The sequence below is a fragment of the Pan paniscus genome, chromosome 9, assembly GCF_029289425.2.
Source record: "Pan paniscus chromosome 9, NHGRI_mPanPan1-v2.0_pri, whole genome shotgun sequence".
NCBI lineage: Eukaryota > Metazoa > Chordata > Mammalia > Primates > Hominidae > Pan > Pan paniscus.
This window is the reverse complement of record NC_073258.2, coordinates 69,659,698-69,945,796: the sequence shown is the minus strand read 5'-3', so window position 1 is coordinate 69,945,796 and position 286,099 is coordinate 69,659,698. Positions and strand designations below refer to the sequence as shown.

Below are 286,099 nucleotides of genomic sequence, written 5' to 3'. Positions count from 1 at the left end.
AAGCCCAAAAAGGTCACTCCTATAGCTACTCTAGACCTGCTCTAACAAAGTTCAAAACAAGTTTTGAAAGGATCAAATTTATCTGTAAATTAAATGTCCACCAGAAGAAGGCCTACCACTGTTTAACAAAAAATTAAAAATTCAGACATTCAACAATGTAAAACTCACAATGTCCATCATCTAAGGAAGTATTACTAGACATGTGACAAAGCAGAAAAATGGGACCCCTAACCAGGAGTAAAATTAGTAAATTGAAAGAGACCAAGAAATGACAGAGATAAAATTAGCAGGCAAGAAATTTTAAATGCCTGTCAGAAATGCTCAAAGATTTCAAGGAAAACATGAACACAATGAAAAGAAAAACATGAGGTATAGATAAGAACCAAATGCAACTTCTAGAGCTGAAAATATAGTGTGTGGAACAAAAAAAAAATTACTGAATGGGATTAAGAACAAGATTACACACTGCAGAAGAAAAGATCAGACAACTTGAAAGCAAGGCAATAGAAACTATTTAAAATGAAGCACAGAGAAAAAAAACTCAGAGCTTTAGTAATCTGTGAGACAATATCAAGCAATATAACATGTGTCTAATTCAAATTCCAAGAAAGGGGGCAGAAAATATTTAAATAAAATGGCCAAAAGTTTCCAGAATCATAATAAAATTATAAAATAAAAATTACAGGCCAGGCGCAGTGGCTTATTTCTGTAATCCCAGCACTTTGGGAGGCTGAGGCAGGCGGATCACGAGGTCAGGAGATTGAGACCATCCTGGCTAACACAGTGAAATCCCAGGTTACTAAAAATATGAAAAATTAGCTGGGCGTGGTGGTGTGCACTTATAGTCCCAGCTACTCGGGAGGCTGAGGCAGGAGAATTGCTTGAACCCGGGAGTCAGAGGTTGCAGTGAGCTGAGATGGTGCCACTGCACTCCAGCCTGGGCGGCAGAGCAAGACTCTGTCTCATAAAATAAATAAATAAATAAATAAATAAATAAATAAATAAAAATTATAAACCCTTAGATCCAAGAACCTCAACGAATATAATGAACACCAAAATAAACTATACCAAAGAATATCATATCTACACTTTTGAAAACCAATGATAAAGAGAAGACCTTAAAAACAGCCAGAGATGGCCAGGTGCAGTGGCTCATGCCTGTAATCCCAGCACTTTGGGAGGCTGTGGTAGGTGGATTGCTTGAGCTCACGAGTTTGAGACCAGCCTGGGCAACATGGTGAAATCCCATCTCTACAAAAAATACAAAAATTAGCCGGGCATGGTGGCATGCACCTGTAGTCCCAGCTACATGGGAGGCTGAGGTGGGAGGATGGCTTGAGCCCAGGAGATGAAGATTGCAGTGAGTCGAAATCATGCCACTGCATTCCAGCCTGGGTGACAGAGCCAGACCCTGTATCAAAAAAAAAAAAAAGACAGAGAGAAAAGGATGAGAATTATTACAGACCTCTTTTCAGAAGTTAAGCAAGACAAAAGACCACAGAATGACATCTTTAAAATTTTAAAAGATAAATTTTAAAACTGTCAACCTAGAATTCTTTATCCAGAGAAAATATCCTTCAAAAAATGAAGGTGACACATTACCCACAAAAATTAACTTAAAATGAATCAATGACTTAAATATAAGAGCTAAAGCCTCAAAATCCTTAGAAAAGAACACAGAGGTAAATCTCCAATCTCCATGAACTTGGATTTGGCAGTGGATTCTTAGATATGACACCAAAGACACAAGCAACAAAAGAAAAAAATAGATGAACTGGACTTCATCAAAGTAAAAACTTTTGTGTCTCAAAGGACACCGTCAAGAGAGTGAAAAGGCAACCTACAGAGTGGGAGAAAATATTTGCAAATGATATCTCATAAGAGTCTAATATATACAATTTTTATTTTTAAAAAACTTTGGCTAGGCGCAGTGGCTCACACCTGTAATCCCAGCACTTTGGGAGGCCAAGGCAGGCGGATCACCTGAGGTCAGGAGTTCGAGAGCAGCCTGGCCAACACAGTGAAACCCTGTCTCTACAAAAGTACAAAAATTAGCCAGGCATGATGGCAGGTGCCTATAATACCAGCTACTTGGGCTGAGGCAGAAGAATCACTTGAATCCGGGAGGCGGAGGTTGCAGTGAGCCAAGATTGTGCCATTGCACTCCAGCCTGGGCGAGAGAGCAAGACTTCGTCTCAAAAAAAAAAAAAAAACTTTAACAGTTCAACAATAAAAAGACAAATAATCCAATTTTAAAGGAGAAAGAATCCGAATAGATATTTCCTCAAAGATATACAAATGACCAATAAGCATGTGAAAAAATGTAAAAATGTTCTACATCATTAGTCATTAGGGAAGTACAAATCAAAATCACAATGAGATACCAATTCACGCACCCACTAGGATGGCTACAATAAAAAAGACAGCTAATAACAAATTTTGGTGAGGGTGTAGAGAAGTCAGAATCCTCATACGTTGTAGGTGTCTACTTTATTCATGGAAAGGACCTGGACAAAGGTAAGAACTCACTGGGGTACACTGAATGAATGAACTACTGAATTAATAATTGAATGGAATCCATTAAATGAATGGAATCCCCCCAATGTCCAATTCATCAGCAAGACTTGTGAGCTCTACTTTTAAATTTTATTCCAAACCCAGCTGTTTCTCATGACCTACACTCCACAGCCACCACGCCAGTTCAGCTCCCACTAGCACCTGCATCAGACTCCTTACTTGTCTCCCAGCCTCTCCTCTTGTCCTTATCAGTCTATTCTCCATACAGCAGCCTAAACAAACTGAAATTTTAAATAAGTTATTGTCAAAATCATGGTTTTCATTTTGGATGGTGGGTACCTACATTAATATGAACACAAACATATATACACTAAAAAATAAAAGAGGGCAACCAAGATTAACAGGATGTCATGAAACAAGAAGTATTATTATTAATCCAATTCTATTCATCAGCTGTCCAATAAAAATGTAAGTAGGCTGGGCGCAGTGGCTCATGCCTGTAATCCCAGCACTTTGGGAGGCTGAGGTGGGTGGATCACGAGGTTAGGAGATAAAGACGAGCCTGGCCAACATGATGAAACCCTGTCTCTACTGAAAATGCAAAAATTAGCTGGGCGTGGTGGCATGTGCCTATGATCCTAGCTTACTTGGGAGGCTGAAGCAGGAGAATCGCTTGAACTAGGGAGTCGGAGGTTGCAGTGAGCCGAGATCTCAACACTGCACTCCAGCCTGGCAACAGAGGGAGACTCCATCTCAAAAAAAAAAAAAAGTAAAATTTTTTAGATGTAATAAAATACCATTTACAATGCCAGCAAAACCACTAAAACAATATCTAGAAATTAACACAATAAAGTGTACAGAACTTTTATGAGTAAAATTTCAATGTTATAGCCTGGTGCAGTGGCTCATGCCTGTATTCCCGGCACTCTGGAAGGCCGAGGAAGGCTGCATCACCTAAGGTCAGGAGTTCGAGACCAGCCTGGCCAACATGGCAAAACCCCATCTCTACTAAAAATACAAAAATTAGCCAGGTGTGCTGGTGGGTGCCGGTAATCCCAGCTACTCTACTCAGGAAGCTGAGGTAGGAGAATCACTTAAAACCAGGAGTTGGAGGTTGCAGTGAGCCAAGATCGTGCCACTGCACTCCAGCATGGGCAAAAAGAGTGAGACTCCATCTCAAAAAAAAAAAAATCAATGTTATTATTAATTATTTTACAGGATGTAATAAAGGATTTGAGAACAGAGAGACATTTCAGGCTATGGACATAATGACTTAACATTGTGAATGTGACAATTCTCTAATACAATAATCTGCAAATTCTATGAGTTTCTACTGAAAACTTGAGAGTTTCTTTCTTTTAGGAATTCCAAAAATTTGCTCTAAAATTTTAAGGAAGAATAAAGATTCACAAATGGCTAATTCAATTTTGGCAAACAAAGTTAAAGAAGGGAGATGCATCTCATAAAATAAAATGACATAGCAGAAAGACATATTTAAAAACAAAACAAAACAAAACACTGTGTTAATGTTGTAGGAACTGAGAGACAAACCAATGACACAGAATGAAGAATGAAATTAAAAACCCAGTCCCATGTGTAAATGGGAACTTAATAAGTCAATAGGGAAAGGATAGACTGTTTAGGAGACAGTGTTAGGAAAGCTGATCCATACTATGGAGGAAAAATCAAGCTCATAAAAAATAGATTCCAGTTGGATCCAAGAACCAAAATCTGAATGGGAAAAACTATAAAAGTAATAGAAGAAAATAGAAAAGACTACATTTTTTATCCAGGGAGACAGAATACTTTCAGATTTAGAAGACACAAAATTTCAGAGAAAAAAATTCTGAAGAGTTGGCTATACCAAAATTTAGGATGTCTTCCAACCAAAGTTCACAATAGATAAAGTTGCCATAAAAAACAGAGCGTTCTCAGAGAAAAATATCTGCAATGTCTAAATCCAGGAAGGCATTAATACCTAGAAATACAAGCAACTCTTGCAAATCAGAAAGGAAAAGAAAAGAAACCCAATTGAAAAATGGACAACAGGTGTGAACAGACAATTTGAAGAAGGGGAACTCCAAATGGCTAACAGATATATGAATTGATGCTCAAACTCACTGTAATCACAGAAATGCAAGTTAAAACATCTACAGTATATCACTTTGCAACCATCAGGTTGGCAAAAGTTAGAAAAACAAATAACACCAAGTGTTGGTGAGAGAATGAGAAAATGTAAACATTCCTATTCTGCTGGTACAGGTGAAACCTGAAGCAGCCACTCAGAAAAAGAATTACCAGGCAATATTTAGTGAAACTAAATGTGCATATGTTCTATGACCGAGCAATCCTCCTCCAAGAATGTATCCCAGAAAAATCCTGAGTCAAGTCCAATGGGTACATGCATGAGGATGTCCAACACAGTGTTTTGGTGATAATGGGAATTTTGAAGCAAGCTGAGGATCCACAGTAAGGAATGGATAACAGATCAATGTGCATGATGACATTTTAAACCACAACTTTTGCATACAGCCACCTGGATATATCCTACAAACATATTGTCAAGTGAAAAATAAAAAACCCATCATTAATTCTAAATCACAACATTTATGTAAATTTAAAACACAATGGGCAACCACTCCATCTTGAAAGATATTGAGGTGTCCAAGGATTTGCGTGAAACAGGTTGGATGGATGCAAGCGGCAGGAGGAAAAAGGCAGCTAAGATGGGATGGGGAAGGAAACTTGAATAAATGGAGGGTTTTTAATGGGCTGATGCTCATGGTGTGTCTTAAACTAAGGAGTGTAGTTAATTCTACTCTTTGCCCTGAGGTCTAATTTTTTTTTTTTTTTTAAGAGACAGCATCTCGCTCTGTCTTCCAGGCTGGGGTGCAGTGGCGGGACCATGGCTCACTACAACCTCAATATGCCAGGCTCAAGCGATCCTCCCGCCTTGGCCTTTCAAGTAGGTGGGACCACAGGTGTGTGCCACCATGCCTGGCTAATTAAAAAAAAAAAAATTGTAGAGATGAGATCTTGCTATGTGGCCCAGGCTGGTCTCAAACTCCTGGCCTCAAGCAAGCCTCCCAAAGTGCTGGGGTTACAGGCATGCACCACCACGCCCAGCCCTAAGGTCTATTGTTTTTTTAATTAACTCACAGGGTTTGACAATTACAGGAGAAAAAAAAATGATTTCAAATGCTTCTATCAAATACTTTTTCTACATCTATTGATAATAATGATTTTTCTATAATAGATGTAGAAAAAGCATTTGATAAAATCCAATACTTCTCCATGATTTAAAAAATAATTCAAAGCAAGATAGAAGAGAATTTTTTAACCTGATAAAGGGTATCTATAACAGCTTTGTAGCTATAAAGGTGACCCTGGAGGCAGATCTGGGCTGAGTGAGTCACAGGAGTGGGGGAAGGTTAAGCCTCCCGGTCATGGTCTGTTACATAAAGAACCTGGAGGGGAGAGCTCTGAAGCTGGAAATTCGAGGGGCACCCAGGGGTCCCCCGTGGTCCCAGCAACACAGAATTTCACATTGGTGCATCTTCCTCTCGTAGGGATGAACCAGACTTTGAATAGCAGTGGGACCGTGGAGTCAGCCCTAAACTATTCCAGAGGGAGCACAGTGCACACGGCCTACCTGGTGCTGAGCTCCCTGGCCATGTTCACCTGCCTGTGCGGGATGGCAGGCAACAGCATGGTGATCTGGCTGCTGGGCTTTCGAATGCGCAGGACCCCCTTCTGCATCTATATCCTCAACCTGGCGGCAGCCGACCTCCTCTTCCTCTTCAGCATGGCTTCCATGCTCAGCCTGGAAACCCAGCCCCTGGTCAATACCACTGACAAGGTCCACGAGCTGATGAAGAGACTGAAGTACTTTGCCTACACAGTGGGCCTGAGCCTGCTGACGGCCATCAGCACCCAGCGCTGTCTCTCCGTCCTCTTCCCTATCTGGTTCAAGTGTCACCGGCCCAGGCACCTGTCAGCCTGGGTGTGTGGCCTGCTGTGGACGCTCTGTCTCCTGATGAACGGGTTGACCTCTTCCTTCTGCAGCAAGTTCTTGAACTTCAATGAAGATCGGTGCTTCAGGGTGGACATGGTCCAGGCCGCCCTCATCATGGGGGTCTTAACCCCAGTGATGACTCTGTCCAGCCTGACCCTCTTTGTCCGGGTGCAGAAGAGCTCCCAGCAGTGGCGGCGGCAGCCCACACGGCTGTTCGTGGTGGTCCTGGCCTCTGTCCTGGTGTTCCTCATCTGTTCCCTGCCTCTGAGCATCTACTGGTTTGTGCTCTACTGGTTGAGCCTGCCGCCCGAGATGCAGGTCCTGTGCTTCAGCTGGTCACGCCTCTCCTCGTCCGTAAGCAGCAGCGCCAACCCCGTCATCTACTTCCTGGTGGGCAGCCGGAGGAGCCACAGGCTGCCCACCAGGTCCCTGGGGACTGTGCTCCAACAGGCGCTTCGCGAGGAGCCCGAGCTGGAAGGTGGGGAGACGCCCACCGTGGGCACCAATGAGATGGGGGCTTGAGAGCTGCCCACAGGTGCTTCCCATCTGTGCGAGCCCATGCCCTGGAGATTCCCAAGCCGTGAGCTGCCTCCCATCTCGTCCCTGCCAAGTGTCTGGCCCGCCTTCTTGGGGGAGCCCCAAGGACTTTGCAGCTGCATGTGGGGGTCACTTCCCTGCATGTCAAAACTCCCCACACCACCTGTGTCCTGGATCTCACAATGCAACCCCGCTGGAAGATGCAATTTATTTGTTTATAGCAGATCATCTGGTTGGGGGAAAATATTAGCTTTTAGCCCTACCCTGCTTTAAGCTGGTTATCTATGGGTGGATAACAGAAATCTCATTTGAATATGAAAGCTTTCTCCCACCCACCTTCTCTGCCTAAGACGGCATCTTTGTGGAGGAGGCAGGTGACCTCCGGTGATGTTTGGCCCTATGCTGGTCCTTGGGTGGCATCAACTGGCCACCAAGGTGGTGCCCCCGTGCACCTTTCCCCAGGTGTGCCTGAAGTCTGGCAAGTAAACGGTGTCGCCATCGCTGACCCGGATCTCGCTGGCTGTGGGCCATGAGACTCTGCCCCACCATCCCTCTGACCCCTAGCCAGCCCTTGACCCCTGGCATTTGCTATGAGGTCACCTTACCCTGTCACCCCTCGCACCCAGGGCAGGCCTGTTCACTTTCCTCCAGGCCGCACTGGGAAGGGAAGAGCCTCTGCCTGGCTTCACTGGCAGTCACTCCAGCAGACGCTGATAGGACAGTGCCCCAGGCAGTGGAGGGCAGCCTTCCAGGCAGTGTCCCCCAGAGCCAGAGTCTCATACCTCACTGACTGTCCCTCCCAGGGCCCCCTCACTTTGCCCAAAAGCCCAAAGATGGAACATCTGGGACACACATCAGCTGGCTCCACTCTCCTCCCTCCCCCTTTCCTTCCCACAGTCCCCTGGGTCCAGAACAAGGCAGATGTTTCCTGCACTTTCCACAAATCACAGCCCTTTCCTACCACCCAGCATCCAGCCTCGAGGCTCGGGGCTTGCATGGAGGGGGTGCAAGACAGGAGGTCCCTGCAGAGTCAGTCCTGGACTTAAAGAGGTGAGGGAGGAGGAAAGACGGAAGTGGAAAGATCCTGTCTCCAGACCACAGCCTGGCCTGCAGGCCTGGCACCTGGCTGCGTCATCCTGTTTTTCAGGTCAGAAGGTGAAAATGATCTTGTTCTTTCTCTTGGCATCTTTCTGAAGCAGTTTTCAGTCTCCTCCCAAAAGATGGAGCCTTCGAGCCAGCCAGGGCACAGGTCAGATCCTGAGACAGGAGAGGACAGCTCATCAGTAAGCTATAAAATACACCCCTGGAATCAACTCTCACAGCCTGCAGTTCTGTGCCGTGGCAGGTGATGGTGTCCTGGGGACTCGAAGACTGTGCCCTGGACAGGACTCCCCTTCCTGGGCTCCCCCTGGGTGTTCATTGCCCTGGGCTGGGGGCTGTGCAGCCCTCCCAGAAGGAGAAATTACCTCTGAGTGCTTTCCCATCTAGGGCTCAGGCCCCCAGGTCTGTGTGTCCCAGAGAAGCATGCGAGGCAGAGTGGTGGCTCTTTCTCAGTCATTCCAGCATTTAGCGGAGCACTTGGTACCAGCACTGGCCTCAAATGCCAGATGCACTTAACAAGTGCTCATTTGGCCAGTAAGAGTAACTGATGCCTGTACAGTGCTTTACAGCCCACGTTTTGTCCAGGATCCAACCCATATCTTCTGACTACAAACCCCATGCTTCACAACCCTTCTCCAACCTGGGCAGCCACGAGGTGGCCCAGTCTAAAGCCGACGGTTGGTAGGAAGACCATCTTGCTTCTTAGCAGTCAGTGGCTACCACAGGGCCCCTCATTTGCAAGGGGAGGAGCCCTAGAAATTGTTCACATGATGATGTTATGTTTCGATAAAACATATAAAATGATATATCTGTTAGACCTTCTACTCCGGTACCTCCATCACACTCCACTTTAGGTCAGGTGGCACTGGTGTGCCCACAGGTATTTGGGGGGTGGGGCTGAGTGGAAGAGGAGTTAGGGGGTCCCTGCAGTTTGGGCTTAGTGAGGTGCATTTATGTGGTTTCCGATCACTTCTGTGTGTGGTTAGGCAATTGCTAGCACCCCAGGGTAGGAATGGCTCCCAGAAACGTTGCCACTGCCTGCTGTGCCAGCTCCCCGGGCATCGTGGAAAGAGCTGCCTGAAAAAATGAACAGATGAAGGAAGTATGTGGGGGAGTGGGTAACAGAGAAGAAATAAGATTTGAAATGTACAGAATCAGAAGCTAGCTTACGGAAGAATCCTCCAATCCCCAGATGTACAACTCTAAGTGGGGGGTTCTGTTCTCACAGGTGCCTGCTCAGAGCAGGTCTCACCTGTTAGCAAGATCCTTGCTAATGCAGCATGTGTAATCAGAACACATACCATACCTCTTTTCTCCTGGGAAATGTGAAAGTACCATTCATGAGACACCCTGTTTTTGTATCCAAAATGCTGGAGCAGGAATACAAATGGCAAAAACGTCTCTGTGTGAAGTTGCATGTTTTATGTATCCAGCTATCACTCACTTAAAATAAATCCAATCAATGAGGAAAAACACAATTATCTTTCTCTTTTCTCCATAGAAAGTGTACAAAATTGATCTATGAAGAGGCAAGCAACAGTATGCAGCCAAAAATGTAGGACAAATATTAGAAAGGTTTGTTAAGCAGCTAATTATTAAAAATATTATAGGGCTTTTAATATTTTATGAAGTTTGTGTTACCTGCTCTTGCTTAAAAAACAATGTTTGATTTACTTTCTCATTCTAAATAAGTATTCATTTTCATACCTAATTTTGTATTTGTAACTTTCCTTCCTTCTTTTCTTCCCCCTTAAAAAGGGCCCCAAATCCTGTAGAAATTTTAGGTTCCATAAACCCTGGATCCAACCAGGAGCAGCGAGCCCTCTGGCCACACTAGAGCGCTGGAGATTTCCGTGTGAATAACCATAAAATTCCGGTAGCATAGTCCACACTGTCTGACAGCTCAATCCTTTGCTGAAACAAGTTTTCTTGTTGATCCCCCGATTTCCCCAATCCCACCCCAAGGTTCAGCCCTGTGGGGTCCCAGGTGGGAACCAGATGCGGAGGGAGGATGAGGGTCCTCCCACCACTCACTGATGGGGACAGGGCCTGGCTCTGGGAGTGAGGAGACGGGGGCTCCCCTCTGCCTTCTGGGTTCCCTCAGGCCAGGTATTCCCCCCTGTGGTCTCTTCTTCCCCAGCTGTGTAATGGGAACAATCAACCTCACCCTGCACTCCCCCTGAGGCCCCTGCGGGCTGCCGCAGGAAACTGGATCAAGAACACATGTTCTAAACAATCAAAAGTGATTCCAGAAAGGAATTCCTGACAAGAACAGCTTGATCAGGCCAACAAACACAGCTTGGTTTGGTTTGGAAATAGGTGGCTTCCAGATTGCTTGTTTAATAGAGATGAACAAAGCATACATAAATGCTGCCAGACCACAGCGTCAGGAGGCAAACAGTACCAAGTTCTTTATTTTCTATCATGGTACTTTCCTTTCTCTGGAGCCCCCAGTAGGACTCTTGGCAGAGACTTGGGTGCGGTCAGTTCAGGAAGGGCCCAGTCAACTCCAGGCTCCCCACTCCCCATCCCAGGAATTGCCTCTCAGTCGTGGCCTCCCACGGACTGGACATTGTCTCCTCCATCCTTGTGGTTATCTACTTCCTGTGGCAGCCATTATCAGGTCACCTGATTTTTGTTCCCAGAGTCCCAAATTTATCTGCAACTTCCATCACCTCCACTGGCTAATTGCTGTAATAAAGCGTTCTCAAATCTCATGGTGCAGCGTAATGAAAGTTTTCTTGCTTATACCATAGACCAATGCAGGTGGATGGGAGGCTCTGCTCTACTCTGTCACTCAGAGACCCAGGCTTCTGATGATGTAGGACAGGTGAGCCCCCAAACTGGGGCTCAGCCAGGAGAGTTCTTGGCTTTGCCCAGGAAAGAATTCAAGGTGAGCCAGTGGTGCCGGGCATGGTGGCTCACGCCTGTAATCCCAGCACTTTGGGAGGCCGAGGCGGGCGGATCACCTAAGGTCGGGAGTTCGAGACCAGCCTGACCAACATGGTGAAACCCTGTCTCTACGAAAAATGCAAAATTAGCCGGGCATGGTAGTGCATGCCTGTAATCCCAGCTACTTGGGAGGCTGAGGCAGGAGAATAGCTTGAACCCGGGAGGCGGAGGTTGCGGTGAGCCGAGATCAGGCCATTGCACTGCACTCCAGCCTGGGCAAAAAGAGCAAAACTCCATCTCAAAAAAAAAAAAAAGGTGAGCCAGTGGTGTTAAGACAGCAACTTTCATTGAAGTGGCAGAGGTACTGCTCCTTGCAGAGCACGCTACCCCATAGGCAGTGTGTCCAGATCAGCAGCTCAGAGGCTGTGCTGCACTCATATTTACGCCCACTTTTTAAAAAAAATTTTTTTTTTGAGACAGATCTTGCTCTGTTGCCCAGGCTGGAGTGCAGTGGTGCAATCTCAACTCACTGCAACTTCTGCCTCCCAAGGTCAGGTATCCTCCTCACTAAGTCTCCATAGTAGCTGGGACTACAGCCGCACACCATCACGCCCAGCTAATTTTTATATTTTTTATAGAAAGGAGGTCTCACTATGTTGCCCAGGCTGATCTTGAACTCCTGGGCTTAAGCAATCCACCTGTCTCAGCCTCCTACAGTGCTGAGATTACAAGTGTGAGCCACCACACCTGGCCTATACCCACTTTCAATTATATGCAAGTTAAGGGGTAGATTATGCAGAAATTTCTAGAAATAAGGTGGTAACTTCTAGGTTATCAGATCCTGGTCATGGAAAAGGGGCGGTAACTTCCAGGTGTTGCCATGGCAATGGCAAACTGACATGGCACTGGTGGGTGTGTCTTAAGGTCAGGTGCTTTCCCCTCTTCCCTGTCTTCAATCTGGCCAAAAGTCTTCCAATCTGGCCAAAAGTTCAAACCCTGCCTCTGGAGTCGTGGTCCACCTCCTACTTCACTTCTACCTTATGGCTCTGCCCTCTGCCAGATCCTCATGGCCTCTCATTCAGCCAGAGGATGGGAGGAAAGAGGAGAGGTCAAACATGGCAGGCCTCTACCATGAAGCATTCCACTGGCTGGAGTTCAGTCATGTGACCCATACCACAGCGGAGTCTGGGAAATGTAGTCCAGCTGAGAGGTGACAGCGTGCTGGCAGTCATCACAGCCCTCGCTCGCTCTCAGCCCCTCCTCTGCCTGGGCTCCCACTTTGGCGGCACTAGAGGAGCCCTTCAGCCCACCACTGCACTGTGGGAGCCCCTTTCTGGGCTGGCCAAGGCTGGAGCCGGCTCCCTCAGATTGCAGGGAGGTGTGGAGGGAGAGGCGCGAGCAAGAACCGGGGCTGCGCGCGGCGCTTGCGGGCCAGCTGGAGTTCCAGGTGCGAGTGGGCTTGGTGGGCCCCGCACTCGGAGCAGCTGGCTGGCCCCAGGCAATGAGGGGCTTAGCACCCAGGCCAGCGGCTGCGGAGGGTGTACTGGGTCCCCCAGCAGTGCTATCCCACCGGTGCTGTGCTCAATTTCTCGCCGGGCCTAGCTCAGGGATTGTAAACGCACCAATCAGTGCCCTGTCAAAACAGACCACTTGGCTCTACCAATCAGCAGGATGTGGGTGGTGCCAGATAGGAGAATAAAAGCAGGCTGCCGGAGCCAGCAGTGTCAATCCGCTCAGGTCCCCTTCCACATTGTGGAAGCTTTGTTCCTTCGCTCTTTGCAATACATCTTGCTACTGCTCACTCTTTGGGTCCACACTGCCTTTATGAGCTGTAACACTCACCGCGAAGGTCTGCAGCTTCACTCCTGAAGCCAGTGAGACCACGAACCCACCGGGAGGAACGAACAACTCCAGACATGCCGCCTTCAGAGCTGTAACACTCACCGAAGGTCCGCAGCTTCACTCCTGAGCCAGTGAGACCACAAACCCACCAGAAGGAAGAAACTCTGAACACATCCGAACATCAGAAGGAACAAACTCCAGACGCACCACCTTAAGAGCTGTAACCCTCACCGCAAGGGTCCACGGCTTCATTCTTGGAGTCAGTGAGACCAAGAACCCACCAATTCTGGACACACAGCCATGCACTCTGGTGGGCCAGGAGAGGTGATATAGGCAAGTTCTCACTGTCTCAACCAGAGCAGCTCCTGCCTTGTTTGCAAGAAAGGAAAGAAAGGGGCAGAAAAGGACCGCAGGAAAAGCAAGGCACAATCAATACGCCAAAGCATTGTCCCACGATGCAAATTCATGCTGTTTTCTTTTTTCCTAACTCTTCATGTTGCCATTTGTGATACTGTCTAGGAACTGATGCTCTGAAATTAACAGGATGTTAACATAACTTATTCATGCACTGAATAAACGTTTCTCAGACCCCTATTATGTGCCTGTCTCTGTTGTGGACCCCAGGTGAATGTCTGAGCTTTTACTTTCTGTCCAGTCTTTGGGGCACACTGGCCAGTTGTCACGACCTGAGGCCTCCTCTCCCTCATCCATGCACATGAGACAGAACATCATGGTCTGATTTAACCTTCAGGTCACTCCCTGAGGTAGGTGGGAACATTGTCTCCCTTAGATAGTGACAGCTGCCAAGTGGCAGAACCAGCCCTGGAATCAAATTCCTCTGGCCGCTCCTTGACTGTTGGCTCCAGCTCCTTCTGATTGAAGCCGCCTTTGCAAAAATTATAACTGTGGAAATTATGACAGTGAAAGAAATCAGACCTAACCAACTCTGTCTTGCTTCGAACCTTTAAGCTGTCCTGTTCATTCCTGGGCATAGGCCCAACTAACTTTGGGAAGGAATTCAGTTCATGGTTTGACTCTGAAACAAAATTGATAACAGCCCTTTCCCAAAAAGACCCCCTTCTTGCCTGGGGACCAGTCTGCCTTTGCAGGACTAACAAATTAGCTACAAGATTAGAAATTACAGTTTAGGGGTCATGCAGTCTCTGGCTCCAAGAGCCTGAACCTCCCCAAATTGCTCCTGAGGATAATATCACTATTGTAAAACCTAAGATCAGTGCTTGAGATATTTTGCAGACCCTGCACTCGATGGACCAGTTGACACCACTCAGACCGGTAGTCTTGTTCAACCAGTTCTGCCATCCCACCCAGGAACAAAAGACGGCAAGAAAATCTTACTTTGACCCCCTGTGATTCCATCTCCAGCCTGACCAATCAGCACTCCCCACTTCCCAAGCCCCTACCCACCAAATGATCTTTAAAAACTCTGATCCCCAAATGCTCAGAGAGACTGATTTGAGAATTATTAAAACTCCAGTCTCCTGCACAGCCAGCTCTGCATGAATTACTCTTTCTCCATTGCAATTCCCGTCTTGATAAATGGGCTCTGTCTAAATGGGCTCTTGTCTAAATGGGCAAGGTGAACCCATTGGGCAGTTAGACTTCTACCATCTCAGGCTGAGAGGGTCAATAATAGGTGTCCACTATATGCTTGGCATGCGGCACAGCACAAGTGTGTCTCAGAGGAGGCATTAAAATAAAGCCATCCTGCACATTCAACAGGTCATTGCTGCTTTTTTTTTTTTTTTTTTTTTTTTTTTGAGATGGAGTCTTGCTCTGTCGCCCAGGCTGGAGTGCAGTGGAGCAATCTCGGCTCACTGCAGCCTCCACCTCCTGGGTTAAAGTGATTCTCCTGCCTCAGCCTCCCGAGTAGCTGGGATTACAGGCACCCACCATCATGCCCGGGTAATTTTTGTAGTTTTAGTGGAGACGGGTTTTGCCATATTGGCCAAGCTGGTCTCGAACTCCTGACCTTAAGTGATCCGCCCATCTTGACCTCCCAGAGTGCTGGGATTTCAGACGTGAGCCACCATGCCCAGCCATGCCTGCCAGTTTTAACTTGAGCGTGCCTCTTCCCTGTTTTCAGTCCACTGGGCTTAGGTGGGGTGGCTGTCACCCTTTGTTCCCTGTCCCTGCCTCCAGCTCTTATATTAAAAATATTTTTAATACAGGATTTTTAATGGAGATGTATTTTTAATGGAGATGGGGTTTCGCCATGTTGGCCAGGCTGGTTTCAAACTCCTGACCTCAGGTGATCTACCTGCCTCGGCCTCCCAAAGTGTTGGGATTACAGGCGTGAGCCACCGCGCCTGGCCAGGTCATTGCTTATTAAAGATGCACTGCATTTGCAGCAAAGGTGAAAAACAGAAAGAGAAACCATGGTCCTAGTTGTCAAAGAGCTCACTGACTAGTTGGGCAGACAAAACCAATCCACTTAAAAAGACAGAACAGAGCTGGGTGTGTCGGTACAAGCCTGTAGTTCCAGCTACCCTGAAGGCTGAGTCAGGAGGATCACTTGAGCCCAGGAGTTCAAGGCTCCAGTGAGCTATGAGTGTGCCAATGCACTCCAGCCTGGGTGACAGAGGTGGACTCCATTTCTTAAAAATTAAAAAAGAACAGTAAGGGCTGTAGATGTGATAAGGGGAATGGAGAGTCTCAGGAGAAGGAAGTGAGGGCTTGAAAGTCTGGGGGACTTCCCGGAGGAGGCAGGCACTGCCTATGCCTTGAAGGATAATAAGGATACACTGGACAAAGAGGAAGGAGAAGGCATCCAGATCAGGGAATCAGATGTACCCCAAATGCCCCTCTCTCAGGGGTGGTCTGATTGCCACTCTTCCTCCAACAGAGTCAGCCTCCACCATCCTGATCATGCTGCGGGTCCCTCTCCGGCCATGATCAAAGACCTGTATCTGATCTGGCCTACCAGACTGGGCACCAGCGCTCAGGGAGCTTGCCGATGAAATCAGGGAGCCCCAGGGCAGGTTGGCTACTGGGTCTCCCTCTGGAAGGCACCAGAACCTTCCAGAAATGGCAGAGGCACAGGAACTCAGGACCATCCTGCCCCCTGCTCTCACCACTTGCCTCTCTGTACATCGGCTCCATCCTTCTGTCTTGCACACGGGCCACCTCTGCCCCTGCATCCTGGAGGAATAGCCAGTTCCAAAGCCCAAGTTCTCCTGCCTCGGATCCAGTCCCACAGAAGCTGCATTTGCCCCTTAGGTCCAATTCTGGATTTCAAGGAGAGAGAATTAGAGTGACAAGTTGAGAAATGAAGAGGAACTTATTTTGTTATCTTTAAATTTATTGATTTCTTAAAGAACTAAGAGAAAGTTCAGGTAAAAATTAACAGGATATGAAACAGATGGGATAAAACATGAATATTGAAATCAACAGAAATCAGTTTGAAACTGAGAACTGAATTGTAACCAAAAGCGATTCATTAAGAAGAAAAGATCAATTTGGAATAGAAGAAATCAGTAGGCTCCTGGATTTTTGATCATCCAATTCATGATGAGGAGTACATTTTATGAACATATTGGGAAATATTTAAATTTCTTGCTGGTTTGACATCAAGGAAGACAACTTACATCTTGAAAAACCACTGCAGCATGGACATTGACAATAATGAATTAACGAGTGTTATCGCTTCAAAGACTATTTCAGATTAATCACTGCACAAGAAAAGCTGAAATGCCCTGAAATCTCACCAATTATGTATGAAAAACAACTTGAGAGGGGTCTTCAAAATTTGACAACAATCCCAAAAATGTACAGGACATTAGCAATAATCAGTTGTGAAGCTAAGAAACATCTAAAAACAATACAAAACACATTTTGATCACCCAGCTAAAACAAGATTGAATTAGCTTTTGATTCTCACTGTGGAAAATATTCAAAACCATTGACATCTGAAAAGGATATCAAAGAGTGTCAGCCAAAAAAGGTAAAAAAATTATCACGACTGTTTTTCTGTATTATGTATTACTTGTGATATTTGTCAGCTTTTTAAAATCTGTAATTTGCTGTGATTTCTTTTCTCATTTTAAATAAGTGTTCAATGTTGTCCCTAATTTTGTATTTATAATTTTATATTCTTTTTTTTTTTTTTTTTTTTGAAATGGGGGTCTCACTCTGTCACCCAGGCAGGAGTACAGTGGCACGATTACGGCTCACTGCAGCCTTGACCTCCTGGCCTCTAGTGATCCTTCCACCTCAAGCCTCCTGAGTAGCTGGGACTACAGGCATGTGCCAGCATGCCAGGCTAATTTTTGTATTTTTTGTAGAGATGGGGTTTTGCCATGTTGCCCAGGCTGGTCTTGAACTCCTGGGCTCAAGCAATCCTCCCGCCTCAGCCTCCCAAAGTACTGGGGTTACAGGCGTGAGTCACCGCGCCCAGCCTGTATTCTTTTTCTTAATAAGCGCCACTCTTTGGATGGATAAGCTTTAGGTCCCACAAAATAATGTGCCCCCTGGATGGAAGGCAGAGGAGTTCCTTTCCAATTCCAGATGGTCAGGAGTTAACCGGGGACAGCTTGAGGGTCGACACTGGGCTTGCAGCTGCTGCCATACACGTTCATGAAAAGCAGGAGAATACCCAGGCCCTGGGCCAGGGTGGCGGCATCTGACTGCCCTGCATACCTTACTCAACATAGTGACAAGTCAGCCTCTAACTTCTTATTTTGAGATTCAGACTGAAGCTGAAGACTTTTTTTTTTTTTTTTTTTTTTTGAGAGAGAGAGAGAGTCTCGTTCTGTCGCCCAGGCTGGAGTGCAATGGCGTGATCTCGGCTCACTGCAACCTCCACCTCCCAGGTTCAAGGAATTCTCTGCCTCAGCCTCCCGAGTAGCTGGGATTACAGGCACCTGCCACCACACCCTGCTAATTTATTTTTTATTTTTAGTAGAGACGGGGTTTCACCATTTTGGCCAGGCTGTTCTTGAACTCCTGACTCCTTGATCCACCCGCCTCGGCCTCCTGAAGTGCAAGGATTACAGGCGTGAGCCACCACGCCCGGCCAAAACCGAAGACTTCCTATGCAGTGCTGGAAGAACCACCTCCTCTGCCTGTTTTTGTAGCCTGGGCACTGATTGATTTGGGAAAAGCAACTCTCACGATGCACTTCTGCAGTTGGCTAGATCAGACGCCTGTGGAATTCACAGCTTCATGGGTCTGTTATTCACTCCACAAACATTTCTGAGCACTCACCATGAGCCAGGCATTCCTTGTAAGAGGCTGCACATCCATCCATGGAAAAGGAGACATTCGGAAATTCCCGGAAGACACAGGACAGATCCTGACCCCAACCAGCCAAACCGTGAAGAACCACCCAGGGGCTTCTTCTGCCTGAAGGAGGTCGTCCTCCCCGATCTGAGGAGGCGGTCCCAGCCTTCCTAGAAGAGTTGCTGCCCTCTCCAGGGAGCTGCTGCCCTCTCCAGGGAGCTGCTGCCCTCTCCAGGGAGCTGCTGCCCTCTCCAGGGAGCTGCATTACAGGAAACAAGATTCCCCCCGCCCTACCCTCACAGTCATCCTTACCTTGGATCAGATCCCTGCGTGACCCAGGGTGGCTGGAGAGGAACGCAGGAATTTCATACTCTGCTGTTCAACATCTGGGTGATTTCTGTGGGAATGACATTTCGGGAGCGCTTAACAGAGGAGGGAGTCCGTTATTGAAGATCGAATGGAATGCATCGATATGCGTGCATTTATAGAGCCCCTGCGTCCCACGGCCAGGCCCACAGGGTTGGATGTGGCCTAAGAATCTGGTTAGCATGGATCTGAAACTCACCCAGGCCAGGGAAGTCAGAGGACAGAAAGCCCGCTGCATAGAATGTAGAGGGAAGAACTCAAATACGTCAGAAAAAAACAGGTGAATCTCCCACGGCAGCCACTCTGCCACTCACCACTCCCCACAGAGGACCCAGAGGATGCTGTCCCCCAGGGACTGGGGACATATGTGGCGAAGGATGCGCCAGGACATTCTCGGATGCTCTGGCCATGGCGAGAGGGATATTTTGGAAGTGCATGCACTAGAGAAAGGACGTGTACAGATAGGTGGCCCTGTTGCCTGCGGTGGGTCCAACGTCCAATCCCCTTTCTAAAGCATCCAGAACACCCTTGGTAGGAACGGCCACCCTGACTTGATGAGAGGGTAAATCCAGTACCTCGTGCCCTGGAAGCATAAGGAACCCCTTGCTGAAAATCCTCCTTATCGTCTCATACAAACAGGGACAGGCGTGGCCTGCACTGGGTGAAAGGGTGCATCCCAAAATGCCGCACTCACCAGAATCTCAGAATGTGGCCTGATTTGGAAATGGGGTCTTTGCAGATGTACTTAGCTAGGATGAGGTCATATGGAGAAGTGAGGGCCCCAATCCAATATGGCAGGTGTCCTTATCAGAAAGCCATGTGAACAGACAGAGATGGAAAGGAGAACACTGCCTGATGAAGGAGGCAGAGGCTGGAGTGAGGCAGTTACAAGGCAAGGAACGCCAGGGTTGTAGGAGCCACCAGAAGCTGGGAGAGGGGCAAAGAGCGGATCCTCCCCTAGAGCATCCAGAGGGAGCCAACCTGACCCTGCTTTCATCTCAGACTTCTGGCCTCCAACACTGTGAGAGAATGAATTCCAGTTGTGTTAAGCCACCAAGTTTCTGGTATTTATGGCAGCACGGAAAACCAATACACAGCCTAGGGCTGCCCACTGACACCTACACTCCCAGAGAACTGAAGCTCGACACAAGTAAGCCAACGAGAGAAGGCGCCCTGGCCACTTCTGGCCCTTGAGTAGCTCCTGTACTTCTCCAGCCTGTTCTCTAGGCAACAGTCAATTCAGCAGCTCCTTCACAGGCTTCCAATGAATGTCTATCTTTTTTATTTTTTCCTTAAGTCAGACAGGGCTGATAATAGCTGTCTCAACCAAGGAACCCAGACACACTTAATTGTCATTTGGGTAACTGCATAAGTGGAGATGTTTTGGGCAGCAAGAGAATGAAACTGAGGTCAAACTGGATCAAAGGGAAAGGAATGTATTTGCTTTAGTAACTAAAAGCTCCAAAATATCACGGCTTCAGGCATGGGTCGATCCAGGTGACCTAACAGTGTCATCAGGAACCTGTTTCTCTCTCTCCATCAGCTCTGCTCTCCACTGTGACCTTTTTCTCAGGGATGCACTCCCCCTTAGTTGGCATAATGGGTTCCCACTATGCAGACTTCCTTCCGTCCCACCAGCTCCGTGACTCCAGAAGGAGGAGAGTTCCTTTTCCACAGTACTTCCCAGAAAACTCCTGGGACTGACTCTTGTTGGATAAATTGCAATTGAGTCTTCTTGGACTAGAGACTGATGTACTTTTCCCAAAACGAATTATGGAGCCAATGGGGTGGAATAGGCTGATTGTCCAAGTCTGGAGCATGTTAAACTCAAGTGAAGCCAGAGGTGAGGTCACAATCCCCCACCGAACAACATCAGGGCCATGGACGTCATGGCCATTGGCTGGCCAGGTTTGGGATTTGGCTGGCCTCCAACTCTCTTAAAAGCATGGTTGTCTTGTGGAATATGTGCGTCCCATCAACTCCCATAATCAAAGCCAAGGCCTTGCAGAGTCACGGTCCTTCAATTGGCACCAGGGCCAAGATGTTCCTCTGATTTTCCCCAGCTCTTCCTGGTCTGCAACCTGGCTCTGTCAGTCATGCAATATCTGCAGGGTTGGGGGGACACTGCAAGGAACTGAACTGAATTTAATCCTCCTGAAGAATGTCAAAAACTGTGACTATAGGAGCACTGCCGGGACAGCCATGGGAGGAACTGATAAAAGAGGTAGGAAAATCAGGACATCACCCCGCGTCAATGTAACTACCAACACAAGCTGGAATAACAGCCAACTGTAGCTTTCGTTCCATAGAAACAGAGCGCAGATCCACTGTAGCTTTGTAGCCATGTGGGGCTACCTCCCCACATCCTGGGCTGGGCTGTTGTTTGCTGTTGCTGCTCGCTGATAAAATCTGCTACTTTTGTGTTTATGAGTCTGCGTGTTCCTTTAGGTCTTGATTTCTATTTCCCCAACATGGCTTATCTGCTCTGCCCCCATCCCCAGGTCACAGCTGAGGGGACAGATGGCTCTCACAGTTGGGATGACATCCAGCTTCTCAGGCAGGAAGCGTGCCCTGGAGGGACTTTCTCAGGTTGGCTGGCAGGACCCCTGCCTTTGCCGGGACTTCAGTGTGGAGTGGGGCATTCGTCGCTGCCTACAAGTTTAGCTCACTTGACTCTTGCTATAGTTTTGAGTGTATGTGTCCCTTCAAAATTCATATGTTAAAATTTAACCACCAGTGTGATAATATTAAGAAGTGAGAACTTTAGGAGGTGACTGGTGCCCTTATGAGAGGGATCGGTGAAACTAGCCAGCCCCTTTTGCCCTTCAGCCATGTGAGGACATAGGAAAAGGTGCCACTATGAAGGCAAGACTGGGCCTTCACCAGATACCAAATCTGCTGGCACCTTGATCTTGGACTTCCCAGCCTCCAGAACTGAGAGAAATAAATTTCTTTCTTCTTCCTTTTTTTTATTTTTTATTTTTTTACTTTTTGAGACAGGGTCTCACTATGTTACCCAAGCTGGAGTACAGTGGCACAATCATAAATCACTGCAGACTTGAACTCCTGGGCTCAAGTGATCCTCCTGCCTCAGCCTCCTGAGTAGCTGGGACTACAGGTGCAAGCTGCCACACCTAGCTATTTTTTATTTTTTGTAGAGATGGGGTCTTGGTATGTTGCCCAGGCTGATCTTAAAGCCCTGGGCTCAAGCAATCCTCTTGCCTAGAAAGAAATTTCTACTCATCATTAAGTATAAGTACCAGGTATAAGGTATTTTGTTACAGCAGCAGGAACTAACTACGACAACTCTCAACCTCCTTGAATTGCTAATCCCTGTTGGAAGGGACCTCTCTGCACAGATCAGTTATTCCCATTTTCAGGTAATTCAGCTCCCAGAATACTGATTTTGTTGGATAGGACCCCCTACATTCTTTAGGGGGGTGATTAAGTTAACATGAGGTCATTAGGGTAGACCCTAATCCCACATGACTGGTGTATTAGTCTGTTTTCATGTTGCTATGAATACATACCACAGATTGGGTAATTTATAAAGAAAAGAGGTTTAACTGACTCACAGTTCTGCATGGCTAGGGAGGCCTCAGGAAACTTACAATCATGGAAGGCAAAACAGGCATGTCTTACCTGGTGGCAGGCAAGAGAAGTGTGTGCCAAGCAAAGGGGGAAGCCCCTTATAAAACCATCAGATCACACGAGTACCCACGCACTATCATGAGAACAGCATGAGCGTAACCACCCCCATGATTCAATTACCTCCTACCGAGTTCCTCCTTATGGAACTACAATTCAAGATGAATTGTACAAAGCCAAACGACATCAGCTGGTGTCCTTATAAGAAGTAGAGATGAAGACACAGACACACACAGAAGGACAACCTTGTGACTCAGGGAGAAGGTAGCAGAGTCTGCCAGCCAAGGAGAGAGGCCTCAGGAGGAACCAGCCCTGCTGACACCTTGATCTCAGACCTCCACCCTCCTGGACTGTGGGAGAATCAATGTCTGTTGTGTAAGCCACCTGGCCTGCAGCTTTGTAATAGCAGTCCCAGCAAATACATGTCAGGCCTTCCTCAGTAGACACACACAGTCTGAGCACAACATCAGAGTTTACACAAAGTAGAACTTGCATAACAACTTGCCACCTTCCCGCCAGCACCACAAATGGCACAGCTGGGCATTGAGAAGAAGCTAACTGTCCCCCTCCATACCCCACGCAGACCCCACCAATCCCACACATTAGTTTGCCATATGCAACACCCCACTCCCCGGTTGCAGTTTCCCCATCAGCAAGGAATCCTGCAGTTTTGAGAGATGGAAACCTTGTAACCTACACTAAGCATGCTCCTTCTCAGAGGTTATGGCACGCACAATTAGAACATCCATGGCATGGTCTTGTGTCAGGCATGGCTGGATCCTGGTGTGATGTCGCATCAGACATAGCTGGATCCTGGTGTGATCCTGCCTCAGGCATGGCTGGATCCTGGTGTGATCTCACCTCAGGCATGGCTGGATCCTGGTGTGATCCTGCCTCAGGCATGGCTGAATCCTGATGTGATCTCACCTCAGGCATGGCTGGATTCTGGTGTGATCCTGCCCCAGGCATGGCTGGATCCTGGTGTGATCCTGCCCCAGGCATGGCTGGATCCTGGTGTGATCCTGCCTCAGGCATGGCTGAATCCTGATGTGATCTCACCTCAGGCATGGCTGGATTCTGGTGTGATCTCACCTCAGGCATGGCTGGATTCTGGTGTGATCTCACCTCAGGCATGGCTGGATCCTGATGTGTTCTCACCTCAGGCATGGCTGGATCCTGGTGTGATCCTTCCTCAGGCATGGCTGGATCCTGGTGTGATCTCACCTCTGGCATGGCTGGATCATGATGTGATCTCACCTCAGGCATGGCTGGATCCTGATGTGATCTCATCTGAGGCATGGCTGGATCCTGGTGTGATCCTGCCCTGCAGGCATGGCTGGATCCTGGTGTGATCTCACCTCAGGCATGGCTGGATCCTGATGTGATCCTTCCTCAGGCATGGCTGGATCCTGGTGTGATCCTTCCTCAGGCATGGCTGGATCCTGGTGTGATCCTGCCCCAGGCATGGCTGAATCCTGATGTGATCTCACCTCAGGCATGGCTGGATCCTGGTGTGATCCTGCCCCAGGCATGGCTGGATCCTGGTGTGATCCTGCCTCAGGCATGGCTGAATCCTGATGTGATCTCACCTCAGGCATGGCTGGATTCTGGTGTGATCTCATCTCAGGCATGGCTGGATCCTGATGTGTTCTCACCTCAGGCATGGCTGGATCCTGGTGTGATCCTTCCTCAGGCATGGCTGGATCCTGATGTGATCTCACCTCAGGCATGGCTGGATCCTGGTGTGATTCTTCCTCAGGCATGGCTGGATCCTGGTATGATCCTGCCTCAGGCATGGCTGGATCCTGGTGTGATCCTTCCTCAGGCATAGCTGGATCCTGGTGTGATCCTTCCTCAGGCATGGCTGGATCTTGGTGTGATCTCACCTCAGGCATGGCTGGATCCTGGTGTGATCTCTCCTCAGGCATGGCTGGATCCTGGTGTGATCTCACCTCAGGCATGGCTGGATCCTGATGTGATCCTTCCTCAGGCATGGCTGGATCCTGGTGTGATCTCACCTCTGGCATGGCTGGATCCTGATGTGATCTCACCTCAGGCATGGCTGGATCCTGATGTGATCTCACCTGAGGCATGGCTGGATCCTGGTATGATCCTTCCTCAGGCATGGCTGGATCCTGGTGTGATCCTTCCTCAGGCATGGCTGGATCCTGATGTGATCTCACCTCAGGCATGGCTGGATCCTGATGTGATCCTTCCTCAGGCATGGCTGGATCCTGGTGTGATCCTTCCTCAGGCATGGCTGGATCCTGATGTGATCTCACCTCAGGCATGGCTGGATCCTGATGTGATCCTTCCTCAGGCATGGCTGGATCCTGGTGTGATTCTTCCTCAGGCATAGCTGGATCCTGGTGTGATCCTTCCTGAGGCATAGCTGGATCCTGGTGTGATCCTTCCTGAGGCATAGCTGGATCCTGGTGTGATCCTTCCTGAGGCATAGCTGGATCCTGGTGTGATCCTTCCTGAGGCATAGCTGGATCCTGGTGTGATCCTTCCTCAGGCATGGCTGGATCCTGGTGTGATCCTTCCTCAGGCATGGCTGGATCCTGGTGTGATCCTTCAGGAGGAATACCTGGATCCTGGTGTGATCAGCAGCCTGGCTCTCCCCAGCTCCCAGCTTTGGCTTCCTTTGTTAAGTCCTTTTCAGGCCGGCTCCAGCCTGTGAGGGCAAGTGTGCCGCCAGCAAGACCTGCTGGTCCTCTCCTCTCCAGCTGAAAGCCCAACACTTCTCCAAAACCCCATAAGAAGGTGGGCCAGGAGTGATGACAATTAGACCAGCTGGAGCCCCGTGCCCATTCCTGAAACAATGACCTTGGTCAGGAGGTAGACTATGCTGTGGCTGGCCTGGGCCAAATGTCAACCCACAGAACCCCACCTGGAACCCAGAGATAGGGGAAACCCAAGAGGTCTCCACAGAGGAAGAGCAAATTTGTTCTGTGCAGGAAAAATAACCGTATTTCCCTACAGTGTCTGGGGTTGACTGAAGCACATTAGTCTCTGTATTAATTCTTCCTCACACTGCTATAAAGGAATACCCGGTGGGGCACAGTGGCTCACGCCTGTAATCCCAGCACTTTGGGAGGCTGAGGCAGGTGGACTGCTGGAGCTCAGGAGTTCAACCCGAGCCTGGACAACATGGTAAAACCCCATCTCTCCAAAAATCAAAAAATTTGTTTTAAATTCGCCAAGTGTGGTGGCGTGTGCCTGTAGTCCCAGCTACTCAGGAGGCTAAGGTGGAAGGATGGCTTGAGCCTGGGAGGTGGAGGTTGCAGTGAACTGTGATCATGGCACCACACTCTACCCTGGATAACAAGAGAGCTCAGGCACTGTCTCAAAAAAAAAAAGAAAAAGAAAAAGAAAAAGAAACACCTGGGACTGGGTAACTGATAAAGAAAAAGGTTGAATTGGCTCACCGTTTTGCAGGCTGCACAGGAAGCATGGCAGCGTCTGCTCAGCTTCCGGGGAGGCCTCCAGAAACAGTTACGGTGGAAGGCGAAGGGGGAACAGGTACATCTCATCTGGTGGGAGCAGGAGGAAGAGAGAGACAGGGGCGGTGCCTCACACTGTCAACCCGATTCCATGAGAACTCTATCACGAGAATAGCACCACGGGGGAAATCCACCCCCAGGATCCAATCACCTTCCACCAGGCCGCACATCCTACAATGGGGATTACAATTCAACATGAGATTTAGGCAGGGACACAGATCCAAATCATATCAGTCTCCAAGCACATGGACTACCAGTATCTCGGTATCTGGAGTCCTGGCTCTTCCCTTTTCTGCCACCTGGTGCCAGCATGCTCCCTGCTCTCCCGTGCCTGCCCTTCTCCAGCTGCGGGCCAGGACGGTGAGAACTCACATCCACAGCCTTCAAGATTCTCCATCACCAGCCAGCCCACGACATCAGGACTTTGAGCCTTTTATTCATTTCCTGTGGCTGCTGGAACAAATTGATGACATGCTTAGTGGCTAAGAAAAACACAATTTCTATTTTTTTTTTTTTTTTTGAGACGGAGTCTCTGTCACCCAGGCTGGAGTGCAGTGGTACGATCTCAGCTTACTGCAACCTCCGCCTCCCGGGTTCAAGCGATTCTCCTGTCTCAGCCTCCTGAGTAGCTGGGATTACAGGCACCTGCCACCACGCCTGTCTAATTTTTGCATTTTTAGTACAGACGAGGTTTCACCATGTTGGTCAGGTTGGTCTCAAACTCCTAACCTCAAGTGATCCACCCACCTCAGCCTCCCAAAGTGCTGGGATTATAGGCGTGAGCCACTGCGCCCGGCCCACACAATTTTTCATCTTACAGTTCTGGAGGTCAGAGGTCTCAAGCGGGTCTTTGGGGCTACAATCAAAGGCCGTGCTCCTTCCAGAGGCTGTAGGAGGGAACCCACTTCCCTGTCTTTCCCAGCTTCTAGAGGCAGCCCCTGTTCTGTGGCTCAGGGCCCTGCGTCCTTCCAACCTCCACTCTAACACCACTTCCACGCTGACCCTCCTGCTTCCCCTTATAAGGACGCTGTGATTACATGCAGGGCCCACCCGGATCACCTCCCAGCTCAGGATCCTTTACTCAATCACTTCCACAGAGAACCTTTTGCCACATAAGGAATTAGAAATCAGGGCACTATATTTGTTGCCTGGGGCTGCCATAACAAAGTCCTACAATCTCCTTTGCTTAAAGAAGCAGTAATTTTGGCAGGGCGCAGTGGTTCACACCTGTAATCCCAGCACTTTGGGAGGCAGAGGTGGGTGGATCACCTGAGGTCAGAAGTTCAAGACCAGCCTGGCCAACATAGTGAAACCCCATCTCTACTAAAAACACAAAAATTAGCTGGGCGTGGTGGCACGTGCCTGTAATCCCAGCTACTCAGGAGGCTGAGACAGAAGAATCACTTGAACCTGGGAGGCAGAGGTTGCAGTGAGCCAAGATTGTGCCACTGCACTCCAGAGCCTGGGCGACAGAGCAAGACTCCATCTCAAACAAACAAAAAAAAGGAGTGGGCTCCAACTGGGGACAGCAATCCAGGGAGCCTCGCCCACCTGGCACTTGGCCACCAGGCACTTGGACACCCCTGTGGCCAGGAAGGGAAATGGGCCTGGCCTGCCCCAAAGGCCTGGGAGTGAAGGGTGTGGCCGGGGGTGGCCAGTGACAACCCTAAGGAGAGAAGAGGAGTAGAACCCGATGGCATGGGGTGACATCAGGGAGTGGTCTGGACAAGGAGCAGGGAGCCCCCGACCTCGCACCTGGGCTAGGAGGACTATGGTCAGAAAACTAAGCAATGTTCCAGAAGGGTCCTCAGCAGAGGGACCAGCTTAGTTAGGGCAAGAAGGGGTAGGGGCCACTCAGAGCAGAGGGCAGCATGAGAGGTTTTGCTGTTTGTCATCACCTCGGGATTAAAAGGATCCAGCCTGACTCTGGTGGAGGAGGAGGCAAATCTGCACATACCAGCTACCTAGAGGTGTCTTCACTCTCTGACCACACAAGGCTGTGCCCGAGCCCTTCCATCCTGGCGTCGTCACCCTGTGCATGCAGGATGCGGGAGACAGAGGCCGGTGCTCCTTGTGGGTGCCCTGACCCTCGGCGTCTCCAGGTTTGTCCTCTGCTGGGTGGACCTGCCCCAGCAGACACAGACGCATTTCAGCAAGGCTGGGCACCTCACCTCATCGGTCAGCAGCAGCACCAGCCGGTCACCTGCTTCCCTGTGGGCAGTCAGAGGAGGCAGAGGCTGCGGGAGCCCCTGGGGGCCGGGATCTGCCAGGCGGGGCAGAAGGAGTCCAAGCTGGAGGGGAGAGAAACACCCCCCACAGGCACCAAGAAGATGGCGGTCTGTGAGCAGTGCCTCCGAAACCCCAGCCCTGAGCCGCCCACCCCCGCCTCCTGCCCAGGCCTGAGGCCGTGGCCAGCCATGCACAGCCCTGCCCCTGGCTCCCTGCTTTTCCTGACCCCAGCATCCAGCGGTCACTTAACTGGCAGGTAGTTAGTGTGGGTCAGGCACGGAGGTGGATGAGAGCAAGACCTAGTGAGGAGAATGAGCTATGCAGGCCTGGCCATATGAAAATTCTAACCACCAGCAAGGCACAGGGACTGAGCAGCCGGCACAGACACCCATGGCCTCGGACAGCTGCTGGGGCCCTGCTGTGCCAGGTGCCCACCCTTTAGTCCCTGAGTCACTGAAAGAGAGGTCACAGGGGTCCTGGGGAAGAGGCTGGGGCAATGAGGGCCATGGGAAGGGGGATTCAGGGAGCTCAGGGAAGGGCTAGTTATCACCGGTACAGAGATGGTCCCTATTCTAATGGTCTGCAGGGCCTTCCTGTACGTGTAGCCACTGAATAGCAGTGTGGGTGAAGCGTCCAGAGCTGGCAGCCTGTGCTCAGCCATCTGAGCAGCACAGATGGCCCTGGACAGGGGGTGTGTTGGAGGGGCCTGTGGGGGGCCGCGGGCAACAAGCAAAGCTGTACCAGCTGCCTCTCCTGGCCTTGAATGGCAGCCGGGGAGACAGGTTGAGATCTAGGAGACCCGGTCAGGAGGTGGGGCAGGTTGATAGCGGAGGGGCACTCGGGCCATGGGATCCATCGGGACCACAGGTCTCTGCCAGCCCTGTTCACTCAGAGGCCTGCAGACCAGGAACAGGGCAGCTGGGGTGGGCACCCCCCCCTCCCAGGTTACTGTCAGCCCACTGGCTCAGTGCCCCCCCAGGAGACATGCCCTAACCCCAGTGGGCCCCTAGCACCCTGCACAGAGCATGCGTACAGCAGGCCTTTAACACATGCTTGATGGAGTAAGAACGGCGCTCCCTCGTGTGGGGTCCGACGGCTCTCTGCGCACTTGCACACGCAGTGGTCCGTCAGGTCACCCTCGCCTTTGTGCCCTTTGCCTCCTGCGTGGATCTGGGACAGCAGCGGTCGAGCCATGTGATCAGCACCTCCAGGCCGCGGGCCCTCATCTCCCAACCACTCCTCACCCTCACTCCAGGCCGCCAGCCCTCATCTCCCAACCACTCCGCACCCTCACTCCAGGCCGCCGGCCCTCATCTCCCAACCACTCCGCACCCTCACTCCAGGCCGCCAAGCCTCAGGGCCTCCACACTTGCTCTTCCCTCTGCCCAGAGCACCCTGCTCCCGCTGTGTGCAGGGCTCTACCCCTCACTTTATTTTTTTATCCCCAAGACAGAGGCTCACTCTGTCTCCCCAGGATGGAGTGCAGTGGTGCAATCTCAGCTCACCACAACCTCCACCTCCCGTGTTCAAGCAATTCTCCTGCCTCAGCCTCCCTAGTAGCTGGGACTACAGACACCTGCCACCATGCCTGGCTAATTTTTGTATTTTTAGTAGAGATGGGGTTTCACCATGTTGGCCAGGATGGTCTCAAACTGACCTCAGGTGATCTGCCTGCCTCAGCCTCCCAAAGTGCTGGGATTATAGGTGTGAGCTACCGCACCCAGCCTCTACCCCTTCCTTTCTTCAGGTCACTGCTCAATGCCACCTCTTCAGAGAGGCCTTTGCCAACTACCTTTTATGAAATAATACAGCATGGCCAGGTGCAGTGGCCCAACCTGTAATCTCAGCACTTTGGGAGGCCAAGGCAGGTGGATCATGAGGTCAGGAGATCGAGACCGTCCTGGCTAACACAGTGAAACCCCGTCTCTACTAAAAGTACAAAAAATTAGCCAGGCGTGGTGGCGGGCACCTGTAGTCCCAGCTACTCGGGAGGCTGAGGCAGGAGAATGGTGTGAACCTGGGAGGCAGAGCTTGCAGTGAGCCAAGATCGTGCCACTGCACTCCAGCCTGGGTGACAGAGCGAGACTCCGTCTCAAAAAAAAAAAAAAAAGAAAGAAAAAAAGAAAGAATGCAGCACGCACCCCCTCCCTCAATCCCCCCACCTCGCTTCATTTCTCCCTGGTGCAGTTATCACTGTCTGATATGTGACATGCATACACATCCACCAGGAGGACAAGGACCATGTCTGCTTTGGTCACTGCTGTGCCCCAGGCCTGGGGCCTTGCCTGGCACAGAGACATTTGCGGAAGGATACGTTTGGGGAAGGCTCCCACTTGGCAGGCCAGCCCTGGGCATCTGGGCAAAGATGGGGGTGGCAGCCTCGAGGGTGGAGTGGGGGTGGTAAACCAGGCGGCTGAAGCTCACACTCATCTCCAAGAGAGCCCCCTTTGAACAACATAACCCCATGGTGACTCTCCCCCCAACCCGGGTGGGAGCACCGGTGTTCATGTGGACACGCATGTGTGTGACTGTATGAATGAATGAAGGCGGGTGATAGGTGCCTGCCTGCCAGTGTGAGCGCCTACAATACCCGACCCACACCCTCTTTGGCTGGTGCTGGCCACTGGTCCCCACTAGCTGTTTCCCGCATCCGTGGTTTTCTCTCCCTGCTGCAGGGAAAACTCCCTGAGAGGAAGGCGTGACTCTCTGACTTTGCCCAAGGCTGATGGCAAAGCTGACAGTCAGTCAACAAAATCTGACTTCGGAATAAAAAAAGGCAGGTTGTGCAGGAGCTGCTGCTTTGCTTTATTTATTTTGAGGCTATGTTATTAGGAGCATACAAACACATGAGTGTTATATCTTCCTGGGAACTGGACCTTTCTTGATAACTTATGATGTTATCCTCCTTAATCCTAGTCATGTTATTTTCCTAACGGTCTGTTTTTGTTTGTTTGCTTGTTTGTTTTTGAGATGGAGTCTCGCTCTGTCGCTCAGGTTGGAGTGCAGTGGCACGATCTCAGCTCATTGCAACCTCCATGTCCCAGGTTCAAGTGATTCTCCTGCCTCAGCCTCCTGAGCAACTGGCACCCGCCACCATGCCCAGCTAGCTTTTGTATTTTTAGTAGAGACGGGGTTTCACCATCTCGGCCTGGCTGGTCTTGAACTCCTGACCTTGTGATCCACCAGCCTCGGCCTTCCAAAGTGCTGTGATTACAGGCGTGACCCACTGCGCCCAGCCAACAGTCTGTTTTGTCTGGTATTCGCAGAGCTCACCAGCTTTCAACTGGCTGGCGCTTGCACGATTCATCTGCTCACCTCCTTTGACTTTGCTCTTTCTGTATCCTTATCTGTTAGACACGTCACTTGTACACAATTTGGAATTGGGTTAAGCTGTGACTTCAAAAATTAAACCCACCATGGCAGTAAGCGGGTCTTTGGTGACTCCCCCGTTGCACCCTGGAGTCTACCCTCTGGTTGTGCAGGTGGACAGGGGGAGGGTCAGCCCTCCCTGAGGGGCCACAGTGATTGAGGGAAAGGACCAGCTCAGGACTGGCTCCAGCTCCACCACTGCTTCCCATCAGGTGCCCTCCTTGAGCCTCTGTTTTCTCATCTGTGCAACAGGGATACATCCCCCTCCCACCTCCAGCTGCTGTGAAGAAGGGATGTGCAGGTCCTGGGTCCATCTGTCACTGTCACTGGGCAGTGTTATCCCTAAGGTGGAACCCTGGGCCTTTTCAGCAAGAGGGCTTGCAGTAGGTGAGAGCTATCCGGGCACACCCTGCGGGTCAGCATGTGGCCACAGCCACCCTTTCGGGACCCAGTCCAGCCCAACCTAAGCGGTCCCCCTCTGTCTTGTCCCTGGGCCCACCGAGGGTCAGCTGAAAGATGTCAACCCCACGAGGTACTGCAGGCTCTCAGAGGATGAGCCTTCATCCCAAATAAGGCCATGGTGTATTTGGCTCTCGAACCTAACTACATTTCATTTCCCATAGCAGGACTACTCCTGGAGTCCACATCAAACTTGGAGCATCCAGGTCACCACATGCCAGAGACAACCAGGCACAGGAGCCAAGGGAGGTCCGGGTGACCGGGGGAGGCTGGGGTGATGGAGGAGGCTAGGGTGACAATGGCCCTGGCCTGGCAGCCTCCCCTGCTCTACTGCAAGACCGCCCACCTCCACCCCCACCCCAGCAGCCCCTCTTGGCCCCTCTGCCGAGGGGAGTGCTGGCCTTTTCCAGACCCGCTCGCTGCAGTCTGACCTGGGGAGCCAGGAGCACACGGGAGAGGGAAGCACAGAGAGAAAACAGAAGTGGCTGTCACCTCACCGAGGCTTCCTCCACCCCGAAATTCTTCTTTAAGCAGACACAGAGGAGGGGAAGGTGGGGGGCCACTAAGAGCCCAAGAGACACCACCATCGGGATGGATAAGCTGGCTGCCCCTCCCACTCACAGAGCAGGTGCATGGGCCGCCCCAACACCCCCCCCCACCACAGCGACCCCCAGTGGCGTGCCAGGGGCTCTAAGAGTGACTCGAGGCTGGCCCTCCACCGGGCAGGCAGCTCCTCCAGCTCGAAAACAAAATGGGCCATCCGGAAGAGGCAGCAAAGCAGGACCTCGGGATACACCACCCCCACCCTGCCCCCACCCCACCCCCAGGCCCCTACCCTGCCCCCACCCCACCCCCAGGCCACCACCCTGCCCCCCAACCCCCAGCACCCCACCCTGCCCCACCCCGCCCCAACCCCCCACCCTACCTCCTCCCCAGCCTCCCCACCCTGCCCCCACCCTGCCCCAGCACCCCCATCCTGCCCCCACCCTGCCCCAGCACTCCCACCCTACCCCCTCCCCAGCCCCCCACCCTGCCCCATCCCGCCCAGCCCCCCCACCGTACCCCCTCCCCAGCCCCCCCACCCTGCCCCCACCCTGCCCCCACCCTGCCCCGCTCCAGCCCCCTCAACCCTACCCCTACCCCACCCCAACCCTCCATCCTGCCCCACCCTGCCCCACCCCACCCCCAGACCCCTACTCTGCCCCCACCCTGCCCCAGCACCCCCATCCTGCCCCCGCCCCACCCCAGCCCCCCCACCCTACCCCCACCCTGGCCCCCACCCTCGCCAATTCCCAAAGAATTGCTCCCCAGCGAGGCCCTGTGCAGATGGGCTGTGTGTGGCTGGGAAGGAGGGGGCCATGTACTGAGGGCCCTGGAGCTCAAAAGCCTCCCACGAGACCCCCTGCCCCAATCTCAGATCCCCCTCATGCAAATTGCTTCCAGCCATCATGTCCCCACCCAACCGGCTCCCACAGCCCCAGAGTGGCCTGAGACCAGGGGCCTCCACCATCCAGCCTGGACAGGGAGGCCCCTGCTGGATGAGGACCCCACTGCAGTAAGCAATTGGGGACCCCGGGCCATTGAAAGCTGTAGAAGTGAGCTGGCACTCCCTGTTCCCAGGAATTTCTCCCAGGGAAAAGATTTCACTGAAACGACCCCATAGAGCTGCCATGAAGATGAAAGGACACAGTGCAGGTGCAGGACTTGGCGTAACGCCCGGCACGCAACACAAACTCGAACGTGACTTCGCTAATAAAGACTTGGGTGCCGCCCTCCCTCAGGCCAGGGCGGTTCCTGGCGTCATAAGGAAGTTAATCATTCAGGCCCCCACAGCACCGGATACTACTGTTCCCAGCACTATCCTCGTTTTACAGGCGAGGCCACCTAGGTCTGGAGGGGTTGAGTGGCTTGTCACAAAGCCAGGAGGCAGCAGAAGTGGACTCTGCAGCCAGATGTTGGGGCTCCAGAGCCGTGAGCGAGCATAACCAACGTGCTCTTCTCGCTCTCAGGGGTGGGTACTCGGGGGAAAGTGCGTCTCCTCCCCCGTCTCATGCTCTCCAGCCAACCCCAAGCCCAGCATGGAGCCTGCATCCAAAAACACGGGCGGATGCTTAGTATCCTCCATCTCCAACAAAGCTCAGGCCTGCACCCGGGGCACCAGGTGGGACCAGGACAGGGATGAGGTGCCATTCTGAACACTGGAGGAAAAATCAAAGCGCACGCTGGTTGGGGGAGACCTCAGCTCCCTGGGCAGAAAGTTAGAGGATTCTTTACTGGGTGCATTAGTTACCTGGAGAGTAACTATGGCTGCTGGAACAAATGACTGCCAATTTCACGGCTTAAAACAACACAAATGTGTTATTTTACAGTTCTGGAGGCCCAAAGTCTAACACAGGTTGGCAGGGTTGCGTTCCTTCTGTAGTCTGTAGGAGAGAATCTGTTCCTTGCCTTTTCTTTCTTTCTTTCTTTCTTTTTTTTTTTTTGAGACAGAGTCTCACTCTGATGCCCAGGCTGGAGTGAAATGGCGTGACCTCAGCTCACCGCAACCTCCACCTCCCGGGTTCAAGCGATTCTCCTGCCTCAGCCTCCCAAGTAGCTGGGATTACAAGCACACACCACCACGCCTGGATAATTTTTGTATTTTTAGTAGAGATGGTGTTTCACCATGTTGGCCAGGCTGGTCTCTAACTCCTGACATCAGGTGATCTGCCCGCCTTGGCCTCCCAAAGTGCTCGGATTATAGTCGTGAGCCACCACACCCCGCCTGTTCCTTGCCTTTTCTAGCTTCTAGAGGCCACCTGTCAACCTTGGTTGGTGGGCCCTCCCCCATCGTCAAAGCCAGCAGGGTAGCATCTCCAATCTCTCTCTTCCATCACCACATCACCGTGTCTGTCTCTTACATTCATGCCTCTCTCTTTTCAGGACTCTTGTGATTTGATTACACTGGGCCCACCACGATAATTCAGAACAATTTCTTTTCTTTCTTTTCTGTTTTTTGAGACAGGGTCTTGTTCTGTCACCCAGGCTGGAGTGCAGTGGTGCAAGCACGGCTCACTGCAGCCTCCACCTCCTGGGCTCAAGCCATCCTCCCACCTCATCCTCCCAAGTAGCTGAGACTACAGGCATGCATCACCACACTCAGATAATTATTTATTTTTTTGTAGAGACGGGGGTCTCACTGTGTTGCCCTGGTTGTTCTCAGTTCTCCTGCTGCAGCTTCAGTGCTGGGATTACAGGTGCCAGCCACCACATCTGGCCTCCTAAGAGTTTCTGAGTCTCAAGATTCTTAATCATACCTGCAAAGTCTCCTTTGCCATTTAAGGTAACAAATTCACAGATCCTAGGGATTATGACATGGACAGACAACGCTGGGGAGCTATTATTCTACCACACTGGGGAAAATGGCCTGCCCAAGAGGCAAGAACTCCAGACAGTGATATGAAAGGTTTTCCCCAACAAAATCACTGATGTCCTTGTAAGCTGACAATGAAACCACTAATCAACTCACCCTTCCCCCATCCGCACACCTAGAGCTTTCTGTGAGCTATTAGTGCTGTACTCTTAAATAAAAAGAGAGTCGGTTGGGCGTGGTGGCTCACGCCTGTAATCCCAGCATTTTTCGAGGCCAAGGTGAGCAGATCACGAGGTCAAGAGATTGAGACGATCCTGGCCAACATGGTGAAACCCTGTCTCTACTAAAAATACAAAAATTAGCTGGGCATGGTGGCATGTGCCTGTAGTCCCAGCTACTCCGGAGGCTGAGGCAGGAAAATCGCTTGAACCTGGGAAGCGGAGGTTGCAGTGAGCCAAGATCACGCCACTGCACTCTAGCCTGGAGACAGAGCAAGACTCCGTCTCAAAAAAAAAAAAAAAAAAAAAAAAGAGTCTGGCCGGACGCAGTAGCTCATGCCTATAATCCCAGCACTTTGGTAGGCCGAGGCAGGCAGATCACCTGAGGTCAGTGTTCGAGACCAGCCTGGCCAACATGGTGAAACCCCATCTCTACTAAAAATACAAAAATTAGCCAGGCGTGGTGGCTCATGCCTATAATCCCAGCACTTTGGGAGGCCGAGGCAGGCAGATCACCTGAGGTCAGGGTTCAAGAACAGCCTGGCCAACATGGTGAAACCCTGTCTCTACTAAAAATACAAAAATTAGCCAGGCGTGGTGGCTCATGCCTATAATCCCAACTATTCAGGAGGCTGAGACAGGAGAATCACTTGAACCCAGGAGGCGGAGGTTGCAGTGAGGGCCGGCAAGTCTCCCCGCTGCCCTGCACCTCTGTTTCCTCACCTGAAAACACAGACAGAACATCCACACCTCCCTCCCAGGGGGAGAGTGAGGGCCAAAGGAGACAGTTTTATAAAGTCTGGTTCAGAGGCTCGCTGCAAAGGCCTAAATCACTGCTGGCTTTTCAAGACATCCAGAGGACAGACTACCATGAAACCCCACATTTGCACTCCTAAGTAAGTAACCAGGAGAAGGAAAAAGACGTCCACATTAAAACTTGAACACAAATGTTCATAGCAGCATTATTCACAATAGCCAGAAAGTGGAAAAATCAAAATGCCTACCCTGATGAATGGATCAACAAAAAGCGGTGTGCCCACACAGCAGAATGTTATTCTGTCTTAAAAAGAAATGGCGAGGCCGGGCGCGGTGGCTCATGCCTGTGATCCCAGCACTTTGGGAGGCCAAGGTGTGCGGATCACCAGAGTTCAGGAGTTCAAGAGCAGCCCAGCCAACATGGTGAAACCCCGTCTCTACTAAAAATACAAAACAATTAGCTGGGCGTGGTGGTGCACACCTGTAGTCCCAGCTACTTGGGAGGCTGAGGCAGAAGAATCGCTTGAACCTGGGAGGCGGACGTTGCAGTGAGCTGAGGTCACACCACTGCACTCCAGCCTGGGCGATAGAGCGAGACTCTATTAAAAAAAAAAAAAAAAAAAAAGGAATGGTGAGCTGACACGCTGCAGCACCGATGAAGCCGAAAGACACGCTCAGTGAAGGAAGCCAGTCACAGAAGGCCACATGTTGTACAACTCTATGACAGGAAATGTCCAGAAGTGGCAAATCCACTGAGATAAAGTAAATCAGGCCAGGTGTGGTGGTTCATGCCTGTAATCCCAGCACTTTGGGAGACCGAGGCGGGTGGGTTGCTTGAGCTCAGGAGTTTGAGACCAGCCTGGGCAACATGGTGAAACCCCATCTCTACAACAAATACAAAAATTAGCCAGGTGTATTTTTTAGCTGGGTGGCACATGCCTGCAGTCCCAGCTACTCAGGAGGGTGAGGTGGGAGGATCACTTCAAGCCAGGAGGTGGAGGCTGCATGCAGTCAGCTGTGATTGTGCCACCGCACTCCAGCCTGGGTGACAGAGTGAAACCTTAAAAACAGAGCTGGCACGGTGGCTCACACCTGTAATCCCAGCACTTCAGGAGGCCAAGGCAGGTGAATTGCTTCAGCCCAGGAGTTTGAGCAGCCTGGGCAACATGGTGAAACCCCATTTCTACAAAAAATACAAAAATTAGCTAGATATTGGTGGCGCATGCCTGTAGTCTCAGCTACAGGGGAGGATGAGGTAGGAAGATCGCTTGAGCCCAGAAGGTTGAAGCTGCAGTGAGCCATGATTGCACCACTGTACTCCAGCCTGGGCAACAGAGCGAGACCCTGCCTCAAAAAAGAAAGAAAATGTAAATCAGATCTTTCCCAGAGGCCCCCAGCCTCTGGGGGCCTCTCTCCTCTGTCCTCCACTCCGCTGTTCATTAAACAGAACCAGGTTCCCAGGTCCCCCTGGAATCAGGCTCCCAGGTCCACCTAGAATAGGCACAGGTCAAGGGGATAGGCTTGCCGTGACTGGCTGAAACCCCCAAAAGCCATTCCCTGGAGCCACACACCACACCTGGAACCACAGCTGGGTTCTCCTGGCCGGGCTGATGTCAGATGTCTCCCCCAGCAACCAAGGTGCAGAATGTACCAAGGTGTCATGACCTCTGTCAGAGAATCACACAGTTCTCCCAGCAGACAAGCGGGTACTGACACCTGTCATGAGACAGAGCGGGCCTGTGAGAGGAGGAGCTCAGCCCCTGTCCGGCTGACCCAAGTGACAGGAGGAACTCCGACCCTATCCGGCTGACTTGAAAAGGGCCAGGCTGAGAGCTGCATCCACCGCTGCTACAATGAAGACAAAGAGCTCCTACCCCAGGGGGGCTGCAGCCTTCCCTGCTTCTGCTCATGGCGAGGGGCCCCAGGTCTCAGTAGAACTGTCTGGTAGATGCCAATCAGGCTGACATCACTAGAAAACCCGGAATTCTGCATATACATGCATTTCCAGGAGTGTGGGACTTCTGGATAGCATATGTGCATTAAACAAGAAAGAAACACAATTCTTATTATTAAGAACATTTGGACAGTGCTTTGTGAGCCATTAAAGTCACTCGTCCCCTAAGCCAGAAGCGTGGGGATCTTCCCAGCCCCTCACCCCTGCAGGAGGCCAGTCTGCAAGTTCTGATGACTGAGCCCATGCATAGTCAGCAGATGCGCCCCTGTGTACCCCACCTGACTCTGACTTCTCCAGACTATAGCTGCTGGCAGGTTTTCCACCTCAGATACCTCCTCAAGGCAGCCACCAGAGGGACTTTTCTAAGACACAAACTGGGCCAATTTCCCTCTCCTCACTGCCCAACTCTGGCTCACCCCAGCCCACAGCCACCGAGACCACACAGGCCTGGGATGGAGAAAGAACGTGGAGGACCCCAGACCCACTGGAAATCTGGCCTTTCTTTGGCACTTGCTGAAAAATGGGAGCAGCTGCGACCCCATCAGCTGCCTAACTGGAAAACCAGCAGGAATTGTCCTGTTCTGATTATAGAACCAACATTCATCATTGGATAAACTTTTTTTTTTTAGCTATAAACGAGAGACCAAGAATCACACCAAATCCCAAAGATCAGAGGTGTTTACAATGGCCATACGCCTTCGTATCTTTTTTCTTTTTTTAATTTTAGAGCCAAGGTCTCACTATGTTTACCCAGGCTGGCCTGGGACTCCTGGGCTCAAGCGATCCTCCTGCCTTGGCTTCCTGAGTAGCTCGGACTACAGGTGTGCGCCACCACACCCAGCTCCATCCTTTCTATGCATATATGTGTGTTTGGCGTACGTTGAGCATGCTGATTTTGTAGTTTTATATCCAACTTTTGTCATTAAGCACTAACATTAAATGATTATGTAATATAATGTGATTATAAAATGATTCTACTGGTTGTTTACAAAGTATCTGCAAAGGGCCAGGTGTGGTGACTCACGCCTGTAACCCCAACACTTTGGGAGGCTGAGGTGAGAGAATCACTTAGCCCAGCAGACCAGTCTGGGCAACAAAGACCCTATCTCTACTAAAAATTTTTTTAAAAAATTATCTGGGCATGGTGGCATGTGTCTGTAGTCCCAGCTACTCAGGAAGCTGAGGTGGGAGGATCTCTGGAGCCCAGGAGGTCGAGGCTACAATGAACCGTGATTGTGCCACTGCACTCCAGCCTGGCCAACAGAGCAAGACCCTGTCTCAAAAAACAAAGTCTCTGCAAAAGATAACTTAAATATTATAGAGCAACAGTCTCCAGCCTTTTTGGCACCAGAGACCGGTTTCATGGAAGATAATTTCTCCATGGGCCAGGCCGTGGGGCGGCAGGGGGAATGATTTCAGGATGACCCAAGCGCATGACATTTATTGCACACTTTATTTCTATTATTGACATTGTAATATATAATAAAATAATTCTACAATTCACCATAATGTAGAATCAGTGGGAGCCCTGAGCTTCTTTCCCTGCAACTAGACAGTCCCATCTTAGGGTGATGGGAGACAGTGACAGATCATCAGGCATCAGAGTCTCATAAAGGAGCACGCAGCCTGGATCCCTCGCATGCGCAGTTCACAATAGGGTTCGCGCTCCTATGAGAATCTAACGCCGCTGCTGATCTGACGGGAGGCGGAGCTCGGGCAGTGACGCGAGCGTGAGGAGTGGCTGTAAATACAGATGAAGCTTCACGGGCGCACCCACCACTCACCTCCTGCTGTGAGGCCCAGTTCCTAACAGGTCATGGACCCGTACCCCTGGGACCCCCTGATGTAGAGAAACATCCATGTAAAGTTAGCGGATTGAACACACACATCTACATAAGGCCACTAAATAAATTGATGCCACAGAATCACCTAAAGGCTCAGGAACTGGGGGCCTTGGGAGCCCAAGAAGTGGGGTGGGAAGGAGCTAAAATAAGGCGGGTGGATGGAAGTCTTTAAAAGAAGCAATCAGTCATGGAGACAGAAAATGAACAGAGATTCCAGGGGCTGGGGGGTTGGTATTTGATGGGGATGGAGTTTCCATGTGGGAAGATGAGAAAGTTCTGGAGACAGATGGTGGTGATGGTTGCACAATGCTGGGAATGTAAGGGATGCCGCTGAGTTGTACACTTGCTTACACAATGGTTAAAATGTTAAATTTCATGTTATAGATATTTTATAATTTTTATGAAAGCAGCAGCAATCAGATCTTCTAATCCCATCTGCTACTCAGAGAAGCCTCCTCCTCTACTCTGAGAAAAGACCAAATACCCGACTAGGCTCTGCAGTGGGTAAAACAGAATGAGTCTGCCTGAGGGTCCCAAGGCATAGCTGGGCGGGGGGACCCTGTACTGAGTGGAGGGTGATTAAGCAGGTGTATGAACAGAGACTGTGATTGCAACCTAGCACATCCAGGGGGAAAGACTTCTGGTCCCTGGCTCAACGGCCGGGCAGCTGATGCCTCAGTGAAGCCCACAGTCAGCGAGCCCTCCGCACGGTCTTGGAGAGTCAGTCCCTGGCTGATAGGAGGGGACAACTACCAGAATCTGCAGAAAGCCACGATGCGAAAGGCAGACGGAAGCCATTTGGAATCGAAACACTGCAGGAAAAAGAAAGCAGCAAACAATACAAAACCACACCCACAGACAGAAAAGAGAAGACGCAGCCCCACAGGGAGAGCACTGCAAAAAGGGACATGAGGGAAGGGGTCTTCGATGCTGAAAGGAAAATGGTGTGAATTTTTAAAACCTAAACAAAAATAAAATGGTTGGAAAATAAGGCTGAGGAACATCTCATTGTTTAAAAAAGGAAGAGATGGAGAGATAGAAAACAGGAAAAAAGATGTAAGAAGGCCAGAGGCAGTGGCGCACGCCTGTAATCCCAGCCCTTTGGAAGGCTGAGGCAGGTGGATCACTTGAACCCTGGAGGCTGAAGCTTCAGTGAGCTATAATCGCACCAGTGCACTCCAGCCTGGGCCACACACTGAGACCCTGACTCAAAAGCAGCGACGGCCTGGTGCGGTGGCTCACGCCTGTAATCCTAGCAGTTCGGGAGGCCGAGGCGGGTGGATCACTTGAGGTCAGGAGTTCGAAATTAGCCTGGCCAACATGGCAAAAACCTGTCTCTACTAAAAGTATAAAAACATTAGCTGGGTGTGGTGGCGGGCACCTGTCATTCCAAGTGTAATTCCAGCTACTCGGGAGGCTGAGGCAGGAGAATCGCTTGAACCCGGGAGGCAGAGGTTGCAGTGAGCTGAGATTGCGACACTGCACTCCAGCCTGGGCAACAAGAGCAAAACTCCATCTCAAAAAACAGCAACAACAACAAACCCAGAAACTGATTCTCTCTCTTCAAGATAAAATCTTGAGGGGCGGCCCTGTCCTGCCACTTCCAGCTTCTGGGGGCTCCACGTTCCTTGGCCTATGGCTGCACCACGCCAGCCTCTGCCTGTGTTTGCAGGCAGCCTCCTTCTCTTCTCACATGTCTCTTAGAAGGACACCTGTTATTGGATTTAGGGACCATCCAGGTAACCCGGGATGATCTGCTCTCAAGAACCTTTACTTAATTACATCTGCGAAGACTCTTTTCCCAGATAAGGTCACATTCGCAGGTTTGGCGATTAGCATATGGATTTACCTGTGGGGAGGGAAGCGCTCAGTCCACTCCCCGGGGCAGACCAGGCACTGGATTCTGGAGGCGCTGCACTCACCTGCCTACTAAACATCCCAGAAGAAATGTGAGTGGTATTTGGAGTGTGGGGAGGGATCAAAGCTGGAGATAATCAGCACATGACTGGCACCTAGGGCTGCGAGGCTGGGGACTGACGCTCAAGTCCGGTGCCCAGAAGACAGCCTGAGCCGGGGGCATGCGACTCACTGGGCGACTCTCAGGGTGGGTGCTGGGGAGCTAAGCAAACATGGGGTCTCAGCAGGGGACAAGGTCGGCCTGACCCTACCGCAGCCCCAGGGCCAAATTTCACCTCAGGGTCGGTGCCACCTTGAGACAAGCACCGGCCTCTCGAATCTCCATGTTCACTGTGCTCTGTCCAAATTCTTGAGCCACAGAACCCATGAATGTGACAAATGGCTGTTTGGGGTAGATGTGTTATGCAGCCATAGTAACTGGAACAGCTTTTTTTTTTTTTTTTTTCCTCTGATGAATCAGAAAGCCCTGCCTTACCATCTAGTTTCATAGTGAGAGCCTGGCTCAGATCCCACTTCATAACTGGCCGTTTTTGTTCCTTTTGCCCACAGGAAAAAAGGCTCCAGGCCGCCCCTGCTCCTGACCAGATGAGGACCCTAGCAGGTCCACAGCATCCCCTCCTCGGCCAGCTGTTTCTTTTTCTTTCTTTTTTTTTTTTGAGACAGAGTCTCGCTCTGTCGCCCAGGTTGGAGTGCAGTGGCGCGATCTGGGCTCACTGCAACCTCCGCCTCCCAGGTTCAAGCAATTCTGCCTCAGCCTCCCGAGTAGCTGGGACTACAGGCATGTGCCACCATGCCCGGCTAATTTTGTATTTTTAGTAGAGACGGGGTTTCACCATGTTGGGCCAGGCTGGTCTCAAATTCCTGACCTCAGGTGATCCGCCCGTCTCGGCCTCCCAAAGTGCTGGGATTACAGATGTGAACCATCGCACCCAGCCAGCCCTGTTTCTCTCTGTGGTCTGGAACACGGGGGTGTTTATCTTGAGTGTGGCTATATGTTTTCAAAACTCTTTCCATTTTCGCTGAGTCAGAGACGGGTTGGGGGGGCCGTGCCTCTAAGTGTAAACTTGCAATGTTTCCATGACCAGAAGGCTGCCCTCATGATGGGGACGGGAGGAGCCTGTGGTATTAGCGTAAGGATGGACAGATGAATGGCACAGAACTGAGAACCCAGAAATGAACCCCTCCATTTATGCTCAAACAATATTTAACACGATGCCAAGGCAATTCCATGAAGAAACAGGAGTCTTTCAACAATTGCTGGGACAACTGGAGATCCGCATGCAACAACCAACCAACCAAACCAACCAACCTTTGGCCCTTGCCTTATACCAATACCATACATGAAAATGAACTCAAGATGGATCACAGACCTGAACAGAAGAACTAAATATGTACAATGTCTAAAAGAAAACATAGGAAAAACCTCTGTGATCTCAATTTAGGTAAAGAGATGTTAGACATGACACTGAAAGCACAGCCATAAAAGAAAAAAAATCGATAAACTGGACTTTAAAAAATTAAAACTTTTGCACTTCCAAAGACAATATTAAGGAAATATTGAAAGAATCCAAAGACTGGGAGATAATATTTGCATATCATACATCTGATAAAAGACTTCTATCCAGGCTATATAAAGTTTTGTTTTGTTTTGTTTTGTTTTTTTGAGACAGGGTCTCCCTCTGTCGCCCAGGCTGGCGTGCAGTGGCATGATCTGGGCTCACTACAACCTCTGCCTCCCAGGTTCAAGCGATTCTCCTGCCTCAGCCTCCTGAGTAGCTGGGATTACAGGTGCACACCACCATGCCCCCCGCTAATTTTTGTATATTTAGTAGAGATGGCCTTTCACCATGTTGGCCAGGATGGTCTTGATCTCTTGACCTCATGATCCGCCTGCCTTGGCCTCCCAAAGTGCTGGGATTACAGGCATGAGCCACCATGCCCGGCCTAAAGATATCTTATATCTCAATAATAGGACACTTCAATTTATCTTAAAAATGAGCAAAAGATTTGAACAGAAATTTCACCAAAGGGCCAGGCACGGTAACTCACACCTATAATCCCAGAGCTGCCCAGAGGGATCCCAGAGTGGGCTGAAGGGCACCACGCTGCTTTGGGAGGTTTTAGGCCCACGTTATAGCCCTTGCACTTAAAAGGAATTGTGGTCACTGCTGGGAGCTTAGCAAAAGCTATATTCCCAGTATTTTGGGAGGCTGAGGCAGGAGGATGGCTTAAGCCCAGGAGTTCAAGACCAACCCAGGCAAAAAAGCAAGACCCTGTCTCTATGAAAATAATAATAATAAAAGAGGCCAGGTGTGGTGGCTCACGCCCGTAATCCCAGCACTTTGGGAGGCCAAGGTGGGCAAATCACTCGAGCCCAGGAGTTTGAGATCAGCCTGGGCAACATGGCGAAACCCCATCTTTACAAAAAAAAATAGCCAGGTGTGGTGGCACGCGTCTGTAGTCCCAGTTACTCGGGGATGCTGAGGTTGGAGGATCCCTTGAGCCTGGAGATCCCTTGAGCCCAGGAGGTCGAGACTGTAGTGAGCCCTGTTTGTGCCACTGCACTCCAGCCTGAGCTACAAACTAAGACCTGTCTCAAAAAAAAAAAAGAAAAAAAAAAAAATTTACCAAAGGAGATATCTACATGTCCCGTAAGCGCATGAAAAGGGTGGTCAGCTTCCTTAGGCTTTAAGAAAATGCAAATTAAAACTACAATGAGATCATAGTATATACCCACCAACATGGCGGTAATAGTAATAATAATCAGACAATAGCAAATGTTGGCAAGAACAGAAAAACTAGAACCCGCATACATAGCTGGCAGGAATGTAAAATGGTATAACCTCTCTGGAAAAGCCTGGTAGTTTCTTAAATGAATAAACTAACTTATGACCCAGCAATTCCACTTCTAAGAATCTACCCAAGAAAAATGAAAATGCATGTTTTCACAGAAGGACTTGAACGATGAATATTCATAGCAGCCTCATGGGTCAAAACAGCCAAAAAGTGGAAGCAATCTGAATATCCGATAGACGAGTGGATACACTAAATGGGTGTATCCATACAATGGGACATTGTTTGACAATAAAAAGAACTGAAACACTGATACACGCCACCACATGGGCAAACCTCAAAAACATCAGGTGAAGTAAAAGAACGCAGATGCACGGGGCTGGATACGGATGTTCCTCGACTTATGATGGGAATATGTTCCCCACAAATCCATGGGGAATTGAAAACATTGCAGATTGAAAATGCTTTCAATACACCTGACCTCCTGGGCATCGTAGCTTAGCCTAGCCTACCCTACACATGCTCAGAACGATTACTGAGCACACTCATCTAACACAGAACCTATTTGATAATATAAGTGTTGAATTTCTCATGTCATTTACTGAATACTGTACTGAACATGAACACAGAATGGTGGTTTCTACTGAATGCATACAAGCCTTTGCACCATTGTAAAGTCAAAAAATCGTTACGTCAAAACCACGGGGAGTTGGGGACAGTCTATATTTATATGAAGTTTCCAGAAAAGGCAAATGTATAGGGACAGAAAGCTGACTGGTGACTGCCTGGGGCTGAGGGCAGGAGCAGAGATTAACTGCAGACCAGCACCCAGCAGTAGGGACGGGTGGGGGTATGTGGCCCAGCCCCATGTGTACTAACATCATCGAATCTGAATCGTATATTTACAACGAGTGCATTCTATGGCATGACAATTACACCTCAATAAAGCTGCACAACAGAACAGCTCATTGGCAGCTGAGGGCCGGGGGAGATTGTGAGCTGCAGCTTCAGTGGAGAAGGCCAGAAGCCAAAACCAGAGCCAAGTGAGGTAGCAAAGTAATTCATATCCCTGGGTAATGAAGAACTGGCCCCAATCTGCCCACCCACACGAGAGGCTGCTTCCCCATTCTGCTTTTCCTGCAAGCAAAGAAGTTTCCAGACCAAATAAGGCTGCAGCTTTTGCTATGCTCCCAGCAGTGACCACAATTCCTTTTAAGTGCCAGGGCTATAACGTGGGCCTAAAACCTCCCAAAGCAGCGTGGTGCCCTTCAGCCCACTCTGGGATCCCTCTGGGCAGCTCCAAACAAACCAAGGTAAACAGAGCAGGCCTGCCCTAGGCCCGCCCTTGGCCCGCCCTTGGCCTGCTCGGCACAGGGCGGGGGCGAGCTGTGTTGGGTGCAAGGAAGCCAGGCAGACCCACACTGGGGGACCTGCAACTTCCACCAGCAGCTGACCGGTGGGCCCTTGGGACCTGGGCACTCTTGCCTCTGTCTCTGGTAGGAAAGGCCATTTGCTGAAACCCTTCTATAGGCGGCACGTGCCGTCTCGTTCCTCTCCACTGCTGCTTTGGAAGATGACGAGGAGGAGGGCAACACATTTATTAGAAGCCAGGCGCCGTACCCAAGGCCTTGTGTGTTTGATCATTTCATCTTCACAGCTACCCTGAGACAGGTCTTGTTACTTCCCCATGTTACAGAGGAGGAAAGTGAGGCCCCAAGGCATGCAGCACATCCCAAGTAAACTCAGGAGCAAAGCCCAGAGCTGGCAGGGGCTCCTGCCTGTGCCCACTGCCCTGCCCGGCACCCCCAGAAAGGAGCACATGGCGGGGCTACCTCAGGGGAGCCGCACGGGTGGAGGTGGGCAGTTCTCCTTAGAAGCGAGTCCTCTACTCCCTTCCACCCGGTTCCGGCCCGGGTGGGCTACAGCCTGCAGCTACTGTCAGCAAGACCACACTCCAGCTGGCCAGGGAGACGTTTGGCTTGGGAAATTTTTTTCCTTTTTTTGGGTTACCCTATCCAGGCCAAACTGTAGGGTACTTTTCAAACAACCAGCTACAAATATTTTCCTAACAAGGCCTCTCTGGGATGAGAAATGGAAACTTTTTATGTTGCAACCTTGGGTTCTGGCATTTTAACAATGCATCACCAAGGGCCGCGGTGGTCAGCGCTGAAGGGGAGAAGGCTCCATGCAGGAGGCTGGGGGGCACAGCCAGGGAGACGACGAACCCAGAGCCAGGTCCCGCAAGGACGTGATGCTGCACTTCATGTCTTCCACTTAGCACAGCTGGCGCGGCAGCAACTGTTCCCGTCCTGCTTCACAGATGACAAACAGGCTCAGAGAGGAGAGGTGACTTGCTGAGGCCACACCTCAGTGGACAGTGGTGCTGGCTGGCATTCAGACTCAGGTCCCTCCGATTCCAGAAGCTTCCACCCCCCAACCGCCCGGCCCACCGCTGATGCTGGCTGCCTTCCTCTACTTCAAGCTCCTCCTGGTGGGACGGCCCACAGAAGAACACCTGGATAAAGGTACAGGGCTTGGATTCCAGTCGTGCCTTCTCTAATGAGTGGGGCGACACTAATTCCATACTGCCTCCATGCTGGGAGGGGTATGCCCGATAAGATAAACAGATGTGGGCATGACTGGGTCAGCAAAGATTCTTTGGCAGCAAGTGACAAAAACCCAAGGCAGACTTCTTCAGCTAAAAAAGGGGATTTACTAGCTCAGGACACCAGGAAGAATGGGGTGGAGGTCAGGCATGGCTACATCCAGGTGCTCAAACAGTGTCATCAGGTCACTCTCCCACCCCCATTTTTGGGTCTGTTTCTCTTTGGCCTCCTTCTCTCCTGCAGACAGGCTACCTAGGAGGCAGGGAGTGTGGCTGTCGGCTGTCTCCCACCCAAGAGCCAACATCTTTCAGCATCCGTGTCAACCCCAGGGCAGGACTCTTATCAGCTGTTTGGATTCTGGGAAATTAGGGAGCTTAAGCAGGCACACCCGCCCCCGCCCCTGCAGGAAGAACACCTGTCCCTGTGTGCTGTGTCAACCGGGAGATGCTTCCAATGGTGCCCTCATCCCCCAAGAGCATCATTACACAAATGCCTCCCACAGCCACGGGTCCTCAAAGAGCATGAGAACTGCAGCCTTCTGTGCACGGTGCTCAGCACTTATGGAAGCAACCAGATTAACTCTGCCGCACTTGACACAAAATGCAGTAGAGTCCTGGTCCCCTTCCCAAACAATTGAGTCCAAAAGCCACTTGACGGGAACAGACAAGGAAGGCGTCCAGGACAGGGGGAGGAGGAGGGGCTCTAGTGGCCCAGGGTGGGGTGTCAGCCCGGGTAGGAGGGGAGAGTCGCCCAGGACCAGCAAGAACACAGCAGTCAAAGCGTGCAGGCCTGGCCTGAGGACACACTAGCCGAATGCGCTGCGTAAATGGCCTCTGGGGGACAGCCACCCTAGGTGCAGGTCAGGGAAGCTCAACCTCACTCAGAACCATCGGGGACATAAAAGGACATGAATGGGATTTAAGGAGAGAGGAGCCTGCACCGGGAGAGTCTGCCCCAGAGAGGTCAGAAGGAGAGGGGGCTTGAGAGACGCGGCGGGGAGGGCACAGCAGCTGAGCAGAACAGGCAAAGGGCGCGCCCCTTAGACCCGCAGCAGACACACTGGGGCAGTGTGCAACGTTTTCATTTAATTTTTAAATAATTTATATCCCTCTGAAACAAAACCCTGAGGCTCAGGTACATCATCTGAGGTTCTCTTAAATAGAAGAGTTGGTACAGGGCACCAGAGAAGGCCGGGAGGCTCTGGATCGGTAAGTGCTGAAGATGCTGAGGCTGTGGGGCAGCTTTCCCGGGACAGCCACGTGGGAGAGCCGGCTCACCTGGTCCCCACGGTGAGGCGCAACAAGGAGGGGATGGCACAGGCCAGGCGCCTTTATAAGCCAGAGAGAGGTGCACAGGCCAGAAAGAGGTGCCCCCCAGACTCACAGGAGCCCCGTGGTGAGGAGGAGGGGGAACACTGCAGTCACCAGCAAACAGCAGACAGAAGGAAAGTGGCCCCAGCATCTGGCCGCATGGGAACGTGCAAGCCAAACGCCACTCCCTGCTCCCTGCCTGAGCGCCATTCGCAGAGTCTTGTTTCCTGTTTCCTCTCAGCACCCTCATCCTAATGGGCTGAGCTGGCAAGTCCCAGACATTGGAGGAGTGACTTCAAGTTTGAGGCCCTGGATATTCTCCAGGGACTGGAACCTTCCCCAGGATCCAGAGGCTGGGATGTGGGTTTTGGCGGGGAGTGAGGGGAAGGGACGTGCATTTCCCGAGCCCCACCTGCACGAGCACTGTTGTCCCCCAGGTGCTTTCCTCCACATTGTGACATCGGAAAAGCTCATCCCTGGGGTCCAAAAACCCAACCTTCCCCCACAGGGCCCTCCGCTCCTCCCCCATAGGCCCCTCCGCTCCTCTGTGGCCCTGGTGGAGGCGGAGCATGGTCTGGCAGCGCCCCGGGCTACCATGGAGAGAGCTCCGCGGGGCGTGCGAGGATGTGGCCAGTCACGTCCCCCTCTCCTTCCTCCGGCTGGTCCTCTGGTTGCTGAGCTCGCTCAGCTTCTTATCCAGCCTCCTCTGCAGCTGGGCCCTCTTGGCTGGGTCCAGGGATATGTCCTTGGTCCCGCTGCCCGCATAGAGGACCCCTTCCCGGCTGATTCTCTGCCGGGCATGGGCGCGAGCCCTCTCACCGCAGCCATGGATCTGGGGAGGACACAAGAATCACTGCTGGGCTCACAGGGGCAAGGAGGCAGATCCTGCAGCTCTGCCCATCAAAGAGCTGGGGGGCCACAGGCGCCCCAACAGAGAAGGCCACTCCTCCCGCCATGTCAGTCCTTCACCCTGCAGGCTGCCTGGCGGGAGAGCGGTGGGGTGGTCTGCACCCTGGTGTGGCGGGAGCCCCCGAGTGTGCACACAGGAAATGGCACCACCCTGACTGACCACACAGTCCCTGCGGCCACTTCCCACTGCCTCCCAGCCTCCGCCTACCTAATCCACACTGCAGCCAAGACCGGTGACATCACAGCCCTGCTGACACCCTAGAGGGTGCCCCACTGCCTTCAGATCAGGCCTGACTCCTCCAGGCAGCTCGCCAGGACATGCCCAGCCTCGACTCTAGCCATCCTGCCTCACACTATACTCTCAACTCTCTGACTGGGCCCGGGGCTTTATGCATGTTCTAAGGGTGGATAGCCTGCCTGCCCACCCGCCATCGGCCCTGTCCTCCCCAGCCCAGCTCCCACCTTCTGTCCCACAGGTCTCAGCCCCAGTGTTACTTCCTCCAGAAAGCCCACCCTGACTGCTGCATCTGGGTGGGTGAGCCTGCTGCCACCCTAGCCCTGGGTTTTCTTCCTCGGAGCACTCAACACCTGGTACCGTATGCTGGTCTCTTACTCAGATCCCCCACCAGGCCCAGCATCCTCCAGGGTAGAGACAAGGCTGGTTCAGACCTCAGCTTCCCACAGGCGCCCACACCTGGCCCAGGGGATTCTCATCAACCCCGGCTCAAGGAATGAATGACACAGCAGCCGGGCCATGGCCAGCTCAGATGACGGGCTGCAGGCTCTGCCTCCCACCTCCCCTATGCCAAACAGACCAGATTAGGCCACTGACAGAACCCAAGGACACTGGGACAAAATTCCCTCTGCCCAGAATTCCCACTAACGTGGCTGCAGCTCAGCAAATAAGGCATTTTGTTTGCTTGTGCCCTGATGTGCTGAAAACCGATCATGAGTCAGTGTCTGATTTCTGTTTCTGAAGGTATCTGGAGCTCGTAAGGAGCTAACTGTTCCGACTGGAACAAGTCTGCCCAGGGTCTGCTTCCTGGAGACGGAACCCACCACCCCTCCCCACTGTCTGATCGCAGGAGGGGAGGCCGACATACCTCGGGCAGGTGGTGGCTGAGGCAGTAGCGGTGGCTGCAGAGCTGGCAGAACTGGCCCAGGGTTGTGACACCGGCTGTGCACTTGGCAAAGCCGCAGGTGTTATCAGCCTTAACGGCGGCAGAAACCAGGGCCTCAAAGTCCTCCTCCGTGGGCAGAGCTGTGGCCGGATGTCCTGGAGAAGACCCGCGTCACTCAGGCAAAGGGAAAGACAACACCTGGCCCCTCACTTAAGGTTTTAAAATCAATTCATGGCTAAGCACGGTGGCTCACACCTGTAATCCCAGCATTTTGGGAGGCCGAGGTAGGAGGACTGCTTGAGGCCAGGAGTTCAAAACTAGCCTGGGCAACATAGTGACAGAGTGAGACCCCGTCTCTATTAATTCTAAAAAAAATTAAAAAGCAGCTCATGTGTCTTCCCTCTGCTACCCTGTCAGTGCCTGGGGGCAGGGGTGGCATCAGTCCTGTCCTCTAGCACAAAGCGTGGCATACAGTAGCTGCTCAACAAAGGTTTGGGGAGTGAATTCCTCTGGAGCCCCAGGCTCTGGGAGGCCCCTTTCAAAGCCACCCATGTGCTGGTGTAGCTTCGCTTCAGGAATTCAATGAATCAATGCAAGCTGGAACTCCTGCATGCTCTTGCTGAGGAAAATGGCGGTAGCAGGAGATCCCCAAGACCGACCAGGTCTACACGCTCTGCCAGCGTATGCCTGGCCAACTCCCACTGCACGCCTAGCCAGCTCCTGCGGGGTGGGCACAATGCAGGATGTGGCAAACAGGGCAGAGCCCACCCAGGGACTCCACATGGCCCACAGGCAAGAATGGTTTTGCGCTCAGCCAGCCCCTGTGGTTCTGAGCATTTTGCCCACGACAACTTCCAGGCAGAGTGCACCCTTCCGCTGTGCAAGACCTCCACCCTCCAGGGCCACATGTTGCATGGGACCCCGTGATCGCTCCGTTCCCGAGGGGCTCCAGGGAGCCGTCCATGTTTGCTCTTCCAGGCCCCTCCTGCTGCCGCAGACATGCTCTGAGTGCTGCCTACTTGCCAAGTTCCACACAGGCTCTGGGACAAGAAGGTGCCCGTGACCTGATCACCGACCTAGGGGAGCCCAGACGGAGCTGGGAGTGGCATGACTGAAAATAAAGCTAAAATGACACAGGCACGGCGCCACCAGGAGGAAGCCCTTCCTTCTGTTGATGGTGGCAGGTGGGCTCCAAGTGGGGCCAGCACCCCAGTGAGGGGACACTGCCCCATGTTCTTATTAGTTGACTTACCTTTGGCTTCTTTTTTCTTTTTCTTTTCTGGAAGTTTCTGCTGCCCTGAGGCCTGCTGCTCCTTGCTGGCGGGCTGCCCCTGCGCGTTTCTGACTCTCTGCAGTCTCTCCAGGTGCAGCGTCCTCAGATCAGGCTGGTCTGGGCCACGCTGCTCCCTCGGAGGCTGCTCTGTCTGCGCAGGGCTAGGGGGCACTGGCTGGAGAGGGGCTGGGCCACCAGTCCCTGCTGGGGGTCCCAGGGCTGCTCGGGGTCGCAGGGCCGGCGGGGCCCTCTTGCTCACAGTGATGAACCTCCTCTTCCCTTCCCCGGAACTGTCGTGCCTCAGCCCGTGCTCCTCGGCTATTTGGTGGACCCGCAGCCTGTCGTGGGAATTGAGGGAAGGAGGAAACTCCAACTGCATCTTCTTGCTGGCCATGAACTCCACTATCATGGCCCGGAAGTGGTCCACGCCATCTTGGCTCTCCACTCCCTCTGGGCTGCCTCCGTTGAGGCTGGGCTGAGATGGGGCTTCAGAGGCCAGAGACTTCCCAGCCGGCTTCTTCCGGCCCTGTCTGGCAGGTGCTGCGGCCTCCCGGCCTCCCTCCTGCCGCTGGCTTCCGGTCCTGGTGGACGTAGCAGGTCCCTGGGGCTTGGTGGCAGCATGGCTGGAACCCTGGGAGCTCTCATGGGAATAGTTTTCTGGGACAATATCGTCAAGATACTCAAAGGCCGTGCGTACTTCCCCATGCTGTGTGAAATACTCCACCAGGGTCTTCAAAAATGCATGGTTGTTGACAGTACGGGAGTCACAGATGACCGCCACGTGGCGTCGGGCACGGGTGACAGCCACGTTGATCCTCCGGTCCTCAGCAAGAAAACCAACTTCACCTACAAAAGGCCAGAGGGGAGTGAGAAGCAGGTTTCAGACTAAGAAACACAGTCAGGCTCCTATGCCCTTATCAGTAACCACCACCAAAAGTGTGGTCCCCTGCGCGTGGCCCACCATCCACACGGCTGCCCGGCCACGTGTGGCACCGTGATGCCACACCTGCCCTGGCATCTGGCTGCCACGGCTGACTGAGTGGGGCTCTGGGGAACCCAACTGGGTTCTGTCGCTCCTTTCCTTCTAAGCCCAGCCTCAGAGGCCGCCTGGGGTGTGGCTGCAGCTGGCACCAGGGAGAAAGCACAAGAAACCTTCCAGGACCTTTCCTTCTTTCCCCCATAGCTTCTAGCCAGGCCTCATCTGCCTTCTGCCTTCTGAGAATGTCTCACAAAGCCCGTTCACTAAACCTGCTTCTGGGAACAACTCTCATCCCGAATGGGAAAGCCCACACACCACAGCAGCACAGAAACCACAGCCACAACCACCACACCCCGCGGCTCCGTGCATGGAGGCTAAAGGCCAGCTCTGGGCTGCAGGGGGCTCCACCTCCTCGGCAGGGTGTCCTGATCATTCCCAGCCCACCCTGCACCCCCAGCTGCCACCCCAGCCACCTGCTCCCTGACAGCACACTCACGCCTCTGAGCCTCCGCAGACTCTCCTGCCTGTGCTTTGCCTGACGTGAACTTACTAAGGACAGAAGCTGCACCATGAGCACACTGCCAGAAACCAGTGTGGCACCCAGCAGACACCCAATATGCCCCTTAATCAATAAATTCACTTCTGTGCTGTCCCCAAAGGACTCTGGCGAGGGCTCCGTACCTTTCCTGTTGGATCTGACGAAGGACAGTATCACGGCCTCCTTCTCTCGGCCTTGGAAGCCATCGACAGACTTGATTTCAAGCTCAGGGTGCCTGTGCACAAGGCTCTGTCTGAGCAGGTCCACCTGAAACACCAGCCGGGCTGTGGTTTCCTCACCCCCCATGCCAGCGCAGCAAGACCCTGCCCTTCAGCTTAGCAGAGGGCCTCACGCTGCGAAACAGCCAGGACCTGGGAAGCGGAGCCTGCAGGAGCCCCATGGGGAAAGGCTTCCCGTCCGCCCTCCTCACGGGCACGCATGCACGCCAACACCACACCCTGTCCCTGGCATTTGATCATTTCTTTTGGCTTATGACAGCCGCCAGCCTCAGAAAGCCCTATGTGTGATGCCTGCACACCAGGAAGGTATGATGGCCACTTCCACAGATCCTCCCCATACTCCAGAAGGTACATTTTTCCTACCAAATGAGATACGCATGGGAACACGACCTGAGCCAGACCAGCAAGGCTCAAGGCTGAGGCTCCTGTGGGAAATGCCAGAAAAGGACAGGCTGTTCCGCCAGGGCTGCCTGTGGAAGGACTGTGTCAGCCTGAGGCTGCCGGGGTCACCCGGCAAATCTGGCCAGAACACAAGCCAGTGCAGAAGGCTGGGGCACCGGGCAGGGCAGGCGGGGCAGGGCGGGGCAAGGTGGGGCGGGCAGACGAACACGCAGAGGGGCCCCTGACGACATCATTTGGGCCCTGGATCCAGTCACAATAAGGTCAGCCCTACCCCTGAACTTTTCGGTCACCACAGCCAACAAATCACCCTTTTTCTTTCACCCTCTAGGTTGTGTGAGCCCCAGCTGCTCTGTAGAGGGACAAAAGGAAACCCTCATACCTGGAGGTTGTATGGCGAGACCACGGCAATGTCACGGGCTGGAACACCAGCGTCCACCAGAGCCTGGATGTGCAAACTGACGAGGCGGACTTCGCCTGGAGGGAAAGAAAGAACGGGTGAGCAGCACAAGGTCGCCCCAAGTGGGCATCCACCATCAACACGTGTTTCGGGCACGTTTCTGTCTATCATGGCCAGCTGATCCTCCACTCAGGTGGCTTCCTGGGAGCTAATCATCTGTGTCCCAGGGCCCCAGGACCAGCCATGCCCAGCTAACTTGAATTTCACATCAGCAATGAAGGCCTTTTGACTCCTATGGCCGTGCATCCTGTTCAACGTGGAACTGGGGAGATGGTGGTGTCAGCTGAGCAATGACAGTTCCCATCACCAGACCAGCCAGGCAGAGCTGGGCCACCATTCAGGAGAAGGCCGTAAAATGCTGCCAGGCCCATCTCACCCAGGAGCGGGCTGCTCAACCTGGAGAAAATGATGCTGCTCAGCCTCTTGCAGTGTGGGGCTCCGTTTTTTCACGGCCATCAACAACTGCTCTCAGCTCCTCCCGGAATTAGGCAATTTAAGTGCCTTTTATTTTTAAAGAGCTGGAGGTATGTTTAAACAAAAAAGCTGGCCATCTGCAAGCAAGCTCACCAGGGTTCCCTTTCGACTGTTCGTCCTCCTCCTCCAGCTCAAACAGCCCGCAGCCGGCGGTGTCCACCAGGAGCAGGGGCACACCCGTCTCTTCTGTGGCAGCCACACCTGGGAGGTCCCTGGCACACAGGCAGAGAGGGAGCACATCAGGGGGGCCACAGTGCAGCACTGAGGCCCCACCCAACAGAACCGACCCCTCCCATGAGGAAAAGGCTTAGGTAGGGGAGGACAATGAGCACATCAGGACATCAGATGGGAGGGAGCGGGCCTGACCCAGCTCTCCAGGGCAAGGCCACCCTCTCTTCCAAAAAGCTAGCCTCAGAGTCGACTTTCATGCAGAAAGCTTCACTTTAGCTTGCTGCGTAGAAACAGATGACGCAGAGGATTAGCCAGGGCAGAAGGATGGGGTGGCGGGTGGGGCCGAGCTACTCACCTCAGGAGGTGCCCTGCCACGGAAGAGTGGGCTGTGAGCTGCCCAAGGTACATGGTGTCCGAGGCCCAGCGCATGATAGCCTGGTGCATGCGGTACTGCACCGTCAGTGTCCGCACCACCCTCGCGCCGTACTCCTCAGCCAGGCGTTCCATCAGGCTGAGCGACAGCCCTGCCAGCGCAGCCCTGCGCCCAGGAGGGAGAAAGGGGGAAGGCAGGCCTGAGCCCCAGAGTCCAGGTGTGAACCACAGCAAGTGAGGAGGACAGGCCCCAAACCTCAGGACCCAACTCTCCCCTGGATTCTGACCCAGAAGTCACCAAGGGGCGGGTTTGGCTGAATCACAGCCCCAAAGGCACCTACATCCAATCGCCAAGGCCCGTGAATGTTCCCTTACAGGACAACAGGGACGCTGCAGCTGAGATGAAGTTAAGGATCCTGGGATGGGGAGGCGACCCTGGATGACCCAGGTGATAACCCAAGGGTCTTATAAGGGGGCATACGAGGGTCAGTCAGAGAAGGTCACCAAGGGGAGAGATTTGAAGACGTAACACGGCTGGCTTCATAGACAGAGGAAAGGGCGACAAGTCAAGCAATGGCCTCTAGGAGCCGGAAAAGACCAGGAGATGGGTTTTCCCCTGGACCCTCCAGAAGAAGTAACCCCACCCACACCTTGATTTTAAGCCGGTGAGTCTGATTTTGGACATCTGACCCCCAGATTGTCGTTTCTGGAGGTCAGAAAATCTGTTGTTGTCAGCCACTAAGCTTGTGGTCATTTGTCACAGCCATAACAGGGAACGAACACACTCCAACATGCTCCAACTGTGAGCAGTCAAGTCCACTCCCACCAAGAACGGCTGCAGCGGCTGAGCACTGCCCAGGTGCCAGGCACTGCTGGGTGCGCCAGATGTGGATTAACTCCCTTCATCCTTATAACAACCTCATGAGGTGGCTACTGTCATGACTCCCATGTTACATGTAAGAAGGGTGAGACAGAGGAGGCTGCCAGCCCACAGCTGCCTGGGTGAGCTGCAGAGCCTGGACCTGCCCGGGCCACCTGGTGCCAGAGCCCACCCTCTGCACCACTACGGCTCACCAACCCCACCAAAACCCTGGGGCAGTACCCAGCTCCACTTCAGAGACCTTCCCTCTGGAAACTTACCAGACCTCTGTGATTAACGTATTTTTAATTCCAACAAAGTGAGGACAGGACGCAATGATCAGTACCAACTGCAAACCCAAAACACTCAGCGCAATGTCACCCAACGTCCTCCCCCAAAAACCATCCTACTCTCTGCAGGGAACACCACCCAACGTCTTCCCCCGAAACCATCCTACTCTCTCCAGGGAACGCCACCCAATGTTTTCCCCGAAACCATCCTACTCTCTCCAGGGAACGCCACCCAATGTTTTCCCCGAAACCATCCTACTGTCTCCAGGGAATGCCACCCAATGTTTTCCCCGAAACCATCCTACTCTCTCCAGGGAACGCCACCCAACGTCTTCCCCCAAAACCCTCCTACTCTCTGCAGGGAACGCCACCCAACGTCTTCCCCCGAAACCATCCTACTCCCTCCTACACAACAGGGTCCCTGCTCAAGGGCACAGTTCCAAACTTCCCCCACCCAAAGGCTTTCCCGAGGATGAAGACCTCCTTTAAGGACATCTCGAGAACCTCTCCCTGGAAGAAGCCACTGAATAAGCGTCCTCCCACGCCTGTCCTCCCTGCTCCCAGGGAGGTTCTGATGGCAGTGGCTGCTGCCATCATGCCGGCTGCAGCAGGGAACCCTGGCTGTGGCTGCACACTCCATGAAGCCAGTGGGAGCCCCGCCCCTTCTGAGGTGGAGTGGCCGCTGCAGCCCAGACACAGGGTCACAGCTACAGACCCAGGCCTCCTGCTCCAGGAGGGCGGGGCTACAGCCGCCCAAACTGCAGCTGTGGATCTGCGTCTCCCGGTGCTCTTAGGGGAGCCGGGAACAGGTAGGATCTGCCTTTCCGCGTGCAGCTGCAGCCGCCAGACCTGTGGCTGCAGACCTGGGCTTCCTGCTCCACGAAGCAGGCAGGAGCCGGGAACAAGCAGGAGCCTGGCCTCTTCTGAGGTGGTGGGGTGGGAGCTCTTGGGTGCAGCTGTAGCTGCCCTCCCACTCTGCAGCCTGCACCCTCAGGCGCCCCAGGAAGGACAACCCCCCCACCATCCCTGCAGGGTCATGGGTGTCTGCTTCCACTGCCTGGCCTCTCTCAGCTCCCAGCACCCACTCGGATCTCAGAGTGGGATTGGAGCCAAGCCCCGGGGCCATGAATGGCAGCAGGAGGCAGACAGAGTCCTGAGTGGAAGGGGACGGTGGAAGGCCAGGGAGGGCCTGAAGGCTGGCGGCTGGGCTGCCAGTCCTGTGGAACAGAGTGAGGACTTATGGTACCTATTCCAGGCCCGCCCATGGCCACCCATGGACCAATTGGCACATCCTTCCTTCCCTCTTGAGGTCCATAAAAGCCCTGGGCTCAGTCAGAGAAGGCGAGAGGACAGCCAGAGGACGGAGAGGGCAGAGAGGAGCTATGCTCTCTGCTGAGAGCTTCAGAGACCTGCAGAGATGTCCGAGTGACTTGCCTGCAGAGAGGAGCCACCCTCTCCAGGGCCTCCTCTGCTGACAGCTGAACACTCAACGGATGACCTGCCTACAGAGAGGAGCTACCCACTACTCTGAGCTGTTCTAACACTAAATAAAACTGTTCTTCACCCTTCACTAATCTCCATACCTCATTCTTCCTAGATGCAGGACAAGAACTGGGGAAAAGGTGCTGCGGCCGCAGAGGTTTCCAGCCAGAAAAATCGACACCCCAGAGATCCCGTAACATTTCCACTCTAGATCCCCATGTGTCTCCCACCAGGATGATCTTTCAGAGCGCCTTTCCCCAGCACTCCCCTTTCTTCCACCATCTTTATTTCCAACATCTTCCTCCCAAAGCTCACTCTCAATTACTATTTTTGACACCTCTCTCTACATACCCCCCAACTCCTGGGCTGCCCATGCCCCTGTGATGAGATTCTACTCGACAGGATTTCTTGCACATCTTCTTCCGGTCCTTGGAAAACAAAGAAAGTTCCGAGTTCACAGCTTCTACACACCCACAGTGAAACAGAGAAGTGTTTCAAAAGGCAACCGAAATCAGAATAAATCAATCTTCCCCCGGTGGAAGTGAGGGCCAGGATGCAGGAGTCTCAAGCATTTCATTCCTCAGGGACAACTTTCTGAACAGGGACTTGTTCATAAGACAGCCCATGTGCCAGGCCCTGTTCACAGGTCTCGTCTAAGTGCAGTCAAGGGATACCATGCAGAGGGTTCATCTGGAGAGAGGGCACGCCCGCCACACCCAGGCAGAAGTGGTCCAGGCAGAGGGGCCAGCGAGGCCTGTGTGGCTGGAGCAGTGAGTGCTGGGTAGTATGGGGAGAGGTGAGAGGGGGGCCAGGTGGGGGGGCAGCACTTTCTCCACCAGGACAGCCTGGGCCAGGCCACCGCATCAGGGCTCCAGTGTCTCCGCCAGGACAGCCTGGGCCAGGCCACCGCATCAGGGCTCCAGTGTCTCCACCAGGACAGCCTGGGCCAGGCCACCGCATCAGGGCTCCAGTGTCTCCACCAGGACAGCCTGGGCCAGGCCACCGCATCAGGGCTCCAGTGTCTCCACCAGGACAGCCTGGGCCAGGCCACTGCATCAGGGCTCCGGTGTCTCCGCACGGCAGAACCATGGTTTGCTGAGTCTCTGCCCAGTGCCCTCCATCCAGGGATGTGTCTACAGATTGAAGACTAAAGAACCCACATCCACCCAGAGGCCAGTTAGCCCAGCCCACGGCTCTCACGGCACTCTACCATCAAACCTGCCTGGTTCATGAGGGGATATTCAACTCAACAAGCAGGGACGGAGCACCAGAAACGTGCCAGGCCCTGTGTCCAGTTCTGAGGCTACAAAGATGAAGGTGATGTGACCCCACCCTCGGGGAGTACATGATCTCACAGATGCGACGTCGAGATGAATGAATGCTGTAAGACGGGGTAGGAGCTGTGCCGAGAAACTGAGGAGGCACCGCAGGGGCTCCTGGTGAGCCTGGGGCTTCTGGCTGAGCGTGGAAGGACCGCAGGAGGGCGGGGGCAGAGAAGGGCATGTGAGGCAAAGGGGTCTTACTTGTGAGAGACTGTGGTGGGGGGCAGCTGCTTGTGATCGCCCGCCAGGATGCACTTTCTGGCCTTCAGCAGGGGGATCCAGCAGCTCGCCTCGAGGGCCTGGGCACACTCGTCAATGACCACCACGTCGAAGTGGCTCTCGGGCAGCAACTTCAGGGGGCCATCGGCAGACGCACCTGGTGGAAACAGGGAGCCGGGAGTCTCCAGGGGCACAGCTGCTTCCTAACAGCGCAGCCACACCGGAGGAGACACCACCAAGCCGGGGTTTCATCAAGGCTTGCATTGCAACTGTGTGGGATAAATTTGTATCTTGTAATAAAAACTTGGCCAAGACATTTTAAAACTCATGGTTCCAGCTCACCTGTGTCTTAAGCAGTGGGTACTCTGGCCACAGGCCCCTCTGACCTTCAATCGGCAAAATTAATCACCCCTTCGGGGCTGTGACCCCAAGCCCAAGGGATGCTGTCTGAGTTCTAAATATTGTAACTCAATTATTTTCTAAATTTAGAACCTAATTCTTTTCTAAGGTGACTTTCTTGGACATACAGAACAATCAACTGCTGGGCACTCACCCAGAAAAAAGCCTCCATGTATTTGGCAACACAAACCCACTGCAACAGCTTTTCCTTCCTGGGACGCAGAGCAGCAGAGTGCAGCATTCAGGCTGTGAGCAAGACTCAGGCCCCACGCTGTCTCCAGCCAACAGTGTGGGGCCTCAGGCGAGCCTCCCACCCCCAAGCCTGTTTCTTCACCCACAAACATGGACAATGACTGCATGTCATGCGATTGCACCACAAAGGGAGATAACATATACAAAGTGCCCGGCACGAGAAGGCAGGTTTCCATAAATGTGATCAATGTTAGTTCCCACCCTTTCTGCCTTTCATCTGAGTGAATTATGCTAATGATATGTACATAATGCCATGATGAAGACATACTGAGAAATTTCTCAAGATTGACTCTTCAGAGATGGCTAGAAAAAGCACCCACAGAGGAGACAGAACTTGGCTGGGCTTTGGATAATTAAGAGACATGTTTAGGTCACAGATGTGACTTCACAGTACAGAGAGAAGCCAGACTTCGTGATGGAGAAGCACTTCCAGGAACTCACTCTACTTTCCCAACAACCAGCAGGGAACAGAAAGGCCACAAAGGCCACAAGCTGACCTTGTGGGGCTCAGGGGATACCTCCTGATTTCCAGCAAGTGCTGTCCTTGAAGCCAGAGAAGGATGTCAGCAAAGAGACTCTCACAAGCTCTGAGAATTCTCTCCTCCACGAAAGCAACAAGACATTGGCAAATGGTCAGAATCAACTTTCTCAGAACTCTGGAAACTCGCCAAAGGCTGCAGCAATCAGGGAAGTGTTCATTCCAGAAAAGCATCTGAATCCCCGTCAGCACGGGAGCTCGGTGGTACTGAAACCTGCCCTATTCCCAGCCATCCCTATGGCAGCCTTGAAACCCTCAGCCTGAAGTCAGGGTGAAAACCAGCACCTGCCAGCCCCGGGGGGTGCAGAACAGGGTTGGCATTCCTGAAAAGCCCCACTCCAGAAACTGTGCTTATCTCATCTGTCTGGGAATCCTCTGGTAGACCACACTCAAAAGACTTTATCTGAGCTCATGTAATACAAACAGCCTTTTCTCTGGTGGTGTTTGTCAAAAACAATCAGAGGTAATTGTTGAACATCACAGTTTTCTAAGACAGAGAATAATGGTCAGAGCAAATGATAGGATACCCAAATTTTTAAGCTGGGGAATGAGATATCCTCAGGGGGCTTTGAAAAGCTCCAACATATTCCTGGGAATCTAGAAGGCCACACACATGTACAGGGCTCAGGAAAGACCTCGGAAGGCCCTCAGCTCTCACCTGTGGCTCAGCTCAACACACCGCACAAACGGGAAGTGAAAGCTGAGAGTCACAAACAGCCTGGCTCTGTGTTGGAGGTGTGCCCAAGCACACACACAGAGCCACTCAGCAAAGACTGGGGCATTTATGGCTCCAGGAGTTCAGGGGGATTTCTGTCTAATCACTAGCTGGCCACTAAGTTGTATTAGACTTCAGTGGCCACGCAAGACCAAAAATACAGATTTTACAGAATTAGTCCAGAAAAGTCACTAAACAAACAACAAGTGGCAACAACAACAAACCCCGGGGTGGGAAGAGAACCTGACTTCCAGAGTTGCCACATTCTATTATTTAAAATCATCCATTTTCAACAAAAAACTACAAGGCACGTAGAGAGTCATGAAAATATGGCCAATATTCAGGGGAAAAAAGGCAATCAACAGATACTTGAGGCCAGGAGCGGTGGCTTACGCCTGTAATCCCAACACTTTGGGAGGCCAAGGTTGGTAGATCACCTGAGTCAGGAGTTCGAGATGGTGGACGCCTGTAATCCCGGCTACTCAGGAGGCTAAGGCAGGAGAATCGCTTGAACCTAGGAGACGGAGGTTGCAGCAGGCCGAGATCACGCTATGGCACTTCAGCCTGAGCAATAGAGCGAGACTCCACCTCCAAAAAATTAAATAAATAAATAAATAAACTGGATACTAGAGAAAGCCCAGATGCTGATCTTACTAGACAAAGACTTGAAATATCAGCGATTCTAAGTATGTTCAAACAGCAAAAGGGAAACAAGTCTAAAGAAATAAAGTATGAGAATAATGTCTCACCAAATAAGAGAATATCAATAAAGAGACAGGAATAATTTTTTAAAAAGTACCACACAGAGGCTGGCATGGTGGTTCATGCCTGTAATCCCAGCACTTTGGGAGGCTGAGGCAGGCAGATCATGAAGTCAAGAGATAGAGACCATCCTGGCTAACATGGTAAAACCCAGTCTCTACTAAAAATACAAAAATTAGCTGGGCGTGGTGGCAGACGCCTGTAGACCCAGCTACTCAGGAGGCTGAGGCAGGAGAATTGCTTGAACCTGGGAGGCAGAGGTCACAGTGGGCCGAGATCACACCACTGCACTCCAGTCTGGCGACAGAGCGAGACTCCATCTTAAAAAAAAAAAAAAAAAAAAAAAAAAAAAAAAGCACCATACAAAAATTCTGGAGTTGAAAAGTACAATAACTGAAATTCACTAGAAGGATTCAACAGGAGAGAATGATCAGCAAACTTGAAGAGAGGTCCATTGAGAAGATCCAGCCTGAAGATCAGAAAGAAAAAAATGGAGGAAAATGAACAGAGCTTCAGAGATCTGTGGGGCATTATCAAGTGAATCAACTGATTCATAATGGGAGTTGTAGATGGAGACGAGAGTAGAATAAGGGCAGAAAGAATACCTGAAAAAATAATGGCTGAAAACTCCCCAAATTTGATGAAGAACATGAATCTAAACATCCAAGAAGCTCCACAAACTCCATGTAATTTACTCACAGAGATCCACACCTAACACATGATAATCACACACTCAAAAGACAAAAGATGACACTTGAAAGCAGCAATAGAGTAGCAACTTGTCACATATAAGGAGCCCTCAATGAGATCAATAGCTGCTTTCCCATCAGAAAGTATGCAGGCAGTGGAATGACACATCCAAAGGGCTGAAAGACTGTCAACCAAGAATTCTATACCCAGCAAGACTATCCTTCAAAAAATGAAGGAGAAACTAAGACATGCCCAGATAAAGATGAGCTTAGAGAATCTGTCACAGCAAACCTCCCCTTCAAGAAATACCAAAGGGAGTCCTTTGGAGAGAGTAACTCAAATCTACATGAAGAAATAAAGGCAACTACATGAGTAGATATAAAAGACCCCATAAATGTATTTTCTGCTTGTGACTCTTTTTTTCTCCTGTCTGATTTAAAACACAACTGGATAAAGCAATAACTACAAAGCCAATTAGAATCTAGCCAGGTGTGGTGGCTCACTCCTGTAATCCTAGCACTTTGGGAGGCCAAGGTGGGCAGATCATTTGAGGTCAGAAGTTCGAGACCAGCCTGGCCAACATGGTGAAATCCAGTCTGTACAAAAAATACAAAAAAAATTAGCTGGGCCTGGTGGCATGCGCCTGCAATCCCAGCTACTCAGGAGGCTGAGGCACAAGAATCACTTGAACCCGGGAGGAGGAGGCTGCAGCAGTGAATCAAGATTGTGCCACTGCACTCCAGCCTGGGCAACAAAGTGAGATGCTGTCTCAAAAAAAAAAAAAAAAAAAAAAAGAACCTCGACTCTGTTCCTTAGAGCAGCCCACCAGCTGAGAGGTTGTGGCAAACAGACTCTAAGGCAGGGATGTGCAATCTTTTGGCTTCCCAGAGCCATATTAAAAGAAGAAGAATTGTCTTGGGCCACACATAAAATATGCTAACATTAAATAGCTGATGAGCTTAAAAAAAAAATCACACAGACAAAAATCTCATAATGTTTTAAGAAAGTTTATAAATTTGTGTTGGGCCACATTCAAAGTATCCTGGGCTACATGTGGCCTGCAGGCCTTCAGTTAGACAAGCTTGCTTTAAGGTATGCCCCAGGATCCTGGCCACTGGTATTCACATCTTGCATAATCCCTTCCCCTCGAGTGTGGGTGGGGCCTGAGACTTGCTTCTAATCCACAGAACAGGGCAAAGGTGATGAGATGTGTCACCCTCGATAACATTACATAAGACGATAACCCATTGTGCTAGGAGACTGTGTCTCTTGCTGGCTTTTAGGAAGCAAGCAGCCATGTTGGCAAGGCCTACGGGGCAAACAGCTAAGAGCGGCCTCCAGCCAACACCCAACAAGAACCCACAGGGAACTGAATGCTGCCAACAACCACGTGAGCCTGACGGCAGATCTTTTCCAGGCAAGTTTCAGATGAGACTGCAGCCCCCACTGACACCTCAATCGCAGCCTTGTGAGATCCTGAGCACAGCACCTTGTTCAGCCGGGCCTGGGCTCTCCGCCCAGATAAGCTGTAGAATAATAAACGTGGGTTGTTTTCAGCTGCTACCTTTGTGGTACTATTATCACACAGGAACAAACCAGAGGTCTCACAAACACATTCCTAAACCCCAAAAGAGTGGTTGACAAGATTCCCACAACAGTCACAAGGTACACAGTTCTGTAACAGGAGTGCTCTCTCCTGGCTACAAGAGAGAATGTGCATCCTCCACCTCTGCCCAAGATGGAATAGCAGGGACTGCATTTACTCTCCCATCTCAAATAACAACCCCCCCCCGACCAGTTATTTAAAATTTTTTTTAAATAACTGAAACCACACTCTTCAGGACACTAGACAACAGGTAACAAAGAAAAGTAACCCCTGAATAACGAGAGACAAAGGAGGTGAGCCCTGGGGTTACCCCAGCCTTCTGCCTTGAGAGTTTCCAGGAGAGAGTACAGAGAAGGGGCAGCCAGGTAGAACCTAGAAGGCTCCCTGAGTTGAGGAGACAAGGCTGAGAATCTGTGGCGACCAATGCAGGCAGAGTTTCCAGGACAAAATGCCAAAGAGACTGCTACACAGAAAAAACCCCAGAGATCTGCTGCGAGATTCCCTTGGGTATTGTGATTAGCACATGCTTACGAGAAAACTACTCCAGGCCTGGGAAAAATACCATCCAAAACAATGAGAGAAAAGTGCCCAGTGCTCACACAAGGCCGGGAACAGCACCTAATCCCACCAGTCAAACTCAAAAATCTCATGATGCAGGGTGCATTGGGTAGAAAGCTCAAACGGTCTTACCTCAGTACAGGGGAATATTAACCCTGGACTAAGCACTGATCCAGACCCTAACACATCTCAAAAGCAAGACTCAAAAGGATTAAACTGTTTACAAGTAACTTTACTGCTTCCCAAAACCAAGCACAAGAATATTATAGGAGACTGGGCGTGGTGGCTCACACCAATCCCAGCACTCTGGGAGGCCGAGGCAGGCAGATCACTTGAGGTCAGGAGTTTGAGACCAGCCTGGCCAACATGGTGAAACCTCGCCTCTACTAAAAATACAAAAATTAGCCGGGCATGGTAGCGCATGCCTGTAGTCCCAGCTACTCGGGAGACTGAGTCAAAAGAATCACTTGAATCCAGGAGGCAGAGGTTGCAGTGAGCCAAGATCGCACCACTGCACTCCAGCATGGGTGACACAGCAAGACGCTGTCTCAAAAAACAAAACAAAAAAACAAAAAAAAAGATTATAGGAATACAAAAATATTCAATATTCAGCATGCAACAACGTAAAATCCTCAATGTCCAGTATCCAAACAAACATTAGCAGGCCTACAAAAAGGTAGGAAAACACAACCACTCAAGGGGAAGAGTTCATCGAAAGAGACCAAAAATGACACAGGTGATAGAGAAAAAATAGTCTAGAGCATTCAAAACAGTTATTATAGTTGTATTCCAAATGTTAAAAAAATTAAGTAAGAACATCAAAGATATAAAAAGACTCTTATTTCTGGATGTCAGATGAAAGTTACACTGGATGGGACAGATGTGAGATTAGGCATGAAAGAAAGAAATTAGCGAACTCAGCAATAAGCAAGTATAAAGGTTCAGCTGTGCAAGATAAATTCTATAGATCTGCTGCACAACACGATGTCTATAGTTAACAATATTATATAGTACACTTAAACATTTAAGAGGGTAGATCTCATGTTGTGTTCTCACCACAATGTTAAAAAACATGAGGCCCGGTATGGTGGCTCACACCTGTAATCCCACCACTCTGGGAGGCCAAGGCAGGAAGATCACGAGGTCAGGAGTTCGAGAGCAGCCTGGCCAATGTGGCGAAACCCCGTCTCTACTAAAAATACAAAAATTAGCCAGGCGTGGTGGTGTGCATCTATACTCCCAGCTATTCCAGAGGCTGAGGCAGAAGAATCGCTTGAACCCAGGAGGCAGAGGTTGCAGTGAGCCAAGATTGCGCCACTGCACTCCAGTCTGGGCGACAGAGTGAGACTCTGTCTCAAAAAAAAAAACATGAAGCAAATAGCATCAGGGCAAATCACAGTCAAGTTGCTTAAAACCAGTGATAAAGAAAGCATCATTTTCTTTCTTTTTTTTTTTGAGACGGAGTCTGGCTCTGTCGTCCAGGTTGGAGTACAGTGGTGCAATCTCAGCTCACTGCAATCTCTGCCTCCGGGTTCAAGTGAGTCTCCTGCCTCAGCCTCCTGAGCATCTGGGATTACAGGTGCCCACCACCACACCCTGCTAATTTTTTTGTATTTTTAGTACATGTGGGCCAGGCTGGTCTCGGACTCCTGACCTCAGGTGATCCACTCGCCTTAGCCTCCCAAAGTGCTGAGATTACAGGCATGAGCCACCACACCTGGCTGAAAAAATCTTAAATGCAGACAGAAGAAAAAAGACACGTTACATACAAAGGAACAAGGATAAGAATGACCGATTTCTCTTCAGAAATACTCAGGCAGATGACAGTGGACAACATCTTTGAAATATTGCAAGGAAAAGTGTTAATCTAGAATTCTCACGCAGCAAAAATATCTTTCAAAACTGCAGGTGAAACAAGATATTTTCAGACATACAAAAGCTATTGGACTGCATCACCGGCTGACCCACACTACAAGAAATGATCATGGATGCCTTTCAGGTGGAAGGAAAATGATGCCACGTGGAAATACATGACCTAAACCAAAAGAAAACAAAGCGCCAAAAGTGGTAACTACACGGGCAAATACGAAGACATTTTTCTTATTATTTAAATCTCTTTAAAGATAATTCACCATTAAAACAAGAACAAGTATTGTAAGGCTTAGAATATGCGTATAAGAAAAATATATGACAAAAGCATAAATGCTAAGAGGAGAGAAATGTCAGCTTGCAATCATAAAGCCCTTATGCTATATGGAGGTGGCATATGAACAGACTATGATGAGTTGAAGACACATACTGTAAGGCCTAAAGTAACCACTGAAAGAATCAAATACAGATATATAGCTAACAAGCCAACAAAAACAAAAATAGGCCAGGAGTGATGGTTCATGCCTATAATCCCAGCACCAAGGTGGCCAAGGTGGGAGGATCCCCTGAGTCCAGGAGTTCGAGACCAGCCTGGGCAAAACAGCAAGACCTTGTCTCTATAAATTATCTTTTAAAAATAAATAAATAAATAAAAATAAAATCCTAAGAAATCTTCAATCATGGGGCATAGTGAGAACTTCTGTAAAAAAAAAAAGAAATGTTCAATTAATTAATTAAAAGAAAGCAGAAGAGGAGGAAAATATAACAAAGAACAAACGGCAGAAACTGTCAAACTGGGTAATAAAGCAAGGCCCAGCTATATGCTATCTACAAAAAAATTCACTTTAGGCCAAAGTGGGAGGATCACTTGAGGCCAGGAGTTTGAGACCAGCCTGGGCAACATTGCAAGACCCCATCTCTAAAAGGAAAAAAGAAAAGAACATTTTTAAAATTAGCCAGGTGTAATGGCTCATGCCTACAGTACTAGCTACTCGGGAGGCTGAGGTGGGAGGATTACTTGAGCCAAAGAATGCAAGGCTACAGCAAGTTATGATCACGCCTCTGCACTCCAGTCTGAGCAACAGAGCAAGACTCTCTCTTTAAAAAGAAATAAACAGGCCAGGCACAGTGGCTTACACTTGTAATCCTAGCACTTTGGGAGGCAGAGGTGGAAGGACTAACTGAGTCCAGGAGCTCCAGACCAGCCTGGGCAACACAGTGACATCTTGTCTCTATTAAAAATCAAAAAAATGAGCAGGGTGTGATAGCACGTGTCTGCTGTCCCAGCTACTCAGGAGGCTGAGGTGGGAGAATCACTTCAGCCCAGGAGGTTGAGGCTGCAGGGAGCCATGATTGCACCACTGCAACTCCAGTTAGGGGTAACACAGTGAGACCGTGTCTCAAATATTTTTTAAAAGATCACTTTAAACATAAAGACACAAATAGGTTCTAAAAAAAAGGATAGAGAAAGATAGATCACACTAACACTAGTTGAAAGAAAGGTGGGGGCTGGGTGCAATGGCTCACGCCTGTAATCCCAGCAACTCAGGAGGTCAATGTGGGAGGATTGCTTGAGGTCCCACATTCATGGTTAAGGCTGGAGTACAGCTTTGACCGCACCACTGTACTCCAGCCTAGGTGACAGATTGGGACCCTGTCTCTTAAAAATAAAAAGAAAGCTGGACAACATGGATGAACCTTGAGGGCATTACACTAAATAAAACAAGCCAGTCACAAGACGACAAATCCTGCATGGTTCCACTTACTTGAGGTATCTAAAATAATAAAATTCTTAGAAACAGACAGGAGAATGGTGACTGCCAGGACCTGGGACAGGGAAAAAGGGAATTGCTGTTCAACAGATCTAGAGCTTCAGGTCTGCAAGATGAAAATGTTCTAGAGATCTGCTGTACAACAACATGCATACAATTAATGCTACTGTACTACAGACTTAAAAAGGGTTATGATGGTAAATTTTACATGTTTTTGACCATAATGAAAAGAAAAGCAAGCTGAAATGCTGAAATGATTATTTTAATATCAGACAAAGTAGATTTCAAAAAAGGAATATTATCAGGGATAAAGAAGGTCATTTCATAATGATAAATTTGTTAATTAATCAAGAAAACATAGCCCCACATTTATGACCCCAATAAAAGAGTTTCCAGAGATATGAAGCAAAAACCAATAGAACTGCAGGAAAAACAGACATGTCCAGTTATATTCAGAGATTTCAACATCCCTCTCTCAATACAGCAGACTTGAACCACATCATCAACCATCATGATCTGACTACTTACAGAACACTCAATAAAATCAGAACACATGTTCTATCAAGTGTGCATGGAACACTCACAAAGACAGATACCAGATTCTGGACCATAAAGTAAGTCTCGATGAACTATCCAAGTCATGAGAGTATGTCCTCTGACCACATGGAACTAAATTAGAAATCAAAAACAGAAAGTAAGCCAGGTGCAGTGGCACATGCCGGGAGCCCCAGCTCCTCAGGAGGCTGAGCTGGGAGAATCACTTGAGCCCAGGAGTTTGAGTCCAGCCTGGGCAACACAGTGAGATCCCATATGGGGATGGGGATAGGGAAGGTGACGGGGATGGGGATGGGGACAGGGATGAGGAGAGGAGAGAAGAAGAGAGGAGAGGAGAGGAGCAACACAGTGAGATCCCACACAGGACGGGGACAGGGACGGGGAGGGGAGGGGAGAGGAGAGGAGAGATCAACAACAGAAAGATATCTGGACATTTCCCAACTATCTGGAAACTATATAACACTTCTAAAAAACCAAAAGGCAAATGAGATAGCATTTTGAAATGAACGAAATATAACAGATCAGAATCTGTGGGATGCCACAAAAGCAGTACTTAGGGAGACATTTATGGAGCTAAATGCTTGTATCAGAAAAAAAGGTCTCAAATCAATGATCTCAGCTTCTACATTAAGAAGCAAGAAAAAGAACAAGCCCAAGAAAACAGAAAACGATAAAGATCAATGTGGAAATACATGAAACAGAAAAACAATAGAGAAAAAGCAAAAGCTGGTTCTTTGGGAAGATCAATTGAAACCTCCAACCAGGCCGGGCGCGGTGGGTCACACCTGTAATCCCAGCACTTTAGGAGGCTGAGGCAGGGGGATCCCTCGAGCCCGGGAGTTTGAGACCAGCCTGGGCAACATAGTGAGACCCTGTCTCTTTTTTTGTTTTGCTTTGTTTTTTTGGTTTTGGGGTTTTTATTTTTTTGAGGCAGAGTCTTGCTCTGTCACCCAGGCTGGAGTGCAGTGGCGCGATCTTGGTTTACTGCAACCTCCACCTCCAGGATTCAAGCAATTCTCCTACCTCAGCCTCCCAAGTAGCTGGAATTACAGATGCATACCACAACTCCTGGCTAATTTTTGTATTTTTAGTAGAGACGGGGTTTCACCATGTTGGCTAGGCAGGTCTCAAACTCCTGACCTCAGGTGATCCACCCGCATTGGCATCCCAAAATGCTGGGATTACAGGTGTGAGCCACTGCGCCTGGCAGAGACCCTGTCTCTTAAAATATATATGTATGTGTATATAAAATCTAAATTAAAAAAAAAAAAACCCTCCAGCCAGAAGAGCAGGAAAAAAAAGAGCACACAAACCAGTATCAGGAATAATACAGGTTATATCATGACAGATCCTGCAGACAGTAAAAGAAGAATAAGGGCATATTAGGAACCACTTCATGCCTCTAAATTCAACCGTTTACATAAAATGGACAAACTTCTTGAAAGCTACAAGCTCATGGAAGAAAAACAACCTGAACAGCCCTTTATCTATTGAAGAAGTTGAATTGGTAGTTCAAAACCTCTCTATGAAGAAAACTGCAGGTACGGAGGCCTTCCCTAGTGAACTCTACCCAACTTTTAAGAAAGAAATACCAATTCTAAACAAACTCTTCCAGAAAACAGAAGAGGGAACACACCCCAACTCCTTCTTCGAGGCCACACAGGCAGGATGGAGACGCCCCCTCACCTGTGTTTGTTGCAAGGACCACATTTGCCGAAGTGAGGCTCTCGAGCATAGCTGCTTCTTCCCTCTCCTTCAGTTCTTTTCTTAACAGCTTAATTTCATTTCGAAAATTACTTTTCTCTCTCTTATTCTGGGTCTTTTTGTTTTTCACCTATAAAGAAAAACAAAGGAGATACACTTACTTCAGTCCAACTTTGTACTTCTTCAACTCTATTTATGAAGTGCTTCTATCATTCGGTCCAGTTCAATAAACTCCGTAAAAAACACTCAGAAATCTTCCTTGAAAGAGACACAGATACACACACGCAACTAAGCACCTTACATCCTCACTTGCCTTGAAGTCACAGGAAGAGACATTTTAAGTCCTGGAAAGAGACCACGTTTTTAACTCAGAGGAGACCAGAAATTGGACCAGCCCTGCCCTGCACACAGGCATTTGATCTTGGGGAAGAAAAAGCGCTTGCCCGCCCCAGGATTTGGGTTGTAGGAGCTTACGAATGGAGAGACTGAGCTTCACATATTATTCTACATTTTTCAAGAGATTAAAAAAATTTTTTTCAACCCATAATCAAAACCTCAACTTACTTTAATATCTCAAAAAGATGGAACTGGTCAGGCGCGGTGGCTCATACCTGTAATCCCAGCACTTTGGGAGCCCGAGGCAGGCAGATCACGAGCTCAGGAGATCAAGACCAGCCTGGCCAACACAGTGAAACGCTGTCTCTACTAAAAATACAAAAAATTAGCTGGGTATGGTGTGTGCCTGTAATCCCAGCTACTCGGGAGGCTGAGGCAGGAGAATTGCTTGAACCCAGGAGGCGGAGGTTGCAGTGAGCCGAGATTGCACCACTGCACTCCAGCCTGGGCGACAGAGCAAGATTCTTTAAAAAAAAAAAAAAAAAAAAAAGATGTAACCTTTCCTTATTTGTGATTTCTACTTTGGGGGATGGAGTTTTAGCAGGGGTGACAGGAGGTGTTTTACTGTGCATAATTTACAGAGAAAGAAAATCCTCAAAAGCACCAATTTCAACAGGAAATGAAATCACCCACATTTGTGATGAGCAAACATCACGCATATTCCTCCACCACCTCGAACCTGCATGACATGCATCTATCCTTCCTCCACCTCCCAGCAGGCGGCCCATCCCCATGCTGCCATGCAAGCAGCCACGCAAGCAGCCTCGATGCCATGGGCCCATAGCAAAGACTGGCTCCCAGCACCCTCTCTGCTGCCGCCACTCCTCCGAGGTTAGGACACCGAGGGTGCAGGTGCCGACCGTGAGCACACAGGACAAGATGTGAGCACAGACATTAGAGCAAAGACTGGCTCCCAGCACCTGACCTGCTGCCATCACTCCTCCGGGGCTAAGATACCGAGGGGTGTAGGTGCTGACCGTGAGCACACAGAACAAGAAGTGAGCACAGACATTACAGCAAAGACTGGCTCCAGCACCCTCCCTGCTGCCATCAGTCCTCCAGGGCTAAGATACCGAGGGGTGTAGGTGCTGACAGTGAGCACACAGGACAAGAAGTGAGCACAGACATTAGAGCAAAGACTGGCTCCAGCACCCTCCCTGCTGCCATCACTCCTCTGAGACTAAGACACCGAGGAGTACCAGTGCCGACAGTGAGCACACAGGACAGGACGTGAGCACAGACACTACAACAAAGCGTCCACAGGAGAACCAAAGAGCTCAAAAGTTTCGGAGTGTCGGGCTGGGGGGAAAAGGCCCTCTCAAATGGAAGAAACCTACCACCGCCCTACTTCTCCAGCCGACTGGTGTCCTCTTTCACAAGGAGAAGGTGGAATGGACGGAAAGCTCTAGGAGGTTGCCAATTTTTTCAATGTTTATGTTCAGGCTACTTTTCTCCCATTGCCACTACTAGCAAGACAACAGGACCAGACAGAAAGACACCCAGGAAAATGTTTGGGTTTTTTTTGAGACGGAGTCTTGCTTTGTCACCGAGGCTGGAGTGCAGTGGAGTGACCATGGCTCACTGCAACCTCCACCTCCCAGGTTCAAGAGATTCTCCTGCCTCAGCCTCCGAAGTGGCTGGGATTACAGGTGCCCGCCACCATGCTCAGCTAATTTTTGTATTTTTAGTAGAGACGGGGTTTCACCATGTGGGCCAGGCTGGTCTCGAACTCCTGACCTCAACTGTTCCGCCCACCTCGGCCTCCCAAAGTGCTGGGATTGCACGTGTAAGCCACTGTATCCGGCCGGAAAATGTTTTCTTTACAATTCCTCACACCTACTAACCAAGTGCTCTGAAGACAGTTGACACTCTGTTAAATGCTAAGTACAGTTCTCTATCAAAAATGGGCAGCCCTGGCTGGGTGCAGCAGCTCACACCTGTAATCCAGCACTTTGGGAGGCTGAGGCGGGTGGATCACTTGAGGTTAGGAGTTCGAGACCAGCTTGGCCCACATGGCAAAACCCCGTCTCTACTAAAAATAAAAAAATTAGCTGGGTGTGGTGGCACATGCCTGTAGTCCCAGCTACTTGGGAGGGTGAGGCACAAGAATCACTTGACCCCGGGAGGCGGAGCCTGCAGTGAGCCAAGACAGCATCACTACACTCCAGCCTGGGTGACAGAGCGAGACTCCATCTCAAAAAAAAAAACAAAAAAAAAAACAAAGGCCGGGCATGGTAGCTCATGCCTGTAATCCCAGCACTTTGAGAGGCCGAGGCGGGCAGAGCACCTGAGGTCAGGAATTCAAGTCCAGCCTGACCAATAAGATGAAACCCCATCTCAACTAAAAATAGAAAAATTAGCCAGGCGTGGTGACACGCACCTGCAGTCCCAGCTACTAGGGAGGCTGAGGCAGGAGAATCGCTTAAACCCAGGAGGCAGAGGTTGCAGTGAGCCGAGATTGCACCATTGCACTCCAGCCTGGGCAATGAGAGCAAAACTCTGTCACAAAAAAAAAAAAAAAAAAGGGCAGCCCAATTTTTAAAATTATTAAAGGAATCGACAGAAGCAAGAGAAGATCAAGAGGAATGCAGACAGATAAATTTGCTCCTTAAAAAGACTGCAGATCAGAAGCCCACGCCCCACATGGACACTGGCCATGACACCTACAAAGACCTGGTCGATGTCCTTCCTGATATCTGCAACAATCTGGGCACTGTCGCTCCGCGCTAAAACCGCATCCAGGGAGTGCTGCTGAATGGACTCCAGGAGGCGGGCGGGGTGCCCCAGGCGCAGAATCCGCTGCTTACACAGAGCCAGGCGCTCCACCAGATTGTCCACGGCGATGTTGGAGGGGGCGCAGCACAGAACCTGGGAACCGCAAGTTAGGATCTGGTCATTTACTTTGTAATCAAACCACTGAAGTTGACACAAAAACAACAAAAAGCCTTTAAGGTAGAAAGAAGCACAAGGCATGTACACACGTGCTCTCAATCAAATCTTGCATTCATTTTCCAAGCCCACGTGTGATCCGATTCTTCAGGTACCCCAAGGTAAGAACCTGGGATACAGAAAGCCCTCTGTCCTTGTGACAAGGAAGGGGATCTAATTGAGTTGGTTAACATAAGCCACCTATAGACGGCAAACTAAGAGAGCACCCTGTAACTCACAGAGCTGTAAACATTCACCCCTAGACAATGCCATGAGGTCGGAGCCCACAGCCTGCCCATCTGTATGCTCCCCTGCAGGTCTGAGCAGCAGGACACTGAAGAAGCGAGCGACTCCCCCATCCCATGCCCTGCGAGGGGGACAAGGGAACCCTTCCCGTTTCAAATGGACTCAGAATTGTCTCCCGAACACTGTAGCTCCACTATATTTTTCTTTCTTTCTTTTTTTTTGAAACAAATTGCTCTATGGCCCAGGCTGGAGCGCAGTGGCAGGATCATGGAGAAACCGGCTCAATAGTCCCATGGACAGTTGTTTTTGGATAAAGAGAAATTGACCATCTGCTGTTAAAGCTTCAAACTTATTTATGTGAGTTTCTTCCTCAGAAAAGGACATTTAGGCCTCTCAAAAAAATATCAAAGATCTGAAAATCACCAGACCACTACGGGTGCCTCCTTGCCCTCCCTAGTTCCTGTTTTTTACACATTGCTACATTTCTTCCCTGCACTTAAACCCCTAGTTTTAGTCAGGGAGATGGGTTTGAGGATGAGCTCTCATCTCCTCGGCTGCACCATCTGATTATAAAGCCTCTTCCTTGGCAATACTTGTCCTCAGTAACTGGTTTTCTGTGTGGCAAGCAGCAAGACCTAGACCACACTCCTTGTGTTTCGTGACTTCCTGGGCTCAAGCTATCTTCCTGGCTCAGCCTCCCAAGTAACTGAGACTGCAGGCATGCATCACCATACCCAGCTAATTTCTTCTATTTTTTGTAGAGACTGGGTCTTGCTATGTTGCCCAGACTGACCTCAAACTCCTGGGTTCAAGTGATCCTCCCCTCTTGGTCTCCCAAAGTGCTAGGATAACAGACATGAGCCGCCGCACCCAGCCACAGCTCCACTATTAAAAGTGAGATGCTGGCCAGGTACGGTGGCTCATGCCTGTAATCCCAGCACTTTGGGAGGCCAAGGTGCGAGGTCAGGAGTTCAAGACCACCCTGGACAACATAGTGAGACCCCATCTCTGAGGAAAAGAAAAAGAGGAGGTGGCAACCAGCAGAGGAGGCAGAGTCTCTATAGGCCCTTAAGCTCAAAACAAACAGCAGCTCAGGAAGGAGGCTCAGCCACCCACTCTCTACGCCCGGCATCGCCTCCAACCCCACTGGCATGTCCCAAGGCATATCTCCACCAAAGCGTGCACACAGGTGTGTCTTGGCTCACTTTTAGTGAATAGTCGGCACCCAATTAAAACCACCAATCTGCTCCCTTCCAATAAGTCATCTTTTCTTACCAGTTTTCAAACATGTGCAAAGACACTCACACATTGGAAAACCGCTGGACGTAATCTTTTAAGCAAGTGACAGGCTTCCCTGCGCTCTGCCTGAGTTCCATTGCTGGCTCTGCCACTCTGAGTGCTGGGCACTTGACCTTGTTTCTCAGTTTCCTCGTGTTTTTTTTTGTTTTTTTTGTTTTTTTTTTTTTTCTGGAGATGGAGTTTTGCTCTTATTGCCCAGGCTGGAGTGCAATGGTGCGATCTCAGTTCACTGCAACCTCCACCTCCCAGGTTCAAGCAATTCTCCTGCCTCAGCCTCCCAAGTAGCTGGGATTACAGGTGTGTGCCACCACACCCGGCTAATTGTTTTGCATTTTTAGTAGAGACGGGGTTTCACCATGTTAGCCAGGCTGGTCTCGAACTCCTGACCTGAGGTGACCCACTCGCCTCAGCCTCCCAAAGTACTGAGAATACAGGTGTGAGCCACCGCACCCGGCTTCCTCGTCTACAAACTGGGGCCACTAACCACCTGCCTTGGCACAGGGTTTCAGTGAGGATTAAATGGGTGCTCAGAACGATGCCTGGTGGTAGGCAGCACCCAGTAAACATCAACCTACAAAACTGGCCATTATTCCAATTCTCATCATTATCCAACATTTTTATAAACCAGAAAGGTTTTTCAAAAAGCTCTTGAACTTAAAGTATAATTAAAAATAAATAAATAAATTAAAAAAAAAAAACTCTCCATGTGCCAAGATCCACAATGACTCAAGCTGATGCAGATCATGATAAAAGATCCTTTTTCAGCCATTAAAAATGTAACTGGGCCGGGCACAGTGGCTCACGCCTGTAATCGTAGCACTTTGGGAGGCTGAGGCAGGCAGATCAACTGAAGTCAGGAGTGAGACCAGACTGGCCAATGTGGTGAAACTCCATCTCTACTAAAAATACAAAAATTAGCCAGGCATGGTGGCGCATGCCTATAGTCCCAGCTATTCGGGAGGCTGAGGTAGGAGAATCACTTAAACCCGGGAGGCGGAGGTTGCAGGGAGCCAAGATCCCGCCCCTGCACTCCAGACTCTAGCCTGGGTGACAGAGTGAGGCTCCATCTCAAAAAAATAGAAATAAAAAAAATTTAAAATGTAAGTGAATAATAATGTACAATGTTATATTCCACATCTCAGAAAATCATTCATCTGTGCACTGGACATGTGCATCGTATCCATTAACCAGACTATCTGATTAGCTGTTAACACCTCAACCAGACGCTGAGTTCCTGACGGGCACAGACTGGGCCCAGGCCAACTCCAGGCCCCTGCACGGGGGTGCACATGGAGGAGCACGAGCACAGCAAGCGTGGTGAGCAAATAAACCCTGACCCAGGGCCTGGCCGACACGAAGGCTGCCACGCCTCAGAGGGCTACAGGAGCCTTCCTCAACAACCCAGGCTACGGCTCCTGCGCGTGCTCCCCAAGACTCACGGGGATGCTGGAAATCAAACAGGGGCAGTCCAAGGCTCAATCAATAAATGCTCAGTAATGTTCCTGACCCATCGCACCAGAACTGAGGCTGGAAGGTCGCTGAGCACCCACTGAACATAACAGACCAGGAGCGGACGGGCTCTGACAGGGAGGTGGCGTGCACTGCCCACCTTTAAGCCTTGTTTCACAGCTTGAAGAATTATCTCAACCACAGTCGTGGTTTTCCCAGTGCCAGGAGGTCCATGGATGATGGCAAGTTCTTTCTGAGACAGCGCAAATGAAACCGCTTCTTTCTGGGAGGTGTCCAGGCAGGTGTTGAAGAATGTCAGCGGGTCTGTGGAAGAAGCAGCAGCGTGAGACTCAGGTGCTCTGGGGAGCTCTGTGGGTGTTCCTCCTCAGAGAGTGTGTGCCCCGGGGGATGAGTGATGCCTGTCAGGAACACGCCGGACCTCCCCAGGGGCAACCCAATCAACACAAAATTAAGTCTGCTTTATTTTCACAAGGTTTCTCCTTGAACAGGAATCGGCAAACTGTGGGCCACATCCAGTCAGCTGCCGGTTTTGGTGAGTTTCACTGGAGCACAGCCACGCCCATTCATTTACATACCGTCTACAGCTGCCTACTGTAGACGGTACGCATGATATGGCCCACAGAGTCAAAACATTCACAAACCATCCCTTTACGGGAAAAACCCCTGCTCTAGAGTAACAGGAATGAAGGAAATGTTTCCTAGAGCATATTCCTTTCTAACATATTGTCCCTCTTTAAAGTGCCCATAAAATGATAAAGACAAATGACAAAAACAATGATTAACAAATTCTAGGATTGTGTTTCTATTTTGAATCTTCCACGACCAAGACTAAAGACCTGCTTCTTTTTTTTTTTTTTTGAGATGGAGTCTTGCTTGTCACCCAGACTGGAGTGCAATGGCATGATCTCAGCTCACTGCAACATCCGCCTCCTGGGTTCAAGCGATTCTCCTGCCTCAGCCTCCAGAGTAGCTGGGACTACAGGTGAGTGCCACCACGCCCAGCTAATTTTTTGTGTTGTTAGTAGAGACGGGGATTCACCGTGTTGGCCAGGATGGTCTTGATCTCCTGACCTCATGATCTGCCGGCCTCAGCCTCCCAAAGTGCTGGGACTAAAGGTGTGAGCCACCGCGCCTGGCCAAGACCTGCTTCTTATGCTGTGCTCTTGAGAGCAGGTGGTGCTGTGCTCAGCCCTGCAGCCATGGCATTCGCTACATGGTGCCCACTACACAGAGACGCCTATCGGATAAGGAGCAGCTCATAAGCAAAGGGTATTTGCTGACCCTGACTTGTGAGACTGAAGCCAACATGGAAGACGGCAGGGTGTGCAGCTAGTAACAGGCCATTGAACCCCACGTTCCCGTGCTCTAGGCCAAGGCATTCCAGAGTCCCTAAGACACAGTAAATACATTTCTAATTCAGTCTGTGACGCATAGGAGCCCTTCAGTAAATATTTCATAGAAATAAAGCATTACTGAAATGTGACTGCATTTAGAATTTCCAAAGGAAAATGCAGAAAGAAAATGAGTATTTAAAAATAACACATCTTAAGGGACTGCATGCTGAAAGAGTGCTACAAAGTCATCCTGTGTGTTTGAAGCTAACACAACACTGGCTTGCCTAGCACAGTATGATAGAAAATAGCTGTGGGGTAACCCTTGCATGAGGCTTGGCCAAAGCCACCGCTTTACAAATGGGCCAAGTCCAATACTCACAGGACTGTTAAATCATGGGCAATGACTGGATGAGACAACAAACTCCTCCCAAAAATGACGTTCTCCAAGAACAGCAAAGGACATAAAAAGTGCACAGACCGGGCACGGTGGCTCACGCCTGTAATCCCAGCACTTTGGGAGGCCGAGGCAGGTAGATCACCTGAGGTCAGGAGTTCAAGACCGGCCTGACCAACATGGTGAAACCATGTTGTCTCTACTAAAAAATACAAAAATTAGCCGGGCATGGTGGCGGGCACCTGTAATCCCAACTACTTGGGAGGCTGAGGCAGGAGAGTCGCTTGAACCCGGGAGGCGGAGGTTGCAGTGAGCCGAGGTCGCACCACTGCACCCCACTCTGGGTGACAGAGCAAGTCTCCGTCTCAAAAAAAAAAAAGATTTTTCCAACCTAAAATTGCTATCAAGCATAAAGTCTGATCAGCTTTCCTCTATTTTCACAAAGTACTAAGCTAAAAGAAATATCATTACATTTCAAAATAAAAGATTTATATACACTAAAAAGAACATTATTTTAAAACTCAATGGAGGCTAGGCACGGTAGCTCATGCCTGTAATCCCAACACTTTGGGAGGCTGAGGTGAGTAGATCACTTGAGATCAGGAGTTTGAGAACAGCCTGGCCAAGATGGCAAAACCCTGTCTCCACTAAAAATACAAAAATTAGCCAGGTGTGGTGGCCTGTGCCTGTAATCCCAGCTATTCAGGAGGCTAAGGCATGAGAATCACTTGAGCCCAGGAGGCGGAGGTTGCAGTGAGCCAAGATCATGCCACTATACTCCAGTCTGGGTGACAGAGCGAGACTCCATCCGCCCCCCCCGCCAAAAAAAAATTTTTTTAACTAAAAACTCAATGGGGCCAGGCGCGCGGTGGCTCACGCCTGTAATCCCAGCACTTTGGGAGGCCAAGGCGGGTGGATCATGAGGTCAGGAGTTCGAGACCAGCCTGGTCAATATGGTGAAACCTCGTCTCTACTAAAAGTACAGAAATTAGCCAGGCGTGGTGGTGCATGCCTGTAGTCCCAGCTACTTGGGAGGTTGAGGCAGAAGAATCACTTGAACCCGGGAGGCGGAGGTTGCAATGAGCTGAGATTGCGCCACTGCACTCCAGCCTGGGCAACAGAGCAAGACTCTGTCTCAAAAAAAAAAAACCTCAATGGAACGAGCCAGTTCATTAGGACTGAGTACAAGGAGGACAGTCCAGTTCATGCAAGGCCCTCCGAGACATTCCTACAAAGATGTTCAGGGAGATTTCTTCTAGTCATACTTTCTCAAACTCTTATTAAAACGGCCCAAGGTCACACTGTTCTCTATACTTTCAGTAGTGATTTCAACCAAAAAAGAAAACTCAGAAGTTCTTACGTATTTCACTGGCAGGACTGGGAGCAGATCTGCCAAAGAGTACTTCTATGAGTGAGGAGGCTGGGCCAGAATGATACTTCTTCAGAGCAATCAGGGCTCTGCCAAGGGAGAAAACTAAAATTAGAACACCTGCAATTTAGTGCCCGAGCCTCTGCCCCAATGCTGCCACCAACTCCCATGAGGGCCACACCCACACCATGACTTGTTGCTCTCTTTTGTGCAACAGGCATGGTAGGAATGGGTTAGCTGTGTTGAAGGAAGACGGTACTTAGGATTTCCAGTCCCATCCACTTACTTTTTCAGTCGCCTGTAAGTGACATCATTGGCAAGTTTTAACAGTCTGTAGGAATTCTCTCGGTCCAAGCTCAACTGGAAATCGTGGGACTCATCAAAGGCCACCGTGACCGACTTCTGGGTGACCCGGGTCAGGATCCCGGTGGCCAGCTGACTGCCCTCATTAGCAGCATCGTACAGGCCCACGATATCACCTGCAAAAACAAAGACTCAGTGACGCAAGACACTGGGGAAAGCTTCAATATCATTTTCTGTAATAAAATCCACTATACTCCAAATATTTTATCTTTGTTACTTTCTTTAGTAAATGCAATCAGTAACAGTTAAAAAAAAAAGAAAGAAAGAAAGTTAGGCCAGGCACAGTGGCTCACGCCTGTAATCCCAGTACTTTGGGAGGCAGAGGTGGGCAGATCACGAGGTCAGGAGATTGAGACCATCCTGGCTAACACAGTGAAAGCCCATCTCTACTAAAAATACAAAAAATTAGCCGGGCGTGGTGGCGGGCGCCTGTGGTCCCAGCTACTCGGGAGGCTGAGGCTGCAGTGAGCCAAGATTGCACCACTGCACTCCGGCCTGAGCGACAGAGTGAGACTCCATCTCAGAAAAAAAAAAATCTCAAACTCTGCTCAGGTCTGACTCCAACCTACAGGTTCCCCTCCTGGCCCTCTCCTCTCTCAATACCCTCATCTCATCTTCTCCAAATCCAGCCAGTATTCCAGTAATTGTTGGGCTAAAGTCTACGAAATCAAAATATGAAATTTAAAACTCCGTCACCACCAAAACAAGGCAGAGACACTTCCACAGTAAAAAGTACAGCCCTGGCAACGCTGCTTCCTCCAGGCTTCCAAGGCTGTGGTTGTCTAACACAAGCGTCCCAGGCGTGTGGTTAAGAAGCTTCTTCTAACTGCCCGTCCTTTCCAACCAGGCTGGCACAAGTTTAGCCAAAGCATGCTTGGCACAAGAAAGGGTTGGGAATACAGAAGTACACATCCTGCATGTTTACCAGCTGGACCAAGGCTGCCCATTACATAGAAACCTAAAGAGAGTCACGTGTAGTTTTTCTTTTGTTTTTGTTTGTTTTGAGACAGGGTCTCACTTTGCCCCCAAGCTAGAGTGCAGTGGCGTGATTTCAGCTCACTGCAGCCTCAACCTCCCAGGTTCAAGCGATCCTCCTGCCTCAGCCCATCAAGTAGCAGGAACTACAGGCGCACACCACCACATCTGGCTAATTTTTCTATTTTTTTGCAGAGATGGGGTTTTGCCACGTTGCCCAGGCTGGTCTCGAACTCCTGAGATCAAGTGAGCCACCCACCTCGGCCTCCCAAAGTGCTAGGATTACAGGCACCCAGTCACGTGTAGTTTTAAGTTTTCTAGTAGCCATATTAAGAAATTTAAAAGAGGCTGGGTGCACTGGCTCACACCTGTAATCCCAGCACTTTGGGAGGCCAAAGCAGGCGGATCACCTGAGGTTGGGAGTTCGAGAACAGCCTGACCAACATGGAGAAACCCCATCTCTACTAAAAATACAAAATTAGCCAGGCATGATGGCACATGCCTCTAATCCCAGCTACTCGGGAGGCTGAGGCAGGAGAATCACTTGAACCCCGGAGGCGGAGGTTGCAGTGAGCCGAGATCACGACACTGCACTCCAGACTGGGCAATAAGAGCGAAACTCTGTCTCAAAAAAAAAAAAAAAGAAAGAAAGAAAAGAAATGGGTAAATTATTTTAATAAGATATTTTTTATTTAACCCAATATATGAAAAATATTATTTCAACATGTAATCAGTATTCAGAAAAATTACTCAAGATATTCCCAATTGTTTTTTTAACATAATCTTCCAAATTTGGTGTGTATTCTGTATCTGCGGCAATTACAAGCCACACTTCAAACATTTGATGACCACGCATGGCTAATGGCTACCATTTTGGACAATGCTGATCTAGACAACTAAAACCCACATTAATTGTTGGACTTCTGATTAAGAGCTCTTCATTGCAACGCTTTATTCTCCAACTGGTCATTGTAATCCAGTCTTTACGAGGGTACAAGTCACGGTCTGAATGCCAGTAAATTTCAATGTCTGTCTAGGTCAATACGCACACACCAGAAGTAAAGCTGTTACTGGGAAGAGCTGCCGCGGACCCGCATCGCCTGGGCTCAAAGGTGACCAGCAGCCGTCCGTACAGCCCAGTGCGCTGGCTGGATACCTGCAGCTTCAGCAAACACACGCCTCGGCTCTGGAGCTCTTTCAGAGAGATGTTCTCCTGCCAGGACCTGGAAGACACCCGGTATTGATGCTTCAGGATTTTTACCAGTTTCTACTTCCACCCACCCAGGAAAAGTAAAAGAGAAAGAAACATAGATAAAGATCTACTCACAGGCACTAAATATGTCCCAATGGAACTCCGAATTGGCTCCACTCCCAATCCCGCTCCTCCTACATCCCCCTAGGGCAGTTAATGCCACAACCCTTCTCTCAGTTACCTGAGACAGATCTTTCAATCAGCATTCCCCTCTCTCCTCCCATCTGTCACTAAGTCCTATCAGGCCCCTCCCATTTCTACCTGGACTTCTCTGCCTCTCATCCTGGCTGCCACAGCCCCGGTTCAAATCCACATCACTGCTCACCTGGACTAAACAGAGCCTCTCAACTACCTTACCTCTGGCCTCTCCACGTCCAATCAAAAGCAGGAGACCCAAGAAATCCTCCTAAAATGCAAATCTATTCGCCTCCCTCACCTGCTTAACCCCGCTGATGGCCCACCCTTCACACACAGAACAGAAGACTAGCTCCTTAGCCAGGCCCTTCCCAGGCTCGCTCTGCCAGTCTGCTCAGCATCCTCAGAAAGAGCCACTGCCATGGGGGCTGACTCTGTCCTTGGCACCGTGCTGAGCACCTGACTGACAGGGGATCGTTTCATTCTCAGAGCAAGCCTGTGAGGTGGGAATCATCCCAGTTTTACAGATGAAGTAAGTAAGGCTCAGAGACAGAACCTGCAAAGTCACACAGCCATAAATGAAACAGCTGGGATTCTAAGAAACTCAACATAACTGCAAAAGCTCTCCATTGCCATGATCAAAAGCATCTCAGACAAATCCTACCCACATATGGCTGACTGCAAACTCTGGAAGCAGACTGCCTGACAGCAAATCGGGCTACAGTGTGTCACCCCGGGGCAAGTTACTTAACCCTTCTCTGTCTCCATCTCCTTAGACACAAAATGACAGTAACAGAAACCTACACTGCGGCCGGGCACGGTGGCTCACGCCTGTAATCCCAACACTTTGGGAGGCCAAGGCGGGCAGACCACGAGGTCAGGAGATCGAGACCATCCTGGCCAACATGGTGAAACCCCGTCTCTACTAAAAATACAAAAAATTAGCAGGACGTGGTGGCGCGCCTGTAGTCCCAGCTACTCAGGAGGCTGAGGCAGGAGAATCGCTTGAACCCGGGAGATGGAAGCTGCAGTGAGCCGAGATCGTGCCACTGCACTCCAGCCTGGGCGACAGAGAGAGACTCTGTCTAAAAAAAATAAAAGAAAGAAAAAGAAAAAAAAAGAAACTTACACTGTAGGGTTGGCATGGGATGAGGTGTAAAAGAATTAACGCATGGAAAGTACGTAAGTGTTAGCTCTGATTGTTTTGGACAAGTAAATAGTCCCATTCGGAAACAAGCCCGGCTCTCATGTACATGGCTCCCCACACCTCTCAGGACAGCTCCCCACCCTACCCCGCACCCACCAGCTTAACTCCAATTTTCCTTCAGGCACCACTCCCTCCTTGAAGCCACCATGACCCTCCCCAGGGAAGGGTCTTCCTCCTCCAGGCTCTTTCCCCGCGACACGCACGCAGCCGGCCCTGGACGCGCTGGAGGGGAAGGGACTCTCTGCTCATGCCCAGCCCGCCGTTGGCCGGATCGGGGGCAGCCAGTGCACCTGACTCATGCTGCCGGGGCCTGACTGAGAATGGGCGCAAACCATGTTTAGTGAATGAATAAGGGAAAGGGCTGCTAACTCGCTGCGGGTGGAACTGGGGTCGGGGCCAGGGCCCAGGAGTGTAAGCTTAGCGGGGGTCTCGGGTCGGGAAATCAAAGTGCTTCTTAAGGGTCCCCAAACGGAACGCGCTGCCCAGGAAGTGATGAGACTGACAACTCGGGAGGTGGCCAAGCAGGGGACGGACGGTCCCTGCCCCTGACTCGAAGGGTCGGAGACGAAATTCCCGCCCCAGACTATGAGGCCGAGCCCCTCGGAGACTCTGCCCGGGACACGGCGGGACCGACCGCGAGGGAGCGGCGCCGGCGGCCTCCCGTACCTGCGCTCCTCCACCTCCGCGTCTCTCTCGAGCTCCAGCAGGTCCAGTTGCTTGGTCACGAAGCTCTCCACAGCTGCCGAGGCCATCACCGAGGCCATCGCCGCCGCCGGCCTGGGCCCCGAGCAGCCGACGTCCCGCTTCTGCGCCGGGCCGGTGTTACAGCGGGACCGGTGTTCCCCGCCGGGCCCGTGCGTTACGTACGCGGTTCGCGTCGTTTCCGTTTCCGGCCGAGGCTGCGGGAAGATGGCGGCGGCCATGGCAGCATCTTCCCTGACGGTCACCTTAGGGCGGCTGGCGTCCGCGTGCAGCCACAGCATCCTGAAACCTTCGGGGCCCGGAGCAGGTGAGACCTGGGATATGGGAGGAAGGGAGGACGCAGAGCGAGCGCTGCTCCCTGCGGTCTCGCCACGTATGTGCCTGGGTCCGACCTGGTGCCTTGTGTGTTGATCGCATTTGTGGTGAATATAGCACGGGTTTTGGAGTCGGGGGAACCCAGGTTCAGATTTTGATTCCTTCAGTTAGTAGCCTGAATACTGACAATAGCCCTTGAACTTTGGTATAGGCCCTATGTTATGGGGGAGAAGAGTGAGGCTCAGAGGAGCTAGGTAACGTGCCCAGGGTCACACAGCGGGGAAGTGGAAGAAGAGTACTTCAGGCGCAGTCATTTCGGCTCCAAAGCCTGTGCTTGAACCACTGCCCCCAGGCTGCGAGCTGGTCTGAAAAATGGTGATGGATATCCTCGCCTAATCTGAACTTATTCTGCAAAAGAAACAGCCGTATTTAAGGCGCTGGGCTGATACGAGGCTCCAAAAAGGTTATGTTCGTTAAAAACTCTATAAATCTCTGCCTGAAAATGGTTGGAGTGTGTATTTGTGTGCATGAGTGTTTATGTATGTTTTAAACCTGGGTCTCATGTCTCACCATGACCCCTAAAAATGGAAAACTGGATCTAACTCTATATTGGACGATATTAAAAGAATAGTACCATAATTCCCAAAACTTGGAAGCAACCCAGATGTCCTTCAGGAGATGAATGGTTACATACACTGTAGGACATCCATACAGTAGAATATTATTCAGCAATAAAAAGAAATGAGTCATGAAGAGACATGGAGGAAACTTACATACATGTTACTAAGTAAAAGAAGCCAACCTGGAAAGGGGACATCTTGTATGTTTCCCACTATGACATTCTGGAAAAGGCAAATCTAAGGAGACAGTAAAAAGTTAGATGGGGGGTAAGAGGATTGGGGGAGAAAAGGATAAATAGGTGGAGCTCAGAGGATTTTTAGGGCAGTGAAACTATTCTGTATGATATAATGGTAGATACATGTCATTATAAGTTTGTCCAAATCCATAGAATGTACACTACCAAGGGTGAACCCCTAATGTAGACTATGGACTTTGGATAACAATGATGTGTCAATGTAGGTTCATCAATTGTAAAGATTGTACCACTCTGGTGAGGGATGTTGATAGGAAGCTGTGGGCACATGGACAGGGGACATATGGGAACTCTCTGTACCTTCCACTCAATTTTGGTGTGAAACTAAAACTGCGCTAAAAAAGAAAGTCTATTAAGAAATTAATAATAATCACAGAGTTGGGCCAGAGGCAATGTAGATGCCAAAATTGGCCATGAGTTGGTAACTGTTGAACCTGGAAAGGGATAATTGAGAGAGAGTTCACTATTCTGTTCTCTTTACTTTTGTATGCTTGACATTTTCCATAATAAAACTTAGGTTTAAGTAGGCAGGAAAGTTTTTACAAAAGCAGTGGGACTTACTTACTCCATTCTACCTACCTACATGAAACCACCCCTCCAATGCTATGTTCAAGTACAGACTCACGCGTTAGGAGAGAAAGACACACAGTGAAGCGAGTAGAGACAAGGTGACCAAAACAGTGAGCAGCTGGGGCCTTGAAGAGTGAGCAAAGGAGACGTGATGGAAGTACACAGTCACAGTCTCTAGGACTACCTAAAGGAAATCCTGCGGGAGAGGAAGGAGACTGTTTGTTCCCTGTGGACCCAAAAACAAAGCTAGAAGCAAATTAGGTACAGAAGCCTGCTAAGTTTTTAATAGTGGGATGGATTTGCCAATGGGTTGACTGAGTAGTGTGCGAGAGAAGAGTCAAAACTGATGGAGGTTTGGGGCCTGAGCAACTGGGAGGATGAAGTTGCCCTCATGTGAGAGGGAGGAGTGTGGGAGAAGCAGGCATGGGAAGAAATGAGGAGCCTCTGGAGGTGTGAGGTGCTCGTCAGACACGAGTGGCTAAGGCAGATAGATAGGTGGGTATGCAAAACCAGGAGAGAAGCCCTGGCTGGAGGTGTAAACTTGGGAGTCACCAGCACATTGGGGGTGTTTAAATCCATCGGACTGGATGCAGTCACCAGAGGAATGGCCATGGGCGGAGAGGAGGTCAAGGCCAAGGGTTGAGCCCCGGATGCCCAAATGGGAGAGGAGAGGAGAAAGCAGCCGAGGAGATGCAAATGGGGAGCTGGTGCTAATGGGTGAACTTTAAAAAGGTGGTTTTTATGGTGTGTAAATTATAGCTGAGTTTCTTTAAAAGTGGTTATTGAGAAACTGTTCTCTGCTTTTTACACCTAAGCACTTATTTTGATCCCCTGTCTTCTCAGTAGATTGAATGTCTTTGTTTCCTGGTGTATTCCTGGTGTATGCGTTATCTACGATTACATCAGAAATTACCCCAAAACTTAGCAGCTTAAAACATTTATTAACTCACACCAGTTCTGAGAGCCAGGAACACAGAAGCAGCTTAAGTGGCTGGTTCTGGCTGAGGGTCTTAGCTTGCAGCAAGCAAGTCTGCAGGGGCTGTAGTTATCTCAAGACTCCACTGCGCCAGCGGCTGGAGAATCTACCTGCAAGGTCGTTCCCATGGGTGTTGGCGATAGGCCTAGTTCCCCGCCATGTGGACCTCTAGGTAGGGCTGCTCACAGCAGGGCAGCCCTAAGGCCAGAGATCAGAAAGGGTGAGCACAGGCATCCAAGATGGAAGTCCCAGTTGGTTATCACCTCATCCCAGAAGCCACGTGCTAGCATGTCTGTCACTAGCTGTTGGACACACAGGCCACTCCCAGGGGGCTAACAGGGGTAAGAATAGCAGGAGGCGGGGCCCAGCAGGGCCATCTTGGAGGCTGCTCCCACACTTGGGCACAGATCAGAGTCTGAACCTACCAGGCACTTAGTCAAGGCATGAGTTAGTGGACGGGTGGTTCTGGTCTCAGGCGCTTGTAGATGATGTGGCTAACTGATCTCAACACATATAACCAGTAGCTGTAAGTGACGTTCTTGTAGTTTTGCTCACCTAGGTGTTTCTGTGGGCAGGCTGTCATGCAGTGGTTCATACCATGTACCAGGAGCAGCAGCTGTGCATTTAGCATCATAAAGGGCAGTTTGCATTTGTAGTATTAATGGTAATGATCTATGTTTCTCTTCTTCCCTCAGCCTCCCTTTGGTCTGCTTCTCGAAGGTTCAATTCACAGAGCACTTCATATCTACCAGGGTAATATCAAAATGTGGGTTTTGGTGCCTCTTTTCCTTTCATTTGTAGAACCATCTTTCTAAAGTCAAAACTTCCTACCTTTTGGTTCTCAATAATATTTACATTTCCTCTTTTGTTTTTAAGAGACAGAGTTTCACTATGTTTCCCAGACTGGTTTTGAACTCCTGGCCTAAAGTGGTCCTCCCGCCTCAGCCTCCTGAGTAGCTGGGATTACAGGCATGCACCACCACTTTCAGCTTTAACTTTTTTGACGGTATTTTTCTGAGACCCTTAAAAGAAGACGTAACTGCAAGAGACCAAAGAGAAATTCCGTATGTGTTTGCCCTCTTTTATTATGGAGGAGCTTGAAGTCTTAACTCAAGATTTCTGATGAGGAAGTTTGTATCAGAGTCTCTAAGAGAAACTCATTATTTGAAAAAGCACATTCAGTGTTAAAATTTTATACTTGAGAAAACATTTTTAGGTATCATAAACTGCAGAAAACATTCGACAAAGTTCCACTCACTGGTGGGAGACACAGGAGCAGTGCAGGGCTAGCAGTTACTGTAGGGACCCCCCCGGGGTGCAGTTCCGGCTGCCCCTCTCAGCCTGGGACGCCAGGGTTCTGCAAGATGGAAGTAGTGTTCATTTCTATCTGCATGGGTGTTGGAGAGGATTAAGTAAATGTATACATTTAAAGCGCTTAGAACAGTGCCTGGCATACAGTCAGCACTCACAAAACATTGGCTGCTGGAACTGCTGCTGGGACTCCAGGGATCCTCTGCAGTGGGGAGATGTGGGAGTCTTTCTTGCTTCTCAAAGAAGCGGCAAAACATTCTGAGCATAGGAAGAAGTTGTAAGTGAGCATGTGGGTAGGTTGTGCCTACTACCCCTGTGTCCTGTGTGAGAGGTTAGCACCTTCCTGCCAGCGTGTTCTTCTCACACTGGGCACTGCTGAACCCGTATGGGGAGACTAGACATCAAACAGGTCAAAGACGTTTTGTAGAGAGCAGCACCTTCCTTGTCCTCCTTGTCTCTCAAGGTCATTGACCAACCACAGATCACGGAGTTCATGTCTCTAGGAGCTCCAAGCCCTACCCCACTGGGAAAGCATTCATTCCTCTCCCAGATTCGTGTGGAGCCCCTCCTGCGTGCCAGCCAACAGGACGGGTGGGCCTGGTCTTTGGTGTGGAGGCCGGTGCATTTTGCATATGGAGCAAGTCGTTTTCTTCCTCCTAATGCAACCCTGGAGTAGAAAGACTGAAATTTTACTTTGCAGTGGCAGCAGCAATAAAAGCTTAAAAACGGTTCTGAATAATTCGGTTTGGGATCTACCTACCCTTCCTCTTTGTAGACTACAGAAAGAAAGACCCCACCTCCTTTTGAATCTAGGCCCCCCCTCTTTCTTTCCTCCGTTCCTCTCCCCTCCACCTACCTGAGGCTGAGCAGGCAGGGGAGAGTTAGGAAATGAAGAAGATCTTGGGCTGGGCACGGTGGCTCATGCCTGTAATCCCAGAACTTTGGGAGGCCGAGGTGGGCGGATCACTTGAGGCCCGGTGGGCGGATCACTTGAGGCCAGGAGTTCGAGACCAGCCTGGCCAATGTGGCGAAACCCCATCTCTACTAAAAATACAAAAATTAGCCAGATGTGGTGGCATGTGCCTGTAATCCCAGCTACTAAGGTGACTGAGGCAGGAGAATCGCTGGAACCCTGGAGGCAGAGGTTGCAGTGAGCTGAGATCATGCCACCGCACTCTAGCCTGGGTGACAGAGCGAGACTCCGTCTCAAAAAAAAAAGGCATTGCCCGCACCAAGCTTGGCATCCTGAGGGTGGGGAGAGGAAGTGGCTGGGGACCGCAGTGCTATAGCTGCTGAGACTGAGCACTCCTAACACCCGACCCTCACTGGCCGTGCTGGGACCGGCTGTGAACAGTAGCCATCTAATACCTAACACAGCCCTTTCAGGCGGGTGCTTGTTTTCCCATTTGCTCAGTTGTAGACACCAGGACACAGAATTGTCTGGGGTTCCGAGCCAGTTCTGCCTGGCACTCACCTGGGTGTGAAGGAAGAGCAGGCACCTACCTGGGAGGAGGTGGAGGTGGAGCAGGGAACGTCATGGTCCTGTTTGAGCAGGATGTGGTGAAGGGTCATTGGAGCTGCCATTCCAGGGCCACTGGATGCCAAGGGAGGCGGGAGAGCTGCTGGCCCTGTGTCCCGGGTTGTGGGGAAAGTAGAGGCAGCCTGTGCCTCCAAGATAAATGTGCCCCAAGACACCACAAGCCCAGCCTTCTTGGATGGGCACCCTTCCAGCACTGAGAAGTACCCAAGTGAGGGCTCTTTTGCAGAACAGTGAGAGTTCCTGCTTTGATTATTGAATGATGAGCCATTGTTCCCTGTGGCTCTAAAAGGATACAGGGAGCCTGTCCTCGGGGTTACCCCAGAGGGGCGGGGCCTGTCCGAAAGAGCGAGCCTTTTGTTGCCGGGGATCCCTTCCTAACATTTGTGTGTGGCCATTTCTTAGAGGATTTGAGCTGCCTTTTCAGGTGCTTGTGACATTTGTCTACGAAATGTGTTTTACAGATATGTTCCTAAAACATCCCTGAGTTCACCACCTTGGCCAGAAGTTGTTCTGCCAGACCCAGTTGAGGAGACCAGACACCATGCAGGTAAGACCTCCCTGGGAGAGAGAAGCTAGAGGGCACCACCTAGACCCTGCTCCAGTCAGCCACAGAGGTTGTCACCAGGCCACAGAACGAGGCTTCATGTTTCCAGATGCTCCCAGACACAGCACAGTGCCAGCACTCATGTCCATTTTCACCAGTTAACACCAGAATTTCAGATGTTTTTCATTAACTACTCCTTGAACACCTGCCACACTGCAGGCAGGTGGCATAATTGAGGGCAGGGGGCCCCTGCTCCATCTCGTCTGCTGCTGTTGGTGGGTGCAGCGACAGCTCTCCCCAGTTAGCACAGTTAAGCACAATTACTGGAAGCCGGTGCCACCCGGGCTGTTGGAGAAACATGCAGAGGTATCAGGACTCATCTCGACCTGGAGCCCGTGTCAGAAGGGACAGGATCATTAGCCACTCTTGCCATGATCCTCGCTTTCCAGAACACTGGAAATCAAGATCCTCGAGTGGAATCCTCTTATATGTTAAATACCGTTTGAGATTACATGCGAGTGAAACAAGTCCGCCAAGAGTTTCACCCTCGGTGCTGGTGCTTCTGGTGTTGACAGTGTTTCCAGGGCAGGCACTCTGTCATCCCTTCTGTGTGTCTCGCCCTCGGTCAGGCCGGGGGGTCGGTGCCCATTAAATGCTTGTTCAGAGTAAACGGTGCAGAAGAGAGGGGACTGTGACATGGGTCAGAGCAGAGATAACGGGAACTGAGCACGGAGCCCCTCTGGGCACAGGCGTGCAGGGGGAACGCGTCCTGCGCCGGGGGTGGGATATGGGGTTGGGATACAGGGGGCTCCTCATTGCAAAGTCCTCTCCTTTCGCTTCCTGGGGTTTGCACACTTCTGGTCTGCTGGCTCCTCATTCTCATGAGAATGAACCAGGTGGAGGGTTTCGCCCACCCTAGAGTTGTAGAAACCTAGCCAGGCGTGCCGAGTGCTTAGGCAAGGGAGTTGCATGAGGCGGTTTGGGCGTTCTCTGCAGTCTTGGGGAGCTTCCTTCTGTGAAAGCCCCATGTGCCACAGTGCTGGTGCTCCTGAAGCAGCAGACTGACCCTGTGCCTGCCCTTGTGCCTGCAGGGGGTGGAGCAGGGGCTGGGCCGCCAGCAGTGAGGTGCTCACAAGGGGTGCTGGCTGTCAGGTCCACCCTAGGGCCCCACCACCAGGAGCTGCACATCACACTGCAGCGCGTGGGGGAGCAGGTGAGGGTGACTGCCCACCCACCCGCCTTCCCCTGCAGAGGTCGTGAAGAAGGTGAATGAGCTGATCGCCACGGGGCAGTATGGCAGGCTCTTTGCCGTGGTGCACTTTGCCAGCCGCCAGTGGAAGGTGACCTCTGAAGACCTGATCTTAATTGGAAATGAACTAGACCTTGCGTGTGGAGAGAGAATTCGACTGGAGAAGGTGAGACCACCGAGCTTCTCTGGATATTCAGGGACTCAGCCACCAAGTATGTAATCCCCACGCCCCAGCTCACACGGAGGAGGGACCCTCGCCGACCCCGTCTCAGGTGGAGGCCAACAAAGCTGAGGCTCAGAAGGGACTTTGGGGGGCGCCCACGGCGGGGCTGGGGTCCAAGGGCAGGGCAGGCTTCCACTGCTCTGAGGGCGGTGCCTGGCCCAGCAGGTCTGCTCCCTGAAGGAAGGGAGACAGCACATAAAACAGTGCTGAGGGCAGAAACATGTCTTTATTGTGTTCCAGTCTTATTAATATATTCCCATAGAAAAATGCTTGATTGCAAAGATAATAAAAATCCCGGCTAAGGATGTAGTGCACTTTCTAGCCCCTGTCTATGAGGAAAAAACTGTTAAGTTTCTGCTAAGACAGTACTCTGTCATTAGCTTTGACAGCTGCTGCTGTTTTTCAATAGTAAACACTGGTTGACAGGCTAATTTACCTCACCGACCATTCAAAACTGCATGGTCTAGGCCAGGCATGGTGGCTCACACTGGTGACCCACCACATTGGGAGGCCAAGGTGGGGGATTGCTTGAACTCAGGAGTTCAAGACTAGCCTGGGCAACATGGCGAGACCTCAGAGACCTCATCTCTACTAAAATTCCAAACAATTAGGTGGGCATGGTGGCACACACATGTAGTCCCAGCTATTTGTGGGGCTGAAGTAGAAGGATCATTTGAGCCTGGGAAGTTGAGGCTGCAGTGAGCCGTGATTGGCCACTGCACTCGAGCCTGGGCAACACAGCGAGACCCTGTCTCAAAAAAAACTGCATGGTTTGTCTGTTTATTATTATTTTTCAGACTCAGTCTCGCTCTGTCACCTAGGCTGGAGTGCAATGGCGCAGTCTTGGCTCACTGCAACCCCCACCTCCTGGGTTCAAGTGATTCTCCTGCCTCAGCCTCCCGAGTAGCTAGGATTACAGGTGCATGCCACCACGCCCTGCTAATTTTTATATTTTTAGTTGAGATGGGGTTTCACCATATTGGTCAGGCTGGTCTCGAACTCCTGACCTCAGGTGATCCACCTGCCTCGGCCTCCCAAAGCGCTGGGATTATAGGCATGAGCCAACGTGCCTGGCCAGTCTGTTTATTTAGCTAGGCATTTCTAGCCTTCAGCTATGATTCTATTTGCTGGGGGCGTCTATTTGATTTTTGCCTACTCTTTTTGTTTGTTTGTTTGTTTGAGAAAGAGTTTTGCTCTTGTTGTCCAGGCTGGAGTACAGTGGCACAATCTCGGCTCACTGCAACCTCTGCCTTCCGGGTTCAAGTGATTCTCCTGCCTCAGCCTCCTGAGTAGCTGGGATTACAGGCATGCACCACCATGCCTGGCTAATTTTGTATTTTTAGTAGAGATGGGGTTTCTCCATGTTGGTCAGGCTGGTCTTGAACTCCCAACCTCAGGCAGTCTGCCCGCCTCGGCCTCCCACAGTGTTGGGATTACAGGCGTGAGCCACCACGCCCGGCCTGCCCACTCTTTTTATAAAATTATAATTACCTCTGCAACAGGTAATTTTTCTGGGATGCTTAATTATCAATATAAGTTACATGGTTTTCTTTATGAATTAAAGCTCCTCCTCTGAAGGCAGACGTTTGCATATTTGAAACATTTCACATTAACAAAAAATTCTAGAAAGCCCCTCCTAAGCAGATTGTTTTTTATAACAGGAAACCCAGTGGGAGTGCACATGTCATGCTGAAACAAACTCTAAAAATACTTATTTTATTATTTGTCACTATCTAATATGCGTGTCCGCTGAGTTTGTTATATGATATACTTTGTCTCTAGACATTTAAGTTGAGTATGATTGGATTTTTTCTTATCAGTAAAATTTAAGATGATCTCCAACATCTAATAAAAACACTGTAGGCCGTGCGTGGTGGCTCACGCCTGTAATCCCAGCACTTTGGGAAGCCGAGGCGGGCAGATCACCTGAGGTCAGTTTGAGACCAGCCTAGCCAACATGGTGAAACCCCATCTCTAATAAAAATACCAAAAAAATTAGCCGGGGTTTGTGGCGGGCGCTTGTAGTCCCAGCTACTCAGGGGGCTGAGGCAGGAGAATCACTTAAACCTGGGAGGCAGAGGTTGCAGCAAGCCAAGATCACGCCACTGCACTCCAGCCCAGGCGACAGAACGAGACTCTGGGTCACAAAAAGAAGAAAGAACACTGTTGCATTTGGAAGCAAAGATGTCTTCATCTGCAGCCACGCTTGGTGTCGTGATTTCCCGGCATTGAGAATGGTTGCCTGGCTCTTGAGAATTTTGCAGTCGTTAAAAGAATACAGGAGAGCCTCAATCATTGCAATATTAGTAGAACTTTAAACTGCGCTAAGAGACACGATGGTATGATTTGTGCTTTTTCTCTCTATGTTATGCTTTGATGGAAAGGGTTTTGGTTTTTTTGTTTATTTGTTTTCTTTGAGACAGAGTCTCGCTCTTCCGCCCAGGCTGGAGTGCAGTGGTGCAATCTCAGCCTCCTGAGTAGCTGGGACTACAGGTGCATGCCGCCACGCCCAGCTAATTTTTTGTATTTTTTTAGTAGAGACTAATTTCACTGTGTTAGCCAGGATGGTCTCCATCTCCTGACCTTGTGATCCACCCACCTCGGCCTCCCAAAGTGCTGGGATTACAGGCATGAGCCACCGCGCCTGGCCGGAGATAGAAAGGGTTTTTGAAGTCACCGTTGGTATGAGGATTACAGCAGCTATCTGGATGCATATCCATGGTATCTAATAATCAAATTGTGCGTCTCCTCTGAGGGTTGGAGCGTTTCCCTTAGGCAGCCCCACGGCTGTGCAGTGCTGCCACTTGTCAGCTCACAGCCCCGGTTGTAGATATTAAAGAGATCATTAAACAGCAGATGAAATTCATGTCACAATGTTTTCAGTCTTTCTCATTTTGTGTGGTGTTCACATCACTACCTGTTATTAGCGACTGTTCTTACTCATCGTAATGAGCCACTGATGAAACACACCTGTTGAATTTTTTCAGGTCCTGCTGGTTGGGGCAGACAACTTCACGCTGCTTGGCAAGCCACTCCTCGGGTAATGGCTGTGAAGTGCTGGGCTTTGTCTGGGGCTCCAGGGCTGGACATGCAGACAGTGGTCACAGTGCAATTAGGCCAGGTGGGGAGTTGCATTCATATTCTTTGTTGACACCAAACACAACATTTATACTTAATAATAGTGGACATTTAGGGCCCATGAGAACATCCAGACCAAATTATTGGTCTCTTGCTGTTTCATGACAGTGTGGTCCTCTGAAGATTTGTTCAGACTCCCTGGAACTGTTCTTTGTGGTCCTTTTTCGTGGTTTTCAAAATGTTTCCATTGAGGGCGTATTACTTTTATAATCAACAAAAGAGAAAGTATAACTTCATTTTAGAAATTCTCACCTAAGGCATTTGAAAAATAATCCAAAAGGTACATTATTGTTGATTTTTCTTCCTTCTAGAAAGGATCTTGTTCGAGTAGAAGCCACAGTCATTGAAAAGACAGAATCATGGCCAAGAATCATTATGAGATTCAGGAAAAGGAAAAACTTCAAGAAGAAAAGAAGTAAGTTAGAGAAAGTACCGCTGGGCCCTGTTGCACGGTGCTGGTTGCCCAGGCGCATGTAGACGGAGGGTGTGGGGCACGTGGGTCTCGGGACAGGAAGCCCAGGCAGGTCTCAACCTGGCTGCCACTGCCCACTTGCCACCCTCATCCTAGAGGGAGCACCCAGAGGGTCCAGCCTCGCTCCCCTTCTCCTCCACGCTCCACGCGTGACCCCACCTCGCTCCCCTTCTCCTCCACCCTCTGCGTGTGACCCCACCTCGCTCCCCTTCTCCTCCACCCTCCACGCGTGACCCCACCTCGCTCCCCTTCTGCTCCACCCTCTGCGTGTGACCCCACCTCGCTCCCCTTCTCCTCCACCCTCCACGCGTGACCCCACCTCGCTCCACTTCTCCTCCACCCTCCACGCGTGACCCCACCTCGCTCCACTTCTCCTCCACCCTCCACGCGTGACCCCACCTCGTTCCCCTTCTCCTCCACCCTCCGTGCGTGAACCCACCTCGCTCCCCTTCTCCTCCACCCTCCACGCGTGAACCCACCTCGCTCCCCTTCTCCTCCACCCTCCACGCGTGAACCCACCTCGCTCCCCTTCTCCTCCACCCTCCACGCGTGAACCCACCTCGCTCCCCTTCTCCTCCACCCTCCACACGTGAACCCACCTCGCTCCCCTTCTCCTCCACCCTCCACACGTGAACCCACCTCGCTCCCCTTCTCCTCCACCCTCCACACGTGAACCCACCTCGCTCCCCTTCTCCTCCACCCCCTGCGCGTGAACCCACCTCGCTCCCCTTCTCCTCCACCCTCCACGCGTGACCCCACTTTGTTCCAACCCATGATGCCTAGCACTGTCCCCAAAGCAGCAGTGAATCCGCGAGCAGGTGTAGGGCTGTCCTAGCAGGTCTGCACTGAGGACATCCCCCACAGTGGGCATCCTGAGGGATGGCACCCACGGGGCATGGGCCACACAGCTGAGCGGCTGCAGAATTCTGTCCCTCACAGCTCTTGCTATAACTGCAGTTGCCGGCCTAAACCACCAACAGTGGGCATAGTTAAATATACCCAGAATACTGGTATTGGCTGTCACCTTAGAGTCATCTGGGTAGGGGAGCCTCTCGTGTACCTTCTGACACTTCCAGGTAGCCTCAAGGTCACTCAGGTGGGGCCATCCTCCCACGCACTCCGGAAGTCACAGCATAGACAGTGTGGGAAGAGAGGTGAGGTGCCAGCGCAGGGCACTCTTGGCCACGAGGCGTCTGGTGTCCCAGCCTCTGCACCTGCCAACAGAGTGAACGAACAAGCTAGCGAGACAGTCAGTGCACACCTGGAGATAAACACGGCCATGTGCAGCAGGGGACGTTGGCGGGGTCGCGCTGGCTGGGGAGGGCTGTGTGCAGAGCCCCTGCTGTAACTGATGACAACAGTCAGGGTCTGTGGTCAAGCCTGTGACATCCTTTCTTTCAGTCGTCACGACCCCGCAGACTGTCCTCCGGATAAACAGCATTGAGATTGCTCCGTGTTTGTTGTGATTACCGAGTTAATACTTACAAAAGGATAAAAATAAACTCCTGCTTCCCAAGGAGACCAGGTTTCTGTGTTCTGGTTTAAAGCCGTGCATGCCTGTTGTAGATAGTTTAACTGGAGCAGCATGTCTGTAAGCACCAGGCCCCCGAGCCAGAGAAAACAGGAACTCGGGGAGAATGACAAGCATGGCCCTCCCAGGGCTGGATAAATAGTATTCTTGGCAGCCCTCCACCCCATGTGGCGGCGGCAGGGCCCAGGGGAGCGGAGCGGGGACGCAGCTGGGACTTGGAGCTGACATCAAAAGAGGCGCAACCTAGATTCCACGAGATGGACAAGAACAGCAAATTCCATCTGAGTAATCGAAATAGATCTGTCGCCAGCGGGGCTTTTGTAAGGCTGGGGTTCAGAGCAGGTGGCCTCGGGTCCCTGCTCCTGGCCCTTCTGCCTCACACAGTCGAGCAGGGGCAGGGATCACAGTGCAGGGGGAGTGACACAGCGCAGCAGGGATCCAGGAGGGCTGGGCAGGACAGGAAGAGGGACAGCTGGGGAGTGGGCACAGCACATTCTGGGAGCTGACAACATCAGGGACAGAGCAGAGGCCCAGGCTGTGCTGAACTCAGTCTTGGAAGTAGCAGGCAGACCCAGAGGGCTTGGGCTGCTGGGATCGATAGGGGTGGCTGAGGCAGGCAGCAGGGCCTGCTGGGAGCTACCCAGGTGAGAAGGGACAGGGTCCTGGAGCCAGAGTAGCGAAGGAACCAGCAAAGGGAAGGGCCTGGGCGTGGGGATGAGGGGCTCTCAGATGATGCCAGGCCCCTGGTTTGGTTCATTCACAGAGACAGAGCCATCCTCCAAAAGAAGAGTTAGGGCTTCAAGTGACAGATACAAACCTGTAATCCGACCGGGCCAAGTATTTTCCCCAGGAGTCCTACGGGGAGTCGCTCTGAGATCTGGAGATAAGAAAACCCCTCAGGTGCCCAGCGCCCTGGTAGGTGCTGGCCCAGCTCCCCCATCGTGTTCTCCGCGTGCAGCAGGGGGCGCCATCCCAGTGGGCTGAGCGCTCCTGGTCCCGCCCATCCCGGGCATCCTGAATTTGGAGACGTGAGAACCCAGAGAGTCAGGCCTCCAGGGCTCCACATGGGTTGGAGCGAAGCTGGGGGTGGTGGGAGGGACCTGGGGCTGTGGTGTGCTTGCGTCTTTAATGCAGCCACATCTGGAAGTAATAAATTTCTAAATGCGGTAGCTCATGCTATCTCCATCTGAAAGTGATGTCTCTAGAATCATGAGGCCTCGCATCCTTTCCCCTTACCCACCCCCTCTCTAGGTTCTCTCCCAGCCAGCCCAGCAGCGTCTCGTGTGGTCTCTGTTCTATGTGGAGGATATAGGATGTTTAAGACGGGAATCGTTGGCCTATTCCATATTCTTTGACATAAGCACATCTCCATTTCTTACTATGCTTGAAATAAAAAACAGGTTCTGGAGACTCCTGCTGCAGTCAGGCAGTTCAGCTTGGTGGTGGGGTGGGGTATAAGCATGGGTTCTGCAGCTAGAGAGCTGAGTGTGAATCCCAGACCCACCGCAGTGAGCTGGGTGTGATCTTGAGCAAGTTACCCAGCCCCTGTCTCATCTGTCAAATGGGGGTCATCCTAGCACCAAACCTAATGCGTTGCTGTGAGGAATCCAGCAGTTAGCAAGCCACCCACAGCAAGTGCTCAGTCAGTGTTCACTATTTGTATTACCTACAGCCACTGCCGTCTGGGGAACTGTTTGGTGACATGCCTATAAAATATTACCAATATTGGCCGGGTGTGGTGGCTCACGCCTATAATCCCAGCACTTTGGGAGGCTGAGGCGGGCAGATCACTTGAAGTCAGGAGTTTGAGACCAGCCTGGCCAACATGGTGAAACCCTGTCTCTACTAAAAATACAAAAATTAGCCAGGTATGGTGGTGTGCACCTGAAATCCCAGCTACTGGGGAGGCTGAGGCAAGAGAATCGCTTGAACCCCAGAGGCAGAGGCTGCAGTGAGCAGAGATTACGCCACTGCACTCCAGCCTGGGAGACAGAGTGAGACTCTGTCTCAAAAATAAATAAATAAATAAATATATAAAATATTATCAATATCAAACTGGTGAAAGTTAACTCCTTTTAAAAACTAGACAAGTTTCCTCAAATTATCATAGGATCCAGCAGTTCCACTTCTGGGGCTATACACAAAGGAATTGACAACAGGGTCTTTTTTTTTTAAGATGGAATTTTGCTCTTGTTGCCCAGGCTGGAATGCAGTGGTGTGATCTCGACCCACTGCAACCTCCACCTCCTGGGTTCAAGTGATTGTCGTGCCTCAGCCTCCTGAGTAGCTGGGATTACAGGCGTGCACCACCACACCCGGCTAATTTTTTGTATTTTTAGTAGAGACAGGTTTTCACCACGTTGGCCAGGCTGGTCTTGAACTCCGGACCTCAGGTGATCCACCGCCTCAGCCTCCCAAAGTGCTGGGATTACAGGCATGAACCATGACACCCGGCCAACAGCAAGGTCTTGAAGAGACATTTGTACAACCATGTTCGTAGCAGCACTGTTCACAATGGCCAAAAGGTGGAAGCAACCCAAGTGTCCATCCATGGATGGAAGGATCAACAAAATGTGGTCCATCCACACAATGGAATATCATTCAGCCATAGAAAGGAAGGAAATTCTTATGCATGTCACAACACGGATGAACCTTGAAGACACTGTGCTCAGTGAGAGAAGCCAGACACAAAAAGACAAGCATTTGTATGTTTCTGCTTACATGAGGTCCCTAGAGTAGTCGAATTCCAGCAGCAGAAAGTAGGATGGTGGGTGCCAGGAGCTGGAGGAGGGAGGAGTAGGAGGTGAGTGTTTAATGGGGACAGAACAGGCCTGGTGCTGTGGCTCATGCCTGTAATCCCAGCACTTTGGGAGGCCGAGGTGGACGGATCACCTGAGGTCGGGGGTTCGAGACCAGCCTGACCAACATGGGGAAACCCCGTCTCTACTAAAAATACAAAATTAGCCAGGTGTGGTGGCGCATGCCTGTAATCCCAGATACTCAGGAGGCTGAAGCAGGAGAATCGCTTGAACCCGGGAGGCAGAGGTTTTGGTGAACCGAGATCGTGCCATTGCACTCCAGCCTGGGCAACAAGAGCAAAACTCCATCTAAAAAAAATAAAAATAAAAAAATAAATAAAAATTGCTAAAGAGGAAGCCCTGAACTACAACCATTTGCTTCCTTTTTTTTTTTTTGAGATGGAGTCTTGCTCTGTCATCCAGGCTGGAGTGCAATAGCGCGATCTTAGCTCACTGCAACCTCCGCCTCCCGGGTTCAAGAAATTCTCTTGCCTCAGCCTCCCAAGTAGCTGGGACTGTAGGTGCGCAGCACCATATCAGGCTAATTTTTTTTGTATTTTTAGTAGAGACAGGATTTCACCGTGTTGGCCAGGCTGGTCTTGAACTCCTGACCTCATGTGATCCGCCTCTACAGTCTCCCAAAGTGCTGGGATTACAGGCTTGAGCCACCACATGTTGACATGATTTTTGCTGAGAAAAATGTAGAATTTCATTTACCTTTTAGAAAACTTAAAATTTCCCCAAATTTGCTCTTCTAAGACTCCTTCCTTTTGCCATCTTTGATACCACATGAAGAAATCTAGGGGAGACTTCTAGCAGCCGAGACCCCTTGAAGAACATAGAAAAAGGTGCCTTGCACATCCCCTATTTGGGGTCTTCTGTTTTCCTTGTGGAGCCCCAAGAGTCATGAGCTCCCAAGACCCTCAGGTCTAAAGCGCTGCTGTCTTCTGCATTGAGTTACCAGATCTCTTTGGCTTTTGAGATACCCAGGATTATTTTGTACTGTGAGAGAGCGCTTGACCTCTGTGTGTGCGGCAACTGGCAAGTCACTGGCAAGGGCTACAATTTTGGAGGTGGCTGACGGTGGTTGCAGTGAATAGTTATTACTGCAGGGGCTTCTTGTTTCTTTGTGACTTTCTATAAGAAAGGCACGATTTGAGGCCAGGTGCGGTGGCTCATGTCTGTAATCTCAACACTTTGGGAGGCTGAGGCAGGCAGATCACCTGAAGTTAGGAGTTTGAGACTAGCCTGGCCAGCATGGCGAAACCCTGTCTGTACTAAAAATACAAAAATCAGCCAGGCGTGGTAGCATGCACCTGTGGTCCCAGCTACTTGAGAGGATGAGGCAGGAGAATCGCATGAACCCAGGAGGCAGAGGTTGCAGTGAGCCAAGATCGCGCCACTGCACTCCAGCCTGGGTGACAGAGCGAGACTCTTGTCTCAAAAAGAAAGAGAGAGAGAAGGAAGGAAGGAAGGAAGGAAGGAGAAAGAGGAAGGGAGGATGAGGAGGAAAGGGAGGGAGGGAGGAAAAGAAGGAAGAGAGGGAGGGATGGAGGGGGAGAGAGAGGAGAGAGAGAGAGAAATACAAAGAAAGGAAGAAAAGGAAGGAAGGAAAGAAAGAAAAAGAAAGGGAAAGGAAAGGAAGGAAGGAAGGAGGAAAGAGAAGAAAGAAAGGTTAGAACACTTGGACGCAATGGAAACACCACAGAGGAAGAAGGCTCCCATGGTGGATGGGCTGATCACAGAAGGGGCTGATTGGCACTGGACCACACATCAGCCTTGGGGGATGCCTTTTCAGTGTGCTGCTTGTGGAAGCTCTGTGGAGGCCGGTCCTAGAGCATTTCCTTCTTATCGGGGACCCAAGTTTCAGTGTAAAAATGGAATCCTTCATTTCCGGGGGTCTAGATGCTCTGCCCTCCAGCTACACCTGTTTTTTGCATAGATAAGTATCCGGCCCTGGAAACTGCAAAAGCTTTGTTGGTTCTGTTTGTTAATGGACTCCACCCTGAGCTCATTGGTCCAGTTGGAAAATAGAAATTAAACTAGAAACTATGTATCTATTTATGCACGTATACATACTGTGTGTGGGCCCATCCCGACTCACTGCAACCTTCACCTCCTGGGGTCAAGGGATCCTCTCACCTCAGCCTCCCAAGTAGCTGGGACTATAGACACGCACCATCACACCCGGCTAATTTTTTATGTTTTTTTGGTAGAGACAGGGTTTTGCCATGTTGCCCCGGCTGGTCTCAAACTCCTGGGCTCAACTGATCAGCCCACCTTAGCCTCACAAAGTGCTGGGATTACAGGCATGAGCCACTGCACCCAGCTTTTTTTTTTTTTTTTTTTTTTTTTTTTTTTGGAGACAGAATTTCGCTCTTGTTGCCTGGGCTGAAGTACAATGGCGTGATCTTGGCTCACTGCAACCTCCGTCTCCCAGGTTCAAGCGTTTCTCCTGCCTCAGCCTCCTGAGTAGCTGGGATTATAGGCATGAGCCACTGCACCCAGCATTTTTTTTTTTTTTAATAGAGATGAGATCTCATTATGTTGCCCAGGCTGGTCTCAAACTCCTGGCCTTAAGCAATCCTCCCACCTTGGCCTCTCAAAGTGCTGGAATTACAGGCATGAGCCACCGTGCCTGGCCACAAGTTACCTATATAAATGCAATAGTCTCTATAAAATCCTGTAGTGAAATCCTATGATTTTGTGTTATCTTGGCATTCATTTTTAATCTTCCTCTAACACACCTGAGCTCCTTTTAAAATGCTTACTTTCTCTTGTTGTGCTTTGAATGAAATATAAATTTGCTACCCTGGTTTCTCAAAAACTCTGTAAGGGCTTCAGCTATAACTTGTTCCATTTACAGTGGCATAATTTAGTCTAACTGTCCTTTTAAACCAGTGAGTTTTGCCTATCTTGTGGCTAAAATTTAAAAATCAAAGCTATAAGATTTGTATTTATGTTTGTTTGTATTTGTATTAATACATGTGTATACATGTCTGTTGGTATACTGTCTACATGGTACCAAACTGACTTACAAATAAGCAGGTCCTCATTATTAATAAGCCAAAGGCTGGGCGTGGTGGCTCATGCCTGTAATCCCAGCACTTTGGGAGGCCAAGGCATGTGGATCAGCCAAGGTCAGGAGTTCTTGACCAGCCTGACCAACATGGTGAAACCCCGTCTCTACTAAATACAAAAAATTAGCCAGGCGTGGTGGCATGTGCCTGTAATCCCAGCTACTTGGGAGGCTGAGGTAGGAGAATCGCTTGAACCTGAGAGGCGGGGGTTGCAGTGAGCCAAGATCACGCCATTATTACACTCCAGCCTGGGTGACGAGCGAAACTCCGTCTCAAAAAAAAAAAAAAAAATAAGCCTAAATGCTTTTCAAGTTCACATGACTTTAGTAATCTTTGATAAATGAAACTAGTTTTAAAACTGTTGGTGCCCAGGCATGGTGGTTCACACCTGTAATCCCAGCACTTTGGGAGGCCGAAGTGGGAGGATCGCTTGAAGCCAGGAGTTTGAGACCAGCCTGGGCAACACAAGACCCTACCTCTATTTAAAATTTTAAAAACTCACAGAAAGTAGTTAGATGAAAAATAAAAGGCTAAAAAATAAAATGAAATAAATTTAATAACTTCTGGTAAAATAAGATAAAAATATCTGCAGAATTTCAAACATTTCTGCCTGGGTCTATAGGTCAGAGTAATTTATACAATCTTGGTTATATGTTTTAAGGTCATAAAACTGTTGCTTCTGTGATTTTTGTTTCTTGTTTTTTTTTTCTTTTTGTGAGAGAGTCTTGTTCTGTCGCCCAGGCTGGAGTGCGGTGGCATGATCTCAGCTCACTGCACCCTCCGCCTCCCAGGTGCAAGCAATTCTGTCTCCGCCTCCCAAGTAGCTGGGATTACAGGTGTGCACCACCATGCCAGTTAATTTTTTTTTTTTTTTTTTTTTTGTATTTTTAGTAGAGATGGGGTTTCACCATATTGGTCAGGCTGGTCCCAAACTCCTGATCTCAGGTGATCTACCCACCTCAGCCTCCCAAAGTGCTGGGATTACAGGTGTGAGCCACCATGCGTGGCCACTTCTGTGATATTTTTAATACTTGTTTGTCTGTGACGTCATGTCTTTGGTTTTGAGCTTTTAGATTCTAGGCTTTAGGCAGGTGGCCATGGTGAGTCCTGGTGACATATGCGTGTCCTCAGTGCCTAGGCCAGCAGCTGCTGAGCAGAGCTAAGCCCAATATCGTCCCATCTTCCCTGGCCCAGCTCTGCCTCCTGACCATGCTGGGAGGGGTTGGACCCTCCAGCCATGTCCTCACAGCTCTGTCTCTGTCTTGGGCTATGAACCTGGTACATAACAATTAAAATTACCCCCTAGGTTTTTCACTGGAAATCAGAGTTACTAAGAGTTAAAACTATAGTTAATACATGTAATTAAAACTGCTGGCAGGGCATAGTGGCTCATGCCTGTGATCCTAGCACTTTGGGAGGCTGAGGCAGGCGGATTTCTTGAGCCCAGGAGTTCAAGACCAGCCTGTGCAACATGGCAAAATCCCATCTCTACAAAAAAACACAAAAATTAGATGGGTGTAGTGGTGCATACCTGTAGTCCTAGCTAGTAGGGAGACTGAGGCAAGAGGATGGCTTGAGCCTGAGAGGTTGAGGCTGAGGTGAGCTGTGATTATACCACTGTACTCCAGCCTGGGCAGCAGAGTAAGACCCTGTTAAAAAAAAACACACACACAACCCAATAAGAAAAACCAGATAAAAGAAAAACAAATTCTGTATGCAAAGTGTACAGAGAAAGTAGGGTGTGTTTTTGGTAAGGAGGGTTACAAAAAAACATGAGAATGCAGTTTTGTTAAAGGAAAAGTAATTTTGTCTAGTTTACAGGTTAAAGGTTGTTTTAAATTGAAAAAGTGAAAAATAAAACAATAGATATAGAAAGTTGGAGAAACAGACTCAAAAAGGTTTTTGTAAGAGGTTATAAAAGGTTTGTGGAAATCTTGTGTGGTCAAAGCTGATTAAGATTGGATGAATCTATTTTTGTTTTGTTTTGTTTTGTTTTGTTTGAGACGGAATCTCGTTCTGTCACCCAGGCTGGAATGCGGTGGCACAATCTCAGCTCACTGCAACTTCTGCCTCCTGGGTTCAAGTGATTCTCCTGCCTCAGCCTCCCGGGTAGCTGGGACTACAGGTGTGCACCACCTTGTTCAGCTGATTTTTTGTATTTTTAGGAGAGACAGGGTTTTGCCATGTTGGCCAGGCTGGTCTTGAACTCCCAGCCTCAAGTGATCTGCCAGCCTCAGCCTCCCAAAGTGCTAGGATTACAGGCATGAGCCACCGTGCCTGGCCTGGACAGATCTATTTTTAAGCTGTTATTAAAATTAGCTTTAGGCCGGGAGCTGTGGCTCACGCCTGTAATCCCAGCACTTTGGCAACAAGAGTGAAACTCTGTGTCAAAAAAATAAAATAAAATGCAATAAAATAAAATTAGCTTTAACATACAGTAATATACCGATGCAAGGATAGAACTTGTTTTCTTTTGAACAAGATTTTCATGTGGTATTAATAAGAAATAGTAAATTTTGTCTTCACCTTTTGAGTAAACTGCCAAAAAAAAAGGCAGGGGGGTCAGCATGTCCCTCTTGCTGTCTTTATTAGGTCTTTTGATTGTTTGGAAAACTCAATCTCCTCTCTATCAAAAAGTAAAGATTTTGCTTTCTGACATCTTTTAATTGTCATTTTGGCTAAATGAATGACTATTATTTTACCATGACCCGTAATCCTATTTTGATCAAGTGTTTTTTTGTTTTGTTTTTTTGTTTTTTTGTTTTTTTTTTTTTTGAGACGGAGTCTTGCTCTGTCACCCAGGCTGGAGTGCAGTGGCGCAGTCTCGGCTCACTGCAAGCTCCGCCTCCCGGGTTCACGCCATTCTCCTGCCTCAGCCTCCCGAGTAGCTGGGACTACAGGCGCCCGCCACCACACCCAGCTAATTTTTTGTATTTTTAGTAGAGACGGGCTTTCACTGTGTTAGCCAGGATTGTCTCCATCTCCTGACCTTGTGATCCGCCCGCCTCAGCCTCCCAAAGTGCTGGGATTACAGGCGTGAGCCACTGCGCCCGGCCTGATCAAGTGTTTTAAACCTTTCTTATTTTGATATCAAGTGTTTCAAACCTTTTATACGTAACAAACTTCCCAAAATCAAATTTCAAATTCTAAATGCAGTCTGGTTTTGACCTCAAACTAACTTTTGGACGTTCCAAATAGGGCCCCTCCTACCCCCTCCCTGTGAAGTCATTGTGACAGACGAGGTCTGAAGATGCAACCGCACTTAGAAAGTCTTTTCCCCCAGATCGGCCGGGCGTGGTGGCTCACGCCTATAATCCCAGCATTTTGGGAGGCCGAGGCTAGTGGATCACGAGGTCAGGAGTTCAAGACCATCCTGGGCAACATGGTGAAACCCCATCTCTATTAAAAATACAAAAAATTAGCCAGGCGCGGTGGCGCATGCCTGTAATCCCAGCTACTTGGGAGGCTGAGGCGGAAGAATCGCTTGAACTCGAAGGGCAGAGGTTGCAGTGAGCTGAGATCGCGCCACTGCACTCCAGCCTGGGGAACAGAGTAAGACTCTGTCTCAGAAAAAAAAAAAAAAAAGACTTTTCCCCCAGATCATGCCTGCCTCTTGGGCTCGTTCAGACTCCAGAGAGAATCATTTACAAGTTAATTTCTGTCTCCTGGGTCCGTTCTTTTTCCCTAATAACCATTTGCTGCCCCTCAGAAGAATCGTCCATATTCCCCATCTCCTCCCTCCTCTAGGAAAAGAGGGGATATAAGCTCCTATACCCCATTGCGGGGTTATGGTAATCATGGCATGAGTCTCCCTCACCCACATAATAAATTTGTATGCCTTTTCTCCTATTAATCTGTCTTTTGACATTTGATTTTCAGCAAATCTTCAGAGGGTGGAAGGCAGTCTTCCCCTTCCAAAGGGACATTCAAAGCATAGCAAGTCTTCATGGGATAAGATGTGTCCTGTGGTCCCAGCCACTCAGGAGGCTACGGCGGCAGGATCACTTGAGCCCAGGAGTTTTGAGTCCAGCTGGGGCAACACTGCAAGACCCTGTCTCTAAAAATAATAATAATAAAATTAAATTAAGTTAGAGGCCGGGTGTGGTAGCGCACGCCTGTAATCCCAGCACTTTGGGAAGCTGAGGCAGGCAGATCACCTGAGGTCAGGAGTTCAAGACCAGCCTGGCCAACATGGCAAAACCCCATCTCTACTAAAAATACAAAAAAAAAAAAAAAAAAAAGCTGGGCATGCTGGTGTGTGCCTGTAATCCCAGCTACTCAGGAGGCTGAGGCAAAAGAATTGCTTAAACCTGGGAGATGGAAGTTGCAGTAAGCTGAGATGGTGCCACTGCACTCCAGAGCAGGACTCCGTCTCAAAAAAATAAATAAAATTAATTAATTAAGTTAGAATATTTTTTTGAATATGAAATAAGTGTTTTGGTTTTTTTTGACAGAATCTCGCTCTGTTGCTCAGGCTGGAGTGCGATCTCAGCTCACTGAAACGTCTGCCTCCTGAGTTCAAGCAATTCTCATACCTAAGCCTCCCAAGTAGCTGGGATTACAGGCATGTGCCACCATGCCCGGCTAATTTTTGTGGTTTTAGTAGAGATGGGGTTTCTCCATATTGCCCAGACTGGTCTCGAACTCCTGGCCTCAAGTGATCCACCCACCTCGGCCTCCCAAAGTTCTGGGATTACAGGCGTGAGCCACCACGCCCTGCTGAAATAAGTGTGTAGCTGCTATAGATCCTCCTCTCTAGCTTGCATGGGGCCCAGACCATTCCATCTCAGTAGGTGCCTCCCCAGGTCACTGTCTGCTCGCTGTCTGTCCCTTCCTGGGTCAGCAAATGTTATTCATATGTTCACAGGCTTCCCATCTTCCTCCCTGCCCTGCTAGGCTGTCAGCTCTGGCAGGGGGCATCTATCCATTTTATTCACTCGTGTTTGCTCAGCATCAACTACCACCCTGGGTGTGCAGTTAGCACTCTGTGAATGAATGAATTCTCTCTCAGAATCCCTAATTCCTCGCAGCCAATGAGCCAGAGGTTGGTTCCCAAGGTGGGCTGGTATTGCCTCTTCAGTGAGGTGCAGATGTCGGTGGGATCCTGGGCCAACTCAGGAAGGTCAGTGTCAGGCAAGACTGATGCCCCAGGAGCTTTGCAGAAGAGACCAAGTACCAGACAGGCCAGACATAGCTCTGGAGGCATCAAGCATGTCATTGTACTGCAATGCGTGCGGGGGGCTTGGTGTTATCTAAAAGATCCAGGAAGGGGCTGCATCAGGGGCCCAGGAGGGACAGCAGCTGCTTGTGATTCTCTCCCAGCATCTCCACACCCTGGGGGCCTCAGACTCCTGGGGCCTTAGCCACTTCCAAGGCAGGCCACAAGCTTGCGGTGGCTCACAGAGATAAGAGAAGCACACCTGGGGCTGGGAGCAGTGGCTCATGCCTGTAATCCCAGAACTTTAGGAGGCCGAGGTGGGTGGATCACCTGAGGTCAGGAGTTCGAGACCAGCCTGGCCAACGTGGTGAAACCCCATCTCTACTAAAAATACAAAAAATTAGCTGGGTGTGGTGGTGGACGCCTGTAATCCCAGCTGCTCGGGAGGCTGAGGCAGGAGAATCGCTTGAACTCAGGAGCGCAGGTTGAAGTGAGCCAAGATCACACCATTGCACTCCAGCCTGAGCAACAAGAGCGAGACTCTGTCTCGAAAAAAAAAAAAAGAGAGAAGCACACCTGGAAGGCTGGGTGCTCTCCGACCCACTTCCTGCACAGACACCTCTTCCCGTGACTGGGCTCTGCAGAGTCAAGGCCCTGGCTCCCGGGGCATAGACCAGGAATGGTGCAGAAACCCTGGCTGACTTGTGTTCCTGAAAGACGCCATCTTGCTTCCTTCTTTTCTTATTCCGGATGATGCTACCAGGAGACACAGAGGTCCTCCCTCCAGAACCAGGCCAACGCTCAAAGGAACTGATGGATGGAATACAGTTGTGTAAAATAAAATCATATGGCACGAGGGCTGCCATGACTCAGCAGGACAAAGAAGAAATGGTCAAAGGGTGAGAAGATGCAGTCCTTTCCCTGAGTAGACAAAGGAACATGGAAAGCTAGGCACAGTGGCTCACACCTGTAATCCCAGCACTTCAGGAGGCTGAGATGGGTGGATTGCTTCAGCTCAGGGGTTCAAGACCAGCCTGGGCAACATGAAGAAACCCCATATCTACAAAAAATATGAAAGTTAGCCTGGCATGGTGGCACATGTCTGTAGTCCCAGCTACTTGGGAGGCTGAGGAGGGAGGATCGCTTGAGCCAGGGAGGTCGAGGCTGCAATGAGCTTGTGTTCACCCCACTGCACTCCAGCCTGGGAGACAAAGTAAGAACTTGTTTGTTTCAAAAAATAAAAAATAAAAGAGAGAGAAACAGGCCAGGCACGGTGGCTTACACCTGTAATCCCAGCACTTTAGGAGGCTGAGGCATGTGGATCTCTTGAGCTCAGGAGTTCGAGACTAGCCTGAACAACTTAGGGAGACTTCTTCTCTAAAAAAAAAAAAATTTAGCCAGGTGTGGTGGTGCACACGTGTAGTTCCATCTACTTGGGAGGCTGAGGAGAGAGGATCCCTTGAGCCTCGGGGATGGAGGTTGCAGTGAACCAAGATTGCACCACTGCACTCCAGCCTGGGTGACAGAGTGAGACACTATCCAAAAAAAAAAAAAGAAAGATAAAGAAAGAAGAAAGGAAGAAAGAAAGAAAGAAAAGAAAAAATAAAAAAGGAACAGAGAGTGTGGTGCCCAGTGCTTCTGGGTCCAGTGGAGTAGGAAGGTCCCTGACTGCTGAAGGAGCTCACAGTGATGTTTGTTGAGCATTTCTGTGTGCAGAGCACTGGACCAGGCACAACCTGTGCAATTCACCTAACCCCCTTCCTAGGAGAAGGGCCTTGTGACAGAGGCTCTGGGACTTTTCACATCTTACACATGAAGAAACTGAACGGCACAGAGGTTCTGGTGAGTCTCACCCCTGGCTGCGCTTTATTTATTTTATTTTAGAGATGGGGTCTTGCTCTGTCACCCAGGCTGGAGTGCAGTGGCACAATCATAGCTCACCGTTAACCTCCAACTCCTGGGCTCAAGTGATCCTCTCACCTCAGCCTCCCGAGTAGCTGGGACCACAGGTGTGTGCCACCAGGCCCAGCTAATTTTTGTATTTTTTTTGTAGAGATGGGTCCTTACTACGTTGTCCAGGCTTGCCTCAAACTCCTAGCCTCAAGCAGTCCTCCCTCCTGGGCCACCTAAAGTGCTGGGATGACAGGCATGGGCCACCACACCAGGTCCCTGATGGCGCTTTAGAATCCGCTGGTGTGTTTGTCAGCACAGGGTACATTCTGCAACCATAACAAATAAGCCCTAGCCCTTGGGGGCTTTACTCTAAGATTTTATCACTTGCTCACAAAAATAAAACCGGCTCACATTAGACAACCGTGGAATACTGTGAAATATACTGGGTCTTTGTCCCCTGTTCCGGGCATAGAGCACCTAAAACCCTTGGAATTTCCAGAGTCATGGGATTGTCTTTTGTGATTCATACGGTGCCCTTTTGATCACAGCTGAGTTTATGCTAATGAGATAAATTAGGGTAGGGCCCCCAAATGGCCTCAGATTGGGGAGGGTTTGCAGTCACCAGAAAGACCAAAGGACTCCAGGGCTGGAACTTTCAACACCTCCTGCTAACCTCCAGGAAGGAGGGACGTGGTGACTAGAGATTAACCTCTTTGAAAACTTTTTTTTGGCCAAGCACGGTGGCTCAAGCCTGTAACCCCAGCACTTTGGAGGCCGAGGCGGGTGGGTCACCTGAGGTCAGCCTGGACAACATGGTGAAACCCCATCTCTAGTAATAACACAAAAAAATTAGCTGGGCGTGGTGGCAGGCACCTGTAATCCCAGCTACTCCGGAGGCTGAGACAGGAGAATCGCTTGAACCCGGGAGGCAGAGGTTGCAATGAGCAAATTCGGCACCATTGCACTCCAGTCTGGGCAACAGAGCGAGACCCTGTCTCATTTTTTTTTTTTTTTTTTTTTTTTTTTGTCACCCAGGCCCACCAACTCACCTGACTAATTTTTAAATTTTTTGTAGAGAAGAGGTCTCCCTGCGCTGCCCAGGCTGGTTTGGAACTCCTGAATTGAAGGGATCTTCCTGCCTTGGCCTCTTCCAAAGTTCTGGGATTGCAGGCATGAGCCACTGCCCTCAGCACTACAAAACCTCTTGAACAACTAGATCTGATGAGCTTCCAGGATGCTGAACAGGTGGAGATGCTGGGCAGGTGGCATGTTCAGAGAGGGGATGGAAGCTCGGTCCCAGCCCCGCCCCAGCACACCCTGCCCTGTGCATCTCTTCCATGTGACTGTTCCTGAGTTTGTGTCCTTTCTAATAAATCGGTGAAGTGTTTCCAAGTTCTGTGAGCTGCTCTAGCAAATAACGGACCATTAGGAGAGTGTCGTGAGAACCCCCAACTGACAGGCAATGGGTTAGAAGTGCTGGAGGCCTGAGCTTGGACTTGGGATTGGCATCCGAACTGGAGGCAGTCTGTGGGACTGGGCGCTTAACCTGTGGGGTCTGTGCCAACGCCAGGTCGACAGAGGCAGCATTGGATTACATTGCAGGACTGCCCAGCTGGTATTTGGAGAACTGCTTGGTGTGGAAAAAAACACCCACATCTGGTGTCAGAAGTAAAAAAACACAGTGTGTTTTCCCCGAGTTGGTGTCAGAATTGTGAAAGGAAAATAAAATCTGGAGACCCCAAACCTGCTATGCCAAAGGGAAGGGCTAAGCTGGGAAGCCAAGTGACACAAATCCTGCCTTTCCTTTTGTTCCTAAAGACAGAGCAACAAGATAAGAGGCCACCCGTGAACAGAGGCCACCCTGACAATGTCAATTAACAGCTTATCTTCACAGGCATGGAACAAAAGGAGACTAGAAATGGTTCCCACTGGCCGGGCGCAGTGGCTCATGCCTGTAATCCCAGCACTTTGGGAGGCTGAGGCAGGTGGATCACCTGAGGTTGGAGTTCGAAACCAGCCTGACTAACATGGAGAAACCCCATCTCTACTAAAAATACAAAATTAGCCAGGCGTGGTGGCGCATGCCTGTAATCCCAGCTACTCAGGAGGTTGAGGCAGAAGAATCGCTTGAACCCAGGAGGCGGAGGTTGCGGTGAGCCGAGACTGGAAAGAAAGAGAGAAAGAGAGAGAGAGAGAGAGAAAGGGAGAGAGGGAGAGAGGGAGGGAGGAGGGGAGGAAGGGAAGGGAAGGAAAGAAAGGAAAGAAGGAAGGAAGGAAAGAAAGAAAAGATACCTGCCATCACCACCCACCTCAATGCATATTTGACTTCTTTCTCATAAAAGTGTAGTTTTATTGAGCTCGAGAAGAATACATAATGGACTGTTCCTCTGCCTCCTTTTCATATGCAACGTGTGGATTCAGTAGGTGTAACCAAAACCTCAAAACAATGTGACTGTACCCTCCCTCTTTTTTTGTTTTGTTTTGTTTCGTTTTGTTTCGTTTCGTTTTGTTTCTGAGATGGTGGCTCTGTGGGCCAGGCTGGAGGGCCATGGCATGATCTTGGCTCACTGCAAGCTCCACCTCCCAGGTTGAAGCTATTCTCCTGCCTCAGCCTCCTGAGGAGCTGGGACTACAGGTGCCCACCACCACACCCAGCTAATTTTTGTATTTTTAGTAGAAATAGGGCTTCACCATGTTAGCCAGGCTGGTGTCAAACTCGCAACCTCAAATGATCTGCCCACCTTGGCCTCCCAAAGTGTTGGGATTACAGACATGAGCCACCGTGCCCAGCCCTGCCCTTTTTCTTTTTAATTTTTTTAATTTTTTTTTGTAGAGAGAGGGTTTTGTTATGTTGCCCAGGTTGGTCTTGAACTCCTGGCCTCAAGCAGTCCTCCCACCTCAGCCTTCCAAAGTGTTGGAATTACAGGCGTGAGCCACCACACCCAGCCTTATAGCTCACATTTTGATTAAAAGAGCCACATTCCACCTCATTTTAAAGCCAGAGCCCCACCCCAAAGTGAACATGGAATGTATGTTACATGCATGTTTACCCATCGCACGTGCACTCAACCCCCATTATGAACAAATATAGCTTTTCCTCCAAACCTGCTGAATACGTGTGACTCTGCTGTGTGATACAGGCCCTGTGAGGCATCAACCTCACCTGCCCTTTCCCTCTTGGAAGACAGCAAACCTTCAGTCCACACCGGAGATGACCTCTCCCTGATTTGCAAGCTGAAATCGCCAGTCCAGCTCTTTCTACTCTCTGGCCATCCTGGTGGCCTTTTGGACGACAGGCTGCTAGCCTCAAAGCTGACTCCCAAGGGCAAAATGACGCAGGAATAACAGAAAGTGCCTCTGAGAACTCTGGTCACCAACAAGGTGGTCCACAGCAGGGAGGACAGAACCAAGCGACTGCCAAAGCCAGGCCGTGGAGTGTGACGGAAGGGTTTCATTTTGTAGCTCCATGTTTTCTGCTTCCTGGGGCGCCTTTAGGAAAATGGATTCTGGCAGTAGCTGATTTAGGAGCAGTGTCTTCAGTTTTAAATGCTGCAGGGTGGAAGAGTGTGTTTGGGTTGACACAGCACCCGCAGCTCACCATGGGACAATCACGGGGAGCTGTCCCTGATTCAGACACGCAGGAGGTGACTCCCGAGGGGACAGCTGGACTGCTGGACTGGGTAAAAGTCACTGTAGGGTCTGTGTACCCTGAGAAAGGTCCCTGTTCCTTTCCTCGTGTACATGCCAAGTCAAATGTCCCAGACGGAGCAGCTCATCAGATTTGAACACAAGCCATTTGATGTTGGCTTTGTGATGAACAGAATGTGTTTCTACTGGACATGCCCATTACCCAGGTCATGGAAAACGCTGTGTGTAAGGGTGCTTGTTTGTTTGTTTTGTTTTGTTTTGTTTGAGACAGAGTCTCTCTCTGTTGCCCAGGCTAGAGTGCAGTGGCATGATCTCAGCTCACTGCAACCTCTGCCTCCCGGGTTCTAGCGATTCTCCTGCCTCAGCCTCCTGAGTAGCTGGGACTACAGGCACACACCACCATGCCCAGCTAATTTTTGTATTTGTAGTAGAGATAGGGTTTAATCATATTGCCCAAGCTGGTCTCAAACTCCTAGACTCAGGCAATCCTCTCACTATGGCTTCCCAAAGTGCTGGGATTACAGGCATGAGCCATCACACCCAGTCCACCTGGGACTTTGGACTAGAAAATTTCCATTGGAGGGGCATTTACTAACTTGCTGTTAGACATTAATTGAAGCTACCTCATGACTGAAGGACATAAAATAATCTTGAAACCTGAAATACCTACAATACCTTGGGTGACATCACAGAAACCCTCTAATGGAGATGACAGCGCCAAGAAAAGTTCCATAACAACACGAAAATGGTTCATATAGGATGGTGAACCATCCTATATGAAGGCAAGGATGGGGACTCCTTGCTGGGGAAGGCAAGGAGGAGACTCACAAGCAGGGAGAATCCCCTGGGACTGACTCTGGAACTGTGTGAGGAGCTGCTGGATTTTTTTTTTAACTTTTATTTTAGGTTCAGGGATACATGTGAAGGTTTGTTACATAGATAAACTCATGTTGCAGGGGTTTGTTGTACAGATTTTTTTTTTTTTTGAGACAGAGTCTCGTTCTATCCCCCAGGCCAGAGTTCAGTGGCATGATCTTGGTTCACTGCAACCTCTGCCTCCTGGGTTCAAGTGATTCTCCTGCCTCAGCCTCCCAGGTAGCTGGAATTACAGGCACCTGTCACTGTGCCCAGCTAATTTTTGTATTTTTAGTAGAGATGGGGTTTCACCATGTTGGACCGGCTGGTCTTGAACTCCTGACCTCATGTGATCCACCTGCCTCAGCCTCCTAAAGTGCTGGGATTACAGGCTTGAGCCACCGTGTCCCAGGAGACTGAGTACTTTATTTTAAAAAGAGGTTTAATTGACTCACAGTTCAGCATGGCTGGGGAGGCCTCAGGAAACTTACAATCATGGCGGAAGGGGAAGCAAGCATGTTCTTCTTCTTATGGCATCAGATAGGAGAAGTGCCAAGCAAAAGGGAGAAAAGCTTTTTATAAAACCATCAGATCTTGTGAGAACTCACTCACTATCATGAGAACAGCAGCATGGGGATAACCTGCCCCATGATTCAATTACCTCCCACTGGGTCCCTTCCACAACACGTGGGGATTGTGGGAACTACAATTCAAGATGAGATTTGGGTGGGGACACACCCAAACCGCATTAACCCGATAGTTATCTTTTCTGCTCCTCTCCCTCCTCCTACCCTCCACCCTCAAGTAGACCACCCTCAAGTAGGTCTGTTGTTTGCTTCTTTGTGTTCATAAATTCTCATTTGAGCTGCCGGATTTTATCATCGCTTGGGGAATGCCCCATACACAGCTGTCAACTGGCCAGGAAAGAGCTGCCTGGTTAGTGGTGAATAGGAAACATCCGGTCTGGAGGGATGCCACTCTGATCAAAGAAGGGTGGAAACAAATCAGCTTGGTGGGCTGAACTGCACACTGTTTTCCTGGCAGTGGTGGAAGAATTGAAAGGTAGGTCGGGCCCAGTGGCTCACGCCTGTAATCCCAGCACTTTGGGAGGCCAAAGTGGGCAGATCACTGGAGGTCAGGAGCTTGACAGCAGCCTGGGCAACACGGTGAAACCCCATCTCTACTAAAAAATACAAAAATTAGGCAGGCGTGGTGGCAGGCGCCTGTAATCCCAGCTACTCAGGAGGCTGAGGCAGGAGAATTGCTTGAACCTGGGAGGCAGAGGTTGCAGTGAGCCGAGATTTCACCACTCCACTCCACTCCCTGGGTGACACAGCAAAACTCCATCTCAAAAATAAAATAAATAACATAACATAACATAACAAAACAAAATAAAATCAAACAGTGGTGGGCGCCCCTGTGTTTGGGTTTTTACTGGCTCCTGGGCAGTGGCCGCATGGTCAGGCAGGAGGGTGGTAGAAACCTGGCTTATTGAAGGGGTGGCCACGTGGGGCGCGGCCCTGTGGAAATGTGGGGGTTCCTTCAAGTAGGACACATCGATGCCCATCAGAAGAACTCGTGCGTACTGGCTTAACGTGGCCACCACTTGGGACCGCGAAATGAATGGGTGTGGGGGGAACTGCCGCAGTGCAGGGATGGGCTGAACTGAACCCTGCTGATGAGTAGGTTTCCTTCCCCAGGTGGCACCATCCTGTACAAACCATTTCCATGTTGTTAGGAAACTCTTCTTGGCACTGCCATCCCCACTAGGGGGTTTCTCTGATGGCACCCAAGATATTTGTAGGTATTTCAGGTTTCAAGATGATTTTATGTCCTTCAGTCATGGGGTAGCTTCAATCAATGTATGACTGTTGCGGTAAACTGAGGAACAGAGGAACCAATACAGAGTACAGGAGGATTTGTTTATTTTAGGTACGCACCGGCTCAGAGGATTCACATCCGAAAGCTGAGCCCTGAACAAAGAGCAGGGTTTTTATAAGCGGTCTTACAGAAGCAAAATAAAAACAGTAGCAAAATAAAAGCAGTTACTCATACAGTAACAGGTCACGTAATCTATAGCATAACATAATTTGTGTCCTAGCCAGTGGCCTTGTAGCTGCATTAAAAGAAAAATAAGAACTGGCTAAATACAGACATTTGTAAAACATAATCATGCTAATCATGCTTAAGAAGCCTGAGAAAAGAGTAACAGTAGAAGAACTTGTCTTTCTCTTTTTTCTTTCAAGCTTGCTCTGGAAGGGAGGGGGGTGTCTGGAGCCCATTCCTTTGGCCTTGGCTATTCGGACAGCGTTATCTTCTAACTGTCCTTAAAGTGAGCTGCTAGGCAAGAGGAAAACTTGTTCTTTTCTTTTTAGCCTTTGCCTTGCCATATTCTGGGCCTTAGCTTTTACTTTTCTTGGCGTGAATAAATGCAGTATTTATTATTATTATTATTTAAATTTCTGCCTCAGTTTCTCACCTTTGATGCCTTTTATGAAATAAGTTTAATAAAAGGCATCACTATTACTTAGTTCTGCCTGAAGAGACAAGTTTTCTTATTTAGACAAAGGTTGATATTTACGCAGAGCTATTAGCTGAGTTGTAGTTTGCCTGGCTACTGTTGCCTCTATAGTTGATTGAATACTTCTAACAAGGAAAGGTAAGAGACAATGGAGTATTATGCAGCTTCCTAGTGTGGCCAGCACTACTCCTATTAAAGTCTTGAACTCTCCGAAAAATGAAAACCAGTCTCCAAAGAGAGAATCTGGGGATCACCTTTTCTAAGTTTGAACTGGAACACTGGCTAATTTTCTCATTCTTGCAGTTATTTCTATAATTGCTTTTCCGCCGTCATCGATGTCCAGGCAACAATTAGTTAGATTGAACTTTCCACATACTCCTCCTTCCTGGGCTAGGAGGTAGTCTAAAGCTAATCTGTTCTGATAGGTAGCGTTTCTCAATGTTGTGGTTTGCTGGGTCAGTACATCTAATGCATTTGTTGTTTCATTAGTGATGATTTCAAGTACTGCCTGCAATCTTATGATACGGTTAAGCATGTAGATAGGAGTGCGGTATCCCTATGACCTATCTTGTGCCCAGGTAGCTGGCCTATAATATTGAATTATTTTTTCAGGGGGCTAATCTGTGCCTTTTCAATCTCTTATTTTTATACCTCTTTGTGTCTGCATCTCTTTTGTTTCTTCTTCTAACTTCGTCATAGACAGGGTACCTTGAAGTTTTTCCCTGTTGCAGTGGGAGTAGGAAGAAAGATGGTCTAATCGTTCTAAGCACACCTCTGTCCATTTAACTGGCAACTGTCAATATGCCTGTAGCCTACAGATCCAATAAAGACGGGGGGTGCTTGCCAAGTATTTGGAGCTTCAAGTTGATACCAAGTGTGGTTTAGAGAAGAGAAACAGGAGAACAGATTTGGATGAGGTGCTTTGTAGTCATCTCTGCCCTGCCACAAAGTTTTCCTTAACGTTTCATTATAATATTGCTGTCTTAAGCAGGTTAGCTCTCCTACTGGGTCTGTAAAAACTTTTCCCTAGGGAGCAACACAGTATCTGCTAATAATAGAAGTTTTTAAGAGCTAGACGCTTGAACTTGTGCGTGTCTGGGGAAAGAGAGAGTCAGAGTAAAGTTATCTTGAGGCATTAACTCTTTTGCTTCCTGAGGCTATTTGTCTCCCATGTTAGTCCTTCTACAAACATAACGAGGAAATGCCTAGGCTGCATGCAATGTTTTTAGCCAGCTGAGCAAATAGGTTTTTGGCTAAAGGAGGAGGCTCTGGTAACTTTTGGTTTATATGCTCAAAGAGTGACTTAAAGACTCGGAATTGCTGCTGAGCTGACCGCTTGGTTTGAGTCCTCTTTAGAATATACAAAGTTATTTTAGCTTTTTGACTGTAGCTTTGTAATGCCATGGAGTAACCTGCAGTCTATATAGGTAGATCTGGCTTTAAGATAGTAAGATTTACAGGATTGCAAGTGCTTGTCTTACAATCCGGTTTTGCTGGCACTTTGATGAGCAAGATTGGCTTTAGCCTCGGTGATGATCGGTCAGTGAACTGCATTGTGCGGTTCCAGCAAGCTATCGCTAGGGCCTCGGAGGGGCAAACGGGGTGCACATGCAATTTTGTACTGGCAGTTTGTATAGTACCCTGTAGGACCAGAGATTGTGAGATAGTTCACAATCTCTGGTTCACGGATGTTAACTGACAAATATCAAAGTATATGGATATAGCCACCCCACCCCCCGCCCCCGGGAAGAGAGGCTTGGGTTCGACTTATAAAACTTCCTCCCTTTGACTTGGTATGAATCTCAAACCAAGTCCCAGGTAAACACTTAGGGTCATAGCATATATAAGGCTGGCCATTTCCTGGGTCACAGGTTGAATAGGTGGTTTGATTATAAGTACAAGTTCCTAAGCGAGTCCCCGTATACTCATAATAAGTATAGTGCAATAGGGTTCTAGTTATACTGTTCCCTGACCAAGTAGTATGTGTACAGTGGGGACACCTTCTGTAGGTGTTTCTTCTACATGGTTAAGGGGGGTAACAACAAAACAATGTACAGCATATTCATATCCAGCAAGGACAAAAAAGGTCCTTACCTGGGAAAAAGGTTGAGCACAGCGACAGAACAATAGTAAAACAGTTAGTGTACAGGAAAACCACTAGTCTTAAGATTTTAGCTACATTACTTGCTTGACAAGTCCTCAAGTTTCAGCCGTGCGTAGACTAGTCAGCCTCCAGAGTGACTAGAGCAGGGCTGTTGTCCTCAGCAGCAGCTCGGTCTCATCTAAGGATCAGCCAGGTTGGATGATCTGGGTCCTGCTGGCTGGTTCACTTGTCCTGAGCTGCCAGTGTTAGCCGACTGTGGTGGATCCAAGACATAACACCTGCAAGTTAAACAGCAGTGGGAATGGACAAGATTACAATATAGGACCCATCCTATATGGATCCTAGAGAAATTAGGTTTTACTTTCTAACCTAAACAGCGTCACTAGATTTAAAAGGGTGTCGGGCTTATAGGCATTTTCATGTACCTAATTATGAACACTTTGGCTGTTTCAAAAACCTGCATTTGCTTTCTTAAGGTTAATTCCCCTAGTTCCTGGAGGTCACCTTTAATATGACCTATGATGTAGGAGTGGCCGACCAAACAAAATCTTATAGGGCAAATACCCAGTTTGTTTGGTGGGGGTGCACCTGACTCAGAGGAGGACCATAGCCAAAAACCTGATTCTATCTTAAATGAATTTCCTGGCAATATTTCTTCAGTAGCTGCTCGAGTGTCCGGTTCACGCCTTCCACCTTCTCCTGAACTTTGCAGCCAGTAGGCCGTGTGTATCTTCCATTTTATTTTTAACAGTCTTGTTAAATCTCCAACTATTTCAGCTACAAATGCTGGCCTCTTGTCTGACTTTAAAGTTAGAGGCAGTCTAAACCTGGGAATAATGTCTTTTAACAGTACTTTAGTCACTTCTTGTACTTTTTCTGTCCTGGTGGGGAAAGCTTTAACTTACCCTGAAAAGGTGCAAACAAGCACTAGCATGAACCAATAACCTCCGGCACGGGGAGGTTCTGTGAAGTCTATAAGCAAGTTTTCACCAGGCAGGGCTCCTTCTCCTGCTGTTTCCCAGAGGAGGGGTTCTTTTTCTTCCCCTTTTGTAACTCCATCTAGTGGCTTAGCCATCAGTGAGAAATTGGAATCCAGATACGGCAGAATCCTGCTGCCTTTAACTTCTAATGTGACCATGGGCCCCTGGGTGCCTAATGAGAAGGTTCCCGGTCTGTCCTATTCCTTACGTCCTTCGGCTCCTGCCAGCCTGATCAGATCAGTATTTGGTTCCCCAAGGTGCGGCAGCCCTTGGCCGATGGCCTCTTTGTCTCGTGGTCTTGGCTATTTCCCTCATTGCCTTCTGAACACTCATGCTTCCAGTGTCCTTTCTTTTTGCATCGCGCACATTAATCTCTTTCTTTCTTTTTTTTTTTTTTTTTTTGAGACGGAGTCTCGCTGTGTCTCCCAGGCTGGAGTGCAGTGGCGCGATCTCGGCTCACTGCAAGCTCCGCCTCCCGGGTTCACGCCATTCTCCTGCCTCAGCCTCCCGAGTAGCTGGGATCACAGGCGCCCACCTTGTCTGGCTCTTGAATCCATTCCTAACTTGACTTTTTTCCACGTCTACGTCCGCATCCACGTCCTCTCACATTGCTAATCTCCCTTTCCATAAGAGCTGTTGACAACAGATTGGCCTTTTTCTTAAGCCTTCAATTTACTTTCCTTTTTCTTTCCTGAGTTCTGCTCTTGCGGCCAGCCGGTGGGGCCGGGCAACGGCACGGGCCCCGCCCCCGTGCACTGCCGTCTGTCTCTCCTGTTTTTTTCTGATTTCCTTTTTACTTTCTTCTTTCCCTTCTCACACTTACTCTTACTTTCTCCTTTCCTTTTCCTTTGCTCTTCTCCTGGCGCCAAGTCCCTGGCCCCTTCTTTTTCCAGATAGAGCCGGGCTGGGGAGAGGAACTTAATGGTGGGCGTGCTTAGCTGCCGCGCTTGTGGCTTTTGCTCTTTCCCGTTTTGTTCCTTGGTCACAGTTAACATACACCGTGGTGGCCACTTTTATGGACTGGGTGGTATTCATGCCTGCAGCTTCCACTTGATGTCACCCTGGGCTTGCCCTACGAATGAAGTATTCCCCATAGGCTGATGTTCAGCAGCCTCACAGTTAAATGGGGTATAAAGCCGGAATGCTTCACAGAGTCTCTTATAAAACTGACTTAGGCTCTCATCAGCTCCTTGAAGCACTTCTGAAATCTTCTTTATATTCATTGCTTTCCTTCTACCAACTCGTAGCCCCTGCAGAAGTGCCTCTTGGTACCTCTGCAAACGCTGAAGCTGAGTTTCATCCTCCGGGTCCTAGTTGGGATCCTGGTCATCATAATAGATAGGTCCTCGCGTCCCCCTGAGAGGCATTTGCATAGCTCGAGCACGGCCAGATCTGAGATGGCCCACTTGACTATCTTGACCTCCTTCCTGGCCTCTCAAGGCTCTGATCCTCCCCTTCGAGGTGAGACCAGGGGCATGTTAGCTCCTGAATCTGGTTCCTGGGGGGGCTGTCGGCCTCGGTAAAGGGGGTCGGTAAAGGGGGGGTAGGCTGGGATATATGGAGGAAGAATTTCTGTTACCTTTGGTGGCTCCTGTAAAACTGGCTTCTCTTGCTGTCTCTGGGATTCCCTTTTAACTCTGTGTCTGCCGGCAAAGCTGCTCTTACTTTCACTTTTGGCTTTTTTTTTTTGCAATAAGCCGTTAAACAGGCCTGGATCAATGCTGGGTTTGGCTATATTATATTTAACTATGAGTCAATATAAGGAAATTGATCCAGGTACACTGGCTGTTCTCCAACCCTTGTCACCACTTTAAATACATGGCCAATTGTTCCCTGTCTGTAGTTCCTTCGGTCAGCCATCCAACACCAGAAGAGGGCAATTCTAATTCACACAGAGTTCTCAACCTCTGAGGGGGTTAACTCTATAATCCCCTGCAAAACCTTTCTTAAGGTTCCGTAACATGCACTCCCACAGAGTAAGTTTTGATGTTTTGATGACTTTCCTCCCATTCCTCCCTTTACAACGCAGCACATTCACTCTTGCCTACTCACTCTTCCTCTCGTTTCGACCAACCACACTGTCTCCTATTACGGGGGTTTTCAGATGCTGCTTGGCTTTGGAGAGGTCCTTATTCCTGCTACAACTCTGAGCTGTAGGGCAGCTCCTATTAGCCATATGCAGATCACCACTAGTCTTAGTCGGCCCCACACTTTCTCGGAGCACACAGTCTACACTAAGGGATCTGTGACTCTTCACTTCGCAGCTGATGCGCCTAATGAGGCCCTTTCATTCACACACTTCCACACACCTTCAGTTCCCATGTTTGTAACTGGGGGGGCAAGCCACTCTCGCCCCCTCTAGTTCCCAGTTGGGGTGGCGAGCCACTCTTGCCACCTCCAGTTCCCTAGCCGACTTGGCGAGCCACTCTTGCATCCTGTGTCGGCGGGGTGTGAGTTTCATCCGAATTGACAAGCCACTCCAGTCACCCCCAGCCCCTCTGGTTCGGACTATTTGGCACACCCCGGGAGATGATCAGGCTCCCTTTCTGTCCAAGGGACGGGTCCTGCCTTGAGCCCCCAAAACCTTACTGTGGTTCCTGAAGCGCGTTGTTTCTGAAATCATCCTGTAGTCCCTCTTTAGGTTCCGTTGCACTGCTGGGTAGGGGTGCCGGGTCACAGGAGAGCTGATCTCCCCCCCAGGCTGAAGTTCTCCCGGTGGCACCTGGGGTCACAGGTTTCCTGAGACCCTCGCTCCAGCCCCCAGAGGCAAAGGAGACAGTAAGCCTGCCGTCTCCAGTCCCTTCGTGGTTGCCAAAAATGTTGCGGTAAACTGAGGAATGGAAAAACCAATTTGCAGTACGGAAGGATTTGTTTATTTTAGGTACGCACCGGCTCAGAGGATTCACATCCAAAAGCTGAGCCCTGAACAAAGAGCAGGGTTTTTATAAGCAGCCTTACAGGAGCAAAATAAAAGGAGTAGCAAAATAAAAGCAGTTAATCATACCGTAACAGGTCACATAATCTATAGCATAACATAATTTGTGTCCTAGCCAGTGGCCTTGTAGCTGCATTAAAAGAAAATAAGAACTGGCTAAATACAGACATTTGTAAAACATAATCATGCTAATCATGCTTAAGAAGCCTGAGAAAAGAGTAACAGTAAAAGAACCTGTCTTTCTCTTTTTTCTTTCAAGCTTTCTCTGGAAGGGAGGGGGGTGTCTGGAGCCCATACCTTTGGCCTTGGCTATTTGGACAGCGTTATCTTCTAACTGTCCTTAAAGTGAGCTGCTAGGCAAGAGGAAAACTTGTTCTTTTCTTTTTAGCCTTTGCCTTGCCATATTCTGGGCCTTAGCTTTTACTTTTCTTGGCGTGAATAAATGCAGTACTGATTATTATTATTATTATTTAAATTTCTGCCTCATGATAGCAAGTGAGTAAATGCCCCTAGTCAGTGTCTCTCTTGCACCGTCTGAGGCATAAAATGCCAATAAGGACAGCGCTGTCAGCCAGCAACAGAGACAGACATTGCTGCTGGCTGTGTGGCCAATTCCCTGGGGTAGGCCCTGGACACAGCTGCAAGTCAGGCTGATGCGGGAGCCCTGGGTGTCGGCTCGGGACTGGGCTTGGCTTGCCTGGTGGTGGATGCAAATGCTCAGAGTGCATAAAAGAAGGAGAACAGAAGATACTGCACCAGTTTGGATGGTGGAGTCACATTTCCTCAGCCTGAGGAACATCCTGTGCACCCCATCATGTCCAACGATGGGCAGAGAGTTATCCTCAGGGGAATAGTTGGGCAAAAAATTGGAATGGGCAATTGAACTGAAACACTGGTTGTCTAAAACACAGGGAGATAGGCCGGGCGCGGTGGCTCATGCCTGTAATCCCAGCACTTTGGGAGGCCAAGGCAGGCAGATCATGAGGTCAGGAGATTGAGACCATCTTGGCTAATGCAGTGAAACCCCATCTCTACTAAAAACACAAAAAAAAAATTAGCCGGGCGTGGTGGCAGGCACCTGTAGTCCCAGCTACTCGGGAGGCTGAGGCAGGAGAATCGCGTGAACCCGGGAGGCAGAGCTTGCAGTGAGCCGAGATTGGGCCACTGCACTCCAGCCTGGGAGACAGAGCGAAACTCTGTCTCAAAAACAAAAAAACAAAAACACACACACACACACACACACAAAAACACGGGGAGATAAAGCCATAAAGGGCTGGCCTACATGCCTTCACGGGTGTGTGTGTGCCTGTGCGTGTGTGCGCATGTGTGTGCATATGTGTGCATGCGTGTGCTCACACTCGACATGAATGGGGCTAGAGGAGAGTCCCCACTAGACATTCCTCTAGTGGAATCTGGGGAGGAGAAGGCAGGGGCGGATGCTGGAATGATGACTCTCTCTTTCTATATATATATATATATATTTTTTTTTTTTTTTTTTTTTTTTGAGACGAAGTTTTGCTCTCGTTGCCCAGGCTGGAGTGCAATGGCACGATCTCGGCACACAGCAACCTCCACCTCCCGGGTTCAAGCCATTCTCCTGCCTCAGCCTCCGGAGTAGCTGGGATTACAGGCATGCGCCACCACGCCCAGCTAATTTTGTATTTTTAGTAGAGGCAGGGTTTCTCCGTGTTGGTCAGGCTGGTCTCCAACTCCGGACCTCAGGTGATCCGCCCACCTCGGTCTCCCAAAGTGCTGGGATTACAGGCGTGAGCCACTGCACCCGGCTACTTTTTTTCTTTTAAAGAGTAAGAAATCAAAATGAAAGTAGGGCCCAGTGGTGTGAGAACAGCAACAAAAAGGTACAGAGTAACTGACCAAATGCAGACAGAAGGGAAGGAAGGAAGGAGAGGAGAGGAGAGGAGAGGAGAGAAGAGGAGAGGAGAGGAGAGGAGAGGAGAGGAGAAGGGGAGGAGAAGGGGAGGAGAAGGGGAGGAGAAGGGGAGGAGAAGGGGAGGAGAAGGGGAGGAGAAGGGGAGGAAAGGAAAAGGAAAGGAGGGAGGGGAAAGGGGAGGGACGGAGGGAAGGTAGGAAAGGAGGGAAGATAGGAAAGGAGGGAAAGAAGGAAGCAAAAGGCATGGGAATTGTGGTACAGGATGTACAGTGTAGAACAGGCGAAAGGAAACTACCATATTGGTAATCCCCCGGAGCAGTTTACAGGTAAAGCAGCCTGGCGGGCTGTTGGCAGTGCCCAGTGCAGGTAGCAGTGGGAGGCTTTCAGGAAGGCCCAGAGCTCCCACAGGCCAGGGTGGTCAGAAGGCTGGGGCCGAGGAGGGCCTGCTGGCGTTGCTGTGACAAAGCACGGGCCCGGAGTCCTGTCCTTCATCCTGGCATCCTCTCAAGACAAAGCCCACCAGTGTTGACCCACCTGGACGTGGGGGACAGAGCACCTAAGGGCCTCTAAACACCCTGTCACCCCCAGAGACTCCTCCCCAGCCCTGCCTCCTTCTTGTCACGTCCGCAGCCTTCCACGTGGCCACGTGCACCTGGCACCTGGGACCAGTGGTCATTGTCTTTCCCTGGAGCGTGGGGAGAAGCTCAGGTCGGGTGTAGGGCTGGAGAGGAGGCCTGTTTTGCGGCCTCTGCAGTGTGTGCCCCTGCATGCGTATGCGCCTGTGTGAGGATGGGGCACCTGCAAGCCCAGGACTGCCACCTGCAGCCACCCATCTTACCTGGTGTCTTTGCAAGGGGGAAGGGCTTGCCCGAGTCAAGGTGGAGCAGTGAGGCCCCTGCCTATTTTCACTGTTTCTGGACTCTTTTGCGGTAACCTATGACCACGGGTGTGATCATTTCACACTTCTTTCATTTCTTTCACTTTTTTTTTTTCGAGATGGAGTCTCACTCTGTGCCCCAGGATGGAGTGCAGTGGTGCGATCTCGGCTCACTGCAACCTTTGCCACCCAGGTTCAAGCGATTCTCCTGCCTCAGCCTTCCGACTAGCTGGGATTACTGTATGCCCAGCTAATTTTTGTATTTTTTTTTTTTAGACGGAGTCTTGCTCTGTCGCTAGGCTGCAGTGGCGCAATCTCGGCTCACTGCAACCTCCACCTCCCAGGTTCAAGTGATTCCCCTGCCTCAGCCTCCCAAGTAGCTGGGACTACAGGCATGTGCCACCACACCCGGCTAATTTTTTGTATTTTAGTAGAGACGGGGTTTCACCATGTTGGCCAGGATGGTCTCGATCTCCTGACCTCGTGATCCTTCTGCCTTGGTCTCCCAAAGTGCTGGGATCACAGGTGTGAGCCACCACACCCGGCCTTTGTATTTTTTTAGTAGAGACAGAGTTGCACCATGTCGGCCAAGCTGGTCTCTAACTCCTGACCTCAGGGGATCCACCCGCCTTGGCCTCCCAAAGTGCTAGGATTAGAGGTGTGAACCCAGCCTCATGTCTTTCACTTTTTAGCTTAAATCCCTCCTTTAACCTTGTCATACATCACTGCAGCTGTGAAATCATAGCCTCGATGTCACAGCTACTTATTGATACACATTAAAATAAATACCTGGCTGTGGATATAAAGCCCATGTGTTCATATCTCACCTGAGTCACATCTGGTGTCCCCAGCACCACTCAGACCACCTGCTGGGCTGTTGTGGCCGTCAGAGTGGAGCAGAGCTGGGTTGGGTTCCAGTTCTGTTGCTCATCTGCTATGGGACTTTTCAGCCAGTCCTCGCCCTTCTCTAAGCCTCAGTTTCCACACCTGGGAAGTGGAGGGCCCCTGGCAGGTAAGGTTACAGAGGGGCCAGTTCTCCCACTCCACCTGCCTTGGAACTATTGTCAGTCACTCTGGAGTTCCCTGCCTCCACCAGAGAAGCCTGCAGAGTTGAAGGGGGTTGAACTATCCTTGCTGCAGAAGCCTCCTGGATTCTGTAGGAAGGGAAATGGCTGAGGGCAGGCTATTGGGTGCTCCCACAGCAAATACCACCAAGGTACTGAGTACTTTAGGATCTGAAGGAAGAGGGAATATTTGTTTCCTTCACAGCCACAAAAGGACCTTTCCAAAAATAGCCACCTCTTAGGTCCAAGCAGAAACATCTGAGCCACGCTTGGAGGGTTAGTATTTTTTTTTTTTTTTGGCATTACGATGATTCAACTTTTCAGAAAGAAAATCAAATGGAAAGTGCATGTCATACCTAGCAAGCCTTGTGAATAAGATTGGGCAAATTGCTTCCAAATTCTTAACATTCATAACCTTTGGTCTGGAGATACCAGTTCTAGAATTTGTTGTAAGGAAATAGTCAAGTATATGAAGATATCTGTATGTATGAGAATGCTCTTCCTAGCCGAAATAGCAAAAATGGGATAAACATGGATGTCTAACAGTAGAGGAATGCTCAAATAATTACAAGGCAGCCATATGGTGAGAAGCACCAGGCAATCATTACCAAAAAGCAGATGGGCTGCTGCCTGGGGAGGGGGTGGCAGGAGGGAAACACCCCAATGGGGTACGAGGAACTTTTGGGGGCGATGGATGTGTTCACTATGTTGGTTGTGGTCATGGTTTCCCGGGTATATACAGATGTCAAAACTTATCAAACTGTACACTCTAAATATGTATAGTTTACTATATATCAACTATATCTCAATAAATATGTTTTTTAAGAAACCATGCAGTTATTAAAAACCATGCTTCAGAAATATTTAATAAAATAGCAAATGATACGGAAATAACATCAAGTGAAAGGTGAGGGAAAATAATACAGTTTTTTGGAGAACAATTCGTCAATTTACAGCAAATTTTTTTTTTTTTTTTGAGATGGAGTTTCACTCTGTCACCAGGCTGGAGTACAGTCCCATGATATTGGCTCACTGCAACCTCCACCACCTGGGTTCAAGTGATTCTCCTGCCTCAGCCTCCCAAGTAGCTGGGATTATAGGTGCCCGCCACCACACCTGGCTAATTTTTGTATTTTTAGTAGAGACTGGGTTTCACCATGTTGGTCAGGCTGGTCTCAAACTCCTGACCTCAGGTGATCCACATGCCTCAGCCTCCCAAAGTGCTGGGATTATAGGTGCCCGCCACCACACCTGGCTAATTTTTGTATTTTTAGTAGAGACTGGGTTTCACCATGTTGGTCAGGCTGGTCTCAAACTCCTGACCTCAGGTGATCCACATGCCTCAGCCTCCCAAAGTGCTGGGATTATAGGTGTGAGCCACCACGCCCAGCCAATTTGTAGCAAAATTTGAACTGTCCATACCCTTAGGCCCCCCAGTTTCCCGTCTGGTCTTATCTTATCAAGTGAACAGTTTTAAAGATCTTGCCTGCAGCTCCTCGGTACCATTAGAGCCCAAATCCAAGCCAGACTGCACAGTTACCTACTAGGTCCTACGTGGGCTGGCCCCTCCAGGAACCCATCCCTGTCCTCCTTGCTTCCCCAGCACCTACAGCCGCACTGGCCTTGCTGTTCTGGGAATGAGCTGAGCTTCCTCCCACCGTGAGACCTTTGCACATGCAGCTCTCTCCGTCTGTGGTCTCTGTGTATGGAGGAGACTGTGCCTCCTGTCTTCAGTCTCTGCAAATGTCACCTCCCCACACTGGGCTAACTGGCCGACCAAATCCTTTCCTCCAGGTTGCCAGGGACACACACGGCACAACCTTGGGAAAATCGAAGAAAGTTATGCATATTTCATGTCAGACACCAGAATAAAATCCACGTGGATCCAAGTTTTCTTTTTCTTCTTTTTTTTTTTTTTTTTGAGACAGAGTTTCACTCTTGTTGCCCAGGCGGGAGTGCAATGGTATGATCTTGGCTCATGGCAACCTCCGCCTACCTGGTTCAAGCAATTCTCCTGCCTCAGCCTCCTGCGTAGCTGGGATTACAGGCATGTTCTACCATGCCTGGCTAATTTTGGGTTTGTTTTTTTTTTTTGTCTCGCTCTGTCCCCCATGCTGGAGTGCAGTGGCGCAATCTCAGCTCACTGCAAGCTCCGCCTCCCGGGTTCACGTCATTCTCCTGCCTCAGCCTCACGAGTAGCTGGGACTACAGGCGCCCACCACCACGCCCGGCTAATTTTTTGTGTTTTTAGTAGAGACGGGGTTTCACTGTGTTAGCCAGGATGGTCTCGATCTCCTGACCTCGTGATCTGCCCATCTCGGCCTCCCAAAGTGCTGGGATTACAGGCGTGAGCCACCGCACCTGGCCTAGTTCTGTATTTTTAAGAGACAGGGTTTCTGCATGTTGGTCAGGCTGGTCTCGAACTCCTGACCTCAGTTGATCCACCCAACTAGGCCTCCCAAAGTGTTGGGATTACAGACGTGAGCCACTGCACCCGGCCGGATCCAAGTTTTCAATGGAAAGCCTGAAAGCATAACAGTCCTGGAAGAGAATATGGGGAAGTTTGTTTTGAATCTTAGAGCAGGGACAATTTTATCTATGACTCAAAACTCAGACGCCATAAAAGAATAAAGTGTTTGACTACAGAAAAAGTCTACATTAAAAAAAGCAAATGGGCTGAGCGTGGTGGCTCACACCTGTAATCTCAGCATTTTGGGAGGCTGAGGTGGATGGATCACTTGAGGTCAGGAGTTTGAGACCAGTCTGGCCAACATAGTGAAACCTGTCTCTACTAAAAATAACAAAAATTAGCCAGGCGTGGTGGTGCATGCTTGTAGTTCCAGCCACTCAGGAGGCTGAGGCAGGAGAATCACTTGAACCTGGGAAGTGGAGGTTGCAGTGAGCTGAGATTATACCACTGCACTCCAGCCTAGGTGACAAGAGTGAGACTCCATCTCAAAAAATAAATTAAATAATTTTAGAAAAAGCAAATAAAAAGACAAACTGGTTAGTTATTGGGGAAATGCAACTTGAAAGCATAATGAAACCCCCTTCACACCCACAAGGGTGGCTATAATCAAAGTTCCAGGTAATAAGTGTTGGTGAGGACGTGGAGGAAGTGGGGCCCTCATGTGGCCCTGCTTTTGCTGGCGAGAATGTAAAATAGTACAGCCACTTTGGAAAACACTCTGGCAATTCCTGGAACAGGTTCCAGCAATTCCATTCCAAGAGAATTGGAAACACATGTCCCACAAAAAAATGTGTGCACAGACGTGTACAGCATCATTACTCATAATAACCAGAGTGGAAACAACCCAAACATCCATCCATAGCTGAAAGGAGACCTGAAATGTGGTCCGTCCACACAGTGGAATATTATTCAGCCATGAAAAGGAATGAAGTTCCGATACATACCACAACCTGGACGGAAGCATTACGCAGAGAAACCAGACACAAAAGATCCCATACTGTATGATTCCATCTGTATGAAATGTCCAGAATAGACAAATCGATAGAGACTGAAAGTATATTAGTGGTTGCCAGGGGCTGGGAGAGTTGGGGGAAATGAGAAGTGATTTTGCTAATGGTACAGGGTTTCTTTTGGGGTAAGGAAAATTTTCTAAAATTGATTGTGATCATGTTGCACAATTATTTGAATATACTAAAAACCATTGAAATATACTTTAGAGGGTGAACTGTATCTCAATACTGTTGTTTTTAGGACATACTGGTAATAAATTTTTTTCAGCTCAATCTATAAAAAGAGCAACAGCCTAATAGAAAACTGGGCAAAGCATATGAGCAGTATACTGAAAAAGAAATACAAATGGCCCCCACATTTGTAAAAAGATGCTCAGTGATTGAGCCACTGCACTCCAGCCTGGCAACAGAGCAAGACTCCATCTAAAAAAAAAAAAAAAAAAAAAAAAAAGATGCTCAGCTTATTTATTTATTTATTTATTTTGAGACAAGGTCTTGCTCTGTTGCCCAGGCTGGAGTGCAGTGGCACAATCACGGCTCACTGCAGCTTCAACCTCCAGGGCTCAGGTGATTCTCCTACCTCAGCCTCCCAGGTAGCTGAGACTACAAGTGCACACCACCACACCCAGCTAATTTTTGTAGAGATGGGGTCTTGCTATGTTGCCCAGGCTGGTCTCAAACTCCTGGGCTCAAGAGGACCTCCCGCCTCACCCACCCAAAGTGCTGGGATTACAGGTGAGAGCCACCGCGCCCGGCCTCAGGTTTATTTACAATGAAAATAATGCGCGTGCAAACTGCCCCCAAGATACCACTTTTCACTTCTCAGACAGAGGAATGTCCACATTTTGGTAGGCACTCTGGTTAGGCCTGTGCAAACCCTCACACCTGGGCAAGGGGAGTATGGAACAGGACAATCCCCACGGGGAGACGTGATGGTTACTCTGATGTGTCAGCCTGATGGGGCAACAGGGTGCTGAGATATTTGGTCAAACATGATCCTGGGTGTGCCTGTGAGGCTGTTTCTGAATGAGATGAACGTTGAAATCCACAGACTGAGGAGAGCAGAGGGCCCTGCTACCTCAGATGAGCTCCATCCAGTCAGTTGACAGTCTAAGTGGAACCAAAGGCTGACCTTCCCCCAAGCAAGAGGGAATTCCTGCTGCCTGACTGCTTTGGAAGGGGGACATGGCTCTTTCCCTGCATCTGCTTTCCTGGGTTTCTAGCAGCCAACTGCAGATCTTGGGACTGTCAGCCTGCGTAATTTAGGGAGTCATTTCTCAATTCCTTACCATAAATCTCAGTCTCTCTCTCCCCACCCTCCCATCTCTCTGTGTGTGTGTGTGTGTGTGTGTGTGTGTGTGTGTGTGTGTGTGTGTGTGTGTGTGCGTGCATATGTACACATATATCCTATTGGATTTGTTTCTCTTGAGGTCTTCACTAATACAGAGGGCAAATCGGTGAAGGACGTCAACACTGTCTGTACACATGGCCTTGACTCAGCAATCACAATTCTGGGAATCCACCCAAGGTATGAGGCCTACAGGTGAAAACCTGACCTTTGTACAGAGTTATTCATTGCAACAATGTTTATAGGAGCAAAAGACTGGGAAGACTCTTGTGTCACAGGGAACAAATGATTGTGGTAAGATAAATCCTTACGATGGAGCACTTTGTCCCTTTAGGCAGCATATATAAATAAAGTTAATGAACCTTAATGGAAATGAGCACCCAGACACAGAAGTAGATTCTAAAATGCAAGCACAGAGCACGGGTGATAGCGTGCTCCCTTCACCATGAGAAAGGAAGCAAACACATACAGGTACTCGTTTTTGCTTATATTTTCATAAGTAAATTCTGATGGATACACGAGAGACCATGTGTCATACAGGCCAGGGATGGGAGTAAGACTTTTCTCTAGATACTTTTTTCTTTCTTTTTTCTTTTTGAGACAGACTTGCTCTGCCACCCAGGCTGGAGTATAATAGCGCCACCTCGCCTTACTGCAACCTTTGCTGCCTGAGTTCAAGCTATCCTCACACCTCATCCTCCTGAGTAGTTACGACTACAGGACTACAGGCGAGCGCCACTACACCCAGCTAACTTTTGTAATTTTTTGTAGAGATGGGGTTTTGCCATGTTGCCCAGGCTGGTGTCCAACTCCTGCTCAAGTGATCTGTCCACCTCGGTGTCCCAAAGTGCTGGGATTACAGGCGTGAGCCACCACACGTGGCCTCTAGATACTGTTTAATTTTGCTCTGGTATTTGAACCATAGTAATGATCCCAATATATCCTCTTCTCAGAAAATAAAATACCCCCTCCTCACCCACCTCCGGTGTATTGGTTCATTGCCCTTGTAGGCCCAAGCCCCGCGATGGTGGAATGTGTCTGTTTGTTCCTGACTGCACACACTCCCTGCACCTAGGAGAGGCCTGGAGTTTAGCAGGTGCACACAGGGGCTGAAGGGTTGGATAGAGAAAAGCTGGAATCAAACTAAAAACAACAGAGAATGCTTGAAATAAACGAAGGCGCATTCCAGCTGTGAGTGGTACATCTATTACGCAGTCAGGAAGGAAGCAGGTCCCTTCCAGGCGCGGTGGCTCACGCCTGTAATCCCAGCACTTTGGGAGGCTGAGGAGGGCGGATCACGTGAGGTCGGGAGTTCAAGACCAGCCTGACCAACATGGCGAAACCCCATCTCTACTAAAAATACGAAATTAGCCGGGTGTGGTGGCGCATGCCTATACTCCCAGCTACTTGGGAGGCTGAGGCAGGAGAATCGTTTGAACCTGGGAGGCGGAGGTTTCAGTGAGCTGAGATCGTGCCACTGCACTCTAGCCTGGGCAACAAGAGTGAGACTCCGTCTCAAGAAAAAAAAAAAAGAAAGAAACAAGCAGGTCTAGGCCAAGCAATTTCCAAACTCACTGTTAAGTGGGGGAAAGCCCGTTCTAGAACTGTATCTACAACCCCATCTGCTTTACGTTAAAGCGACCCCTAAATAAAACTATGTATTTCTAGATATATATACGGTACATAAAATGCGAAAAAGACTGGGAGAATACACAGCCGACTCACAACTGTGCTTATTTCCAGAGGGGGAGTGGAAGGGTGTGGGAGGGAGAGGGGCCACGGGGCTTCGCTGTTCAGTTTCGGTGTCTTCTCAAGAGATTCTATTTATTACTCGAGGAAAACAACGTTTATAAATATAAACGTTAAAAAATAACAAGCAGAAACGCTTATATACCAAGTGACTTCCATTTTGTTAGCGCGCACAAAAAGAGTTGAGAAAACTATATGGAAAGTAGCACAGACCAAAAACAGGAAGCAGAGCGGCATGCTAATCAGGCAACAAGATTCCAGGCGATTTTAATAAGCGTTTTGTTTTACAGGTCAGTGTTTCCTGTTTTTCCACAAGGAATGCTTCTAATAAAGGGGGCTCGGAGCAGTCAGCCCGGGGAGTGAACTCTCGCTCCAGACCGACGGGGTGGGCCGGGAGCCCCTGGGGACGCTGGGCCGGGCCGGGGGCGGGCCCGCCGGGGCTGGGCTGCGGGGTGGACCGAGAACACCCGGAGCAGGAAAAAGTGCTCGGTGCTGAGCGCCGGCAGGCGACCAGGGGGTGCTCGCGCAGCGCGCTCGGTCCTCCCTCCGGGTCTCGGGGCTCTGCGCAGCTCCGGGAAGCGCACCGGGCAGCGGGCGGCCATCCCCGCTCCGTCTCTCCCCACCCCCAGTCCCAGCCCGGCGTCGGGCAAAGAGGCAATTTCACACTCCGGAGGGGCGACTGAGGGGTTCACGCCAATGCCCGCTGGTCCCTCCTGCGGTCTAACTTCTTCCCCCCGGGCGCAGCCTGGGTCAACCTCCACCTTCAGCTATCGCCCCGGCGGTGGGGGGCCTCTCCTGCCAGCCGCCTCCGACCCAGCTGACTCAGGAGGGTATTCGCGCGCTCACCGAGGACGCCCTCCCCACTCGCCCCTGCGCCTCCTCGTCTGCAAAAGAGGAGCCGAGGATCCCAGCACTTTGGGAAGCCGAGGCGGGCGGATCACGAGGTCAGGAGTTCGAGACCAGCCTGGCCAATATGGTGAAACCCCGTCTCTACTAAAAATACAAACATTAGCCGAGTGTAGTGGCGAGCGTCTGTAATCCCAGCTACTCAGGAGGCTGAGGCAGGAGATTCGCTTGAACCGGGGAGGCAAAGGTTGCAGTGAGCCGAGATCGTGCCATTGTACTCCAGCCTGGGCGACAGAGCGAGACTCCATCATAAATAAATAAATAAACAAACAAATAAATAAATAAATAAAAAGAGGAGCCGAGGGAGAGCCTGGGACGGAACTGGGGCTCTCCATGGGCGCTTAGAGGAGCTGAGGAAGCCGGGGGACACCCGCACGCCCCCTCCCTAGCCTCCGCCAGCTCCTTCCCAGAGGGAAGGACCCACGGCTGCGCGGGCGCCCTGGAACTGGACTGCGCCCTGGACCCCCAGCCCCTCTGCGGTCCTGCGCGGGCGCCGGGACCGGCAGGGGAGGGGGCTGCAGCGCCTGGACTGGCCATGGAATTATGTTGCATGAAAAACAAAGAAAGCAGCGCCATTCGGCCGGTCGGCCGCTCCCTCCCCACCTCCCCCGACCCCGGGCCTTAGAGGAGGGTCACTTCCTCCTCCCCACCGGTCCCTACCGCCAGAATACCCCAGCTCTTCTTTCCTCCGTCCGAAACCTGTGACTTCAAGGAAACAATTAGCTTCTCCGGCAGCCAATGAGCGCCCAGCCAATTCCCCATTTTTCCAATGCACAAACGTTTTGGGGGGTTGGAGACGCCCAGGACCCCAGAAACAGAACAATCGCAGTTTCGGACTGGAGCGGCGAGGGGGGAGAGACGGGTGGGTCTTAGACAAGGAAGAAGCCTCACTGGAAGCACAGCGGAGGAAGGCATTATGTCTATTTGGGGTAATGGGGGGACGCAAGTGACCTCCGAGTGGACCTTGAAGGCTGAGTGGGAATCTTCCAGAAGGGAAAGGAGACAGCCATTGGGTTATATTTCAGGATCAAGGTCAGCGTGGGAGGTCCGGGCACCCACACCTACCTCCCAGGCAGACTGAAAGTGCTGTGCTGTGCGCATCTGTCGTATCATGAACGGACGCATCCAATGTGGTCTGTCCGGACAAACAGAGTACTATTCAGCTATACAAAGGAGTGAAACACCGACCCAGGCTACAACATTGGTGAACCCTGAAGACATGATATTCAGTGAAAAAAGGCAGTCACCAACGACCACATATTGTAGGATCCCATTACTATGAAATGTGCAAAATAGGCAAATCCATATGTGAATTTGACAAAAAGTGGACTGGTGGCTGCCCCGGGTGGGGAGCATGGGGAGAATGGCTGCTAATGGGTTGAGTGTTTTGTTTAGGGGAAAATGTTTAGGAAATTAGATTGTGGTGGTGGTTGCACAACCCTGTGTATATACCAAAATCGATTGAATTGTACACTTGAAAACGGTGAACTTTACGGTATGTGAGTCAAATCTCAGTAGATTTAAAAAAAAGAGAGCTTAGCAGGGCCAGGCGCAGTGGCTCACACCTGCAATCCCAGCACTTTGGGAGGCCGAGGCGGGCGGATCACCTGAGGTCAGGAGTTCGAGACCAGCTTAGCTAAAATGGCAAAACCCCATCTCCACTAAAAATACACAAATGGCCAGACACAGTGGCTCACGCCTGTAATCCCAGCACTTTAGGAGGCCAAGGTGGGTGGATCACCTGAGGTTGGGAGTTCGAGACCAGCCTGACCAACATGGAGAAACCCCTTCTCTACTAAAAATACAAAATTAGCCAGGCATGGTGATACATACCTGTTATCCCAGTTACTCGGGAGGCTGAGGCAGAAGAATCACTTGAACCCAAGAGGCAGAGGTGGCGGTGAGCCAAGATCGCACCATTGCACTCCAGCCTGGGCAACAAGAGCAAAAACTCCATCTCAAAAAACAAAACAAAACAAAACAACAACAAAAATTATCAGGACGTGGTGGCGCCCACCTGTAATCCAGCTACTTGGGAGGCTGAGGCAGGAGAATCGCTTGAACCCGGGAGGCGGAGTTGCAGTGAGCCAAGATTTTGCCACTGCACTCCAGTCTGTGCGACAGAGCAAGAGATCAAGACTTCATCTAAAAAAAAAAAAGACAGAGAGCTTAGCAGAGTTGCACCTCAGATCCTGCATCGTGGTTCTTATGGCTGCTCCATTTTGCAGCAGAGGAAGCTTCTGCTTGAGCCTTGCAGTGGGGCAAGGCTGCAGCTGCCCTCTGAGAGTGTCTTCTCTGGAGAGCTGACTGGCCCTGCTTTGCCTCCGTCTCCTCTCCTGGCACCTGATCCATGGCTGTGCACAAAGACAAGAAGAAGTGAGTGGAAAGGCACACTGGGCAGAGGGAACAGCGAGAACAAATGCTCAGAGGCAGGAGGTGGGGTGAGGTCTTGAGTGGAGGGAGCACAGAGCCCAGTGAGGTTTGTGAGCCCAGGTTGGAAAGGTTGTTTGGGCACAGATCTCTAGGAGGTCTTTCCGGCCTGCCTGAGAGGAAGGGCCAGCTTCCGGGAAATGCAACTCGCACAGTCACAGAAGGGGAGAACTTAACAGGGCTTCGTGGTTAGTTTCATGCTCTGCAGTCACTGGCTTGAAATTCCTTTCTTGTTTTTTAAAATTTTTTAAAATTTTATATATTTATTTATTTTGGAGACTGAGTCTCGAGAGCTCTGTCAACCAGGCTGGAGTGCAGTGGTGCGATCATAGCTCACTGCAGCCTCGAACTCCTGGGCTCAAGCTCAAGCCATTCTCTTACCTCAGCCTCTCAAGTAGCTGGGACTGCAGGCACACCACCAGGTAATTTTTTATTTTTGGTAGAGGCAAGGTCTGGCTTTGTTGCCCAGGCTGGTCTCAAACTCCTGGTTTCAAGCGATCTTCCCACCTCAGCTTGAAATTCTTCATAGTTTTTGATCAAAGGTCTCAGCCTTCATTTCACTTTGCTTGACAAATTTTGAAGCCTGTTCTGCCTGGAGGCCACAGATTGCCTCAAAGATGTTGGGGCACAGAAGGTGACCGCGAAGAAGGGCACACATGGGGACAGTTTAGAGGTTCCTGTGGGAGACATGGAAATGGGGTGAGGGCCTGGAAGGGAAGGGCCAGATGGAGGGGCACCAGGCAGCTAAGCCTACAGAGCCCCAACCCTCCACCCGTCCATCCCAACCATCACTCAGTCATTGAGCTAACATTTCTGAAACCCAAGTTATGTATCTGGTTCTGGTTTCCAGGGTTTCCAGCCCTAGGGGGCTTATGGTCTATCAAATCTGTAAGCTAGTCCCCACCCACCCCATGCCAGAGCCACACTCTGCCCGACTCCCTGGTTTGTTTTTCTCCTTTGCTTTTTATTTTTTTATTTTTAATTTTAATTTTTATTTTTAGATGGAGTCTTGCTCTTGTCGCCCAGGCTGGAGTGCAATGGCACGATCTCAGCTCACTGCACCCTCCGCCTCCCAGGTTCAAGCGATTCTCCTGCTTCAGGGTCCCGAGTAGTTGGGATTACAGGCACCTGCCATCATGCCTGGCTAATTTTTGTATTTTTAGTAGAGACAGGGGTTTCGCCATGTTGGCCAGGCTGGTCTCGAACTCCTGACCTCGTGGTCCACCCACCTCTGTCTCCCAAAGTGTTGGGATTACAGGCTTAAGCCACCGCATCTGGCCTCCTTTGCCCTTTTCACATGAATCTGTTTCTTGACCACCTCTCTCACTAGAATTTGTAGCTTGGTTAAAATGCTCTGTTCACTCCCTGAGAGTCCCAGTGTCTAGAATAGTGCTGGCACAAGTATGGGGGCTCAATACATATTTGCAGAATGCATGAATGCATGATCCAATGAGTGAATATGGGTAAGACCAGGGCCAGATTCAGATCTTTCCTCTTTCCAGGACCTACAGACTGGGCAACATGGTGAAATCCTGTCTCTACTAAAAATACAAAACTTAGCCAGGTGTAGCATTCACCTATAGTCCCAGCTACTGGGGAGGCTGAGGCAGGAGGATCACTTGAGCCCAGGAAGTTGAGGCTGCAGGGAACTGAGATTGTGCCACTGCACCACTGCACTCCAGCCTGGGTGACAAAGGGAGACCCTGTCTCAAAAAACAAACAACAAAAAATCTTTCCAGGTCCTAACTGCTCAAAGGATTATGGCAACCTCTTCATATGTAATTTGAAAGGTGTCGACTAAAGAAAAAAAAATCAAGCTTTTGAAGCTTTAAAGTTAGTTTATTCAGAGATCTTGCTGAGGACTATTGACTGAGGCCTCTAGCCCGGAAGCAGTTCCATCATATTGCTCCGCCACGGTGTTTCAGGTCACACCTTATATACCTGTGGTGGAGGTTCCGTGTGTGCAAAATCACATCAAACTTTCTCAGAACTTACATTGACGCAGAATCACATCAGAAGTTGGGTTTGGCTATATTTGGTTATAGATTACAGAGGCATAATCACTAACCTTGTTAGATGTTATTTATTTTTATTTCTTTTGAGACGGAGTTTCGCTCTTATTGCCCAGGCTGGAGTGCAATGGCGTGATCTCGACTCACTGCAACCTCCGCCTCCCGGGTTCAAGCCATTCTCCTGCCTCAGCCTCCCGAGTAGCAGGGATTACAGGCGTGCGCCACCACGCCCGGCTAACTGTATTTTTAGTAGAGACAGGGTTTCTCCATCTTGGCCAGGCTGGTCTCCAACTTCCGACCTCAGATGATCGGCTGGCCTCGGCCTCCCAAAGTGCTGGGATTACAGGCCTGAGCCACCGCGCCCAGCTGACGTCATCTTATGTGCAGGAAAAGGCAAGAAGTAGGGTCACTTATCGTTTAAGAAATATAGTAACTCAGGCAAGAGGCATGGGGGCCGTGGACTCCGTCCTGTTTTGTCTTCAAAGCATCGTTCTGGAGAGCTGCAAGTCAGAATCAGGGTCTTTGTGAAATGACGCTGCAAACAGAAATGAGTAAACGCGGTTTCTTACATTTGCTGCTTTGTCTCATAAAGATGTGTGCTAAACTGTTAAATAAGCATAAGAAAGTCCATTGGCCAGGTGCGGTGGCTCACGCCTGTAATCCCAGCACTTTGGGAGGCCGAGGCGGGCAGATCACGAGGTCAGGAGATCGAGACCATCCTGGCTAACACGGTGAAACTCCGTCTCTACTAAAAATACAAAAAAATTAGCTGGGCATGACGGCGGGAGCCTGTAGTCCCAGCTACTCGGGAGGCTGAGGCAGGAGAATGGCGTGAACCCGGGAGGTGGAGCTTGCAGTGAGCCGAGATGGCGCCACTGCACTCCAGCGTGGGTGACAGAGCGAGACTCCGCCTCAAAAAAAAAAAAAGAAGTCCACCGAGGTTCTGATAGGTATTTGCTGCCTTCTTTTTTTTTTTCTTTTTTCTCTTTTCTTTTTTCTTTCTTTTTTTCTTTTTCTTTCTTTTCTTTTTTTTTCTTTTTTTTTTTGTTTGTTTGAGACAGATTCTCACTCTTGCCCAGGCTGGAGTGCAGTGGCATGATCTCGGCTCACTGCAACCTCTGCCTCCCAGGTTCAAGCAATTCTCCTGCCTCAGCCTCCCAGGTAGCTAGGACTACAGGTGTGTGCCACCACACCCAGCTATTTTTTTTTTTTTTTTTTTTTTTTTTTTTGTAATTTTGGTAGAGACAGGGTTTCACCATGTTGGCCAGGCTGGCCTTGAACTCCTGACCTCAAGTGATCCACCCACCTCGACCTCCCAAAGTGCTGGGATTATAGGCATCAGCCACCGTGCCCTATTTGCTGCTTTAACATAGAAAACACATACACACACACACCCACACACCCTAATTTTTCTTTTCTTTGTAAGGTCCTGCTTTGCTGGCAACCGAGACTTGACTTCTCCCGGTGGGTAACTTGGCCCCAGGGAGCAAGTGAATGAAGTCATTTCTCTAGGGGTGGCAGTAGGGATGAGGGATAAGGGTGGGATCTAGTGAGGATTTAAGGGGATCAGAAAGGTGATGCCAGAGTGGCAGGGTGGGAGCTCAAAGGAGAGCCAGGCTGGAGACAGAGCCACTGAGCAGGCGGGCACCTGCAGTCCCAGCTACTCGGGAGGCTGAGGCAGGAAAAATGCTTGAACCCAGGAGGTGGAGGTTGTAGTGAGCCAAGATCACACCACTGCACTCCATTCTGGGTGACAGAGTGAAACTCCATCTTAAGAATAAAAGGGAAAGAAAAGAAAGCTGCCATAAGATTGCTACAAAACTGGTTAATGTCCTGCAGGGCAATAAAATCATAACCTTAGGGAATTCTTTTTTCTATCAACTGGAAATCCTTTGCATTTCTGTTGGGCAAAAATCTACCAGCTCACATGTAACTTCACAGACTCTGGGGCCTTGTCCAAGTTACTGTTCCCTAGAAAATGGGCGAATCCTTGAATGGGATGGTTAGGCAATGATCAAGTGTGACACTGAAATCACATTCAGACAAGCTTTTGCCTTATTTCCAAGTTTTGGATATTTTTTCTTAACCTGTGTGGGGCAGGAGGCTATAGACGGGTCTTGGAAGGGTCATGACTGGAGTGATTTACTGTATGTGTGTGCATGTGTGTGCATGTGTGTGCACGTGTGTGCGTGCGTGCATGTGCACGCATGTGTGCGTGTGTGCGTGTGTGTGCATGTGTGCATGTGTGTGTTTCCAGGGATAGCATTTGTAGCCATCATCAGGTTTTCCAAGGGTCAGTGACTCCCCGTTTCAAAATTTTTTTTTTGAGACGGAATTTTGTTCTTGTTGCCCAGGCTGAAGTGCAATGGCGCAATCTCAGCTCGCTGCAACCTCTGCCTCCCAGGTTCAAGCAATTCTCCTGCCTCAGCCTCCGAAGTAGCTGGAACTATAGGCGTCTGCCATTATGCCTGGCTAATTTTTGTATTTTTAGTAGAGATGGGATTTCACCATGTTGGCCAGGCTAGTCTCGAACTCCTGAACTCAGGTGATCCACCCACCTTAGCCTGCCAAAGTGCTGGGTTTACAGGCGTGAGCCACTGTGCCCGGCTCTTCCAAATTTAAAAACCATAAAGACTCAAGTTATTACCTGCCTCTCTTGTTCTCCTTCTACCTCTACCTCCACCTCCAAAGGGGAGGATTTATGTCCTTAACATAGAAGACCTTTTGCCAATGCTCTCATTTAAAAACTCAGGTGTCTGCTAAAATGAGCTACAGGAGGGTCACCTCCTGCCTGTGCATGAAGTCCCAGTGTCTGGGCTGCCAGCACAGCGGTCAGGAGCAAGACTGCCCTGGCCCTGGTGTTGGGCAAGTCGAGATACCAACTTCAATAGCATCCATTAAGGCATTGCCTGCTCTGGGCCCAGCACGCTGCTCTGATCCCATGAAGAAGCTCAGGTCCTGGCCTGAACGCATACTCTCTAAGTAGGCTAGGTAGATGGGGGCCTCAGAGATGACTGGGGAAACTGAGGAGGGAGTAATAGTGACCTTTGAACTATTCTGACCACTTCAAACAGCCTTAAAGAGGCCCCTCATCTATCTGAAATTAACCTGTATAGATCAAAATGCCCAGCTTTTTGGTTCTTGGCTGGCAGTACACGGTGTCCTGGCAGCCACTGTGCTTATTGATAAGCATCTTTTAAAGGAATGAGGGAATTTTATGCTGATTGTAGGCTCCAGGTGGCAGTTTTGCATATTTCTGCTGTATGCTCAGGGAAATTATTTATTCCCCCATTAAACGTACTGTTTATAGGCAACAGTGTTTGTTTATTCGTTTAGATATTTTTTCCTTTTTTTCCAGCATTCTCTGATCTGGGAGGGCAACAGCTTTTAAAACATGGACTCATGACAGGATGTGGGGGAATAATAATCAGAGCTAAAGCTTATGTGGCAACTACTGTGTACCAGGGAATGCTCTAAGCACTCCCGGCAGTTACTCATCTTCATTACAACTCTCCAAGGCAGCTTCCATTTCTTTCCCATGTTACAGATGAGGAAACTGAGGTGCAGGGAAGTTTAAGATCACTCGGCTAGTAAGTGGCAGAGACAGGATTTGAACCCAGGCTGAGTGGTTCTGGAGTTCACACTCCCAACACCAGAATATGACTGCTTCTCCAAATAAATGAGCTAATCAGAATAAGATTAGAAAGAAAAGAGTGGTGAAAAGGTTGCTTATTAGTGCCCAGGGTCAATGTCCTCTCTTTTTTTTGAGATGGATTCTCACTCTGTTGCCCAGGCTGGAGTGCAGTGGTACAATCTTGGCTCACTGCAACCTCTGCCTTTTGGGTTCAAGTGATTCTCCCACCTCAGCCTCCCAAGTAGCTGGGATTACAGGCGCTAACCACTATGCCTGGCAAATTTTTTTTTTTTTTTTTTGTATTTTTAGTAGAGATGAGGTTTCACCATGTTGGCCAGGCTGGTCTCGAACTCCTGACCTCAAGAGGTCCACCCGCCTCAGCCTCTCAAAGTGCTAGGATTAAGGTGTGAGCCACCACACCTGGCCATCCTCTTTTTTTGAAGTGAGGAAACTGAGGCCAGATGAGCAGTGAGGCACCCATGCAGCCAGCCAGACTCAGCTCTGTGCCCTGTGGCCTGCTGCACCCTCTCCTGACCTCCATTCTTGCTTCTTCACTGTGCTGCCTCCCCAGAAGGCAACCCCCTGCTGACCTTCCTTGTGCCTCAATGGGCCAACCAGGGTGCCAGGGACTAAGAGGTGCAGAAGAAACAGAGCGGAGTCCGGCTCTGAAGGGACGACGGAGAGTGGTGAAAGGTTTGCTCATGAGTGCCCTGGGTCAAGGTCCTCTTTTTTGTTGTTGTTTTGTTTTTTTGTTTTTAGACTGAGTTTCAATCTTGTTGCCCAGGCTGGAGTGCAGTGACGCGATCTTGGCTCACTGCGACCTCTGCCTCCCAGGTTCAAGCGATTCTCCTGCCTCAGCCTCCAGAGTAGCTGGGATTATAGGCACCTGCCACCATGCCCAGCTAATTATTGTATTTTTTGTAGAGATGGGGTTTCACCACGTTGGTCAGGCTGGTCTCCAACTCCTGACCTCAGGTGATCCACCCGCCTCAGCCCCGAAGTGCTAGGTTTACAGGCATGAGCCTCTGCACCCAGCTGGTCCTCTTTTAAGTGAGGAAACTGAGGCACAGATGGGCAGCAAAGCGTCTAGGAGCAGTGGGATAGAACGTGTTCTGGGCTGGGTGCAGTGGCTCATGTTTGTAATCCCAGCACTTTGAAAGGCTGAGGCGGGCAGATCACTTGAGGTCAGGAGTTTGAGATTAGCCTGGCCAACCTGGTGAAACCCTGTCTCTAGTAAAAATACAAAAATCAGCCGTGGTGGCACGTGCCTGTAATCCCAGCTACTCGGGAGGCAGAGGCAGGAGAATCGCTTGAACCTGGGAGGCAGACGTTGCAGTGAGCCGAGATCACGCCATTGCACTCCAGACTGGGTGACGAAGACAGACTCCATCTCAAACAAACAACAACAAAAGAATGTGTTCTGATCCCGCGTCAGAGCAGACGTGTTCCGTTAAGAAAACAGTGCACTTGTTGCTCTGAGTCCTTTCCGTGCACGTCCTCTTGCTGCGTGCAGGTGCTTTCGTCTGCATCACCCTGTTCTGTCCTCATGAAACCCTGGTGATGCAGGCTCAGCAAAGTGGAACTGACCATATTTACTCAACACCTAGAGGCCCAAGGTGCAAGGTCAGAGGGACTACAGGCTTCGGAGAGGAGAGGGAAGCACACCACACTGAGATTTCAACACTGTTTCCTATGGGGATACCAGAGCTGAGTTCCAAAAAAATCGTACACACTTCTGGATCAGAATCTGCTGGGAGCTGCCAGCAAGAAATGAGGCTGGCGAGATCGAGTGGGGACTCAGCTGTGCCCTTGGCAGGCAACAGGGTTTACCATTTTCTGTCACAATTGTTCATCTATTTTAGGTGGGACAATGATAGTATGGTCATATTTTTTAGTTAAGAATATTTATCTTTTAGAGGTTTGTACTCAAGAATTTGAGGGCTGGGCGCAGTGGCTCACACCCGTAATCCCAGCACTTTGGGAGGCCGAGGCAGATGGATCACCAGAGATCAGGAGTTGGAGACTAGCCTGGCCCAACATGGTGAAACCCTGTCTCTACTAAAAATACAAAAATTACCGAGCATGGTGATGCATGTCTGTAATCTCAGCTACTCGGGAGGCTGAGGTATGAGAATCGCTTGAGCCCTGGAGGCAGAGGTTGCAGTGAGGTGAGATTGCGCCACTGCACTCCAACCTGGGGGACAGAGCAAGACTCCATGTCAAAAAAAAAAAAAAAAAAAGGAATTTGTGGACATAACGGTAGGATTTCTGAATTTGCTTTAAAATAAACAGTAGGACTGGGCAGGAGTGGGTAGGAACACAGGCATACACCTTGGCCCTAGCTCCATAATGGTTGACCTTGAGTTTTGGTTGTATAGGCCTTTATTATACTATTCTGGTTAATTTTTTTCAAAGGTTTGGATTTTTCAAAATATTAGCCAGGCATGGCGGGACTTGCCTGTGGTCCCAGCTACTCAGGAAGCTGGGGTAGGAGGATTGCTTGAGCCTAGGATGTCAACACTGCAGTGAGCTGTCATTTTGCTACTGCCCTGCAGCATGGGCAACAGAGAGAGATCCTGTTTCAAAAATGAATGAATGAATGAACGAATGAATAAAAAGGTTTGGATTTTTCCATTAAAAAGTATTTTTTGAGTAAAAAGAGAAATCTTAGCTGTAAACAAAAACATTACCTGCATTAAAAAGAAAAGTTTTCTTGTAGCTATGGTAGGCAGTTGCTACAGTATTCAAACTGGGGCAGAATTTGTAAAAAACAAGGCTTGAGAAAGATTATTCTAGTTTCAGAGGCAGACATGGAGACGTTTTTGGCCCCAGGGAACTGAGGCTCAGGCCCGGAGCTCCCCGGGAGGCCTCGTTCTCTGGTTCTTTATTAATAGACTCAGCTACGCGGCCGCGGGAGCCGCAGACCCGGGCAGGAGAGCTGCAGCGTGGTCGGCGGGAGGGGAATAAGGCCTCCCCAGTGCGGCTGCAGTTGCAGGCCGGCGCGGGCTCGTTGCAGCTGCCGAGAGCCCGGCCACCATGGCACAGGTGAGCGTGGCGCCTCGGCGTCCCCACAGACTGGGTCCCTGTCCCTGCCCCGCCCGGCCTGCAGGTGGCACCTAGGCGGCGCGCAGGGAAGGGCGCACGGTCAAGGCCGAAGAGCCCTGGGAACAGACAGGGCGCGGGGCCAATCCCAGCTGGGCGCGCACCGGGGCGCTGAGCGAGGGAGGAAATGACCTTGGAGCGGGGGACCTGTCGGTGGCTGAGGTTCCAGGGAAAGGAGGGAAGGGCATTTGCGGTGAGAATGACAGTCCAGCTTCCGTAGTGCAAACCGCGAAGGCCCACGTGCAAGGAGAGCCTCACGCGCGAGAGCCGCCAGGGCTCGTGGGGTGCAGCCGCGCGTCAGGAACGTGTGCCCTGGCCCAGCCCACCGGCCTCTTGGGGCGGTGAAATCTGCGGGGGTCGAGTGCCTGGGCTCACTGGTGGTCCAGACAAGCGCAAGCAGGGGGACAAACCCCCAACTTCTAACCTCAAAGAAATGCAAATTAAAAGGAGAGATGAGAGATTCTTCCCTCCCCCACCCCTCCTTTTAGGATTGGCAAAGATTAAAATAATCCATAATCGGAGACAGGGCCCCGCTTGCACGCGCGGGTGGCAGTGGAAGTTGGTAAACTTTTCGGCATGGTAGCTTGGCCTGTGTCACCAAAATGTTGCACGTGCCTGGTTGCTTCTCCTCCAGGGATCTATCCTACAGGATAATCAGGAGCTCCAGGAGGTACATCGACGGCCAACGCAGCTTTTATTTATACCTGCAATGGTGGGGTGGGGGGCGGGGAGGAGGGCCTAATTGTCCAATGGGGGCCGCGTAAATGGATCACAGCATAGTCAAAGGAAATCTTATGCAGCCTTGGGAAGGCCGGTGGTCATCTCCGTCCCCCAACAGAGAACTGTCTACGACGTAAGCCAAGTGAAAACAAAACAGCCTTACAGACAGCTTGCATCCTAGCCTTCCTTTAAAACAGCGAGCCCGGGAACCGCAGGGAGAGTTAACTGCAGCGGTGGTGGGGGGCGGGATCAAAGGAGAACTTTCATTTTCTCTTCTAAATTCTTCTGCGGTAACAACTAAATGATACAGAAAGAAGGATGGTTGCAAACATGGATTTTTTCATAACTAGAAGAAGTGGTCGAACTTAAAAAGAGCAGGGTTCATAAAAGAGGTTTAAAAGAGTCTTTGTTCATAACATCGGTGCATTTATGGAGCACCTGCTGTATGCAGAGCCGCCAGCTCGCGCCTGGAAGCATTGCGGGCAAAGATAGGGGAGGGGTGGCTCCCGGTCAGGAAGAGCCCCTTGGCCCTCCTGTTATGCTTGGGGCCCCTCTCCCTCCCCCTAAACCCCCTGGGTCCCCTGCAGCTGCGCTCGCCCTAGACTCCTGGGACCGGTGGATGTTCAGTTCCCGCTCCCGGCCCCTCTCCAGAGCTCCAGCACAAGGGTCTCTCGGTCGCTCTGCCCTGGGCTCCAGCTACTCCTCTCCCAGCACCTATTATGTTCTTGACGCTGGAAGAATTATTTTAGTAAATCTCACCAAAGCCCCCCAAGTGAGGCATTTTTATCCTAGCTAGATGAGGAGGAGCCACGCTGCCTCCGGATCGCGATGACTGCCAATCGTGGTATAAGGTCTGATTTGGGGCATGGGCTGTGGAATCAGATCTGGACCCAATGTCCGATCTATCACTTCCCCGCGCTTTTTTTTTTAGAGACGGGGTCTCGCTACGTTGCCCAGGCTGGCCTCGAACTCCTGGCTTCAAGCGACTTCCCGCCTCCCGAGTAGCTGGGATTACAGGCGCGCGCCACCACTCCCTGTGGATCGGTTGCTTCTCAGCTCGGTGATGTGGGGTAACTTATTTCCTGGCCCGCGACCCTTGTCTGCATGAAGGAGTCAGGGGTGAATACCATCAGTGGGTGCCTGGAGCATTACACGGGGCAATGCCGATAGATAAGTCGCGAGGATCAGCCAGGCACGGAGCTAAGCGATTTTATGCGCACGGCCTCCACGAGATGGCTCGTTTTACGGATGAGGAAACTGAGGCTCGGAGGGTGAGGAATCTCGTCCTAGACGCCATTCCGGCAGAGGTCGAGGACGCGAGCACCCGCGAGAGCCTCAGTTTCCCTCCCCTCCTAGCCCCGCGGACGCCCCGCCCCGCCGAGGCCCCGGGCCCGCCCTCCGCGCGCTGGGAGTCACCCGCCTGCAGGCGCCGCAGCCGGACCCGCCTCAGCCAATCCGCTGCTGCCGGCGTCGGGTGCGCTCGGCCTCGCCCGCGGCCCTCCTTCCCCGGCTCCCGCTCGCCGCTCGTTCACTCCACCGCCGCCGCCGCCGCTGCCGCGCCGCTGCCGCTGCCGCTGCCGCACCTCCGTAGCTGACTCGGTGAGGCCCGGTCGCCCGCGGTGGGGAGGGTGGCGGGGCGGCCCTGCGGGCTGCGGGGGCCGGGGACGGGCGGGGCGCGGGGCTGCCGGGAACCGGAGCGGGTGGGGGACGCCGCCGGAACCGGGGCGCCGAGTGGAACCCCGGTATTCCCCCCGGACGGCGGGGTTGTGGAGATCCTGAACCCAGAAAGAGGCCGGGGCTCCCCATGTCCCCCAGGGGATTGGGTCTGAGGGTCCGCCGGGGGTCGGTCCATCCGCAGGCGGGTCCCGTGCGGCCGCGGGAGGGATGCTCGGCCCTCCGGACTTGGCTGGACGCCTCCGGCCCGGGGCCAGCGGGGCCACCGGCTTTCTTGTCTCCCACTCCTTAATCCGCCCCGGACTGGATTGAGTCTGAGGGTCTGCCCAGGGGTCGGTCAGCCTGCGGATGGACGCGGGAGGGATGCTGGACGCTCTGGATGCTTTCCAGGATGCCTTCGCCCAGGGCCAGTAGGGCCTCCGGCTCCTGTCCCTGCCCATCCCACCCTGGCTCTGGAGAGGATTGGGTCTGGGGGTCCGCCCGTGGGTTGGTCACCTACGGGCAGGTGCAGTGCGGCTGAGGGAGGGATGCTCGGCCCTCGGGATTCGGCAGGGCGCCGCTGACCCCATCCCAGCGTCCGTCTCCCCGGTCCCCCTCCCCATGCCCGCCCTCGCAGTGCAGCCGTCGGGACACGCCCTTGGCGCAGGGACTCCAGGCGCGGTCCGAGCGCTGCCGTGAGCAGGATGAGGGTGCCGGGCCCAGTGCCTGCTTGGGAGCGCCCCGCAGCCTCTCCCGTGCAGCGCTGGGTCAAGGGTAGGTGGGCGCGGAGCATGTGCCCAAGGTCGTGCCGGGCTGGGAGCGGCGGGGCCGCGGGAGGGTGGGGGTGTCACGTGGCCGTACCCTGGCGAACTTGGCCTGCGAGCCCGACGGTGCGGTCAGGGCCACGCGGGGCAGCCCCTTCTCGGAGCCACCGCCGCAGCCAGCCAACAGCCGGCTTCTTTCGGTTTGTCAGGAGAGGCCATGGGTCAGCGTCTTTATAATGTAAATCCGCCCTTGGCTTTCGTTAAAGCCGCAGAACTCAAAGATGAGGGCCGATCTTACTTTAAAAAAAGAAAACAACTCAGAGAGTTAAAAATCCCAACTACCTACCAGGTTAAATACATAACAAAGTTAATATTCCCAACTCGGCACAGGCTTTCGGTTCCTCTCGGCTCCGTGTGTTATAAAATATTTAAGGGCAGATTTTAGTAGGAAGCTGGTAACTTTGTAAGTTACCGAATAAAATGAAAATCGGTTTTACCTTTTGCAACGTTGTATTTTGTTACACCATTTTCTTCCACAGGTGTCCGGTTTCTGGTCATTCCAGATATGCAAGCATGTTTATTTCATTCTAAGCCACAAACCGAGTGAATAAAAAATGGCTGAGCACTGGTCTTTTATTTATGCCAGGAAGCACCCCCACCCCCGGGCCTTTCCAAATTCTTTAAGGCGACTCTGACTGAGTGAACGTAGCAATAAATTGAGGACATTAGTGTCGCTGAGAATGCACACCGCTGAGGCCAGCGAACATCCAGCTGTCAGTTGGTCTGGGGACCATCAGCATTCACAGCTGGTTCTTTGGATTGGTTTTGCCTCAATACCAAGAGCCTGTGGACTGCTTTTCGCATGAAATTACTGGTTTCCTTCCTGTGAAGCATTGCTAGCCTAGACCTTGCACTTGAACCCTATCTTAACGGTTGGAATCAAACAATAAAAAGGGCCAGGTTTGGGAGTGCACACACTTTGTTTCAAAGTGGCAGAAGTTGGCATCATGCACAGGCCAAAATAACGTTTCGAGTTGGTACTAAAAACAAGCCGCCTACCCCGGAGGGGAAGAGAATTAAACTGGGTCCCTTCCGATACTGCTGCGGCTGCTGCGTTTGGCCCCGGCCCCGGACCAGTGGTCACCGAGCGGTCAAGTTGGGCCTCCGGGGAGCCCTGGAACGAGGGCCTGCCCTTACCCAACCCTGGCCCCGAGTGCTCATTCATAAAAACACCGTCAGTTTTCACTGAGGCTTCACAGTGAGCCCCTTTTAGACGCGCCCTGGGCTCTTGAGCGCGGTGCCTGCGTTTCTGGCTCGTTGGATGCAGCATCTGTCATCAGAAGCACTGAGCACCGAGCTGTCCCCACAGCTGGGCACTGCAGGGCTCGACCTTCCCACGGAGAGGTGCGTTGCATTTCTCCCGCTGTCGCTGGGGTGGCCACAGGGACGCGCGCCAACTCGCTCCGGAAGGTCTCTGTGGGCACGGCGGGTGGAACAGGATCCGAGCGCCTGGGACGCGCCAGCCCGGGGGCGGGGCTGCTGCTGACCTTTCCCCTACTTTTCTCAGCCGTCACGTGACGCCGCCCGGGGCTTGGGGGAAGGGGCGGGGCGCGAAGCCGCAGTTGCTGGCGGTGCCCTTCCGAGGACGCTTTCCAAGCGAGCAATTAAACTTGCTGCCCGAAATCTAAAGGCGCAGGGGCGGTGGCAGCGGCGGCGGGAGGCGGAAACCGGAGCCTGCGCGGGCCAAGGGCTGCTTCTGCACTTTGATCGTTTGCATTTTTTCCTTTGTTGGAAAAAATGTTTAGTCACTCTGCATGGTTATTATTGGCAGGCCAGAATTCTGTTGCTGGTGGAAGCCTGAACTTGAATTCCGGAAGAATTGGTGCTTTAAGAATTAAAATGGCTGTTCGAGATTGTTTGTTTAAAGTGTGTTGGAGAGAATCTCTCGAGAATCTCTCCAACACACTTTAAAGAGGCCTCACTTGTCTTCTGCCAGTCTTGAGCTTTTCTTGTGAAGACTTTTGTTTTGTTTTGTTTTTACAAATAAGCGATATAAGCATACGATGCAAAGTTAAAGAGGCACAGATGGGCCCGGCCCCGTGGCTCACGCCTGTAATCTCAATGCTTTGGGAGGCCAAGGTGGGAGGATTGCTTTGAGGCCAGGAATTCGAGACCAACCTGGGCAACAGAGCCAGACCCCTGTCTCTACAAACAATTAGTAGGGCCTGGTGGAGTGCATCTGTGGTCCCAGCTACTCAGGAGGCTGAGGTGGGAGGATGGCTTCAGCCCAGGAGGTGGAGACTGCAGTGAGCTATGATTGCACCACTGCGCTCCAGCCTCGGTGACAGCCAGACTCTGTCTCTGTTTTTTTTTTTTTTTTTAAAAAGGTGCAGATACAGAGTAGAGTCCTTCTCACTTGGTTCCCCTCTCCAGATGCCACCACTATTACCAGTTTCTTTGACGACATGTACAGGATATGTTTTTTAAACAAATTGATTGCTTAACACAAGTAAGGACTTTTTTCTGCTTGCTAGCTTCAAATATTTGTTACCTTGTGTAAATTTCAACTTTTACCCCATCCAAATGTCAGGTGAAGGTTGGATCCCCAGCAGGCCCTGGGCTGAGGCCAGCTACCCTATTTGGGTATCTTGACGGCCTCAGAAGTGTCTGCCTTTGCCTTTTTTTTGGTGAGGATTGTTCTTCGGTCCAGGAACGTCTTTGGAAGTTAACAATGAAAGAAATCATGCTGCTGAGTGAGGCGTGCCTCTCCAGGGTGTGCAGGAGGGTCACGGTCACCTTGGAGGGTTGGGCAGTAGGGTGGGTACCGCTCTGCTTCCTGAGGGATATAGGTTAGGCATTGGACACCAAGTCCTTTATGTTAAGAAAGGAAGGCTTCATACTCCTGATGCGGGTGGTTTGTGGTACCCAGCCCAGGAGCCGGAGAGCCAGCCTGCATTCTTCCTGTTCCCTAAGCCCCCACATGCAGCCGGGGCTAAGTGCTGCTACTTCTTCCTAACTCACCCTTACATTCACCTTCCTCATTATTTCAGTGGCCCAGAGCAGACATTCAGATATGTGTTGAAGGAATGACAGAACATTTGAGACATCCTTTCTTTTTTTTTCTTTAGTGACAAGGTCTTGCTCTGTTGTCCAGGCTGGAGTGCCGTGGCGCAATCATAGTGCACTCTTGGCCTCAAGCGATCCTCCCACCTCAGCCTCCCAAAGCACTGGGATTACAGGCATAAGCCCCCTCGCCCTGCCCGAAGCACCCTTTTTCCACTCTGGATTGCCACAACCGCCTGACGAGGGGCACTGTTATTCCTGTTTGTGTTATGGGAAGTTCCTGTGAGGGAGGCAGGGAGCAGAGGAGCATTTGGGTCCCCCCTCAATGCACCTTCCTTCATGCTGCTACTGTGGCTGAGGACATCTGGACCCGAGACCACGTCCCTATTCTCTCCCCACAGCAAGCTGCTAGCTCTCTGCAGTGATGTCTGCTTCGCCCACCAGCCCTGGCTCACTCAGGGGGTCCTGTGGTCATCAAGTCACATTGAGTCACCACAGACAGCTTTCCTAACGCTGTGTTCTGATGCCCTGGAGAAACTGTCAGCTAAGCGCAGTGGCTCACACCTGTAATCCCAGCACTTCTGGAGGCCACGATGGGTGGAACATGAGGTCAGGAGATCGAGACCAGCCTGGCCAACACAGTGAAACCTCGTCTTTACTAAAATACAAAAAAGTAGCTGGGCATGGTGACGCACGCCTGTAATCCCAGCTACTCGGGAGGCTGAGGCAGGGGAATCGCTTGAACCCAGGAGTTGGAGGTTGCAGTGAGCCGAGATCACACCACTGCACTCCAGCCTGGTTGACAGAGCAAGACTCCTTCTCAAAAAAGAAAAGAAAAGAGAAGAGAAGAGACGAAACTGTCATATGCTATCACTGAAATTTGACTTTTTATAAAATGATTCTTCATTTATAAAAGCATTTATCCCTGATTTGCCAACTGTCATCTCCTCTGGTACCCTGAAAAAGATTTAATACATGGAGGTTTGCTTTCCTTTTTCTTTATTTCCTTCATTCCTTCCTTCCTTCCTTCCCTTTCTTTTCTTGGAGATTTTGTTTCATTTTTCTTTCTTTCTCTCTTTTCTTTTCTTCTTTTCTTTTCTTTTCTTTTCTTTCTTTTGAGGAAATCTCACTCTGTTGCCCAGGCTGGAGTGTAGCGGTATGATCTCGGCTCACTGCAGCCTCTGCCTTCTGGGTTCAAGTGATTCTCCTGCCTCAGCCTCCCAAGCAGCTGGGACTACAGGGGCATGCCACCATGCCTGCCTAATTTTTGTATTTTTAGTAGAGATGAGTTTCACCATGTTGGCCAGGCTGGTCTTGAATTCCTGACCTCAGGTGATCTGCCTGACTCACCCTCCCAAAGTGCGAGGATTACAGGCATGAGCCACTGCGCCAGGAGTTTTTTTTTTTTTTTTTTTTTTCCGAGGCAGGATCTTGCCTTGGTGCCCAAGCTGGAGTGCAGTGCCGTGGTGCCATCATAGCTCAACGTAATCTCCCATTTGGGCTCAAGGGATCCTCCTTCTTCAGCCTCTTACATAGCTAGGACCACAGGCATATGCCACCACACCTGGCTAATTTTTTATATTTTTTTGTAGAGACAGGCCTCACTATGTTGCCCAGGCTGGTCTTGAACTCCTGGCCTTAAGTGACCCTTTCACCTTGGCCTTGCAAAGTGTTGGGATTCCAGGCATGAGCCACCACGCCGGGCTTCCTGGTTTCTTTATACTTCTTCAAATACACACAGTGGCTCAATGTGATGTCCAGTACAGTTTGCACAAAATACAACCACAGATTGCTAAAAGGTATACATCGAAGTCAGAAGGTATCAAATGCTGGCATTGAGATTTGGCATGGGGTGGGGGTGCAACAGGTAGGAAGAGAAATCCACATTCCTAGAGGGTTTGCATTGGCACCACAGGGCTACAGTTGGAAAGGGACAAAGAACGTGTTCCTGCAGTAAAGACCTAACAGGTGTCAGAGCTGGCTGCCACGTCCTCCTGCAGTTTGCCGGAGGAGGTAAGGGCGTCCTGCATACTTTATGTGAGGCAAATACTTGCTCAAGGTCACAGGTCTGAGTAATTGGTAGAGCTGGGATTTGAACCCAGATCTGTGTGTTTTCTTTCCCTTTCCCAGGCTGCTTCCCAGACCACTGGGCAGCCAGAGGGCCTGGGTTTTGGAGGCCCCCACTCCCTACCCCATGCAGACTGGGTGTGGCACTGAATCCGCCTCTAGGGTTTCTGGGTTTCCATTTCCTCATCTGTAAGGTGGTGGGTCTGACACCTGTCATTCCATGTCACACGAGTTTTGTAAGGATCCAATCAGAGGTCAGATGTGAAGAGAGTTTTGAGTGTGTAAAGTAAATACAGGCTCTAGCAAACAATGTCCTGGCTGCAGGCGGCATTTAGGGACACCAATGTATTTTGCAGTCCCCACATTAGAAGTTCAGTTCAAGTTCAGTTTGAATTAGAAGTTCAAGTTGTTATATTCTGTGCAAAGGTGAAGAATATGCATGGGAGATACAGGGGACACCGCTCCTGTTGTCTTAGGGACATTTGTGGGAACAATATACTGGTACAAAGAGGGGGTTTAGGATGTCCTTTGGGCAGGTGCACGTCTCCTCCTTGCAGTCTGAGCTCCTGCCCGAGTGCCGATGCTGGCTAGAGGCAGGGCAGGCACAGTGGGAAAGAAGTAGCAGCTGTTAAACTTCTGGTGGGCTTCTGAATAGCTAGGTCAGATAACTGGGTCTGTCAATACGTTGGCTATCTTCTTTATAAAATTGTGAATCTTTGTGGCTTTTCCAAATTTTTTTTTCTAAGATCATATTTGTCTGTATTTATCTAACCATTACTTATTGACATGGTGCACTATAAGGTCTAAATTTGAATTGGCTTAATTTTTTTTTTTTTTTTTGAGATGGAGTCTCGCCCTATCACCCGGGCTGGAGTGCAGTGGCGCAATCATGACTCACTGCAACCTCCGCCTCCCCAGTTCAAGCAATTCTCCTGCCTCAGCCTCCCGAGTAGCTGAGATTACAGGCATGCACCACCATGCCCAGGTAGTTTTTGTTTGTTAGTAGAGACAGGGTTTCATCATGTTGGCCAGGCTGGTCTCAAACTCCTGACCTCAAGTGATCCACCCAGAATTGGCTTAATTTTTACAGTACTTGGTAAGACAGGGTCTCGCTCTGTCATCCAGGCTAGAGCGCAGTGGCATGATCATAGCTCACTATAACCTCAAACTCCTGGGCTCGAGTGATACTCACAAGTAGCTGGGACCACAGGCATGCACTACCCACACCTTGGCTAATTTTTGTATTTTTTGTAGAGATGGGGTCTTGCTACATTGCCCAGATTGGTCTCAAATACCTGGGCTCAAGCGAACTTCCTGCCTTCGCCTGCCAAAGTATTGGGATTACAGGCATGAGCCACCATACCCAGTCCAGAATTCCTTTTATTTTATTATTTTTATTTTTTGAGACGAAGTCTCCCTCTGTCACCCAGGCTGGGGTGCAGTGGCATGATCTCGGCTCACTGCAACCTCTGCCTCCCGGGTTCAAGCGATTCTCCTGCCTCAGCCTCCCGAATAGCTGGATTACAAGTGCCCACCACCACACCTGGCTAATTTTTGTATTTTTACTAGAGATGAGGTTTTGCCACGTTGGCCAGGCTGGTCTTGAACTCCTGACCTCAGGTGATCCACACGCCTCAGCCTCCCAAAGTGCTGGGATTACAGGCGTGAGCCACCGTGCCCAGCCCAGAATTCCTTTTATAACCTGACGACCCATTATATTGACCCCATAAATGTGAATAGTCCATTATGATAAACTTCAGTACAGGAAATCCACTGTGTGGCCAATTTAAATAATGTGAATATTGAATGATCAGTCATGAATTCAAGACGCAACCTTTCATAATGAAAGCTCCAGGCTGGGCGTAGCGGAGCACACCTGTAGTCCCAGCTTAGGCTGAGGCAAGATGATCTCTTGAGCCAGGAGTTCAAGGTCACGCTCGGCAACAGAACAAGACCCTGTCTTATAAAAAAAATAATAATAATGAAAATCCTTCACCTTTCTTGTACATGAAACCCTCTGAAAAACATAAGGTGAGTCTTACATTCTCACTTCTAAGGTGCTTCTATCAGGTTTGGGAAACAATTTCTTTTTTTTTTCTTTTTTGAGATGGAGTTTCGCTCTTGTTGCCCAGGCTGGAGTGCGGTGGTGGGACCTTGGCTCACTGCAACCTCCGCCAACCAGGTTCAAGCAGTTCTCCTGCTACAGGCGCCCACCACAACGCCCAGCTAATGTTTTGTATTTTTAGTAGAGATGGGGTTTCACCATGTTGGCCAGGCTGGTTTTGAACTCCTGGCCTCAGGTGATCCGCCCACCTTGGCCTCCCAAAGTGCCGGGATTACAGGCGTGAGCCAACATGCCCAGCCAAGTTTGGGAAACAACTTCTGTTTGTGTGTATACACATTTACTGGAAAAGCACAAGGGCACCATTACAGATGTGCATATCTGCAATTGAATAACGATGTGGCTCATACAGTGCAGAGAGCGCACACCCACACTTGCCTGGAGAAGAGGAGCTGCTGCTTTTCTTCCTTCCCATTATTGCTAATTTTTGCCTGCATCTCAGTTCAGAAGAGCCATGAACTTTACTGCTCATGTGTGCTAGTTCTAGGGAACCCCCTGGGCTGCTGCTGTCCTTCCAGAGCCTTCCTGGTACTTCCCTTGAAGTTCTTTGGGCAGCAGTGAGGAGGCCAGGCCAGATTTTTGCCACCTTGGAAATCATGCATGTTGTGAAGGTGGTTTCCCCGAGCTGGAGCCAGTCCCGGAGGCTGGCACTAGCTTTCTAGCGAAGCAGAATCTTCCCAGGCATTGGTCACCCGGGCATCCAAGAATGTGTTGTAGATGATGAGATAACTGCCCTGCCCTTCGCCAGAGACACTGATTCTGACCCTGCCTACAGCGCCTTCTCCAGTTTTTCCAGGGATGAGGCCCACGTCATCCAGCCTCACACTTTCTCTGTTCCTAGAGGCCCTGCCTGGTATTCCTGTCGCTTCCCATGGGTAACATTTTCTCAGAGGATTTCCAACATAGTTGTTTACCGCTGGAGGAGATGGGCAGCTGTTAGCTAGGTTTGAATAGAAGGCAGAGCCTGCTCCTGTGTGCACGGGCACTGTGCAATGCTAGTGGGAAGACTGCAGCATGTGAATAATTTTACAGTTGGCACTGATGGTGTTTGTACTTACTGGAGTTTTATTGCTGGCTGCAATCTCATCATTTTGGTTACAACAGTGACCTAATTTTATATCTGTGTTGTAACTTTAGGAATCCTAAGTAGAACTTTTTGTGTAGTACCTACCACTTTACTTTGGGAGTTAAGAGTATAAGTTTTGGAGTTGGACCTGGGTTTTTGTTTGTTTGTTTGTTTGTTTTTGAGACAGAGTCTCGCTGTCACCCAGGCTGGAGTGCAGTGGTGCAATCTTGGCTCACTGCATCCTCCACCTGCCGGGTTCAAGAAATTCTCCTGTCTCAGTTTCCCTAGTATCTGGGACTATGGGTGCATGCCACCACGCTCAGCTAATTTTTTGTATTTTTAGTAGAGACAGGGTTTCACCATATTGGTCAGGCTGGTCTCGAACTCTTGAGCTCAGGTGATCTGTCCGCCTTGGCCTGCCAAAGTGCTGGGATTAGAGGCGTGAGCCACCGCACCTGGCCTGGGCCTGGGTTTGATCTCCAGCCCTGCTATTTGCTGGCTGTGACACTGGGCAAGTTTCTTGACATCTAAGCCCTGGTTTTCTCATTAGTACATGGAGATAGCCCTAGTACCCATTTCCTAGGGTGCTAGTGGGAATTAAATGATCTAATGCTAGTCAAATACATCAATATAAAAATATATATGGGTCACATTGTCTAGCATATGCCAAAGGGTTTGGTAAAAAGAATGTTCTGGGTCGGGCACAGTGGCTCATGCCTGTAATCCCAGCACTTTAGGAGGCCAAGGCAGACGGATCGCTTGGGGTCAGGAGTTCGAGACCAACCTGGTCAACATGGTAAAAACCCATCTCTACTAAAAATACAAAATTAGCCAGGCGTGGTGGTGCATGCCTGTAATTCCAGCTCCTGGGAAGGCTGAGGCAGGAGAATCACTTGAACCCAGGAGGCAGAGGTTGCTGTGAGCCGAGATCATGTCATTGCACTCCAGCCTGGGTGATGGAGCAAAACTTCGTCTCAAAAAAAAAAAAAAAAAGGAATGTGCTGTAACTTCATTATTAAAAGCACAAAAAGGAATCTTTATGTCTTACCTACCTACCTTCCCACACACCTATCTATTAGTATCTCCATACGTGTTGATTGCAAGGCTGTGTTGAAAGACTTCTGCCCCACTCAGAAATTATTTACATATTTCAGTTGCTAAAAAGACCATTTTCTTGGAAGTCCGTTGTCACGTATCAAGTTTTATTGTTTGTTTTATATTACAGAGGCAAGTCCCATATCTCCATTTTCCTTGGGCGTGTTTTGAAACCTGGCAATGCATGGTGCATCAAGCTGACCTTTCACCTGCTTTCCTCGGCCACCTGCCTGTCTCAGCTCTGCAGGACTGGGGGTGCAGGAGTGGGGAGGTTTGCTCAAAGGGCATAGGGACCTGTGTTGAGTGTCTTCTTGATTACGTGGCCAGTGTTAGGATTCATAGGCCAATGACTTCGAAATAGGTGAAAGGTTTTGGTTAAAAGGAATTGATTATGGAGAAAGGGAACAAAGTGAACACTTTCAAAAAACAAAGTACCAGAGCAGTTTATTGGCCAAGGATTTGGGGGATATTGAGCAAAGTTGTTAAAATGAAGATAATCGTAAGCAAAATTGAAGATGTGTTATCACCTTCCCCCCCACAATTGTTGATGTAGCATTCAGCGTTGGAGAATTGTCCGTAGTCTTCAGGATTCAATTCGGATGACACAAGGATTCATGTCCTTGAGAAGTGTATTTGGAAGACTGGACACATAACTCACAAGTGAAGGTCATTTGCCAGCCGGTGCAGGTGACATTGCTAAATGTCTCTTGTAGAATTTCTTGGGGAGTTTGGATTCGTGGGCTGCCCCCTAAAGTGCTGGGAGCTTTAAGCTACGTATGAAGAAAGGAGAAAACAGAAATGGAGAAAGAGCTGAAGACTTCCCAGCTGCGAGCCAGTTAGTGGCATAGGTCAAGGCTGGTGGGCCTGGCGGAGGGGCAGGTGACAGGGAGAGCTGAGCTTGGAAGGCGGTGGGAACAACCATGGAATAGGTGAGCTGGAGACGGGACAGCGGATTTGTGACAATTGTGATGAAGGGGTTGCAGCCTTGGCTGGGGCCTCTTATTCTGCATCTCTGTGTGGTTCCGAGAGCAGATTAGCATAAGGTGCTTAAGTGCTATGGCACAGACCTCAGTGATGAGTCCCATCATAGCCTCCAGGATGGCATGTGGCCTGGCTCCCATGCTCCACCTGGGAGTTGGTGGGCACCCCGTGTGCTCCGGGCAAGGAGGTCTGTGTGAGCTCCCAGCAGGTGGGCTCCAGGTGGGCGATCTCCACCCCCAATCCCCCAATTTTTTTGAGACAGGGTCTCACTCTGTTGCCCAGGCTGGAGTGCAGTGGCACAATCCGGGCTTGCTGCAGCCTCAACCTCCCAGACTCAAGAAATCTTCCCACCTCAGCCCCCAGAATGGCTAGGACCACCGGTGTGCGCCACCACATCCAGCTAATTTTTTGTATTTTTGGCAGAGAAGGAGTTTTGCCACGTTGGCCAGGCTGGTCTTGAACTCCTGGACTCAAGCAATCTTCCCATCTTGCCCTCCCAAAGTGCTGGGATTTCAGGCGTGAGCCACTGCAACTGGCCTCCCATTCAGCCTTTCAGGGCTCGTGTCCACTTGGGGCAGAGGTACAGGCCAGGCCCCAGCCACCATGCCAGCTTCTCAGAAGTGATTTCTATACTTTCAGTGAAAATAGACACATCCGCGTCCCCATGACAATGCCAGACGATGTGTTGTTTTTGGTGTGGTGGAGGCCGCCGGGGTGTTGCCGCCACCTCCGATTTACTCCACAGCTGGCCTGGGGGCACACAGCAAGGAGGGGTCTTAGGTCAGGAACAGCACCCAAGGGTCCGCCTGTTTTACTTACCCAGAGCTACCTCCTCCATGAGTCCGTTCCCAGGGCTAGTTCGGGATTCCCGTCCGAGGGCTCCGCGATGATTTGTGGGAACGAGTGAGTGACAGGGGAGAGGTTAAGTTCCCTTTTCATCCATCTGTATTTTTCTGTATTTTCTCATTTCTTCCTTTTAACTTTTCTTCCTCCTCTTTTCTGCCTTTCCAGTAAAAGCGTTCTCTCCTCTAGCCATCCTTGAACTTGGGGCACAGGTGCACGCCCTGCCGTGCAGCTTGGATCCCAATAGTCACGCTGTGTAAACTTTGTCCCCCGGGACACCACCTTTTCCCACCAGGGCTGTGATATGTCTCCGATACCTGGGCATGGAAGAAAATCACAGAAGGAGAGGGGCTGCAGATAGGCCAGCCCCTGGGGTGACGTGGATTAAAGAGCCGTTGGGCAGGTCTCTCTGGGAAGTCTCTGTATGGGGGTGGCTTGGAGAAAGGAAGGCTGGGCTGTAGAGCAGATGTGTTGCTGGTGGGACACGCGGGCCCGGGGACCTTCACGTCAGCAGGTTCTGGGGACTGGAGTGAACACCCCTAGTCCATCCCTGCTTCTTCCTAGGCAGGGCAGGTGCCGGCATTCTCAGTAAGAGAAACCCTGGGGAGGATGCGGGCACGTGGACAGGTGGTGAGATTCATTGTCAGCTGGTGAAGTTTTGGCTGGGTGAAGACGTGCTTGGAAGGTCAGGTGCAGTGTGCTCAGGTTGAAGCTAAAGTCCTGGGGGGCTGGCTGACTCCCAGGGTGCAGGGGGAGCCACCTACTAGTTCAGAAGCCAGAGGGGCCCAAGGCAGCAGCAGATGGACCGGGGCCAGCTTGCGTGCCTGGTGGCCTCCCCCAGGAGGAAGAAGGAACGGGAAGTGGGGCTGGCCCACAGAGACTAACGGTTTAGTTGTACACCGTGAGTGGGATGTGGCAGAGCCCCCACCAGCCAGAGGAGGCGGACGCCTGCTTGCCCAAGCCTCAGGCCATGCCATGCTCCTGCCGCCCTCCTCACTACAGCCTCAGGAAGGCTGAAGGGGTGAGCAAAGAGGCTGCCCAGTGTTGGTGGCCTGGATCCAGACGCAGGCCCGGCTGCCAGCTGGCCTGAGGGCCCTTCTCCCAGCGTGCTGGGGCTCCCAGCCACAGTGCCCAGTCTGGCAGGGTGTGCCCAAGACCCCAGGGAAGGCTTCCGGGAAGGGGAGTTGTAACACACGGGTGCCCTGGCCTCCTGCCCTCGATGAAAGGTGCTGGGGAGGGGAAGACGCAGTGAGCCTGGTGAGGGACTCCCACGCAGGTGGGAGGTGGGGGGCCCTGACCCAGGCCTGGCTGTAGCGGACAGGTGGCCCATTCTGGACACACAGAAGCGGAAGGAACACAGGCTGCAAAGTGGTGGAGTATGCCCCCCTCTCCAAGAAGCCCCTGGCTGGGGCCGATGTGGCAGCGATGGCGACACCTCAGGCACTCAGACGCCCTGGGAAAGCTGACTTGGGAGACACAGGGAGATGGGGTGTCGAGCAGCTGGTGGGACTTCAGCGAGGGCAAAGAGGGCAGGATGACCACATCAAGAAGGAGCTGGAACTTTGGTAGAGCAGGCAGGGCAGGGCAGGCATGAGGAAGTCTGCCCCAGAGGCCAGGGGTGCCCACGAACACCATGCTCTTTTTCTACCCCCATTAAAATACGATGCTGCAACATGGACAAGGCCACTGTCTGCTTCTTTGTTTGCAACAGTGAAAAAGTGAACAGAGAAGTTCCCTGATCCCCAGCAGGGACACAAGAGCAGACTGGTTCCTGCCAGCAGGGGGGTGCAGGACAGCAGGGCCAGGGCTGTGTAGGTGGGCGTGGGGCAGCTTGGAACTCAATGTGGACGAGAAGCAAGTTGCAGGAGCGCGCACAGAGTAGGCAGCATTTGTGTGTGCCTCGCATGTGTGTGGTGGCACTGTATGCACTTGTAGATACTCAAATACGTAGGGAAAGATGAGCCCTGCATTCTGGGGACAGGGAGAGGAGGTTGTATCTATTGCATCTTAAGAAATTTTTGCAGGGCTGGGTACCTGTAATCTCAGCAGCTTGGGAGGCCAAAGAGGAAGGACTGCTTGAGTCCAGGAGTTCAAGACCAGCCTGGGCAACATAGTGAGATCCCATCTCTACAAAAACAAAAATAAACAAACAAACTGGTGGGGGTGGGGTGGGGTAGGGGGGACATTCTAAATCAATGTAGCAAAATGTTAAATTTGTTGATTCCAGGAGGGTACACAGGTGTTATTCTCTGCTTGCCTGTGTGTTTGCGGTATCTTATGATTTAAAGCATTTAAGACAGAAAACAGTCTTGCTGTATAATATAGTAAAGTTCACTGGAGCTTGTGTATGTGTATGTTTTGAGACAAGATCTCGTTCTGTCGCCCAGGCTGGAGTGCAGTGGTGTGATCATGGCTCACTGTAGCCTCAACCTCCCGGGCTTGTGTGAGCCTCGCCCTTCAGCCTCCCAAGTAGCTGGGACTACAGGTGCTCACCACCGCGCCTGGTTTATTTTTGTATTTTTAGTAGAGATGAGATTTTGCCACATTGCTCAGGCTGGTCTCAAACTCCTGGGCTCAAGCGATCTGCCCGCCTTGGCCTCCCAAAGTTTTTGTGAGGCTTATCTGAGGTCCAGGAATTTATTAGTGACTGGCGTTCTTCCACCTGGACACCCCACCTCACCCCCACTCCTCCTCCCTAAGCACCAGGTCCTTGGAAGAGCTTTGCACCCTTGGCCCTGGGCTTGTCATCTGCCCATTCCAGTCTCAGCTGCTCACCTGCCTCACCTGGCTGCTGTCTGTTAGGAAGGTGAGGTTAGCCACCTGTAGTCCCAGTCCTGTTTATGCCAGTGCGGTGAGGCCGCAGACCCGATTTACTTTGAGGGATCCCGTTTGTGCTAAGTAAAGTATGTTACAGAAAGTCACGCTGAGGGCCGGGTTGGTTTTCTTTTTTTTTTTTTTTGACAGGGAGTCTCACTCTCTCACCCAGGAGTGCAGTGGCCTGATCTCAGCTCACTGCAAGCTCCGCCTCCCGGGTTCACGCCATTCTCCTCCCTCAGCCTCCCGAGTAGCTGGGACTACAGGCGCCCGCCACCACGCCCGGCTAACTTTTTTTTTGTATTTTTAGTAGAGATGGGGTTTCACCGTGTTAGCGACGATGGTCTCTACCTCCTGACCTCATGATCTGCCCCCCTCGGCCTCCCAAAGTGCTGGGATTACAGGCGTGAGCCACCGCGCCTGACCTTTTTTTTTTTTGAGACGGAGTCTCACTCTCTCACCTAGGAGTGCAGTGGCCTGGTCTCGGCTCACTGCAACCTCTGCCTCCCAGGTTCAAGCAATTCTCCTGCCTCAGCCTCCCAATTAGCTGGGAATACAGGCGTGCACCACCAGATCCGGCTAATTTTTGTATTTTTAGTAGTGACAGGGTTTCACCATGTTGGCCAGGCTGGTCTCGAACTCCTGACCTACAGTGATCCTCCCACCTTGGCCTCCCAAAGTGCTGGGATTACAGGCCTGAGCCACAGTGCCTGGCCTCAGGTTGGCTTTCAATGCGGGGGTACATCAAGGCAGGAAACGTGCTGACCACTCTCAGACTCTGGTCTGGGGCCCTCTACTCTCCAGGGCCAGGGAGGGAAGGGGGTTGTGGTGCGAATGGCTTTATCTGGTTACCATTCTTATGAGTTCCTTGGTTTTAGAGACATTAGGAACCCTCTGCCCTATGTCTGGAGTGAGTGAGGCTGGCCCAGGAGCTGGGTGGCACTCACTGGGGTGGGTTGGCCTCTGTGAAGCCATGGTGCCCGTGTCTTCTGCAGTCCCCCGGCTTTGTTTCCGGTGACTCAGAGGTGGGAGAAGCTGCCACTCTGCATCCACTCCCAGCTGGGTGAAAGGCAGGGAGCAGGTGTGCCCTCTTCTGGGGAGAGGTGAAGTCCCTGCGTGGGCCAGGAGCGTGGCCTCCTGCCTGAAGAGGAAGCACCTGGAAGAGGCTGGCTGGGTGAGGCGGGGGGCAGGCACTGGAGGGAGGCGGGCACTCGGGGAGGCAGACACTGGGGGGAGGCCCTGCTTTTCCTTTCTCATCCTTTTTACACCAGGGTCATAAAAATCCTGTTGGGTTGGGCAAGCAGGTGGTGACTGTTCAGGTATTTCCAGATTGTGGGTAGTGGGGACGGGGTAAGGGGACTTGGGCATGGCCAACTTCCCATATGCTCTGGCCCCGGAAACCTTTGCTCCTCCTGGGTTTATCTTCCCTGGCTCAGGATGGGTTACGCCGTTTCTCTGCTGCCAGCCCTGTTGTATTGGGTGGGCTATGGGGTGAGAAGTGTGTGCTTCCCTTCCTGGGAGGTGGGCACCTGGGGCACTTGGAGTATCTGAGGAGCTCTCCAAACATGAGATTTTTGAGCTCCAATTGCAGCAGATGAATGTTTCATTTCATTCAACACATTCTAAAACATCAGGAGATCTCAAACGTGCGTAGAAGAGACACTTGCCTACCGGGCTTGCACAGCCCTGCCCTTCACCCGTTCTCACACATGGCTCCTTCCTACCCATCCCTCCATTTGTCCCACCCCAAGTGATTTTGAAGCAAGTCCCAGATATGATAAAAGATTAAATTAGGCTGGGCACAGTGGCTCACAGCACTTTGGGAGGCCGAGTTGGGCAGATCACCTGAGGTCAGGAGTTCAAGACCAGCCTGGCCAACATGGTGTAATCTGGGCTATATTGAAAATACAAAAATCAGCTGGGTGCAGTGTCGGGTGTCTGTAGTCTCAGCTACTGGGGAGGCTGAGGCAGGAGAATTGCTTGAACCCGGGAGGCAAAAGTTAACATGAGCCTAGATCGTGCTACTGCATTCCAGCCTAGGCGACAGAGCAAGACTCAACAGTCTCAAAAAAAAAAAAAAAAAAAAAAGATACAATTGCATGTAGCAATATGTTAGGATGTATCAATAAAAGATGGGAACCCTTTTTAAAAATAACCACTGCCTGAGTGCCATGGCTCACACCCATGGTCTCAACTACTCAGGAGGCTGAGGCAGGAGGATTGCTTGAACCCAGAGCTGCAGTGAGCTGTGATTGTGCCACTGCACTCCAGCCTGGGCAGCAGAGCAAGACTCTGTCTCTTAAAAAACATAACCACAATATCTTGTAATACCTAAAAGATAATTCACAGAAATTCCTTAATGCCATGAGGTAACAGTTGTTTTGAATGAGTCTTTTTTTAAATTTAATTTAATTTTAGATTTGGGGGTACACGTGCCTGTTTGTTACACAGGCATTTTGCATACTGGTGGGGTTGGGTTTCTGGTGTACCCAGAGTGCCCTCGATGAAAGGGAAGAGAGTGAACATTGTACCTGATAGGTAATTTTTCAGCCCTTGCCCTGCTGCCTCCCCTCCCTTTTGGAATCCCCAATGTCTGTTATTTCCATCTTTTTTCTCTTTTTTTTTTTTTTTTTGAGATGGAGCTTTGCTCTTGTCCCCCAGGCTGGAGTGCAGTGGCCCGATCTCAGCTCACTGCAACCTCCGCCTCCCAGGTTCAAGCGATTCTCCTGCTTCAGCCTCCCAAGTAGCTGGGATTACAGGCGCCTGCCACCGCGCCTGGCTAATTTTTGGTATTTTTAGTAGAGATGGGGTTTCACCATGTTGTCCAGGCTGGTCTCAAACTCCTGACCTCAGGTGATCTGCCCACCTCGGCCTCCCAAAGTGCTGGGATTACAGGCGTGAGCCACCGCACCCGGCCTGTCACTTCCGTCTTTATGTCTATGGGTACCCATTGTTTAGCTGCCACTTATAGGTGAGAACATGCGGTATTTGGTTTTCTGTTTCTGAGTGAGTACACTTAGGATAAAGGCCTCCAGTTGCATCCATATTACTGCAAGGGACATGATTTCTTTCTTTCTTTCTTTCTTTTTTTTGAGACAGAGTTTTGTTCTTGTTGCCCAGGCTTCAGTGCAATGGCATGATCTCAGCTCACTGCAACCTCTGCCTCCTGGGTTCAAGTGATTCTCCTGCCTTGGCCTCCCGAGTAGCTGGGATTACAGGCATGCACCACCATGCCCGGCTAATTTTGTATTTTGTAGGAGAGATGGGGTTTCTCCATGTTGGTCAGGCTGTTCTCGAACTCCTGACCTCAGTTGATCCTCCCGCCTCGGCCTCCCAAAGTGCTGGGATTACAGGCGTGAACCACCGTGCCCGGCCAATTTCATTCTTTTTTATGGCTGCTGAATGAGTCCTTAATGTGACCAGAGCATTATGGTGGACAGGATATGGAAGAAAATAACAACATATCCACCCCCACCATTATATATTTGAGGAGAGAATGGTTAGGTGCATAGACATTAAATAGATAACACTTCTTCAGACAGTATTTTTTGGTAACAGCTTTATTGAGAGATTCATATACCATAAAATTCACCCATCTAAAGTGTACACTTCGGTGAGTTTGGGTTTTTTTTGAGACAGGGTCTTGCTCTGTTGCCCAGGCTGGAATGCAGTGGTGCAGTCACGGCTCACTGCAGCTTCGAACTTCCAGGCTCAAGTGATCCTCCCACCTCAGCCTCCTTAGTAGCTGGGACTACAGGCACACATCACCGCACCCATCTAATTTTTGTAGTTTTTGCAGAGACAGGGTTTCGCCATGTTGCCCAGGCTTTCAGTGGTTTTTAGTATATTCACAGAGTTGTGCAACTATCACCACAATCAATTTTGGAATGTTTTCATCACCCTAAGAAGATACCCCCAACTCCTTACCCATGACCTCCCTATCTTCCCATCTGCTCCAAGCCCCTGGCAACCACTAGTGTACTTTCTGTCTCTGTAGATTTGCTTGTTCCAGACATTTAGAATAAATAGAATCAGCAATATATGACCTTCTGTATGGCTTCTTTCACTCAGCATCACGTCTTCAGGGTCCATCCATGTTGCAGCAGGTGTCGGAGGTCCATTCCTTTTCATTGCTGAATACTATTCCACAGTATGGATGGACCACATTATATTTATCCATTCATCAGCAGAATGTATTGCCACTTTTTGCCTATCATGAACGATGTTGTGAGTGTTCGTGTGCAGACTTTTGTATGGACATGTTTTCAGTTCTCTTGGGTATATTTGTAGAAATGGAATTGCTGGGTCGTATGGTAAGTCTATTTTTCTACAATTTTTTTTTTTTTTAAGACAGGATCTCCCCTGTTGCCCAGGCTGGAGTGCAGTGGTGCAATCACAGCTCATTGCAGCCTCCACTTCCTGGGCTCAAGCGATCCTCCTGCCTCAGCCTCCCAAGTTGCTAGGGTTACAGCAATGCACTACCATGCCTGGGTAATTTCTTTGATTTTTAATAGAGATGAGGTCTTGCCATGTTCCCCAGGCTGGTCTCGAACTCCTGAGCCAAAGCAATCCTCCTGTCTTGGCCTTGCGAAGTGCTGGGATTACAGGGGTGAGCCACTGCACCTGGCCCAATTTTTAATTTTTTTAAAATTTTTGTTTATTATATAGAGACAGGGGCTTGCCATGTTGCGCAGGCTGGTCTGGAACTCTTGGCCTAAAGCAGTCTTTCTGCTTTGGCCTCCCAAAATGCTGGGATTGCAGGTGTGAGCCACGGTGCCAGGCCAGTAACTCTGTATTTAAGCTTTTGAGGAACGGACAGACTGTTTGCCAACGTGGCTGCACCATTTGACCAGCCATGCATGAGAATTCTGATTTCTCCACATCCTCACCAACACTTGCTATCATCCATCTTTGTGATACTAGCCATCCTCCTGAGTGTGAAGTGGTGTTTTCCTGTGGTTTAGATCTGCACTCCCTATTGGCCACAGGAGGCAGTCTTACACTTGCAGTGGTCCCCCCTTATCCTTGGGGGGATACATTCCAAGACCCCTGGTGGGTGCCTGAATCTGCGGACAGAACCAAACCTATACGGTCAGCTTTGTATCCTCAGGCTCTGCTTCTGTGGATTTAACCAACCAAGGATTGAAAACATTTGGGGAAAAAGAAAAAACCTAAATAATAACAAAAAATAATACAAAATAAAAATACAGCATAACAACTGTTTACATAGCATTTATAAGGTATTCATTATTGTAAGTAATCTAGAGATGACTTAAAGTATACAGGAGGGTTGGGCGTGGTGGCTCACACCTGTTAATCCCAGCACTTTGGGAGGCCGAGGTGGGTGGATCACCTAAAGTCAGGAGTTTGAGACCAGCCTGGCCAACGTGGTGAAACCAGGTCTCTACTCAAAATACAAAAATGTAGGCCGGGCGCGGTGGCTCACACCTGTAATCCCAGCACTTTGGGAGGCTGAGGCGGGTGGATCACCTGAGGTCAGGAGTTCAAGGCCAGCCTGGCCAACGTACTGAAACCCTGTCTCTACTAAAAATACAAAAATTAGCCAGTCGTGGTGGTGGGGGCCTGTAATCCCAGCTACTCAGGAGGCTGAGGCAGGAGAATCACTTGAACCCAGGAGGCAGAGGGTGCAGTGAGCTGAGACCGTGCCATTGCACTCCAACCTGGGCAACAAGAGCAAAACTCCGTCTCAAAAATAAATAAATAAAATAAAAATACAAAAATTAGCCAGACGTGGTGGCATATGCCTGTAGTCCCAGCTACTCTAGAGGTTAAGGCAGGAGAATCACTTGAACCCAAGATTGCACCACTGAACTCCCACCTGGGGGACAGAGCGAGACTGTGTCTCAAAAAAATATATATACAGGAGGATGTGTGTAGGTTATTTGCAAATACTACACTATTTTCTATAAGGGACTGCACATTCATGGGTTTTGGTAAGCGTGGGGGTCCTGCAACTAGTCCCCCTCAGATTCCAGGGGACAGATGTGTATACGAGGTGTTTTCCTGTGTAGTACTACTGTGTAGTAACTCCCTATAGGCAGGGAGTGTTGACAGCATGGGTAGCCTGGGTAAAGGGGTGATTCACGTCCCTGGAAGGAGGGAGTGGGACGGTGGGAGTTTTCATCATACTGCTCAGAATGCTGCACAATCGAAAACTATGATTTTTTTTCTTTTTTGAGATGGAGTCTCACTCTGTACCCCAGGCTGAAGTGCAGTGGTGCAATCTCAGCTCACTGCAACCTCTGCCTCCCAGTTCAGGCAATTCTCCTGCCTCAGCTTCCCAAGTAGCTGGGATTACAGGCATGCACCACCATGCCCAGCTAATTTTTGTATTTTTAGTAAAGACAGGGTTTCGCCATGTTGGCCAGGCTGGTCTTGAACCCCTGACCTCAAGTGATCCACCCACCTGGGCCTCCCAAAGTGCTGGGAATACAGGCATGAGCCACCGCACCAAGCCTGGAGTTTTCCATTTAATATTTTCAGATGGTGGTTGACCATGGATAATTGAGACTTCAAAAAGCAAAATCACTAGACATGGTGGCTCACGCCTGTAATCCCGGTACTTTGGGAGGCTGAGATGGGTGGATCGCTTGAGTCCAGGAGTTCGAGACCAGTCTGGGCAAGGTGGTGAAACGCTGTCTCTACAAAAAAATACATAAATTAGCTGAGCATGGTGGTGCATGCCTATAGTCCCAGCTACTCAGGAGGCTGAGGTGGGAGGATCACCTGAGCTTGGGGAGTAGAGGCTGCAGTGAGCCATGATCGTGCCACTGCACTCCAGCCTGGGCAATACAGCGAGACCCTGTCTCAAGCAAACAAACAAACAAACAAAGGTGCAAACTGTAGCTGAGAGGGGACTGCTGTAGGTGCGGCTATATCAGTGTTTTTAAGCATAAGGCCACTGATCCAGGCCAGAACCCAGGGTGGGATTTGCGCTCATTACATTTGCACAGGGAGCTCCTCTGGCCCTTGCTGGATTCACTCATTTCTGCTCATGGCTCAAAGAGGGAGAGGCTAGGTCAGGACAGCCCATCTCAGCTCCTGCAGAAGTAGAAAAACAAATTGTGCACCTTAGGGGCATTTAGAACTCTTAGGGTTACCCTGAACCAGTCCAAATAAACAAGTCCTTCATTAAACTCAGATCGCTCTGCGAGGGCGTTTCACTCCTAGAAAGGACACTATAATTACCTCCAGTCTGACTCTTCCTATCAGAGGTTAGATTTCTGAGCAAGCGTCGGATACATACCTTTGGAGGGACTTGGCTACAGACGCTATATTTAATCCACTGCCATGAATAATGCCTTTGTGTTCTGTATGAAGCCCAGGAGATCTTATCAATCGTGCAGAGGTAGCCAGTCACGTCACTTTATTTGCCACGGTGCATGCTTTGCAGAGTCCTCTTCTGGGATGCCTTCCTCATGGTTACTGCGAAGGCTTTGATGGGGAAGGGGGCTAAGAGTTAACCTTGAGGCCAGGCGTGGTGGCTCATAGCAGTAATCCCAGCACTTTGGGAGGCCGAGGTGGGCGGATCATTTGAGCTCAGCAGTTCGGGAACAGCCTGGCCAACATGGTGAAACCCTGTCTCCACTAAAAATAGAAAAAATTAGCCAGGCGTGGTGGCAGGCACTTGTAAGCCCAGCTACTCGGGAGGCTGAAGCATGAGAATCGCTTGAACCCGGGAGGTGGAAGTTGCAGTGAGCTGAGATGGCGCCACTGCACTCCAGCCTGGGCGACAGAGTGAGACTCCGTCTCAAAAAAAAAGTTAACCTTGAGACTCCACAGGAGTCTTACAGCTGCTTAGATAGCTTTTTGAGAAATGGTTCAGAGCTGCTTGCTTTGATGCCCTCTTCAACCCATGGCAAACATCTGCTTGGTGATCTTGCTGCTTTCAAAAATGGGATCCATTCCTTTAAAACTGGCCAGGCCATGGGAGTTGGCTGCGTGCCTACTAAATAATATGTAAATACTGTTGTTTTGTTGTTGTTGTTGTTGCTGTTGTTGAGATAGGGTCTCACTCTGTCGCCCTGGCTGGAGTATAATGGCGTGATCATGGCTCACTGCAGCCTCTACCTCCTGAGCTCAAGGGATCCTCCTGCCTCAGCTTCCCAAGTAGCTGGGACTACAGGCCCATGCCACCACACCTGGCTAATTTTTTATTTTTTTCACAGACGGGGTTTCGCCATGTTGCCCAGGCTGGTCTTGAGTTCCTGGACTCAAGCGATCCTCCCACGTCAGCCTCCCAAAGTGTTGGGATTACAGGTATGAGCCATCGTGCCTGGCCCATACATATTGTCGATTGCTTTGCAAATTGCTCTAAGCTGAAGTTATAGCTGGTGGAATGTAGTTTTGCCAAATTACTCTTTCCGAGTCATTGAGGCAGAGCTGGCAGGTTCTGTGCTGATACCTCCCGGGTGTGTCATCCTGCCCAGCTCCTCCCTCGCTCTGGCGATGTGGGGCATCTCCACCCGGATGTCCTGGTGACATTTCACATGTGGCAGGTCCAGGCATGAATTCTCAGCTTCTGCCCCAGCCTGCCTCCTTCCCTCCCTGAGACTGTCCCTTGTCAGTACCTGGCTTCACTGAGTGGGTGGCTCAAGTCAGGAGCCCGAGGGCCCATTTCACCAGCAAGTGCAGCTCAAGGTGCCTCTGCAGACTGTCTTGTGTGGGTCATTGTCCACACTGTCACTGTCCCTGTCACTGACAGACTGGGCCAGGCCCATGCACCTTCCTGGAAGACAGCCTCAGCTTCTTAACTGGTCCTGCTTCCCCATCCCCATCCATACTCCATACAGCAGCCAGAGTGGTCTTTAGAACAGAAATAGTGGCAGGTTCCCCTTTCTCCGGGCCCTTGGATGCTTCTCCATTGCTAGCACAAAACCCTGCCACCTCCCACCGGCTGCCTCTGCCTTCCTCTCCAAACTAGGCCCCCTGTCCTTGAACCCAGACACCCTGTCGACCCCAGCCACCTGCCCTTGACCCCAGACAACCTACCCTTGACCCCAGCTACCCTGCCTTTGACCCCAGACACCTGCTTTTGACCCGACACCCTGCCCTTGACCCCAGCTGGCCTGCCCTTGACCTTAGCTGTCCCACCACTGACCCCCCCCCGACAGCCTGTCCTTGACCCCCAGCCACCCTGCCCTTGACCCCAGCCACCTGCCCTTGACCCCAGACACCTGCCCTTGACCCCCAGCCTCCTGCCCTTGACCCCAGCTTCCTGCCCTTGACCCCAGCCTCCTGCCCTTCCTGCCTCCAGCTCTTGCCTGCTCTTCCCATGGTTGCTCCTTCTCCTGGCTTCCCTGTCTCCTGAGAGGTCCCCTCGGCTTCTCCCCTTCCTGCACCAGAGCACTGCTCCTGCGTTGCTTGTTAGCCCGGTCTAAGCTGTGGGAGGGCAGAGGGACCTTTTCTGCTGGTGTGCAGCTCTTCTCCTCGGCTGGCACGTTGGAGGGAGTCAACAAATATTTGTAATATGGACAGATGTCTGAAGTCGGGTGCCTTTCTAGGGCCTGCCAGCGGATGGTTCTGTGTTTTGGCTGGTGGAGGACTGAGTCAGGCTGATTTCTGTAACAGGGGATCTTTGAAACTGTGATAGCCACTGATTTTGATCTCGCCTTCAGAGGGCATCAGTGGGCGAAAACAGGAAAACCATCCTGTGGTGAGAACACGCACACACACCCACACACACACACCACACACACACAACCACACATCACCACACACCCACCCCCCCACACATACCACACACACACCCACGCACCCCCCCACACCACACACACCATACACACCACACACACTCACCCCCACACAACACCACACACACACCACACACACACACCCACACCACACACACACACACACACACACCACACACACACACCACACATGCACACACCACACACATACACCACACACACCACATACACATACCACACACACGTATACACACACACACCACACACACACACACACACGAGTTTTTGGATTTTTATTATGGTCCTTGATAGTTTTTTCCTCTTAGCTTCTCTTTTATCCATTTTGTACTTTGTGGCAGGCAGCTTGGGAGGAGGTGGAGGAGGCACCGTGAGAAGGGCAGGAGCCACCACCCCGGGGGGTCCAGGAGGGGATGGGGGTGGGCTGTGCTGTGCTGAGAGGCTGTGCCAAGGAGCCTCAAGGAAGGCGGCCGGAGCCAGGATGAAGGGTACAGGAAGAATGTAGCAGATCCGGAAGCAGTTTTCTGCAGCCGGCCAGGGGATGCTGTCCCCAGGGGCTGTGCTTGGGTCTGGACTGCAGCGCCCCGGGATCCGTTTAGCCCGTGGGGCCGCCAAGGCACGTTCTGGTTCAGCCGCTGCCTCCGAGGAAGAAGGCCCGCTCCGTCTGTGAACACCCATTCTTGAGGTGTCTGCGCATGTGACTCATGGAGTCTTCGTGGGTCTCTCTGAAACCCTAGAACAGTTTCTCGAAAGAGCAGCCACACAGACACCAGAGGCAGAGGCATTTGGGATTGATCTGCGCTCGAAGTTCAGGGTCTAGGGCTGTCGTGGGCTCCTTCATGGACTCCTGCGTGGACACTCTGGGCCTCTTCTAATGCCAGCCTCCAAGGGCCTGGCTGCAAGATTGAGATTTGTCTGTGCTGTGCGAGTTGCTGAAGCGCCTTGGGCTTTACGTCAGTAGGTGTGGCCTGGATGCTGGCTTGGAGGCGTGGTTCCGGGGAATGCCCAGGGCCAGGGTTGGGGTACCACGGGCCTGGATGCTGGCTTGGAGGCGTGGTTCCGGGGGACGTCCAGGGCCAGGGTTGGGGTACCACGGGCCTGGATGCTGGCTTGGAGGCGTGGTTCCGGGGGACGTCCAGGGCCAGGGTTGGGGTACCACGGGCCTGGATGCTGGCTTGGAGGCGTGGTTCCGGGGAATGTCCAGGGCCAGGGTTGGGGTACCACGGACCTGACTCCTGATGATCATCTTGGGCCTCTAAGCAGAGGCGGCAACTGTCTTTGTAGCGGTGGACATGCAAGGGGGTGCCAGCTGTGGTGATGGAATTGGTCTGTTGATGAAAAGTATTAAATCTGTTAAGTGGCGAGGAAGAACTTAAGTTCAGAAGGAATGGCACTTCTGTATGAGGGTTTTTTTAGTGTCTGGTCACACGTTCCACTGTGTTACATTTTCTCCTTCTCCTTCCAGGTACTCTCTGAAGATGGCAGAAGCTCACCAAGCTGTGGCTTTTCAGTTCACGGTCACTCCGGACGGGATTGACCTGCGGCTGAGCCATGAAGCTCTTAGACAAATCTATCTCTCTGGACTTCATTCCTGGAAAAAGAAGTTCATCAGATTCAAGGTTTTCTGAGATTTGTTGAAATCTACACAGTATGCCTTTTAATATCTAAGAATGGGGCTCTGGCAGCTATTGAGGTCTACGTGTTTCAGACTGGCGACTGCATATCACTTACCTATTTCCATGGTACTTAAGGCTTGGGGGCACCGTCACATAGACTTTAGCTCACTGGATGCTTGGAGCAGTTCCATTAGGCAGGTGGAGGGACTTGGCATGCGTTAAAGCAGACTGGGAAATCGAGGCTTAAAGGGCCAGCGACCTACTTAATAGAAGGCAGAGTAAAGACTAGAATTCACATCTTCTGCTCTGAGTCAGAATCCTTTACACCTTGTTCAAATAGGATTTTTTCCAGGCCAGGTGCAGTGGCTCACACCTGTAATCCCTGCACTTTGGGAAGCTGAGGTGGGCAGATTGCTTGAGCTCAGGAGTTTAAGACCAGCCTGGGTGACACGACAAAACCCCATCTCTACAAAAAATAGAAAAATTAGGCAGGTATGTTGGCATGCACCTGTAGTCCCAGCTACTCAGGAGGCTGAGGTGGGAGGATCACTTGAACCTGGGAGGCAGAGACTGCAGTGAGCCATGATTGAGCCACCACACTCCAGCCTGGGCAACAGAGCGAGACTTTGTCTCAAAAAAACAAAAAAATATTTTTTTCCAAACTTCAGCAAGTGGATGTAATAACTACTTTGTTTATAAAACATTCACACATTAGAAACTCTCTGCATAAGGTCCGGGTGCAGTGGCTCACGCCTGTAATCCCAGCACTTTGGGAGGCCGAGGAGGGCGGATCACAAGGTCAGGAGATCGAGACCATCCTGGCTAACACGTTGAAACCCCGTCTCTACTAAAAAATACAAAAAATTAGCCGGGCGTGGTGGCAGGCGCCTGCAGTCCCAGCTACTCGGGAGGCTGAGGCAGGAGAATGGCATGAACCCGGGAGGCGGAGCTTGCAGTGAGCCGAGATCGCGCCACTGCACTCCAGCCTGGGTGAGAGAGTGAGACTCTGTCTCAAAAAAAACAAACAAAAAAAAGAAACTCTCCACATAAGTTCAAATACAGTTGAGTCCACATGTTCTCAATTCTGTTTATCTAAAGAAGTGGAACTTTGTTCTTTTTTAAGTAAGTGTCTTGTTTTTCCATGTATTTTAATTTATTTTAAACATCATAGAAGGAACAAGTGCATGTTTGAAAACACGCAAACTAGGTGAAAGATCATCAAGTCAAAAGTGGAAATCCCCCCCGCCGACCCCCCTGCCAGCCCCAGCGGTAACTCAGTTCAGTTTGTGCACTTCCCGGTGCTCCTTCTCCGAGGGCGGCACTGAAGTGGGCCACTGAGAAAGGCCTAAGCTCAAGAGCAGGTGGCAGCAGGGACAGCATGGCGGGCAAGCCCCTGGGAGCCAGTACAGCTGCACGGGTGTCCCTGGGGCTCAGCCTGTGGGTTCTTGGGCCCAGATAAATAACCCACCAAGGTGACATCCGAGATGTCACTGAGGCACTAGCTCGGCTCGCCGAGAGCTGCTCTTTTTCACCTTGGAATCTGGGAAAATAGAAACTTGGATGCAGAGGCTTGGCCATCATATTCAACCCAGTGGGAATGTTGTTCTCCCTCTCCCCTCCCCTCCCCTCTTTTTTTTTTTTTGAGACAGGGTCTTGCTCTGTTGCTCAGGGTGGAGTGCAGTGGTGCGATCACGGCTCACTGTAGCCTCACTGGGCTCAGGCAATCCTGCTGTCTCATCCTCCCAAGTAGTTGGGACCATAGGTGCACACCACAATGCCCGGCTAATTTTTTTTTTTTTTTTTTTTTTTTTTTTTTTTTTTTTTTTTGGACAGAGCCTCACTCTGTTGCCCAGGCTGGAGTGCAATGGCACAACCTTGGCTCACTGCAACCTCCGCCTCCTGGGCTCAGTGATTCTTCTGCTCCAGCCTCCTGAGTAGCTGGGACTATAGGCGCCCACCACCACACCTGGCTAATTTTTTGTATTTTTAGTGGAAACAGGATTTCACCATGTTGGTCAGGCTGGTTTCAAACTCCTTACCTCAAGTGATCGGCCCACCTCAGCCTCCCAAAGTGCTGGGGTTACAGGTGTGAGCCACCGCACCTGGCCTGCTTTGGTCATTTTTAATCCATTATCTTGGTGAAATCAATATCTTATTAGGATGGTTTAGGAAGAATTTTTTTTTAATTGGAGTTGTCAAACATACACAAGAGTGAAGAGGACTGATTAAAGATCCCCACCGTTCCCTTACTTGTTTCAACAATTTTGCCAATTTTGTTTGATATAATCCTTTTTTTTTTTTTTGGCTGGAGTATTTTACAGCAAATTCTCGACATGGGGTGAGGTCTCCCATGAAATCTTCAGGGTTAAGCAGCCCTTCTGACACAGGGGTGGCAAGAGGAGCAGTTTTGGAACCGGGGTCTCGGGGCATTCTAGACAGTAGCAGGCTGGGGACAGGACATCATGGTGGCTCAGTGACGTCCTTCACCAGCTAAACTAGTGCCTGGGCTGATTATCATGTCCCGGGGCGTCGACTCTTGGGGAAGCTTTCAGGGTGGGTTTTGGCTCGGAAGTAGTGGAAGGGAGGAAACTGGAATCACTGCAGGCTGTAAACTCTGGGGAGAGTCCCAGCTAGTGGGGTGTGGTTTCTCAGTGCACACACGCTGTCCACACCCTCTTCTCACTGCCTGCCGTCCCAGCAGCCCTGCTGCCAGGGGCCATGAAGCGTCATTGCCCTGTGGGTTGTGGGAGGACACCGCTCACGGCCCGGGTGTCTGTCTTTAGAACGGCATCATCACTGGCGTGTACCCGGCAAGCCCCTCCAGTTGGCTTATCGTGGTGGTGGGTGTGATGACAACGATGTACGCCAAGATCGACCCCTCGTTAGGAATAATTGCAAAAATCAATCGGACCCTGGAAACGGCGTAAGTAATCCTGTGAAATCTCCAATTGTCTGGGAAGTTACCGATTTTATTGCTGTTTTTATGTCTCTTCAAATGTGATGATTGTCACTGTTCTGGATTCCATGTGAAGCTCCTGATGCTGTTCTCACGTCAGCTTTCTTCCCGTCTCCTGGGTGCTGTTAAGGTCCCCCTAGGAGTTTGCGGTCCCCTGCAGCCTTTCCTCTGAAGACCAGGGTGAGAAGAGTGGTAGTGGCCCTGGGGCACCCCTTGGAAGGTGTCAGGGCCCGAGGGTTTGGTCAATAATGACAGTGCCCTTAGCCTGGCCAATAGGGCTCTGAAATGGAATTTCTGCTCAAAGGGCTGATTCCCCATGTAGTCATTTCTTTGCACTTGGAGTCTGTTCATTCCAGAGTTCTGTGACCCTTGAACTGACTGCTGTGGGGTCCTCTGCAGGGACCTCACCCACTTAACTCTGTCAGAATGGTTTAGAAATCTCCAGGGACCCCCCGTCCCTCCTACCTCTAGGGTTTTGGATTTTCCTGGGGCTTATTTCTTGCTACCAAGAGGTAAGGCCCAGAGACACCTTAGGTAACATTCAGCACATGTTCATTTTATTTTTTTTTTCTAACCACCTGCTGCCTGTTGATAGCACATGTTTATTGCACACCTGTGATGTCCGTTATTCCATCCAGTTCTGGAGATGGCCCAGACTCCCATCTAGGAAGGTCAGAGCCTGCACTGCAGTGACCTCTCATTAGGGTCCCTTTTACCAGTGAGAAAGCATTCAGACAGGTGCAGGTGTCTGCCCAAGTCACAGGAAGAGGGAGCGGGGAAGCTAGAGTTCAAACCCAGCTCTGTGCAGCTCTGAAATCTGTGCTTTCTTCAGTGTAGCACTGAGGTCCCCCCACCCCCTGCCCCAGAAGCTTCTGTGAGACAAATGCGAGTGAACACCGCTGCTTTACCACCATTTGAACGTCCAGACAGTGGAACGCAGGGCGACTCAGCTTCCTCGTGCAGCCGTGACCCTTGGGCTTGGACACACATTTTACTTTCGGGTCTGAAAGCTCCACAGTGTCTCGGAAGTGTCCCTGCTGCCCCGTGCCAGACGTTTGATTCGATTTCTGTGCTGCTTGTTTACACCAATGGCATTTTTGCCATTTGGACACGGTGGTTCACACCTGTAATCCCAGGACTTTGGGAGACCGAGGTGGGTCGATCACCTGAGGTCAATAATAGCCACCAACTCCTCATAATTGGGCTTTGTTTTGGGGCCAGGAATTGCAGGTGGAAGGCACAATGCCGGGTCTGGGCTAAGCTAGAAAACGAAGCTCTGGATCTTTATAGTCACGCCTTCCAGGTTGTTTGCATATAAATATTGTTTAATCAGAAAGAAATAAGAAAATAAACCGGCAGAAAAAGAGACGTAAATGAAAACTCACTCACAGTTAACGGCTGAATTTGATTTTTTTTTGGAAATTGAGTTTTTGCTCCGTTGCCCAGGCTGGAGTGCGATGGTGCGATCTCGGCTCACTGCAACCTCCGCCTCCTGGGTTCAAGCAATTCTCCTGCCTCAGCCTCCTGAGTAGCTGGGATTACAGGTGTCCGCCACCATGCCTGGCTAATTTTTGTATGTTTTGTAGAGATGAGGTTTCACCATGTTGGCCAGGCTGATCTCGAACTATTGACCTCAGGTGGTCCACTCGCCTCGGCCTCCCGAAGTCCTGGGATTACAGGTGTGAGCCACCATGCCCAGCCTTGATTCTGATGACTAGAAATAAAAGATTAAGCAGATTAATGGTCTGAGTCTCCTGATGACAGCTTGAGCAAGTGCCCTGATTCCTGAACCTCTTTTTGCGAAGGGTCTGCAGAGGACCCCTCCACATCCTGTTCCTTCTCCAGGAAGCCCCTGGACCCTCCAGAGTCATCGAGCGTCCAGCTGAGTTGCTTGCAACCTTGAGGTAGCTCAGGAATGCTGGCTCAGGCCTCTATAAGAGTCTGCAAGAAACATAATAAAAGTTCCCAGTCATTTTAGCAGAAGCATGCCTGGCTGGGATGCCTGCCAGTTTCCTTGTCTGCCTGGGTACTTCTGTCATTGCTGTCACTCAGAAAGCAGCTGGCAGACCTGGGTGCTCAGGGCAGGCCTGGCTGCTCTCTTCCTTGAGGTCCCAGGACCCACAGGCCTGCGGTGGGTAGCTGCCTCTGAGCCTTGTGTCTGGAGCTGTTCCTACGTACTTTTCATTCTCTCATGGGGTTAATGAATATCTTTTTTTTTTTCTTTTTGAGATAGAGTCTCACTCTGTCGCCCAGGCTGGAGTGCAGTGGTGCGATCTCGGCGCACTGCAAGCTCCGCTTCCCAGGTTCAAGTGATTCTCCTGCCTCAGCCTCTTGAGTACCTGGGACTGCAGGCACATGCCACCATGCCCAACCAATTTTTGTATTTTTGATAGAGATGGGGTTTCGCCATGTTGGCCAGGCTGGTCTTGAACTCCTGACCTCAAGTGATCCACCCGCCTTGTCCTCCCAAAGTGCTGGGATTACAGGCGTGAGCCACTGCACCCAGGCCAGATCTTTAATTTACTCTCTAGTGTAGGCGCTCCCTTAAAACTGGATTATATTTAGAAGTGTTGACTGTTTAAAGCCCTTAATAATCTGGGTCTTTGTAAGATTTGTTTCTTTGTACCTCTTAAACCTATTTTGGTAAACTGGGCCATCCCTGGCCTAAATTTAGAAAGGCCGGGTTAAGGGCCAACGTCTTCCAGCCTCATGGGCCATTTCCTGTCCTGGAGGGGATCTGCAGTATCTCTGGGCTGCTGCCTTCAAAAGTGGAGTCAGGCTGGGTGCGGTGGCCTGTAATTCCAGCACTTTGGGAGGCCGAGGCAGGAGGATTGCTTGAGCCCAGGAGTTCAAGATCAGCCTGAGTAACATAGTGAGACCCTATCTCTTAAAAAAAAGAAAGAATAAAAAAGTGGAGTCATCCGTGTCATGTGAGGTTTGTCTCTGAGTTTGTCCCCGACAGCCTTGTAAGGAGCATGTCCTTTCAAAGAAAGCTTTTTGCTAACGTTTTTTATCTGAGTGCCTCTATGTCTATACTTTAAAAAATCTTGAATGTGTCATTTATTTGTTTATGCTAAAATATTTTTATTTTTGCAAATCAAGTAAGTATATAGGTCTTTTTCTTTCAGTAATCTAAAATGTAGATTATCTAAAAGATAGCTTCTTAAATCCCTAAACCCAAGTTTGTTTATAGGTTAGATGACCAGAAAAGAGTGTATAGGTTCAAAAAAGAGACTACAGTGAAACTCCAGTGCTAGATTTCACGGGTTATAGAAAGATATACATTTTGGAGCAAAGAGTATATAACCTTGAAGATAATTTGTTTTTGTCCACTTAAATATTATACAGTGTTAAATTAGTGGTTTTCTTTTTTTTGTTTCTTATTTTGAAGAAATATTTATTATTTTTTATTTTTATTATTTTTTATTTCTTATTTTATTTTCTTTTTTAAATTTTATTTTTGTATTAATGGGGTTTTGCCATGTTGTCCAGGCTGGTCTCGAACTCCTGGACCCAAGTGATCCACCCATCTCAGCCTCCCAAAGTGCTGGGATTATAGACTTGAGCCACTGCACCTGGCCAAATTAGTGCTTTTCAAATATTAGGGACAACTTTAGGTTATATATATTGGTGTTTTAATCATTTGAAGCATGCTTAAATAGTTTTCATTTAAAAAATATTTTGCAGTTCCCAAAACAACCAAAACTAAAACAAACCACAAAATAGCTGCATTTCTGGCCAGGCACAGTGGCACACACCTATAATCCCAGCACTTTGGGAGGCCGAGGCGGGTGGATCACCTGACAGGAGTTTGAAACCAGCCTGGGCAACATGGCAAGACCCCATCTCTACAAAAAATACAAAAATTAGTTGGATGTGGTGGTGCGCACCTGTAATCCCAGCTACTCAGGAGGCTGAGATGGGAGAATCACTTAAACCTGGGAGGCGGAGGTTGCAGTGAACCAAGGTCACACCATTGCACTCCAGCCTGGGCAGCAGAGCGAGACTCTTGTCTCGAAAAAAAAAAAAAGCTGAATTTCATCTCATTTTTAAAGTCCCATCTTTACCATAATATATACTACCTTCCTTCACAAACAAAAACATTTCCTGTATTTAAGTTGAATATTTACATGACCGTTTTACACAGTCCGTTTCTTTATTTGTGCTAAATACGCCTAAGTCAAAAACAAGCTCTTTTGATATAAATACTGGAGGTAACAGTTGTAACAAATCATTTGAGATTACGATTACATCTAAAAGTAAGTTTGAGAGAAAAAAATTCATCAAGAGCTGAAGAAAGTGGCCCAGAATCTCCTGCGCACCTGCCGGGGACGCACAGGTCGGCAGGGCATGGCTCTCATGGTGGCCAGGTCCTGGCCTCACAGCATCCCCTCTGCCGTTGGTCCTGAGGTCCTGGAGGAAGCTGTATCTTTTTCCAGAAGACACAAATTAGCCCTGGTTGGTTTCGAGGCCACCCGAGCAGATCGGGCTGAAGGGACCTCTGGGAAGAGAGCATACAGGCCTGCCCCGGGCGCCTGGGTCTGCCAGCTACTTTCGGCGTGATTGGTTTTGGGGTGAGGAGGAGAGTGCCCGTGAGTGTTTTAAGAGCTCAGTTCCTGCAAGTGCTATCCCTCTGACTTTCCCGGCTGTACCTGGGGCAGGCTGCTGGGCCCTGCAGCACGTGGTGTCTGTGGCGTCACCGGTGGTGTTGGTGGCACCGTGTGGCCTCACGCACAGCCTCCCTTGTCTGGGTCTGTCTCCACAGCAACTGCATGTCCAGCCAGACGAAGAACGTGGTCAGCGGCGTGCTGTTTGGCACCGGCCTGTGGGTGGCCCTCATCGTCACCATGCGCTACTCCCTGAAAGTGCTGCTCTCCTACCACGGGTGGATGTTCACTGAGCACGGCAAGATGAGTCGTGCCACCAAGATCTGGATGGTAATTGCGTGTCCCTCTGGCTGTGGAGGGGGTGGACAGTTTGGGCTTTGGGAAGAAGGACACCCCTGCGGAAGGACACCCCTGCGACCTTTTCTCCCTCTATGCTTGGTTGGTGACTTGGGCCTCAACCTTGAATGGCTGGAGAGGTTTGAGTCACCATGACACAAAAGCAGGGGCCAAAGAGTGCTTCTCTTTCGTGACATTAGTGAGACCTGCAGCATTTTATATTGAGGTCTGCTCGGTTTGTAGTTCAGGTCATTCATCAAATAAAAGTGCTGTCCATCCGGTTCTTTGTAGCGTTCTTGACTCACTTGTTGTCAGGCATTAAATGGTTACCTTAGCTGACCCCTCGGACAGGCTCCCGTGACTCAGACTTAGCTTCTGGAATGTTCCTTCAGGTTGCTTTGGCCCTCAGCCCAAGGGTCCCTTATTTAAGGTAATGGCTTTGCCATATATGTGGATGCTTGTCCAAATTTCATGATTTAAATGTTTTTCTTTTTTATTTTTATTTATATTTTTTCATTTTAGTTCTTTTTGAGATGGAGTTTCACTCTTGTTGCCCAGACTGGAGTGCAATGGTGTGATCTCAGCTCACTGCAAACTCCGCCCTTCCAGGTTCAAGCAATTCTTTTGCCTCAGCCTCCCAAGTTTCTGGGATTACAGGCATGCACCACCATGCCTGGCTAATTTTGTATTTTTAGTAGAGACGGGGTTTTACCATGTTGGTCAGGCTGGTCTTGAACTCCTGACATCAGGTGATCCTGCCTTGGCCTCTCAAAGTGCTGGGATTACAGGTGTGAACCACTGTACCCAGCTTTTTTTTTTTCTTCTTTTTGAGACAGGGTCTTGCTCCATTGCCCAGGCTGGAGTACAGTGGCACCATCACGGCTCACTGCAGCCTCGACTTCCTAGGCTCAAGTGATTTTCCCACCTGAGCCTCCTGAGTAGCTGGAACTATAGGTGCACACCACCATGGCTGGCTAATTTTTGTATTTTTAATAGAGACGGGGTTTTGTTGGCCAGGCTGGTCTCAAACTTTTGAGCTCAAGTGATCGGCCCACCTTGACCTCCCAAAGTGTTGGGATTACAGGCATGAGCCATCACACCCGGTCTCAATTTAAATGTTTTTATGGGGGCTGGGCATGGCTACTCATGGCTGTAATCCCAGCACTTTGGGAGGCCAAGCCCAGTGAACCACCTGAGCTCAGGAGTTTGAGACCAGCCTGGGGAACATGGCAAAACCCCGTCTCTACTAAAAATACAAAAATTAGCCAGGCAAATTAGCCAGGCGTGGTGGTGCATGCCTGTAATCCTAGCTACTTGAGAGGCTGAGGTGGGAGGAACGCTTGAGCCCAGGAGGTCAAGGCTGCAGTGAGCTGTGGTTGTGTCACTGCACTCCAGCCTAGGGGACAGAGCCAGACCCTGTCTCAAAAAAAAAAAAAAAAAAATTTATGGGCTTAGTTTTTCTGAAAATCAACCCTCCAAGATGGGCATCGTCTCTGGACTTTCGAGGCCTCCGTCTGGGGGGCTGGGGCCCCTGTGACCCCCTGCAGGCGGGTGTGTGCCCCATGTACCATCTGCCCATTGTAGTCATGGCCCTGGGCCTTGGGCTTTGCTCGGCACCTCAAGCCCAACCTGGGTTTCTGGGGCCAGACGTGTGTAAAGAAACATCTGCTTTATTCACCCCTGTCTTGCCAAGTGGCCTAAATGGTTGTAATGGACCAGGTCATCATGCAAACATTTTCTGCAGAATCTTTCTCGAATGGGGCTGATCCGTGGGTCTGCCGGTGTATACGAAGCCGTGGGTCTGCTTTGGTTTCTTGTCTGCCCCGACCTTGGCCCCGGGGCCCTTCTGCTTGGTCGCCTCGGGATGGCCCCCACAGTGGTGCCTGCCTGGACTGGGCTGCTGTCCCAACCTCTGGGGGAGCCTGCTTGTGAGAGAAGCGTGGGAGTCGCTGCAGTGCCCACCACACACTGGGACTCCACTCTTTGCCAAACAAATTTTTTTTTTTTTTTGAGACAGCATCTTGCTCTGTCACCCAGGCTGGAGTGCAGTGGTGCAATCTCAGCTCATTACAACCTCCGCCTCCTGGGCTCAAGCGATTCTCTCACCTCAGCCTCCACAGTAGCTGGGACCACAGGCATACACCACCACGCCCAGCTAATTTTTTGTATTTTTAATAGAGAGGGTTTCGCCATGTTGGCCAGGTGGTCTCGAGCTCCTGGGCTCAAACGATCCACCCTCCTCGGCCTCCCAAAGTGCTGGGATCAACAGGCGTGAGCCACCACACCCAGCCAAACCAATTTTTTCTCTCAAATCAATTTTCTACCATTTGGATATAAAATTTCTGATTTCTAGAGAAGCAGAATTTAACACCTAGAAGAGACTCAGGGGTGGCTCCCACACTTGGCAAAGCAGGCTAAAGGGCACTCCCTCCAGTGGGTTCACGGCTGAGGTTCAGCTGAGTCCCAACGCCCTGCAGTACCAGGACTCCCCGCCTGGGCCCGAGGACTGCCTTTGTTTTGGTTGCCATTGAGGTGACTGGTTATTATACAGGCTTGATCATCCAGCCTAAAACCAAGGGCCACAGATGTGTCCCCTGGGAGGCTTGGCAATGACTGAAGGAAAGACACTGCTTCCCCTCGGCTTGGCTCAGGGCCAAGCACGTTGACCCTCCTCACTGTTCCTAGAGCCTGGAGCCCATCCCGAAACTAAGGGCCTTGCAGAAGGAGGTGGGGTGAGACTCACCCTAGGTGCAGAAGCACGGTCAGGGTCCTGGCCAGTCACAACGCTGGCAGCGACATCTCACGGCCTCTGTCAGGCTTGGCTTTGATTCTACCTGGTTTTTTGGTTTGTTTGTTTTTGTTTTGCTTTTTGACATAGGGTCTCACTATGTTGTCCAGGCTGGAGTGCAGTGGTGTGATCATGGCTCACTGCAGCATCACCCTCCCAGGCTCAATCAATCCTTTCACCTCAGCCTCCCAAGTAGCTGAGACAACAGGCACATGCCACCATGCCTGGCTAATTTTTTGTAGAGGTGGGGTTTTGCCATGTTGCCCAGGCTTTTATTGGCATGGAGGGCAGGGTTATATGCTTATTTGCTAGAACCTGTAAGTATGGGGCAGGTAAAAGATGGACCAGATGAAAAATAAATCGACACAGAAAATCAGTAAGTGGTTGGCACATTGTGCTCATGGGAAAAGTGGCTTCGGATCTTTAACATAGCCTTGTCTTTGAAATTGTAATTCTCCCATCCAAGTACTAACCAGGACTGAACCCTGCTTAGCTTCCGAGATCAGACGAGAACAGGTGCCTTCAGGGTAGCATGGCAGTAGTCTGATAATATAATTCTCTCTCTTCAGGGTATGGTCAAGATCTTTTCAGGCCGAAAACCCATGTTGTACAGCTTCCAGACATCGCTGCCTCGCCTGCCGGTCCCGGCTGTCAAAGACACTGTGAACAGGGTAGGTGTGGCTTAGGCCTCACACTGAAATGTCAGCCATCTGTGGATTAAGGCTTAGGTCTTAATTATGATGAACTAGGTCACCGTCATTTGGCTCAAGTAGCCTTCAGCGGTGTGCCTGGTAGGGTTCTCATAGGAACTCTTTTTATTTTTTTTCCAATGCATCACTGCTGCATCTTAGGTGTTTTTTAAAAAGTGTCAGGTTTCATAGAGAAACTGCTTGTGCATTTTTTAAAGCTTTATTTTATTTTATTTTATTTTATTTTATTTTATTTTATTTTATTTTTTGTGATGGACTCTCCCTCTGTCACCCAGGCTAGAATGCAGTGGTGCAATCTCAGCTCACTGCAACCTCCGCCTCCCAGGTTCAAGTGATTCTCCTGCCCCAGCCTCCCGAGTAGCTGGGATTACAGGCACCTGCCACCACGCCCGGCTAATTTTTGTATTTTTAGTAGAGACAGGGTTTCACCATGTTGGCCAGGCTGGTCTCGAACTCCTGACCTCAAGTGATCCACCCGTCTCAGCCTCCCAAAGTTCTGGGATTACAGGCATGAGCCACTGCGCCAGGCCAGTTTTTGCTACTTTACATAATTACTAAATACAACATTGTATTAAATGATTGCAGTCACTCCCCATTCTTCCCTCCCCCCACCTAGTAACTTCTCTTCTACTTTCTGCCTCTGGATTTGCCAATCTGAGGGACCTCATATAAGTGGCATCATATCATATTTGTCCTTTTGTGACTGGCTTCTTTCACTCAGCAAAATGTCTTCAAAGTTCATCCACATAACAGCTTGTGTCAGAATTTCCCTCCTTCTTATGGCTGAATAGTATTCCATTGCATGGCTAGACCATATTTTATTTATCCGTTCATCTGTTGCTGGGTGGCGAATGTTTTTGATCTGATTGGTGAGGGTCACCAGCTGAGGGTGGGGTGATAGTCAGCTTCTAGCCGGTCTGAGGACAGGGTGCTTCTTGACACAGCAGCCCCACTTCAAAGCCAGGCCCCCAGGGGCAAGGCACTACCTAGAAAGCCTGTCATTTCATCCTCAAAGCTACTCATTTCTTTTTTCTTTTTTTTTTTTTTTTTGAGACAGGGTCTCACTCTGCTGTTCAGGCTAGAGTGCAGTGGCGCGATCTTGGCTCACCACAGCCTCAACTTCCTGGGCTCAAATGATCCTCCCACTTCAGCCTCCTGAGTAGCTGGGACTACAGGTGCATGCCACTACATATGGCAATATTTTTTTTTTTTTTTTGAGACAGAATCTCGCTCTGTCACCCAGGCTGGAGTGCGGTGGCGTGATCTCGGCTCACTGCAAGCTCCACCTCCTGGGTTCACACCATTCTCCTGCCTCAGCCTCCTGAGTAGCTAGGACTACAGGCCCCCACCACCACGCCTGGCTAATTTTTTTTTTGTATTTTTAGTAGAGACGGGGTTTCACTGTAGCCAGGATGGTCTCCATCACCTGACCTCGTGATCTGCCTGCCTCGGCCTCCCAAAGTACTGGGATTACAGGCGTGAGCCACCACGCCTGGCCCTATTTTTTTTTTTTTTTCCAGAGACGGAGTTTCACTGTCTTGTCCAGGCTGGTGTTGAACCCCTGAGCTCAAGTGATCTACCTGCTTCGGTCTTTTTTTTTCTTTAATTGAACAAAAGGAGAGGGAGCAGCTCCATTTCTTTCTTTTTAAAAAAATTATGGTAAAATGTACACAACATGAATTGTACTGTTAACCATTTTCAAGTGTACAGTTCAGGGGCACTAAGTACATTTATAATGTTGCGCAGCCCTCACTGCTGTCTCGTTCCAGGACCTTTCATCCCCCAAAAGCTCATAGCCACTAAGCAGTCACTCCCCATCCTTCTACCTCCCTCTCCCAGCCCCTCAGAACCACTAATCTCCTGTCTGTCTGTATGGATTTGCCTCTTCTGGACATTTCACATAAATGGAATCACATGGCCTTTTGTGACTAGCATGTCTTTAGAGTTCACCCGTGTTGTAGGATGGATGAACTTCATCCCTTTTTGTGGCTGAATAGTATTCCATTGTATGGAAGGACCACAGTTTATCCACCTGTTCATCCGCTGTTGGGGACGTATCCAGGAGTGGAATTGCTGGCTCATGGGAACTCCGTGGTAACTCGTTGAGGAACCACGAGACTCTCACGCAGCTGCACCATTTTGCATTCTAACCAGCAGTGCATGGGTGCTTTAGTTTTTCCACATCCTGGGACTCCAATTTTAAAACTATAATAATAAGCAAAAACTTCTCGGGTTAAGGGTTTGAATCCAGGCTTGGTTACTGAGTCCCTAAGGGTTTGAATCCAGCCTTGGTTATTGAGTCCCTGTTGGCCTTGGTAAGTTTCTTCCCATGTCTGCTCTTTTTTTTTTTTTTTTCAGACAGAGTCTTGCTCTGTCACCCAGGCTAGGGTGCAGTGGCATGATCTCAGCTCACTGCAGCCTCTGTCTCCCAAGTTCAAACAATTATCTTGCCTCAGCCTCCTGAGTAGCTGGGATTACAGGTGTGCACCACCATACCCAGCTAATTTTTGTATTTTTAGTAGAGACAGGATTTTACTATGTTGGCCAGGCTGGTCTCGAGCTCCTGACCTCAAGTGATCTGCCCACCTCGGCCTCCCAAAGTACTGGGATTACAGGCACAAGCTACCATACCTGGCCCACCCCATCTCTCCTCTTCTGTGCCCACACTTGCAAATCAGGGCTGATGAAGGCCCCTGTTCCACTGGCAGGATGGGGTGAGCGAGAGATGCTTGACCTTCAGTGACCTCTGTCTGTGTTGCGTAGCTCAGGGTTCCACTTCAGCTCATTCAGGGCATGATTTTCTGTCTCATTCACGGGCATTTTACTTTGAATAAGCCTCAAGATGCTTGACACCTGCCCCCTCCCCCTTTTTTTTGGAGACAGAGTCTCACTCTCTTGCCCAGGCTGGAATGCAGTGGCACCGTCCTAGCTCACTGCAACCTTGAATTCCTGGGCCCGAGTGATCCTCCTGCCTTAGCCTCCCGAGTAGTTGGGGCCACAGGTGTGCACCACTATGCCTGCAAATACTTTCTTATAGAGACAGGGTCTTGCCATGTTGCCCAGGCTGGTCTTGAACTCCTGGGCTCAAGCAGTCCTCCTGATTCAGCCTCCCAAAGTGCTGGGGTTACAGGCATAAGCCACCGTGCCCAGCTACAGCTGGCCCTTTTAAGGGAGTGGGGTCTTACTTTTCAATGTACAGGGAGGGACCATAGAGAGATTACTGTTGCACCAAGCTTTGTTTTTTACAGCAGACAAACAACTTGTCAGATTAAAATATGTCATGACAAATTGTGGGGTTAGCAACAGTTTTACTTTTTGTTGCTGGGGGAAACAGCATCTCACCCAGGCTGGAATGCAGTGGTGTGATCATGGCTCACTGCAGCTTTGAACTCCTGGGCCCAAGTGATCCTCACACCTCAACCTTCCAAGTAGCTGGGACCACAGGCACATGCCACCGCACCCAGCTAATTTTTGTATTTTTTTTTTTTTTTTTTTTTTGCAGAGATGGGGGTCTCACTCTGTTGCCCAGGGTGGTCTTGAACTGGTCAAGATTGCTTGGGCTCAAGCACTCTTCATACCTCAGCCTCTCAAAGTGCTGGGATTACAGGTGTGAGCTACCACACCTGACCAGTGTTACTTTCTGTAAGAGCTTGCTTAGGTGTGTAGCAGAAGCTTTTGAGTGTCTTTTTAAACAATTGCTCTCTGTGTTTCCACCTCTGAGCATTTGTTCAACCAAAGTAGCACATGTAAAAGGACGAGGCGGGGTGGGGGCTGGAAACCCTGAACCTGGGGCACTGGCCTGGTTCCGTGACCTATTCCAGCCCCTCGTTCCCATCCTGCTGCCTGAGCACCTGCCCAGCCCCAGCACCCAGCTGTCAGCATGACTCTGCCCCATCTCATGGTCACCATCGCAGGTCATCAAAGCTTACTTAGGTCAGAACAGATCTTTTATTAAGGGCCAAATAATAGATAAGAGACATTCTTGAAATGTCCTTGTTAACTTTTCTTGTCAACTCTAGAATTTATTTTAAATTCTAAAAATTTAATGGCGATTTTCTGGTGATGCAGGATTTGGGACACTTTTAAAGCTAATAAAGGAAGAAAAAGTTTAATTGTTAAATTATCATTACCCTATGACACCATTTAGCATTGAAGGGAGTTTACCTGTCTAAGGACTGCCAAGACCAACTTGGGGGAAGAATCTAAGCTTTTTCTTTTTTTTTTTGAGATAGGGTCTCACTCTGTTGCCCAGGCTGGGGTGCAGTGGCATGATCATGGCTCACTGCAGCCGCAACCTTCTGGGCTCAAGCGATCCTCCCACCTCAGCCCCCCGGGTAGCTGGGACCACAGACATGCACCACCATGCCCAGCTAATTTTTGTCTTGTTTTTTTTTGTAGAGATGGGGTTTCACCATGTTGTTTAGGCTGGTCTTGAACTCCTGAGCTCAAGCAATCCACTGGCCTTGACCTCCCAAAGTGCTGGGATTACAAGCATGAGCCACCATGCCCAGCCTAAAACCTTTTCAATGTGTTAGAACTTTTCCTAAGGCACAAGTGAGGCAAACATAGGCTTTGATTAATATGTTTTAACTTGGGTGATTTTTTTTTCCCAATAATCCCAGTATCTACAGTCGGTGAGGCCTCTTATGAAGGAAGAAGACTTCAAACGGATGACAGCACTTGCTCAAGATTTTGCTGTCGGTCTTGGACCAAGATTACAGTGGTATTTGAAGTTAAAATCCTGGTGGGCTACAAATTACGTAAGTCTGTATACACAGTTTTTCTTGATGAAATTTTTCTGTATGAAGACGCTAATTTTGAGGGGCAGGGATAACAGGGCTGAAATGACAGTTTTGATTAGCCAAAATCACACCCTAGAAAGTTCCAGCTATAGTTTTACCTCTGTGCAGAGTGGAGTGTGTGTGTGTTAGGACTGACATGTAGTTACAGTGACAGTTTCTTGGTTTTTGGATTTTTTTGTAGAGACAGAGTATCACTATGTTGACCAGGCTGGTCTCAAACTCCTGGGCTCAAGTGATCCTCCCACCTCGGCCTCCCAAAGTGCTGGGATCATAGGCATGAGCCACCACACCCAGCCTACAGTGACAGTTTTACCCTGAGTGCAGGTGCACCGGCACGATGCTGTGTTTTGCACGCAGGAGGCTTCTCCCTCTCCCTCTTCCCCGGAGAGTCCTCCTGTGAGCTCTTTCTCCTGCAGCAGTGCCATGCTGCCCCAGAGACCTGCTCCCATCCTCCTCTTTGGTTTATCTTGATTCCAAGGGCATCCTTCCCTGGTGGATGCAGGGATGGTGTGGGATAGGGCGGTGCTGATCGCCCCTCCCTGGGGTTGAATGTGGCTCGGTGGTCCCAGGAGCATCTCCTCCAACGAAGCGTCTTAGCTGGCACCCTGTGTGCGGGGAGCTGGCTGGGCTTCCACGTACTGGGAGGGCAAGAGCAGGCCTCCGGCAAACAAAGCAAGGGAGGGAGTCTAGCTTTGAGGAACAACTAACACGGAAGAGAAGGTGTCCAAAGCGACCCTGACAGAACCAGCAGGTGGCGCTAGACGTGGCATCGTGGGTGGATGGGCAGTGCCTGGAGGGGTCTCTCTAGCCTCAGGGGGCCGGGCATGTTCGCTGGCTGCACCGGTGTGCTGGACTGGTAAACGTCAGCTCTCTGCACAGCTCTCCGCACACGAGGCCCTTGCATAGGCACTGTTCTGTAGGTACGTGTGTTTCAGCACAAAGCTGAAAGGAAGCGATCCCTGGGTCCAGCAGGCTGTGAAGGGACAGCAGCTGTCAGGTAGTTGGGGGGCACTGCCTCTGGGTGGCCTCAGGACACATGTGCCAGGGAATAGAGACAACGCCTGCGGAACACCAGGTTAGTGCCACGGACTGGGACGGTGGCTTCTTCAGGCAGACCTGGGAAGCAGTCTGTGGAGCAATTTTGCATAACATTGGTTTTTTCTTTGTTTTCTTTTATTTTCTTTAGTTTCTGAGACAAAGTCTCGCTTGTCACCCAGGCTGGAGTGCAGTGGAGCGATCTCGGCTCACTGCAAGCTCCGCCTCCCAGGTTCAAGCAATTCTCCTGCCTCAGCCTCCTGAGTAGCTGGGATTACAGGCGCCCGCCACCACACCTGGCTAATTTTTGCATTTTTAGTACAGACGGGGTTTCATCATGTTGGCCAGGCAGGTCCGGAACTCCTAACCTCAAGTGATCAGCCCGCCTCAGTCTCCCAAAGTGCTGGGATGACAGGCGTGAGCCACCGCACCTGGCCTTTGTTTCTGTTTTCTTTTATTTGAGAAAGGGTCTTGCTCTGTTGCCCAGGTGGGAATGCAGTGGCGTGATCATAGCTCACTGTTGCCTCGAACCCCTGGGCTCAAGTAACCCTCCTCAAGTCTTAGCCTCCCAAGTAGCTGAGACTACAGGCGTGAGCCACCACACCTGGCTAATTTCTTAAAATTTTTTGGAGAGATGGAACCTTGCTATGTTGCCCAGGCTGGCTTCAAACTCCTGGCATCAAGCGATCTTCCTGTCTCAACCTCCCAAAGTGCTGAGATTACAGGTGTAAGCTACCATGGCCAGCCCATAGTTTTGGTTTTTAAAACATGTTAGCAGTCAAACATTTATGATTTACTTTCCATTTGGTCTCTTAAACATTTTTAAATTTTTATTTTATTTATTATTTTTATTTTTAATGTAGGGCTAGAGCCTTGCTATGTTGCCTAGCCTGGTCTCGAACTCCTGGTCTCAAGCAATCCTCCCACTTCGGCTTTTTATTTCCCTTTTGAACCATCTACAAAATGAAGGTGATGTACCTTCTTTCTGCCTGTCTCAACTTAAAAAGAACACTTTTCATTTCCTACGGTGTCGCATTCCATCTAGTTAGGACTGCGTTCCCTGTTCTGGAATGGCCCCTGTTAGACGCCGAAATGTCTGCCAAAAGCACTGCCTGCCCTTCCCCGCGGCTCTGGGCTGCTGCCAGGGAGCCTGCCTGGCCCCTGCTGAGCCTGCGGGTTTGTCTGGTGTTTGCGCCCACTAGGTGAGCGACTGGTGGGAGGAGTACATCTACCTCCGAGGACGAGGGCCGCTCATGGTGAACAGCAACTATTATGCCATGGTGAGTCCACCCGCCCGGGCTGCTGTCTGACGAGGACGGTGGGGCGGCGGGTCTGTCCACAGAGGTGGCATCTTCACAGGCCTGTGGACGGCCTGGGAAAGCTCTGGGGATTGGCTCATGCTCCTCTCTGTCCTGCTTCCAGGCCGGAGAACCCTGTGAGTACCCTTCAGTGTTAGCCTAGTAGCCCAGGGTGCTCTGCTACTGCAGGGGGATTTGGGTTGCAAAAATAAGTTTCTGGCAAACAGGAATTCCTCACTGTGCTGTACCTGTCCTGCTGTTTTTTTGTTTTGTTTTGTTTTGAGATGGAGCTTTGCTCTTGTCCCCCAGGCTGGAGTGCAATGGCACGATCTCGGCTCACTGCAGCCTCCGCCTCCCAGGTTCAAGTGATTCTCCTGCCTCAGCCTCCAAAGTAGCTGGGATTACAGGTGCCCACCACCACGCCCGGCTAATTTTTGTATTTTAGTAGAGACGGGGTTTGACCATGTTATCCAGGCTGGTCTCGAACTCCTGACCTCAGGTGATCCACTTGCCTCAGCCTCCCTAAGTGCTGGGATTACAGGTGTGAGCCACCGTGCCCGGCCTGTCCTGCTGTTTTTATGGCTTAGCACTGGAACTTGGTGCCACAGCGGCCTTAAGATCCCTGCAGAACCCCTAGAGCTCAGGGACAGTGGGTTGGCCAAGATCCTGCCACCAGTGCGCTGCGCTTCACCCTACTGTTTTCTGAGACGCCAGAGGGGTGTGCATCGACGGTAGTTTCTGGTTTCCTGGGCTTTGTCTTTCAAAGCATGGATGGTTAGAAGGACTCTCAGTTTGGGTTCTTAACCACTGCTTTAATAACTGGCAAATAGAACTCTTCTCTTTCCTTTTCCTTCCATTCCTTCACTTCCTTTTATTTTTTTCCCTCGTTTATTTTTTAATCATTTACTTTTTCTTTTTTTTTTTTTTTTTTTTGAGATAGAGTCTTGCTCTGTCGCCGAGGCTGGAGTGCACTGGTGCAATTCATCTCACTGAAGCCTCCGCCTCCTGGGTTCCAGCAATTCTCCTGCCTCAGCCTCCCGAGTAGCTGGGATTACAGGCACCTGCCACAACGCCCGGCTAATTTTGGTATTTTTAGTAGAAACGGGGTTTCACCATGTTGGCCAGGCTAGTCTCAAACTCCTGACTTCAGGTGATCCGTGCGCCTCGGTCTCCCAAAGTGCTGGATTACAGACATGAGCTCCCGGCCTATCATTTGCTTTTTCTTTCTGTTTTTCTTCGTTTCAAAATTGTCCTTTCTTTTTCTCTTAACTTTTTTTTTCCCATCTGAAATAATCTCAAACTGAAAGAAAAACCGTTAGTGTAGTCCATAGAACTTCTTTTCCTGCTCTATTTGGAAATGAGCTATTTATCTGATGCCCTTCCCGCCAGGAGACCTTTGTTTATTTCCCACAAACAGAGGCACTTTCTACATCAATGGGGGCACGGTGTGTACATAGACTCTTCCAAAATGTAGGTTAGACCTGTGTTCCTTGGCCTTTTCTTCCAATTGTGGAAAATGTAGACATTTGGAACAGGGTCTCAAAATTTAGAAAGCTGCAGGCACAGCTCTATATAAACAACTATTTTAACCTTTCATTGTGTCTCATCCAGAAAACTTCCTGATAGTCTAATTGCTCCCCGACTAATTTTTGCTTTCCTTTCTCTGTGTTACGTGAGGGTATTTGGTGCAAATAGTTATCTTTAATAGCACAGAAGTTTTAGAGGACTTACGTTCTCATAAAACATTTACAAAGTCAAAGTGGAGAAAATCAAATTACCATTTATTTTGTAGCATTGCAGATGTAACCGAATATGTATGTATATTGATGCATCTCTAGAAATATTGTGACAGTGTGCAGGATGTGCTGTGATTATTTAAATTTGCTTATCTTTCCCTATGCAAATTCTCTCCACCTTTGTCGCTTTTCAGGATCTGCTGTATATACTTCCAACTCACATTCAGGCAGCAAGAGCCGGCAACGCCATCCATGCCATCCTGCTTTACAGGCGCAAACTGGACCGGGAGGAAATCAAACCAGTAGGCAAACAAATTGCTTTAAAAAAATTATTTTCAAACAGCTTTACAGAGGTATAATTGACATATTGCACATGTTTAAAATATACAGTTTGTGGCCGGGCACAGGGTCTCATGCCTGTAATCTTGGCACTTTGGGAGGCCAAAGCAGGCGGATCATCTGAGGTTAGCAGTTCAAGACCAGCCTGGCCAACATAGTGAAACCCTGTCTCTACTAAAAATAGAAAAATTAGCTGGGCGTGGTGGCACGCGCCTGTAATCCCAGCTACTCGGGAGGCCGATGCAGGAGAATCACTTGAACCCAGGAGGTGGAGGTTGCAGCGAGCCGAGATAACACCATTGCACTCTAGCCTGGGTTATAAGAGCGAAACTCCATCTCAAAAAAAAAAAAATTAAAAAATAAAGTGTAGAGTTTGATAACTTCTGATGTGTATATATTGATGCATCTGAGAAACCATCATCACTGCAGTCAGGATGGTGAATACATCAGTCAACCCGAAAACCCCTCTGCCCTTTGTCATCTCTCCCTCCCACCTGGTCCTGGACCCCTGGTCCACTATCTGTCACTCTAGATTAGTTTGCAATTTTTAAAGCTTTATGTAAGTGGAATCATAACAGTATGCACTCTTTTTTTCGGAATTCTAGTTTCTTTCACCCAGCCTAATTATTCTGAGATGTAATTCTCCTTGTGTCTCCTAAATGAATATACATCTGTTGTACTTTAATTCTGTAATCTGCCCTTTGGAGAAGCCCTTGATGTTTTTGAACTAATACTAGATGCTTAGTTGCTTATAAGAAACAAGACTTTTCTTCCTGGAATATTTCTTTGGTTTTAAGTGTCAGTTATCAATAATCAATTAGAATGTGTTATTTAGGATTTAACTGTGCAGGAAGTTGCACCCTGGCATGGTTTAATGAGTCCCCCAACGAATCATTCCAGGGAGCCACTGGAAAAGAGGAAGTCAAATGAAGCAATTTGCACAGAAAACACATTCAGCATTTCCATGTGGTCTTAACTTGCTTGCTGCTTGCTGCTTTTGTTTTCTTTTTTTTTTTTTTTTTTTTTGAGACAGAGTCTCGCTCTGTTGCCGAGGCTGGAGTGTAGTGGCACGATCTCAGCTCACTGCAGGCTCTGCCTCCCGGGTTCACGCCATTCTCCTGCCTCAACCTCCCAAGTAGCTGGGACTACAGGCACCCGACACCATGCCCGGCTAATTTTTTTGTATTTTTAGTAGAGACGGGGTTTCACTGTGTTAGCCAGGATGGTCTCCATCTCCTGACCTCGTGATCCGCCCGCCTCAGCCTCCCAAAGTGTTGGGATTACAGGCGTGAGCCACCGCACCCGGCCAACTTGCTGCTTTTCTTCTGTGGGATTTTCGTTGTTGGTTTGAAATATATTTTTGTTACAGATTCGTCTTTTGGGATCCACGATTCCACTCTGCTCCGCTCAGTGGGAGCGGATGTTTAATACTTCCCGGATCCCAGGAGAGGAGACAGGTGAGTCAAGCTTCTTCAGGGCCCCCTGGAGAATCGGCACTTTCCATCCCTATGCTCAGAATTAGGAAGTGTCAAAGGGGCCAAATTGATTTTTGCTGACCCTTCCTGAGATTGTAGGCTGGTGAACATTCCTTCTGCTGAATTTCCTTTGTCTTTCTTAGGCCTGGACACTGTTGTTGACTTATTTCCAGATTTTAATTTCTCTTTGGTTGAAGACTGCCGACTGTCTCATAGAGTGTTTGATTTATTTATTTATTTATTTTGACATGAGGTCTCTGCCACCCAGGCTGGCGTGCAGTGACATGATCACGGCTCACTTCAGCCTCCACCTCCTGAGCTCAAGGAATCCTCCCATCTTAGCCTCCCCAGTAGCTGAGACCACAGGCACATGCATCATGCCTGGCTACTTTTTGCATTTTTTATAGAGATGAGGTTTTGCCGTGTTGCCCAGGCTGATCTCAGACTCCTGGACTCAAGTGATCCGCCCGCTTCGGCCTCCTGAAGTGCTGGGATTACAGGCGTGAGTCACGCACAGCTGAGTGTTTTTTTCCTGAGTCTGGATTCCTCAGGGGCATTTTACTCCGGCTCACAGTCAGCGTTTGTGATGGAACGCACACTGGGTCGTGCTCGGAAAGGTGGATTTGTGTTCCAGCCACTCCTTTATCAGCTGCCTGACCTGGGCAGGGTGGCCACGTAAGCCACCGTCCAAACCAGGACGTCCTTGAGAATGACAGGGAGGGAGAACAGGCACCGTGGGGAACATCCAGGCCAGGCCCGGGCCCAGGCTGTGCTGTCCATGGCCTCCATTTCCCCAGGTGCCTGTGGATGGGGAACTACCCAGAGACACTTGGTGAGCTAGAGCCCAAGACCATCATGGCAGGCCTGTATGACGGGTGGGCCTCGGGGCTGCTTGGGAAGCTGGCTGGAAAGGGCCAGAGCTGACCCGCAATTTTATTTATTTATTTATTTTTAGAGGGAGTCTCGCTCTGTTGCCTAGGCTGGAGTGCAGTGGCGCGATCTCGGCTCACTGCAACCTCCACCTCCCGAGTTCACGCCATTCTCCTGCCTCAGCCTCCCGAGTAGCTGGGACTATAGGTGCCTGCCACCACGCCCGGCTAATTTTTTATATTTTTAGTAGCGACGGAGTTTCACCGTGTTAGCCAGGATGGTCTCATCTCCTGACCTCGTGATCGTCCCACCTCGGCCTTCCAAAGTGCTGGAATTACAGATATGAGCCACCATGCCTGGCCTGACCTGCAGTTTTGAGTGTCTTGTTGCAGCCCAGTCCTTCCAGACCAAGCCCTAGTCAATATTCCAGACCAAGCCCTAGTCAGTAGTGTGCACTGTGGTGGTCGTTGGGGAGCCTTTGCTGTATCCTTGCACAAAAGCTGGCCTCTGAGTGGGCTTTCCTAAGCAGATTCTCCCCTTTCCTCTGATCCTGCCTTCAGAGGTTCTCTAAAAACCCATTCTGGCCAGGCGCGGTGGCTCACGCCTGTAATCCCAGCATTTTGGGAGGCCGAAGTGGGCAGATCACCTGAGGTCAGGAGTTCAAGACCAGCCTACTACTGGTCTACAAAACCCCATCTCTACTAAAAATACGAAATTAGCCAGGTATGGTGGTGGGCACCCGTAATCCCAGCTACTTGGGAGGCTAAGGCAGGAGAATCACTTGAACATGGGAGGTAGAGGTTGCAGTGAACTGAGATTGTGCCACTGCACTCCAGCCCGGGCAACAAGAGTGAAACTTCATCTCAAAAAAACAAAAAAGAACCCACTCCATGTGTGTTCACGGATTTCACAGTGTTTCTGGCTAAACCCCTCCTCTCTTCCTGCCACACACTGTCGTCCATTGTACTGTAGCTCAACATGTGAAAAACAGATGTGTTGGCCAACAGCAGTCCTGGGGCAGTTGGGCAACGAGGTGGAGGAAAGTGAAGTTGGTTCTCTCCATCCTCTCACAGTGTCTCCCTGATTGGAGGGGCAGTTGCCCCTTCACCGACCAGGGCAGGCAGTGTCCCCAAAGGGAAGTGGGTCAGGGTGTCCTGGGGAGGCTGTCACCTGCTGTCAGTCAGCACCGTGGTATGGGGACATCCTTAAGATCATTTAAGTTTGAGACATGCGGCCTACACTGACAGTGATTCCAGGAGGTAAATATGTATGTGTTCAAAAAAATAAACAAGGGAGGCCAGGCACAAAGGCTCATTCCTGTAATCCCAGCACTTTGTGAGGCCAAGGCAGGTGGATCACCTGAGGTCAGGAGTTCGACACCAGCCTGGCCAACATGGTGAAACCCCATCTCTACTAAAAATACAAAAATTAGCCAGGTGTGGTGGCGCATACCTGTAATCCCAGCTACTCAGGAGGCAGAGGTAGGAGGATTGCTTGAACCTGGGAGGTGGAGGTTGCAGTGAGCCAAGATCATGCCACTGCACTCCAGCTTGAGTGACAGAGTGAGACTCCATCTCAAAAAAATATGTATATGAAATAAAAATAAAATAAATCAATAAACAAGGGAAATGCTGGGATAAAACCTAGTTACTTAGTGTACCTGGACAGCCATTCCGAGCATGATACCTGAATCAGTTTCCTGGGGCTGCTGGAATAAATGACCACAAACTGGATGTCTTAAGACAAAAGAAGTTTCTTCTGCCACAGCTCTGGAGGCCAGAGTCCGAGATCAAGGTGTCAGCAGGGCCGTGCTCTTTTTGAAGGCTCTGGGGGAGGCCTTTATGCCTCTTCCAGCTTCTGGAGGGTCCAGGTGCTCCTTGGCTTGTAGGCATATCACTCCGATCTCTGCCTCCATGTCGCCTTGGCTCTCACCTCTGTGTGTGTGTGTCTCTCTTACGAGGACAACAGTCATTGGATTTGGGGTCCACCCTAGTCCAGTATGACCTCATCTTAATATTGAATTATATCAGCAAAGACCCTATTTCCAGGCCAGATGCGGTGGCTCATGCCTGTAATCCCAGCACACTGGGAGGCTGAGGTGGGTGGATCACCTGAGCCCAGGAGTTTGAGAGCAGCCTGGGCAACATGGCAAAACCCCATCTCTACAAAAAATACAAAAATTAGTCGGACATAGTGGTGTGTACCTGTGGTCCCAGCTACTCAGGAGGCTGAGGAGGGAGGATCACTTGAGCCTGGGAGGTGGAGACTGTAGTGAGCTGAGCTGTGATCACACCACTGCACTTAGCCTGGGTGACAGAATGAGACCCTGTCTCAAAAAAAGAAAAAAAAGACCCTACTTCCGATTAAGAAATAAGGTTTTCACAGGTACCAGGGCTAGAACATGGACATATCTTTTGGGTAGAAACAGCTCAACTCATTACAACAACGGAAAAATCCAAATATTGTCATGTAAAGATTTTAGTTTTCTATATTTCAAAAATACTTCAAACTGTTTTAAAAGGTAGATAACAAATTGAGGGTAAGTGCTCACAACAGAGAACAGGGTTAATATGTAAAGAGTTCTTATAAATCTGCCAGAAAACCATGAAGATCCTAATTGGAAAGGAAATGATGGGCACCCCTGGAAGGAGAAATGTTTAAGGAGTTATAGAAAAGCATTCAACATCACTGGGAATGAAAGAAATGTAAATACAAAGCCTGGGAGTGGTGGCTCACGCCTGTAATCCCAGCACTTTGGGAGGCCGAGGCGGGTGGATCACTTGAGGTCAGGAGTTCGAGACCATCCTGGCCAACATGGTGAAACCCCACCTCTACTAAAAGAAACCCACAAAAATTAACCAGGTGTGATAGCAGATGTCTGTAATCCCTGCTACTCAGGAGGCAGAGGCAGGAGAATCACTTGAACCTGGGAGGAGGAGGTTGCAGTAAGCTGAGATCACACCACTGCACTCCAGCCTGGGTGACAGAGCAAGACCCTGTCAAAAAAAAAAAGAAAGAAAGGTAAATGTATATGAGCACGTGCAATGCCATTCGTTGGTGATCGTCGGGCAAAGCCCCACCCACTTTCTCAGACATCCCCACCGGAGGATCCCATCAGTCACAATCCTCACTAATTAGACCATTCAAATTCCCCAAAATAAAAAAAGGGAAAGAGTATAGACTTATCTTAAGGGTCTTAAGTTCTGGCATTTTTCTATTTAATAATATATATTGCTATATAATGGAATTACTACCAAAATTTAGAAAATCTTTTAGCAGAAGATACAGCCCTAATCTTACCACTCCAGTACAATCATTATTGACATTTATGATGTACTTCGTTATAGTATCAAAACAATTCCAGTATGTGAACGCTTTTCTTTCTTTCCTGTTTTCCTTTCTAAGTGACGCTCAGTGAATTCTGTGTATGTTTCTCCCCTGCATGCATTGGTCAAACAGTCTGTAGAGCAGGCACCTAGAATTGGCTTGCCGGCTGCCCTGGTGGACATTTCCAGTCTTACTGGCATGGACAAATTACCCTCAAAGTGATTTTACCAACTTTCACGTCCCCAGCAATCTATAAAATACCCTTTTCCCTTCATTTTTGCCAAAAGGGTTAGCAACTTTTAAAATGTTAACTGGACATTTGGGTTTCTTCTGTTGAGAATATTGTTCTTATATTTTGTATGTTTTTTAAAAATGGATGTGTATCTTTTCCTTATTGATTTGTAGAAAGTCTTTATATATTCCAGACATTCTGCTTTTTTTTTTTTTTACTTTTGTTTGTTTGTTTGTTTTTGTTTTTTTGAAACTGAGTCTCACTCTGTTGCCGAGGCTGGAGTGCAGTGGTGCAATCTTGGCTCACTGCAAACCCCACCTTCCAGTTTCAAGCGATTGTCCTGCCTCAGCCTCCCTAGTAGCTGGGATTACAGGCATGCACCACCACACCCAGCTTACTTTTGTATTTTTAATAGAGACGGGGTTTTGCCATGTTGGCCAGGCTGATCTCAAACTGTTGGCCTCAAGTGATCCGCCTGCCTCGGCCTCCCAAAGTGCTGGGATTACAGGCATGAGCCACTGTGCCTGGCCCCTTTTTTGTTTTTTAGGCGATTTTAATAAAATGTCATACTTTTCTCCATGAAGTCCTTGCAGCACATCATTTGTTCGAGCTGTTTCTAAGCACTTTTATTGTTTTGCTCCTTTTCAAGAATATTTTCAAGGTGTTGGTTATGCAGCATGTAAGTTTGCCCAGGCCACCCATAACAAATACCACAGACTGCACGGCTTAAGCAAGACAGCGATTTTCTCACAATTCTGCAGGCTGGAACTCCAACATCAAGGTGTTGGCAGAGGTGGTTCCTTCTGTAGGCCTCTCTCCTTGGATAACCATCTCCTCCCTGTGTCCTTACGTGGTCATCCCTCTGTGCGTGTCCTAAAGTCTCCCTTTTTTTTTTTTTTTTTTTGAGACTGAGTCTCATTCTATCACCCAGGCTGGAATGCAGTGCACAATCTCGGCTCACTGCAACCTCCACCTCCTGGGTTCAAGTGATTCTTCTGCTCCAGACTCCCAAGTAGCTGGGACTACAGGTGTCCGCCACCACGCCTGGCTAATTTTTGTAATTTTTTAGTAGAGACGAGTTTTCACCATGTTGGCCAGGCTGGCCTCGAACTCCTGACCTCAGGCGATCTGCCCACCTCGGCCTCCCAAAGTGCTGGGATTACAGACGTGAGCCACCGCACCCAACCCTAAACTCCTCTTCTTAAAAGGACACAGTCACATAGGATTAGGGCCCACCCTAATGACCTCATTAAAGACCCCATCTCCAAATGAGGCCACATTCTGAGGTGCTGGGGGTTAGGATTTCAATATATGAATGGGGGGACACAGTTCAGCCTGTGCCCTGGGGTATAGGAACATGAAAGGTTTTTATAAACTGTGTTTCTACCCAGCTGTATTCTTTTTTTTTTTTTTTTTGAGACAGAGTCTTGCTGTCGCCCAGGCTGGAGTGCAGTGGCAGGATCTCTGCTTACTGCAACCTCTGCCTCCCGAGTTCAAGCTTCTCCTGCCTCAGCATCCTGAGTAGCTGGGACTACAGGCACATGCCACCATGCCCGGCTAATTTTTTGTATTTTTAGTAGAGATGGGGTTTCACCATATTAGCTAGGATGGTCTTGATCTCCTGACCTCGTGATCCGCCTTCCTCGGCCTCCCAAAGTGCTGGGTTTACAGGTGTGAGTCACTGCACCCAGCCACTACCCAGCTGTATTCTTATTGGCTTAAACAGCTGATAGGTTTTCTTGGATTTTCCACATGCTAATCATAGCTGCAAATGACACCTTTGATATTTCCCTTTCAATCCTTTATCTTTTATTTGTTTCTTATTTTATTGCCCGGCCAGCATCCTGAGTGTAATGTGGAATATACGTAGTCATGGTGTGCATTCTTGTCTTGTTTGTGACTTTAAAGCGAAGGCTTCAAATGCCGTTTGGTCCAAGTTTCTGGTAGGAACCCTTCAGCAAACCAAAGCAGGTCTCCTGCATCCTTGGTTTGGTAAACATTTTAAAAATCAGAGCGGGAGGCCAGGTGCAGTGGCTCATGCCTGTAATCCCAGCACTTTGGGAGGCCGAGGCGGGTGGATCACCTGAGGTCAGGAGTTTGAGACCAGCCTGGCCAACATGGTGAAACCCCATCTCTACTAAAAGTACAAAAATTAGCCGGGCGTGGTGGCGGGTGCCTGTAATCCCACCTACTTAGGAAGCTGAGGCAGGAGAAGCTTGAACCCGGGAGGCGGAGGTTGCAGTGAGCCGAGATCGCGCCACTGCACTCCAGCCTGGGCAATAAGAGCGAGACTCCGTCTCAAAAAAAACATGAGATTGGGCATAATATTGATTAATTCTGTTCTTCATCTGGCCGGGTTCTTCTTAAACATCACTTCCTTAGTGGGGGTGGAAGGGCTTTCTCACATCTCCAGGCTAGGTTGGTCCTAGTCCTACACTTTCTAGCCTTTTGTGACACTTGTCCTATTTTGTTTTTGTTTGTTTGTTTGAGATAGGATCTTGCTCTGTCACCCAGGCTGGAGAGCAGTGGTGCAATTTCAGTTCACTGCAGCCTCTGCTCCCCAGGCTCAAGTGATCCTCCCATCTCAGCTCCAGAATAACTGGGACTACAGGTGCACACCACCACACCCAGCTAATTTTTGTATTTTTTTTGTAGAGATAGGGTTTCGCCATGTTGCCCAGGCTGATCCCAAACTCCTGGGCTCAAGCAATCCTCCCTCCTCGGCCTCCTGAAGTGCTGGGAATACAGGGTGAGCCACTGCTCCTGGTAGCTTGTCCTATTTTTAATCATGCGTTTATTCGTCTTCCTCACTAGACGATCTGCCTTGATCAGCTGTCACTGTGCATCCCCACTGAGCAGTGCTTAAGAGGACTTGATAAATATTCGTGGAGTGAACGTACTTCATCACATTTCTGTGATGTTTAAGCTTACTGAGGAGCTTAAATTACTCTGTTTTAGTAGTTTTTACGGAATGGCTTGGTTTCGTAATTTTCCACTTTCTTTCTCAGAACATTTCTCGGGTTCTCAGAAACAATTCTCGGAATGTTTCTCAGCATATTTTCTAAGTTGCCCTATTGTCATTAATTAATAAAAAGTTACTATACGGATCGAATGCCTATTTACATGGGCTTTACGGATATCGTCTCTTAATTCTTGCACAGTGCATATGGGGAACATATGACCTCCATTTTACTGAGGAGAGGCTTAGGGAGGGTTGGGTAATTTGTTTTTTGTTTTTTTTTAATGATAATATTCCATTTTGCTAAGCATGCTTTTTTTTTTTTTTTTCCTGAGATGGAGTATCACTCTGTTACCCAGGCTGGAGTGCAGTGGTGTGATCTCGGCTCACTGCAACCCCCACCTCCTGGTTTCAAGCGATTCTCCTGCCTCAGCCTCCCGAGTAGCTGGGACTAGAGGCGCATGTCACCACACCTGGCTAATTTTTGTATTTTTAGTAGAGGCAAGATTTCACCATGTTGGCCAGGCTGGTCTCGAACTCCTGACCTCAAACGATCCTCTCACCTCACCCAATGTGCTGGGATTACAGGCGTGAGCCACCACTCCCAGCCTCCCACTGCACCTGGCCTCAGGTAATTTGTTTGAGGTCATAATCTAATGAGTGACTAAGCTGAGCTCAGAAGTCAGGCCTCTCCGATTCAGAGCTTTAACTCCAAGCTGTCCTTAATCATTTAAAACGTCTTGAGGAATAGGTTCCTGAGGCTGCCTGGAGAGACGCAGAGCAGGGACTCCCATGCCCTTTGCAGAGTCAGGGTACGGTCGTCTCAGCACGTGCTGAACTTGGGACTCTTGGTTTTGTGTCTCCAACCTGCGGCTGGCTCAGACACCATCCAGCACATGAGAGACAGCAAGCACATCGTCGTGTACCATCGAGGACGCTACTTCAAGGTCTGGCTCTACCATGACGGGCGGCTGCTGAAGCCCCGGGAGATGGAGCAGCAGATGCAGAGGATCCTGGACAATACCTCGGAGCCTCAGCCCGGGGAGGCCAGGCTGGCAGCCCTCACTGCAGGAGACAGGTGCGCAGCCTAGGTCCCTTGTCCTGTTTTGTGGGGTGGTGGAGGCGCTCTTCCTCACCGGGGCCCATCCCCACCGGGGCCTGTGGGAATCCTGGCACGGGATTCCCCACCTCGGCTCTGTTTTTCTCTGGGGTCTCCCAGCTTGGCAGGTCTCAAGAGCAATGGGGACATGGTGGGGGGTCCCTGGCCACCCCTGTGTGTGTGTCAGGCAAATGTGTGTGGAAACACTCCAGAGTCCAGGACAGGGAGAAGTGAGGATTAGAATTAGGCTTTTTTTTTTTTTTTTTTTTTTTTTGAGACGAAGTCTCGCTCTGTCGCCCAGGCTGGAATGCAATGGCACTGTCTCAGCTCACAGCAACCTCCGCCTCCCAGGTTCAAGCAGTTCTCCTGCCTCAACCTCTCCAGTAGCTGGGAGTGCGCCACCATGCCTAGTAGAGACAGGGTTTCACCATGTTGGCCAGGCTGGTCTCAAACTCCTGACCTCAAGTGATCCACCCACCTTGGCCTCCCAAAGTTCTGGGATTACAGGCATGAACCATATGCCTGGCCAGGATTAGCCTTTCTTACGGGGCTGTGGGCATATTTATTAATTTAGGAAACAGAACAAATGGAAACCAAGGCCCCTGTGTTAGGGTTACATTTCCTTGCCTCAGTGAAAAAGAATCAGGCCGGGCGCAGTGGCTCACGCCTATAATTCCATTGCTTTAGGAGACCAAGGCAGGAGGGTCACTTGAGCCTAGGGGTTTGAGATGTGCCTGGGCAACAGAGTGAGACCCCATCTCTACCAAAAAATTAGCCAGGCTTGGTGGTGCGTGCCTGTAGTCCAAGCTACTCAGGAGGCTAAGGCAGGAGGATTGCTTGAGCCCAGGAAGTTGAGGTTGCAGTAAGCCATGATCAAGGCACTGCACTCCAGCCTGGGTGACAGAGTGAGACCCTCTCAAAACATAAAAAAGAAAGCGAATCAGCCCGAGCTTGGTTTTCTCGCGGGTGTGGTGTGTATTGTATAGGAGGGTTTCTCACCTCAGCGCTGTGCACACTCAGGGCCGGGTACCTCTTTGTGGGGGGCACTGCCCTGTGTAGCGTTGGATGCTGAGCAGCAGCCCTGGCCTCTGCCCACCGACTGCCAGCAGCAACCTGTATGACAACCAGAAGTGTCGTAGACATTGCCCAGCATCAGGGGGACACTGTTGTCCCCAGCTGAGAGCTGCTGCGTTCCAGCAGTGTGACAACTGCTACGCTATCGCTGGGAGTAAGGCGGGAGGGGCAGGTGTTGGGGCCCCTTCTGCAAAGATCAGGAAAGGTTCTGTGCTGCGTGGAGGGGCCGCAGGTGGGCTGTGTCTTGCAGAGGGTGGGAGCAGACCAGGAGGACAGTGGGTGTCCAGAGGGTGGAGCCGCATGCCCCGGGGCAGCAGAGCAGGCAGGAGCCGTGGAGTGGGCTGGGCAGCTGGGCCACGGTGCCAAGCTGGGGAGGGTCCCAGGCACCCAACCATATTTGAGCTTGATTCTGCGACTGGGTGCCGCTTCAGGTGGTGTAGGGTGGGGTGGGGCCGGGGGTGCATGAGTAGGTTAATGCTGGAGATTCTTCTGGTTGGGCAGGGAGGAGGGGCCCTGGACACAGGGATGCTTTTCAGTGGCCCGTAGTGAGGGCCTGAAAGAGGGCCAGGCCCGGGAGCAGGAGCGGGATGGAGGAGGATGTGTGCGGGGAAGCCGGCGTTGTTCGGTATCCGCTGTGGTGTTGACAAGGCTGGAAAGAGCGGCGGCAGGAGATGCATCTCGGGTGAAGATGCGCTCATCCGATGCGCTCCTCTCAGAGCCTGGAATCCCCAGCGGAGGAGACGTGGGGAGCCTGAGCCGGCGCCGCGGGGCCTGGGCTCCCTGTGGGTCTGTAGGCGCCTCGGTCCCGATGCCCCCTCTGGATAGGGCCAGATCAGCATCTTACCCACGGGAGTCATTCACAGGAAGGGCTCCGTACGTGCCGGCCACCGTCACCGTCACCTTTGTTCCCCGAGCGGGGTGCACTGAGGCCTGGCGTGTTTCTAGGCTTATTCGCCCTGCGGGCCGCCATAGCCAAGCACTCCTAGAGAGAAGAAGGTGGGGAGAGAGCCAGATGGCCCCGATCTGGAAGGGTGGGCAATGGCAGAGGGCCCTGGAGGAGCTGGAGTGAGAGGGACTCGGGAGCACTCGAGGAAGCCCAGCTGGTGGGTCTTCCAAGAAGGAAGTGGGCATCACACCAGTTCTGTGTATTCAAATAAGACGGGCACGGAGACCTCCTTGTGGAGGGGTCACATGGGCATCTGTGGCATGCACCTGGGGGCTGATGGCCTGAGTTCCGACTCTGCCTCAAAATAGCTGTGACCTAATCTTTCCGTGCTTCAGTTTTCTCATCTGAAAAATGGGTACAGTAGCATTGAGAAGATCAGTAAGTTGGTACACAGAAAAGGTTTGGAGCAGAGCCTGGCATGAGGGATGCACTCTTATGCACTTACTGTGACCTGGGCTGCCGGAACTTACCTAGCGTGGTTCCTGTAGAGGGGAGGGAGGGTGTGTCAGGGAGCATGGAACAGGGTGATCTGGGTCTGCTGCTTCCTGGCGGCTTTCCCCACGGGGCCAGCCTGCAATCTGGCTGTTCATTTAGTCAGCATTTATTGAACAAAAAATACCCACCGCTCCCCATGCTGTGGTCTGGAGACCAGGAGCAGGTGAGAGTCCTTCCAGCAAACAGTCTCAGATGGGGAACATCATCAACATGGAGTTTTCCTTCGAGAAATTCTGAAAAACTGCAAAGGTTTGATTGTGTCATTTCAAACATCACGCTCCATCGCTGCAGGTCGGGCTGCCTTTAATCATATTTCATCTTCACTGCAGAGTTCCCTGGGCCAGGTGTCGTCAGGCCTATTTTGGACGTGGGAAAAATAAGCAGTCTCTTGATGCTGTGGAGAAAGCAGCATTCTTCGTGACGTTAGATGAAACTGAAGAAGGATACAGAAGTGAAGACCCAGATACGTCGATGGACAGCTACGCCAAATCTCTACTACACGGCCGATGTTACGACAGGTACCGTCCTTACCTTCTGAGAGACAGGAGTTTGCCCATGAGCTTGGAAGAAATACCCTGTGTGCCTGACACTCACCCCTAAGTATCTATAATGCTAAGAAAGAAGGTGGCATAAAAATATAACCTTCAGTTTTATTTTATTTTATTTTTTGAAATGGAGTCTTGCTCTGTCACCCAGGCTGGAGTGCAGTGGCTTGATCTTGGCTCACTGCAACCTCCGCCTCCCAGGTTCAAGAGATTCTCCTCCTTCAGCCTCCCAAGTAGCTGGGATTACAGGCGCGTGCCACCACACCTGGCTAATTTTTGTATTTTTAGTAGAGACAGGATTTCACCATGTTGGCCAGGCTGGTTATGAACTCCTGATCTCAAGTGATCCGCCCACCTCAGCCTCTCAAAGTGCTGAGATTACAGATGCGCCTGGCCAACCTTCAGTTTTCTTCCCTCTGCCAAAACTATCACACATACACAGCCTGAGCTGCAAATCTGAGATTCTTCCCTCCTCTGTGCATGACCACCTTTGTTTGGAGATGCTCATGAGATGCAGGGCTGCCAGGTCCCTGGACTCAGGCAGGGGAGAGTGGCAAACAGGGCTAGGCACAGGGTTAGGCCAGGGTGTTGGCATGTGGCTATCTCAAGTCCTCTTTTTCTTATCTGTAAAGTGTTGGCCAGCCCCGCCCCCTGCAGGGTGGAGCCAAGGATTGGCTGATGAAGGGGTCATGTGCCCACAGGAAGAGCCTCCCACCTCTCCCCAGTTGCCTTGCGATAACAACAGGTCCTGACTTCAGGCTGCCAGGATATAAGCGCTCATCTTTGTGTCTGGGACAGGGAAGAAATGAGTGATTCAGTGTCCTGTTTGTACTTTCACCCTCACTCCACAGAGACTGAGTGTCTGCTCACTGTTAGAGGGACAGGTGCAAAGTGAATTAGTCCATCCAGGATGAAGCAGAGAGGTGCAATGTCTCCTCATTTTTGCCTCTTTAAACACTTAAGTTCCACACATGTGTGTTTCACGTAGGTGGTTTGACAAGTCGTTCACGTTTGTTGTCTTCAAAAACGGGAAGATGGGCCTCAACGCCGAACACTCCTGGGCAGATGCGCCGATCGTGGCCCACCTTTGGGAGGTGAGTTTTCACACTTTTCACTTGAATGTGGAAGTTGCTTTTGAAAATCCAAACCTGGCCAGGTGCAGTGGCGCACACCTGTAATCCCAGCACTTTGGGAGGCCGAGGCGGGCAGATCACCTGAGGTCAGGAGTTCAAGACCAGCCTGGCCAACATGGTGAAACCCCGTCTCTACTAAAAATACAAAAATTAGCCGGGCATGGTGGTGCATGCCTGTAGCCCCAGCTACTTGGGAGGCTGAGGCAGAAGAAATCGATTGAACCCGGGAGACAGAGGTTGCAGTGAGCCGAGATCGTGCCACTGCACTCCAGCCTGGGCGACAGAGCGAGACTCTGTCTCAAAAAGAAAAAACAAAAAAGATAATCCAAACCCCACAGTCAATTTAGTTTTGTAATATTTGCGTGATTATAGAATATGAATTTTTCACTTGTACTAGTAATGCACATGAAGTTAAATCACTAGATTAAAGGCATCCCTGTCTTCCTTTCCCATAACTTAGGTCCCTTGAACAGCAGTGCATCTCCTGCCATCTCCTTAGGGAACAAAAGAGTGAAATGGCAGTTGACTCTCAGGCCGCAGCTTCACAGCAGAAGTGAAGCTCGGTTTTTCCTGGAATAAACTATCCCTTATGTGCTGGATTTCCTAGTGTTTCCTACCTACCGCATTTTTTAGGCCAAATAGAAGCAAGCATGTGAAAATCTGGGCTTATAAACATGCAGCGTGTTTTTTACCTAAGACATCATTTTAATTCTTAAAATTACCAGGTTATTTGAAAACCACAAACCCCTGTCCCCCTGTCTGCACCTGTGGATTGGCCTCTACCATTGTTTTTTTTTTTTTTTTTGAGACAGGGTCTTACTCTGTCACCCAGACTGGAGTGCAGTGGCACAATCATAGCTCACTGTAGCCTTGACCGCCCAGGCTCAAGACATTCTCCCACCCCAGCCTCCCAAGTAGCTGGGACTACAGGTGTGTGCCACCATGCCCAGCTAATTTTTGTATTTTTTGTAGAAACAAGGTTTCCCCATGTTGCCCAGGCTGGTCTTGAACTCCTGGGCACAGGGGATCTGCCTGCCTGGGCCTCCCAAAGTGCTGGGATTACAGATGGGAGCCACCACACTCAGCGTTTTTGTTTTGTTTTTGTTTTTTTTTAATAATTCGTTACTCTGAACTGTTTGACCTGTTCCATGTTTGGCATGAGAAGTTAAATGAAAGTTTTGTTTCCTTAACTCACCGGTCAGGTTCTTGTTTAAAGTTGCTAAATTCTAGGATCATCATCCGTAGACTTGACACAGAAAATACTGTGGTCACTTGTTGTGATGAGACTTGAGATCTTTTTCTTTTAAAGCAACAAGCCCCTTTGAGATTCACATTGACTATAAAGACCATCTTTTTGCAGTGTTTTAAATTTTCCTGCTGGCCTAATAAATGAAGTGGAATAAAATGACCTGAAAGTCACAGCGTGTGTGGGAGACAGGGCCCAGCTGCAGGCTGAGCACCTCGCTGTTCTTGATAGGGCATGGAGCCGGGTTTGTGTGTCTGAAATTAGAAATTAGTAGTGGCTGGGCGCGGTGGCTCACGCCTGTAATCCCAGCCCTTTGGGAGGCCGAGGCGGGCGGATCACGAGGTCAGGAGATGGAGACCATCCTGGCTAACACGGTGAAACCCCGTCTCAACTAAAAATACAAAAATTAGCTGGGCGTGGTGGCTGGCACCTGTAGTCCCAGCTACTCAGGAGGCTGAGGCAGGAGAATGGCGTGAACCCGGGAGGCAGAGCTTGCAGTGAGCCGAGATCACGCCACTGCACTCCAGCCTGGACGAAAGAGTGAGACTCCGTCTCAAAAAAAAAAAGAAAGAAATTAGTAGTAAACTTGTGAAGACATCATAATGTATGACCTTCTTTTTTCTTTAAACTTCTGTGAATGTTTTGAATTTTGACTTTTTTTTTTGAGATGGCGTCTTGTTCTGTCACCCAGGCTGGTGTGCAGTGGTGCGATCTCAGCTCACTGCCACCTCTGCCTCCCCGGTTCAAGTGATTCTCCTGCCTCAGCCTCCCGAGTAGCTGGGTTTATAGGCACACGCCACCATGCCCGGATAATTTTTATATATATATAAACCTGACCTCAAGTGATCCACCCGCCTTGGCCTCTCAAAGTGCTGGGATTATGGCGTGAGCCACCACGCCTGGCCTTGACGTTTCTTTTTATAATATTGTGTCTGTCTATTTTTTCCCCTAGAGATAAACAAATTCTGGTGCCAGTTTTTTCTTGCAAAGTCTTCGCACTCACCCTCCTCTCTGCCTGGAAGGCTTTTCCCCCTGGCTTCCCCTGGCTCCTGGCCCCGTCAGGTCTTCCTTAGGTCTTCCTTAGGTCTCAGCTGACCTCACTTCCCCTAGGAATGGCACTGCCCTGCTACCCTCTCCCAAGACTAGGCTAGGGGCTCCTGTCTCATCTTCCTCTACCTCTTTTAATTGTCTTACTTCTCGTTGGAGTCTTGGCAAAACCTCCAGCCACTCCTTCAGCCAAGGGAGGTTTATATGTAGGAAAAAGGATAAAAAGGAAAAAAAAAACATAGTGCTCTAGGCTTTAAGACACCAGTATGACCCTAGGACATTAATACCTGATAAAAAGCAGCCAATATTAAAAGGGCTTTTCACCACCACCAGGGTTCTTTGGTGATGCCGACAAAAGCTGAGAGAGCCTTTTAGCTACAGAGCGCACTGAAGATCAAGCTGCCTTCAGTGTCTCTGGACATAGCAAGAAGGCACGCTTTAATAAATCTCTGCACAGCATAATAGCCCGGGCTTGTTATACCCCAGGCCAAGGACTTCCCGAGTCCTATATGCCAAAGAGCTGTTGTTTGGCAAAAGAAAAAGAGTCGGGACCATAGGCAGCTGGATCACACAGGGTACATTTATCAAGTAGAGAAATCTACTGGATATTTACAAGATCAGGCTTGTTTTTTAAAGTTCTCCGGATAAGGATAAAGGGATTTTGTCTTAGACCAGGGTGGGCACATAGAAGTAGTGGTGTTTAGTTGTTAGCGTCCAGCAGACAGGATGGCCTGACTCCAGGGACCCCTGGCTGGGGGCTTATGTGATCCATACACAGATGGGGACTGACCTAGTCTCACATGGAGGCCCAGTGCAGTCCCTTAAAGACAGATCTAGTCAAACTTGAGTCTGTTTGTTCTTGTTCTTGTTCTATTTTTATTTTTTATTTTTTGAGACAGGGTCTTTCTCTGCCGCCCAGGCTGGAGGGCAGTGGTGCAATCTCAGCTCACTGCAACCTCCAACTCCTGGGTTCAAGTAATTTTCCCACCTCAGCCTCCCGAGTAGCTGGGACCACAGGTGTGCGCCACCACGCCCAGCTGATTTTTGTATTTTTTGTAGAGACGGGGTTTTGCCACATTGCCCAGGCTGGTCTTGAACTCCTGGCTTCAAACAATCTGCCTGCCTCGGCCTCCCAACATGCTGGGATTACTAACATGAGCCACCACACCCGGTCTTGCTCTTGATTTATTTCTGATGTTTCTGTGTCAGGCTCTTCTGGAGCTCTGACCCAGAGCAGGTGGAACCTGATCAAGTCTGTTCGTTCGCTGGCTCAGGTCAGCCTGGATTGTGACCCCCACGTATTAGCGGCGCCTTCCACCCGCCCCGCCCCCTCGCCAGCCGACAGTCACCCCAACCTTGTGTTGTTGTTTTTACCTCCCTCAGTAGAATGTAAGCTTCCTGAGCACAGGGATTCCTCTTTTAAAAAAACTTAATTTTTTTAGTTGAGATATAAATCACATACCTTAAAATCCACCCTTTAAAAGTGTACAATTCAGTGGTTTTTAGTATATTCACGAGGTGCTTGTGCAACAGTCACTGCTTAGCCTCCCGAGTAGCTGGGATTACAGGCGTGCATCGCCACACCCACCTAATTTTTGTATTTTTGGTAGAGGCGGGGTTTCCCCTTGTTGGCCAGCTTGGTCTCGAACTCCTGACCTAAAGTGATCTACCCGCCTTGGCCTCCCAAAGTGCTAGGATTACAGTCGTGAGTCACGGAGCCCAGCCTAATTCTGTACTATTTTTATCACCTCCAAAAGAAACCCCTCATTCCTTTCTCCCCCAGGTTCCTGATGACCACTAATCTTTCTGTGTGTATGTATGTGCCTATTTTGGACATCTTATATAGATAGAATCATACAATATGTGGTCTTCTATGTCTGGCTTCTTTTTTCTTTTCTTTCGCTTTCTTTTCTTTCTTTTCTAGAGACAGGGCCTTGCTCTGTCGCCCAGGCTGGAGTGCAGTGGCACAGTCATGACTCATTGAAACCATGACCTCCTGGGCTCAGGTGATCTTCCCACCTCAGCCTCCTCAGTAACTGGGACTACAGCCATGTGCCACCACACCTGGCTAATTTTTTAAATTTCTTGTAGAGATAAGATCTCACTATGTTGCCCAGCTGGTTTGGAACTCCTGGCCTCCAGCAATCCTCCCACCTTGGCCTCCTAAAGTGCTGGGATTACTGAAGTGAGGCACCGCGCCTGCCTGCTTCTTTTCACTCAGCATAATGTTTTCAAGGTTCAGTACGTTGTAACACATACCTGGAATTCATTCCTTTCTAGGGCTGGATAATATCTCATTGGATGGATTGACCACACTTTGTTTATCTCTTCATCAGTTGATGGGCATTTGTGTTGTTTCCACTCTTTGGCTATTATGAATAATGCTGCTCTGAACATTCTGTACAAGTTTTTGTGTGAGCATCTATTCATTTCATTTCACTGAGTATATACCTAGGAGTGGAACTGCTGGGTCATACAGGTATATTTCACTTTTTAAGTAAGGGCAAGAATTCTTGTCTGTTTTGTTCACAAAACACAGTTCTTGTCTGCGCTGTCACCAGGGCTTGGATGCCGCTGATGCTACAGTGGTTCCGACCCATAGTAGGTGCCCAATAAACACCGTTGAATAAATTGGCTTAGGTTTACTTGCCAGTGAAAGGAGAGCGTCACAAACTTGAGCAAGCCCTTAGCCCTCTTCTGTCCTCTCTTTGTCACATCTGACATGGAGATCAGATCCACCTCATTAGGTGCTGAGCATACTGGAAGCCTTAACAGCTGTGATTCAAACTTTGTAACATCTCTGCAAAGAACAACCCTCTTTTCATGTTGGAGGTTAATGTGTTTTATGTACCACTGTTAGTTTTAATAATTTTGTTCTATTTTTGACAGTACGTCATGTCCACTGACAGCCTCCAGCTGGGCTATGCGGAGGATGGGCACTGCAAAGGCGACACCAATCCGAACATTCCGTACCCCACCAGGCTGCAGTGGGACATCCCGGGGGAAGTAAGTCCGGATTATCCAACCATTGTTACTTACCTGGGATGGGAAACACATTTGAAGTCTTACAGATGAATTTTCCAACCGTAGTTCCTGCCCTATCATGAGCTCAGTTGAAGACCACTAAGGCTGAAAGTTGTTTGCTCAGGGAGTTCCGTGGGTCTGCGGGGCTGTCACAGCTCCTGTTGCCTCGGAAGCCTCGGTAAATATTTCTTCTTCTGTTTGAAGCTCCTGGCTAAGACTGTCAGCGCTATTTCCAGCTTAAACTTAACTAGACATCTACAGAATGCTCATAATCAAAAACTAAAAGGCAAAATCACATAGGTTAGAGCTGAAAGCCTCTAAATTGCTCATTTATACTTCTCAAAGTTTAATTCATTTTGGCACCTCTTAAACACGCTCAGAGGCAGCCCATTCACAGGAGCCCTTTTGGGAAGGAATTTTAGGGTTGCAAATACCAAATCCTAGTTCACTTAATCCAAGGAGAAATTCCCTGGAGTCCAAGATACCATTTTCTTTCTTTTTTTTTTTTTTTTTTTTTGAGATGTAGTCTCGCACTGTCACCCAGGCTGGAGTGCAATGGCGCAATCTCAGCTCACTGCAACCTCTGCCTCCCAGGTTCAAACGATTCTCCTGCTTCAGCCTCCCAAGTAGCTAGGATTACAGGCGCCTGCCACCATGGTGAAACCCCGTCTCTACTAAAAATACAAAAATTAGCCGGGCATAGTGGTAAGTGCCTGTAGTCCCGGCTACTCGGGAGGCTGAGGCAGGAGAATGGCTTGAACCAGGGAGGCAGAAGGTGCAGTGAGCAGCGATGGTGCCACTGCACTCCAGCCTGGGCAACAGAGGGAGACCCTGTCTCAAATAAATAAAAATAAATAAATAATAAAAAGTAAAAAAATGTGTTTCTTGATTGCCACTGTGTGATGACGTTATCATAAGATGACGTGTGACTATTTGAAACACCCTTTGGGGTCTCACTGGAAGCCAGGGTGCCCCCATCCCCTACCCGTGTTCCTGTTAGCGTCAGAACATATCTGTACGGGTCTGCAGCAACCTCAGTTCTTGCCTTCTCAGAACGAATTTGACTGTGGGGCAGAAGGCAGGAGAGACCAAGTTTAAAAGCGGGAAAGTTTATTTAAAAAACTTTAGGAACGAAAGGAAGGAAAGTACATTTGGAAGAGGGCCAAGCGGCCAACTTGGGAGATTAAGTGCGAGGTTTGACCTCTTGACTTGAGGTTTTATACATTGGCATGCGTCCAGGGTCTTGTGTTACTTCTCCCAATTCCTCCCTTGTTGTGGGCTGTCCGCATGCACAGTGGCTCCAGCGCTTGGGAAGGGAGCATGCGCAGTATGTTTACTGGCGTTGTGCGCATGCTCACTTGAGGTGTTCTGCCCTTGCCTGTCTAGCATTGCTGGAGGAAGCTCATATTCCAGTTAGACGCCGCCATTTTGCCTCTCAGTGCGCATGCTTCAGCCCACTCGCCCAATGCTTGAGATGTTATCGGGAAGCTGCTGGTCACCAGCTCCATTTCTATCTACTGAGAGACTGCCTTTCCCTGGCACCGGCTGTGACCGATTATTATTTTAGAGAGACAGTTCACAACCACCTGACCATCACTGATGGTCGCCTGATATTCCCAGTGTGTGTCGGAGGAAGCCCTCTCCTGGCCTGCTCATGTCAGACCCACTACCTGCTATAACATTGCAGCTGCTCCTCCGGGGTCAGGCAGCCATGCCCCTAACTTACTAGGGCTTCTGGGTCAGGAAAACGTTTGTGTACTTCCCAGTACCGAGTTTGTAGCTGCACTAAAAACCAGCCTCCAATTTCCTTCTGGGTGTGCGTCAGTAATTTTCTCCCCTCGTTCTGTAAAACCTTTTTCTTCTTTCTCTCAAGTGTCAAGAGGTTATAGAGACCTCCCTGAACACCGCAAATCTTCTGGCAAACGACGTGGATTTCCATTCCTTCCCATTCGTAGCCTTTGGTAAAGGAATCATCAAGAAATGTCGCACGAGCCCAGACGCCTTTGTGCAGCTGGCCCTCCAGCTGGCGCACTACAAGGTAAGAACTGACCGCCTAGGGTTTTGTCGTGAGCACTTTGGGGGTTCCTACACCTGCCCAAGACTGTTCACCCAGTGGGGAGGGAAGGCCCGAAACCCGGCATAGGAGAAGCACAGCTCCCCCCCACCCCGGTCTCCGGGGGCCGGGTGGCGTTGGGTGTTTCACCACGCATGCGGGCAAAGTTCGCAAATCCCCCTCCAGCAGGCGTAGATTCCCAGCTGACACGGGAGAGGGAGAGTCTGGGGGATGGGGACAAAGTGAGATCTCATCACTCTACAGAGGGAGAGTTAAGCCCCATAATAAGCCCCGAATCCTAGCATTTGCTAAAGTGGAAATAGTGTGGGCAGGTAGGGGAATAGTCAGTTACGTATTCGTCTGGCGCTCGGTAAATCTGCACTTTACACAGGTCAGGTGAACATGGTCCACGTTTCATCTGTCGCTGTCTGCTTGGGAACAAAATAAAAAGCTTCTTGCATGACTTAGCTTTCAGCTTAATCCTTTCCTTTTGGCAGAGTAAATCTTCCTTTCACCATACTAAATTAAATTATGGTATTTTCATACAGTGGAATATTATATAGCTATTAAGTGATGTCTTTGGGCAAATTACTTAACGTCTCTGGCCTTTGACATCTCCTTCCATAAAAGGAGAAACTCCAGCCACTTGGAGGTGCCATGGGCTGGATCCCCTGTATACACATGGCATTTCCATCTCCCTTTTCTGAACACTGGCCATATTTTGGCTTGCACCTGGCAACCCCTGTTGGAGGAGCAGCCTGCACCCCTAGCAGGGACATAAATGGGTCTTCTTGTCCATTGGAGGGAGCATTCCATCCCAGAGAGGGGGCCCTTGGTTTCTGGGGGCAGCACAAGTCATCGTGGCATTGGCTTGAGATATTCCCAACTTTTTTTTTGAGACAGAATCTCACTCTTGTTACCCAGGCTGGAGTGTAATGGCATGATCTCAGCTCACTGCAACCTCCACCTCCTGGGTTCAAGCAGTTCTCCTGCCTCAGCCTCCCGAGTAGTTGGGATTACAGGTGTGCGCCACCATGCCCAGCTAATTTTTTGTATTTTTAGTAGAGATGGGGTTTCACCATGTTGAGCAGGCTGGTCTCGAGCTCCTGGCTTCAGGTGATCCACCCGCCTTGGCCTCCCAAAGTGCTGGGATTATAGGCGTGAGCCACCGTGCCCAGCCTTGTTTTAAAACTTGAGTGCTGTACACATATGCAGCGTGTGGCACTGCCCCCCCCCCAACCTTGGTAACGATTGTGCCATTGTTGAGTTTTGCTTGGTGCATCACGTACCTCATACTTCACTGTCTCTGCACCTGGGAGGCACTCTTGTTATCCCATTTTTAAAAATTTACAAGTCCCCATTATGCCTCAGAAACTCTTGTTATCCCATTTTACAGGTGAGGAAACAGGTGCAGAGAGGCCAGGTGCTTGCCAGGGTGGCACTAGGCAGGGATAAAGCCAGCCAGCGGCTCCAGAGTCTATGCCCTCTCCACCTAAAGTTAAGAAAACAGTTACAGAGAAGTAAGAGGCAGTGTTAATATCAGATGAACTGGAATGAATGGGCCAAAATCGTATTTAAAATGCATGCTAATACAGTCTGTAAAGACTGTCACAGTTATGAAGCCTTGCTTTCCCAAGTAACATGCTCACTATGCGTAAACCAGAAGCAGCTGGGCAGAGTACCAGGAGCACAGTGACAAGCTCCTGTCTGTGACAGATCGTTGACTAAAGATCATGTGATTAAAAGGTGACGTGGAATAGAGGCATCGCATCTCAGAATCAATGAGCTGGATTTTGAGAATTGATGAGCAGATTTTGCCCGTAAACGTGCAGTATGAGGGCATGCAAGCAGTTGATACCTTACCTACAGAAAGGATGTTATTTTATCTTTTTAAATTTTTTTCTTTTTTAAAAGAATTCCCTGCAAGTAAGTGCAGGACTTAGGAGTCTAGTAAGGAAATGCCACGCTCCAGTTTAGTACATTTTGAAACATGCTGAAATGACTATTCTGCAAGCAGTACAAATTGGTGACGTTGACTCAAGGTAGAAAACCTGAAAAGGTCTCTGGTCCATGGACCAAAGTGAGAGGTTGTCAGGGAGCCACCCTCGTGACTCCAAAGAGCTTGCAGCTCAGAGACTCCACAAAGGAAGCCACCCCATCTGCTCCCCAGAACCCACGTGGCCCAGGTGTGGGAATGAGCTGCAAGGGGCACCAGCCACTGTGCCATGTACTTGGCAGGAGCGAGCGAAACTTCAGGACGGCCCCGAGGAAGGCATCTCTTCATCTCTGCCCTCCACACTCGGAAGTGAAGCATCTTGCCTGAGGGCTCCAGCTCATACGCAGCAGGACTGAGATCGGAAGCAGGCAGGCTTGTTCGAGAACCTGTGGCTCTCATCACTGTGCTGCAGCTAAATGCAGAAAAAGGAAGCACAGACCAGCTTCCCGCATGAATGGAAGTGCAGAGACCCTCCATAAAATCTTAGCAACTAGAATCCAGCACTGTAGGAAAAGAATAGTCACCCACAGTGGCGTACACCAGCGGTGAGAGGCTGGTTTTGTGTCAGTAAATCCAGTCATACACTAAACCATACTGTTGGGTCAGAGAAGAGCCTAGATAGTGAGTTTGACAGATCCTAAGAAGACGTTTCACGTTTAACATCCATTCCTGATAAGAGCTCTTGGTCAAGGGGCTTAGTAATAGGGCTCTTTCCTTAACAGGATAAGTGGCATCGTGTATTAATAGCTAGCTACTGCTTCAAAGTAAAAGTGTGGGAGGCAGTCCCCTTAAAACAAGAAAGATGAGGATGCCTCTAGCAGATGACAGGGTAATTGGGCAGGAGGAACATTTATGTCTGTTCAGGAGATGGAACAGCAGAAAGGCTTTGACGATTAAGAGGCACACCCAGTGAGCCGGCCCAGCGCAGAGTCGCACAAAGACCACCAGCTTTCTTGCACAAGGATGATGGCCAAGTGGGAAATATAATAAGAGAATGTAATAGAAACGAGAATCTGGGGCCCCACCTTCCAGGCATACGTGTATAAAGCAGACTGGACTCTGGGAAGAAGGCCGAGGAGCACTCGCCCCCCAACTCCTCCCCAGGGAGAGGGAGAAAAAGCCATGATTTTGGATGAAAAAAAACTTCAGAACCATAGAGGAAGGGATGTTCCCAGTTCACACTGTTTTTTTTTTGAGACGGAGCCTTACTCTGTTGCCCAGGCTGGAGTGCAGTGGCACGATCTCGGCTCACTGCAGCCTCGGCTGCTCACTCGGCTCCCAGGTTCAAGTGATTCTCCTGCCTCAGCCCCTCGAGTAGCTGAAACTACAAGTGCCTGCCACCACACCTGGCTAATTTTTGTATCTTTAGTAGAGACGGAGTTTCACCATGTTGGCCAGGCTGGTCTCGAGCTCCTGACCTCAAGTGATCCGCCTGCCTCAGCCTCCCAAAGTGCTGGGATTACAAGCCTGAGCCACCATGCCTGGCTTAGTTCACACATTTAATATGAACACAGTGAGAGGTCAGGCAGGGGCTTCAGGAGAGGAGCTTGCCCAGTTGATCTTGAGGCTTGAAAAGGCTAACATTTGAGAGTCACCTGTAACATTTTTGAAAAGAAAAGCAATCAGGCGGAGGCAGGACAGGGGGAGGTGGACATGTACTTTTTCAAATCCTAAAACTCAAAGTGTAGGAGTTAGAAGACTGTTGTGATTAAAGTGGTCTCACTCCTATAATCCCAGCACTTTGGGAGGCTGAGGCAGGTGGATCACTTGAGTCCAGGAGTTTGAGACCAGACTGGGCAATATGGGGAGACTCTGTCTGTACAAAAAATACAAAAAAAAAAAAAAAAAATTAGTCCAGCATGGTGGCGCATGCCTGTAGTCCAAGGTACTCCGGAGGCTAAGGTGGGAGGATCACTTGAGCCCCGGAGGTGGAGGCTGCAGTGAGCCGTGATCATGCCACTGCACTACAGCCTGGATGACAGTGAGACCCTATCTTTAAAAAAATTGTTTTTAATAAAAATAAAATGCTGCAGTCCTCGTACAAAAGCAGGCCCGGGAAATAACGTGTAATGGAGGGAGCATTTGACATCAGTAGGGGACAGGGAGCTGGTGAGTAAATGGAGTTGGGAAATCTGGCTAAGTGGTTGCCTTTGGAAAAAAATAATCCAAGAGAAATAAGGAGTCAGACCAGAAACTGTGGTTCACAAGAGAGGAAAAATACGGTCAATGAGTGTAGGTAATAAGCTTAATCTTACCAAGAATCTAACAAGTACAACTTAAACAAGACTAGATTTTTGCCTACGGGGTTGGTAAAGGCTTTTTTTCATGTTGGTGAGGGTGGACTGAGGCAGGGATGTTCATAGAGCAGCTGGGAATAGTTTTAATAAATTTAGGAGCCCCATGGCAGGACTGGGAGCAGCACAGACCACACAGTTGGAAACATGCATCGGGGAAAAATAACTTTGACCCTGCACATGATCCATGAAAAAGGGTAGGTACACAAAAAACACGTGTGAGCAAGCTTACTGTAAAAATGTGAGGAAATCTGGCCAGGCGCAGTGGCTCGTGCCTGTAAACCCAGCACTTTGGGAGGCCTAGGCAGGTGGATCACTTGAGGTCAGGAGTTCGAGACCAGCCTGGACAACATGGTAAAACCCCATCTCTGCTAAAAATACAAGATTAGCTGGGTGGTGGTGCACACCTGTAATCCCAGCTACTTGAGAGGCTGAGGCGGGAGAATCACTTGAACGTGGGAGGTGGTGGTTGCAGTGAGCCGCCAAGACCACACCACTGCACTCCAACCTGAGCAATAAGAACAAAACTCTGTCTCAAAGAATAAAAAAAGAAGAAGAAATCTTAAAAGTTAATGCTGGCAGGCCGGGCACAGTGGGTCATGCCTGTAATCCCAGCACTTTGGGAGGCTGAGGTGGGCGGATCATGAGGTCAGGAGATCGAGACCATCCTGGCTAACACGATGAAACCCCGTCTCTACTAAAAATACAAAAAATTAGCCGGGCGCAGTGGCGGGCGCCTGTAGTCCCAGCTACTCGGGAGGCTGAGGCAGGAGAATGGCGTGAACCCGGGAGGCGGAGCTTCCAGTGAGCCGAGATCGCCCCACTGCACTCCAGCCTGGGTGACAGAGCGAGACTCCATCTCAAAAAAAAAAAAAAAAAAAAAAAACTGGAAACTAGAAATTGTCTGAGACAGGTCTCAATTTATTTTGAAGTTGATTTTGCCAAGGTTAAAGATGCGTGCCTGGGAGACAGGCCTGTGCCTTCCTCCAAAGGTGGTTTTGAGGGCTTCAGTATTTCAAAGGAAAAGCAGGCAGGAGGGGAAGGAAGGGAGGGCGTGGCCACGTTACGGAATTCCCATGATGCAAGAGAAAAGGGGCAGTAGGGGACTCGTCAGTTACATATTTGTTACACAAAACCCGGTGAACCCAGAGTGGAGACATTTCGCCTTTTATCCGTCACTCTGTGCTTGGGAACAAAAGAAAAAGGCAGCTTCTTGCACGAAGCTTTCAGTGTAATCCTTTCCTTTCGGCAGAGTGAATCTTCCTTTCATGATACTAAATTAAAATAGGGTATTTTCACACAGCGGAATATTATATAGCTATTAAGTGATGTCTAAGGCATATATATGTGTATATATATTTTTGAGACAGGGTCTTACTCTTGCCCAGGCTGGAATGCAGTAGCACAATCACGGCTCACTGCATCCTCGACCTCCCTGGGTGCAGGCGATCCTCCCACCTCAGTCTCCCAGGTAGCTGGGACTATAGGCATTTACCACCAGGCGCGTCTAATTTTTATGTTTTTTGTAGAGATGGGGTTTCACCTTGTTTCCCAGGCTGGTCTCAAACTCCTAGGCTCAAGCAATCCTTGGCCTCCCAAAGTGCTGGGATTACAGGTGTGAGCCACCACGCCCAGCCATCTATGGCATATTATACGGAAAAATATTTAGTCATAAAACAGTATGTGAAAGTCAGGTGTTTCTTACAATGATCTGCAGACTGTGGCTCATAGGCCAAACCTGGCCCTTCAATGTTTTTGTTTTCATTTTTGTTTTCATGGCTTAGAAAGCTAAGAATGGCTTCACATATTTAGTAGTTGAAAAGCAGTCAACAGGTGACCAATACTTTGTGACATGTGAAAATTACGTGAAGTCTCAGTGTTCATCAGTGAAGCGTTCTGGGCACGGCCATGCACGGCTTTCACATGTTGTCTGTGCTGTTCTCACTCCAGTGGGAGAGCGGAGTAGTTGCCACAGAGAGCACCTGGCCCGCACAGCCTGTTCTGCATTTTACAGAAGTTTCCCAACTCTTGCTTTGTTATATGCAAAGTCTAGAAAGGATAAATGCAAAATATTAGCAGGTGATGTTGTGAAGTTGCCTTTTTCTTTTCTTTTTTTTTTTTTTTTTTTCCTCCTTGACAGAGTGTCACTCTGTCACCCAGGCTGGAGTGCCGGGCATGGTAGTTGACGCCTGTAATCCCAGCAGTTTGGGAGGCCGAGGCGGATGGATCACCTGAGGTCAGAAGTTTGAAACCAGCCTGGCCAACATGGTGAAACCCTGCCTCTACCAAAAAATGCAAAAAATTAGCCGGGCGTGGTGGCAGGTACCTGTAATCCCAGCTGCTTGGGAGGCTGAGGCAGGAGAATCCCTAGAACCTGGGAGGCAGAGGTTATAGTGAGCTGAGATCGCACCACTGCACTCTGGCATGGGCGATAGAGTGAGACTCTGTCTCAAAAAAATAAAAAATAAAATAAAAATGACAGATCCATTAAAGTGATCTATTAAAAGTATACATCAGATTTATTCATTCAAAAATTAACATTCAGACTGATCTCAACCCAGCTGGGAGCTGCAGAGCCTCCCTGTGGTTTTACATAAATCCAGAACCTTGCTGTGGCCCTGTGGGTCTCTTCTAAGCTTCTGAACCTTTTTTCTGCCCTGGACCCCTTGGGCAGCCTAGGAGAGCCTGGGACCCCTTCTCAGGGGTCCTTCAAGGTTATACACAATATAACCTTGTGTTATATTGACCCCTTGAAGGGGTCCTTCAAGGTTATGCACAATAACCTTGTGTATTTCATTTTATAAAGCATAACCCCAGCACTTTGGGAGGCTGAGACAGGTGGATCACTTGAGGTCAGGAGTTTGTGACCAGCCTGGCCAACATGGGGAAACGCGTCTCTACTAAAAATACAAAAATTATCCAGGTATGGCAGCACGCATCTCTAATCCCAGCTACTCAGGAGGCTGAGGCATGAGAATTGCTTGAACCCGGTAGGCAGAGGTTGCAGTAAGCCAAGATCACACCACTGCACTCCAGCCTGGGCGACAGAGTGAGACTGTCTCCAAAAAAAAAAAAAGGTAGCCCCTCCCCCATTGTTCTGTTCCCTAGTTCCCTGTTCCTGTGTTATTTCTATTCAGTGGCCTGACTTGATGTGATAGAATTTTTTTGTTCATCCCTGTCTCCTGCTAGAATGTTTGCTCATTGAGGGCAAAGGCATGATCTGTCTTAGAACAGTATTTCCTGTGCCGGGAGCATCAGTAAATCAGTATTGAATATTGAATATGGATTGAATCCTGACACTAGACAGTGGTGTTAATTCTAGTCTGCAGCAGTTATTTGCCTCCTGCTTTGGAAGCCCTACCAACCTGAATCATTAGCCCCATAGTAACAGTGCTAGTGTGTGATGCCGTATATGTCAGTATATCTATAGACTGTCTTTGAATCCTGCTTCTTAGAAACTGGAGATGTTTTGGTGGCAGCGAAGGGCCATCCTCCTGATGGCGGCTGGTCACAGTGGGTCAAGGGTGCCGCAGTTGTAACCTGGTTTGGCTCTCTGATGGCGTCTGAGCTCCAATGGGGCTTGCACACTAATATTCAATGCATTTGCCAAGAAGTTTTTTAGATGACTGTCTTTTAAACTGTGGGCACAAGGCATGACTTGTTCTCATAACTTACACAATTAAAGTTTGATATTGGAACGTTGATTTCAAATGAATCATTGCATCATATAGTTCAAGTTTACCTTTATTAAATAACTAAAATGCCACATTTCCGCTTTCCCTTTTATCTGCTTCTCTCCCTCTCCCCACTTCTTCATCGTGAGCGCCTATGAAGTGCTCTGTAGTGAGGAGATGCGGGAAGGGCTCTGAAAGGCGCGTTTGCTATCAGCATGGGAAGCAGGAGGCCCCGTGGCCTCATGGCAGGCCCCAGGCCTGTGACCCCCACTCCCAAGGGAATCTTGAGTGTCGTGTCATGCCACCAGGGTTGGTGGCATCTGTGGGTTGGGGAAGAGAGCTCCCCAAGGCGGCCAGCTATGCTGGGGGGATCCTGGGGGCTCAGCCAGGTCCTCACTGCAAGTGCTGCTTAGCGCTGGTGTCCAGCGTGCTCCCACGGTCTCTAGACGCTTCCCTCTGCAAAGCCGCTGCTCTTGTCGACGCCTTCAGTTTCCTTTTTCTGCTGGCTGATGCACTCTCATTTCACTGGTTCTGGACGCTTCCTTCTGCCTTTCAGGGGCCCTGGTCCTGGACGCTACCTTCTGCCTTTCAGGGGCCTCCTCTCCTCCAGAGATCTTGGCTGCACTGTGAGGAGCCTGACTTCAGCTGGGCCTGTGTGCAGGTGCCAGGCCTTCCCCAGCTGAGTGGGTCCTGTGCTCTGTCCGGCTCCCCGTTCCCCAGCTGAGTGGGTCCTGTGCTCTGGCCGGCTCCCCGTTCCCCAGCTGAGTGGGTCCTGTGCTCTGGCCGGCTCCCCGTTCCCCAGCTGAGTGGGTCCTGTGCTCTGTCCGGCTCCCCGTTCCCCAGCTGAGTGGGTCCTGTGCTCTGTCCGGCTCCCCGTTCCCCAGCTGAGTGGGTCCTGTGCTCTGGCCGGCTCCCCGTTCCCCAGCTGAGTGGGTCCTGTGCTCTGTCCGGCTCCCCGTTCCCCAGCTGAGTGGGTCCTGTGCTCTGTCCGGCTCCCCGTTCCCCAGCTGAGTGGGTCCTGTGCTCTGTCCGGCTCCCCGTTCCCAGGCTGAGTGGGTCCTGTGCTCTGTCCGGCTCCCCGTTCCCCGGCTGAGTGGGTCCTGTGCTCTGTCCGGCTTCCCCTTCCCCAGGCTGAGCAGGCCCTGTGCTCAGCCCAGCCTTGCCTCTGGCACCCTCTTCTGGGTTCGTTTGACAGTATCAGCCTGCCACACGGTGTCCTTTGCAGATGGGTGGGTCTGCCACCCTGGGGCCACCAGGGCCTGTGCCAGGGTGCACCCTAATGTGCAGGGATGTGTCTGGTCAGGAATCACTTGGGTCCATAAACTGCTGCTTATCACCTTCTCGTCCCTACTTGGAACCTGGTCCTCTTTGAGCTGGCCTGGTGGCCCCGGGCCCCTTCTTGGGGCAGCACACAGATGCTGTTCCTCCCACAGCCGCGTGCTGCCTTGGACTCAGTCTCTGTCCTTATCCACCATCTGCTGTTCCCAGCAGGGGCCCTTGCTGCACTATCCTGTCATCTCCACCAAGGCTCAGCCTCAGGGGCATCAGCCCCTCCTGCCGTGCTGTCCTCTCTAGGCCCAGATGCCCACGTTCCTTGACCCCATCCCCTTGTCCCTCCCTGCCCTCCCTTTTCTCTTCTCTGGGCGTGGGTTCCATGGTTCTTTGGGACCATCCCTTACCTTGACTCCCTGGTCCCCCTGAACTTACCTGGGGAGCCTGCAGAGGCTCCCGGGTTCAGCCCAGCTCTCCAGCTGCTGTGATTCTGTTCCCAAGGCACCGGCCTAGCTGGAAAAAAAGCATTCAACAGCTGGCTCGTCTCCCCTCCCCACGAGTGAGCGCTGACCCCAGTGGGCCTGGGCACCATATTTCCATGCCCCTGAATGCCACGTCACACCCCTCTCCCGCTGCCAGCACCTCCTCTCCAGCCTGGCCCTCAGCAGGCCCGCTTTCTTCTGCTTCACCCAGAAAACAGGAGCTTTTGGAAGAGACCTTCCCTGTGCATCTGCCAGCCCACCCGAGGCTTCCTGTCTAATGGGGCAGTGGCTGTGCTTCAGGCTCCCGCCCTACCCACTTCCCGCCCTCCTGCTAAAGACATTCTTCCTGCACCCCAGCACAGTCTCTCCCAGATCATTCTCACCATCTTCCAGACGCAGTGGAATTGCTCCAGGCAATACGTTGTGTCTTTAAATCATTTCAAACACAGATCCCCTGCTGTGCACGGCATTCCTTCTGTACACTGCTGCAGGCTGCACCTTAGCCTGAAGGGAATGCAGCGGAGGTGTGTTGGACTCGGGGGTGGGGGCGGGGGGTGTCATTGTATCAGTTGCATCTTGAAACAGAAACCTGGTTAACCTAGAAACTGACCCACCTCCACCAGGCCCTTCCTGAAGCCATTGACACCTCTGTCTGCTGCCACGTAACTACCCACATGTAAAAGCGGCCAGAGACTGAAAACATGATTCGACAATAGGCTGGGCACAGTGGCTCACACCTGTAATCCCAGCACTTTGGGAAGCCAAGGCGGGTGGATCGCTTGAGCCAGGAGTTTAAGACCAGCCTGGGCAATGTGGTGAAACCCTGTCTCTACAAAAAAATTTTTTTTAAAATTAGCATGCACCTGTAGTCCCAGCTACTCAGGAGGCTGAGGTGGGGGGATCACCGGAGCAGGGGGAGGTTGAAGCTGCAGTGAGCTGTGATCATGCTACTGCATGCCAGCCTGGGCAACAGCAAGACCCCGTCTCAAAAAAATGTTGACAATGAAGTCCACTTCTCCTTGCCAACCTTACCCAATCCTTCCTTACGTTTTAGACATATCAGCATGCCCTGCCGTGCACTAAAGTACTTCTCTTTCCCCAGGACATGGGCAAGTTTTGCCTCACATACGAGGCCTCCATGACCCGGCTCTTCCGAGAGGGGAGGACGGAGACCGTGCGCTCCTGCACCACTGAGTCATGCGACTTCGTGCGGGCCATGGTGGACCCGGCCCAGACGGTAATGTGCCATCAGGCTGAGGACACAACGTGCTTGTCACACTTCCCTAAAAGGCTTCTGGAGGCCATCACTCCAGCTTCTCTGATCTCATCATTCCTGTACCTTCTTCTTCAGGGGTGCTCAATTCAGCTTCTTTCCTCTGCCCCTTTCAAGGGTACAGAAGGTATTAAAATATTAAAAGGTAAAGGTAGGGACAAGGACAGAGACGCATGTTACAAATGATACTTCTCCAAATCATATTCTACTTCCTGAGAGTCTTTAAATTAGGCCAGGACACACAATGAGGAAAGGCATAGCAGGTGGCTGCTTTGGAACTGAACAGGTGGTTGGTGTCAGGGTAGGCGAGCTGTGACCGTCGCACGGAGACCTTCCATTGGTTATTAGAGCCATTGCCACGCTGGGCCCCAAGTGCCAGGCTGGGGCCTGGGGGTTTTCTGTACATTGTCCTTTAAATTTTCTTAGCAGTGGTCCTGAGAAGTGTCATCAGTTCATTTCCATAGATAAAGAAACAGAGGCCTAGATGAATTCAGCAGCTGCTGGGCCATTCTGCTCACTAATGGCTGAGGTCAGACCCAGGCCACTGGGTCCGCCTGACTCCAGCGTGCAGGTGCTTTCTGCTGATCCCCAGAGCGTGCAGGTGCTTTCTGCTGATCCCCAGAGGAGACACCGGCCAGGGCTCTTTTTTCCGAGACAAACTTCATTCTGGAAAGGCTGTCAGACCGGGTGCGGTGACTCACGCCTGTAATCCCAGTACTTTGGGAGGATGAGGCGGGCGGATTGCCTGAGCTCAGGAGTTCGAAACCACCCTGGGCAACATGTTGAAACCCCGTCTCTACTAAAAATAACAAAAAATATTAGCCGGGTGCGGTGGCTAACTTAGATCCGTAACTGCTCAACTTGAGACACGCAACATATGTCCTTCCCACCTTTTGTCACTCAGGTGGAACAGAGGCTGAAGTTGTTCAAGTTGGCGTCTGAGAAGCATCAGCATATGTATCGCCTCGCCATGACCGGCTCTGGGATCGATCGTCACCTCTTCTGCCTTTACGTGGTGTCTAAATATCTCGCCGTGGAGTCCCCTTTCCTTAAGGAAGTAAGTCTCTTCCACTTCTTCCGTCAGTTGTATTGGCTAGACCAAAACTTAGTAAATTACTACAGCCTTGCATGAACATATTTTAATGTCAGAATGGGCATTTGAAAAAAACGGGTCTGTGGGCGTAGCTGTCATAAAATGGAAAATGTGAGCAGCGCGTTTAGTACTGCGTTTCTTCAATAACTTCACTGTCACACGTAGCCCCTGACTTAATAGACCCGAAGACCTCGAGAGCTTACGTCACAGTAAGACGCACGGAAGTAACTAGGGAGTGATGAGCTGTGAGCGCGTACCACCTTTGTTTTAAAAATCCTTTTATTGTAAGTTTATGAAATATATTATTATTGTTTTTTGAGACAGGGTCTCACAGTGTTGCCTAGGCTGGTCTCAAACTCCTAGACACAAGCAATTCTTCGTCCTTAGCCTGCTGAGTAGCTGATGTGCACCACTGTGCCCAGCTCAAATTTAATTTAAGTTTTATTTATTTATTTATTTATTTATTTTTTTTTTTTGTCACCCAGGCTGGAGTGCAGTGGCGCCATCTTGGCTCACTGAAACCTCCGCCTCCCGGGTTCAAGCTATTCTCCTGCCTCAGCCTCCCAAGTAGCTGGGATTACAGGCACACGCTGCCATGCCTGGCTAATTTTTTTTGTTGTTGTATTTTAGTAGAGACGGGGTTTCACCGTGTTGCCCAGGCTGGTCTCGAACTCCTGAGCTCAGGCAATCCACCCGCGTCGGCTTCCCAAAGTGCTGAGATTACAGACATGAACCATTGCGCCTGGCAAATTTAATTTTTAATAGTGGCTGTATTTAACAGCCAGCTTGAAAATTCTCTGAAAATATGGCAGCTGGCTCGTGGGAGTTGGTACAAGTCTGACACCTCTGTCCCCGTTCCGAATCTTACTCCATATATCTTCACTGTCTGAGATGCTATTTGCTGGTATGCCCCCACCCCCACCCTGCACTCCCTGCCCCAGTCTGGGGGCCCCACCCACCCCGCATGCTCTCTGCAGATACGCTGCCCAAGCCAGCGAGGCCTGTGGAGACATAGACTTGTGGTGTGTGGAACAATCAAAAGACCAAGCCAGGCTTTTCTCGTCTTCCCAAAGCGACTCCTGAGGTACGGTAGAGGAGGGGATTAGGAAACATTTCCCTGTTTCACTCAATAGGTTTTATCTGAGCCTTGGAGATTATCAACAAGCCAGACCCCTCAGCAGCAAGTGGAGCTGTTTGACTTGGAGAATAACCCAGAGTACGTGTCCAGCGGAGGGGGCTTTGGACCGGTGAGTGCGGCGGGGCTGGGCGAGGCACAGTGGGGCGTGGTGATGGGATGGGTAATGGGGTGTGATGGGCCCATCTCCGTGCTGGGTGCCCCCGTTACCTTGCGGTTCTACCGCCGTAAAGGAATTACTGCTGATCATTGCTATGGATGTCCTTGGCAGTCTTGCACTTATTTTTTATTTTTTTGAGACAAGGTCTCGCTCTGTCACCCAGGCTGGAGTGCAGTAAGCATGATCACGGCTCATGGCAGCCTGAATCTCCCCCATCTCAGGTGATCCTCCCACCTCCACCTCCTGAGTAGCTGGGACTACAGATGCATGCCACCATGCCCAGATAATTTTTTTTTGTGTGTGTATTTTTTTGTAGAGACAGGGTTTCGCCATGTTGTCCGGGCTGGTCTCAAACCCCTGGGCTCAAGTGACCCGCCTGCCTCAGCCTCCCAAAGTGCTGGGATTACAAGGAGGAGCCACCGAGCCCCGCCAGTGTTGCATTTAGAACATTAGAAAGTCCCTTTTTCACGTCGTCTCATTTCCCAGCAACAAATTCAAATTTCCTTGTCCTCCAGGTTGCTGATGACGGCTATGGTGTGTCGTACATCCTTGTGGGAGAGAACCTCATCAATTTCCACATTTCTTCCAAGTTCTCTTGCCCTGAGACGGTATGTATGAAAAGAAGTTCCTTTTTCTGAAGATGGGGTATTTTTGCTTTATTCTTTTTAAGGAAACACATCTTTAATTTGACAGAAAAAGTCAATTCAACTGCCTGCTTTTACTTGGTTTGGGCATTTTCACATAAATGGACTGCTTTTTAAAAAAAATTTTTTTTTTTTGGAGACACAGTCTCACTCTGTCGCCCAGGCTGGAGTGCAGGGGCGAGATCTTGGCTCACTGTAACCTCTGCCTCCCGGGCTCAAGTGATTCTCCTGCCTCAGCCTCCCAAGTAGCTGGGACTACAGGCACCCACCACTACCCCGGCTAATTTTTTTGTATTTTTAGTAGAGACGGGGTTTCACCATGTTGGACAGGCTGGTCTCAAACTCCTGACCTCAGATGATCCACCTGCCTCGACCTCCCAAAGTGCTGAGATTACAGGCATGAGCCACCGCGCCTGGCCTAAATTTTTTTAATTAAAAAATTGTTTGTACAGACAGGGTCTCCCCACATTTCCCAGGCAAGTCTTGAACTCCTGGGCTCACGCGATCCTCTTACCTTAGCCTCCCAGTGTTGGGATTACAGGCTTCAGCCACAAGTGAATTTCAAAATTCTCTTTACCTAGTTTTAAAGAAATGTATCTCAGCCAGGCACGGTGGCTCACACCTATAATCTCAGCACTTTGGGAGGCTGAGGCTGGCCAATCACTTGAGGTGAGGAGTTTGAAACCATCCTGGCCAACATGGTGAAACCCCGCCTCTACTAAAAATACAAAACTTAGCTGGTGTGGTGGCACACGCCTGTAATCCCAGCTACTCAGGAGGCTGAGGCAGGAGAATCGCTTGAACCCGGGAGGTGGAGGTTGTAGTGAGCCAGGATCATGCCACTGCACTCCAGCCTGGGTGATGGAGTGAGACTCCGTCTCAAAAAAAAAAAAAAAAAAAAAGGAAATGTATCTAATTTGGTTTAACATGTTTACCTCTGTTGGCAGCAATGGTTTTGAAGCTTAACGTTGGAGTGCTGCTGTAACTTTCAGACTCTTTAGCACTTGGAAGGTGAACTAAAAATAATGGGTACACACTAAGAAATCTGCATACAGAGCAGGGGACCCCCGGCTTCCTCTGTGGATGGAACAAGGGACCTCCTCCCTAGCATGGCACATTGCCCTTATTTATATTCTGCTTTCCTTGTCGTACATAGCCTGGCAACCCATGCCACTGTCGCTGTTAACAGAGGAAGTTGGGGTTTATTTGTTCACTGTGGTTTTCTTTTGTTGTTTGTTTGTTTGTTTGTTTGTTTTAGACAGGGTCTCACTCTGCCACCCAGGCTAGAGTGCAGTGGTGTGATCTCGGCTCACTGCAGCTTCAGCCTCCTGGGCCCGGGATCCTCCTACTTCAGCCTCCTGAGTAGCTGGGACTATAGCGGAGTGCCACCACACCTGGCTGATTTTTGTATTTTTTGTAGAAATGTGGTTTCACCATGTTTCCCAGGCTGGTCTTGAACTCCTGGGCTCAAGCGATTCCAAAGTGCTGGGATTACAGGCATGAGCCACCATGCTCAGGATGGTCATTGTGTTTTCCGTGGGATAAACGCATTGGCATTAGGGGAAGGCTTAGATCGACAACACACCCGCACAAACACATCAGCTGTCATCTCTTTACCCTCAGCATTTCTCTGGAATGTCTAAGTTAAGCTTTAAGACGTTGGTCAGATCTTAGAGAACTGGCAGAAAGGAATTTCAATGAAACATTGGGTCAGATTGCAAATGAAAAAGCTTGAAATGTGGGGATGGCCACGTTTTAATAGGTTTTTGGTTTTTGTTTTTACATGAAAGGATTCTCATCGCTTTGGAAGGCACCTGAAAGAAGCAATGACTGACATCATCACTTTGTTTGGTCTCAGTTCTAATTCCAAAAAGTAATTCCACTGGAGCTGCTGGGAAGGAAAACGAGCTCTTCTGATGCAAACCAAATGAAAAATAGGCATTAATCCTGACCTTAGCTCGGGATGAAACACTGCTCTTAAAAAAACTCAGTTTTCCTCCCAAAAAATGTGGGTGTTTTTTTTTCCTAGAACAGTATCTCTCCCCTGTGAAGCATAACCCCACTACTTCCAGACTTGCCCTCCCTTGGGGGACATCTGATAAAGTCTCCCCTGATGTCTCCGCATCGGCTTGGATTTATTAAGGGATGCAAATCTTGTTGAGTTAATGAAGGAATTAGTAGGGTTGTGGCTTCACACACAGTGGAATGGAAATGGTGTGCTTTCTCAGTGGCAACCGAAGGCCTAGTGCTTAAGGGCATTTAGCATCATCCAAGCAGGGTAAACTTTTGTTTTGTTAAAAGAAAAATGTGTTATTCAAGTTGGTGTCCCCAGTTGTAGCTAACACATCTGGAATGCACTAACCAAAATGCTGTGCTTTGGAGACCTGCTTTTGTCACCATGGGTAACCGTTCCCGTCTGGTCCAGTAGCCTGTGTCTGCCTCTCCACATTTGAAGCAAGCAGGATGCAACATCTTCAGTTTTACTGACCTTGTATGTCTTCAAGTCTTCACAACCCAGTGCCTTAAAAATGAAAGGCCCTAAATGTAAGGGAGATGGAGAGAAAGATTTATTTTGTGGAGTCTTTGGGTGGAATTGTGGGTATACTGTTCCCTTCACAATTGACTGAGTATGGATAACCGTACATAAGCATTTGCTACACCCCACCAGCCCCCTCCCCCTCAGAAACACCAGTTCCTTCCCAAGGGCAGCTGTGCCAGACTCCCCTCCCGGGACTGCCTTCTTGTCATCATAAGCAACAAAAGAAATAACAGGCACATGTCATAAAAAGGGAGCAAGGGCCGTGATGGTCAGATAATTCACTCAAGAATAAAACATGACACGTGCCTCAGGAGGATCTCTTTCCCAAAGTGACAGCAAGGAGGGCAGGGCATCGGCCACCAAGCGGGGACTAGCAAGTGAGGAAGGGGAGGGCAACCCACCGTGGTGAGGAGAGAGTGGCTCCACGACCCCAAGGGATGGCCTTCTCCTCCCACCCGGTGAGGGGAAAGACTCACCAGAGGGTGATGGAGACAGTATGCCGGCTCACCTTGGTGACCGGCCAAGATGTCTCAAGTGACGGTGCTAGGTGTTCACCCAGCCTGTCCTTCAGATAGGAGTGCCTTCATGAAAGCGTCTCATGGACCACAAAGCAATTATGCACTGAGTCATCTTCAGTATTTAATGCAAAAATGAAGCATCATGGAATGAAATTCCCACTGTCTGTCATGACAAGCTTAGCTGTCCATTGTTTTAAATTGTGTATTTATTTTTTTGACCACTTGGTTCTAGTTGGGCCTGACTCCTTCAGAGTCCTGCACCCCGACAGTACAACAGCGACGGCTGAACTGTTGGAGTCGATGGAAGGTGCTTGCCAGAGAACACATGCCTTTTTTTTTTTTTTTTTGAGATGGAGTTTCACTCTTGTTGCCCAGGCTGGAGTGCAGTGGTGCAATCTCGGCTCACTGCAGCATCTGCCTTGCAGGTTCAAGCGATTCTCCTGTCTCGGCCTCCCAAGTAGCTGGGATTACACGCCCAACACCATGCCCTGCTAATTTTTGTATTTTTAGTAGAGACGGGGTTTCATCATATTGGTCAGGCTGGTCTCGAACTCCTGACCTCAGGTGATCCACCTGCCTCAGCCTCCCAAAGTGCTGGGATTACAGGCATGAGCCACGATGTGCGGCCCACATGCATGTTTTATGTATGTATACTTCATGATGTAAAAATCCCACCTTTATGGGCCAAAGATTTTTTTTCTCCTGAAAGCAAGAAAAAATGAAAACAAAAGACAAAAAAAAAAAAAAAGTGTCCAGGCGCGGTGGCTCATGCGTGTAATCCCAGCACTTTGGGAGGCCCAGGCGGGCGGATCACGAGGTCAGGAGATGGAGACCATCCTGGCTAACACGGTGAAACCCTGTCTCTACTAAAAATTCAAAAAATGAGCCGGGCGTGGTAGCGGGCGCCTGTAGTCCCAGCTACTCGGGAGGCTGAGGCAGGAGAATGGCGTGAACCCGGGAGGCGGAGCTTGCAGTGAGCCGAGATCGCTCCACTGCACTCCAGCCCGGGCGACAGAGCGAGACTCCGTCTAAAAAAAAAAGCAAAAACAAACCAACAACAAAAGACCCTGACTGTCCGTCAAGCAGGCAGGGGGGATGTAGCTCTCTCTGCCCTGGGCAAGAATAGCACTTCCCGTTAAAAGCCAGCAGCCGGCGTCAGTCCCTATCAGAGCCAGCTAGATCATGCACTGTTGACCACTGAGCAATCTGTGTTACAGTAGAGTTCACAGGGCATTTTGAGTGTAGACGTGAGTGCTTAAACATATTTGGGTTTCTCTCTCAGGTTTTAAATGTTTCAAATGTAATTGTTGCTCATCAGTGCAGTTATCAATGCAATTTTATATTCCTTGAGGGGAGAAAGAGGGGTCTTATTGTACATGTCCAAGGGGGGTGATAAGAGTATTATCTATTTAATTTAATTGGAACAAACCATTGTCTTAACGCAGCCATGGTTTGAATTTGTTATCTTGGGCTGACCGGTGCATGTAAATACAATATGCTCTTTGGATGTAAATCTTAGAAATGCAGTGTGAATGTAGGTTATCATTAATAAAACATTAACCCCAGTCTACTACAAGATTTGTTTCTGTCTCTTTTGTTATATTAAGGGGATTATAAGTCAAGGACCAAGTTCAGATACTTGAGACAAAGTGGAAAGTCTCAGCATATGGAAACAAGGCCTTGGAGGAGACCATGGACATCACCAAGTTCATGTGCTGGGCTGGAAAGAAAAGCCTGTTGATTTTCACTTGCTGTGCATTTATTCATCCATTCCATTGCCTCAGTGCTGAGAACAGTGCCTGACACATAAAAGATGCTCAGTAAATATGTTAAAGTAATGCATGAATTCCATTTTTCTGTTTTTCTTGAGCACCTGTATTAGGCCATTCTCACATTGCTGTAAAGAAATAGCTGAGACTGGGTAATTTATAAGAGGTTTAATTGGCTGTCAGTTCTGCAGGTTATACACGAAGCATGGAGGCATCTGCTTCTGGGGAGGCCTCAAACAGCTTTTTACTCATGGTGGAAGGCAAAGGGGGAGCAGGCATTCTACATGGTGAAAGGAGACAGAGAGAGAAAGAGAGGAGGTGCTCTCTTACACATTTGCAAACAACCAGATCTGAGAGAGAGAGAGGAGGTGCTCTCTTACACACTTGTGAACAACCAGATCTCACAGGAACTCACGCACTCTATGGTGAGGACAGTAGCAAGAGGGATGGTGCCGTTCATGAGAAATGCACGGCCATGATCCAGTCACTTCCCATCAGGCCCCACCTCCAACATTAGGGATTACCACTGAACCTGAGATTTGGGTGGGGACACACATCCAAACCATATCAGCGCCTGTTCTAGGCACTGGGGAGACAGCAGTGACCCCACCAGGTTCTGGCTCTCTCATTAGTCCATTTTTACATTGCTGTAAAGAACTTCTTGAGACTGGGTAAGTATAAAGGAAAGACAGTCAATTGACTCACAGTTCAGCATGGCTGGGGAGGCCTCAGGAAACTTATAATCATGGCAGAAGGTGAAGGGGAAGCAAGAAACCTGTTACATGGCAGCAGAGGAGAGTGAGTGAGGGGGAATTGCCGAACACTTTTAAGCCATCAGATCTTGTGAGAACTCACTTCTTATTGCAAGAACAGCGTAGGGGAACCGCCTCCATGATCCAATCACCTCCCACCAGGTCCCTCCCTTGACACAGAGGGATTACAATTCAAGATGAGATTTGGGTGGGGACACAGAGCCAAACCATATCACAGAGGAAAAAGAGAACAACCAGTTGAAGGATTTTAAGTGTTCTGAGGCAACTAAGAGGATCATTGGGAGGGGGTGGTAGCTGGCAGGGAGGGTGACCCACTTAGAGTGGGTTGAGCTGAGACCTGAGAGACTCGACGGAGCCAGCCCAGCCAGTGCAGCAGGGCAGCAAGCATCTAGGAGCAGCAGGTGCAGAGCCTCCAGGCTTGATTGCAACCCGTGGGTGACCCCCACAGGTGGCTGTGTATGCCTGGCATGATGCTACTCAGTAGACGTCTGATTCTGATTAGTAAACGAATGAACGGTGCAAACTTGTGGGTTACTCTCTTGCTTGGGCCACTCAAGCTATGCATAATTCTTGGGCTCTTCGATTTATTATTTTTATTATTTTTTCTGCTTTTGTGAGTGTTTTTTGTTGTTGTTGTTTTTGTTTGTTTGATTTTTGAGATGGAGTTTCAATCTTTTTGCCCAGGCTAAATTACAATGGTGCAATCTCAGCTCACTGCAACCTCCGCCTCCCAGGTTCAAGCAATTCTCCTGCCTCAGCCTCACAAATAGCTGGGATTGCAGGTGTGCACCACCATGCCTAGCTAATTTTGTATTTTTAGTAGAGACAGGGTTTCACCATGTTGGTCAGGCTGGTCTTGAACTCCTGACTTCAAGTGATCTGACACCTTGGCCTCCCAGAGTGCTGGGATTACAGGCATGAGCCACCACGCCCAGCCCCAGGCAAAATTTTCTTGATTTTTGAATGTTAAATGTACAACTAAATAGTACACGGTGTTGCTGTGCCTTGGGTACTACCCTTTAAAAATTTAGAAAAGTATTTAATTTTTAAAAGTGAGATTAGAAAGCTGATGTTTTACATTCTTTATTTTTACCAAAACAGTACCTGAGTAGACAGTACCTGAGGCTGTCTCCCCAGCACCCACTCCCACCAGTCCCTCTACACCCTTTGCAGGTTTCGCCATCACTTGAATTAAACTTTCACCTCTTCTCTTGATTAAACAGTGATATCTATTGACTCCTTAAAGATGAAATAGCTCATTCCCCACCCAAAATTTGAGACTTTCATTGTATTTGTGACTTTTTTTTTTTTTTTTTTTCTGAGAGGGAGCCTTTCTCTGTTGGTCAGGCTGGAGTACAGTGGCACAATCTCAGCTCACTGCAACCCCCATCTCCCAGGTTCAAGTCTCAGCCTTCTACGTAGCTGGGACTACAGGCGTGCGCCACTACGCCCAGCTAGTTTTTGTATTTTTTAGTAGAGACGGAGTTTCACTATATGTTGGCCAGGCTGGTCTCGAACTCCTGACCTCAGGTGATCCATCCGCCTCGGCCTCCCGAAGTGCTGGGATTACAGACGTGAGCCACCACGCCCAGCCGTATTTGTTACTTCTATTTCGGGACCAACTCCATCAATTGCACCTGTAAGCTGCGTCACCAAGGACCGGGAGTGGGTGCGAGGCTGGGAACGTGCGGTGCAAGCCCCTGCCCTCTGTCCACCCGCAGCGTCCCAGGCCGGGATCTGTCTTGAGAGCTCGAGTGTAGAAAAATGTTTTATTTTATTTTATTTATTTTTTTGAGACGGAGTCTAGCTCTGTGGCACAGGCTGGAGTGCAGTGGCGGGATCTCGGCTCACTGCAACCTCCACCTCCCGGGCTCAAGCGATTCTCCTGCCTCAGCCTTCCAAGTAGCTGGGATTACAGGCGCGTGCCACCACGGCCAGCTAATTTTTGTATTTTTAGTAGAGACGGGGTTTCACCATGTTGCCCAGGCTGGTTTTGAACTCCTGACCTCAAGTAATCCGCCTGCCTCGGCCTCCCAAAGTGCTGGGACTACAGGCGTGAGCAACCACGCCTGGCCAGAAAAATATATCTGAAGCCCAAGGTCAGAAGCCAAGCTAGGCAGTCCCACTTAGCGCTGCCCGAGTTGATGGGGACCTCAGTTTCCCCACCTGAGCCTGGATCGGCTGAACCCTGGGAGTGCCTCCCCTGACCCGCTCTGGCAACAGCGGCAGTCCAGGCCCCGCCCCTCGCGACTCTGTCTCCTCCCGCCCCAGACCACGCCCACCACACCTCCCTGGCCCCGCCTTTACCTCCCCGCCCCGACCTCGACTCCGCCCCACGCCCAGGCCCCGCCCACTGCCCGGGCGCCTCTTCCCCTCCCCACAGGTTCCTGTCCCTCACCCTTCCCCCTTCTCCAACCGCCAACGGCCGCCTGCGCCTGAGGCCCGGCCCACGCCCCATCCCGCTCGCTCCACGCTGCGGCAGCCCCGGCGGCCCCAGGTGCGTCCCTCCGAGGAGGCATGACGGGGCGGTCCCCGGGCTGGGCCTCGGCTCTGCAGGCGGGGATGGGGGCTGCCGGGCCGGGTCGGGCCCCTGCGGGTGGGCGGCGGGCGGCGGGCCGTGGGCGAGGCCGCCCCTCACCTGGCCCCCCCTCCCCTGGCCGCTCCTCACCTGACCCCCTCCTCGGCCGCCCCTCACCTGGCCCCCTCCCCTGGCCGCCCCTCACCTGACCCCCACCCCGGCCGCCCCTCTCCTGGCCGCCCCTTACCTGGTCGCCCCTCCCCTGACTCCCTCCCCTGGTCGCTCCTCACCTGGCCGCCCCTCACCTGGCCCCCTCCCCTGGCCGCCCCTCCCCTGGTCGCCCCTCCCGTGACCCCCTCCCCGGCCGCCCCTCCCCTGGTCGCCCCTCACCTGACCGCCTCCCCTGGTCGCTCCTCACCTGGCCGCCCCTCACCTGGCCGCCCCTCACCTGGCCGCCCCTCACCTAATCGCCCCTCATCTGGTCGCCCCTTATCTGGTCGCCCTCACCTGGTCGCCCTTCCCCGGGCCCCTCACCTGGCCCTCCCTCACCAGGCCGCCCCCTCCCCTAGCCGCCCCTCCTTTGGCCGCCCCTCCCCTCGTCCTCTCCCCTGGCTGCCTCTCACCTGGCCGCGTGTTGCAGGTGCGCGGCCCCCGCCATCCCGCCCCGCCGCCCTGCGCCATGGAGGAGGGCCCTCTGCTGGGCGGGCTGCCCAGCCCCGAGGATGCGATGGTGACGGAGCTCTTAAGCCCCGAGGGTCCGTTCGTTTCGGAGAACATCGGCCTGAAGGCCCCCGTGAAGCACGAGGAGGACGAGTTCCACGTCTTCAAAGAAGCGTACCTGGGCGCGGCGGACCCCAAGGAACCCGTCCTGCACGCGTTCAACCCCGCGCTGGGCGCCGACTGCAAGGGCCAGGTCAAGGCGAAGCTCGCGGGGGGCGACAGCGACGGCGGGGAGCTCCTCGGGGAGTACCCCGGGATCCCAGAGCTCAGCGCGCTGGAGGACGTCGCGCTCCTGCAGGCCCCGCAGCCGCCCGCCTGCAACGTGCACTTCCTGTCCTCGCTGCTACCCGCGCACCGCAGCCCGGCGGTGTTGCCCCTGGGCGCCTGGGTCCTGGAAGGAGCCGCCCACCCGGGCGTCCGCATGATCCCAGTAAGAACCGCCTGGGGAATGGGCACAGCTCCCCCTCCATCCCTTCCCCAACCCATCTGAGGCTGCTAGTGTACCCCAGGATTTCCCTCTACAAGCATTTTCCCTGGTGACACCACACACAGCCCACCGGAGTCACTGATTCTCGGCAGAGCGTATACTCTTTGTTGTCTTCCTAATCCAACATGCATCGGCCCAGCCAAGCCCTTTCCCCTGGAGGGAATTCTGCCCTGCACCAGTCGTCCAAAGCTGACCTAACCATGCAGACGGCGGACAACAAAAAAAGAGGGGGAAAGCTAGGACGTAGGTTCCCTTGGGCCCTGTTGCTATCCTTGGCTTAAGGAGAGAGGCCCGCTGTCTGCTGGTAACTATTGTCTGTGAAAACAAACGCAATGTGGTGGAGGGTTGGCGTGTTTGCATCTTGCATTTTTTTTTTCCCTTTAACTTTACCAGGCTTGGAATCCACAGCAAGGACTCAGAGTTAATACTTGGATTTTCCGGGCCTTGAAGTCAAGATGTGAGATCTTCCCTTTGCTAATGAGTAATAGCTCTTCAAGCATATGCAGTGTAAATCAGAGCCTAAAGAAATGCTTGCCAGCTCTCAGCCGACTGCCCTCTCTAGCTGTAGATGACCGCTGATAATTTTCCGCTTTGTTCTTGCCAAAACTAATGAGTTTTCAAAGGAAACAAAGGGTCCCAGGAAAATGTGTTCTCGACCCCTCAAAAAGGACCCAGCTCAGAAAACGAGACCACTCAATCCATGAGGTCATTTTAGTAAGTTGTAGATGAAGCGTTTGTGGGACACAATGCTTGAGTCAGTATTGAGATGGCTGGAGCCTGACCCTGTATCATAAGCCAGAGCAGCAGGAGCTTGGATTTCTGCTCTTCCGGTTTTCTGTTATGGTAATTGCCACTCCTTAGTGTACAGGAAAAGGATGGGCAGAGGCTGGGGCCTCCACTGACCTCTCTTTGTCCTCAGAGGAGCCATAGAGCTCACCAGTCCCCCCAGCCTTTTCCCAGGACAGAGGTCTTTCTCACAGCCTTTCTCAGAGGGCTTGAAATGTTAAGAACTGCATTTTGCTGCCCAGCCGGATTGGTGTCCCACGCCTCCTGCCCGTAGGTCCTAGCTCGGCTCATTTCCTCACAGAGTGGAGTCAGAAAGCATTAATCAGAACAGGGAAGATAATACAAAAATTAACCGGGTGTGGTGGCGCACACCTGTAATCCCAGCTACTCGGGAGGCTGAGGCAGGAGAATCGCTTGAACCTGGGAGGCGAAGGCTGCAGTGAGCCAAGATTGCACCGCTGCACTCCAGCCTGAGCGACAGAGTGAGACCCTGTCTTAAAAAACAAACAAAACACACACAAGAGAATTCTCTGATGTTAAAGATAGTAAAATTCTCTTTAATCCAATTTTAAGAGATTGCTGGTCTGACAAACTAAAGGAGAGACTTTGCTTTTTAAATTTTTATTGACTGCTTTCTGATTCATTAATAAAATGGACCAGATACAGCACAGACATGTTTATCGTTTAAACAGAATGGAATTATTTTCAGTAAATATTCAGGATCAGTTGCTAATTTCCTTCTTCTAGAAATTCATTCCCACATGTTGACCTTTGTTTTGAAAGGTCAGAAATGGAATTTTAGTATAAGTAGTTCAGATATTAGTTGCATAGGTCTGAGGAAATGATATATTTATTATAGTAGTATTTGCTGATTACAGGGAGATAAGTTAAATCTAAACTGGGATGACGTGCATAGCACATCCCCCAAAGCAGCAAGTAGAAGAAAATTTTATGTGTATTTATATGAAATTTAAAATTTCTAAATAAAGCTACTTAAAATATAGCTAAACTTTATCTCTTTTAAGATTTATACCTAGATGCTAGTCTGCTGTGCTGAGTGATTTGCCCATACATGGGAAATATGATTTGTTTGGGCCTCTGATTTTATTGGGCTGGACAAGCTCCAATTTGAGTCACGATCTGCATTTTGAAAGATACCTGCTCTGTGATTTTTATTTGAGGTCTTCAGTATGTTACCTTAGAGCCACCATCTTTTTGGAAGGGCTCTGTGGCCTGCCTCCTGGCCTTTGGGGAGCCCCACTGTCCTCTGGTCCAGGCAGCTCGGGCAAGTGTAGGTGGAGGAGGAAGGGAGGGGAGGATGCAAAGCGTGGGTTTCCCAGTCCTCCTCACATTCCTACAGATTGTAAAAAGTAGCATCCCAATGTTGAAACAATCCTGATTGTAATTTTTTTTTAACCACGAGGATTCTTACTTTTTAAAATTCTATTGATTTTCAGTATTATCCCTGTATTTCTCCATATCTTTGGTAATTTTGTCATCGGGTTGACAGTTGTTACAGAAGACAGCTTGAACACAAAGCTGGCAGCCACTCCCTACTCTCCACCATTTCACGTTCGTTGTCCTACTATTAAGGCAGGAAAGGGCTACTACCTAATTACAAATCTTCCTATAAACACATCATAAATAATATTAAAACGTTACCAAGGATTTTGGGCTTTTTGAGGAAAAAACAATTGACTAGAACATCTAATTCAAACTACTGAGCATGCTGGAAGAATGTGTGATGGGGCTGGGCTGGAATGCAATGGCACTGTCTTAGCTCACAGCAACCTCCGCCTCCCAGGTTCAAGCAGTTCTGCCTCAACCTCTCCAGTAGCTGGGAGTGCGCCACCATGCCTAGTAGAAACAGGGTTTCACCATAACTTCTACTTATCACTGAGATTTCAATTTTCTAGATTATGCAACTGCAAGAGCCAGTGTCCACCATGTGTTCTCTAAAATAATTATTGCTTTTTTCTAGGTTGAAATCAAGGAAGCAGGTGGTACTACTACAAGTAATAATCCGGAAGAAGCAACTTTGCAGACTCTTCTTGCTCAGGAATCCTGTTGCAAGTTCCCATCGTCCCAGGAACTAGAGGACGCCTCCTGCTGTTCTCTTAAGAAAGATTCCAACCCAATGGTAATTATGCTAAAGAAGATGTGTAGGACTAACATTATACTAAATGCTGGACCCCATCATTACTAAGTCGACTGATCATTTCACTCGTTTTTCATTTCACGTATGTATTGTATCAGGATTTTTGGTTGTCTCATTAGCAAAACAGGGACATGAGCTACAGCCTTTCACATCTCACCTCTAAGATTCTCATTTCTACTCCATCTTAGCAAATCGAACAAAGATGAGGACATTGCTGTATTCATTAAGGAGAGCAAGCACAAATCACATCAGTTAGTGCAGTGCTGGGGTCAGGGACTGCAGCTGAGCCTCATGGTTTGGCATATTGGTGTGGGGCGCGGTTCTGTGGCTTCAGGGCACAGCCTGCTTCCTTCATGTCCCAATCTCTCATGATAACAGGTAACGCTTGTATAGGGTACATAATCAGTCACAGCTGTGGTTTATGTCATATTTTTGCACCTTTATTTAATCCTCCTAACAACTCTGTAGGATAGGCATTCTTTTTATCCCCACTTTATGGGTAAGAAACAGAGATGTTACATCATCTACATTGGTCTTCATAATTAAGTGGTGCATCTGGGACTCCAGATCTCACGTGGCAAGGACTAGGAATGGGGAGAGTGTCACCCACAGCATTCCCTTAGCAAAGCACCCAGAGTCCAAGAACCGATCATTGCCTTTCCCCCAGCAATTCTTTATTCCTAGAAATGAGGCCCTTGCTGTAAGGCATAGACGTTAACAAGCAAATACTTGAAAATGAGCCTGTCATGAGTTTGGTTTAGCTGTGGTGTACACTAACATTAGCCTCTCCATCGGTGGTTCTATTTGGGGCTGTGGGTTCTGATAGCAGTTTTTCCAGGACCCTAAAAGCAGGTCAGCAGGATGAGAACTCTCCGACTCCCCAAGACCGCAGAGTGATGTTGGCACATTTCCCCAGAGGGCAGAGCCAAGGCTCCCATGTGGATAGGGCCCAGGAGTGTGCAGTAGAGGCAGGTCTGCAGAGTTCACTCTGAGCCTTTCCTGTGTGTGTGTGTGTGTGTGTGTGTGTGTAGCTATAACTTTATCCTCCAAATACAAATACAACTCCAATTGAACATGAATGCTGGCCTCTCATCAGATGTCAGGATGATGTGGAATATTGATCCAATGACCATAGTAGGTCCAATGTGTATTACTTTGATAACATTGGTCCTTTATGGTTCTTTGGGTTCTCCTATCTAGATTATAAGCAACTTAAGTGTATAAAGCACAGCTGCTCTGTGTAGTTGTGGTTCTGCCAGCAGAATTGGAAGCTGTGTCCAGGCAGAAGCCACAGCATCTCTCGCCTTTCTATCCCAACATGCCACAGCCTGAAGCAGGGCTGGGCACACAGTGAGTTCCCTCAGTGCTTTTGCTTGACTGATGGGATGGACTGGCAGACCCACCCGGCTTGCGACCATTTATTTACGGTCAGTATCCAAGGGGGGTCTGACAGTGCTGCTCAGGCCCAAGCAGATCAGTGTGGCTTCTTAGAACTTTATAGTTCTTGGACTAACCTTTCTAAGCTGTACTTGTAGGAAATAAAATAGATGTGTTTTTAAAACCCCATGTGTTAAATAATGACATGTGTGTGGCAGGAAAGAACAGTTGGAGTAAAATTAGAGAGGATTTTAAGTGCGTGCCCAGGGACTCAGGGACATGCCGCCAGGGCCTCAGTGCCCACTGGGACTGAATGGGCTGGGGCTTGGCAGAGCAGCACCCTCTTCTGCTCATGTCAATGGTGGAGTGAGGACAGGACAAAGGAAGCTCTGGGGCATGGCTACCTGATCCCCAACTAAATCAGACACCTGTGGAGAAAGCCAGGCACAGGAACTTTTTTCTGTTCACACACTGGACGCATCTCAGGAAACATTTCTGGGTTTTTCTTTTTCTTTTTTTTTTTTTTGCCCTTTGGTGTCTCCAAAGAGCATGTTAGTGTAGAGTAAGAAATCGAAAACAGATCTATAGTTTTCTATCTTCCATTAAAATGTAACTTCTGGATTAAAGCCATTTTCTCAGATTTAAGTTTATTTAGGTTCATTATTACTGGAATTATGTTTCAAAAATGAAACCTGATTGTTCTTTTTCATTTTAGGTGATATGCCAATTGAAAGGGGGCACACAAATGCTATGTATAGACAATTCTAGAACAAGAGAACTAAAAGCACTCCATTTGGTTCCTCAGTATCAAGATCAAAATAATTATCTACAGTCAGGTACAAAGTTAATTAATAAAACTATGTCATATATGTAAGTCGGTAAATGAATATGTTTGGCTTTGTATATAAAGTGAAATGGCAACCAGGATATTAAATAGGAAATTTGGCAAACCTCGTAGTCCATATTAGTAAGCTAAGAATATAAAAATGTATATCTATAGACTAATTTTTGTACCCTGTACTGACTGTCTCAAATTCTTGGATAGCTGTCCCTCATGTCACCTAGCTGCTGAGAGCTTTGTGATCCTAACAGGTGATGACTCAGACCAACACTGCATTGGTAGGAATTCCACAACTAGGTGCCTCGATGTGCCTAGATTGAAATATCAGCCTTTCCCAGACTGACCTGATGGGTTGACTTCAGGTGTGGTGTAAACACCTACATTTTAATGTAAACATTTCAGTGTAATCAATGAGAACTATCATTCTGCTTTAATCACCATGAGTTCTGAAATAACAAAGGATTTGTCTGACATTCATTCTAAGAAATTCATTCTTATCTGACTAAGAAACTTTTTTAACCTGGCACAATAATAAGAAATGACCTGTAAGTACTTGATTGTTCTGAAATTCCTTATGCATGATTAGAGAAAGAGTAAATGACGTATTTTAGGATTGTGTTTAACAAAAGTGAGATGCTAATTCTTGAAAATTAGGCCTCTCTATGGGGACTGCACGTAATCACATTACCCTAGATCTTGAGTTAACGAGAGAATATTCACTGTCAGATGATTCACTGACCTTGCCTATAACTTGAAACCAATAGCAAATCCAGATGTAGTTTCACTGGCCTTTGAAGTCCAGGGCAAAAAGACAAAGCGTGACTCCCTGTCTCCCCATTGCATCCTGATTGTCTCCCTGTCCAGGGACAGAATAAATATCCTCAAGACATTGACTCTTTTCACAGTGAAGAAGCTGAGGTTGGAGCTTTGGCCTCATCTCCTATAGGTTCATGCTGCATCTCTGATCTCTACAGGCAGGGAGAAGGTCTTTCCTGCTCCCCTTCCTCCTGGCACATGACAAAATCCTAGTGCCTTAAGGTCTGCAGGAGGAGAGAGTTTATATAGTGTTTTCCAGTTCAAGTTCCTTATCATATAATCATACTCCCCCCACCTGCATCTCCTTTGTTACACTGTGCACATATTAAACATCACCATAAAGTATGTGCATCCTGCTGCCTGCGTCTGAGATTCCTCACTCAAAGGATGCCTAGGCCTGGAGGAGAAAAAGTGTTCAGGTGCTTCTGCTTGAACTCATGAGCACAGAGGCTTACACACCCTTAGTGTCTCAAGAATGTTTTTCATAGCACTTGTAAACCAAATAAGTACCTATCAGTTCCAGTACTAAGTAGTTTAGTCTAAATAGCTTAGTAAGTATTTATATCCAAACAACTTAGTAACCACTTGAAAAAAAAATACACATAAATCGAAAGTAGTGCTGGCTGCCATGGCTCACGCCTATAATCCTAGCACTTTGGGAGGCTGAGGCAGGTGAATCACTTGCGCTCAGGAGTTCAAGACTAGCCTGGGTACCATGGCGAAACCCTGTCTCTACAAGAAATACAAAAAAAAATGAGCTGGGCTTGGTGGTGTGCACCTGTTGTCCCAGTTGACTGGGGGGCTGAGGTGAGAGAATTGCTTGAGGCTAGAAGGTTGAGGCTGAGGCTGCAGTGAGCCAACATCGCACTACTGCACTCTAGCCTGGGTGACAAAGTGAGACCCTGTCTCAAAAAAAAAAAAAAAAAAAAAGTAGTTCCTGTGGTATCCAATAGATGTCCCTGGGCTTTCTTTAAAATCATAAAATACCAGCCTGGAGTGCTGGCTCACGCCTGTAATCTCAGCACTTTGTGAGGCCAGGCCAGAGGATTGCTCGAGCCCAGTAGTTGAAGACCAGTCTGGTCAATGTGGCAAGATCCTGTCTCTACAAAAAATGAAAACATTAGCCAGGCATGGTGGCACAGGCCTGTGGTCTCAGCTACGTGGGAGGGTGAGGCAGGAGGATCACTTGAGCCTAGGGGGGGGTCAAGGCTGCAGTGAACCGTGGTAGTGCCACTGCACTCCAGCCTGGGCAACAGAGCAAGATCCTATCTCAAAAAAGCAAAAAGAAAAAAAAAGAAAAGAAAACATAAAATATCCAGCGAAGCTGGGTATGCCTATAGGCTCAGCTACTTAGGAGGCTGAGGCAGGAGGATTGCTTGAGCCCGGGAGTTTGAAGCCAGCCTCGCAACATAGCGAGACCCTATCTCAAACATTTTTTTTCCTAGTGAGTTTGCTGTGGCTACGCAGGGCACCTTGGCACACAATTTGGGAACCAGAGCACTAACAACATTGTTTTAGCCTAGTAGACCAACCCTGGAAGCTCAGATCAAGTAGCTTTATGACCATCTCCCCAAAAAAGAAAAGAAAAATGAGTATATTAAGTAAAATACTGACTTGAAAGGTTTTAGAGAATAAAATGTGTAACTAGCATCAAGATAAGTTGAAATAACTTTGCACAGGACACATCCATAACAGACTTTTGTACTTTCATCCAAGTGTAAGTGGAAGAGGAACGATAGATGCTACAATTAATTTTTAATTATCTTCCTTACAGATGTCCCTAAACCAATGACTGCTTTAGTAGGGAGATTTTTGCCAGCATCAACAAAATTAAATCTCATTACACAACAAGTGAGTCATTGTTTTAATTTTAAAAATACAATTTTGCATTATTGTCTCTTAAAATTTTGATTGTTATGGTTGGAATTACTCAGGAAATATAATTTATTTTCCATTTAAAAGTCAAAGTGAAATACTTACCAAGTGTTCAGTCCCTGCCCCACTGTCAGACACTGTGGGCTGGAGTCAGTCTCGGACACAGTTATTCTTCACCAACTTGATGAAGCCCTTTTGCCCTTTCCTGCAGCCTCCAGACCGGCATTCTGCCACGCTTGCTAACTTGTCCTCTGTGACCCCACCAACAGCATATTCCACCTCCTCGGTCCAGAACACTCCTCACCCTCCTCAGTGTTATGGAAATACTTTTTTAAAGTTTGCTTTTATGATTACACCATGATATGTGTATATTACATAAAAGTAGAGGACAAATACGTTCTTTTTCCCGAGTTTTGGTATGAAGTGTCACCTCCCCGGAAGAGCCTTCCCTAACTCCCCAGCGTAGACATCCAGCCACAGTCACAGTGCTGTCTCCTGCTCTGCATGGCACTCTCACTGGCTTGCGTTTCGTGGTTGGTTGGTTTGTCTGCATCCACCCACAAGAATGCAGGCTCCATGGGGGCAGAGGCCATATGTGTCTCGTTCATCTCTGTAAAATGAGAATCAGCACAAAGCCTGGCCCATGTAGGGCACCCACTCACCCTTCAATAAGGGCAGGCACTGATCTGTGAGGTAAGTGAACCTCAGAAAACAAAACACACAACTCCGCCCTCCTGCAGCTTACATTTTACTGCAGGAGATAGACAATTAGCAAATCTAATAGGAAGCCAATTACATCATCTGTTAGGAGAGCGAGGAAGCGGATTGGGGGGATGGGGATTTGATGGGGAAAAAGCCTAGTTGCAGGTTTAAAAAAGGTGATCATGGCTCCGTTGTGAAGGTGACATTTGAGCAAAGCCTTTAAAGAGATGAGGGAATGAGCCGTGTGAAGCAAGCTGTGGAACATCCCAGGCGGGCCTTGGATAGGGTCATGCCTGCTGTGGTGGCAGCGAGGAGGCCACTGGGCCTGGGATAGTGTGAGCTAGGGGAGCAGGGCAGGGAGGAAGTCAAGGCACTGGGAGGATTATGGCTTCCACTCTAAAGAGGGGCTGGTGGGGAGGAGGGGTCAAGGAGAACGGTGAGCCTGTTATGGCAATAATCTCGGGGAGAGATGATCACTCAGATCAGGTGGTGGCAGTGGAGGTGGCAAGAAATAGCTTCTAGGGATACTTTGAAGGTTGAGTCAACAGGATTTGCTGATGGATTGGATGTGGGATGTGAGAGAAAGAGAGGAGTCAAGGATGCGCCCAAGGTTTTCAGCCTGGATGATTGGAGAGATGGAGTTTCCATCAACAAAGATGAGATGGTACAAGTTTTTCAAAGGCGTCCAGGAGTTCCGTTTGGATATATTAAATTTGGGATGCCTCAGAAGATGTTGCGTAGGAGTTTAGAGTGAGGAAGGGCTGGGCAGGAGGGCTGAGATTGGGAGTCCTAGTGTATAGATGGCGTTGAAAGCCATATGAATAGATGAGATCTCAAAGGAAGTGAGTGTAAATTGAATTAGATATTTGTTGAATGAGTGAGTAAATACTTCTCAAGTGATACATTGGCCAAGATAAAAGAGAGTGTTATCAGTGCAGGAGGTGAGTGTAAGTCGGGATCTGGCGAGCACGCAGATGGAGTCTGTGTTGGAACCTCATAGAACCCTCCTACCCTCTGGCCCCCTCCACGCTGCTGGCCTTCCTTTCTCTGCTGTTTCAGCCACCAGTCCAGAAGGCACACATTGCACTTGCTCTTTCACCTCTAAGATCTTCCATGAAAAACACCCATTTGGCCACAACTTGCTGTCTCCCCACCTTCCCCCACCTTTCCTTGACTGTTTATTATCGTCCCCATTTTGGCCCCTTATCCAGCATGGACCTCAAGGACAATTCTTTTAGCAACGCATTTGCTGCTTCTCGAGAATCGTTTGCTTCCTTGCCAGACCCCAGTTCTGTATATTCTTTGGAGTGTTACCACCCAAAGTGTGGTCCATGGACCAGAACTGTTGGGATCACCTGGGAGCTTGTTAAGAAGTGCAGAACCTCAGGTTCCACCCCAAACCTGGGATTCAGACCCCCTGAATCAGATTTGCATTTTCATAAAGGCCCCGGGTGACTTGTGCACACAGCAGAGTCTGAGAAGCCCTGCCTCCGAGTTGACTTCCTTCACTCCAAGACGACCAAACATTGCTGAAGAAACTCATGGATTCCAGCATAAAGTTGCCCTGGATTTACAACCTATGGAGTACATAAGAGATGTCTCTGCTTTACTTTGGGGCTAAATAAGCAAAGGGGGAAAAAAAGTAATTTTACCTGGTTTATGCGAATAATTGCCTCAATCCTGAGAACTATGACATCCTTTCTCCAAAAGAATGCAAAACTCTTCAGACTGACATTTGAAGACAGGGGCCTAACAATTAGGTGTCCAGGTGAGGGCAAAAGGGACACCTGTCTCAGGGCCTTGTGAGCACTCCCTTCTGTGCACGAGCAAGAGGAGAGCCGGAAGGGGTTTCCCGGGAAGAAGCCTGGGGACTTAAGACTGATTGTAAATGAGGCAGTGGGACCCAGGAGGCTTTCTCAGTGTCTTCCAGCCGTAACGGATGGTGACGACACACAGTTTAAACTGGGCACAGAATGGAGGAAGTGCAGAGGATGAATACAAGACGCATTTTTTTTCTAAGACTATACTTCTTAAAGCTTTAAAAATAAATTTATTTAAAGATACATTTCCATTTTTGGACAGAGGAAGGGACAAGGATATGAGGTTTAATTGTGATATATGCAAATAATCTGAAAACCTAATTGTATTTAGTACTGTTAATTTCTTCAAGCTACTGAGTAGAAGAGAAGTAGGCCAGTGATGGCTTTGCTGCCTGTTCCTTTCCCTGTGAACAGCCTCCACAGGCCATGCTAATGAGTAACATAAAGAAAGATGAGACCTGGGAAAGCAAAGAACATGGACAATGCAGAGATGATGACGTTGCTTTTGAATTTGTTAAAACTGGTTACAAAATATTTTTTTGAATGCATGAAAAATCATGGTTGCCAACAAGACTTCAAATGTCAAGATCTGTATAAGAACATTTCTAGTTTATGGAAATTTGTTATTAAATTTATTTCATAATTGATAGTCTATAAAAATGAAAAGGAGTTCCATGACAATACCCCTGGCCAGCTGAGTGACAGCTATGGACGGCCTCCAGCCCGTGGAGGCCCGCCCTGCATCTTTGCACACTTCCAGACATCTTTGCACACTTCCAGGCAGGCCTGTGACACACCTCAGCACTAGACCTTCCGAATGTCAGTGGATTCCTTGTGGTAATAAGGCCAGACATGGTTATAAAGGGATGGTGATGTAAACCTTTAGGGAAAAAAAGAATCATTTTTATCTAGGGGGCTGGCTGACTGGAACTTTAAAAATCCTTGCTAATTCAAAATATCCTTGCCTTTGACTTTGAACAGCTTGAGGGAGCCTTACCATCGGTAGTCAACGGGTCTGCTTTCCCCTCGGGATCAACTCTTCCAGGACCACCAAAAATAAATTTGGCTGGGTAAGGATTAGAAGCAATACATTGTCACTCTAATGTAATAATTTAAGAGACTCTTGGATACATTCACGATTTTCTTCTATACTATAAAATGAGCTTCACTGCACACCTTCATGACTTCTGAGAAATGTTTTTACCATCAGCAATGCCACTAACAGTGTTGCTGTCTGTGTCTGGTTTCACTGGGGCTGCAAAGGCTGCTGGAAAGTCTGGCCCATAACCTGCATCTGTCCCCGTCCTCCTGTCCGCTGTCCTATGTTGGTGTTTCTGAGGCTTGTTGCCATTTATAGCTCTGTCTTCATTCCATGTTGATTCAAACTGTGCTGGCCTCTCTTTTTTGCTGTCGTCCGTGGAAATAATGGTGTGGCAGCCATGCAGCATGAACGGGGGGCTGCAGAGTGCCCTCCAGCTGCCTCCGCCCGCTGCCTTCCATGCTGAGTTGGCTCGAGCTCTATGGCAGGTGCTAATGCATGATCTGTCTTCACATCTCCAGGTGGACATTGGCTGCACTTATCTGGGACCTCATCTTGCTATTTCTTGCCTGTCTTGTGTTTATAATCTTGCTATTTCTTGCCTGTCTTGTGTTTATAATTGTTGCTAATTAAACTAATCAGCTGGTTGAAATTATCAGGTTAACATTTATGTATTAACAGTGGTTTGGGCAACCCTCTCCATTCGTTGAGCCCTGTAGTTGATTATGGAGATCAGCATATTCCTGCCTCCAAGAGGTGTTTGTTTGTTTGTTTTTTCTTTTTTTTGTTTGTTTGTTTGTTTTGTTTTTTTGAGACAGACTCTTGCTCTGTCACCCAGGCTGGAATACAATGGCATGATCTCTGCTCACTGCAACCTCCGCCTCCTGGGTTCAAGCAATTCTCCTGCCTCAGCCTCCCGAGTAGCTGGGACCACAGGCGCATACCACTATACCAGGCTAATTTTTGTATTTTTTAGTAGAGACTGGGTTTTACCATATTGGCCAGGCTGGTCTTGAAATACTGACCTCAGGTGATCCGCCCATCTCAGCGTCCCAAAGTGCTGGGATTACAGGCGTGCCCGGCCTGCCTGCAGGAGTTCTTTGGGCCCACAGTCTAAGGCAAACACACACCCTGGGCCTGAGAGACAGCAGTCAAACACCTTACAGGATACAGCCCGCAGCCTCCAGTGCTTTCCAGGCTCCTGCAGAGTTCTGCCATCGGGCATGGCTTCGTGATGGCCTTGGTAAGTGTGAGGAGAGTGGTTTGGGGCTGGAATGAAAGGCCGTGAATCTGGAAACACACTGGAACCGATCAACGCTATCAGCCCTCATGGTCGCTGAAGGGCGTTGGTTGCTCCTGGGCACCGCTGCTTCAGTTTCTGCAGTGGCTCTTTCAGCTGTTGTAATTCTGTGCCTAGGCTGTTGACAACTTTTGCTGAGTTGGACAGAATAAGACTGTGGGCCATGCTGCTTGCTTCACTCTCTGGGTGTGATGGATCGGTGAGGGTGCAGTTGCTATGATTGTAATTGGTCATCTCATCATGGCTGTTAACATTTCTGGACCAAACAAAAATGACTTCAGCTACTTCCAGATTCTGCTGATACATTACACAGGATGATCTAAAAGGCTACAGTTCTGAAGATACTCATCTTTCTTGTAATCTGGGGGCATCTGGTCAATAATATTGACTCTGTGCTGTATTGTGTCTAGAACATTCAAGGACACTTGATACTTCTCATACTTTAATTGCGTGCTCTCCCAGTTGCAGCACCCTCTGAGGCTTCTATGTGGTGCAGCCAATGGGCATTTGCACAGAGCAGCAGTCATGACAGCGTTTTCAGGGCAGCTATTTCTCCTTTTCCCCCTTTTCCTCTCCCCCGGCTTCCCATTCTCCTCCTCCTCCTTCCTCTTCTCGTCCCCTCCTCCTCCTCTTTGTTCTCCTCCCCCTGCTCTTCTTCCTCTCTCCTTTTCTTCCTTCTGTGTCTATACTAGATTTTTTTCAATCAGTCACGTTTTTCTTTATTTTGAATGTTACAAAATATTTCTCTATTGTAAACGGTGTGCCAGGAAAAACATGAGATGTGTATTTGTATTTTTTATGCACATAATTACTTAATCCAATGCCTCTCCACTTAATTGGGCCTGATGATTTTTATCTCGACATCTGCAATACTGATGATATACTGGAATCTCTACCAATTTATTTTTGGTGGTAAGAAAGCAGTCAGAGAACGTTTTGCTGGTTATTTCATTCCGTGTGAGTTCCCAACCAAGACTGTCAGCCCAGTGTGGTTCAGCCATATCTAACCTAGTAGAGGCCATAGAAGCAGTTCAGCTTAGGCTGGAGGCCAGCAGGCTGAGTGTGCGAGCTGACCCGATGGTCATTTGTTAGGGTTGGGGGGTGAACTGGCTAACTTATTAACTAGCTTATCATATTAATAAAAACTCTTTAATACAAATCCTTGTCCTGACACTCTGTAGCTTTAATAATCCTATTACCAATCTGGTAATAAATGTGAATTCTGACACATTGTTGATGCTACTGGTTTTAGTAACATAATGAACATCATAATAAAGAATATTCAAGAGTCTGCTTCTCTGGAAATTTTTTTCCTAAAGATGAGGTTATCTTGTTGTGGTGTAGTTTGTTTAGAATGCTTTTCTGAGGCAGAGTTGTCCACATCTCTTCTAACTCTTTAATTTTTAGATGGGCACTGAGAGAGCAGTCCATCTGGAGCCATGGAAGTGAGTTTCCACTTAGTGTCCACTGCAGTCAGAGGCCCTCACTGCCCCTGCACCCCGTGCTCATTCCTGATGGGTGTCTTTACTGGCGCTGTTATTTCAACTGGGTCATCCTGTTGAGTAATAGTGAAGAAACCTTGCCGCCTTAAAAGTTGATGTCAAGTTCCACCTCCTTCAAGAGCATTTGGTTTTCACTTCTTCCATCTGTGCCGAACTATGCTGCCTCTGAGTTCCTGCAGTGTTTACAGTCGGTGTAGCACAGTGTGCTGGTTGATTATTCTGAGTTCCTGTGGCATTTACAGTCAATATGGCACCATGTGCACAGTCAGTATAGGACAGTGTGCTGGTTGATTATTCTCTTCTGTGCTCTAATGTTTCCATTGCCTATGTCTCGTGTCCCTGCTGACTTGGTGGACTCCTCCAGGACAGGCACTGTATATTAAACAGATAGTTATCCTTGGTGTCCCCTGAAGCACTGACCACAGTCCTGGCCACACAGTGATTTATAGTAAATGCCTGCCGGCCTCCTCCTGACTCTGTAGATACTCGTGGGCCTGTCACCCTCCCTCCACAGTTACAGTGGGTCCCCACTGGACTGCCTCCGCAAGCCCCCACACCACTTCCTCAACGGAACAGTTTTCGTTCCTCTGGACAGGAAGTGCCGGGCCACCCTGTGCCCCAGCTCAGGGCAGGTCTGAGAGGGCCGAGGGCAAGAGCAGTGAAGTAGCTGTCAGAGCCCCCCCTCTGAACAGGCCCAGGTCTGACCCACAGGTGGACAGGCCAGGTGGCAGGATAGCTAGACCTGCCACCTCTAGGCACCCATGAGGGCAGAAAGCTGTAACTGTTCTGTCTCTAAAGGAAAAACAAAACTAGATGAATTCTCAATTAATACAGCATTCAGCAACATTGTCTTTACCTCTAAAATGGGAGCTCTCTCCAGAAGCAGTCAAAGTTAGCAGCTTGCCCCCATGTCAGGTGCCATGAGCTGTTTCCCATGGGGAGTGGGATGGGTCACTAAACAGAGGCACAGGTGGTGAGAGCAGGGGCGGAAGACCAGAGCAGTGAGGTGAGGGCAGGCCAAGTTGGGGGGGATTTGGAACTGACCTCAGCCCCGACAGCCAGCCAAGACTGCTGAGCGTGCGGGCGCTCGGAGCACAGAGGACAGGGCAAAGACTTTGCCTCTCTTTAGGGCGTTTGTATTAGTTACCAACCCCTATGTTCCATGAGATGGCGCGAGGCTGACAGCAAGCACGGACTGTGTGCCAGGTGCTGTTCTAGCTCTGGGAGAAAACCCAAGACTAAGATGCAGCCTTGCTCAGAAGTGGCCAGTGCGTTGCAGAGATGAGGCCTGTGTACATGACCTCAAAGAGCACACTGACAAAGATTCATGCCCCCACTGGGCACAGGGACAGCCCTGTCACAGAATTCTAAATTAAATGCTATATTCGTTTAGAATTCATCTAGTTTGGTTTTTGTCACATGGTGTTTTGTACACGTGCCCCTCCTTGTCATCACAGCCTATTGAACCACTTCCATTGCAAATGTTCTAAGCTCCTTGGTGAGTGTCTCTTCTGAGCAATGCTTGGGAACGTCTCCCGATGGTTTAATGTGCAGCTGCCCTCACATTTAGCAACACCCAGAGACACGTTAGAGGAAGAGTTTGTTTCTTCTCTAATGCCCCTGAAGATGACTTCTGAGCTAATCGCCAAATGCAGTTAGGAGGGAGTTGTAATAATCCCTTCCTAAAATGAGGAAAGTCCCCAGTGATCACATGGCACACTTAAGTGATTACTAACATGCTTTGATATTGTTAGTAATATTACAGCGTGGACTGCTTTAGCACTGGTATATCTGAAGATGAACGACGCTTTATCTATTGTTCTTTAATTTGTACTTCCCATTAGCATTCAGATTTTGGGGGGGAAAGAGCTGTTCAGTGGGGAGAGGAGCACAAAAAATAGAGATTTAAATAGGTCAGGGGGAGAAGAACTCCAGGAAGACATCTTGGGAAGGGTGAAGAGCCTTAGGACCCTGCTCTGCATGCACACTGGCTCCCTGGGCATGTGTGGCTGTGTTTGGTGGTGCTAGTTCCATCACATTGGAAACTCCCACTTCATGATTAGGCATCTGTCAATAATACCTATAACGATCTGGTGTTGAGATTCTCACAATGTGTTGAAAAACACCAGATGCTTAGCTAATTCTCTATATAAGGAGTAACCAGCTGAATACATTTTCTTTTTTAATCTTTATAGAGTAACTGTTAGTTCATGGGACACAAAGTCTAAAAAGCCATGTAACTGTACCAAATCCCAGTGTCTGAAATTGTAAGTAATCACAAATCCTTCATTATTAAATATGAAATAAGGTTGCTTAGAAGTCAGTAAGTGGAGCATAGTCTAGAGAAACCGGAACGGCTAGCACTGCACGTGTTACAGTTACTTCTCAGCAACCTTGTCCTAATGCTCGTTGTCAACCAAAACAGCGAGAAGCAGCCACTTTTGCATGAAGCTGGTACGAATTTTTGGTATTATCTTGGCCAACTAATTTAGTCAAGATACTGGTGGCTCACACTTCAAGGGGCGTAATTTTTCTTGGGTTTTGGTTTGCATCCTCTAGCCCCTCAGACAAGTGCTAACCATGTCATTGTTGAGCGTTAACTGTAATATTTCTACATCCCATTTTTAAAAAGTTTTATGAATTGGTTTATTCTACATTGAAATTTTATCAGAAAGTTCTCCCCCAGCCAGGAGGTGTGGTCAAGGGATGGTAGGGCCAATTGTCACGTGGAGTCGGGGGCTGGAAGTAGACGATGTGGCTGAAGTAGGAGGCAGACCTCATTGCCATGCTTGACAGCACTAGGGGCATCAGTTTCCTCGGCCACCCTGCCAAAGCTGGCGTCTGGTGTCTGTGCTGTCTGTCCTCCCTCAGCTCTTGCTGTGGGCTGCTCACTTTCTGCTCTTATGTCTGCCTAGCCTTAAGTTACACGTTGAAAAGGGAGAACATGTCCTAGTCCCAATGTCTAACGACCCTAACCACAGTCTTCACGTGATTTTTCCATTGCAGAGCTCCTGCTGAAGTCACTGAGAGCCCCAGTGATGGGACAGTGATGTGGGGGTGCACCAGTGGGTAGAAATCCAGAAGTCCGTGAAACTTAGTTCACACAACCAAAGTGGAAAAACAAATTGATTTTTAAAAAGTAATTGCAGACAGTCTAGGGTTGACTGTCTGAAAATGTTTGAGCTCTCATTGGTTTAGTCTATGAGGCCATATACTTCTCTGAACATTGGAAATGCCATGACATGACTGATGGGGAAACTAAAGACGCAGCTCTGGGTAAGGAGGAGGAAGGACAGTGGGAGAAAGCCTGGACCCTGTGACGCTGTCAAGCCAGAGCAGGCCTTCCCAGATGGAGATGTCAGATGTGGGGGAGGACCAGGTGGTGGCATCCAGAGGACAGAGCTGTGCAGGGTGGTGGGCTCCTGGGGATGGGAGCTGCTCAGCTGCTGGCTGGGTGTGGGGACCAGGCAGGTCAAATGACCATGAAGCCTAAAGCAGGGTGTAGACTGTAACAGGACAAAATGAGGTAACTCCTAAGGACTTGGAAACGAGATGACTCTAAGAAAGGCTTAACTTGAATTACGTCAGAATGGAAGGCCAAAGAAACAGCTTCTTGTCTAGAAGCAGCTTCCTAGCTTAATTGGTGACCGACACATGTAAGAAAGAATGTACCATCATGAGGGCACTCGGTCAGCATTGGAACAGAGGAAAGGAGGCCCAGAGTGTGTCCAGTGCTGGCAGGCGACAGAGCACTGTCTGTAAGGGCACGGAGATGCCTTCTCCACGAAGTGCTGTGTGCAGTGGGCAAGAGACTTAGAGCCCTCCCAATCTACTCGATGTCTACACACCTCGAATTCTGTGCTCAACATGCAACTGTCTGGCCATTGACTTAGCTTCCTAGTAGCTCCATACTGAGAAATGAGAGGCCTTGGAGAGACAACGTGAACATTTTGGGCACTGGAAAAGGATGTTATTTCCATCATGAATTGATGCATGGCATTCTGATCATGCATTGTGATTTGGCTGGAATCAATCCATCACTGAGAAACCAGTTATCTCTGGAAATACTAATAAAGTTTGTGTTCTGTTTTTGGAAAAGCTAAGGAATAGGTAAATTCACCCAAGCAGTGAGGTCTGTTGGTGGCAGACCCCTGACCTCATGCTGGTGTCTCTCCATACATGCCACCTGTCCTCATGTGGAGACACTTGGATCAGGTGAAGGAACATAAGCTGGGGATCCTCCGTTGCTTGCTTCACTCGCACTTGTGGCATCATCGCCATCAATAGCTTTCCATTTCTTTTACCTTTTTATTCCCCGCAACTAAGTCATGAGCGCAAGGCAATGGAATGTAATTTTCTTAGCGTGAGTTAGTCCTACTCTCATGGGAGTCTCTGCTGTATACAGGCTGTGAGGGATTATTATTATAATTGGCCATCGATAGAGATAAAAACACATGACAGTATTTTTTTTTTATTTTATAACTTTTTTTTCAGACAGGGTCTCACTGTGTCGCCCAGGCTGGTGTGCAGTGGCTCAATCGTAGCTTACTGCAGCCTTGACCCCCTGGGCTCAGGTGATCCTCCCAGCTCAGCCTCCAAAGTAGCTGGAATTACAGGCATGCGCCCTCATGCCCAGCTAATTTTTTGTATTTGTTTTTAGCGATGGCATGGGTAAAAATCGATTATCACAGTCAAGGCTCCATGGAAAGTGATAGTACCCTGCTCCACTTCTCCCATAGTCTGTCTCCCTCCAAGAAGCTTCCACTCTTAGCAACTTCTGCTTTCAGGTTTCCTGGGGGAACCTCCACACCTGTAAAGATTGTCTCCTGCCCTCTTCCTGTGGTAGACAAGTGTTTTACTCGTTCATCTTCCTCCTCCACATAGAGCTGGAACTACCCTTTTTAGTTCCTCTCTTAGTTCCTTACCCCTGAAACTTGAAACAATGTACCCCAACCTTTTGTTGCTATTGTTTCAGTAGCCATAAGAAGTTGGGAATTATTTTTAACTGATAAATTAATCTGGATGATTAAAATGGTGTTGATGTAAACTGAAGAGGTAGTTAAATGCTTTCTGATTATTTTATTGGAAACTTACTGATGGATTTTAAATTTTTTTTTTTTTTTTTGGACAAAGTCTGGCTGTTGTCGGCCCAGGCTGGAGTGCAATGGTGTGATCTCGGCTCACTGCAACCTCCACCTCCCAGGTTCCAGCAGTTCTACTGCTTCAGCCTCCTGAGTAGCTGAGATTATAGGTGCCCGCCACCATGCCCAGCTAATTTTTGCATTTTTAATAGAGATGAGGTTTCACCATGTTGGCCAGGCTGGTCTCAAACTCCTGACCTCAGGTGATCTGCCTGCCATGGCATCCCTAAGTGCTGGGATTACAGGCATGAGTCACTGCGCCCAGCCAGATTTTTTAAGTAATTAACATCTACCTTTCCAGCACTGTTACAAATGTCTTTCTTAATCATTTTTGTATATGTTAAACATTGATTTGCTACATCATTTTTTAAAGCAACTGTAAAATATACAACTTAAAAATTTAACGTAAAATATAAAATATTAAAACGTTTATAACAGGCCTATTTTGGTATAGGCAACAACATACAGGCTTGCGTTGGAGGTACTGCAGCTTCAGCTCCACAGCCACAACAGAGCAAATCACAATAAAGCAAGTCACACAAGGTTTTTGGTTTCCTAATGCATGTAGAAGTTATGTTTATATAACTATAAACATGCTGTAGTTGAATCAGTGTGCAATAGCATTCTATCTAAAAAGTACATACCTTAATTTAAAAACACTGTTTCTAGGAAATGCTAACAATCATCTGAGCCTTCAGCGAGTTGTCATCTTCTAGCTGGTGGAGGGAGGGTCTTGCCTTAATGTCGTGGCTATTGACTGTTGAGGGTGGTGGAGGACTGAAGGCTGGGGTTGCGGTGGCAGTTTCTGAAAATAAGACAACAATGCAGTTTGGCACATCAACTGACTCTTCCTTTCAGGAAAGATTTCTCTATAGTATGTGATGCTGTTTGATAGCATTTCACCCACAGTAGAACTTTCAAAATTGGAGTTAATCCTCTCAAGCCCTGCACTGCTTTATCCACTCAGTTTATGGAATATTCTAGATCCTATATTGTCATTTCAGCAGTGTTCAAAGCATCTTCACCAGGAGCAGATTCCATCTCAAGAAACCGCTTTCTCTGCTCATCTGTAAGAGGCAATTCCTCATTCATTACAGTTTTATCATGGTAATGAAACAATTCAGTCACATCTTCAGGTTCCATTTCTAATTCTAATTCTCTTGCTATTTCTACATCTGCAGTGACTTCCTCCACTGAAGTCTTGAACCCCACAAAGCCATCCATGAGGGTTGAAATCAACTTTTTTTTTTTTTTTTTTTTTGAGACAGAGTCTTCCTCTGTCACCAGGCTAGAGTGCAGTGGCATGATCTTGGCTCACTGTAACCTCCACCTCCCAGGTTCAAGCCATTCTCCTGGCTCAGCCTCCCAAGTAGCTGGGATTACAGGCACCCACCACCACGCCCAGCTAATTTTTGTATTTTTAGTAGAGACAGGGTTTCACCATGTTGGCCAGGATGGTCTCAATCGCCTGACCTCATGATCCGCCTGCCTCGGCCTCCCAAAGTACTGGGATTACAGGCGTGAGCCACCACGCCCAGCTGGTTAGAATCAACTTCTAACCTCCTTTCAATGTTGATATTTTTACTTCCTCCCATGAATCATGAATATTCTTAATGGCACACAGAATGGAATAATTTCCAGAAGGTTTTCAATTGACTTTGCCCAGATCCATCAGAGGAATCACTATCAATAGCAGCTATAGATTTATGAAATGTATTTCTTAAATAATGAGACTTGAAAGTCAAAATGACACCTTGATCCATGGGCTACAGGATGGATATTGTGTTTGCAGGCATGAGAACAATATTAATCTCCTTGCACAGCTCCATCAGAGCTCTTGGGGGGCCAGGTACCTGGTCAATGAGCAGTAATATTTTGAAAGGAATCTTTTTCTGAGTAGTAGGTCTTCACGGTGGACTTAAAATATTCAGTAAATCATGCTGTAAACAGATGTGCTGTCATTCAGGCTTTGTTGTTCCATTTGTAAAGCACAAGGCAGAGTAGTTTTAGCAACATTCTTAAAGGGTCTAGGATTTGCAGAATAGGAAATGAGCATTAGCTTCAACTTAAGGTCACCAACTGCACCATATCCCAATAAGAGAGCCAGCCTGTCCTTTGAGGCGTTGAAGCCAGGCATTGACTTCTCTTCTCTAGCTGCAAAAGTTCTAGGTGGCATCTTCTTCTAGTAGAAGGCTGCTTCATCTACACTGAAAACCTGTTGTTCAGTGTAGCCACCTTTATCAGTGATCTCAGCTAGATCTTCTGGAGAACTTGCTGCAGCTTCTCCATCAGAACTTGCTGCTTCACCTTGTACTTTTCCATTATGGAGATGGCTTCTTTCCTTCAACCTCATGAACCAGCCTCTGCTAGCTTCCAATTTTTGATGTACAGCTTCCTCACCTCTCTCAGCCTTAACGGAATTGACAAGCATTAGGGCCTTGCTCTGGATTAGGCTTTGTCCGGTTTCATCTTCTCTCCAGACCTCTCAGGCTTTCTTCATGTCAGCAGTGTTTTGCTTTCTTATAATTTGTGTGTTCACTGGAGTAACACTTTTAATTTCCTCCGAAAGCTTTTCCTTTGATTCACAGCCTATCTTGGCTTTCGACATGCCTTCCTCACTAAGCTTAATCTTTTGATTTAAAGTGAGAGACGTGGGACTCTTCTTTTCTCTTGAACACTTAGAGGCCATTGTAGAGTTGTTAACTGGCCTAATTTCAATATTGTTGTGTCTCAGGGAATACGGAGGCCTGAGGACAGGGAGAGAGACAGGGAACTGCCAGTTGGTGGAGCAGTCAGAACACACTCAGCATTCATCAGTTAAGTTCATGTTCTTACATGGACATGGCTCGTGGTACTCCAAAACAATTGCACTTAAGTTCGTGCTCTTATATGGATGTGGCTTCTGGTACTCCAAAACAATTACACTTAGTGACATCAAAGAACGAGGATTGCAGATCACTATAACAGACATAACAGTAATGAAAAGGTTTGAAACATTACAAGAATTACAGGAATATGATAAAGAGACATGAAGTGAGCACATACTGTTGGAAAAATGGAGCCGATAGACTTGCTTGATGCAGAGTTGACACAAACCTTCAATTTGTTTTATTAAAAAAGCATTACCTGTGAAGCCCAATAGAACAAAGTGCAATAAAATGAGGTTTGCCTATAAGTGTTAAATTGTACATTTTTGGACAATTATTTCATAGAGTGAGAAGGAGCACTGTCCACTAGGATGGAGAGAGGTCTCTTCCTCTCAGAAAAGCAGGAATTGGTTTTATACCATGAGTGTAGATATTTTTTAGGACAGTTTTTTTGTTTTGTTTTTGTTTTTGACACAAAGTCTGGCTCTGTTGCCCAGGCTGGAGTACAGCGGTGTGATCTTGGCTCACTGCAGCCTTCACCTCCCAGGTTCAAGCAATTCTCGTGCCTCAGCCCCCCGAGTAGCTGGGATTAGAGGCATGCACCACCATGCCCAGCTAATTTTTGTATTTTTAGTAGGATGGGTTTTCGCCATGTTGGCAAGGCTGGTCTTGAACTCCTGGCCTCAAGTGATCCGCCCACCTTGGCCTCCGAAAGTGCTGGGATTACAGACATGAGCCACTGCACTCAGCCTTTTAGGACAGTTTTAATTAGCCCTTTCATATATTGATTGACTTTAAGAAAATCCAGACTCAGTTTCATTTCATTTTTTTTTTTTTTTTTTTTTTTTTTGAGACAGGATCTCACTCTGTCACCCAGGCTGGATGAATTGATATGCAAAGGTGGTATGATCATAGCTCAATGCAGCCTTGACCTCCTGGGGTCCAGCAATCCTCCTGCCTCAACCTCCTGCTATCACAAGCCAGCTTTTTTATTTTTATTTTTTTTAGAAATAGGGTCTCATTATGTTGCCCAGGCTGGTCTCAAACTCCTGAGCTCAAGGAATCCTCCCACCTCAGCATCCCAAAGTGCTGGGATTACAGGTGTAAGCCACTGCACCCAGCCCAAACCCTAAAATTTCAGGCATAGATTGTACAGTCTGTGATATTGTTTCTTCACGTGGCCTTTTGTCTCTAATTAACTAGATTAATTACTGCCACCAGAATTCTGTGGAGTAGAAGGTGAAATCTGGATGGTCATTTTTTTTGGTAGTCTCTTGTTGCTTACTCACACTTTTGATTTCTTATTTTAAATTTAAAAATATTAAATAATTATCTTCTCTGTAGCTCATAACTATAGTAAAGTCTCTGTCTCATTCTGTGTTTGTTTCATCTCTTGAATTTTTCTCCTTATGGCTTGGAACCTCACATATTTTGTGATTTTTTTAAACTGTGAATTATAATCACTGGGGTTTTCCCTGTGGGAGTTCTTTGAGGCTTGTTTTGAGAATGTGCTCTTCAGAGAAGGTTTGTTTGCTTCCACTTGGAGCTTGGTGGCACTTCCAACTTGGATGACTAACAATTTTTGGCTAATTTTTTTTTTTATTAGGCTGCACAGTATGAATTCAGATTTCAACCTGAAGTGAGCCTCCTCCCCTCCCACCAGCCAGGATCACACGCACATTTCCTTGCCATTTGTTTTCAGGGCATTTGTTCCCAGAGTAGATAGAGCCCTCCGCAGTTCTGGTCCATGTGTGGATCCTGCAGCAGAACTTCTACCCTGAGTGTGCCTTCGACTGGGGTTAATATACGTAAAGCACCTAGAGCACAGCCCAGCAGATCACACATGTCCTTGTAAGTGTTTGCCACAGTTAGGGTTGCCATAGTTCCCCCTTTCTCCTCCACGCAGCAGGTAAAACCAGCGCCTTTGGTTGCTGGGATCAGCAGATGCTTCAGAGGTCACTTCAGGCTTCAGTTTTAGCTTGGCCCTCTGAATTTTGCCCTCTGTTGGGTTTCCTTAATTTTTTACCAGCTCAAGTAGCCATCTAAAAGGTTTTAAATATTTAATTCAATGTTATTAAGTGTTTTATAGCAAGCAATATGTCAGGATGGCCAATGAATTAAGAATGAGTTTAGAATATATGTCATTGAGCTGGGCATGGTAGCTCACACCTGTAGTCCCAGCACTTTGGGAGGCTGAAGCAGGAGGATTGTTTGAACCGAGGAGTTCGAGACCAGCCTGGGCAACATAGTGAGAACCCGTTTCCAACAACAACAACAACAAAAAACTGTCATTTTAGGTCTTTTCAACCACCAAGACTAAAATTTCACAATTCAATATGCCTGTGGGAAGTGAATCTGACAGAGGGTATCATGAGTATTTCCTTGAACAGTATCATCACCCTCTCAGCAAGCCACAGGGCAGGATGACCCAAAAAGTGTTGCAGTGTTGCCAGTGTGCCAGCATTGAGGCAGTCTGCACCTCCAGGACAGCGTCTTTAATGGAATGATGCTCACTGCAACCTAGATCAAGGTGGGATATGTGATGTTAGAATTTCTACTAAAAGTTTTACATTTCTGCTTTTGTCATTGAGCTTTAAATCACCTGGAATTGATTTTCGTGATTGGCATTAGGTAGGGATTCAATTTTATTTTTTTCCATACGGACAATTAATTGTCTAGCACCATGTATGGCAAAACACAGATATAGTCCACGATATCTGCAGTGCAGCCCCGTCAGCTCTCAGGGTTTGATTACACATGGGTCTGATTTGGGGTTCTCAATCCCGCTCCAGACATGAATTCTGCTTCTTATTTGTAATGATTTGTCTGTGGATTTCCTTCAACTTTCTATTTAAACAATGATCTTATCACAGATACTGGACCGTGATACCTTCCCCATCTTTGTACTCTTTTCCCTTTTCCTTGCCTTATTATACTGGCTAGAACCTCATAGTGATGAATGGAAGTTCTGGTCTGGGGCACTGTTGAATTCCTCCTAAATTCTAAATATTTCTAAAATTCTCTTGCCTTGCCCTAAATAAGATAGTTGCTGTAGGTTTTTGAGAGATGCCCTTATTAGGTAGAATACATACTCAGATGCTATAACAAAGACTCAAAACTACAACCATTTCAGGACTAATATGGTGGCTAATCAATGTTATTGTCTCAGATTTCTGTCTTAGTTGCCCTGACATCTTCAATGGAGGGCTTGCATTTTGTGGTCTAAGAAGGCTGCACCAGCCCCTACCCTTATGTTCATCTTCCAGACACTGGGGAAGAGAAAACAGGAGGGCAAGTGCACACTCCTTAACCTTTCATGGCAAGACCGGCATTGTCATAATCACTTCCACTGATAGCCCTTTGGCCACAGCCTAGTCATGTGGTCGGGCCAACTAAATAGGAAGCTGGGAAATGCACTCTTGAGGTGAGCCAACCATATGCTCCACTACAATTGCTGCCACTGTAGGATAAGGGGAAGTGGCTGTTGCAGGACTGACTGGCTTCTCTGCTACGTGCCCTTCTCAGGTTAAGGATGCTTCCTTCTATTCCTAGTTTCCTAAGGGATTTGCTATTATTATAATTATCGGAATTATAATAAAGGACTGGTGAATTTTATTGAGTGCCTTTTTATGTATTTGTTGAAATGATCAGATTGTTTTCCTCTTTTAATCTCATAATATATCTATGACAACAAACTTTCCAATGTTAATCTGCCTTTGCATTCCAGGGATTAAGCCCAATTTGATTATTATGTACTGTAAGATTTAGCTCTTTAGGATTTTTGAATCTTTGTTCACAAGTGAGATAGACCTGTAATTTTTCTTTCTCATATATTCTTTCATTTTGGTATCAATATTGTATTGCCTAATAAAATGCGTTAGTTAGGCTTCCCCATCCCCACCCCACTGGCTTCTTTTTCTCTAGCCTCTAAAAAAGTTTGGGTAAGGTAGGATTTATTTGTTCATTGAACGTTTGAAAAAACTTGTCTGAAAAACTGTCTGGGTCTGATGTCTATTGGAGTTGGAGTGGTGAAGGTGATAGGTTACTCATTCACTTTCTTTTGTAGTTTGTTTTCTTTTTTATGTTTTTTCTTGAGTCAATTTTGATATTTTATATTTTTCTTAAAAAGTATTGAATCCTCAAAACTTTCAAATTTATTCATATATTCATATTCATATATTCTATATTTAAAGATGACCTCTGTATCTATAATTATGGCCTTTGACCTTTTCTAGACTTTCTCGATCAGTTCTAGGAGAGGTTGTCTATTTTGTCAGCCTTCTCAGAGCACCAGCTTTTGGTTTTATTGATTTTCTTGGTTGTGGTTCATGAAGTACATTAATTTCTGCTTTTTACTGTTGTCTTTATTATTTCCTTCTCTTGTTTTGCTAGCTTTTTGTGTTAACTGCTTACCTTATTATTTTCAATCTTTAAATTTTTTTTTTTTTTTTTTAGGAAATGCACTTAAAGCTGTAAATTACCCCTATGGACTACTTTACTGCATCCTACAAGAGTTGATATGCAGTACTTTCACTATCATCCGCTTGAAATAGCTTGTCATTTTTATTGTAATGTTCTCTTTACCTCATGAGTTATTTAGATGTACATTTCATAGTGTCCACATTTGTATTATATATACATATATGTGTATGTATATGTATATATTTTTAAATGATATTTTAGTTAATTCTTTTCATTTAATTACTCTGTAGTTAGATAATGTAGTCTGTACATCAATTCTTTGAAATTAATGAAGACTTCCTTTAATGAAGACTTAATACAATCATTTTTGAAAATATTCTATATTAATTTGAAAAACATGTATATTCTCTATTTGTTAGGGGCAGTTATCTATCCATTCACTGGCTTATTTGGTTGTTTAAATCTGCTAATTGCTTATTCAATTTTGTGTGATTTTTATGTTTTTGCTAAAAATGTGTTGAGATCCCTCACTTAAGATTATGAATTCGTCTCCTTTTTCCTTATAATTCTATTTTGCTTTATATATTTCAGATCTATAGCATGAAGGTCATACAAATTCATGATTGCTACATCTTTTTGGTGAATTATTCCATCAGTTGTTAATGACTATGCCTCTGTATCTTGACGCATTTTGCCTTCAGTTGTTTTTCTGTCCGACGGTAATGTTGCTGCACCATGTTTTCTTTCTCTAGTGCAGTATTAGTGAGTTATGCTTTATAACATTCCTTTAGTTTTGCACTTTCTGTGTGGCAGTTTTGTTTTAGGTGTGTCTTCTGTAGGTTAAATATAGCTGAATTTTTCAAAAAGCAAATCTAATAACCCATGTTCAATAGCTTTCTTTAATCTATTTGCATTCTTTGTCTGATTATTGACACATAGGGACTTATTTGTAACAACTTTTTTTTTTTTGAAGTTTTAAGTTTTATTTAGGTTCCTTTTTCCCATTCAGATGGCAGCATTCCATACATTCTGCTCTGTGCCTTGTCTTTTAAGATAGTGGCAAAATATGCATAACATAAAATTTACTGTTTTAAACTTTTAAAATATACAATTCAGTGGCATGAAATATATTCACAGTGTTGCGCAACCACCATCACTGAATTTTTCCAGAACTTTTTCATCATCCCAAACAGAAATTCTATACCCATCAAACTCTCCATCATCCCCTTTTCCCAATCTCTGGTAACCCCTATTTTACTTTCTTTCTTTTGACTATTCTAAGTCCTTCACATAAATGGACTCATACAATATCTGTCCCTTTGTATCTGGCTTAGTTCACTTAGCATAGTGTTTCTAAAGTGCCATCCATGTTGTAGCATGTGTCAGAATGTCCTCTCTTCTTATGACTGCATAATATTCCATTGTATGGATGAATCACGTTTTGTTTACCCTAATGCTGCAATGGACACTGATGTAGCAGGTATCTGGTTGAGTCCCTGCTTTCACTCCTTTTGCGTACATACCCAGAAGTGGAATTGCTGGATCATATAGTAACTTTCTGAGGAACTGCCGTATCTTTCCATAGTGGCCATACCATTTTATACCCCCACTAGGAATATACAATACCATCTTATTTTGCATTTTCTGATTACTGCTTTTTCGCTTGCTTATTTTTGCCTGATTTATGTTTTTGGAAAATTAGTGCTAATGGCAAAGTGGAGGAAGTTGAAAGCGAGGTTAATTAGGAGGCCACTGCAGCAGCACAGACCTGAACCCGGGCAGGGGTGGTAACAATGAAGGAAAAAACACAGATTCCAGAGACATTTCCAACATATGCATTGTATCATTTTTTCACTCATTTATTCATTCATTCCATAAATATTTTTGAATGCCCATGATCTCAGGAACAGGGAAGACAGAGTGAGCAAGAGAGTTACGGTCCCTGCCCTCCCAGCACTCACAGTCTAAAGTGACTATTCCCGTATGAATCATCACGTAATTAAAGGTCGGAGTGGAACCATGGAAAATGTGGCAAAGGAGCAGTAATGGGCTGAGGGGGTGGGACGTGTTGAGCAAGCATGGCAGTCGGGGAAGGCTTCCCTGAGGAGGTGTGTTTGGATTAGGGGGAGTTCATTGGGTGGAAGTAGATTGAAAGTGGATGCTAAGAGTGTTGTAGGCAGAGGAAACAGCAGGTGCAAAGGCCCTGTGGCAAGAGAGGGAGGGTGGATGGTTCTAGGAACAGAAAGAAGACCAACACCACTACTATAGTATTGTTTATATTTCCAAGATATATAAAACATCTACATGCTCAGTATAAAGTGAATTATTAAATAAATCAAGGTGCTGCTATAGTATGGGGTATGTACAGCAATTAAAATGGTATGTAAATCTATTTACATGGGAAACATTCATAACATACTGATGAGTAATAAAAGAAAGATGTTATCTTTATTACTTCTATTGATAAGTAATAAAAGCACACTGAAACAGTTTGTAGAATATGATCTTCTTTTTGTTTACATATAATCTGTAACCAAACAACATATACTTATTTCAGTATGTATAGTTTTACAGAAAAAGTCTGAAATATATTCATCAAATGATCATCTCTAGGGAATGAGATTCAGATTGGATGTAATTTGTTTCTTTTTACTTATTTGTATTTTTAAAAATTCCACAATAAATATGATTTACATTTATCAAAAATAAAATTAATAAAAGACATTTCTGAGCCAGAATCAGTAGATTTGGCAACCCTTGGATGTGGGGAAACAGAGCAAGGTAATTGTCAGAACCAACGCAGGGGCTGTGTTATTGGGCAGATGGTAACACCATGGATGGAGAGCAAGCACAGGAGGAGAGAGTGGCTGGAGCAGCACGAGGGGTGCAGATGAAGACCGTGGGTGGAGGGGTGGACACACTGAATTGAAGATAGAGATTTCTGACTGGAAGCTGGGATGTGGTTCTGGAACACAGTAGGGTCTAAAGCTCTCAAGAACAGTGAAGAGAGCCCTGGGTTTTCCAGGAGCTGGTTGATTGCCTTTGAGAGTCTGTGGGCAGGAGGAGGAAATCTGAACGCAAAGGTTAAAGAATGAATGGGAGATGAGGAATGATAAGAGCACATGTGGACAGCCCACCCTTTCATTATGTTTGGGAAATAAAACAATAAGGATTTTAGGGTCTGGAGTGTGGGAGAGAGAGCAGGTTTGGTGAAAACAGATTTTAAAATCTTCAAAAGATTAAAAGGGCAAGAGTTAATAAAATCAGTCAGCAAAAGAGTGTACAGTGAAAAAAAGAAGTGTGCCTAGCCTGGACCTTGGTGAGTAAACATACTTTTACTGGGTATGCAATTCTAGGTTGTCAGGTTTTTTCTGCCAATGCTTTGAAAACAGTCTGCTGTTTCCCATTATTTCTAACAAGCAGTCAGATGCAAGTCTAGGTAATGTATCTTTCTTCCCTAGTGCATTTGAGATTTTCTTTTTGTCTTTGGTTTTTCTTTTTGTTTGTCTTTCTTAGAGTTCATTAGGTTTCCTAAATCTGAGCATCCACAGTTATCATCAGTTCCGGAAAACTCACGGATATCCTCACTCCAAAGATGCCTCTCCCCCATTTTCTCTCCTCTCTCCTTCCGTAATGCTCACCAGACAGACACGTTAGCCTTTCTAACTCTTGACTGTTTCTCTTAACCTCTCTTGTATATTTGCAATCTGTCTTCTGTGCTGCATCTAGACTAATTTCTCTATCTTTTATTCTGTCTTACTCTCAGTTTATTATTTTTATCCAAATCACATACACATATAATTTAGAGAGCCACATAATTGTACCAGGCTCATGACAAAACATAGTAGTACCCTGACAATTGTTCCTTATTTTCTGCCCCCCAGGAACTTTCAACTCTTCTAACGGAATCTTCTAATATTTGCTTCCATAAGTCTAAATAACAGGTCTGAATTACTCCTCGGCTTTTCAGTTTGGTGTGATCTATTGTTTTTGTACTGTGGGAAATGTGGATTTAGCTTTATTTCCTCTCCCACTCACACACCAACCCCTACCAACACACACATTTCCCACACCCAGACATGAGATAGACTTGGTTAGATTAGCATTGAGTCTTTACATTTTTATGACGATGAAAACTCTGGTCCCTGCTGAGCCTTCATGAATTATCCTTTCCTGAACTTCTTTACCTTTCCCTTTCTGTTCATACCCAGTACTTAGTCTTCTATGCACACAACACTAACATAACACTAACCTCTCCTCTGGTTGTGTAACGGTCTTCTCAACATGCCCAGAAGTGGGGGCACTGTCAGTCCTGTCATGAAGGCTTTTCCTGAGCTGCCTGGCCTGGCCTGCCATGGAGGGGCTGGTTTCCAGGCCTGCGTGCAGCTCCCGTCTTGGACTCCCCTCTACTATCATGCTAAGGGGTTCACCAGCTTCTTTGTCATGTTTGGGCTCCTGACTCCTGGAGCCCGCATCTTCCTTGTGGGATTCACGGCCTCATTTTGGTGCAGTGCCTTCTCCAGTAGCTTCCATGAGGAAGAGTACATGGGATGTAATTTCTTCAGACCTTACGTGTCTAAAAATGTCTTAGTCTATCCTCATGCTTAGATGATAATTTAGATTGGGAGTATAACTTCAGGTTGGAAATGGTTTTTCTTTGGACTTTTGAAGGCCTTACTGCATTTCTTCTAGCTTCCAATGTTGCTAGTGGAATTTTAACATCATTGTTTTTCTTGATCCTCTGTATGAAAACTGTTTTATACTTTCTAGAACCGTAGAGGATCATCTCTTATTCCCAGTGCTGCAGAATGTGCTCATGCTGTCTTGGTTCCAGTCTCTTTCCTAGCTACTGTGCAGAGCCCAAGGCAGGTCCTTTCCCTTCAGAAACTCATGGGCTTTAGTTCTGGGAAATGTTCTGGAATTATTGTATCCCCTTCATTCTTAATATTCAGTATTTCTGAAATTCTTACTATATAAATGTTGGATTTTCTAGTCTGGCCCACTGTTGCTTTCTCCTCTGATTAGTTCTAGTTTTCATACCTTCTAGGTCTTTCATCACTGTGATTACTTTTTTGCTTCCTAAAATATCTTTTTTCATATCCTGAGATTTTTAATAAGAATTATTTTCCTGTTTCATCAATCAATAACTTTTCTTAGTCTCTCTAAGGCTGTTGATACCACTTTCCTCCTAGTTTTCTTTTCCATGCATGGTCCGTTTCTCTGGGCCCCTGTCTTTCATACTCTGGAAGATTTCTTAACGTGTCTGTGGATCCCTGGGCGTCACTCTGCTCATACTTAAGAATGAGGTGTGGGCTGACTGGGGGCTGTAGGTGAGGCGTGGGCTGACTGGGGGCTGCAGGTGAGGGGTGGGCTGACCGGGGGGCTGTAGCTGAGGAGTGGGCTGTCTGGGGGTTGTAGCTGAGGTGTGCGCTGACTGGGCCTGCAGGTGCACTGCTGAGGGCTTGGTCACTGTAGCTTCACCACAGGGTGGTCACTTAGCTATTTTATTGGGAAAGCTCAATGTCAAATTCTAGATATTTTCTCCTGGGCTGGTCAGAGTCCTCAGAGGAGGCTTTTCTAGTCTCCTGCTAGAATGCTAGAAGCTGAGTAGAAGAAACCTAGGGGTCTCAACAATCACTTTTCTCGGATTTGTTCATTATCATATCCCACGCCCAGTGGTTTTGCTCCAAGAGAGTCACTTTTAGTCTCTGCCACGGTGGCAGGGGGGTCCCAGCTGCTTAGGAAGGAGGAGTCATCTGGGGACTCATGCCTTCCTGCAGAGATTCCCCCTGGTTCTCTTCTTATCTCACCTGGCTTTGCTCTCCCTTGGAGGAACCTGGTGCTGCCCATTCCAGAGCCTTCTGAAGCTCCTTCCCAGCTCTTTCCTGCTGACCTCAGGTTCAGCATTCTTGAGCCTGCCACGCCAGTTCTCTCGCCCCTCTGCTATCTGGTGTCCAAATCTTCTGTCACTGTCCCCTTTCCCTTCTTTCCATCTGCGTGGCTTGCAGGCTCAGGAGAGACCTCTATAGTTCCCCTTTCTCCCTGCAGGGGATGTGTTTCTCCTCTCCCCTGTTGTGGAGTGGAGTTGTCTCTAATAATTCACTCCTTGGGGAGCTCGCCTTTCAGGGATCCACACTTTATGAGGGGTCTCTGGTCTGATGCCCAGACTTTGTCTCCTGCACATTGGAACCCAAGCTCCTGGTCCCTAGGGACTGGCAGATGCCCCAGGGCAGCACTTAGCTGCTGCAGAACTCGCCTCTCTGGGTTCACAATTTCTTGTCTTTTTGGCCTCTAATGATCCTCTTTACTTTCCTGTTGACTTGACATTAAAATATTATTTTAAAATATGAAAATAATAATTATGAAAAGAATTGTGTTTGGGAATTCTGCCCCAGAGAGGTTTCTGCAGACCTCTGGTCTCCTGCACGGCCCTCGCCATGTTCCTGCAGCACTATGGGAAGTTTCACACGCCCAGGGTTTCCCTCAGCAGCGCTTTGGGACTGGGAGGCTGAGCACCACGATTCCCACTCTACAGCTTGCAAAGCTGACTGGCACATGGGGAGAAGGCGGCAGAGCCGATGTGGAAAACGAGTTGGAAGCTCTTTTCAATGAACCATGCTCACAGAAGACAGTGACAGGGGTCTTCTCTGGTCACAGGTGGAAGCCATGGGGTGGCTCTCTGGGGTGTGGGTCATAGGTGGCACAGTAGGAGTCCTTGCCTTGATGCTACATTTTCACATGAGTTAAGGAGAGCGTCGCCCTTGCCCATCCCGGTAAGGGTAAAGCGCGTGCCTGTAAACACCTCTCTGCCTTACAATGCAGGAGCAGGCGTCTTACAAGACCTTGGGAGGGGGACTGGCTGCCAGCACTGGCGGCTCTCCCAGGAAGCCCTCAGAGCCAATCCACAGCACTGCCACCCACCTGTGTGGCCCCAGGAGTCACAGGGCATGGTGGTGTGCACTCCAAGGGCTTCACTAGACTCAGGATTCTCGAACAACCCTCGCATTACAACCAAGAGGTGTGACTGCAGCCGCCTCATCCATTCCTTTCCTCTGCCATTCACTTCCCCCTCACAGAATGAAAGCGAGTTAAGGCCTAGGCCAGGTTCCACCTCTGGGTCCCATTAGTTTTCACTCAAAGTCAAGGTCTGGTGAAGAAGTGAACACACCTTCAGTCATGTTGGATGGACTGGGGAAGTTGATGGGGACAGCTCTTCATTACTTGATGTTTCTGCCCACCAAACTTATTGCGCTCCTGGGAAAATGGCGGAGGGCAATTAGGGGCCAGGGAGGATTGATTGATGCAATGGATTTGACAGGAAATTGTTTTGCTTTGCAAAATCCTATATTATGAAACAAATGGTTTTAACTAGTTTTACTCCCTTCTGTGTTAGTCACTGGTGAGCATTATCCTAGTTGATCTAGTTCTCATATAAAAGGAGTCTGAGCCATCTATGAAAGTGTTCAGTGTTCTGACTGCAGCACACTGCCCGCTCTTTCCTTACACGTGTGTGCTCTTCTTTTCACTACTCACTGTGCCGTCTGTGCCTGCCACTCACTCTGTCCTTTCCTTCACAGGTACTGTGACTGCTTTGCCAGTGGGGACTTTTGCAACAACTGCAATTGTAATAATTGTTGCAACAACTTGCATCATGATATTGAACGGTTTAAAGCCATTAAGGTAATAAATGTCCATTAAATGTATGCATTTTAAAAGCATTTCAAACTGTTTGAGATGTTCATAAAATCACCTTCAGAGATTCCTCATTGGAAAAAACCCACAGTTTTGAAGAATTTACATTGAATACAACTTGATTCCTGCCGGTGGGGGTATTGAACCACGACAAGCGGCTGTTGTAAAAGTGGTAGGCAGAGAAAGGCCTTTTCCCTTTTATTATGTGGGAAGGCTTCAGAGATGCAGCAGTCTAGGAAGGTTCTGATTCAAGAACATGCGAATGTCCACTTTATCTTGGAGTTTAGACATTTGGGGTCATCTTACATAGCAGATAAGCATGAGCTGGAGCAGTGTAGCCGCAAAGGTGTAGACAGTCCACTGTGTGAGAAGGCTAGGGGAAAGTGATCAGGCAGCCTACATTTTCAATTGTAAAATTTAACAATTTAAATTTCACCCCTCAGCTTCCAGAAAAAGAGAAGAATCTAGGTTTTCCCAGAGACGCAAAAGGTTACTTTGATGGCCCCGATGGCCACTCTGCTGAAGGCTAAACACAGGAGCTTGCAGCTTTTATCCCTTTCTTTAGGCACAAAAGATAATCAGGGATAAGGGAGGGACAGTTAGGCTCAAGGCTGTCAACCTACTCCAGGGAGACACTTCCGGTGCCCACTCATTCACGAAGGGAAATTGAGAGCCATTGACTGTAGACCTGAGATTGTCCTGTGCAAATAGAACACAATTATAAGGGTGTGGCTGCTCTCTGCATTGTTTTCTAAAATAATTTAATTCTCCTCTTGAATTATGGATAAATGACTTGAAATATCTTACCAATTTTGATATAGCCAGAGCCATAGGACAGAAGAAAATTGTCACGCATGTAAACTTTAGTACATTTTATTTAGGGATAAAGAATAGTATCTACAGTTAAAACTGTAAAAACAAAAAGGGTTGGAATTTTCATACATTGCTGATAGGCATATAAAGGGGCACAACCACTTCAGGAAACTGTTTGACAATAGCTACCAAAACTAAACCTTTGTGTATGCTATGATCCAGCCATTTCCTTCCTACAAATATAGCCAATAGAAGCAAGCACCAATGTCCACTGGGAGACTTGTACGGGAATGTTCACAGCAGCTTCATTCAGAGTAGCCAGGCACTGGAAACAGCCCAAATGTCCATCCGTGGTAGAATGGATGAATTGATGCATTGATGAAAAGCAGGAGCTACAGCTAAGCGCAGCAGTGCGGACGGACCTCCTAGTTGTTATCTGAGGGAGGCAGCCGACACGGGAGTACAAGCTGTGGGATTCCACTTACCTGAAGCACCAGCATAGGCAAACCTAAAGCCCTCTATGTCTGAAGAGCATTCCCCGCGGGGGTGCACCGCTGAGGAGGAGTCACAAGGCAACCTGTGGGGCCACCTGTCCTCTAACTTGACCTTGGTAGCAGGTACACAGGTGTGCACACATGCACAAGATCATCATGCCACAGCTGCAGATGTGTGCCTCCACTGCCTGTCACACTTCAGTGATCCGTGAAAATGCCTAAAGCCGCGCACCGCAGGCTGGGGCTGTCCAGCAGCACATTCTGCAGCGATGGCCCTGTGCTAGGGGCCGTGCTGCTGGACAGCACCGATTCCAAATGTCAACCCCAGGAGGCGGAACGGAGGCCACGGACTTCCACTGTGACCTCTGTATTTGAATTTTTACAAAGAGCATTGAATCGTTTTGTATGTAAAGATATGTATGTATTTGTGTGTATAGATAGATTAAAAAGGGACAACAAATAGACCTGGATAACATATCGTGTGTATTGCTTGAGAAAGGCATGGCCCAGCGGTTGAGACCTGCTTTGAAGTCAGCACAGGGACTTTGAATCAGGATCTCGCCACTTACCAGCAGTTATTTAACCTCTCGGTGCCTGGGTTTCTCCGGATATAAAACAATCATACGTTAGTTGCTGAGGATTAAATGAGAGGGCATGTATATATAAATCCCATGGAAAGAAGCCTGGCACATGGTGTGTTGAGTTGTGATCAGGCAGTGTGAGCTGCTAGTATGGTCCACGGTCTCAACCATCTTAGGAAAGAGGGCCCCAGAAATGCTGGATGGAAATGTGTCCACACGGAAATAATGATTTTCTTTGCATCTTTACCATCTATTATTTTTTTACAGTAAATATGTAAGACTTGGAAACTCAGAAAACAAAACATGAAGAAACCTTAGCTACAATATATCTTTTTGTGTATGGAAACAAATTGAAATCAAACAAGAAGGGGCTGCACCTTCTGAACCATGTCAAGAGACTCTGTTTATTGTGGCATCTTTTACAACAATCAGATTCAAATGAGATGCCCTTCATTGAGCTGAGTTTTAAATGATAAAATCCATCCTGATGGAGCTTCCCGTTCTACCCTAGGCATGTCTTGGTAGAAATCCAGAAGCTTTCCAGCCAAAAATTGGGAAGGGCCAATTGGGCAATGTCAAGCCCCGGCACAACAAAGGGTGCAACTGCAGGAGGTCAGGCTGCCTGAAGAATTACTGCGAGTGCTATGAGGTTAGTGCCCAGCTCCCTAACTCACTAACAAAAAACACAGGTAAATATGTTGAGTAACTTTTGTGGTTAAAAAAACTTTGCTGTAATTTAAAAAGATAAATATAATTATTTTTTTCTTCCAGAGTTTCTAGAAGGACACTTACATTAATCTGAATTAATTTCCCAAATACAGCTGAGCTTTGTGAACCAGGTCAATTTGCTGAGGGCTCCTTTTGGAGCATGTTGCTTCCCCTGAGCCCAGCCCTGAGTACCCAGTGAGGGTGCCCTCTGCGTGGCTTTGTCCCTCTGCGGCCACTGATCCACGCTGGTCCTCCAACAGGGTGGAAGCTCCCGGAGGGCAGCCGCGCCTCTTCCTCCCTGAGCAAAGCCCAGGTGCTCTAGGTGGGGCCGTGGGGGACAGTTTGGCCTCGAAGTCTCAGTCAGTTCCAAGTCCCTGTGGCGCTTGTCCCCAGACATCCATTCACCTGGTGCTTTGACCAAGGGTAGCTCCTCCCTGGCTCACAGCCCTATCAGAGACCAGAATGGACAGCCAGCCTAAGCCAATGGAGAGAGGCTAACAAAGCAAGCTGCAGATCACGGCCTGGACAAAAGATTTTTCTTTTCCCAAAGATTAATGAGGACCCACTTTCCCCTTCAGTGCTGTCGCTGTTTCACCTCTCTTTGCTATTTCTCTTTTCCTTTGTGTTGAGGGAAAGGAGGAAAGAGAAAGTGAGGGAACCCTTAGGCCCTATCAGGGGAACAGCCGAGCATACCTTCCTTACAAACCTCTGTTTTGGTTTGCTTCAGGTCTTTTGGGGGTTCCTGTGAATTATACTTTTCAAAGGCTGTCTGTCACAGAGGGTTGGGCTTGAGAACAGTCCACCTGATTCTGGAGACATGCACTGAAAGACCTGGGAAAGTGGACCCCACACTCCCCAGCTCGGATGTGGAAAACACAGTCAAAACACGACAGAGATGCACAGTTGAGACGGGACTGACATCACCCCCGAGGAACCACTTCCAATCGCACCCACAGCAGCTCCTCTGTCCTGCAAAACACCTTCACTGGCTGCCATGGAACTGTGGCTCAGCCCACTTCCCCAAGGCAGAGCCTGTGCTGGGCACAGCCCACAGAATGTGCAGGCTCAGAGGAAAGGGATAGCACTGCCCTTTAGTCTCTGGCATTCGTGTAGACTAGAAACTCTGAAAAGCCTCCTGCTTCAAAACACCCAGAGGTGCAGATGAAACAGAACGCATCCCCCTGAAGATGCATCTCTCAGCTGGAAAGAACAGAGGGAAATCCCCGGGGGGCCGAAGGAAAGAGAAAGCCAAAAACCATAGTGATTGGCAGTGCCAGCTCTCGGTCAGCCCCTGGGGCCCACATGAGCAAGAATTTGGCATGAGGGGGCAAGAGGGGGCTTGCTGGGTACAGATGGGACATACCGGCCCCCTGAGCATCACATTGCCAGGAAAAGCTTGAAACAAAACCCACCCAGAAGGCAGCAGGAGAGGTCTCCCCTGACAGCTCCCAGCCACAGGCCTGCTCTCAGGCAGGTTTCGAATTCTACTCTCTTGTACATTCTCTGCACCCATAGAACCAGCATAATAGCCTCACATGCTGAAAGAGAACCATAAGCTAGAGTTTTATAATCAGCTAAGGCAGGCTTTCTTCAAAACAAGTCAAAGAAGCAGCCTGCTGGCTCCCGGGTAGAGAAGGGAGAGCAACACCCTCTCTCTGCTTGGGACTCACACCCATACACTCGGCCTCCACTCTGTCAGCAGCAGGACTACGGCATCTCCACAACAGCAGCACGTGATGAAAACTGCAGGTCACACACACACACACTCTCTCAAACGCACACATTCAAACACACACAGTCACACACACATTCACATTCACTCACACATATACACACACTCACATACCCAAACCCCACATACACTCATGCACACACAAGCACACGACACACACACACCCCACACACACTCATATACACGCTCAACACACACACACTCTTACACATTCACACTCAACACACACACACCCCACACATACTCATACACTCACGTTCAACACACGCTCTCACCCACACATTCACACTCAACACACACAGACACACACACACTCTCTGTCATGGGCAAATATACGCGAAGAATTATTTAAGGTCCAAATAGAATTTGTCAGTTTTTGATGACTTGTGAGACAACCTAATTTTATTGAAGCATTTTATATTACCAGGCCCAAATTATGTGTTCTTCTATTTGCAAATGCATTGGTTGCGAAAATTGTGAAGAAAGCCCAGAACGAAAGACACTAATGAGCGTGCCAAACTACATGCAGACTGGAGGTTTGGAAGGCAGCCATTACCTGCCACCAACGAAATTTTCAGGACTTCCAAGATTCAGTCATGATAGGTAGGTACTTTGAACTAACCTCTGCTAATAGAGGGAACAGAGGTTAATTTGAGAGGAGAATTAAGGACAATTTATACACTGGAAAGAATGTGTGAGCCTGCAGGGGCGGGCGTGTGTTTGGGGGCAGAGGGAAGCCGTTCCTCCCTCCATGGGCTAATCCTGGGTGGCCACTGTGTTTCCTTAGAGGCCCCGCTGCAGAAACCTGTTTTGTCCTCTTTGTCTTCTCATCCTCACTGTCTGAGTTACTCCCGTTTTGTACCAGACAAAAGAGCCCTGCTGCCAGGATCACCAGCAGGGCTAGCAGAGTTCTGACACTGCCTTTGCGTTAATATAGAGCCACAACGACCCGGCGCAGCAAAGACAGCGCATACCTCCCTATCCTTTATCGTGGGAAGTGGCAGCAAAGAGCTGTACTTGGTCCAGATTGTTTTCCTTACTAAGCAGTTGTGGATCCGGATTAGTTGGATAATTTTGCATTTATCAGTTTTGAAGCCACATTGTAATCCTAGTAGTTCTCAAAGTTGAGTCATAGTTTTACTATCTATTAGATTCCATTCATTTGTTTAAAAAAAACTTCTTTGAGTTCAATGTAATGGTCATATCATGATAAACTACCAGATGTCATTAATTAATATTTTGCAAAGCCAAATTCATGCTTATTTGGTTAGAGAGATATCAGAAATACTCATGATTGTGACCTACAGGGGTCTTTTTTTTGAGACCAGGGTTTTCACTCAGTTGCTCAGGCTGGAGTGCAGTGGTGCGATCACAGCTCACGCAGCCTCAACCTCCCCAGGTTCAGGTGATCCTCCCACCTCAGCCTCCTGAGTAGCTGGGACTACAGGCACGCACCACCACATCCGGCTGATTTTTCTACTTTTTGTAGAGATGGGGTCTCGCCATATTGGTCTCGAACTCCTGAACTGTGATTCATCCACCTCTGCATCCCAAACTGCTGAGATTACAGGCGTAAGCCACCGCACCCAGCTGACCCACAGAGGTCTTTATCAGTAAAAATTTACCAAAACCTGGCTGCGTTGTCTATGAAGTGATGTGTGAAAATGTCATCGCCTGCAGCAGGATGTGTGTTCTGTGGAGTCCAGCGGGGGCCTGTACATTGGAGCCTGGTCTTGCAGTGTTAGCAGCCCTTCTTTTCCCAAGGGCAGCCCTATCTTTTCTTCTTCAACCAAAGTCATCGTGTATTGTCTTTATAGAGAGACTTTAATCCAACATTTTGCTTTATTTTTATAATCCAACACTTTTTAATGTTTTATAAAGCTTTCCTGAAAATTTTTCGACTTAGCGCCACCTGGGTTGCTATCTAGCTAAGCCACAGTTGCCCCCTGAGCTCAGTGGGGAGAATAGCTGGCGCTATGTGATGCGGTTCAACTTGTCTTCCAGAACCTCTTTCACCGCTCCAAGCGGCATTGATGGGGAAGGCTGTCCTGACAGCAGGACCGCAAGGTTTGACAGGCGAGTCCTCAGAACCTTGGCCTTCTCTGGCTGCACGTGGGCCTGCGGGGAGGACAGGCAGACACCCAGCGTGGACAGGACTCAGAGCAAAGCTGCTCGGCTTGTCCCCGTGCCCTGCCTCAGCCAAGAGTCCTGCTTCTGCAATTTCCTGCCTGGCCCACGTGCTTGACACTGTAGCCCGGGATCCTCTGGGTTCGTCAGTGAATCTAATTTTGAGGAAATTTCAAACCCGCCATGAGAGGCATGTCAAAAACGGACAGATTTACTTGTCCTCTGTGTTATTCTTCTAAAACCAGTTAATCCTTTCTTTCTTTTCTTTTCTTTCTTTTTTTTTTTTTTTTTTTTAAAGACAGGGTCTCCGCCGGGTGTGGTGGCTCACGCCTGTAATCCTAACACTTTGAGAGGCTGAGGAGGGCAGATCATGAGGTCAGGAGATCGAGACCATCCTGGCCAACATGGCAAAACCCTGTCTCTACTAAAAATACAAAAATTAGCCAGGTGTGGTGGCGCATGCCTGTGATCCCAGCTACTCAGGAGGCTGAGGCAGGAGAATCACTTGAACCAGGGAGTTGGAGGTTGCAGTGAGCCGAGATTGTGTCATTGCACTCCAGCCTGGCAACAGAGCAGGACTCAGTATCAAAAAAAAAAAGGGTCTCACTTTGTTGCCCAGGCTGGTCTCGAACTCCTGGCTTCAGACCATCCTCCTGCCTTGGCCTCCCAAGGTGCTGGGATTACAGACCACTGTGCCCAGCCTAATAGTTTCCAGTATGAGGAAGACAACGTTAGATTTTAGTGGATGATGTTCTTTAAAATAACATGGACAAGCAATGTTCTGTTGAATATAAATAGTACCGTAGGTAGAAACGGTGCACTGTTGGGCGGCCTTTAACTGCTCTGTTTCTGACAGGCGGCCTTCCTCATGCATCTCCTGGGAGGTGGTGGAGGCCACATGCGCCTGCCTGCTTGCTCAGGGAGAAGAGGCCGAGAAAGAACACTGCTCCAAGTGCCTGGCAGAGCAGATGATCCTGGAGGAATTTGGAAGGTGCTTATCACAGATTCTCCACACTGAGTTTAAATCTAAGGGATTGAAAATGGAGTAGAGTATAAAGTGTGAATGCATGTTGATTTTGTCTTAGTCTAGAAATCTCTAGTTTAGAAAGGTTGTTTAGGGGAACATGAGGCTGGCTCTGCAGCAACAACCAGGCTCCCCTGCATCCCTGGGCCCAGGGAGTTTACTCAGAGCTCTCTGAAGATGTGGCAACCCATGCCCCCTTTTCTGAGGAGGTGCGTGGCCTGAGCATTGTTTGTCTGGCCCAGAGGAGAGAGCTTGGGTTCCCATAGTCCTGGGAGAGTGTCTGCAGGGCAGCGGAGGGCAGAGCAGGGCAGGGGAGGGCACAGCAGGCCCTGCGAAGGGCAGAGCGGGGCAGGGGAGGGCAGAGCAGGCCCTGCGGAGAGTTCACTCTGGTCGACTCTTCCTCTCAGAGAATGTTGCTCTGGAGGCTGCTCTGCATGAAAACCCTAATGGTTTCTTGTTTGTTTTTCAAATTATTTAGAAATAAGTTCTCCGGATGGGCTGTTGTGATACCACTTAAAATCTCTAGAGAACTACTGAACACCTAAAGATTTTCTGTAGCGTAGATATTTCCCCAGAGGCACGCGAACTGTCAGTCTTTCCTAAGGCCCCCGGGAGACGCAGGCAATGGGGCCTCGCAGGCCGGGCTTGCACCAGCATGTCTTGAGTTAGAGGACTTAAAATTATCCAGTTTCTTCTGTGTTTCTACTTGAATTGTGGAAAAGCTCTATTATCCAATTAACTTCTCCATAATTATTGTTGTAATATTATTATTGTTTGTAAAACATGGTTCACATAACTAGCTTGTGGAAACCAGCAGGTAAAATGAATTCTTAAGTTGACGCTTTTGGTTCTGTTGTAAAGCAAAGATGAATAAAAATTTCCAATGTCTTCAATTGTTGTCATTAACTTAGTAACTGAAAATGTGTTCATCTGATGAGTACCCACCCTGAAATGTATTGAGAGAATATTCTTTCATGTTTCTGCATTCATTACTAGTGTTGGCCACTTAGAGGGTGTTCAGGAAACTCAAGTACAAATGTAGCAGAGACAGAAGTGTGGCTGCCGGGCCCAGGCACTGGGCACATAAGTAAGCAAGCAACCAGGGAGGAAGCTGTCTTTTGTGGAGCTGTCTGGAACAGTCTAGTTGCAAACACAGCCACAGGAAGCCACAGAGGAGAAAAGGAAGACTGAATTCTTCCCCTTTGCAATTCCCTTTGGACCCCTGGGATCCAGAGTCTGTGGCAGAAAACCAGAGGTAAAGACATGCATTGTGAGACGTGGAACCCTCAGCCAGCCGTACACTGCACTTGCTGTGTGTGCTTTCAGTCCCGTCAGCATCGCGGCGAACAGGGAGGCGCACTGCTGGGGGAGCCACCTGGCCTCCTTCACCCTTGGGAGCTGGAAGGTGACCTGGAAATGGGGACTTTGGGAGCTGCCTCTGCGGGGGCTGCCTCCATCCTGCTGTCCCTCTCGGCAACACTGCCAACAGCAAGATCTGCCAGCCACATGAGTACTGTTAAAGTTTCTAGTAGCTACATGTAAAACTTTGAAAAGGAGCAGGTAAAATTAGTTTTAATAATCTTTTATTTATCCCAATGTATCCAAAATACTATCGTTTCAATGTGTAATCAAAATGAAAATGATTGAGATTTCACATTCCTTTATGTGTACCCAATATTTGAAATGCAGGGTGTCTTGTACTCACAGCAGGTCTCAGTTGGCACCAGCCACACCTTAAGGGTTCGGGCGCCTCAGCACAGCCCTGGGGCACCGAGTGGAGGGAGGAAAAGGGAACAATGTCCTCCAGCATTCTCCTGAGGCAACGGCTGCCTAGGGAGATCCTGAACCAGGTATGGCCCACCCGTGGAGCCCAGAGGAAGTGTGAGCAGGGAACTCAGTGTGGGGCTGGGGATACCGGCCCCCCACATTGCACAGGAGCCTGCGCTGGCCAAGGATGCTCTGACTGTGGCCCGGTGTACTGAGCTAATGCCTGGAGGTGAGGGAAGAGCCAACCTGGGCAGGCACGAGCCCTGCAGGGTCTTCCGGCAGAGAAGAATTCACTGAGTAGGTGCCACTTGCAGGGAATCCCGTCTGAGAAGTGAAAGCCGAGATACAGATGTGCATAAAGCCACTATGCTGACCAGAGACAGTACAGAAGATGACTACAAAGCTAGAAAATCCCATCTCTTATGTGTTTGGCGGACAGCCAGTGCTATTTTAAAACGATATACAAATTAACATATCATGTTCTTATTTGAGAGTGTAGCTGTGCAAATTTAACCATATTTTTTTTTTTTTTTTTTTTGAGACGGAGTCTCACTCTGTTGCCCAGGCTGAAGTGCAATGGCACGATCTCGGCTCACTGCAACCTCCGCCTTCTGGGTTCAAGTGATTCTCCTGCCTCAGCCTCCTAAGTAGCTGAGATTACAGGCGCGCACCACCACACCCGGCTAATTTTTGTATTTTTAGTAGAGGTGGGGTTTCACCATGTTGGCCAGGCTGGTCTTGAACTCCTGATCTCAGGTGATCCGCCCCCCTGGGCCTCCCAAAGAGCTGGGATTACAGGCGTGAGCCACCGCGCCCAGCCTTAACCATATCTTTCTACTCTGTACCTATTAAATAACTCGGACCACCTTTGTGATTAAGGTTAGATTATCTGTTGGTTTTGGGTTTTTGTTTTGTTTATCCGAAAGAAAAAAAAACCTTGTTTTTTCATAGACACGGAGAAGAAATCATTGTTTAGAATGACACGCGCTGAAATCGCTCTTTCCTGTCAGTGAACACAGGCTGCGCACTGCACAGAAAGTCTGGCGGCCAGGGAGCATCCTTAGGAGAGAAGGTGCTGTTGGCGGCGGAAGGTCAGCAGAAGGCTTGGTGTATTTTTCATCTCGGCTTGGATGCTCCTATCCCTTTACAAACCTCTCACCAGTACCTGAAGTTCTGCCAGCACTGGTCCCCTTTCAGTGTGGGCGCGGTTTCAAACCATAATAAACAAGTTATCGTAAGGAGTCAGTTAAAATACTGTCTTAAGGAATTCAAAGGTTGAACCCTCATCCAAGATAAAATGATCAGAGCAGCCAGAGGATCCAGAGAGCAGGAGGGGGCGCAGAAGACGAAGCAGGGAGGAGGCCTCCCGTTCTGCAGGCGGCGCGCTCTTTGTGCATGGGGCCGGCTGTGCGGTCTCCGTGCTGCACTCTCTCCCCAGGAGTCCCTAGCCTCAGAGGAGGGAGGAAGCACGACAGGAGGGATCACCGAGAGGCATCTTCCCCCAGCCCTGCCTCCATCCTGCGCCCAACCCCCGGCCCCCGGCAGAGACTGGAGAGCCACAGGGAGCACTGCCCGGCCCCAGCCACCGATAAAACTGGAATTGAAGACTGTCATTGCGTGGATGTTCTCTTCATATATTTAAAAATGACTATCAGGAAAAAGTTTGAGCCTCCTAAAAATGGTAGCTGGTTTGTTTTTCAACAACAAACTTTAATAAAAACTTTAATGTTTGATATTTTAAATTTTGCTTTGACTTTCAGGAAATTCAAAAGTAAATCTATTCAATACCAGAAATCACATTAGCCCAGGTTTAGGATTAACTGTCCCTCTCTTTTTTCCATACAGCTTTACTTTTTTAAACATGCTTTTTATTTGTACTATTACATACATCTTTTACTGTAAACCATTTCATATGTTTGTTGGAAATAGATGGACTATAGAAACATTATTACCGAATTATGAAGACAGAGTCTGCAGTGACAACCTTTTTAATGATGATTCCCTAGAAATATATATATTTTAATAGAGGCAGAGTCTCACTCTGTTGCCTATGCTGTAGTGCTGTGGTGCGATCATAGCTCACTGCAGCCTCAAACTCCTGGCTTCAAGCAATGCTCCCAGGTAGCTAGAACTACAGGCTCACACCATCATACTCAGCTAAGTTTCTGTATTTTTATTTTTTGTAGAGACAGGGTCTTGCTATATTGCCCAGGCCTCAAACTCCTAG

At 49.2% G+C, this 286,099-nt stretch overlaps 4 protein-coding genes and 1 long non-coding RNA gene across 7 annotated transcripts; 4 read left to right on the top strand and 1 right to left on the bottom strand.

Moving 5' to 3' along the window:
• Positions 1-5,781: 5,781 nt before the first annotated feature.
• MRGPRD (MAS related GPR family member D) lies at positions 5,782-8,226 on the top strand. Its single transcript, XM_055094638.2, has one exon. It carries the CDS (start codon positions 6,089-6,091, stop codon positions 7,052-7,054), a length of 966 nt encoding a protein of 321 aa, XP_054950613.1. The 5' UTR covers positions 5,782-6,088; the 3' UTR covers positions 7,055-8,226.
• A 39,998-nt stretch (positions 8,227-48,224) lies between these two features.
• On the bottom strand, positions 48,225-85,688 carry IGHMBP2 (immunoglobulin mu DNA binding protein 2). Its single transcript, XM_003828758.6, has 15 exons — positions 85,031-85,688; positions 82,824-82,993; positions 80,719-80,911; positions 80,424-80,521; positions 77,475-77,638; positions 74,060-74,260; positions 70,979-71,126; positions 59,559-59,733; positions 55,388-55,570; positions 54,955-55,073; positions 54,310-54,404; positions 53,433-53,556; positions 51,752-52,618; positions 50,482-50,654; positions 48,225-49,301 (listed from the first exon to the last, which is right to left on the bottom strand). The coding sequence occupies exons 1-15, from the start codon at positions 85,345-85,347 to the stop codon at positions 49,104-49,106; spliced, it is 3,225 nt and encodes a 1,074-aa protein (XP_003828806.5). The 5' UTR covers positions 85,348-85,688; the 3' UTR covers positions 48,225-49,103.
• Positions 85,306-92,498, top strand: LOC117974955 (uncharacterized). Its single transcript, XR_004665145.3, has 4 exons — positions 85,306-85,373; positions 88,497-88,567; positions 91,114-91,199; positions 92,448-92,498. It is a non-coding gene; the product is annotated as an uncharacterized LOC117974955 (long non-coding RNA).
• Positions 92,499-148,403: 55,905 nt separating this feature from the next.
• On the top strand, positions 148,404-235,597 carry CPT1A (carnitine palmitoyltransferase 1A). The gene is made up of 19 exons (XM_034933223.3): positions 148,404-148,593; positions 174,659-174,812; positions 177,593-177,732; positions 182,531-182,702; positions 186,066-186,167; positions 190,829-190,966; positions 193,246-193,323; positions 195,272-195,379; positions 196,786-196,873; positions 205,162-205,357; positions 208,223-208,411; positions 209,427-209,532; positions 214,754-214,870; positions 216,762-216,926; positions 227,762-227,896; positions 228,837-228,989; positions 230,159-230,272; positions 230,836-230,928; positions 232,755-235,597. The coding sequence occupies exons 2-19, from the start codon at positions 174,672-174,674 to the stop codon at positions 232,839-232,841; spliced, it is 2,322 nt and encodes a 773-aa protein (XP_034789114.2). The 5' UTR covers positions 148,404-148,593; positions 174,659-174,671; the 3' UTR covers positions 232,842-235,597.
• A 3,302-nt stretch (positions 235,598-238,899) lies between these two features.
• TESMIN (testis expressed metallothionein like protein) lies at positions 238,900-283,764 on the top strand. Of its 3 annotated transcripts, none has more exons than XM_003828755.6 (10): positions 238,900-239,060; positions 239,722-240,231; positions 243,056-243,214; positions 245,325-245,445; positions 248,041-248,117; positions 251,645-251,733; positions 274,512-274,614; positions 277,026-277,163; positions 279,382-279,557; positions 281,938-283,764. In XM_003828755.6, exons 2-10 carry the CDS (start codon positions 239,761-239,763, stop codon positions 282,128-282,130), a joined length of 1,527 nt encoding a protein of 508 aa, XP_003828803.1. In that variant the 5' UTR covers positions 238,900-239,060; positions 239,722-239,760; the 3' UTR covers positions 282,131-283,764. The 3 variants fall into 3 exon arrangements, with proteins under 3 accessions (XP_003828803.1, XP_063464696.1, XP_054950611.1); XM_055094636.1 differs by having other exon boundaries at positions 239,059-239,078; XM_063608626.1 differs by lacking the exons at positions 245,325-245,445; positions 248,041-248,117 and having other exon boundaries at positions 238,929-239,060; positions 281,938-283,004.
• The last annotated feature ends 2,335 nt before the right edge of the window (positions 283,765-286,099 follow it).

Bases quoted from the DNA above. Each gene is read 5' to 3' on its own strand.
- MRGPRD (XM_055094638.2), top strand. From the start codon at position 6,089: ATGAACCAGACTTTGAATAGCAGTGGGACCGTGGAGTCAGCCCTAAAC.
- CPT1A (XM_034933223.3), top strand. From the start codon at position 174,672: ATGGCAGAAGCTCACCAAGCTGTGGCTTTTCAGTTCACGGTCACTCCG. The intron at 205,358-208,222 runs GTGCGCAGCCTA...TCTTCACTGCAG, and splicing joins GCCCTCACTGCAGGAGACAG to AGTTCCCTGGGCCAGGTGTC. The intron at 230,929-232,754 runs GTATGTATGAAA...TTTACATGAAAG, and splicing joins AGTTCTCTTGCCCTGAGACG to GATTCTCATCGCTTTGGAAG.
- TESMIN (XM_003828755.6), top strand. From the start codon at position 239,761: ATGGAGGAGGGCCCTCTGCTGGGCGGGCTGCCCAGCCCCGAGGATGCG. The intron at 245,446-248,040 runs GTACAAAGTTAA...TCTTCCTTACAG, and splicing joins AAATAATTATCTACAGTCAG to ATGTCCCTAAACCAATGACT. The intron at 248,118-251,644 runs GTGAGTCATTGT...GACTTTGAACAG, and splicing joins TAAATCTCATTACACAACAA to CTTGAGGGAGCCTTACCATC.
- IGHMBP2 (XM_003828758.6), bottom strand. From the start codon at position 85,347: ATGCTGTGGCTGCACGCGGACGCCAGCCGCCCTAAGGTGACCGTCAGG. The intron at 80,912-82,823 runs GTGTGTGCGTAT...TTGTTTTTGCAG, and splicing joins CAGTAACAGCTTTACTTCTG to GTGATATCGTGGGCCTGTAC. The intron at 74,261-77,474 runs GTGGGCAGTGCA...TGCGGTTCCCAG, and splicing joins CTGTGAAACAAGGCTTAAAG to GTTCTGTGCTGCGCCCCCTC.